The 211,373-nt window shown below is 38.4% G+C and overlaps 1 protein-coding gene across 1 annotated transcript; it reads right to left on the reverse strand.

Moving 5' to 3' along the window:
* Window positions 1-1,766: 1,766 nt before the first annotated feature.
* On the reverse strand, window positions 1,767-146,275 carry LOC128639096 (urokinase plasminogen activator surface receptor-like). The gene is made up of 5 exons (XM_053691248.1): window positions 146,095-146,275; window positions 41,284-41,403; window positions 19,616-19,762; window positions 9,086-9,226; window positions 1,767-5,700 (listed from the first exon to the last, which is right to left on the reverse strand). Exons 1-5 carry the CDS (start codon window positions 146,141-146,143, stop codon window positions 5,507-5,509), a joined length of 651 nt encoding a protein of 216 aa, XP_053547223.1. The 5' UTR covers window positions 146,144-146,275; the 3' UTR covers window positions 1,767-5,506.
* Between the last annotated feature and the right edge of the window lie 65,098 nt (window positions 146,276-211,373).

Below are 211,373 nucleotides of genomic sequence, written 5' to 3' on the forward strand. Positions count from 1 at the left end.
GTGTTAGGTTATTTTAAGGGGGGTTTGGGTTAGATTAGGGGTATGTGGGTGGTGGGTTTTAATGTTGGGGGGGTTGTATTTTTCTTTTACAGGCAAAAGAGCAGTTTTCTTTGGGGCATGCCCCACAAAAGGCCCTTTTAAGGGCTGGTAAGGTAAAAGAGCTTTGAACTTTTTTAATGTAGAATAGGGTAGGGAATTTTTTTATTTTGGGGGGCTTTGTTATTTTATTAGGGGGCTTAGATTAGGTGTAATTAGCTTAAAATTGTTGTAATATTTTTTAAATGTTTGTAAATTATTTTTTTTATTTTTTTGTACTTTAGTTAGTTTATGTAATTGTATTTAATTGTAGTTATTTGTAGTTAATTTATTTAATTAATGTAATGATAGTGTAGTGTTAGGTTTAATTGTAACTTAGGTTAGGATTTATTTTACAGGTAATTTTGTATTTCTTTTAGCTAGGTAGTTATTAAATAGTTAATAACTATTTAATAACTATTCTAACTAGCTAAAATAAATACAAAGTTACCTGTAAAATAAATATAAATCCTAAAATAGCTACAATGTAATTATTAATTACATTGTAGCTATCTTAGGGTTTATTTTACAGGTAAGTATTTAGTTTTAAATAGGAATAATTTATTTAATGATAGTGTAGTGTTAGGTGTAATTGTAACTTAGGTTAGTTTTTATTTTACAGGTAAATTTCTCTTTATTTTAACTAGGTAGCTATTAAATAGTTATTAACTATTTAATAGCTATTGTACCTAGTTAAAATAAATTGAAATTTGCCTGTAAAATAAAAATAAATCCTAAGATAGCTACAATATAATTATTATTTATATTGTAGCTATATTAGGGTTTATTTTAAAGGTAAGTATTTAGTTTTAAATAGGATTAATTTAGTTAATAATAGAAATATTATTTAGATTTATTTAATTAATATTTAAGTTAGGGGGGTGTTAGGGTTAGTGTTAGACTTAGGTTTAGGGGTTAATAAATTTATTACAGTGGCGGCGGTGTAGTGGGGGGCAGGATAGGGGTTAATAAATGTATTATAGGTGGCGACGCTGTAGGGGGAGCAGATTAGGGGTTAATAAATGTAATATAGGTTGCGGCAGGGTCCGGGAGCGGCGGTTTAGGGGTTAAACTATTTATTTAGTTGCGGCGAGGTGCGGGATCAGCAGGATAGGGGTTAATAACTTTATTATAGAGGGCGGCGGTATAGGGGGGCAGGATAGGGGTTACTAGGTATAATGTAGGTTGCGGCGGTGTCCGGGAGTGGCGGTTTAGGGGTTAATATATTTATTATAGTTGCGGCGGGGTCTAGGAGCGGCGGTTTAGGGGTTAGTAACTTTATTGAGTTGCGGGGTGCTCCGGGGGCGCCGGTATAGGGGGTAGAACAGTGTAATTTAGTGTGGGTGCTTAGTGACAGGCTAGCAATAAAGCTGTAAAAAAGCCGAAGAGCAGCAAGATCGGATGAGTGATAACTCTCACAGTCCGCTGCTCATCGCCCCGTACGTGATGCGTGGCATTTTGACAGATTTATTGATAACTTAGGCAAATTTTTCAGGTCCGCGGCGGCGATGGTAGGTGAGCTTAGGCGGGCGTATTGGGCCGGCGAAGGCAGGAAAGTTGACACGTTGATAACTACCCCTCTTTATCTGAATCATGAAAGAACATTTTTGGGTACAGTGTCCCTTTAAGGAGAAGGAAACCCCAAAATGTTAGTTGAGTTTATTGAATACAAATGAAACAAGACCACTTAATAATGAGAATTTTTTATAGTAGTTTATTGAAAGGATACTTTGCATATATTTACCATTAACAGGAAAACAACAACTGATAACATATATTAGCTCTGGTGATAGCAGTTATCAATGCATAGCATTCAGCACAACATTAATGGCACTGGAAGACTAAAATAAATAGTTATATAATAATGATTTCATTTCATGCTTATAGTTAATAGGCACATACTGTAGATGTGAGTGAGATAAAGTATATGGTAAAACTATATCAGTGCTGAAAGTGTAAGAAACAATCTTCATTTTGTGCAGAGGAACTTAATATCACAGTGCTAACCATAACTACAATGTGTACAAATAAAGTTTTTAAATAATTTAAAATGTACCTTGATAACAAAGTATAAGCATTTAATAAAGAAAAACAAATGTCTTTAAAAAAGGATAAAATCTTATTATGGAAGAGTTTCCTATTTGTGAAACCATACATTGCCCAATTACAATCCAATGGAAAGTTCACCTGAAAACATTGTGTGCCGATTGGGTATTTTGTGGCATTGTTTTTTAAGCCTGTCCACAATTTAAATAGCATTCACATTAGTTAAAGTGGTAGAACGATCAACATTGACATCTGCATGGATGCATTTTAATTTTAAATGGAAGCATTTATACAATATATTTCCATTAGCAAAAATGTTCCCATAAAAGTTATTGCTTTTTTTAGGGCTGTGGACCTGTATTCAAGCACCATGCCTGCTCAGAGAGTTTGCAGGGGTGTGCATTACATCTGCGATACTGCTGACTCTCTGGGCAGGCATGGGGGTTTTAACCCTTTGGCTGCTAAGACATTTCCCACCTGGGTGCTAATATTTTCTTTTCTTTTTTTTCTTTTTGAAAACATTTTTTGTTAACTTTTTATTTTTTTTAAAGACTCCCAATACTTATACTGTTGGAAAGGTTAGGCGATTACCTTTCCAACAGTGGGTCTTGGGGGTCTGTAGCTGCTTAGATGCCTGAGATACAGGCTTCTAAGCAGCATGCCCCCTCCTCCTATACTTAACATTGTTAAGTATAAATAAAGTTGTGCGGTGACGTCATCACGTAATTGCGCGTGACGTCACCATGCATCACGTGAAGCCCCGGCGATGCCTGTCACTCTACAGGCACGATCGCCGGGGTAGGAGCAGTAAGGAGCCCCCAGATCTCCCTCAAGGTGGGAGAGTGCTCATGACGGCTCTGAGCCGTCATTAGCACCAGAGTGAGAAACTCTGTGACGACTCAGAGCCATCATTAGCACTGAAAGGGTTAATACTGGTGCACTAGCCCTCACAGCATATGTACATGCAGCTGAAAAATCATTTTTACTAGAAACATTTTTTGCTATTGGAAGTATATTCTTAAAATGCTTCTATTTCAAATTGAAATGCACCCATTCACATTTCAGTTTTGACCTTTCTATCCCTTTAACCTCTTAGCACAATATGACAGATCTACGTCATGTGGTATGAAGCCCATCGTACAACATAACATAGATCTACGTTGCAGATTCAGGAAGCTCCAGCAGTCTCGGCTGTTAATTGAAAACTGACAGCTGCTGTTGCTTAGCTGCATGCATCTGTCTTCAAATGGTAATGGAGCATGATTGGTGGGAGGGGCACTAGACTGCAGAAAATGTTTTGAAGGGAGAGAAGGATGGGGCGCTATAATTCAGAAAAGGGGTGGCATGGGGGGTGGCGGTTCCCTATGCTACAATTGCCAGGAGGGGGGAGGTGGGGGGACCACTACACTACAGAAATTTCTTCACTACAGCTAAAATTAACCTAACAAGCTACCCAATCAACTCTTTCACTGCTGGGAAAAAATAGACGTGTGGTGCGCAGCTGAAATTAGCGTGCCTTCTAATTACCAAAAATCAATGACAAAGTCTTGTAAAATCAACCATATATTGCAAACTAATTTATTGCCCACCACAGAGAGGACATTATTACTCTCCTGCCCTTGCTGAATAGTATTAGGTTGGTAATTTGAAATTAACTCAAAACGTATTTTATTTAAACATTTCTTTACAAAACAATTAGTTTGGGCTATACTGAGGATCCCTATTTAAAGTGTCTGTGCGGTAGCAGCAGATAAAGGGATATCAGTGTAAGGGACATTAAAAGGTTTTTTTTCATCATAGATAAAAATGTCTGCAGTGGTCTGGCCATAACACCTAGGGGTAGATTTATCAAGCAGTGGATGTAGCAATCTACCCCCGTAGTTTCAGGTTCCCCTGAAACATAAGTTAAGAAGCAGCGGTCTTAAGACCTCTACTCCTTAACTCCTCCGCCACCTCTGAGGTGGCAGACAGCAATCATCCCAATTAGATACGATCAGGATGATTCACACCCCCTGCTAGTGGCCAATTGGCCACAAATGTGCAGAGGGCGGTATTGCACAATCATTTCACACAAAATGCTTGTGCAATGATAAATGCCAACAGCATATACTGTCTGCATTTATCGATGTCAGGCCGACACATGATAAATCTGCCCCCTAGGATTTTGGGAAGGTTTACTGAGATATTTACAGAAGAAATACTAAAGAGGTCAAGGCAAAAAAAAAATGCTGTCTAAAGCATTTAATAGAGATGATGATAACTTCCTAATCTATTTAAATGCAACATTTTTCACTGGGCCATTAATAATAAATCATGATATGTGCAGCTAAAAATGTCAAATTATTTTGATTAAATGTAGTTTCATTTTCATTCTTTTTAATAACAATTGTGTACAAGATTCAGTTTTTAAAAGAATGCAATAATTTAATATACTTTTTATTAAACCTGTTTAATAATTTGAGCTAAACGCTCAGACATTCTTAACACACATGTGAACAGCCAAGGTTTAGAGTTTCAAAAAGTCCACCACAGATTTTTAAACAGTTTAATCCAATGAAATATAAATAATAATAAAAAACATGCACAATTTAGCTGTAAGTGTATTTTTTTCCGATTGGAATACAAAACCTCATGCACTACACTCCACAAGAAACTTTTTATAGGATTGGAATAGACCTTGCTGTTTGGATGACATGTGTAGAACAAAAATATAAAAAAAATATGCATAAAATGAGAAAATAGTGACAAATCCCACTAATTAGTTCTGTCTTAATTGAAATAGATTTATTGTATTCCTTACCTAAAATGATATATTACTTTACTCTTCACCTTCAATGATATATTATTTTTTACTTCACCTGCAATGATATATACAGATTCGTATAAACTCAACCACACAACAGAAAAAAAGCTTTGGCTTATGCAATGCATGATGGTAAGGAAATGCATTCACATCAGTGCCCAATGACTTAAAGGGCCATTAAACCCAAAAATTTTCTTTCACGATTCAGATAGAGAATGCAATTTTAAACAACATTCCAATTTACTTCTATTATCTAATTTGCTGCAATCTTTAGATATTCTTTGTTAAAGAAATAGCAATGCACATTGGTGAGCCAATCACATGAGGCATCTATGTGCAGCTACCAATCAGAAGCTACTGAGCCTATCTAGATATGCTTTTCAGGAAAGAATATCAAGAAAATGAAGCAAATTAGATAATTGAAGTAACTTAGAAAGTTGTTTAAAATTGCATTCTCTATCTAAATCATGAAAGAAAAAATTTGGGTTTAATGTCCCTTTAAATACATTATGTGCAACTCTCTTAATGTATTAGTTATGATATTCAATTAGAAACAGTAGTTTATATCATTTAAAATGAGATTTATAATATTAAAAGTCTTGAAAATAAAGTGGTGAGTGTAAAAAGTATCAGGTTGTGGTGAAATGTGCTGCTGCCACTGGTACAGGTAACGTCTCTTGTAATCTTTAGATCTCCAAAATTGTGATACTGGTTGCCGACATCACAAAGTGATTTTGTTGCACATCCACGGACAGCAGTTTTACTGTATCTAGAACCTGCAAACCAATGTAGTAAAACCTTAATTAGTACAGTTTAAATGGATTAATATTAATCAGTTCCAAGTTAAAGGGACACTGAACCTAATTTTTTTATTTTGTGATTCAGATAGAGCATGTCATTTTAAGCAACTTTCTATTTTACTCCTATTATCAATTTGTCTTCGTTCTTTTGCTATCTTTATGTGAAAAACAAGGCATCTAAGTTAAGGAGCCAGACAATTTTTGGTTCAGTACACTGGACAGCACTTCTTTATTGGTGGGTGAATTTTTCCACCAATCAGCAAGAACAACCCATGTTGTTTACCAAAAATGGGCCGGCATCTAAACTTACATTCTTGCTTTTCAAATAAAGATACCAAGACAATGAAGAAAATTTGATAATAGGAGTAAATTAGAAAGTTGCTTAAAATTGCATGCTCTATCTAAATCATGAAAGAAAAAAAAAATGGGTTCATTAAAGAGCAGAAATGACATAAGTTCACCTTTCTTTTCTTTTTGTGAAATTTAAAGGGATTTCCCTTTGGTAAAAACAAGTATACATAAAAAGAAACAGATTGTGTAAAAAAAACAGCAAACTGTATTGTTTTCTTGCAAAATGCTAGACAGCACTAGTTCATGTTTGCTATATAGATAACATTGTACTCAATTTTGTGGAGTTATTTATGAGTCAGCACTGATTGGCTAAATTGCAGGTCTGTCAAAATAACTGAAATAAGGAGGCAGTCTACAGGGGCATATATACAAGATAATCACAGAGGTAAAAAGTATATTAATATAACGGTGTTGGTTATGTAAAACTGGGGAATGGGTAATATAGAGGCGTTTTAAAAAAATAACAATTCTGGAGTAGACTGTCCCTTTAAGTATAAGCCACTGCTTATTGCTTTTTATTTTTCATTACAACAATGAAACAGACTGTTTAACATCCCTTTAAAGCTGATATTGAAACTAAGAGCAAATTCATTTGTGCACAAGGGATAGATTACTCACCCTCACAAGCATGAAGACAAAGGCCAAGTTTCCAATGCTTTTATAAACTGTGCAAGTTAGTGGTAACAATAAGTATATTATTGTTTATGTTACCACCAGTTTAAACAGTTTACATTGGCAATGAAAATTAGGCCAAAAAGTTTTATGCTAGACCTGAACATCAGTTTTAAAATATAACAAAAAAACACCCATAGGAAATGTTACATTGAATTTAAATTCACGTCTTTCATAAACATAGTCAGCAAAATAGGAGTCTGTGCATGCATAGAGCTTGTCATCTTAAAGGGATAGAAAACCCAAATAAAATGTGCAGCCCCCAATCAGCAAATAGCGCCCAGTTGCTGAGCCTACCAATCTATGCTTTTCAACAAAGAATACATAAATAAGGAAGCAAATAAGATTATATAAGTATAAATACCAGTCAGATAGCAAATCTATATATAACATAGCTACCAGTGTTAACTCAAGATGACATATCAGTTAGGTTTGATTTGTCTGCACTAATTATTAGCCTGTCATGTTGTAGGTATAAGGACACATATGTAATACAAAGGACGTTGAATGGGCATAGTTGCAGGTCACAAGAAATTGTATATGCATTTAGATGACATAGGGGGATATTTATAAAAGGCCTGTCGGACATCAGAAATTGTGGATCATGTCCGACAGACCTCGCTGAATGCGGAGAGCAATACGCTCTACGCATTCAGCATTGCACCAGCAGCTCTTGTGAACTGCTGGTGCAACGGCGCCCCCTGCAGATTTGTGGCCAATTGGCCGCTAGCAGGGGGGGTGTCAATCTACCCGAACATATTCGATCGGGTTGAATTGCGGCGATGTCTGTCTGCTTCCTCAGAGCAGGCGGACAGGTTATGGAGCAGCGGTCTAGACTGCTGCTCCATAACTTGAGTTTCTGGCGAGTCTGAAGGCTTACCAGAAACACGGGCCCTCAAGCTCCATACGGAGATTGATAAATGGGCCCCATAGTGTTTCCATAAATATTTGTGTTCAGGATTTTTATTGGATGCAAGTTAAAACTAATTGCAACTGAGTTTTTAGAATTTATTGGTCTTGTCATAAATAAATGTGACACAGTTGAGATATTGCTTATTTGTAGCACATTTTAAAAAGATGCCATTATAAACAAGGGTGACACGAAATTCCATCTGATGCTTATTTTCACAGTAAATAAAGATTCTTTTGACACTCTCCTAGTTTTCTATCTCCATTCACCATTATCATTCATTCTCCAACTCGTGCACCAATGAACACTTGCAACATTAACAGGAATGCAAGCTGTTTGCATATAAAGATAACATCTGTATTTTAATGAAAAAAATACAGTATGTTTTTATCTGTATATTTGTAGTGTTGTTTATAAAATATTTTTCTGAATGTATAGGGTACAACAAGTGTCAACAAGTCTTTAAAAGTTTTTACTTTCAATCAATACACTAATTTCCTCTCTCTAATTCCACAAACAAAGAGCTGAAAATGAAGTTATCATTTATGTAGGGTTAACAGTGTATTTATTTGTGGTGATGTCTCTTTTTGAATAATCAATTGTAAGTATGATTTGACAAGAAAGAGCTAGGAATAATTAATCAGAATTTCTCAAGTCTTTTATCAGTATAAACATTGCAGGAAAACATATGGTAACATCTATATTACATCCTTGGAGGAGTGAAAATGGTGCAGCAGAGGTACTGGGATACTGTTTAAAATATGGAAGAAGACGCTTGTGGGATTCTGCTCTTTTCAGAAATTTGGGATTTGCACAGTTCCTACTATGTTGAACTTTCACAAAAATAAATGCGCCTCCAAAAAGAATCGAATTCCAGGAGCGACCGCCTGCTTCCACATTTGGATCCTAATGAAGGATCTCAATGCACACCCCTATTTAAAATTACCAGTGAGATTCTAATTGTTCCTTTTATTGTGTGCCAGGTTGACAAGGTTCACAGTAATGAACCTCATCTGCCAGGCTTTACAGCAAGCTGCAGCATTCGCTATCTGCATCTAACATTGCAATTCAATCATGTGTGAGCAGGGGCTGTCAATCAACCCGATCGGATCAGATTGGGATGATTGAAATCTACCACACTTTAGAAGAGGTTAAGTAGCAGTAGTTTTCAGGAGCGAGCCTAAAATGCTGGAGTGGGGCTCCAAAGCTGCTTTCAATGCCTAATAAGTGGAGCCCCAAGATATATATATATATATATATATATATATATATATAAAATCAAGATGTATCAAGCAATATTTTTTTGAACCATAGATGATTATTTTTTTTATTTTAGCCATAATTTTAAATTGATTGGATTGAAACAAGATTATAGCGTTCTTTATGCACACAAGGCATACAAAGTCCCTGCAATTTCACACAAATTACCTGTGATTGTTGCATATTGAAGAATGCACCTATCCTCTTCCCCAGTACATTCTATAGTTTGTTCAGTGTAGCACCATGTTGAGTCCCTAGAGGTACAGCTTCGACAAGTTAACCCGGTTTTCCTCCCATTGTCGCTTGGCACTTTAAATTAGAAACAGAAGGAGATACTTAGTTATTTGCTATAGAAACAAGAATAAAAACTTGATAGGCAGAAAATATCAAAAGTATGGGGTATCCATAGGGTTATACACTGTTAACTAGACCTAGACAATACAGTGATAACTAAACCAATCCTGAATACAAAGTATCAGAAAATAAACAGAAGTTACTAATGTGCCATACAGTTAGTTGACTTACGTAGTATACACAATACTTTGAAAGTGCTGAATACGAATGTCTCATTAAACCATAGTCTTTTAGGCATATACCATCAATCTTGCGATCTAAAAAAAATGAAAATTAGTACCTCTCTCAGCAGTTGATACCCATATCCTGCTATAATATATAGAGGGAAATGGAGCTAAAGAGTGGATACCTTCCAAGCCATTTGCTCCCTTTTAGTTAGATTGCCGATGCAGTCTCTGTAAATAACTAAGGTACCTGTATTCCTTTGGTTCTCATGCGAGTCTCGGACTGTATTTGGCTCTTAGTTCACACAGGAGTGAGGTCCGCTTCTTCCTCGATGGAGTCTTACACAGGTGAGTTCACCCCACGTGACTGATGGCATCTAACGTCACGGCTGATACTCACATTTGAAGACATCGTAGATGTCCCTTCACCATGAGCTATCACTGAATAGCAGTATGCTTGTTATTCCTGCACTTAGTGCTCTGCACGCAGGGAAGATCCTTGTGAATTGCTGTATTTTTCAGCTATAATATAGCTGGATGATGTAAGCAAAGTCTTTCATGATTAACCCGGGTTAAAACAATTGGTGGTAAAAACAATAATAGTATTGTCACACAATGCTGGATGCCACAAATATGACACGTTTCACCCTTATCAGGGCTTTATCAAGATATAAGTAGCAAGTGCAAAAGCTTCCTTTTAAATGGTTCTCTTAGTTGTTATTGGTGGAGAGGTCATTGGTTACTTTCCTAAATAAAGGTGGTATTGCCAATTCTTGGTTTAAGATGGTATATATAAGATATTATATGGCACATTGTATATACTTTGAGAACTGAATATAACTAATGATTCTTAGGATAGCATACAATTAATATAGCAAAGTTATAGCAAATATATTTCTTAATATTCGATACTATGCCTTAGGCATTGTATGGTACATTAGTCATATGGACTTAATTGATTCTGAGATAGCATTCATTAATACAAAGAAGTGTAACAAATATATACATATATGAAAGTAAGCATTACAGAACTTATAAAAATAAAAATCGTTTAGAAAATATTTACAAAATATATATTTTTTGTGCTTTTGTATATATTATTCAAAAAGAAAAGGTGAGAGGTCTAATTCGGAGTTGAGACCCCTAGGGATCAAAGTATCAAATTTATAGATTACCTCTGCTTCCTTAATAAGTAGTGTCTTTTCTATATTCCCACCACTCCAGTGACCTTTAACCCTATGGATACCCCAATATCTAATGTCTTTAGTGCTACCCTGGTGTATCCTTAAAATGTTTATATAAATGTGTATCCTCTTTATTTTTCTTTATACTCCACAAGTGTTCTCTTATACGTTCTCCGAGACATCTTTTACTCTCTCCAATATAAAATAAATTGCAAGTGCACTTTAAAACATACGTGACGTTTTTCTGTGTGCATCTAATTACTTCTTTTATAGTGTACTCTTCCTCAGAATTATTTATTCTTAGGTTCTTAATCTTATAACTGTGTTTACATGCCTTACAGGTGTAGCATGGGTAAAACCCAGCTATTTTATTTCCATCTATATCTACTTGTGTCTTTGTCTTAACTTTGCTTTTCAACTTACTCGGGGCCAATATGGTTTTAAAATGTTTTGCTTTTTTAAAAACAAAATTCGGCTTTGCTGGTAATTTGTCTCCTATAATAGTATCTTCCTTTAGCAAATGCCAGTGCTTATTAATGATCTTTTTAACAGTGACAGAGTCAGCACTATAATCAGTTATAAATGGCACCTTGATTATATCTGTTTCAGCGTTCTCTTTTATTTTATATTGCAGAAGGGTTTCCCTCTTTTAATTTTTGGCTTTCATTATTGCCTTATTATTGTGTTCTTCATCATAGCCTCTTACATTAAATTTGTCTGCTAATATAATTACTTATAAATCTTCTATTCTAGAACAATCTTTATGTATACGTAAACTTTGGCCAACTGGAATATTATCCTTCCATGCCTTTAAATGGCAACTTTCAGCATGTATGAAATTATTGCAATCAATTTTTTTGAAGTGTGTCTTAGTCTCCAATCTTTTATTAATCACCATTATCTCAAGATCTAAAAAAATAGCCTGGTTCCTAATATGACCAGAAGTAAAATGAAGGCCACAGTCATTTTTATTCATATTCTCAAACAATTGTATAAGTTCAGATTCAGGCCCTTTCCAGACCATCAGCAGATCATCTTTATATAGCTTATAGAGTACGAGGTTTGCACCATAGGCGTCATCTCTGAAAAAAGCTTCTTCCCAGAGACCCATGAAAAGATTGGTATAGCTTGGTGCAAACCTCGTACCCATAGCGGTCCATTCTATCAAATGAGAAATAATTATGTTCCAATATATATTTAATACTAGTGAGAATTAATTTCTTATGTGTCTGTTTCATCTCCTTTCTGTAAAAAGTGATTTATTGCTTGGATTCCCTGTTTATGATTGATTACAGTGTATAAGGATGACATATCACATGTGGCCGGAATCATGTCATCTTGCCATTCCAATGAGTTTAGAATATTCAGGACTTGAGTGGAGTCTTTAAGATGTTAGTCTAAGTTTAAAACATTTGGCTTTAAAAATCTATCTACATACTGTGATTAGCAGAGATGGAATTAATGCCTGAAATTATCGGCCTGCCAGGGGGATTAGTGAGATAAAGAAGAAACTATTATAGGAGACAAATTACCAGCAAAGCCGAATTTTGTTTTTAAAAAAGCAAACATTTTAAAACCATTCTGGCCCAGAGTAAGTTGAAAAGCAAAGTTAAGACAAAGACACAAGTAGATATAGATGGAAATAAAATAGCTGGGTTTTACCCATGCTACACCTGTAAGGCATGTAAACACAGTTATAAGATTAAGAACCTAAGAATAAATAATTCTGAGGAAGAGTACACTATAAAAGAAGTAATTAGATGCACACAGAAAAACGTCATTTATGTTTTAAAGTGCACTTGCAATTTATTTTATATTGGAGAGACTAAAAGATGTCTCGGAGAACGCATAAGAGAACACTTGTGCAGTATAGAGAAAAATAAAGAGGATACACATTTATATAAATTTTTTAAGGTAATACACCAGGGTAGCACTAAAGATATTCGATATTGGGGTATCCTTAGGGTTAAAGGTCACTGGAGGGGCGGGAATATAGAAAAGACACTACTTTTTAAAGAAGCGGAGTTCATCTATAAATTTGATATTTTGTTTCCTAGGGGTCTCAACTCCGAATTAGACCTCTCACCTTTTCTTTTTGAATAATATATACAAAAGCACAAAAAAATATTTTTTGTAAATATTTTCTACACAATTTTTATTTTTCATAAATTCTGTAATAGTTACTTGCTTATGTGTATATTTGTTACACTCATTTGTATTAATGAATGATATCTCAGAATCGATTAAGTCCATATGACTAATGTACCATACAATGCCTAAGGCCTTAAGAAATATATTTGCTATAACTTTGCTATATTAATTGAATTTTATCCTAAGAATCATTATTTATATTCAATTCTCAAAGTATATACAATGCGCCATATAGTATCTTATATATACCATCTTAAACCAAGAATTGGCAATACCACCTTTATTTGGGAAATCAACCAATGACCTCTCAACCAATAACAACTAAGAGAACCATTTAAAAGGAAGCTTTTCACTTGCCACTTATATCTTGTGATAAGGGCGAAACGCGTCGTATTTGTGGCATCCAGCATTGTGTGACAATACTATTATTGTTTTTAACACCAATTGTTTTAACCCGGGTTAATTATGAAAAACTTTGCTTACATCATCCAGCTATGTGACCCTTCCACTCGGTACTCATCTAAATAAAGACACAACACCAACATGGGGTGCAAAGGCAGCAGCTTTTTATTTATAAACATTAATAAACAATGCTTAAACCAAACACAAGGCTTGCCCATAGCAGTCCCATATTCTCCATTCTCCAACACCTTACCCACCAACCTCTCTCCTGCCCATCCAGGAGGTACCCATAACTGCTATTCCCCAGGCAAGTACTCCACCACACTGCTGCGACTTTCTTCACTTCAACCTACAGGGAGGGGGAGAGGGAGCTTCTTCCCCCACGGACCTTGCTAACTGATCTTGGCACTCTTTTCAGGGCATGCCCCCCTCTTATGTATTCTTCTCCCCGGCCCCTCCTACCAACCTCCTAACCACTCATCCACTGCCTAGACCTACGCTAGGGTCATATGCCCCTCCGCAGTAGGCACTCCTCCAGGGCTCTTATTATAGCTGAAAAATACAGCAATTCACAAGGATCTTCCCTGTGTGCAGAGCACTAAGTGCAGGAATAACAAGCATACTGCTATTCACTGATAGCTCATGGTGAAGGGACATCTACAATATCTTCAAATGTTAGTGTCACCCGTGACGTTAGATGCCATCAGTCACGTGGGGTGAACTCACCTGTGTGACTCCATCAAGGAAGAAGCGGACCTCACTTCTGTGTGAACTAAGAGCCAAATACACTCCGAGACTCACATGAGAACCAAAGGAATACAGGTACCTTTGTTATTTATAGAGACTGCATCGGCAATCTAACTAAAAGGGAGCAAATCGCTTGGAAGGTATCCACTCTTTAGCTCCTTTTCCCTCTATATATTATAGCAGGATATGGGTTCCAACTGCTGAGAGAGGTAAAAGACTATGGTTTAACGAGACATTCGTATTCAGCACTTTCAAAGTATGGTGTATACTACGTAAGTCAACTAACTGTATGGCACATTAGTTACTACTGTTTATTTTCTGATACTTTGTATTCAGGATTGGTTTAGTTATCACTGTATTGTCTAGGTCTAGTTAACAGTGTATAGTTAATTTTATATACTTTGTATTTATATACATGCCTCTGAACAGATTTTACTAACGATAAAGCGAGACGTCCCATTTTTTTATATAGAGTTATTAGATTTAACATATATTTTTTAATACATTTATATAACATCCATGAGTAGTTTTTGATATCTTCAACTGTTTCATCGCCCTCACTTATTTTAACCTGGCTGCACATATATGCCTCTTTTCATTGGCTAACGTGATGTGTTCAGCTATGTCCCAGCAGTGCATTGCTGCTCCTTAAACAAAGGATACCAAGAGACTGAAGCAAATTTGGTAATAAAAGTAAGATTTAAAGTTTTAAAATTGCATGCTCTGTCTGAGTTCTATCTAGGTTTTATGACCCTTTAATATGTTAAATACATGTCTGGAATGCAGAGAAAGCTAGATTTCAACATTGTGGCATTCTTGATTAGAGGGAGATGGGGAATAACCTCAGTACTATGATTATAAATAATTGTATAATCAATAATAAAAAGAGAACAAAATCATACTTAGAGCTCCATGTACTAAGCAGCGTTAGCTGCTTCAGAGCCAATGCAGGAAGGTTCTAATGATCGTTGCTTCTGAGTCGGCGAAATCACTTTCGCTCAGGGAGATTGACAGGCCTTTTCCTTGTTCGATTGGTCACATGCGAGAAGTGGGCGGCATTACACACTCGTCGGAGTGTATAATGATATATACAAACAGCGGTCAAAGATAATCTGCTGGCCATATGCTGCACAGGCATGCAGACAACTTCTCAGGTTTAGAAGCTTGTCCGCACGCCGATTAAAACATGTCAGCCTTAATCTGAATTTAAAAACTTTTTTTTCTGACAAATTTCAAAACTTATTGCATTTTACCTGTCCCTTGGATCATGCTACAGCTGTCAACCATCACAAAACGTATATATATGTGTGCATGTAAATAGATTGCGCACATTTTCGGCTAGATTTAGAGTTTTGTCGGTAACGACCCGCGTAGCTAACGCTGGCTTTTTTCTGGCCGCACCTCTAAAATAACTCTGATATTGAGAGTCCACAGAATGGCTGCGTTAGGCTCCAAAAAGGGAGCGTACAGGCATATTTAACGCTACTGCAACTCTCGATACCAGAGTTGCTTACGGACACGGCCAGCCTCAAAAACATGCTTGTGCACGATTCCCCCATAGGAAACAATGGGGCTGTTTGAGTTGTAAAAAAACCTAACACCTGCAAAAAAGCTGCGTTCAGCTCCTAACGCAGCCCCATTGTTTGCTATGTGGAAACACTTCCTACATCTGCACCTAACACCCTAACATGTACCCCGAGTCTAAACACCCCTAACCTTACACTTATTAACCTCTAATCTGCCGCCCCCGCTATCGCTGACCCCTGTATATTATTATTAACCCCTAATCTGCCGCTTCGTAAACCGCCACTACTTACATTATCCTTATGTACCCCTAATCTGCTGCCCCTAACACCGCCGACCCCTATGTTATATTTATTAACCCCTAATCTGCCCCCCACAACGTCGCCTCCACCTGCCTACACTTATTAACCCCTAATCTGCCGAGCGGACCGCACTGCTACTATAATAAAGTTATTAACCCCTAATCCGCCTCACTAACCCTATAATAAATAGTATTACCCCTAATCTGCCCTCCCTAACATCGCCAACATCTAACTTCAATTATTAATAAATGTATTAACCCCTAAAGCTAAGTCTAACCCTAACACTAACACCCCCCTAAATTAAATATAATTTTAATCTAACGAAATTAATTAACTCTTATTAAATACATTATTCCTATTTAAAGCTAAATACTTACCTGTAAATCTTAATATAGCTACAATATAAATTATAATTACATTGTAGCTATTTTAGGATTAATATTTATTTTACAGGCAACTTTGTAATTATTTTAACCAGGTACAATAGCTATTAAATAGTTAAGAACTATTTAATAGTTACCTAGTTAAAATAATAACAAAATTACCTGTAAAATAAATCCTAACCTAAGTTACAATTAAACCTAACACTACACTATCATTAAATTAATTAAATAAAATATCTACAATTACCTACAATTAAACCTAACACTACACTATCAATAAATAAATTAAATACAATATCTACAAATAACTACAATGAAATAAACTAACTAAAGTACAAAAAAAAAAAAGAACTAAGTTACAAAAAATAAAAAAATATTTACAAACATAAGAAAAATCTTACAACAATTTTAAACTAATTACACCTACTCTAAGCCCCCTAATAAAATAACAAAGCCCCCCCCCAAAAAAAATGCCCTACCCTATTCTAAATTACTAAAGTTCAAAGCTCTTTTACCTTACCAGCCCTGAACAGGGCCCTTTGCAGGGCATGCCCCAAGAAGTTCAGCTCTTTTGCCTGTAAAAAAAAACATACAATACCCCCCCCAACATTACAACCCACCACCCACATACCCCTAATCTAACCCAAACCCCCCTTAAATAAACCTAACACTAAGCCCCTGAAGATCTTCCTACCTTATCTTCACCATACCAGGTTCGCCAATCGGTCCAAAAGAGCTCCTCCGATGTCCTGATCCAAGCCCAAGCGGGGGGCTGAAGATGTCCATGATCCGGTAGAAGTCTTCATCCAAGCGGGGCAGAAGAGGTCTTCCATCCGATTGAAGTCTTCATCCATGCGGCATCTTCTATCGTCATCCATCCGGAGCGGAGCGGCAGCATCCTGAAGACCTCTGACGCGGAACATCCATCCTGGCCGACGACTGAACGACGAATGACGGTTCCTTTAAATGACGTCATCCAAGATGGCGTCCCTCAAATTCCGATTGGCTGATAGGATTCTATCAGCCAATCGGAATTAAGGTAGGAATATTCTGATTGGCTGATGGAATCAGCCAATCAGAATCAAGTTCAATCCGATTGACTGATCCAATCAGCCAATCAGATTGAGCTCACATTCTATTGGCTGATCGGAACAGCCAATAGAATGCGAGTTCAATCTGATTGGCTGATTGGATCAGCCAATCGGATTGAACTTGATTCTGATTGGCTGATTCCATCAGCCAATCAGAATATTCCTACCTTAATTCCGATTGGCTGATAGAATCCTATCAGCCAATCGGAATTCGAGGGACGCCATCTTGGATGATGTCATTTAAAGGAACCGTCATTCGTCGTTCAGGAACCGTCATTCGTCGTTCAGTCGTCGGCCAGGATGGATGTTCCGCATCGGAGGTCTTCAGGATGCTGCCGCTCCGCTCCGGATGGATGACGATAGAAGATGCCGCATGGATGAAGACTTCAATCGGATGGAAGACCTCTTCTGCCCCATCTTGGATGAAGACTTCTACCGGATCATGGACATCTTCAGCCCCCCGCTTGGACTTGGATCAGGACATCGGAGGAGCTCTTCTGGACCGATCGGTGAACCTGGTATGGTGAAGATAAGGTAGGAAGATCTTCAGGGGCTTAGTGTTAGGTTTATTTAAGAGGGGTTTGGGTTAGATTAGGGGTATGTGGGTGGTGGGTTGTAATGTTGGGGGGGAGGTATTGTATGTTTTTTTTTACAGGCAAAAGAGCTGAATTTCTTGGGGCATGCCCCGCAAAGGGCCCTGTTCAGGGCTGGTAAGGTAAAAGAGCTTTGAACTTTAGTAATTTAGAATAGGGTAGGGCATTTTTTTATTTTGGGGGTCTTTGTTATTTTATTAGGGGGCTTAGAGTAGGTGTAATTAGTTTAAAATTGTTGTAATATTTTTCTTATGTTTGTAAATATTTTTTTATTTTTTGCAACTTAGTTCTTTTTTATTTTTTGTACTTTAGTTAGTTTATTTCATTGTAGTTATTTGTAGATATTGTATTTAATTAATGTATTGATAGTGTAGTGTTAGGTTTAATTGTAGGTAATTGTAGGTAGTTTATTTAATTTATTTATTGATAGTGTAGTGTTAGGTTTAATTGTAACTTAGGTTAGGATTTATTTTACAGGTAATTTTGTTATTATTTTAACTAGGTAACTATTAAATAGTTCTTAACTATTTAATAGCTATTGTACCTGGTTAAAATAATTACAAAGTTGCCTGTAAAATAAATATTAATCCTAAAATAGCTACAATGTAATTATAATTTATAGTGTAGCTATATTAGGGTTTATTTTACAGGTAAGTATTTAGCTTTAAATAGGAATAATTTATTTAATAAGAGTTAATTAATTTCGTTAGATTAAAATTATATTTAATTTAGGGGGGTGTTAGTGTTAGGGTTAGACTTAGCTTTAGGGGTTAATACATTTATTAGAATAGCGGTGAGCTCCAGTCGGCAGATTAGGGGTTAATAATTGAAGTTAGGTGTCGGCGATGTTAGGGAGGGCAGATTAGGGGTAATACTATTTATTATAGGGTTAGTGAGGCGGATTAGGGGTTAATAACTTTATTATAGTAGCGATGCGGTCCGCTCGGCAGATTAGGGGTTAATAAGTGTAGGCAGGTGGAGGCGACATTGAGGGGGGCAGATTAGGGGTTAATAAATATAATATAGGGGTCGGCGGTGTTAGGGGCAGCAGATTAGGGGTACATAAGGATAACTTAAGTAGCGGCGCTTTGCGGTAGGCAGATTAGGGGTTATTTATTGTAGGTAGTTGGCGGCGATGTTGTGGGGGGCAGATTAGGGGTTAATAAATATAATATAGGGGTCGGCGGTGTTAGGGGCAGCAGATTAGGGGTACATAAGTATAACGTAGGTGGCTGTCAGCAGATTAGGGGTTAAAAAAATTTAATAGAGTGGCGGCGATGTGGGGGGGCCTCGGTTTAGGGGTACATAGGTAGTTTATGGGTGTTAGTGTACTTTAGAGCACAGTAGTTAAGAGCTTTATGAACCGGCGTTAGCCCAAAAAGCTCTTAACTCCTGTTTTTTTTCTGCGGCTGGAGTTTTGTCGTTAGATTTTTAACGCTCACTTCAGCCACGACTCTAAATACCGGAGTTAGAAAGATCCCATTGAAAAGATAGGATACGCAATTTACGTAAGGGGATCTGCGGTATGGAAAAGTTGCGGCTGAAAAGTGAGCGTTAGACCCTTTTTTGAATGACTCCAAATACCGGCGGTAGCCTAAAACCAGCGTTAGGAGCCTCTAACGCTGGTTTTCACAGCTACCGCCAAACTCTAAATCTAGGCCTTAGATAGTTGAAGTAAATTTGATGTTTTTATATAAATTGCATGATCTATCTGAGTCATGAAAATGTAATTTTAACTTGAATGTGCCTTTAACAACCTAACTGAATATCCAGATCAGTTTAAGAAATAAATAACATACTCACACAAAGGCATTGAAGGAGTGCACGAGTCAGCATCACAGCAGGAAGTTGCGGTTTTAATCTTGCCCTTTTGAAAACCAATGCTTCCGGTGATCCCACAGGAGCTGCGTCTCTCACATGTTCTGGTAAAATTTTTAAAGGTTTTTCCCTCTATAAGCAAATATCAGAAAAACAAAACATTTTAAGCATCCAGAAAAATAACCAAAAGTAACAATTTCTCAGTTTATGACAGTGACCAATTTGATCAACTTAGCTGGTTCTGTGAGCTAGAAGCTTGAAGAACTCATTAAAAGCAATATGCGCCCATTTATGTCTATAATCCATGTAAAAAAGCAAGCTTATTGCTCAGAGAATGCTGATTAAATTTAATGTAACATACGAGTATCAGCTGTGCACTTTAAAATGGAACAGGAAACCCTTTATTTATTTTTTTTCATAATTCAGATAGAGAATTTTAAACAACTTTTGACTTTACTACTATTATCAAATTAGCTTAATTCTCCTGGTATTCTTTGTTGAAGGGGCAGCAATGTACTAGTGAGAGCTAGCTGTGCACATCTGATGAGCCAATGATAAGTGTATTCTATGTGCAGCCACCAATCAGCAGATAACTCCAACTAGTGCATTGCTTCTCCTGAGCCTACCTAGGTATGCTTTTCAACAAAATATACAAGAAAAATTAAACAAATGAGTTAATAGAATTGGAAAGTTTGTTGTTTTTTTTTTTGTTCGTTTTTTTAATTGCATGTTCTATCCAAATCATGAAAGAAAATGTTTGCGTTTTATGGATACATTTTTTATTAATTCAAGTATTCAACAAAACAATTTGATAAAGGATGATAAAGGCCCTGCTTTGGGGACCTTTTACAATATAGAGAATTAAGGGTGAAGCTGAAAAGAGGAATCCAATGGGGTCGATTCATCAAACTTCGAATCAGTCTAGATGCAGCTGTTTCTACGCGTGACTTCAGGCTCGCCGGAAACAGGAGTTAAGAAGCAGCGGTCTTAAGACCGCTGCTCCTTAACTCATATGCCTCCTCTGAGTCGTCGGACAGCAATCTGCCCGATCGCATATGATCAGGTTGATTGACACCCCCTGCTAGTGGCCGATTGACCGTGAATCTTGAGGGGGCGGTATTGCACAAGCAGTTCACCAGAACTGATTGTGCAATGATAAATGCCGACAGCGTATTCTGTCGGCATTTATCAATGTCTGACGGACATGATCGCTACAGCAGATCATGTCTACCAGACACATGATAAATCGGCCACCATGTCTGAACTTTAAAATGTTTGGTAGATATTGCAAGAAGCTATAATTTTATATTTGTGGTGTATGATAATAAGGAACCTTTAGAAGTGTAGGTGGTAGATCAGTAATTAATTAGCCAAAATTACTGCAACAACAAGTGAAAACACCAACCAAAGGTGGCTACATACAACCATTAAAATACTACACTCAACAAACAAGGGACCACCCAACACAGTAGAGGTTCTATGGACCCCACCCCAATCTTTTAAGATGCATTTAAATTGTTTAAAAATGCTTATTCAGCCTACATAATCCCTTGCTACCTATCCACATCCCTGGATTACCTAGTCAACCACTGGACTTTCCAATTCCACCTATAGCACACCCACCTCTACCTATCTAAGTTTATTATTCAATCCATGGAATACCTGAAACTCCACCCACATCCTCCTGGCACTAGAGCTTTGCTAGATAAGTGTTTTCTCCTCTCCAAAATTTTCTTCACCACATTATATCATACCTCCCAACATTTTCCAAAGGTTTTACAGGCTTAGGAGGTGATGGGGAAATAGTGGGTGGTGGCTCACTAGTGTTTGTAGGTGGAGTCTTGAGTGGAAGGTTGGTGTCATGGACAGTGGTAGGTATAGTCAGGCATGATATGGACACAGCTGAGGCAGTTTATTATACTATGGACTGTGTTATTACGCTGTTAAAAAGACAATAAAGTAAGTTGTTTTTTAACCTTGGGCCATGTAAGAGTACATTGTGTTTTTTAAAAGATATATTTATTTATTTATATTTTTATTTATTTATCTTTAAATGTTGTTATTATGGGAGATTAACTGTAGTGAAGTTGTTTGTTGGTTTAGCTATAGGAGGTGTTTACAAATGCAGGGCAATAAGAGGTTATTAGAGTACTAGGGGTTGTAATGAAAGAGATTGAATAGAGAAAGTTAGATTTTAATGAAGTGATATAGTGGAATTGCTTGGTGATATATCTTAGACAATAGGAGGGTCTACTGTTGGAGAAAAGGGTTTGATCATATCGGTGCCTTTTAGGACTGTTTTATGGTTAACATAAAGAGTTTATGGCATGCCAGGTACAAAAGAAGGGCTTACTGACCACCCAGTAGACAAAGACTATTATATTTGAGTGTCTCCCATGGAAAGAAAACAATTTTGCTACGATTTGGAGCTGTTGAAGCATTAGGTTTAAAATTAAGTAGTGAACCTTGTTGATATGAAGTGATGCAGGGCTGAAATGAAGCCAGACATATTAAGATAAAAAAAATATATTATTCACTAAGGGCCGGATTATGAGTGGAGCGCTAACTGCTCTAGAAGTAAACTTTTTACGTGTGTCGGGTTGTGCTCATATTACAAGTTGAAAGTAAAAAGTTATGCGCTCAAAAATCCAAAGTTAGAATATTGTGTGCGGGATAACCTATTCCCCTATAGAAGTCAATGGAGAAAAAAGGTGGGGGAAAAAACACTTGCACAAACCCGAATGCAAATTCTCAAGTGCGCTAACTAAACATAAAAATATGATTTTCTTTCATGTAATTGGCAAGAGTCCATGAGCTAGTGATGTATGGGATATACAATCCTACCAGGAGGGGCAAAGTTTCCTAAACCTCAAAATGCCTATAAATACACTCCTCGCCACACCCACAATTCAGTTTTTCAAACTTTGCCTCCTATGGAGGTGGTGAAGTAAGTTTGTGCTTGATTTTCTTCTATGATATGCGCCTCTCAGCATTTTGAAGCCCGATTCCTCTCAAAGTACAGTGAATATCAGAGGGATGTGAATGGAGTATCACCTATTGATTTCTATGGTTTTCCTCGCAGGAAATCTTTTCATAGGTTCTCTGTTATCGGTCATAGAGATTCATCTCCTACCTCCCTTTTCAGATTGACAATATACTCTCATATTCCATTACCTCTACTGATAACTGTTTCAGTACTGGTTTGGCTATCTGCTATATGTGGATGGGTGTCTTTCGGTAAGTATGTTTTCATTACTTAAGACACTCTCAGCTATGGTTTGGCACTTTATGTATTAATGTAAATTTCTAAATATATTTATTGTACTTATATTTGCCATGAGTCAGGTTTATGTATATTTCATTTTGCAGACTATCAGTTTCAAAATTGGGAAAAACGTATTTAGGAAGTTATTTTTTTCTTACCTGGGGTATAGTCTTTTCTTCAAAATTGACTGTTTTCTTTCATTTTCGCTGGCAAAATTAGGCTTGCGAGACAGCAAAATGCTATTATTTATTGCGTCATTCTTGGCGCAAGAACTTTTCTGGCGCAAAGGTACATTCGTTGACGCAAGTTCGTCATTTCCAGTGTCTTAGTTGATGCCAGGTTCCTTGTACAAGGTTGCCTCTGCCATGACGCGAGTTGTGTCATTTCCGGATATTGTTAGCGCCAAAAAAATTCATACTTGGCACCAAATAATTTAATTATTTAAACACCACTTCCTATATGCCTCTTGCCTTTCTTTATGCTCAGAGGGCTATGCTGTTTGCATTTTTTTCCCATTCCTGAAACTGCCATATAAGGAAATTTATATTTTTGCTTTATATGTTGTTTTTTCTCTTACATTTGCAAGATGTCTAAATCTGATCCTGTCTCAGAAACCACTGTTGGAATCCTGCTGTCTGATAACAGTTCTACCAAAGATAAGTGTATCTGTTGTAAATTAGTAGAGATTATATCTCCAGCGGTAGTATGTAACATTTGTATTGTTAAACTTTTACATGCAGAGAATGTATCCATCAGTACTAGTACAATGCCTGTTGTTCCTTCAACATCTAACCTACATGATATCCCTGTGAATATAAAAGATTTTATTGCTGATGCGATTCAGAAGGCTTTGTCTGCTATTCCGCCTTCTAATAAACGTAAAAGGTCTTTTAAAACTTCTCATAAAGTTGATGAAATTTAAAATGACCGACAACATACTGATTTATCCTCCTCTGATGATGATCTATCTGATTCAGAAGATCCTACCTCAGAGATTGACACTGACAAATCTACTATCTTTAAGATGGAGTATATTCATTCCTTGTTAAAAGAGGAGTTGATTACTTTGGATATTGAGGAAACTAGTCCTCTTGATATTAAAACTAGTAAACGTTTAAATTCTGTTTATAAATCTCCTGTGGTTACTCCATAGGTTTTTCGAGTTCCTGAATCCTGATGCTATTTCTGATATGATTTCAAAGGAATGGAATAGGCCTGGTACTTCTTTTATTCCTTTTGCTAGGTTTAAAAAGTTGTATCCCTTGCCAGCAATTAGATTGGAGTTTTGGGGAAAAAAATCCCCAAAGTTGATGGGGCTATCTCTACTCTTGCCAAACGTACTACTATCCCTAAGGAAGATAGTACTTCCTTTAAAGACCCTTTAGATAGGAAACTTGATTCTTATCTAAGGAAAGCTTATTTATAATCTGGCTTTCTTCTTAGGCCTGCCATTTCTATGGCTGATGTTGCAGCTGCATCAACTTTTTGGTTGGAAAGTTTAGCGCAACAGGAAACAGATCCTGCTTTGTCTAGCATTGTCCGCTTGCTTCAACATGCTAATCATTTTATCTGTGATGCTATTTTTGATATCATCAAAATTGATGTTAAATTTATGTCTTTAGCTATCTTAGCTAGAAGAGCTTTGTGGCTTAAATATTGGAATGCTGACATGGTATCTAAGTCTTGATTACTATCTCTTTCTTTCCAAGGTACCAATTTATTTGGTTTTCAGTTGGAATAAATCCAAGCCTTTTAAGAAATCAAAGCCAGCTCCCAAGTACAAGGGTCACCTTTTTAGGCTTCCAGATAGATTCAGTGTTGATGACTCTGTCTCTAACAGACAAGAGACAATTAAAATTGGTTTCAGCTTGTTGGAACCTTCAGTCTCAATTGTTTCCTTCAGTGGCTATGTGCATGGAAGCTTCGGTCTCATGACTGCAGCATCGGATGTGATCCCCTTTGCTCAATTTCATATGAGACTTCTCCAGCTTTGTATGCTGAAGCAATGGTGCAGGGATTATACAAAGATATCACAATTAATATCCTTAAATCCCAATGTTCACTTTCTCTGCCTTGGTGGTTAGACCACCACCATATACTTCAAGGGGCCTCTTTTGTTCGTCCAACCTGGACTGTAATCATAACAGATGCAAGTCTTTCAGGTTGGGGAGCTGTCTGGGGAACTATGACAGCACAAGGGGTTTGCAAATCTCAAGAGGTGAGGTTACCAATCAATATTTTGGAACTCTGTGCTATTTTCAGGGCTCCTCAAATTTTGCCTCTGTTGAAGAGAGAACCATTCATTTGTTTTTAGACAGACAATGTCACAACTGTGGCATATGTCAATCTTCAGGGTGGGACTCACAGTCCCCTAGCTATGAAAGAAGTATCTCCGATACTTGCTTGGGCAGAATCCGGCTCTTGTCTATTTTCTGCGGTACATATCCCAGGTATAGACAATTGGGAAGTGAATTATCTCAGCCATCAGACTTTACATCCGGGGGATTGGTCTCTCAATCCAGATGTGTTTTTTCAGATTGTTCAGATGTGGGGTCTTCCAGAAATAGATCTGATGGTTTTTCATCTAAACAAGAGACTTCCCAGGTACCTATCCAGGTCCAGGGATCCTCAGGCAGAGTCGGTGGATGCATTAGCAGTTCCTTGGTTTTACCAACCTGCTTATATCTTCCCACCTCTAGCTCTTCTTCCAAGAGTGATTTCCAAAATCATCACGGAACATTCGTTTATGTTTCTGGTAGCTCCAACATGGCCTCACAGGTTCTGGTATGCGGACCTTGTCCGGATGTCCAGTTGTCAACCTTGGCCACTTCCTTTAAGACCAGACCTTCTGTCTCAAGGACATTTTTTTCCATCAGGATCTCAAATTGCTAAATTTGAAGGTAAGGAAATTGAACGCTTAGTGCTTAGTCTTAGAGTTTTCTCTGACTCAGTGATTGATACTATGTTACAGGCTCGTAAATCTGTCTAGGAAAATTTATTATCGAGTTTGGAAAACTTATATTTCATGGTGTTCTTCTCATAAATTGTCCTGGCATTCTTTTAGAATTCCTAGAATGATACGGTTTATTCAGGATGGTTTGGATAAAGGTTTATCTGCAAGTTCCTTGAAGGGACAAATCTCTGCTCGTTCTGTTTTATTTCACAGAAAGATTGCTAAGCTTCCTAATATTCACTGTTTTGTTCAGGCTTTGGTCCGTATCAAGCCTCTCATTAAAACAATCTCTCCTCCTTGGAGTCTTAATTTGGTTTTGAAAGCTTTCAGGCTCCTCCTTTTGAGCCTACGCATTCTTTGGATATTAAACTACTTTCTTGGAAAGTGTTGTTTCTTTTGGCTATCTCTTCTGCTAGAAGAGTTTCTGAATTATCTGCTCTTTCTTGTGAGTCACCTTTCCTGATTATTCATCAAGATAAGGCAGTTTTGCGGACTTCATTTAAAATTTTACCTAAAGTTGTGAATTCTAACAACATTAATAGGGAAATTGTTGTCCCCTTTTTGCGTCCTAATCCTAAGAATTCTTTGGAAAGATCCTTACATTCTCTGGATGTTGTAAGAGCTTTGAAATATTATGTTGAAGCTACTAAAGATTTCAGAAAGACTTCTAGTCTATTTGTTGTCTTTTCTGATTCTAGGAAAGGTCAGAAAGATTCTGCCATTTCCTTGACATCTTGGTTAAAGCTTTTGATTCATAAAGCTTATTTGGAGTCGGGTCAGGCCCCGCCTCAGAGAATCACAGCTCATTCTACTAGATCAGTCTCCACTTCGTGAGCTTTTAAGAATGAAGCTTCAGTTGATCAGATTTGCAAAGCAGTAACTAGGTCTTTTTTTGCATATATTTACTAAATTCTACCATTTTTATGTATTTGCCTCTTCGGAAGCAGTTTTTGGTAGAAAAGTTCTTCAGGCAGCTGTTTCAGTTTGATTCCTCTGCTTATGTTTTTAGTTTTTTTCTTTCATTTATGAGAAAAACATATTTTTTTTTTGGTTGTGAATTTAATTTTTTCAGCGGAAAATGGCTGTTTTTATTTTATCCCTCCCTCTCTAGTGACTCTTGTGTGGAGTTCCACATCTTGGGAATTTCTATACCATACATCACTAGCTCATGGACTCTTGCCAATTACATGAAAGAAAACATAATTTATGTAAGAACTTACCTGATAAATTCATTTCTTTCATATTGGCAAGAGTCCATGAGACCCACCCTTTTTATGGTCGTTATGTATTTTTGTATAAAGCACAATTATATTTTCAATTACTTTTTTGATGCTTTTTACTCCTTTTTTCTATCACCCCACTACTTGGCTATTCATTAAAACTGAATTGTGGGTGTGGTGAGGGGTGTATTTACAAGCATTTTGAGGTTTGGGAAACTTTGCCCCTCCTGATAGGAATGTATATCCCATACGTCACTAGCTCATGGACTCTTGGCAATATGAAATAAATTAATTTATCAGGTAAGTTCTTGCATACATTATGTTATTTCACATTCCAATGTGCTTCACATAGCAGAAATAAATAAACACAAATTTCTAAATATAGCTGATGGTATTTTGGTATAATATATATCTGTACCTATATATATATATATATATATATATATATATATATATATATATATATAGTTATAGATATACAGATATTAATAGGAAAATATATTTAGAAATACTTCAAACATATTTCCCTATTTGCAGAACATTGGAATGTGAAATATGAACAGTAAATAAATAGTTAACACATTTATTAAATATGAATATTGCATAAATTAGTTTTTACATGTTTTCAGCTACTTGGTAGCAAAGGGCTCCAAAGCACACACACATATATATATTTATATATGTGTGTGTGTCTATATATGTGTACTTATGTATTTATGTGTTTATATGTGTATATAAGTCTGTAAATACATATATACAAACATATAAGTACATAAATACATATGCATACATATACATTTATATACATATTTAGACATGTACATGTATGTATCTCTATGTTAAAGTTCTTTGCAGCCCTTTTTTTTCTAACACCTGAGATCTCATATATTTGTGCCTTTTTAACTTTTGTGTGTAATATTTTTTTTTATATAATTTTATTAGATGGTGCTATTATTACTGTAACTGTACTGTGTAATGTATTTTTGATGTGTTTATGACACTTTTTAGTTTTGTGAAACCGTTAACTACAACTCTGAGGTCAAGGTAATCATTCTAGCATAAATCACAATTGTGCTCACGCGTTCGCATTTTTTACAACTTGTAATACAAGCACAATTTAACTTGCGTTCAAACAAATGCAAAAAATCAATATTGCTCGCTCGCAAACAATAACCCTCCAGTCGTAATCTGGTGCAAAATGTCCATAAATAGCAACAGGTGATCTGATTATACATGCAACAAGACTATTAGAGAAGGTCTCACAGACTGATCAACACTCCTTGTTGTTAAAAAATCAATTATATGTCTGTGTATATATATATATTTATAATGAAGGTGTCTGAATAACAGTATTCATTGTCCATTAAGGATACAAAGCACACTTGAAAAATTGTTCACCTTGAGGGCTAGATTACAAGTGGCGTGCTATTTAGTGCTCACACTCGAGTGTAAACCTCGCTAGAAGTAATCTTTTAGTGCTCGTCGGGTAGTGTGCATATTACAAGCTGAAAGTAAAACATTTTTGCTCAAGTGAAACCCAATGCACGCTAACTTCAGGACTTTGGATATTGCTACTGTAAGATATCAAATACATGGCTATATACCATATACCTTTGAACTCTTATAAATATTTTTTATGAATATTTATGTGAATCATTTATATTAGATAATGTTTTTTATGAGTGTAACAGTATATTTTAATATATTTCATCTTGTGTTTTGTGCAACTTTTATTTTATCCCTAGCTATTTATGCAAGGTCTTCTGTCGCGCTAACCGGATGTGCATTAAATTTGATTGCGCTCTCGCACTCACATTCACTTGCAACTCGTAAAATTAGTGTAAATTAGGTATATATATTGTACAAAAAAGCATATATATATATATATATATATATATTTATTTATTAATAAATAGAACATATTCTGATATTTGCAGAACATTGGAATGTGAAATATTCATATTTTTATGTCAGATTAGAGAACATGAGAATATGTGATCAGGTTTGCACAAGAGTAGGTTGTCAGGTTTTTTCCACTTTTTTTTTCTCCATTCTTCTGTTATATTCATATTTAGTCAACTTTTTTTTTAACCAATCAAAAGATAGCTCATATGTTACTGCATTTATACACATATTCTGGATAAATTTCTTACTGAAACAAAAAAGTGAGAAATATAACGACAAAATGCTTATGAGAGAATTATTTTTTAAATTCCCAAGAATGTTACTAAATAATGGAATTTTATAAATTAACAAGAGTGATAAGGGAAATTCCCAATTTATAAATGTTCCTTAATTATTCATTTTTTCTGTGTTATATTCTGTACACTGGGATTTAAAGACATTGCATTCAGTTTTTCTTTTAGTTTTTATAGATTAAATATTATCCTTTTAGCTCCTAAAATTGGGATTATGGATCTCCATGTTCAGACATCAGTCTTCGGTCATATTTATAAATAATGTACAGTAATCTCATAAAAGCCCAATCATATTTATTTGTTATTTTTTTTTTTTTTAAAAAAGGAATTTTCCTTTCAACGTTTGTTTTGAGTGAATGCAAAGGCCTCTATTTATCATAGTCTGGCGGACCTGATCCAACAGTGCGGATCAGGTCCACCAGACCTTGCTGAATACGGCGAGCAATACGCTCGCCGTATTCAGCATTGCACCAGCAGCTCACAAGAGCTGCTGGTGCAACGCCGCCCCCTGCAGACTCGTGGCCAATGGGCCACCAGCAGGGGGGTGTCAATCAACCCGATCGTACTCGATCGGGTTGTATTATGGCGATGTGTCCCCGCCTGCTCAGAGCAGGCGAACAGGTTATGGAGCAGCGGTCTTTGTGACCGCTGCTTCATAACTGCTGTTTCTGGCGAGTCTGAAGATTCGCCAGAAACAGGGGCCATCAAGATCATTATGGAGCTTGTTAAATAGAGGCCAAAGACTGCACAGGACCTTATGATAAGCAAATCTTAAGTATAACAAATATAAATTAGAAATATTCAGATATTTTTACCTAATCACCTTAAGGGAAAACTAAGTCCAAATTTTCTATTTTATGATTAGGATAGAGCATACAACTTTCTAATTTACTCCTATTATCAAATTTGTCATTCTCTTTGTATCTTTAAATGAAAAAGTCAAAATGAAAGCTTAGGAGCCAACCCATTTTTGGTTCAGAACACTGGATAGAGCTTGCTGATTGGTGGCTACATTTAGCCACCAATCAAAAAGTGCAACCCAGGTACTGAACCAAAAATGGGTTAGCTTAAATTCCTGATGTTTCAAATAAAGATAGCAAGAAAACGAAGAACATTTTATAATAGGAGTAAATTAGAAAGTTGCTTTGTCTGAATCATGAAATAAATAATTTGGGTTTAGTATCTCTTTAATCTTGAACATTTTCATAAGTAAGCATGGATATGATGATGCTATGTTTTAGCCTATTCCAGTCTCAATGTTTCTGCATAAAATTATCTTTCAACATACAGTATATAGTGGTAAAAACTTGAGCAAATTTATTAAAAATGTTTTATTTGTCTTTCATCATTTTTAGATTTCTTCTGTAATGTTTTTTTCACACTAGTGATCTCCAGTCATCTGTGTGGCTGTTACCAGTGCTAAATTGATAAACTCAAAATCAGAGTTAGACAAAATATGGTTGATTACTAATATATAAAAAATCTGCCAAAATGCTTAGCTATTGGAATAATTGTGAATTCAAATCAGTTTGATGAGTTGCAGAATGAACAAATTAAATCAATAAAGTTTTGTAAAACATACCAAAACTTCCATCACCAACTTTTTTTCAGCTTCTGCAATGCTTTTGAGGTGCTCAACATAGTAAATACTCTTTGAAAATTCAGTCTTAAAAATGATTAAGTCAAACAATCCCCTTTTAAGAAGATATTATTATTAGTGACTTCCATTATCATATATTTTTGATGTTAAGGATATTTTTAAAATTGATCTGTTATTGAAAAATAGTGATTTTACTGGCATTACAAGTTACATTTTATGACCCTTAAATTTATTAATAAAGAATTTAATAATGTGGTTTTGAAGAATTTGGGTAATATATGAACTAGTTTTTTGGTTAAAATCCTAAAGTGAATTTGTATGTTTTTTTATATGTAAATGTATGTTTGATTGTTTTCATTGTTGACCACTAGATGGCAGAACACACAAAAAAAAGTAATTTCACTTGATATATTTAGTGGAGACTAGTCACAGCAGGGAGATTTATACTCAGTAATTTAATAACATTTGAAAACATTTTATGGTTTAGAAACTGTTAGTGAACACATATTTGTTATTGGATGCATTAAAGACAATTCCTTAAAATTTAGCATACTGCAACCAAATGTTTTTATTGAAGTGTTTTTAACCAATTTGTTTTTATAGCAAATGTAGACTCCAGGGAGAGTTTTATAAAATGCTGTCTTTCATAATGATCAAATAATTAATGAATTACAACCTAGGATATATTTGAAGCTATTTTACTAATGAATTATATCTGTTTAGAAGTGGTTTATAAATCCATGATTTTAAGAAATAGAATACTATGTTTATTTTTATAACTCAGTGCAAGGAAATTCTAGCACCTCTTCAGACTAATATAGAGTGTTATCATCTGTATTTTAGCACTTGTTAATTTAGGAATTATGAGAAATATGCCATAGGAAAGTGCCTGAAGATTACTTTTTCTAAACCAATACCTCCCAACATTTCCTAGCAGCTTTCCTAGACAGATAATCTAGGGGATGTGTGGGTGGTAGCCAACTATTGTTTTTGTTGACAGGGCCATGATTGGGAGAGGAGGGAACCATGGACAGGCCATGGTAGGGGGATGGGTGAGGCCAAGAGGAATTGGGAAGTGAACTGGTAGGAGATCGGGTAGTAACTGGATACTTGGGCCCCAATTTATCAAAGGTCTTGCGGACCTGATCCGACACTGCGGATCAGGTCCGCAAGACCTCGCTAAATGCGGAGAGCAATACGCTCTCCGCATTTAACATTGCACCAGCAGCTCACAAGAGCTGCTGGTGCAACGCTGCCCCCTGCTGACTCGCGGCCAATCGGCCGCCAGCAGGGAGGTGTCACTCAACTCGATCGTATTCGATCGGGTTGATTTCCGGCGATTCCTGTCCGCCTGCTCAGAACAGGCGGACAGGGTTATGGAGCAGCGGTCTTTAGACTGCTGCTTCATAAATTGTGTTTCTGGCAAGTCTGAAGATTCGCCAGAAACACGGCCCTTCAAGCTCCATACGGAGCTTGATAAATGGGCCTGTTAATCTTTTTTCTCCTGGCTGGAAACACTGCAGGGCAGTGGGCATTCCTCCTGGCCCTTGAACAATGCAGCTAAAAATGATTATATTTTATGTAGGGTACACCAATACATCAATTAGAGATGTCCTTTTGCATTTTTGCATCTGTGTAGGTATTAAAACTGTTAGATGAGTTGCATGCATATTTTCATTTAACCAAATGAATACCGGAAACCCAGATGATCTAGAACTTTTCACTAGCATATGTTTTTGGGCATAAATAATTAATATACAATTTTTAATGAGGATAAAATATAGCCCAGTAAGACAAAAACCGAAAGAATGACTGCATGAAAACGAGCCTTCCATTGCAGTCTATGGAAGCGCGCTCTTGTGAGCACAATGCTTCTGTGCAATGCGAACATGAGGTTGCGTTTGAATTGCACCTCACTTGTAATACCAGCGCACATTTGCATGTACTGGTATTACTCATTTGAGTGCAAATATTGCTTTCGTGTAAGCAGTATTTTGCGCTCAACTCGTAATCTGGCCCATATTCATGAAGGAGGGGAATTTCCTAGGTCCATATGCACGTAGAAGACTATGTATAATAGTTATAAGGCGTCTGGTTATTCCTTCTGTTGTACATAAGCATCAAACGAGGTGACGGCTCTTAGGAGTTGGGTCTTATTGGGTTGGTTGTAGATAAAGTGTTCTATTTGAAAGCAAGAGAACCAGGTATCAAGTGGGTATCTAATCTTATTTTGTGTTTTAATATGCCCATTTATTCAATAGTAGATAGACTTGGAACAGCCAATAGAATGAGAGTTCAATCGTATTGGCTGATTGGAACAGCCAATAGGATGAGAGCTCAATCCTATTGGCTGATTGGAACAGCCAATAGAATTTAAGCAGCTCTAATTCCTATTGGCTGATTGAAATCTTTCAGCCAATAGGAATGCAAGGGACGCCATCTTGGATTGCGTCACTTGCATTGAAGAATCAGTATGCAGTGGCAACCGTATGAAGAGGATGCTCTGCGCCGGATGACTTCAACAACTGTAAGAGGATCCTCGGGGGTTAGTGTTAGGTTTTTTAAGGGTTTTTTGGGTGGGGTTTTTTTAGATAAGGTTTGGGCAATGTAAAAGAACCCTTTTAAGGACAATGCCCATATAAATGCCTTTTTCAGGGCAATGTTTAGCTTAGGTTATTTTAGATCGTTTTTTAATTTGGGGGGGGGGGGGTTGGTTGGGTGGTGGATTTTACTGTTGGGGGGATGTTTGTATTTTTTGTTTACAGGTAAAAGAGCTGATATCTTTGGGGCAATGCCCCACAAAAGGCACTTTTAAGGGCCATTGGTAGTTTATTGTAGGCTAGGGTTTTTTTATTTTGGGGGGGCTTTTTTATTTTGATAGGGCTATTAGATTAGGTGTAATTCTTTTTTATTTTTGATAATTTGTTTGTTATTTTTCGTAATTTAGTTACATTTTATTTTTAGTATTTGTAGTGTTTTGTTTATTTTTTGTAACGTTAGGTTTTAGTGTAAGGCAGATTAGGTTTTATTTCACAGGTAAGTTTGTATTTATTTTAACTAGGTAGTTAGTATAAAGTTAATAACTATTTACTAACTAGTCTACCTAATTTAAATAAATACAAACTTACCTGTCAAATAAAAATAAAACCTAAGCTAGCTACAATATAACTATTAGTTATATTGTAGCTAGCTTAGGTTTTATTTCACAGGAAAGCTTGTATTTCGTTATAAATAGGTACTATTTAGTTAATAATTGTAACTTTATTTTAACTCTAGTTTAATTATGTTAAAGTTAGGGGGTGTAAGGGTTTGAGTTAGGCTTAGGGTTAGGTTTAGGGGTTAATATATTTATTTAGTGGTAGTGATGTGGGAGGCCACAGGTTTAGGGGTTAATACATTTAGTATAGTTGCGGCGACATTGGGAGCGGCAGATTAGGGGTTAATAATATTATTTAGGTTGCAGCGATGTCGGGGGCAGCAGAATAGGGGTTAATAACTGTAGGCGTTGGAGATGTCGGGGGCCGCAGATTAGGGGTGTTTAGACGTGGGATTTATGTTAGGGTGTTAGGTTTAAATGTACCTTTTATTTTCCCCATATGCATCAATGGGGCTGCATTACAGAGCTTTTCATTCCGCGACCGCAGGTGTTAGGCTTTTTTTTTGCTGGCTCTCCCCATTGATGTCTATGGGGAAATTGTGCACGAGCACGTCAAACACAGCGCTTGTTTTCGGTGCTCTATGGAGCTCAACGCAACCATATCGCTCGCAGAAGCCTGTTTTTTTTAAACTTGTAATGGCAGCGCTATAGGGAGTGAAATAATGCCGCTTTTGTTGCGGTCATTAAAACCCTATAGCATTTAAAACTCGTAATCTAGGTGTTACTGATTTGTGTTGCGCTTCTGTGGCGCAGTAGAATTTCAGCCGATCACGTGATCAGCTTTTCGTATTCGGTCTTTCAGCAGGCCGACTGCAGAGTGAGAGCGTGTTTCTGGAAAATAGTGCACAGTTCATCCGGATGCTCAGGGAATTCAGACAGTAACTCCTTTTAATCTAGAGAGGATTTGGTGAAGGTAGGCACCTCAGTTAAAGGCTGAGGTGCGGGGTTCCTGAGTATAGGATTATTATTAGCGCATATTTTGTTATATATTGTCATTATTTTTTTTAGGTAAAAAGTATTTTCTTTTTTCTGCAGAAAGCATTGATTATTTCTATTTTTAGATAATAGCACAGATCAAGAACATGATCAATTAAATGCTTGTCTTTTGTGTTTAGAAGCTCAGATTGCTTCTCCTATGTAATTCTGTTCCTCATGTGTTAAAAAGACTTTACAATGTAAAGAAAGAATTTTAGTTATTGAGCCTCAGGATGATGCTGTTCAAGTAATTCCACAGCTTTCTCCTGTAACGTCCCAAGCCTCTATGGGGACACAAGCAGTGCCCTGCGTTTCCTCTATAGCTCCAAGTGGAGCATATTTGAAAGCAGAAATTGCCGTGCAGGTATCCTCAGCGGTATCAGCAGCTTTAGCTGCTTTTCCTATATTAAAGGGAAAGCGTAAGAGGAGTAGGAATTCAGACAGAAAGGTTTCTGATTCCAGTAGCTTATCTCAGATGGCTCTTCCTCTTAGATCTGATGATGAAGATGTGTCAGAACTTTCTGAGGGTGAAATCTCAGATTCGGATAGTGTAATTCCTTCATTTGAAACTGACGGCAGTTCCTTCAGATTTAAGCTTGAAAACATTTGTGTTTTGCTAAAGGAGGTTTTAGCTACTTTGAATGACTCTGACACACCTGTCATGGATAATCCTAAGAAGTCTAGTAAACTTAATAAATAGTTTGAAGTTTCTTATATTAAGGAGGTATTCCCGGTCCCAGACCGGTCTACAGACATTATTACACAGGAGTGGGAGAAGCCGGGGGTATCCTTTTCCCCATCTCCTATTTTAAAGTAAAATGTTCCCAGTAGCATATGGTTCCTAAAGTAGAAGGAGCTAGTTCTACTCTAGCCAAGAGGACAACTATTCCTATTGAGGATAGTTGCTCTTTTAAAGATCCGATGGATAAAAAGATGGAGGTTTATTTAAAGAGAGTTTACATTCATCTAGGTCTTTTATGGCAACCTGCAGTATGTATTGCCACTGTGACTAGTGCAGCGTCTTACTGGTTTGGTGAATTGTCTGACTCTCTTCAGGTAGATACTCTTTTAGATGAGATTCAAGACAGAATTAAAGCTCTTAAGCTGGCTAATTCTTTTATTTTGGATGCTATTTTGCAGGTGATTAAACTGAGTGCTAAGTCATCTAGCTTTGCCGTTCTAGGCCGTAGAGCCTTGTGGCTGTAATCTTGGTCAGCAGACGTTTCCTCTAAGGTCAAATTTTTGGCTCTCCCTTATGAGGGAAAGACATTGTTTGGTCCATGGCTTACAGAAATTATTTCTGATATTACGGGTGGAAAAGGATCCTTTCTACCTCAAGATAGAAAGAATAGAATAAAAGGTGGTCAGAGTAATTTTTGTTCCTTTCATAACTTCAGAGGTAAGTCTTCCCCTACATCTACCAAGCAGGATAAATCCAAGCCCTCTTGGAAGCCCAGTCAGTCTTGGAACTGGGGCAGGTTTCATCTCTCAAGATTATCTGCAGACCAGACAAAGAGAGGAGCGTTCTTGAATTGTGTTCAAGATCTCGCCTCCCTGGTAGTTATTGTACCTGTTCCAGTTCAGGAACAGGGTCTGGGGTTTTATTTCAATCTGTTTGTAGTTCCCAAAAAAGACAACATTCAGACCAATACTAGACCTAAAGTTTTTAAACAAATTTCTCAGAGTGCCATCTTTCAAGATGGAGATGATACGTTCCATTCTTCCTTTAGTACAAGAGGGTCAGTTCATGAAGACCATAGATAGATAATAAAGGATGCTTACATTCATGTTCCCATTCACAGGGATCATCACAAATTACTGAGGTTTGCCTTTCTGGAAAGGCACTTTCAGTTTGTGGCACTTCCGTTCGGCCTTGCTACAGCTCCCAGAATTTTTTTCAAAGGTTCTGGGAGCTCTCTTAGCAGTGATCAGGTCTCAAGGTATTGCTGTGGCTCCATATCTGGATGACATACTGATCCAGGCACCATCTTTTCAACAAGCAAAATCTCACACTGAGATCTTGTTGTCTTTTCTTCGCTCTCACGGTTGGAAGATAAATCTGGAAAAGAGTTCCCTTGTTCCAACCACAATGGTAGTGTTCTTGGACTATAATAGACTCCCTATTGATGATTTTTTTCTGACGGAAGTTAGAAAAGCAAAGATTCTGTCCTCTTGCCTCACACTTCAGTCTTCTGTTCGACCTTCAGTGGCTCAATGTATGGAGGTAATTGGACTAATGGTTGCTTGCATGATATTGTTCCTTTTGCTCGGTTCCATTTCAGAGCTCTACAATTTTGTATGCTCAGACAATGGAACGGGGATTCTGCAAATCTATCCCAGAGGATAGATTTAGATCAGTTGACAAGAGACTCTCTACTGTGGTGGTTTTCTCTGGGAAATCTATCTCAGGGCACATGCTTTCGGAGACCTTCCTGGGTGATTGTCACCATGGACACCAGCCTGCTGGGCTGGGGAGCTGTCTGGGATACTTTAAAGGCACAGGGCCTGTGGACTCGGGAAGAGTCTGTTCTACCAATCAACATCTTGGAGTTAAGAGCGATTTTCAATGATCTGATGACATGGCCTCAGTTGGTCTCAGTTCAGTTTATCAGATTTCAGTCAGACAACATAACCTCGGTGGCTTACATCAACCATCAGGGAGGAACTCGGAGTTCCTTAGCCATGAAGGAGGTGACTCGAATTATCCTGTGGGCAGAAGCTCACAACTGCTATCTTTCTGCCATCCACAATCCAGGAGTGGACAACTGGGAAGCGGATGTTCTGAGCAGACAGACTTTTCATCCCGGGGAGTGGGAAATCCATCCGGAGGTGTTTTCCAGCCTGACCTTAAAATGGGGGATTCCGGAGCTGTATCTGATGATATCTCAGCAGAATGCCAAGCTCCCAAAGCACGGTTCGAGGTTGAAGAATCCACAGGCAGCTCTGATAGATGCTCTGGTGGTCCCCTGGAATTTCAGGATGGCATACCTGTTTCTCTGTTTGCTCTCCTTCCACAAGTCATTGCTTGTATCAAGCAGGAGAGGGTGTCAGTGATTCTCGTAGCTCCTGCGTGACCTAGTGGAAATGTCTTCTCTTCCACCTTGGAGACTTCCTCTGAGGAAGGACCTTCTACTTCAGGGTCCCTTCTTTCATCCAAATTTTGTTTCTCAAGCTGACTGCTTTGAGATTGAACACTTAGTTCTATCTAAGCATGGGTTTCTGAGTCAGTCATTGAGACCACGATCCAGGCTTTCAAGCCTGTTACTAGGAAGATTTACCATAAGATATGGCATAAATATCTTTATTGGTGTGAATCCAAGGGTTACTCTTGGAGTAGGGTTAGGATTCCTAGGATTTTGTCTTTTCTCCAGGAAGGTGTGGAGAAGGGCCTGTCAGCAAGTACTCTGAAAGGTCAGATCTCTGCTTTGTCCATTTTGTTACATAAGCGTCTGGTGAATATGCCAGATGTGCAATTTTTTTGTCAGGCACTGATCAGAATCAGGCCTGTGTTTAAGTCAGTTTCTCCTCCTTGGAGTCTTAATCGTGTACTTAAAGTTTTGTAGCAGGCTCCGTTTGAGCCAATGCATTCCTTAAATATTAAATTGTTATCTTGGAAGGTTTTGCTTCTTGTTGCTATTTCTTCTGCTTGGAGAGTTTCGGAACTTTGCAGTATGATTCTCCCTATCTTATCTTTCATGCTGATAAGGTGGTTCTACGTACTAAATTAGGTTTCCTCCCTAAAGTTTTTTCAAATAAGAACATTAATCAGGAAATTGTTGTTCCTTCCCTATGTCCTAATCCTTCTTGTCATAAGGAACGTTTGTTACACAACCTGGATGTTGTGCGTGCCCTGAAATTCTATCTACAGACGACTAAGGATTTTCGCCAGTCTTCTGCCCTGTTTGTTTGTTTCTCCGGGAAATGAAAGGGTCAGAAAGCTACAGCTACTTCTCTTTCTTTTTGGTTGAGAAGTATTATTCGTTTGGCTTATGAGACTGCTGGACAGCAGCCTCCTGAGAACATTACAGCTCATTCTACTAGGGCTGTTTCTTCTTCGTGGGCTTTCAAGAATGAAGCTTCTGTGGAACAGATTTTCAAGGCGGCATCTTGGTCTTCTCTGCATACTTTTTAAAAATTTTACAAATTTGATACTTTTGCCTCAGCTGAGACTTCTTTTGGGAGAAAGGTTCATCTAGCGGCGGTGCCTTCTGTTTAGGTTACCTGTCTTGTCCCTCCCTAATCATCTGTGTCCCAAAAGTAATTGATTTACGCAATCTTACAGAAAGTATAAAGGATTATGACTGACCCCTTAGTGTTTAAAACATTAGAGTAAATGTAACACATAGGAAAATAATTTTAAAACAATAAAAATGATCGACTGACATGGGCATTGTACAAGCAGACACTTGTGCAATGTTAAATGCGGGCAGCAATACTTTCTGCGATCCCGGGCGGACAAGTTCGCGGAAGCAAACCTCGTCTGTATGCCCTTTGATAAATGAGCCTTATAGAGCGTTTTAGTTTTAACACAAGAATGTTCATTTAAGCTAAGGAGTTTTATGCATACCTACAAATTAGGAATTATTATGGACAATTGATAGAAAAGTTTGGCAATATCTGGTCTCTGAGGGCAATAGAGACTAGTCTTAAATTACATAAGGCAAGGATAAATCCAATTTTAATATGGTACAATCCTCCGATGCTCAGTTCAGGCAAATCTTACTAAGAAAAGATCCAACTGAAATGGCTGAGAGACTTTACCGAGATCTCCTCCAAAGATCTACAGCAAAGTTTCAGGACGATGCATAAAGCATCAGGTAATATTGGGTGGAGAGAATCACATATGAAATTTTTATACAAAGCATACATTACACCAGCAGATATGTCCAGATGGTCTAAGCGAGAGGAATATAGTTGCTCTAGATGCAGATTTCAGAAGGCAGACCTCAGTCATTGTATGTGAACGTGCCCGAAAATTAAAAAAAATTGTAATAGGGTAAATTACTGGATAAACAGAGAGAGAGAGAGACCAGGCTCAGTGCCAGTCATGTTTTCTTTTTGCAGGATAGGGGTAAGGACAGGGAAAATACAGCTCTAATAAATAAAGCAATATTAATCAGACCCAATATGTTGTTGAGGTCTTGGAAAGCTAAAAATAGTCAGACCATGAGGGAATTTAATAACAAAATACTATTACAGATTCACTTGGAGCAATATGAGGTCAACCCCCCCAGCCCCCCTGCCGCAGGAGAAAACAATTAGCATGTTTTATTCAGAAATGGTTGAGGGTGATAGTATCCTTCCCTGAACCACTCCAGAACCAGATAATTTTCCCATTCAGGAAATCTGATTATTTCAGCATGGTGCTATTAACAGGCAGACTCCCCAGTGCTTGGGCGGACTGACTGGGAGAGAGGAGGCGAGCTGGGGAGGAGAAGGAGGATTCCTTTCCTTTTCCCTTTTTTTGTTTGTTTTGTTTTGTTTTGTCCCCATAGATAAAGGAAGTGAGTAGGAGAGTTCAGAGAGTACAGAAGGGATAGGGTTAAATCAGAAAGAACTGACCAAATATTAAAGCGACACAATAACACCCCATTGTGTCAGGTCGTCCATGTGCAGTTAGTAGTCTACAAATAAGATAAAATACACAGCAAAGTATTTTTATGTAATCGTCTGTTGAAAGTTGAATCATATAAATCATTATTAATTGTCAATTTGCAGATACATCTAGGTATTGTACATAGGATCCAACGTGGTTTGTATTATGCGACTTGTAATTAATTCTGCACTCTTATTTTTTTTTCTTCTCTCATGTTTTGAGAAATGTCATGTTAAGTTAATTGCAGATATGATTATGAATTTGTAAATGTACTATCAACTGTTAGGATGCAGGCATACCTAGATACTGTGTATAGGATTTAACATGGCTTGTATAATGTAACTTGTTGATCATTTTTTTTGCATTTTGATATTTCTTTGGCTCATGTTATGAGAAATTTTCTGTCAAGACTACCGTAGAGATGATTATGAAAACAATACAAATCATATTTAAAAAAAAAAAAAAAGAATGTTTATGAAAGCAGTTCTTATTTAACCCTTAAGTGGCCAGAGAAGTCATTAAAACACAACTAGCCATATACTGTAACCCATGTGTTAGAGAAACATTTTCTAACCCTATTGTTGGGGCCTAAGATATTGGGAAGGAAACCATTGATCTCCACAATCAAGCCATATTTTAACAGTATAAAAAAAACAACTCTTGAATAATCTGCACACACACAACTTTACCCATTATAGAGAGTGTGTTTGTAGCAGCACACACATAATCATGTGAAGGGCACTTCCTCTCTTGACCTATGCACGAGCTTTCATCAACAGCTGAACACTGCATACATAAGAGCGAGGAACCTGAAATACAGCAAAAAATACTGGTTAACTGTACTACAGATTCTATCAGTGTTGTTACTTTAAAAACATTAAACAAAATTAAGCAATATTCATACAATAAAATGATTCACTTTTCTATATGACCATAGTATTGTATGGTATCAACTTTATATGTGAACTGTGCTGCTGGGGTTGAATTGTATTTTGTGTGCCGTGTTAGATGTGAAAAAAGCACATAGGCCCTTCATGCAGCTGCCTTGCTTGTGTGATTGCAATCAGTTAGCACCATCAAATAGAAAAAAAAATTACACAATACCAGGGGGCTGCTATAAAATGAAATAAAGATAGTTGCCTAAATGTGACATATACATATACAGTATATACATATATACAGCATAGACTAAACAAGAATCCATATCATTCAAATGCCATACTTTGTATTTTGAAAGGGACATTGAACACATTGAGATGATAAGTAAAATTATAAATCATATATATATATATATATATAAATAAACAACTCTGCAATATACTTTCATTATTTATTTTGTCTCCTTTTCCTGTAAATTCATTTTGAAACTGTGAGCTTTTAAGTTCCTCTTAGAAATGAATGTGCAGAACACTGTTATATTCCATACAGCCATCGGCTGCACACTCTAGTGACCTATTTATAAATTACTCTAATTGGCCACAGCAGAGAAGGTAACCTAATTTACAAAGCTGCAGTGAAGCAATTCAAAAGGACATTTTTTAAAAGATGGTAACAGAATAATTTATTCTGACACCTTATACGTTATATCTTGGATACGGATACTATTTCATACTATTTGCTGTGATATAAAGATGAACACAAAACTTACACTAAGGGATTAATCCTGAAAAATCAACTACCACTTCCATATCTATTTAGTCCATTACTTTGAAGGACATAAGAAGATAACTGCAAACTGAGACTGTTTATTTTTATATATCTTTTATTCCATATTCAATATCTATTTTTACAGTTATTTTTTAGGTTAGCCAGCCTATACACTATGAAGCATATATTGGATTAATGCATATATAATTTTAGAATATTTGTTTGCTGATAATAAACCTTTCATGTAATTGGCAAGAGTCCATGAGCTAGTGACGTATGGGATATACAATCCTACCAGGAGGGGCAAAATTTCCCAAACCTCAAAATGCCTATACATACAACCCTCACCACACCCACAATTCAGTTTTACAAACTTTGCCTCCTATGGAGGTGGTGAAGTAAGTTTGTGCTTAGATTCTACGTTGACATGCGCTTCTCAGCATTTTGAAGCCCAATTCCTCTCAGAGTACAGTGAATGTCAGAGGGATGTGAAGAGAGTATCACCTATTGAATGCAATGGTTTTCCTCGCGGGAGATCTATTTCATAGGTTTTCTGTTATCGGTCGTAGAGATTCATCTCCTACCTCCCTTATTCAGATCGACGATATACTTTCATATTCCATTACCTCTACTGATAACTGTTTCAGTACTGGTTTGGCTATCTGCTATATGTGGATAGGTGTCTTTCGGTAAGTATGTTTTCATTACTTAAGACACTCTCAGCTATGGTTTGGCACTTTATGCATTAATATAAAGTTCTAAATATATGTATTGTACTTATATTTGCCATGAGTCAGGTTTATGTATATTTCCTTTTGCAGACTATCAGTTTCATATTTGGGAAAAAACATATTTAGGAAAAAAAAAATCTTACCTGGGGTATAGTCTTTTCTCAATTGACTGCTTTTTCATTAAATTTCACTGGCAAAATTAGGCTTGCAAGGGCGCAAAATGCCAAAGTTTATTGCGTCATTCTTGATGCGAGAATGTTTTTGGCGCGAAGGTACATCCAATGATGATGCAAATTCGTCATTTCCGGCGTCTTAGTTAACGCCGAGTTCCTTGCACAAGGTTGCGTCTACAATGTCATGAGTGTGTCATTTCCGGATGTTGTTAGCGCCAAAAAAAATTCAGTTTGCGTTGTGCGTCATACTTGGCACCAAACAATTTCATTATTTAAAACCCCATTCCTATATGCCTCTTGCCTTTTTTTCTATGTCAGAGGACTATGCTGTTTGCATTTTTTCCCCATTCCTGAAACTGTCATATAAGGAAATTGACAATTTTGCTTTTTATGTTGTTTTTTCTCTTACATTTGCAAGATGTCTCAATCTGATCCTGTCTCAGAAACCACTATTGGAACCCTGCTGCCTGATAACAGTTCTACCAAAGCTAAGTGCATTTGTTGTAAATTTGTGGAGATTATATCTACAGCTGTGGTATGTAATAGTTGTCATGATAAGCTTTTACATGCAGAGAATGTGTCTATCAGTAATAGTACAATGCCTGTTGTTCCTTCAACATCTAATGTACATGATATACCTGTGAATATAAAAGATTTTATTGCTGATGCAATTCAGAAGGCTTTGTCTGCCATCCCGCCTTCTAATAAATGTAAAAGGTCTTTTAAAACTTCTCATAAATTTGATGAATTTTCAAATGACCGACAACATACTGAATTATTCTCCTCTGAAGAGGCTCTATCTGATTTAGAAGATCCTTCCTCATATATTGACACTGACAAATCTACTTATTTATTTAAAATGGAGTATATTTGTCCCTTGTTAAAAGAGGTGTTGATTACATTGGATATTGAGGAAACTAGTCCTCTTGATATTAAAACTAGTAAACATTTAAATTCTGTTTATAAACCTCCTGTGGTTACTCCAGAGGTTTTTATAGTTCCTAATGCTATTTCTGATATGATGTCTAAGGAATGGAATAGGCCTGATACTTCTTTTATTTCTTCTTCAAGGTTTAAAAAATGGTATCCTTTGCCAGAAGTTAGATTGGAGTTTGGGGAAAAGATCCCCAAAGTTGATGGGGCTATTTCTACTCGTACTACTATTCCTATGGAAGATAGTACTTCTTTTAAAGACCCTTTAGATAGGAAACTTGAATCTTATCTAAGGAAAGTTTATTTATATTCTGGCTATCTTCTCAGGCCTGCCATTTCTATGGCTGATGTTGCAGCTGCATCAACTTTTTGGTTGTAAAGCTTAGCGGAACAGGAAATGGATACTGATTTGTCTAGTATTGTTCGCTTGCTTCAACATGCTAATCATTTTATCTGATGCCATTTTTTATATCATCAAAATTGATGTTAAATCTATGTCTTTAGCTATTTTAGCTAGAAGAGCTTTGTGGCTCAAATATTGGAATTCTGACATGGTATCTAAGTCTAGATTACTATCTCTTTCTTTCCAAGGTAATAAGTTATTTGGTTCTCAGTTGGATTCGATTATTTCAACTATCACAGGGGGGAACGGAGTTTTTATGCCTCAGGATAAAAGACCTAAGCATAAATCTATAGCTTCTAATCGTTTTCATTCCTTCCGACAAAATAAGGAACAGAAACCTAATCCTTCCCCCAAAGAATCTGGTTTCAATTGGAAACCTTCAAGTTGGAGTAAATCCAAACCGTTTAAGAAATCAAAGCCAGCCCCCAAGTCTGCATGAAGGTGTGGGCCTCATTCCTGCTCAGCTGGTAGGGGCAGATTAAGATTCTTCCAAAACATTTGGGCAGATTCTGTCCAAAATCAATGGATTCAGAGTATTGTCTCTCAAGGGTACCGAAAAGGATTCAGAGTAAGACCTCCTGTGAGAAGATTTTTTCTCTCACACATCCCAGCAAATCCAGTAAAGGCTCAGGATTTTCTGAAGTGTGTTTCAGACCTGGAGCTTTCAGGGGTAATCATACCAGTTCCGTTTCAGGAACAGGGTCTGGGGTTTTATTCAAATCTATTCATTGTCCCAAAAAAAGAAAATTAATTCAGGCCAGTTCTGGATCTGAACATTTTGAATCGTTATTTAAAAGTGCCAACTTTCAAAATGGTGACTATAAGGACTATTCAGCCTTTTGTTCAGCAAGGACATTATATGTCAAAAATAGACTTACAGGATGCATATCTTCATATTCCGATTCATCCAGACCACTATCAGTTTCTGAGATTCTATTTTCTAGACAAGCATTACCAATTTGTCACTCTTCCATTTGGCCTAGTGACAGCTCCAAGAATCTTTTCAAAAATTCTTGGTGCCCTACTCTCTGTAATCAGAGAATGGGGTATTGTGGTGTTTCCTTATTTGGACGTCACCTTTTTAGGTTTCCAGATAGATTCAGTGTCCATGAGACGATTAAAATTGGTTTCACCTTGTCAGAACCTTGAGTCTCAATCATTCCCTTCAGTAGCTATGTGCATGGAAGTTTTAGGTCTCATGACTGCAGCATCGGACGCAATCCCCTTTGTTAGTTTTCATATGACACCTCTCCAGCTTTGTATGCTGAACCAATGGTGCAGGGATTATACAAAGATATCACAATTAATATCCTTAAATCCCAATACTCGACTCTCTCTGACTTGGTGGTTAGATCACCATCGTATAGTTCAAGGGGCCTCTTTTGTTTGTCCAACCTGGACTGTGATCACAACAGATGCAAGTCTTTCAGGTTGGGGAGCTGTCTGGGGATCTCTGACAGCACAAGGGGTTTGGAAATCTCAAGCGGCGAGGTTACCATTCAATATTTTAGAACTCCGTGCTATTTTCAGGGCTCTTCAGGTTTGGCCTCTGTTGAAAAGAGAACCGTTCATTTGTTTTCAGACAGACAATATCATAACTGTGGCATATGTCAATCATCAGGGTGGGACTCACAGTCCCCAAGCTATGAAAGAAGTGTCTCGGATACTTGTTTGGGTGGAATCCAGCTCCTGTCTAATTTCTACGGTTCATATCCCAGGTATAGACAATTGGGAAGCGGATTATCTCAGCCGTCAGACTTTACATCCGGGGGAGTGGTCGCTCCATCCAGATGTGTTTTCTCAGATTGTTCAGATGTGGAATCTTCCAGAAATAGATCTGATGGCTTCCCATCTAAACAAGAAACTACCCAGGTACCTGTCCAGGTCCAGAGATCCTCAGGCGGAAGCTGTGGATGCGTTAGCGGTTCCTTGGTGTTATGAACCTGCTTATATCTTCCCGCCTCTGGTTCTTCTTCCAAGAGTGATTTCCAAGATCATCATGGAACAATCATTTGTGTTGCTGGTAGCTCCCGCATAGACTCAAAGGTTCTGGTATGCGGATCTTGTTCGTATGTCCAGTTGTCAACCTTGGCCACTTCCATTAAGGTCTTCTGTCTCAAGGTCCGTTTTTCCATCAGGATCTCAAATCCTTACATTTAAAGGTATGGAAATTGAATGCCTAGTGATTAGCCATAGAGGTTTCTCTGACTCAGTGATTAATACAATGTTACAGGCTCATAAATCTGTTTCTAGGAAGATTTATTATCGAGTTTGGAAGACTTATATTTCCTGTTGTTCTTCTCATAAATTCTCTTGGCATTCTTTTAGAATTCCTAGAATTTTACAGTTTTTTCAGGATGGTTTGATTAAGGGTTTGTCTGCAAGTTCCTTGAAGGAACAAATCTCTGCTCTTTCTGCTCTTTCTGTTTAATTTCACAGAAAGCTTCCTGATATTCACTGTTTTGTACAGGCTTTGGTCCATATTAAGCCTGTCATTAAATCAATTTCTCCTTCTTGGAGTCTTAATTTGGTTTTGAAGGCTTTACAGGCTCCTCCGTTTGAGCCTATGCATTCTTTGGAAATTAAACTACTTTCTTGGAAAGTGTTGTTCCTTTTGGCCATCTTTTCTGCTAGAAGAGTTTCCGAATTATCTGCTTTTTCTTGTGAATCTCCTTTTCTGTTTTTCCATCAGGATAAGGCAGTTTTGCGGACTTCATTTAAATTTCTACCTAAGGTTGTGAATTCTAAGAACATTAATAGAGAAATTATTGTTCCTTATTTGTGTCCTAATCCTAAGAATTCTTTGGAGAGATCCTTGCTTTCTTTGGATGTGGTAAGAGCTTTGAAATATTATGTTGAAGCTACTAAAGATTTCAGGAAGACTTCTAGTCTATTTGTTATCTTTTCTGGTTCTAGGAAAGGTCAGAAGGCTTCTGCCATTTCCTTGGCATCTTGGTTAAAGCTTTTGATTCATCAGGCTTATTTGGAGTCGGGTCAGGCCCCACCTCAGAGAAATACAGCTCATTCTACTAGATCAGACTCCACTTCATGGGCTTTTAAGAATGAAGCTTCAGTTGATCAGATTTGCAAAGCAGCAACCTGGTCTTCTTTGCATACATTTACTAAATTCTACCGTTTTGATGTATTTGCTTCTTCAGAAGCAGTTTTTGGTAGAAAAGTTTTTCAGGCAGCTGTTTCAGTTTGATTCCTCTGCTTATGTTTAAGTTTTTTCTTTTTATTATGAAAATAAACTTATATTTTGGGTTGTGGATAATTCTTTTCAGCGGAAAATGGCTGTTATTATTTTATCTCTCCCTCTCTAGTGACTCTTCTGTGGAGTTCCACATCTTGGGTATTACTATCCCATATGTCACTAGCTCATGGACTCTTGCCAATTACATGAAAGAAAACATAATTTATGTATGAACTTACCTGATAAATTAATTTCTTTCATATTGGCAAGAGTCCATGAGACCCACCCTTTTTATGATGGTTATAATTTTTTTATAAAGCACAATTATTTCCAAATTCCTTTGTTGATGCTTTTTACTCCTTTCTTTATCACCCTAATACTTGGCTATTCATTAAACTGAATTGTGGGTGTGGTGAGGGGTGTATTTATAGGCATTTTGAGGTTTGGGAAACTTTGCCCCTCCCGGTAGTATTGTATATCCCATACGTCACTAGCTCATGGACTCTTGCCAATATGAAAGAAATGAATTTATCAGGTAAGTTCAGACATAAATTAGGTTTTCTTTCATGTAATTGGCAAGAGTTCTTACATAAATTAATTTTTGTTTGCATATATATATATATATATATATATATATATATATATATATATATATATTCTTTAATTCAGTTATTTAACTATACTATGGTCTCCACAGCTACTTGCTTATACCACTATAGAATTTTTGTGACTCATATATCATAAAGATAATAGCTTTTTACCACTTCTCTTCATTCAGCTTATTTTTTTATTTTTTTTAAACTTAGTGAGGAAGACTACCTTTTGAAGAGCAGTCTATCTTCTGCTGCGCCAAAAAATCTTAAAACAGTATCACCTAGCTTACAAGTTTTGCGCTATAGAGGGTGCGAAAAGAACGCAACAAAAGTTGCGTTATTTTATCCTCCGTAGCGCTGCCATTACAAGTTTTTGAAAAGCCGCCTTTTGCGTGCGATATGGTGGCAATGAGATCTATACCGCACAAAATCCAAGCGCTGCTTTGAAGTGCTCGTGCACGCTTTCCCCATAGACATCAATGGGGAGAGAGTGTTAGAAAAAAAATAACACCTGAAGCTCAGAATGAAAAGCTCTGTAACGCAACCCCATTGATGTCTATGTGGAAAAAAAAAGTTATGTTTAAACCTAACACCCTAACATAAACCCCAGGTCTAAACACCCCTAATCTGCTGCCCCCGTCATTGCCGACACCTACATAAAGTTATTAACCCCTAATCTGCCACTCCCGATATCGCTGCCATTATAATAAAGTTATTAACCCCTATTCCCCCGCATCCCAACATCACCCACTCTATAATAAAGATATTAACCCCTATTCTGCCGCTCCCTGACAACTTTGCCACTAAATAACGTTATTAACCCCTAAACCTCCTGCCTCTCACATCACTAAATAAACCTATTAACCCCTAAATCGACAGCCCCCCACATTGCAAAAAAACTAAATTAAACCATTAACCCCTAAACCTAACAGCCCCCTAACTTTAAATTAAAATTACAATATCCCTATCTTAAAATAAATAAAAACTTACCTGGGAAATTAAAGAAAACTAAGTTTAAACTATAAATTAAACTAACATTACTATTATACTAAAATTAAAATAACTATAAATTAAATAAATTAAATTACACATTAAAAAAACCTAACACTACTAAAAAAAAATTAAATCTACAATTACATAAAATATAAAATACTAAATTACAAAAAATAAAAAAATACTAAATTACAAAAAATAACAAACAAAAATATCCAAAATAAAAACAATTACACCTAATCTAATAGCCCTTTAAAAATATAAAAGCACCCCCCAAAATAAAAAACCCTAGCCTACAATAAACTAACAATAGCCCTTAAAATTGGGCCTTTTGTAGGGCATTGCCCTAAAGAAATCAGCTCTTTTACCTGAAAAAAATAAAAAGACCCCCCCAACAATAAAACCCACCACCCAACCAATCCCCCAAAATAAAAAACCTAACTCTAACAAAAACCTAAGTTACCCATTGCCCTGAAAAGGGCATTCAGCTATTTTTCTTGCCCTGAAAAGGGCATTTAGCTCTTTTTGTGAAAAGCCCAAACCCTAATCTAAAAAAAAACACCCCAAAAAAGTTTAAAAAAACCTAACACTAACCCCCGACGATCCACTTACAGTTTCTGAACTCCGTAAATTCAGACAACAAAACCTTCATCCAGGCGGAAAGGTCTTATATCTTCATCCAGGCAGCATCTTCTATCTTCATCCGGGTGGCGCGGAGCGGGTCCACCCTGAAGACATCCGGCGCAGATCATCCTCTTCATATGGTTGCCGCCGTATACTGAATCTTCAATGCAAGAGAGCCTTTTCAAAATGGTGTCCCTTGCATTCCTATTGACTGATTTGATTTTTGAAATTCAAATCAGCCAATAGGATGAGAGCTACTGTAATTCTATTGGCTGATTTGAATAGCTAATAGAAGGGAGCCTTTTCAAAATGGCTTCAAGAAAAAGAGCTGATTGCCACCTGGATGAAGACTTCTCGCCGCCTGGATGTCCGGACTTCAGAAACTGTAAGTGGATCATCGGGGGTTAGTGTTAGGTATTTTTTTTTACTTTTTTTGGTAGGTTTATTTTTTAGATTAGGGTTTGGGCTATCTTAAAAGAGCTAAATGCCCTTTTCAGGGCAAGAAAAAGAGCTGAATGCCCTTTTCAAGGCAATGTGTAGCTTAAGTTTTTGTTAGTTAGGTTTTTTATTTTGGGGGGTTGGTTGGGTGGTGGGTTTTACTGTTGGGGGGGTCTTTGTAATTTTTTTTCATGGAAATGAGCTGATTTCTTTAGGGCAATGCTCTACAAAAGGCCCTTTTAATGCTATTGGTAGTTTATTGTAAGTTAGGTTTTTTTTAATTTTAGGGGGGGCTTTTTTATTTTTATAGGGCTAATAGATTAGGTGTAATTGTTTTTATTTTGGATAATTTTGTTATTTTTCGTAATTTAGTGTTTGTTATTTTTTGTTCTTTAGTGTTTTTATTTTTTGTAATCGTAGATTTAAGTTTTTGTTTTTTTAGTTCGTTTTTTTTAGAGTAATTTATTTTATTTAATTGATAGTTATTTAATTTTAGTATAATAGTAATGTTAGTTTAATATATTGTTTAAACATAGTTTTTTTTTTTATTTCCCAGGTAAGTTTTTATTTATTTTAAGATAGGGATCTTGTAATTTTAAAATAAATTTAGGGGGTTGTTAGGTTTAGGGGTTCATAGTTTAATTTATTTTTTTGCGATGTGGGGGGCTGGCAGTTTAGGGGTTAATAGGTTTATTTAGTGGCATTGATGTGGGAGGCCAGAGGTTTAGGGGTTAATAATAACTTTATTTAGTGGCGGCGATGTAAGGGAGCGGTGGAATAGGGGTTAATATCTTTATTATAGTGTGGGCGATGTTGGGGAGCGGCGGAAAAGGGGTTAATAAATTTTATTAGTGGCGGGATGTTTGCGATGTGGGAGGGCCTCAGTTTATTGGTTAATAGGTAGTTTATGGGTGTTAGTGTACTTTGTAATAGTTTAGTTATGAGTTTTGTGTAACAGTGTTGTTGCAATGGGTTATATGCCTTTCCTCCCTTATAGGGTCTTAGAGAATGGTTATTCTGTATTCTTAATATCAGGGCACCAAACTCTAATATTATATAAGTAGAATGGCCTCACTTCCTATATAACTTACATAAGAAATAGTGAGTACAATATTTAAGAAAGGATGGAGAGAGAGTAAGTATATTATAATAATGTATTTTTATTATGCAGTAAACAAAATATTTACAGAATATAAAGACTATGGTTAGAAATCTCATTTACAATTATATAAATCAGTTGTTCATTACAAATCCTTATATATACAGAGTATTTACTAAATTATATGCTTGCAATAGAAATATATCATTTACATACCAATCCAACAGTCTTGACAAGTCTTTGTTTATCAGGTGTAGGCTGAAGGCTGAAGTGACTAGTATAGAAATAAGGGGGTTTATATATGCTTATTTCAGCCGACAAAAGACCATATTTAGCCATCATCTTCCTGTTATCCAAAATCACAATATATTACTAATAGGTATAACGGATCATTTACTCATGACTATGATTAATGTAAATGTCTGGCAAAAACATAACATAATCTTTAAGACTTGCTGATAAGTAGTCTACGAAAGTTTATCAGCAGTGCGCAGGAAAGTTTATGTGGTTTGACATCTGCTTCCTGCAAACTTGTGGTTATGAGCTGGAGGAAAAGAGGAAGTATATGTTTGTATATGCCAACTATTGGAAATAAAACCTTTCACCTATTTTATAATAAGGAAAAATAACTAACAATGAAATGTTCTTTGAATTTGAACAAAACTGCTTGTTAGAAATGCAATAAAAAACATATATACTAGAAATGTCTACCTGAATTTTATACATAACCTGTGACATTGTGGCGCAAAACTCATAACTTCTGGTCTCAGATTGTGGAACGGATCGTGTCGGTATAGGCTCTATCGCAAGCTTTTTAGTCTCACCGCAAAACTTGTATTGGCAGCGCTATGGAAATCCCATGCAAATACGTCATATTTTTGAGTGCTGGACTAAAGTTGCGTTACAGGCTAAAATGCTTGCGGTATAGCTATACCGACAAGACTCGTAATGGCTGCGTTCCGGTTTTTACACTGAAATGGCCATTTTTTGAGCGTTGAAACCCGAACGCAAAACTTGTAATCTAGGTGTATGTTTGGAAACTGGTACAGATAGACATCTTTGGTGAGAAATTTTGGTGCTTTTTTTTAGGGGATTCTTTTACATATTTTTTTATTTTAAGCATTTTTTTTATTTATTTTCAGCAAGTTTTTTTTTTATTTCTTATAATTTAGGGGTCTTGTGTGTGTCTAGAGACATAAAAAGGTGAAATCTTTAATTGGACCAAACATAAAAGGATGTTTTATGCATATACAAGTACTTATTTCTGCACTGCTCTCTGACACTAATTGCACCATTGCATACAATAGTGTTCATCAGCATATAGATAGGAAACATTTGCCGAGTGAATACAAGAGTATTTATAGTCTTGCTAACTTTTTGAATAGCATTTTCAAGCCAATACACCCGCTCATAGCTTGAAATATTTCAAGAGCATATATTTACTTTTTTCAAGTAGATTTTGCCACAAGTTGGCTATCTTGCTTGATTTAAAGAAAAACCTCAGAGCATATAATTTAGAATAAATTACTTTTTTTTTTATCAGAAGCTTAGCTCCTTTTCATAAAAGCATAATGAGGCATGGTTAGAAACTTGCAACAAACGATACAAAGAGAAAGAGGTGCAGAAATGGCTACAATCAGACTATGGGCCCGATGATCAAAAACTCTCCGGAGAGAAATTTTGCAAAATGTTTTGGGCTTTTTTTTAGCCTTATTTTGATATATAGGTGTTGCTTCTTCACATTCAGAGCTTTGCAAAGTGAGATAAAAAGCTCTCAAGGTAAAATTAGTTATACTAGTACTAGAAATATATATTCTCCAAAGCAGAAGCTCATCATAATCAGCAGATTATGACTACTATCAGCCCTCACAAGAAGATATCCTATCATTTAGGCTGTAAAATTTCTATTTTTTTAAGATGGGGCAGATTTCTAAGCACATTTTCTAAAGGTTTGTACAACTTTTTTTTTTTTTTGTGTGTCACATTTATTTTGTTTAACAGTTACATCTTTTCTATTCGCCACCTGACCTTTGCATACCCAAGAAAGGAAAAGTAATATTAAAGGGACATAAAACTCAATATTTTTCTTACATGATTCAGAACATGCAAATTAAAAAAAAATACTTCTATTATCATACTTCATTCTCATGGTATATGTTGTTAAAAAAAAACATTAAGGTAAATATCGTACATAATCACTGCCATCACCTATAGTGCTCTTACAAATGTATAACATCATTAATAGAATTATTGCAAAACTGCTGTCAAATAGTGCTCAAGATGTGAGCATGCTCCTGAGTCTACTTACCTGCTTTTCAACAAATTATTCCAAAAGAACAAAGTAAATTTGACAATGCTCTGAGGAAAAAACACAAGTGCAACCCAGATTCAAGTAAATGAAACACAATTTATTAAAATACAATGTGCTATATTGCACTTACAGGATTGCTGATAAAAACAGACACATCGTTAGATATCCTAGCAATGAACAGCTTCACTGACAGCTCAGGATCCACAGCGAGTCAATCTTTGCAAGTTAGTCAGCTGATTGCTCCAAGGATCAGTGATACATGTGATTCCTTTTCGCCTCTTTAACGCTACGCATTTGGCTGCATTCTAAGCAGAGATTTCCAAACAAACAAACTTTTCTCCCAAATATGCGCTTTTTATGCCGTTACTAACATACACTCCCCCTCAGATGATTGGAGAACAACATAAGTGGTGTGGCCAATTGAAAGGCTTGGAGGAACACACCCTCATTTTCGTTGGTTAAATGTGCCCTCGCATAGGGGTAGCGTGTATGTGACGCAATGTATACTTACTACCATGTTTATAAATATATATGTAATGTGCGTTATTGCTCATATAGCAGCGTAATGTATCTTGTTTTTATACTAACATAAATGGCAAGCAAAAAATGTGTGCTTAGCCTTTAGATAATATTGCCAGGAGGGAGAATAAAATACTAGAATAAATACACTCACAGACATTATCATAAACTCCCTAAGGGCTCAACCTTACGAATAAGACATGGCATACTGATTTGAAAAGGATGTGATTTTAGCTAAAGCCACTAAATTAAAGAGGGATATGGAGGATTATAAAAATAATAACTTATATATTAGAAAAAATCCCAGTAAGAATAAAAATGATAAGAATGATAAAGCAAAAGACAAATATAATAACTACAACACTCCCACTGAGGGTGTGAAGTATAAGAATAATGATTCACACTCTATGGTTGCTAACAAAACTAAAGATGATAGATCTGAAGTTGCTCAACAACTCCCAAATTGGAGGGAGAAACAACCAAAAGCTGATTTTAATTATAGGAATAGGGACAATCAGCCCCTTTCTATTAGTAATATATACACACCACTAGCTACTGATCAAGTTCAGCCCAATTGGAGAAGGGAGGGGGCTAAACCCAAAGGGGTTTACCAAGGTGATAATAAGTATCACCACAGAAATGACACTAGAGACCACAGAGACCAACAGGCTTATTTTTTAGCCCCGACCAGAGCCCCACAAGGGAGATTAAGGTGGGAAAATTAGGAACCAAAATGAAGTCCTTGTGTGGAAAACACATGGGGAAACCAAGAGGGGATGAATTTAAGAAACAGAAAAAGACAGTGGGAACCAAGCGAGGAGTCAGGGGAGGCAGACAGATCGGACAGACAAAGAAGTTACCCAATAAATTTGAGACTTTTATAGATCTGCAAAAATATATGCATAAACTTACTCTAAAGCGATATTTTCTCAGAGATCATGCTACCAGAACAACAGGAAATAATAATGAGCTATGTTTGGAAGCGAATGATCTCACTTCCCTTAGACATTTTAAAGAACTTAAAATGGAATCCAATTTGATTGGCCGTCCTATCACATCTACCCATGCAGATAATCTGTTTAATAAGTACTTTGACCACATTGACAAGTCCACAATCAACAAATATAATGACAATCTCACCACCCATGAAAGAGCAGCCATAAGGGGTCTTCAGACTGATACCAATATAGTGATAAGACAGGCTGACAAGGGTGGTGGGATTGTCATTCAAAACAGGGATACTTATATATATGATGCAAATAGGTTATTAAGTGATGAGGATACATATGTTAAATTATCAAATGATCCAACATTATTGTTTAACCAAGAACTGTTTGAACTAAATAATAAAGCAAAAGAAACAGAAATCCTCACTAAGGATGAATTTAACTTAATTTATACACCATGCCCTAAAATACTCATCTTTTACCATCTCCCAAAACTTCACAAAGATAAGGCTAACCCACCTGGGAGGCCTATAGTTTTGGGAATTAATTCCTTAACTAGTAATTTGTCAGCCTATATAGACTGGTTTTTACAGCCAATAGTGAAAAATGTTAAATCTTATCTAAAAGATACTAGGGAGACTATAAATCTTTTTGAAGGAATTAAATGGGATAAAGAATACAAGTGGATAACTTGTGATGTGGCATCTTTGTATACCAGCATTCCTCATGATGCTGGTGTCAAAGCTATTCAATCACTTTGTTTATAAAGTGATCTTTCTCCCTTACAAGTGGAATTTTTATTGGACAGTATCTATTTTATATTAGATCATAATTATTTTGATTTTAACGGGACATTTTACAAACAAATACAAGGAACAGCGATGGGGACCACTATGGCCCCATCCTATGCCAATATATATATATGGTATCATTTGAGGATAGATATATTTGGGAGAATAACCCTTTCCATGAGAATATAATTGCATATCGATGGTATATAGATGATGTCATTTTAATTTGGAAAGGTTATATGTCCCTGGCTGACCAATTTTGTAGCTACATTAATAACAATACCTTTAATTTGTCTTTTTCAAATAAAATGGATAGTGAGCACATTGATTTTCTGGATCTTACCCTATATCATAATATTAGTACAAATAGAGTATCTGTTAGGAATTTTAGGAAGCCTACCGATAGTAACGGCTTCCTTAACGCTAACAGTGGCCATCTACCAAGTTGGAAGTCCAATATACCCTATGGGCAGTTCCAACGTATTCGAAGGAACTGCACCACAGAGGAGGATTTTAATAAAAAGGCTGATGTTTTAGAAAATAAATTCCTAAAAAAGGGTTTTAACCTTGATTTGGTAACATTGGCTAGGGACAAAACTATCAATATACCCAGAGAAACTTTGTTACAGACATGCACTAGGGTAATAAAACATGACGACACCAAATGTATTACTACGTTTAGTGTAGGAGCCCACAAAATGAAGTCAGCACTACACAAACATTGGGACATCCTTAAATTGGATCCCATTTTGGGTATGCATCTTCCAGATAGGCCTAGTATAGTTTATAAATGTAACCAAAATCTCAAGAATATTTTAGCCCCTTCTAAACTAAAGCCCCTTGATACATCTAAAACTCAGGGAACTAATCCCTCTAATTTATTATCAGGGTGGTTATGTCTAAGAAATGGTCTGTTTAAATGTAGAAGATTGAATTGTTGTTTATGCCCATTAATTAAATTAGGGACCCAATTTAACAATTGAGACAGATCTCAGAGTTTTGACACCACTTTTCGTGCAACCTGTAATACCACCTATGCAGTTTACATACTTACCTGCAGTTGCAATTTAATTTACGTTGGTAGGACCAAAAGGAAAATCAAGAAACATATTTATGAGCATCAACAATATAGAGAAAGGATTAAAAAATCATAGTGTGTCTAAACACTTTCACAGATGCCATGATAAGCAAGTAGACTATTTAAGGGTTATGGTTATTGAAACCATACTCTATATGAAAAAACATAATTTATGTAAGAACTTACCTGATAAATTCATTTCTTTCATATTAGCAAGAGTCCATGAGCTAGTGACGTATGGGATATACATTCCTACCAGGAGGGGCAAAGTTTCCCAAACCTTAAAATGCCTATAAATACACCCCTCACCACACCCACAATTCAGTTTAACGAATAGCCAAGAAGTGGGGTGATAAGAAAGTGCGAAAGCATAAAAAATAAGGAATTGGAATAATTGTGCTTTATACAAAAATCATAACCACCACAAAAAAAGGGCGGGCCTCATGGACTCTTGCTAATATGAAAGAAATTAATTTATCAGGTAAGTTCTTACATAAATTATGTTTTCTTTCATGTAATTAGCAAGAGTCCATGAGCTAGTGACGTATGGGATAATGATTACCCAAGATGTGGATCTTTCCACACAAGAGTCACTAGAGAGGGAGGGATAAAATAAAGACAGCCAATTCCTGCTGAAAATAATCCACACCCAAAATAAAGTTTAATGAAAAACATAAGCAGAAGATTCAGACTGAAACCGCTGCCTGAAGTACTTTTCTACCAAAAACTGCTTCAGAAGAAGAAAATACATCAAAATGGTAGAATTTAGTAAAAGTATGCAAAGATGACCAAGTTGCTGCTTTGCAAATCTGATCAACCGAAGCTTCATTCCTAAACGCCCAGGAAGTAGAAACTGACCTAGTAGAATGAGCTGTAATTCTCTGAGGCGGAGTTTTACCCGACTCAACATAGGCAAGATGAATTAAAGATTTCAACCAAGATGCCAAAGAAATGGCAGAAGCTTTCTGGCCTTTTCTAGAACCGGAAAAGATAACAAATAGACTAGAAGTCTTTCGGAAAGACTTAGTAGCTTCAACATAATATTTCAAAGCTCTAACAACATCCAAGGAATGCAATGATTTCTCCTTAGAATTCTTAGGATTAGGACATAATGAAGGAACCACAATTTCTCTACTAATGTTGTTGGAATTCACAACTTTAGGTAAAAATTCAAAAGAAGTTCGCAACACCGCCTTATCCTGATGAAAAATCAGAAAAGGAGACTCACAAGAAAGAGCAGATAATTCAGAAACTCTTCTGGCAGAAGAGATGGCCAAAAGGAACAAAACTTTCCAAGAAAGTAATTTAATGTCCAATGAATGCATAGGTTCAAAGGGAGGAGCTTGAAGAGCTCCCAGAACCAAATTCAAACTCCAAGGAGGAGAAATTGACTTAATGACAGGTTTTATACGAACCAAAGCTTGTACAAAACAATGAATATCAGGAAGAATAGCAATCTTTCTGTGAAAAAGAACAGAAAGAGCAGAGATTTGTCCTTTCAAGGAACTTGCAGACAAACCCTTATCTAAACCATCCTGAAGAAACTGTAAAATTCTCGGTATTCTAAAAGAATGCCAAGAAAAATGATGAGAAAGACACCAAGAAATATAAGTCTTCCAGACTCTATAATATATCTCTCTAGATACAGATTTACGAGCCTGTAACATAGTATTAATCACAGAGTCAGAGAAACCTCTTTGACCAAGAATCAAGCGTTCAATCTCCATACCTTTAAATTTAAGGATTTCAGATCCTGATGGAAAAAAGGACCTTGCGACAGAAGGTCTGGTCTTAACGGAAGAGTCTACGGTTGGCAAGAGGCCATCCGGACAAGATCCGCATACCAAAACCTGTGAGGCCATGCCGGAGCTACCAGCAGAACAAACGAGCATTCCTTCAGAATCTTGGAGATTACTCTTGGAAGAAGAACTAGAGGAGGAAAGATATAGGCAGGATGATACTTCCAAGGAAGTGATAATGCATCCACTGCCTCCGCCTGAGGATCCCGGGATCTGGACAGATATCTGGGAAGTTTCTTGTTTAGATGAGACGCCATCAGATCTATTTCTGGAAGTTCCCACATTTGAACAATCTGAAGAAATACCTCTGGGTGAAGAGACCATTCGCCCGGATGCAACGTTTGGCGACTGAGATAATCCGCTTCCCAATTGTCTACACCTGGGATATGAACCGCAGAGATTAGACAGGAGCTGGATTCCGCCCAAACCAAAATTCGAGATACTTCTTTCATAGCCAGAGGACTGTGAGTCCCTCCTTGATGATTGATGTATGCCACAGTTGTGACATTGTCTGTCTGAAAACAAATGAACGATTCTCTCTTCAGAAGAGGCCAAAACTGAAGAGCTCTGAAAATTGCACGGAGTTCCAAAATATTGATCGGTAATCTCACCTCCTGAGATTCCCAAACTCCTTGTGCCGTCAGAGATCCCCACACAGCTCCCCAACCTGTGAGACTTGCATCTGTTGAAATTACAGTCCAGGTCGGAAGCACAAAAGAAGCCCCCTGAATTAAACGATGGTGATCTGTCCACCACGTTAGAGAGTGTCGAACAATCGGTTTTAAAGTTATTAATTGAGATATCTTTGTGTAATCCTTGCACCATTGATTCAGCATACAGAGCTGAAGAGGTCGCATGTGAAAATGAGCAAAGGGGATCGCGTCCGATGCAGCAGTCATAAGACCTAGAATTTCCATGCATAAGGCTACCGAAGGGAATGATTGTGACCCAGAAAGGTTACCCTTGTCTGAGGAATCAATGAACTTTTTGGTAAATTGATCCTCCAACCATGATCTTGAAGAAACAACACAAGTCGATTCGTATGAGATTCTGCTAAATGTAAAGACTGAGCAAGTACCAAGATATCGTCCAAATAAGGAAATACCACAATACCCTGTTCTCTGATTACAGACAGAAGGGCACCGAGAACCTTTGTAAAAATTCTTGGAGCTGTAGCTAGGCCAAACGGCAGAGCCACAAACTGGTAATGCTTGTCCAGAAAAGAGAATCTCAGGAACTGATAATGATCTGGATGAATCGGAATATGCAGATATGCATCCTGTAAATCTATTGTGGACATATAATGCCCTTGCTGAACAAAAGGCAAGATAGTCCTTACAGTTACCATCTTGAACGTTGGTATCCTTACATAACGATTCAATATTTTTAGATCCAGAACTGGTCTGAAGGAATTCTCCTTCTTTGGTACAATGAAGAGATTTGAATAAAACCCCATCCCCTGTTCCGGAACTGGAACTGGCATAATTACTCCAGCCAACTCTAGATCTGAAACACAATTCAGAAATGCTTGAGCTTTCACTGGATTTACTGGGACACGGGAAAGAAAAAATCTCTTTGCAGGAGGTCTCATCTTGAAACCAATTCTGTACCCTTCTGAAACAATGTTCTGAATCCAAAGATTGTGAACAGAATTGATCCAAATTTCTTTGAAAAAACGTAACCTGCCCCCTACCAGCTGAGCTGGAATGAGGGCCGCACCTTCATGAGGACTTAGAAGCAGGCTTTGCCTTTCTAGCAGGCTTGGATTTATTCCAGACTGGAGATGGTTTCAAAACTGAAACTGCTCCTGAGGATGAAGGATTGGGCTTTTGTTCTTTGTTGAAACGAAAGGAACGAAAACGATTATTAGCCCTGTTTTTACCTTTAGATTTTTTATCCTGTGGTAAAAAAGTTCCTTTCCCACCAGTAACAGTTGAGATAATAGAATCCAACTGAGAACCAAATAATTTGTTACCCTGGAAAGAAATGGAAAGTAGAGTTGATTTAGAAGCCATATCAGCATTCCAAGTCTTAAGCCATAAAGCTCTTCTAGCTAAAATAGCTAGAGACATAAACCTGACATCAACTCTGATAATATCAAAAATGGCATCACAGATAAAATTATTAGCATGCTGAAGAAGAATAATAATATCATGAGAATCATGATCTGTTACTTGTTGCGCTAAAGTTTCCAACCAAAAAGTTGAAGTTGCAGCAACATCAGCCAAAGATATAGCAGGTCTAAGAAGATTACCTGAACACAGATAAGCTTTTCTTAGAAAGGATTCAATTTTCCTATCTAAAGGATCCTTAAACGAAGTACCATCTGACGTAGGAATAGTAGTACGTTTAGCAAGGGTAGAAATAGCCCCATCAACTTTAGGGATTTTGTCCCAAAATTCTAATCTGTCAGACGGCACAGGATATAATTGCTTAAAACGTTTAGAAGGAGTAAATGAATTACCCAATTTATCCCATTCTTTGGAAATTACTGCAGAAATAGCATTAGGAACAGGAAAAACTTCTGGAATAACCACAGGAGATTTAAATACCTTATCCAAACGTTTAGAATTAGTATCAAGAGGACCAGAATCCTCTATTTCTAAAGCAATTAGTACTTCTTTAAGTAAAGAACGAATAAATTCCATTTTAAATAAATATGAAGATTTATCAGCATCAATCTCTGAGACAGAATCCTCTGAACCAGAAGAGTCATCAGAATCAGAATGATGATGTTCATTTAAAAATTCATCTGTAGGGAGAGAAGTTTTAAAAGATTTTTTACGTTTACTAGAAGGAGAAATAACAGACATAGCCTTCTTTATGGATTCAGAAACAAAATCTCTTATGTTATCAGGAACATTCTGCACCTTAGATGTTGAAGGAACTGCAACAGACAATGGTACTTTACTAAAGGAAATATTATCTGCATTAACAAGTTTGTCATGACAATTAATACAAGCAACAGCCGGAGGAATAGCTACCAAATGTTTACAGCAGATACACTTAGCTTTGGTAGATCCAGCACTAGACAGCGATTTTCCTGTAGTATCTTCTGACTCAGATGCAACGTGAGACATCTTGCAATATGTAAGAGAAAAAACAACATATAAAGCAAAATTGATCAAATTCCTTAAATGACAGTTTCAGGAATGGGAAAAAATGTCAAAGAACAAGCTTCTAGCAACCAGAAGCAATGAAAAATGAGACTTAAATAATGTGGAGACAAAAGCGACGCCCATATTTTTTAGCGCCAAATAAGACGCCCACATTATTTGGCGCCTAAATGCTTTTGGCGCCAAAAATGACGCCACATCTGGAACGCCGACACTTTTGGCGCAAAATAACGTCAAAAAATGACGCAACTTCCGGCGACACGTATGACGCCGGAAACGGAAAAGATTTTTTGCGCCAAAAAAGTCTGCGCCAAGAATGACGCAATAAAATGAAGCATTTTCAGCCCCCGCGAGCCTAACAGCCCACAGGGAAAAAGAGTCAAATTTTTGAAGGTAAGAAAAAATGATTAATTCAAATGCATTATCCCAAATATGAAACTGACTGTCTGAAAAATAAGGAATGTTGAACATTCTGAGTCAAGGCAAATAAATGTTTGAATACATATATTTAGAACTTTATAAACAAAGTGCCCAACCATAGCTTAGAGTGTCACAGAAAATAAGATTTACTTACCCCAGGACACTCATCTACATGTTTGTAGAAAGCCAAACCAGTACTGAAACGAGAATCAGCAGAGGTAATGGTATATATATAAGAGTATATCGTCGATCTGAAAAGGGAGGTAAGAGATGAATCTCTACGACCGATAACAGAGAACCTATGAAATAGACCCCGTAGAAGGAGATCACTGCATTCAAATAGGCAATACTCTCCTCACATCCCTCTGACATTCACTGCACGCTGAGAGGAAAACCGGGCTCCAACTTGCTGCGGAGCGCATATCAACGTAGAATCTAGCACAAACTTACTTCACCACCTCCATCAGAGGCAAAGTTTGTAAAACTGAATTGTGGGTGTGGTGAGGGGTGTATTTATAGGCATTTTAAGGTTTGGGAAACTTTGCCCCTCCTGGTAGGAATGTATATCCCATACGTCACTAGCTCATGGACTCTTGCTAATTACATGAAAGAAATTATATGCAGAGGCTGCTTAATCTGCGAAAATGTGAGACAAAATGGATCCATAAATTAGGTAGCCTACATCCTCAGGGCTTAAACATTGATCTGGATCTCCAGGCTTTTATGGATTAGTGGTTCTTAAGATTGTATAATGTAATGTAATTTAATCTGTCTAGCATATAGTGCTCTCCATTTATGTTTTGTCTATGAATTTAAGGAATATTGTTAGATTATTTATATGAACTCAGATAGGTTTTAGTTTATAGGTTTTTTTTTCATTATAGGTGTTCTTGTTGATTTTGTTGATGTTTCAATTTATATGTAGTTCTATGGTGTATATAGGAGATTTATGATAAATTTTATGAATGTTATTTATTTTGTGTTCTACTACTACATATTTATGAATTTTGTATAGGAACTTTGATTTGTTTATTTATTATTTATTAATTTTTGTATATATGTAGATTTTACTCCCTTTATATGTAATAGGGATATAAGGTTTTAAATCGATTTATGTAGCCTTATGGATTACGTATATATCCTACACGTTAGCTGTTTTATCTCTAATAAGGTCCCAAATAATAAGTATGCCATGTTTTTATTTGTAAGGGTGAGCCCTTAGGGAGTTTATGATAATGTCTGTGAGTGTATTTATTCTAGTATTTTATTCCCAATCCTGGCAATAGTATCTAAAGGCTAAGCGCACATTTTTTGCTTGCCATTTATGTTAGCATAAAAACAAGATACATTATGCTGCTACATGAGCAATATCGCACATTAGATATATATTTATAAACATGGTAGTAAGTATCCGTTGCGTCACATACACGCTACCCTATGTGTGAGTGCACATTTAACCAACGAAAATGAGGGTGTGTTCCTCCAAGCCTTTCAATTGGCCACACCATTTATGTTGTTCTCCAATTATCTGAGGGGGAGTGTATGTTAGTATCGGCATAAAAATCGCATATTTGGGAGAAAAGTTTATGTTTGTTTAGAAATCTCTTGACAAAGTCTGCGTAGAGTTAAAGAGCCGAAAAGGAATCACATGTATCACTGATCCTTTGAGCAATCAGCTGACTGACTTGCAAAGATTGGACTTTTAAAGATTGGACTCACTATGGATCCTGAGCTGTTAGTAAAGCTGTTCATTGCCAGGATATCTAACGATGTGTCTGTTTTTATCAGCAATCCTGTAAGTGCATTATAGCACATTGTAATTTAATAAATTGTGTTTTACTTCCTTGAATCTGGGTTGCGCTTGTGTTTTTTCCTCAGAGCATTGACCTTCTAAGTCATCAAGTACCGGCCCTCCCACCTTACTTATCCTATTTTACAAACTCACAAATAATAAATAAGCCGAGACATAACTTTGGAATAAAATTGTCCGCAGCCCTTTTATTAAATATAAACCTTTAAATCACTTATAAATAATACTTATATAAATAACCATCACTATAATGTGATTAATAACTTTTTTATGACACATTTAATTATATCATAACTGTACCATCAAGTGGTGTTAGTTCCCTTACTGGTAACATGGCCGTCATTCCACTGGACCCAACTAATTCATTGCTGAGCCAGTCAAAATCGTATTTCCATTTTTTTCCCTAGGGGACCCCATGCCCCTATAAATATATACCACGTTCACTCCCACCCCATGGAGAGGCAATTGATAAACACACCACTCACTTGGCCATATTACTTTTTCTACTAGCATCCCTGCCAACGACAGGCCTGATTCATCAGCCTAGTCCCGCCACACCCACCAGTTCTTTCAGAACGTCCTTAAAATCTAACAGAAACAGCTGCATGCCAAACTCATTAAGGTGAACTCCATTCTTCAGATAAAACTCCCCTTGACCCACTTCATCCAAATCCATGTGATGTGCTACAGTACCTCCAGCCCACCTGATAAAAGACCCAATCAACTTATTAATCTTCCTCCTGCTCCTTTCCAACCTAACCAAGTCCTATGCCGCTCTCCAAACCATTCTCGGCAGAATATTAGACCAAACAATTCTAATTGTCAGATACAGGTCCCTTATCCTTCCCAGATCTCTCTTGATTCTCCTCACCAACTCCCTCTGTGACATAAAGCCTAAATCGTTCCCAGCCGCATGTACAATCAATATGCCCGTAGGGGGAAATTGTTAACAATAGTCAACAAACATTGGTAACACTCCACCCCATTGAAGTCCTCGCACTCCAAACCATTTTACCACCCAGAGATCTGGGGGGCACCCCAACTGAAGGCCATCTACTCTCTTCATTGCCTCATTCCTGGCCCAATAGATGAAGGAATGTCCTATCACCCAAATGCTCTTTCTTCCTAAAAGAAACAAGACAGACAACAAAGCATTCCCTCACACCCTTAATTCCGGGCGAATGTAAACATGAAATCTTTTAGAACCCCACCTCCCAATGTTTTTAACCAATTTTTTATCCAGCCCAAACCCTGAAGCTTCAGTAGCTGCCCCAATGCGAAATGAATGAGAACCAAATTCAGCAGGATTCAAACCCAAATCTATTAAAACTTTATGTAAAATCGCGCCGAACTGGTATTGAGACAAAAAAGATCCATCCCCATGCATCAACAACGGGCCATCAAGCCGAGGCCGTATGCTCAGGAATTGTTGCAAACATCGGCATGGACAAATCTCAACACCACTAGGACACAGCACTACGTTCTTCCCTTTTCCATACTGATCAGTCTTACTTTTTTTTTAACAATAAGTCAGCTCTGCCATCAGATACAATGACATCTTTCACCCCCAAACCCCCCGATATCCACCGGTTCCTGCTAACCAATTCCGAAATGCAGAAGGCCCCAATGAATACCAGATTGAAGGCTGTACGAAATAACATAAATTCATAAGGAGAGGAACAAATCTCAGGAAGAGTATCCCAAATCCTCTCCAGAAGCAGGATGGTAATGGGCCATCTGCCATCTCTGCTACTCTTCTTTTTTAAACACTTGAGTACCTGTCTGACACAGAACATTTTGGTTATGTCAACTAAACCTAACAGCTTAAATCAAAATACCAAGGCAGACAGTTTCTTGACCATTGCAAAAAAGGATAAACCAATACTCCTCCACTGTCACAACCATTCCAAAAGGGGGCCTTTTAAATCATCCACCCCGTCTAGGATTCTCTGCGAAGACAACCAATCCTCCCACTCTTTCCAAACTCTGTCATAGGATGACCATGTGCCTTCTGCCAAGAAATCCTTCACCAGTCCAGCCAATCCTCCACCCCAAGCTTCCATAGCTGTTCTGAAAACTGGCACCCCACCTCGTCTGCTTGCAGAGCCAATTTTCGAAACCGGGTCCACTGGAAACGAGATAAAGCATCAGCAATACAGTTACTCGTCTCAGGGATATGCCTCGCCCTAACAAACAGATTCATGTGCTGGCATCTCAAAACCAACACTCTCAGAAGCCTTAACACCAGGGGAGAAAAAGAATATAGACTATTCAAGGCAGATACAACCCCCATGTTATCAGTGTAAAATATGACAGATTTGTTCCTCAAATCCTGGTCCCACACAAACATTGTCACTATGATGGGGAACAATTCCAGAAAGACCAGGTTGCAACCCAAATCCATCGCAAACCAAGACTCCGGCCATGCCGCTGCTCACCAGTGGCCCTATAAAATAGCCCCAAAGCCATGCCCCCCAGCGGCATCAGTCACCAGACTTAAATCAACATTCGACACTCTATCCTCCTGGAACAGAGCAGAACCATTAAAATTCCCCAGGAATTTTTCCCATACCCACAAATCATCCTTAATTCCTCGGCATAACCGCACAAAATGATGCGGCTTAATAACCTTAGCCATTGCCAAAGATAGCCTCCTGCAGAAAATCCTCCCAGTTGGGATGATCCTGCATGCAAAATTCAATTTGCCTTACAGAGACTGTATTTCTCTCAAAGTCACCTTGGGCATCCTCAAAAACCGTCGAATGATGCCCACCATATCACAAATCTTGTCCATTGGAAGCCGACACTCCATTCTCTCAGAATCGATGGTAATTCCAAGGAAATTGAGGGACATAACAGGTCCTTCAGATTTTTCTTTGGCAATCGGAACTCCAAAATCATTGGCCACTCTGTAACAAGTATCCCTCAACTGGACACACACATCGGTTCCTGCTGGGTCCATGAACAAAGAATCGCCAAGGTAGTGAACTTCCGACGTGTACCCCGACCGGGCCCTGATCACCCATTCCACATAAAAAGAATCACTGAAACGACATCCCAATAAATAGTAAGATGTAGGGTGAACAGGCAGCAACCGGAAAGCAGCCTCAATATCAATTTTAGCTAGGCATGCCTTGTGCCCTGCCTCTTTTATGAATTTGGCTGGCCAAATCAAATGAAGCATAAGACACTGATGCAAGTTCCTCCGGGATGCCATTGTTCACTGAATCCCCTTTTGGAAACGACAGATGGTGGATCATGCGGAACTTGCCAGGGTACTTTTTAGGAACCACTCAGAGAGGTGAAATACGCAAGTTAGGGATAGGAGGTTCCCTGAAAGGACCCGCCATTCTACCCAATGCCACTTCCTTGTCAAGTTTTTCCTGGACAACCCCCGGCCACTCCCTAGCCAATTTTAAATTACCCTTAAAATGAGCCACCCCTTTATTAGATGGAATCCTGAAACCAAACTCAAACCCGTGCCACAATAATAAAGCTTTTTTTTTTTCTAGCGTATTGGGCAAGCCACCGCTCCATTGTGCTTACCTTCACCAGGGTTGCCCCCCTCTTCAGGCAACTCTGAGTTCTCTCTGGCCTTACCTTATCAGAAGCACCTAGAGAAGGCATGCCCCCCCCCCCCCAACACCCTGAGCACTCATGTAGGAAATTTGAACGAGGCTCCCCATTTGCACACTTTTTCATTGTAAGCAAAACAAAATCCTTTTTTAATGCTTGCCAACAATCCCCCTTGAAGTTGGCTGCCGGCTCCAGCTCGAAAGGGCTGTGCATTCCGGAGAGGGTTCATGATTTTTAACCACAACCCCATGTCTCTATCATCCCAGCGCAAGTCCGGTTTAACCGATAGTCACTGCCGGAATTGTTCATCATAGGCCCACCAAACCATCCCTCCGTCTGTCCGATGCACAAAAGCGATCTCATCTAAGTAGGAAAAAAGCGCTGCACCCTGGTCAGGGAACTTGCCCGCCAACACGCTTGCATAGATGACAAACACCTGAAACCAATTACTGAAGGTTTTTCGTAACTTTCTGTAACATTTCTTCCACTCCTCCTCCTCCTTTTTAGCTGAATCCTTCTTAGAATCCTCAGGGATTTCAAAGGATTGATCTAAAGGTAACAGAGAGAACAACTTGATGAACTCTCTTTTGTATATTTTTTTCCCTTATCTCTGCCATCAAGTGCATGCCCAAAGGGCCAATGGAGCAAAGGCAGGATTGCGCCAACACAGTATCCGCTATCTTAATCTCCGAATCCCAGAGTACTTTAACAGGGGGACCCCCTGTGGCAGTTGACGGTACCCCAGGGGCCTTATCCCCCATCACAATAACCTCCTTGGGACCTTGAGTCAAAAGCAATTCCCCAGGCCCAGCCCCCTTCAAAGAAGCGGCAGGGGGAACCCAAGCGCTAGCAATTGAAGGAGGCCCCCTTTTCTCTGCCCCTTCAATCTTAGCCAACAGTTCCCTTAACCCAGCTACTATTGTTCCTGACACAGAATCCCCCACACATTCAGACACTCTCCCTGTCATACCCACTCTCACCTGTCCATGTTTCTCCATCCCGCCTGGGCTGAACTGGTCGGGCCTCAGCCATTGTGCTCGGCATACTCAGGATCCCACTGCTACTGGGTTCTGTATCTATCCCTTGTTGTCTTTTGAGTGTGTGATCCTGTAATAAAGAAAATTGAGACAAAACCCCCACCCGTGCAGACCCAACAACATTTTTATTTACAGCAGACAGGCCGCAAACCCCAGCCGTAACCCTTTCCCGTCCAGTCTTAGGTGCTGACGCACCCACACCCAGCATCCCTACATCCTCTAATACATATTTCCTACATTGCCTGTCCCTTGTAGCCTGCCCACCTCTACCAGGCCTCACTGGCCGTCCCCTATTATTGAAATATTCTTTCTGACAATGCAAATTTCTACCCCATCCATAAATTGCTGGCCTGGACTGAAGTCTCTGGCCGTACTCACTGCCCTCAAGGCCGCCCCTTCTGTACGTTCATCCTGCTGAACGCCGGCCTCTATGTCCAACCTTATGGTTTCTGTTCAGGACTCCTGCAGGCCAGAGGATTTGCCCACCGGGCCGTCCGTTCTCCAATTACTCAGGCCACTTGAAATAGGGGACCATGGCTCCACTCTTCTGTCATCTGCAATACAGTTTCCCAAAAGTGAAGGATTAACTGAAACACCCCTATCACCCTGGGACCACAATGACTCAACCACCCTAGAATTCCCAGGATCGTGGTCCCTGATATATGGAACTGCCCCTTCTAATAAACTTCCCAGCTGACCCTGGGGCCTAATTTGAATGGGAGTAGGGGGAATCTCCTCCTCAGAGGATTCTAACCCCAAGGACAAATCGCCTAATTCCTCCCAATCATCATCCCCATTACCCGGTGGCCATGGGTGATAACCTTCCCCCTCCTCACCTAAATACTCCGGGGGAGAACCGGGGTAAGCCAATCCCTCCACTAGGCCCACTAAACCCCCTAACTGCAGTTCCCCACTCAGGACCACCCTAACCTGAGGGCCTAACTGCTCTCTGGAGACCCTGACCCCTGCTGAGGGAACCGGCTGTGTAACTGGCAAAGTAGGGGGCTCACACACTGCTTCAGGCCCAACCGGGCCATCACCTAAGTCCCGTCTCAGTTGAAAACTGTGGAGAAGTTCAGCACTTTCAGGCTCCAACAGATCATGTTCTAGCCTCTTACCTATTGTCACACTCTCACCAACTGACTTCGGTAAGGGCCTCTGCTCCTGCACTATGCTGCTCTGCCGCTGGGACAAGACCGGGATCTCCAAAATCTCCTTCACAGCAGAAGTCGGCTTCTTTGAACTCCGTCACCGGGAGGGACTCAAACTGCGGCGTCTTCTTCCCCCAGCACTCCTGACATCATCCGGACTCAATCTGACAGGGGGCCTTGACCTGCGAAATGGACGCGAACGAGACTCCACCTGTTCTCCCACATCCTCTTCACCCCCATCCAGCAATGACCGGAGCCTGCTTTCAAGCCAAGCCGGACTACGGGACTCAGCCATCTCTTTAAGTTGGGCCATCATCTCTTCTAATGATGCCATCCTCCGAGCGGGGAAAAGCTGCTATCACCAGACAAAATTCTGTCAAGTGATTTCCCGCTTCTTTCTCACTCAGCCCCTCAAACCTGGCTTTCAAAAAACTCCTCCCCCTTCACATAATCCCCCAACCAATCCCTGGCCTCTTCCTCCCCCAGGTCAAAAGTCCCCTCACCTCGACTACGCGCGTTCCGAGGACCTCCTTTTCCATTTGATGAAACAGCAGCAACTTCAAATTCAAGCAGCGCCAAGGGAAGAGTACAGTGGATAACATTGGAATCAATCAGATATATCTACTATCAAGTTTCTTGTGGAAATTTTTCTCTTGGAACTTGAGCTCCCCTTAAAGTATTTTATAATACTACTCTGGTGACTATGACTTTGTTTGTTCTACTTTAATCTATGGACATTTTTATATATTTTTAAAAAAATATATATTTTTTTACAATATACACTTTGAGGTTAATAGTAGTATTAACAAATATCCATATGTGCATCTTTTCATACATTATTTATTATATATATCTTTTGCTGTTAGATTCCAGGTTGCCTTTTCAGCGCTGTGTATTTTTGTTTTAAAAATTGACAATACCAGTAAGTTAGTAAGTTGGAAACTGTTTTTAAATTATATGGTCTATTTGAATTATTAAGGAAAAAGGAGGGTTTCATATTCCTTTAAATAGTGGTTTAGTCATTATTTAGGGTTATTAAAGGGACAGTAAACCTTTAAAAAAATGTTATATAATTCTGCACATAGTGCAGAATTATATAACATTACATTAGCCAAACTTTTTAAATCATAATATTGCCTTTTTATTTTTAAAAAATATCGCCGTTTTACAGACCCGCTCTCTGGGCTCTGCTGAGCGGGTCTGTTGTTTTTACTGAGTGCATCGGGCCAGCTGTATAGTCACAGCCCGGCCCGACCGCGCCATTAGACACAATGCAGCTCGCTCCTGCTCTGTCTGACAGCGGGAGCAAGCTGCATTGTGTCTAATGGCGCGGTCGGGCCGGGCTGTGCTGTGCTGGCCCGATGCGCTCAGTAAAAACAACAGACCCGCTCAGCAGAGCCCAGAGAGCGGGTCTGTAAAACGGCAATATTTTTTAAAAATAAAAAGGCAATATTATGATTTAAAAAGTTTGGCTAATGTAATGTTATATAATTCTGCACTATGTGCAGAATTATATAACATTTTTTTTAAGGTTTACTGACCCTTTAATTATTATTGGTATTGTTATATTCTTTATCCAAGAATGGTTATATCAATGTAGGGTCAGAAGGTGCTTAAGGTTATCCCATGAATCTGTTTTAAAAATGAATTTCTAATCATCATTCATCTCTCTTTTTTAACTGTGGGTTGAGGCCTATAATGATGGTAATTTGTATGTGTTTAAGCATTATTTTTACCTGCTGCCTTTTACAGGATTAATGTAAAAATGTATACTTTAGAATAAATAACATTACTTGCTAAACATAGAATCGTATGTACTTTATGCATATTTTTTGTAGTACTATGACTTGTACCATTTGTAAAAGCATGCTCTTTTCATTTTTTATAACAATTTTATGTCATATTAACATTTTCACATCAAACAGAGGGGTAAGAGAGACAGACTAATAGATGATAGATAGACAGAGAGATTGTGACATTATAGATAGATAGATAGATAGATAGATAGAATGTAGATAGATAGATAGATAGATAGATGATAGATAGACATTATTAATTATTATTAGAGTTATTATTGGATTTATCTAAATTGTCTTCAAGTGGATTGGTTGTAAGCATTGTGTGTTCTATCTGTATGGGAATAAAACAAATCTTATATCAACCTTTAAGCTTGGATAAAAATGTTATTATTGATTTAAAAAATATGAACCATATTACAAAGAAGACACTGTTATAATTACAGCAAGACTGGGCAACAAAGGGATAATATTGATACATTTGAATGTGGATTCTTCTCTTTTATGCTATTATGTCAGCTCATTGTGCACAATGACAAATGAGGACATATATGGATGGCTGCCAATTTGAATGACACAAACAATAAATATTAATCATATTGTTAATGAAAAGTAAAAATGGAAACTAGCTGCTGGCAAAAAACACAGCTTTTTAAATAATGTAATGGGACAACAGTTGTGTGTTCTTTGGACTAGGATAATGGTAGGATATGTGACCAAAATAATATATATATATATACAGGGACAGGGAAAAAGCAGCTTGCTCAAATATAATAAATTGAATATGCAAGGGAGTTGCAACCTGGAAACAATTTATACACAGAATTCAACAAAGAAAAGTGGATATGTGAAATAAGCACTATCCAAAAGACCAGGGATCAAGCACACTCACTTATAGATATGAATTATGGAGACTGAGGCAGTGAGGTAATATGCAAAAATGGAAATTTATGTTATGTTAAAAATGTTAATATAAAAACCAACATATATTAATTAATACAAAACTACTAAAACAGAATTGTGGTCAGATATCCGAAGACAAACAGGGTCCCCTCACAAAAAAAAAAGAAGACATATGGGCCCCTAGTTATCAAGCCGTCAACCTCAAATACGCTGGAATTCCGCAGTGTATTTGTGGCGAGGCTGATTCGCCTTAGTTATGAAGCCCTGCTGCCCGGCAAAAGTAGAATTTTGTGACGTAAGCTTCGATCCGCCGGACTCAGTCCGACACAGATCGATTCTTACGTCACTCCAGATGTTCCGCACACAAGTTCGGCACAATCTGACTACTTTTGCTAGTTATCAAATAACTAGCAGGTACGCTCGGCACTTTTCCGGCCCAGCGTACCTGGTTTTCAATCCACCGCCCTGGAGGCGGAGGATCCCATAGGAATCAATGGGAGTCTGACCATAGCAAAAGTTCATGTTCGCTGCTGCCCGGTATCCCATTGATTCCTATGGGAGATGTCTGCACCTAACACCCTAACATGTACCCCGAGTCTAAACACCCCTAATCTGTGTCCCCCTACACCGCCGCAACTAAATAAAGTTCTAACCCCCTAAACCGCCGCTCCCGGAGCCCACCGCCACTCTAATAAACGTATTAACCCCTAAACCGCCGCTCCTAGACCCCGCCACAACTATAATAAATGTATTAACCCCTAAACCGCCGCTCCCGGACCCCGCCGCCACCTATATTAAACTTATTAACCCCTAATCTGCCCCCCCCTACACAGTCGCCACCTATAATAAATTTATTAACCCCTATCCTGCCCCCCTACACCGTCGCCACCTATAATAAATTTATTAACCCCTATCCTGCCCCCCCCTACATCGTCGCCACCTATAATAAATTTATTAACCCCTATCCTGCCCCCCCTACACCGTCGCCACTATAATAAAATTATTAACCCTTAAACCTAAGTCTAACCCTAACACCCCCCTAACTTAAATATTAATTAAATACATCTAAATAAATATTATTCATATTAACTAAATTAATCCTATTTAAAACTAAATACTTACCTATAAAATAAACCCTAATATAGCTACAATATAACTAATAATTATATTGTAACTATTTTAGGATTTATTTTTATTTTAAAGGCAAATTTCAATTTATTTTAACTAGGTACAATAGCTATTAAATAGTTATTAACTATTTAATAGCTACCTAGTTAAAATAAAGACAAATTTACCTGTAAAATAAATCCTAACCTAAGTTACAATTACACCTAACACTACACTATCATTAAATACATTATTCCTATTTAAAACTAAATACTTACCTGTAAAATAAACCCTAAGACCTAGATTTGGAGTTTGGCGGTAGCCGTGAAAACGAGCGTTAGAGGCTCCTAACGCTGGTTTTAGGCTACCGCCGGTATTTGGAGTCACTGAAAATAGGGTCTAACGCTCACTTTTCAGCCGCGACTTTTCCATACCGCAGATCCCCTTACGTCAATTGCGTATCCTATCTTTTCAATGGGATCTTTCTAACTCCGGTATTTAGAGTCGTTTCTGAAGTGAGCGTTAGAGCTCTAACGACAAAACTCCAGCCGCAGAAAAAAAGCAGGAGTTAAGAGCTTTCTGGGCTAACGCCGGTTCATAAAGCTCTTAACTACTGTACCCTAAAGTACACTAACACCCATAAACTACCTATGTACCCCTAAACTGAGGCCCCCCCACATCGCCGCCACTCGGATTTTTTTTTAACCCCTAATCTGCCGACCGCAAAGCGCCGCCAGCTAAGTTATCCCTATGTACCCCTAATCTGCTGCCCCTAACACCGCCGACCCCTATATTATATTTATTAACCCCTAACCTGCCCCCCACAACGTCGCCGCCAGCTACTTACAATAATTAACCCCTAATCTGCCGACCGCAAAGCGCCGCCACCTACATTATAGCTATGTACCCCTAATCTGCTGCCCCAAACACCGCCGACCCCTATATTATATTTATTAACCCCTAATCTGCCCCCCTCAACGTCGCCGACAACTGCCTACACTGATTAACCCCTAATCTGCCGAGCGGACCGCACCGCTACTATAATAAATGTATTAACCCCTAATCCGCCTCACTAACCCTATAATAAATAGTATTAACCCCTAATCTGCCCTCCCTAACATCGCCGACATCTAACTTCAATTATTAACCCCTAATCTGCCGACCGGAGCTCACCGCTATTCTAATAAATGGATTAACCCCTAAAGCTAAGTCTAACCCTAACACTAACACCCCCCTAACTTAAATATAATTTAAATCTAACGAAATTAATTAACTCTTATTAAATAAATTATTCCTATTTAAAGCTAAATACTTACCTGTAAAATAAATCCTAATATAGCTACAATATAAATTATAATTACATTGTAGCTATTTTAGGATTAATATTTATTTTACAGGCAACTTTGTAATTATTTTAACCAGGTACAATAGCTATTAAATAGTTAAGAACTATTTCATAGTTACCTAGTTAAAATAATAACAAAATTACCTGTTAAATAAATCCTAACCTAAGTTACAATTAAACCTAACACTACACTATCATTAAATTAATTAAATAAAATACCTACAATTACCTACAATAAAACCTAACACTACACTATCAATACATTAATTAAATACAATTCCTACAAATAACTACAATGAAATAAACTAACTAAAGTACAAAAAATAAAAAAGAACTAAGTTACAAAAAATAAAAAAATATTTACAAACATCTGAAAAATATTACAACAATTTTAAACTAATTACACCTACTCTAAGCCCCCTAATAAAATAACAAAGACCCCCAAAATAACAAAATGCCCTACCCTATTCTAAATTAATAAAGTTAAAAGCTCTTTTACCTTACCAGCCCTGAACAGGGCCCTTTGCGGGGCATGCCCCAAGAAAATCAGCTCTTTTGCCTGTTATTTTATTAGGGGGCTTAGAGTAGGTGTAATTAGTTTAAAATTGTTGTAATATTTTTCAGATGTTTGTAAATATTTTTTAATTTTTTGTAACTTAGTTCTTTTTTATTTTTTGTACTTTAGTTAGTTTATTTCATTGTAGTTATTTGTAGGAATTGTATTTAATTTATTTATTGATAGTGTAGTGTTAGGTTTTATTGTAGGTAATTGTAGGTATTTTATTTAATTAATTTAATGATAGTGTAGTGTTAGGTTTAATTGTAACTTAGGTTTGGATTTATTTAACAGGTAATTTTGTTATTATTTTAACTAGGTAACTATTAAATAGTTCTTAACTATTTAATAGCTATTGTACCTGGTTAAAATAATTACAAAGTTGCCTGTAAAATAAATATTAATCCTAAAATAGCTACAATGTAATTATAATTTATATTGTAGCTATATTAGGATTTATTTTACAGGTAAGTATTTAGCTTTAAATAGGAATAATTTATTTCATAAGAGTTAATTAATTTTGTTAGATTAAAATTATATTTAACTTAGGGGGGTGTTAGTGTTAGGGTTAGACTTAGCTTTAGGGGTTAATCCATTTATTATAGTAGCGGTGCGGTCCGCTCGGCAGATTAGGGGTTAATAAGTGTAGGCAGGTGTAGGCGACGTTGAGGGGGGCAGATTAGGGGTTAATAAATATAATATAGGGGTTGGCGATGTTAGGGCAGCAGATTAGGGGTACATAGCTATAATGTAAGTAGCGGCGGTTTACGGAGCGGCAGATTAGGGGTTAATAATAATATGCAGGGGTCAGCGATAGCGGGGGCGGCAGATTAGGGGTTAATAAGTGTAAGGGTAAGGGTGTTTAGACTCGGGGTACATGTTAGGGTGTTAGGTGCAGACGTAGGAAGTGTTCCCCCATAGGAAACAATGGGGCCGCGTTAGGAGCTTAACGCTGCTTTTTTGCAGGTGTTAGGTTTTTTTTCAGCTCAAACAGCCCCATTGTTTCCTATGGGGGAATCGTGCACGAGCACGTTTTTGAGGCTGGCCGCTTGCGTAAGCAACTCTGGTATCGTGAGTTGAAGCTGCGTTAAAAATGCTCTACGCTCCTTTTTTGGAGCCTAACGCAGCCTTTTTTTGGACTCTCAATACCAGAGTTAATTTTATGGTGCGGCCAGTAAAACGCGGGCGTTAGTTTTTCGGGTCGTTACCGACAAAACTCTAAATCTAGCCGTAAGATAGCTACAATGTAATTAATAATTACATTGTAGCTATTTTAGGATTTATATTTATTTTACAGGTAACTTTGTATTTATTTTAGCTAGTTAGAATAGTTATTAAATAGTTATTAATTATTTAATAACTACATAGCTAAAAGAAATACAAAATTACCTGTAAAATAAATCCTAACCTAAGTTACAATTAAACCTAACACTACACTATCAATAAATTAATTAAATAAATTACCTACAAATAACTCAAATTAAATACAATTAAATAAACTAACTAAAGTACAAAAAAATTAAAAAAAATAAGTTACAAAAAATAAAAAGTTACAAACATTTAAAAAATATTACAACAATTTTAAGCTACTTACACCTAATCTAAGCCCCCTAATAAAATAACAAAGACCCCAAAATAAAAAAATGCCCTACCCTATTCTAAATTACAAAAGTTAACAGCTCTATTACCTTACCAGCCCTTAAAAGGGCCTTTTTCGGGGCATGCCCTAAAGTATTCAGCTCTTTTGCCTGTAAAAAAAAAATACAACCCCCCCAACATTAAAACCCACCACCCACATACCCCTACTCTAACCCAAACCCCCCTTAAATAAACCTAACACTACCCCCCTGAAGATACCTTTAGCCGTCTTCAGCCAGCCGACCACCGATGGAACAGAAGAGGACATCTGCAGTGGCCGAAGACATCATCCAAGGGGCGCTGATGAAGTCTTCCATTCGATTGAAGTCATCATCCAAGGGGCGCTGAAGAAGTCTTCCATCCGATTGAAGTCATCATCCAGGCGGCGTCTTCAATCTTCATCCATCCATCCGGAGCGGAGCGGAGCCATCTTCAGACGAGCCGACGCAGAGCCATCTTCTTCCACCGACGACTTCCCGACGAATGACGGTTCCTTTAAGTGACGTCATCCAAGATGGCGTCCCTCGAATTCCGATTGGCTGATAGGATTCTATCAGCCAATCAGAATTAAGGTAGAAAAAATCTGATTGGCTGATTGAATCAGCCAATCAGATTGAAGTTCAATCCGATTGGCTGATCCAATCAGCCAATCAGATTGAGCTCGCATTCTATTGGCTGAATCCTATCAGCCAATCGGAATTCGAGGGACGCCATCTTGGATGACGACACTTAAAGGAACCGTCATTCATTGGGAAGTCGTCGGTGAAAGAAGATGGCTCCGCATCAGCTCGTCTGAAGATGGCTCCGCTCCGCATGGATGAAGATTGAAGGTAAGTATTTAGTGGATGATGACTTCAATCGGATGGAAGACTTCTTCTTCAGCGCCCCTTGGATGATGACTTTGACCGCTGCGGATGTCCTCTTCTGTTCCATCGGTGGTCGGCTGGCTGAAGACTTAAGGGGGGTTTGGGTTAGAGTAGGGGTGTGTGGGTGGTGGGTTTTAATGTTGGGGGGGTTTGTATTTTTTTTTACACGCAAAAGAGCTGAATTCTTTGGTAAGGTAATAGAGCTGGTAACTTTTTAATGTAGAATAGGGTAGGGCATTTTTTTAATTTTGGGGGCTTTGTTATTTTATTAGGGGGCTTAGATTAGGTGTAAGTAGCTTAAAATTGTTGTAATATTTTTGAAATGTTTGTAACTTTTTTTTTTTGTAACTTTAGTTTTAAATAGGAATAATTTATTTAATGATAGTGTAGGTGTAATTGAAACTTAGGTTAGTTTTTATTTTACAGGTAAATTTCTCTTTATTTTAACTAGATAGCTATTAAATAGTTAATAACTATTTAATAGCTATTGTACCTAGTTAAAATAAATTGAAATTTGCCTGTAAAATAAAAATAAATCCTAAGATAGCTACAATATAATTATTATTTATATTGTAGCTATATTAGGGTTTATTTTAATAGGTATTTAGTTTTAAATAGGATTAATTTAGTTAATAAGAGAAATATTATTTAGATTTATTTAATTAATATTTAAGTTAGGGGGGTGTTAGGGTTAGACTTAGGTTTAGGGGTTAATAATTTTATTATAGTGGCGGCAGTGTAGGGGGGGCAGGATAGGGGTTAATAAATTTACTATAGGTTGCGGCGGTATAGAGGGGGCAGGATAGGGGTTAATAAATTTATTATAGGTGGCGACGGTGTAGGGGGGGGGGGATTAGGGGTTAATAAGTTTAATATAGGTTGCGGCAGGGTCCGGGAGCGACGGTTTAGGGGTTAAACTATTTATTTAGGTGCGACGAGGTCCGGGATCCGCAGGATAGGGGTTAATAACTTAATTATAGGTGGCAGCGGTATAGGGGCGGCAGGATAGGGGTTACTAGGTATAATGTAGGTGGCGGCGGTGTCCGGGAGCAGCGGTTTAGGGGTTAATAACTTTATTTAGTTGCGAGGGGCTCCGGGGGCACCGGTATAGGGGGTAATACATTTATTTAGTTGCGGCGGTGTGGGGGGGGGGGCAGATTAGGGGTGTTTAGACTCGGGGTACATGTTAGGGTGTTAGGTGTAGACAGCTCCCATAGGAATCAATAAGAAATCTGGCAACAGCGAACATGAACTTTCGCTATGGTCACACTCCCATTGATTCCTATGGGATCCGCCACCTCCAGGGCGGCGGTTTGAAAACCAGGTACGCTGGGCCGGAAAAGTGCCGAGTGTACCTGCTAGTTTTTTGATAACTAGCAAAAGTAGTCAGATAGTGCCGAACTTGTGTGCGGAACATCTGGAGTGACGTAAGAATCGATCTGTGTCGGACTGAGTCCGGCAGATCGAAGCTTATGTCACTAAATTCTACTTTTGCCGGTGTCTAGGGCTTGATAACTAAGGCGAATCAGCCTTGTCACAAATACGCTGCGGAATTCCAGCGTATTTGAGGTTGACGGCTTGATAACTAGAGGACACAGTCTGTAATCTGCCGGTGAGATGGCTGGCCTGACCCTACCCGCCCAATACTTTATAAAGTGACCACGGTAGTCAGTGACATGGTCCAGCCCCCATACTGTATATAGTGGTACTGTATAGTGACACTGTTTACCCCCTGTCCCCCCATGCTGTAGTAACAAGGTCTGTAATTTGCTGGTTCCACAAACATACACAAACACACATACATACATGCATAAATACACACACAGTCACATACATACACACACACACACACACACACACCATACACACACACATAAAAACCAATGGGTAAAACAGAAACACTAACCCATGTAGTCATGTCACACTCACACGATATCAGTGCAGGCAGTGGTATGTTAACGTTTTTTATTTAAAAAAAAATTATAAAAAAAAAAAATTTTAAAGCTGGGCCCCCACCCTCAGGGGCCCAGTCGCACCTGCAACCTCTGCACCCCCTGTAGTTTTGCCCCTGAATACGTAGAATATCCCTGGAATCCATGAATAACCCTTCATATGTATATATTTTTTTAGTAGACAACCCAAAGTATTGATCTAGGCCCATTTTGGTAAATTTCATGCCACCATTTCACTGCCAAAGGCGATCAAATAATTTTTTTTTTTAACTTTTTCACTAACTTTAAGTTTTTCACCGAAATTATTTACAAACAGCTTGTGCAATTATGGCATAAATGGTTGTAAATGCTTCTCTGTAATCCCCTTTGTTCAGAAATAGCAGACATATATGGCTTTGGCGTTGCTTTTTGGTAATTAGAAGGCCGCTAAATGCCGCTGCGCACCACACTTGTATTATGCCCGGCAGTGAAGAGGTTAATTAGGTAGCTTGTAGGGTAAATTGTAGATTTAGTGTTGAGATCAGCCTCCCGTCTGACACATCCCACCCCCTGATCCCTCCCTGACCCATCTAAAACACCTCTCTTCCCCTCCCCACCTCACAATTGTCACCCCCATCTTAAGTACTGGCAAAAAGTCTGCCAGCACTAAAATATTTTTTTTGTTTTGTTTTATCTTTCTTTTATAAATATATATAATTTCTGCAGTGTAGGTTCCCCCCTAACCCCCCAACCTGCCCCCCCAACCTGCTCTCTTAACCTCCCCCCTCTTCCTATTTGCTGCCATCTTAGGTGCTGGAAGCTGTCTGCCAGTACACACTTTGCACTAAAATTGTGCTGTTTTTTTTATTATAATTCCATATTTTCCATAGTGTAGCTGCCCCCCCTCAATACCCTACCCCCTCCACCTCACAGATCCCTTTTCCTAAGTCTTATCCCCCCCTCCCTCTTCTTCACCCTCTCCCTCCTTCTCTTATACAGTGTACTGTACCTAGTGCACTCCCGACGCCCTCGCCGCACTGCTGGAACAGCTCAGAGGAAGTGAACCAGCGATGGGCTGCCTACTCGCCTCCCTCATATCCCTCCCACTCCACCAACAATCGGCACCATCACTGGCTGATGCAGAGATGGCCACAGAGTAGCCCTCTCTGCATCAGTATGCTTAAAAAGGTATTGCATGATGCCTCAATATTGAGGCATCGCTGCAATACCCTGAAAGTGATCACAATCTCTTCCAGTGCTTGAAAACCCTAAGGACATGCAGGGTACGTCTATGGTCATTAACTACCAGTTTTTGTAGGACGTACCCTGCATGTCCTTGGTTGTTAAGTGGTTAAAGGGACAGTCTAGTCCAAAACAAACATTTATTATTCAAATAGGTCATGTAATTTTAACAATTTTCAAATTTACTTCTATCACCAATTTTGCTTTGTTTTCTTGGTATTCTTAGTTGAAAGCTAAACCTAGGAGGTTCCTATGCTAATTTCTAAACCTTTGAAGGCCGCCTCTTATCTCAGGGCATTTTGACAGTTTTTTCACCACTAGAGGGTGTTAGTTTATGTGTTTTATATAGATAACACTTTGCTCACGCACATGGAGTTACCTAGGAGTCAGCACTGATTGGCTAAAATGCAAGTCTGTCAAAAGAACTTAAATAAGGAGCAGTTTGCAGAGGCTTAAATAAAAGATAATCACAGAGGTAAAAAGTGTATTAATATAACTGTGTTGGTTATGCAAAACAAGGGAATGGGTAATAAAGGGATTATCTATCTTTTAAAACAATAAATATTCTGGTGTAGACTGTCCCTTTAACCGAACAAAATGGACACACAATACATGAGAAAAAACCTGTGTGCCAAATATGCCAACAGGGTCCTTTCAGTTACCATGCAGAATGTAATATTCCTGACAAATAGCTCAACACTAATCATCCAAGCAGCCAAGATAGAAATTTTATGATAGAAACTGTATCTATAAGTTCCGACTAGTTTGAGATCAAAAAGGATTTTATTTCCCCTACAAACATAATATATATAATTGAACTATTGTAAGTTTACCCTTGAAGAAGTCCGGCCGGGTTCCGGACGAAACGCGTAGGGATATCGTGAAGTGTGGTTTGCCTTCATTGACAGTATTTGCAGCTGAGAGGTTGAGGCCTAAAGGGAGACGCTCCGGATCCTGTATCCTACAGTGACGTCAGACGTCGGCTTTGTGTTCGGTGGTCCACCGCAAACTTTGGACATATTTCTGCCTGTCGTTCAGGACTCAGACTGCTGCTGCCTTTGATCTGATCTAATCTGGAGATTGAATTTGCTTACTTAAGTGTAAGTTACTATGTTTATTTTTATTATATATACATAATAAATTACTCAAGCTTGTTTGCGCTTCTTGTACTCTCTTTGCTCTAGTTTCAACTCGACTCTGGTGATCACAGGAATTATCACCAAAAAAGAAGCTGCATCTGTTTGGGTACTACCTAGGACTATTTCAGGGATTGGACATTGTTTTTATCATGGGACTATTTATTGGAAGTACATGTGGATTTTAGGTTTGCATTTACTTTGCCAAATTTTACTTGTTTATTGCTTTAATTATTAATTGTATGCTATGTTGGTTCATTTTCTCTTTTTAGATAAGAAATTAATTTTATGTGTATTTATGCACCTTAATCATTGAGACATTGTTATACAGAGGGGAGTGTTCTTATTAATTTTTTTAATAATATTTTTAACAATATTTATAATATTATTTATACTCATATAGAAGATTTGATTATTTCAGTTGACTAGCGCTGATATTTTGTTTTTTGTATGTTTAAACATAATATATAAATATATGCAATGCGTTTCATAGCAACTAATATTTCATCAGCCCCAAGTGTGCCCCTAATGCATTGAAATCCATTGTAAAATTACTGTAAATCAATAATGGCCAACCTCCTAACACATAGGAGCTGCAGATAAATATTTTAGAAGCCTAAAAGGCTGCACATAAATTTATAGCTATAAAACACAGAATTAATAATATGTTTCCTAAAAATGTCCATTAACACAAGGCCAGGTTTATGTAACATCAGACCATCTGTCATGCCCCTAGAAGTTTTTCTCCAGTTATGTACAGCTAAAAGCACACATTTTTAAATCAGATTTTTCTTGAGCTCACAAAAACTATAAACACACATTTGCCTAGATTACGAGTTTTGCGTTACAGTGCGGTACGGCTATTACCGCTCAAAAATTGACCATTGCGTTGGAATGGCCGGTAACGCATATTACGGGTCGCAGCGGTATAGCTATACCGCAAGCATTTTAGACTGTAACGCAATGTCCAATCCACACTCAAAAAAATGACGTTTGAGTGCAGGATTTTCCATTGCACCGTATTATAGGTTGTGTGGTCTGGCTAAAATGCTTGCGTTACAGCCTATACCGACACAATCCATTCTGCTATCTGAGACCAGTAGTTATGGATTTGGACAAAAATGTTTCACAAAACTCATAACTAAAATGTTACAAAGTGCACTAACACCTATAAAATACCTATTAACCCCTAAACCGCCACCCTCCCGCATCGCAAATACTATATTAAACCTATTAACCCCTAATCTGCCGCCCACCCACATTGCAACTATTAAATAAACCTATTATCCCATAATCCGCCTCCCACCCACCCACATCACCAAACCCTATATAAACCTATTAACCCGTAATCCGCCGTCCACTATCACCAACACTAAATAAATCTACTAACCCATAATCCGCTGTTCCCCGACATCACCAACACTAAATAAACCTAAAAAAAACTAAACCAATCATAACTAATAAACTAAACCTATTAACCCCTAAACCGCCGGCCCCCCACATCGAAAAACACGAACTACTAACCCCTAAACCTAACACCACCCTAACTTTAAATTAAAAGTTACAATATAACTAAAACTTACCTGTAAAATAAAAAAAACTAAGATTAAACTATAAATTAACCTAACATAACTATTCTAATAAAATAAAAACTACCAATTAAAATTCCTAAATTACAATTTTAAAAAACCTAACACTACGAAAAAAATAAAAAAATCTAACATTGCAAAAAATAAAAAACACTAAAATTACGAAAAATAAAAAATTCTAAGTTTACAAAAAAATAATAAACGAAATTATCAAAAATAAAAACAATTACATAAAGTAATAATCATATACAGTTTTGGAGCTTTAAATCTTATATAATTGATAATGGCATCGCTGAGTGAACTTTATTTGTTCATTGTTCAAAAGAAGATGACTAATTTTACACAATAATTAAACATTGTTTTATATTATATGCTTATTAATTGTCTTAGTAGACTGGTCATGCCTAGATTCATTTGCCTTAAATACTGTATACTCCTGCTCCTTGACACATAGAACAGGGGTTAGTTTGTGGCACAACCAATCCACACAGCAACAAGCTGTAATTGTAGGTCAGGGGGATAGGAGGGAGGGAGGATAACAGAGAGAAGAGAGAGAGACAAAAAAAGGGGGCGAAGGAGGGGGGAATGGATGTGGGAAAGGAGAGGAGGGGAGGAGCAGGGGGGATAAAGAAGTATGTTCGGCCAAACTCAATGTTCTACACTCCAGAATTACAGGATCTTCTCCTGGGACATTGGTCAATCTTTATAGAGTCTTACCCTCCCAGAGCAATAACATATTCATGTGTGGCAAGTTTTCCTATTTTAAGGTAATGGTATCTATCCAGGCAGAGCAAGTCCCCAACTCCAGCCCTCCACTCCCGCAAATTTGGTACCTGTAATGATTTCCAATACCTTGGGACTAGTCCCTTCGCACAATTCAACATCAATGAGAACAGTCTCTGTTTCGCTTCTTCAGTGAATTTAGGTAGTTTGTGAAATAACAAATAATGTGGGTCAGGGGGTATGATAATAGTCAAACTCTGCTGCACTCCAAGAGCACACCTTCCCAAAAGGGTCGTATGAGGGGACATGCCTTCCTCGCCACAGCCCCTCCAGCAGTCCCCCCCAGTATGTGGGTAGATCTTTAAGGTACGCCATTTTTAAATGGGTACCTTGCATTCAACTTAAGTGTACAGTGATGATCATATGAAGAGGACACTCCAGACAGAATGTGATTGCCGGTCCTGGATAATTTAGCTCCGCGCTGCCGGGATGAAGAAAGAAGACGCCCCCACGATGTTTATTATTTTTTGAAAGCTTAGAGTTTTTTATTTTTCATAATTTTAGTGTTTTTATTTTTTCTAATGTTAGATTTTTTTATTTTTTCCGTAGTTTTAGATTTTTTAAAATTGTAATTTAGGAATTTGAATTGGTATTATTTTATTTTATTAGAATAGTTATGTTAGGTTAATTTATAGTTTAAGTTTATTTATTTTTTATTTCACAACTAAATTTTTATTTATTTTAAGATGGTTATATTGTACATTTAATTTAAAGTTAGGGGGTGTTAGGTTTAGAGGCTAATAGGTTAATATAGTGTTTTGCGATGTAGGGGTCCAGCGTAATAGGATTTAATAGTTTTAGTTTTTAAGTTACGATGTGGGGGCGACAGTTTAGGGGTTAATAGGTGTATTTAGTGTCTGGGAGTAGCGGATTAGGGGTTAATAACTTATATTAGTGTTGGCAATGTCAGGGAGCAGCGGATTAGGGGTTAATAACTTTATTTAGTGCTAGCAATGTCGGGAAGTGGCGGTTTATGGGTGTTTAGACTAGGGGTTTAGGGGGTGTTAGGTTTAGGGGTTAATAGTTTAATATAGTGTTTTGCAATGTAGGGGTCCAGCGTATTAGGGGTTAATAGTTTTAGTTCATTAGTTACGATGTGGGGGGGCGGCGGTTTAGGGGTTAAAAGGTTTATTTAGTGTATGTGATGTCGGGGAGTGATGGATTAGGGCTTTATCTGAATCATGAAACTTTAATTTTGACTGTAATGTCCCTTTGAATCCAAAATGTTTCCTTTATGAATCAGACAGAGCATAGTCTTTTAAATAACTTTCCAATTTACTTCTATTATCAAATTTGATTAATTTTCTTGGTATCCTTTGTTGAATTACCAGCAATACACTGGGAACCGGCTGAACACATTGGATGAGCAAATTAGATAATAGAAGTAAATTGAAAGATTGTTTAAAATTGTATTCTCTATCTGAATTATGAAATAACAATTTTGGGTTTCATGGCCCTTTAATGTTGCTGTAATGTGAGAGATTAACTATTTATTATTGCACAGAGGATTTACCATTGTAGGTTAGAAGAACTGGTAGGATCATAGGACCCCCCAACGTACTTTAAAGCATTAGTATTTATAAAATTCCTATTCCAGTGGTAGCTCAATGAGTTTTACCCTTCCTTGCAGCTGAATTAAAAAGGAGTTTCCGTTGGCATAGCAAGAAATTGCACCAGAGCTTTGATGCCATTGACACGCCTTTTACATATGCAATTGAAAGTAATGGTAAACTAAATAACCTGCAACCTTCCTGCCAACTTTAGCCCCAAAATACTGCCTAGTGCAGAAAATGTATTAAAAAATAAAGATGCTGCTATCTTTCAGCTAGATAACGAGTTTTGCGGTAACAGCGGCTCGGTACTAACTTGCAAGTTATTTCCATCGCTCACCTCCCTATAGCGCTGCTATTACAGGTTTTAATAAACCCGGCGTTAGCAGGCAATATTGCAGCGCTGAGCAAAATTGAGCTCCATACCGCACTCAAATACCAGCGCTGCTTTGAGCTGGTTTTACGTGCTCGTGCACGCTTTCCCCATAGACATCAATGGGGAGAACCGGCTAAAAAAAAGCCTAACACCTGCAATAAAGGAGCGAAAAGTTCTGTAACGCAGCCCCATTGAATTCTATGGGGAAAGAAAATTTATGTTTACACCTAACACCCTAACATAAACCCAGAGTATAAACACCCCTAATCTGCCGCCCCCGACATCGCCGACACCTACATTACACTTATTAACCCCAAATCTGCCGCCCCCAATGTCGCCGCCACCTACCTACACTTATTAACCCCTTATCTGCCTCCCCCAAAGGCACCACCACCTACCTACACTTATTAACCCCTAATCTGCTGCCCCTAACATCGCCACCACCTACATTATACTTATTAACCCCTAATCTGCCGCCGCTTTCATCGCCGCCACCTACATTACACTTATTAACCCCTAATATGCCGTCCCCAACGTCGCCACCACTATACTAAAGTTATTAACCCCTAAACCTAACCCTAAGTCTAACCCTAACACCCACTAACTTTAATATAATTAAAATAAATCTAAATACAAATTACTAACATTAAAGGGACACTGAACCAAAAAATTTTTTTCGGGATTCAGATAGAGCATACAATTTTCAGCAACTTTCTAATTTACTCCTATTATAACTTTTTCTTTGTTCTCTTGCTATTTCTATTTGAAAAAGAAGGCATCTGAGCTTTTTTTGGTTCAGACTCTGGACAGCACTTTTTTATTGGTGGATGAATGTATCCACCAATCAGCAAGGACAACCCAGGTTGTTCACCAAAAATGGGCCGGCATCTAAACTTACATTCTTGCATTTCAAATAAAGATACCAAGAGAATGAAGAAAATTTGATAATAGGAGTAACTTAGAAAGTTGCTTAAAATTTCATGCTCTATCTGAATCAGGAAAGAACAAATTTGGGTTCAGTGTCCCTTTAACTAAATAATACCTATTTAAAACTAAATACTTACCTGTAAAATAAAACCTAAATAAGCTACAATATAACTAATAGTTACATTGTAGCTAGCTTAGGTTTTATTTTTATTTCACCGGCAAGTTTGTATTTATTTTAACTAGGTAGACTAGTTAGTAAATAGTTAATAACTATTTACTAGCTACCTAGTTAAAATAAATACAAATTTACCCTATTTAATTACATTAATTAAATACAATTAACTAAATTACAAAAAAACACACTAAATTACACAAAATGAAAAAGAAATTATCAAATATTTAAACTAATTACACCTAAACTAATAGCCCTATCAAAATAAAAAAGCCCCCCAAAATAAAAAAAACCCTAGCCTACAATAAACTACCAATAGGCCTTAAAAGGGCCTTTTGCGAGGCATTGCCCCAAAGAAATCAGCTCTTTTACCTGTAAAATTAATACAAACAACCCCCGAACAGTAAAATCCACCACCCACACAACCAAACCCTCCAAATACAATTCTATCTAAAAAAAAAACTAAGGCATTTAGCTCTTTTTCTGCCCAAACCCTAAGCTAAAAATAAAACCCACCCAATAAACCCTTAAAAAAACCTAACACTAACCCCCGAAGATCCACTTACAGTTTATGAAGACCGGACATCCATCCCAAGAAGTCCTCAACAAAGCCAGGAGAAGTCTTCATCCAAGCGGCAAGAAGTGGTCCTCCAGACGGGCAGAAGTCTTCATGCAGACAGCATATTCTATCTTCATCCTTCCGACACGGAGTGGCTCCATCTTCAAGACATCCGGCGCGGAGCATCCTCTTCTTTCCACGGCTCTTCAAGAATAAATTCTCCTTTAAATGACATCATCTAAGATGGGGTTACTTGAATTCCGATTGGCTGATAGAATTCTATTAGCCAATCTGAATTAAAGGTGAAAAAATCCTATTGGCTGATGCAATCAGCCAACAGGATTGAGCTTCAATCCTATTGGCTGATCCAATCAGCCAATAGGATTGAGCTTGCTTTCTATTGGCTGATTGAAACAGATTGGCCGCTTGGATGAAGACTTCTCCAGGCTTTGTTGAGGATGGATGTCCGGTCTTCAAAAACTGTAAGTGGATCTTCGAGGGTTAGTGTTAGGTTTTTCTAAGGGTTTATTGGGTGGGTTTTATTTTTAGCTTAGGGTTTGGGCAGTAAAAGAGTTAAATGCCCTTTTAAGGGCATTGCCCATACAAATGCCCTTTCAGGGCAATGGGGAGCTTAGTTTTTTTAGTTAGTATTTTATTTGGGGGGTTTGGTTGTGTGGGTGGTGGGTTTTACTGTTAGGGGGTTGTTTGTATTATTTCTTTACAGGTAAAAGAGCTGATTTCTTTGGGGCAATGCCCTGCAAAAGGCCATTTTAAGGGCCATTGGTAGTTTATTGTAGACTAGGATTTTTTTTTATTTTGATAGGGCTATTAGATTAGGTGTAATTAGTTTAAATATTTGATAATTTCTTTTTTATTTTGTGTAATTTAGTGTTTGTTTTTTTGTAATTTAGTTAATTGTATTTAATTAATGTAATGTATTTAATTGTAGTGTAAGGTTAGGTGTTAGTGTAACTCAGGTTAGGTTTTATTTTACAGGTAACTTTGTATTTATTTTAGCTAGGTAGCTAGTAAATAGTTAATAACTATTTAGTAACTAGTCTACCTAGTTAAAATAAATACAAACTTGCCTGTGAAATAAAAATAAAACCTAAGCTAGCTACAATGTAACTATTGTAGCTAGCATAGGTTTTATTTTACAGGTAAGTATTTATTCTTAAATAAGTATTATTTATTTAATGATAGTAATTTTTATTTAGATTTATTTTAATTATATTAAAGTTAGGGGTGTTAGGGTTAGTCTTAGGGTTAGGTTTAGGGGTTAATAACTTTAGTATAGTGGCGGTGATGTTAGGGACAGCAGATTAGGGGTTAATAATATTTAACTTGTGTTTACAATGCGGGAGTGTGGCAGATTAGGCGTTAATAATTTTATTTTAGTGTTTGCGATGCAGGAGGGCCTCGGTTTAGGGGTTAATAGGTAGTTTATGGGTGTTAGTGTACTTTTTAGCACTTTAGTTATGAGTTTTATGTTACGGCTTTGTAACATGAAAGCCTTAACTACTGACTTTCAGTTTAGGGTACGGATCTTGACGGTATAGGCTGTACCGCTCACATTTTGGCCAGACAGGCAAACTCGGCACTGTGGAAGTCCCATTGAAAAATGACTTTTTGAAAGCTGCGGTAGTTACATTGCGTTACGGCCAGAAAAGTGTGCGGTACAGATATATCTGCAAAACTCGTAATACCAGCGGTAGTGAAAAAGAGCCATAACGCTGCTTTTTCACTCATACTGCAAAACTCGTAATCTTGCCATTTATTTTTTAATAAAATACAAAAGACTGTATTTTGGGGGCATTTGGGGCACATTTATAAAATTAACTAGAGATCTGATCTCTGGTTTATTTTATAAGCGCTACTTACTACAGCGAGCTTGCGGTAGCAATAACCATCCACTTGTAATGGCTAATTAATTATCACACGCCTTCAAATGGCGTGATAATTTAGCTCTCCACTTGAAATCTAGCCCTAATAGTTGAATTATATTTATTGCACTCAAAGACAGTTTTTCTCCAGGGAGTATTAATAAATAGGCCAACAAGGCAGGTGCCTAGCGCGGCAAATTTTTTATGGGCGGTACTTCTCCGTTGGCACTGATTATTCATCCAGTATTAAAAAAAAATTAAAAAAATTTGACAGGGTGGCGTTTACGTGACCGCCACGTTTTAGAACATCCGCCCGCCTTCCTGTTTGTTGCACGTGATCTCCCAGGCCATAGTGAAAAGAGAAGAGAAGTGGAGTCAACGAGTCATGTGAGTGATCGGTGGAGCGGCGGAGTGGAGCCTAGGGAAGAATTTAACTGGAGAGTGGAGGGGGCTGACCCAGCTGAGTCGACTGAACTCAGGTAGGGCTGGGCACCAAGCCAAAATATCTCTGACTCACGCTGACAGAGTCAGAGGACTCAGTGTGAGATGGAGTGTTGTACTTGTTGTGTCTTTGTTGAGGCGTGCGCAGTATTAGCTGTGTCAGTGCACTATTGCAGTGTGGCTTTATCTAATGCCAGCTGCCCTCCTCCTCTGCTCTGCTATTTTATTGGCAATACCTAGGCCCTACAGTAGGTTACACAGTTGTACTTGTCTTGTCTTTGTTGAGGCGCACGCTGTATTAGCTGTGTCTGACGTCGCACAATGGCTTAATCTTATGCCGACCACGCTCCTCCTCTGCTCTGCTATTTAATGGCAATGCATACAGTAAGTTACACACACACTTGTGTGTGTGTGTAACTGTGTGTGTTAAACAAACTGATATCAAGAACAGACAGTATTGAGGGAGGGCTACACCTGGACTGCTTTCATAAGAATAAGACAGGAACAGGAACTACAAGAGAGCAATATATAACTAAGTTCCAGGAGTCACTAAGTTCACTAAAATCCCCAGTACCAAGATAAGAATCATAGAATTGTTAGCAGAAGACTTTTGTGTAATAATGTAGGGGCAAAAGAATACTGCAGAGAGAGATACAAAATAATGTTACAAAGGCTGCCTAGGTTGAGCATTTAGTATCAGAGGGGGAGTAGGCATTCAGGAATCACAATGGAGTAGTAAGATACATATACTCATTTATATATATATATATATATATATATATATATATATATATATATATATATATATACACACACAGAGGAGCACACTCACAGGAACAAACAACTGGCTCAATACTATTGTTAGCCTGTTCTATGGCGATTTACCACCTGGGTGCAGCTTCTTTTAGCCCAGTAATGCTTTTCACAGAGAAGAACTTTCCTGTAGTATATTAGTCTGATCCCGCCTATTATGGTCAGTCCAGCGCCGAAATACCAGGCAATTCCTCTCTGAAGAAGGAACACAGCAACCCCAGACGATCGTTTCGGCCTTCATTGGGCCTCGTTAGTGAGGTGTAGCCATATTCCTCTAAGCCCACTGAGCAAGGAGTCCACGTCTGGTTTCCCCTTTTTCCCATAGGGAGACTAAATACACACAGAGAGAAGCACACTTCTCTCTGTGTGCTTCTCTCTGTGTGTGTGTGTGTGTGTGTATATATATATATATATATATATATATATATATATATATATATATATACTGTATATATATATATATACTGTATATATATATATATATATATATATATATATATATACATACACACACACACATGCAAGTCCTAGTGAACATTTCCTAAAAAAAAGTCACAATAAACTGACCAAAAATATTGTGGCCAAAAAACAGCCTAAAACTTAAGGGCGGAGGGGAGTGGGGGGGGGGGCAGCAGAATTTTGAGTGCCTAGGGCAGCACAAAACCTAAATACCCCACTGTTTTGAGATAATGAGCCCTGTTTAATATCTGATGACTGGACAATGTTCCCAGCTATGGAACTTAAAGGGACATTATACACTCATTTTTTCTTTGCATAAATGTTTTGTAGATGATCTATTTATATAGCCTATGAAGTTTTTTGTTTTTTAAAAAAAATGTTTAGTTCTGCTTATTTTTAAATAACATTGCTCTGATTTTCAGACTCCTAACCAAGCCCCAAAGTTTTATGAGAATACCGTCAGCTACCTTCTCCAGCGTGTTCCTGTTTGTGTAAAGGGTCTTTTCATATGCAAAAGAAGGGGGAGAGGGGAGTGTCGTATTTCCCACTTGCAGTGGGCTTTCCAACTGCCTTTTCAACAGAGCAAAACTGAGAGCTTCTAAGTAAATTTTTAAACAGTTTTATACTGGATTTTTATATCAGTATCTGTGCATCTTATTCTTTATAGTAGTGTCTATTACATGCAGTTATATGAAAATGAGTGTATACTGTCCCTTTAATTGTCCTCAAATCTTCACAGTGAGTGGGCAGGAATGCTTTTGGTTCGCTGCCTGCATTTATTATTGCACAAGAAAATCCTTGTGCAGCACCACCTCCTGTTTGTAGTTTAGGATCACTGCTTCCTAACTTGTGGTAAGCAGGCTCACATGAGCAGACCTGCATCACAATGGTTCCAAAGAAGCCACCACTGTTTTATAAATAGAGCCCAATATGTCAACCATCAAAGTGTGTGTGTCTGCGTATGCATGTGCTTTTATGTACGTGTGTGTAACTGTGTGCATGTGCTTTTATGCACGTGTGTGTGACTGCATATGCATGTGCTTTTATGTACGTGTGTGTGACTGTGTGCATGTACTTTTATGTACGTGTGTATGACTGTATGCATGTGCTTTTATTTATGTGTGTGTGACTGTATGCATGTGCTTTTATGTACGTGTGTATGACTGTATGCATGTGCTTTATGTACGTGTGTGTGACTGTATGCATGTGCTTTTATGTACGTGTGTATGATTGTGTGCATGTGCTTTTATGTATGTGTGTGTGACTGTATGCATGTGCTTTTATGTATGTGTGTATGATTGTGTGTCTGTGCTTTTATGTACGGGTGTATGACTGTATGCATGTGCTTTATGTACGTGTATGACTGTATGCATGTGCTTTATGTACGTGTATGACTGTATGCATGTGCTTTATGTACGTGTGTATGACTGAATGCATGTGCTTTTATTTATGTGTGTGTGACTGTATGCATGTGCTTTTATGTGCGTGTGTATGACTGTGTGTCTGTGCTTTTATGTACGGGTGTATGACTGTATGCATGTGCTTTATGTACGTGTATGACTGTATGCATGTGCTTTATGTACGTGTGTGTGACTGTATGCATGTGCTTTTATGTACGTGTGTATGATTGTGTGCATGTGCTTTTATGTATGTATGTGTGTGTGTGTGACTGTGAATGCATAGTAATAATGATGTATTTTTGTTTATGTATTTCTGTCAATGTGTGTGTACATATGTCTGTGTATGCATGTATGCCATTCTGTATGTATGTGTGTGTTTATATATGTATGTTTGTGTAAGCATGTGTGTATATATTTATGTGTCTGTGTGTGTATATTTGTGTGTTTATATATGTATGTTTGTGTAAGCATGTGTGTATATATTTATGTGTCTGTGTGTGTATATTTGTGTGTTTATATATGTATGTTTGTGTAAGCATGTGTGTATATATTTATGTGTCTGTGTGTGTATATTTGTGTGTTTATATATATATATATATATATATATATATATGTTTGTGTAAGCATGTGTGTATATATTTATGTGTCTGTGTGTGTAAAAATGTGTGTGTTTATATGTTTGTTTGTGTGAGCATGTGTGTATATATTTATGTGTCTGTGTGTGTATATTTGTGTGTTTATACATGTATCTTTGTGTAAGCATGTATGTATATATTTATGTGTCTGTGTGTGTATATTTGTGTGTTTATATATGTATGTTTGTGTAAGCATGTGTGTATATATTTATGTGTCTGTGTGTGTATATTTGTGTGTTTATATATGTATGTTTGTGTGAGCATGTGTGTATATATTTATGTGTCTGTGTGTGTATATTTGTGTGTTTATACATGTATCTTTGTGTAAGCATGTGTGTATATATTTATGTGTCTGTGTGTGTATATTTGTGTGTTTATACATGTATCTTTGTGTAAGCATGTGTGTATATATTTATGTGCCTGTGTGTGTATATTTGTGTGTTTATACATGTATGTTTGGAAGAACAAAGGCGATACAATCTTCATAGTGAAATAAACTAGCTGATGGCAACCTTCATCACTTGCTCTGCCCTTCATCAACTTCACTTCAAGTTGATTTTGAAGAACTTATGAAATGATGTAATCATTGGCATGTGTTAAATAGTGTATTTTAGGTCCGTACGTTATTATTTATGTTTCAGTATCCTTAAATATGTATGCGGCCCTTAAGGCTTGGGGCCCCCATGTGTAAAGACATTACCCATCACAAAATTAGAGCATGTCTATTATTTTATTACAATGTCCAATTAAGAGTTTGAAGTCTTGCCTTAGAACTCTGCTGCATCTGGAAAGACTGATCATTTAATCCATTAGTAATTTTTGTGGTATTTAATTACAAAGCTAATGGTATTTAAAATATTAAGCTAAGCTTAATTTTAGTTAAAACAAATAGCTTACCAAATGGTAGCAAACAAAGCAAAAGATTAAACAAGTAATACTGGGCTGCAATAAATACAGACGGCTAGATTACGAGTTGTGCGTAAAGGTAAAAAAGCAGCGTTAACAGGTCCTAACGCTGCTTTTTCACTACCGCTGCTATTACGAGTCTTGCAGGTATAGGTGTACCGCACACTTGTTTGGCCTTACCGTAATCCGACTTAAGTAAACTTCATAAACCCTTTTTTCTATGGGACTTCCATAGTGCTGGTATTACGAGCCTGTCCTGGGAGGCCAAAAAGTGAGCGATACACCCTATACCGACAAGATCCGTAAAGCATTCTAAAGTCAGTAGTTATGAGTTTTACACTACAACGCCGTAGCATAAAACTCATAACTAAAGTGCTAAAAAGTACACTAAAACACATAAACTAACTATTAACCCCTAAACCAAGGCCCTCCCGCATCGCAAACACTAAAATAAATGTTTTAACCCCTAATCTGCCACTCCGAAGATTGCCGCCACTAGAATAAACATATTAACCCCTAAACCGCCGCACTCCCACATCGCAAACACTAGTTAAAGAATATTAACCCCTAATCTTCCGCCCCTAACATTGCCGCCACCTACATTATATTTATTAACCCCTAAACTAATAGTTACATTGTAGCTAGATAATGGTTTATTTTTATTTTACAGGCAAGTTTGTATTTATTTTAACTAGGTAGAATAGTTATTAAATAGTTATTAACTATTTAATAACTACCTAGCTAAAATAAATACAAATTGACCTGTAAAATAAAACCTAACCTAAGTTACAATAACACCTAACCTTACACTATAACTAAATAAATTACCTACATTAAATACAATTAAATAAATTAATTTAAATTAGCTAAATCACAAAAACAAATAAACACCAAGTTACAGAAAATAAAAAACAAATGACAGATCTTTAATACTAATTACACCTAATCTAATAGCCCTATCAAAAAAGAGCCCCCCCCCCCAAAAATAAAATACAAACACCCCCTCCCCAACAGTAAAACTCACCACCCACACAACCAACCCCCCAAATAAAATACTAACTAAAAAAAACCTAAGCTCCCCATTGCCCTGAAAAGGGCATTTGGATGGGCATTGCCCTTAAATGGGCATTTAGCTCTTTTGCAGGCCCAAAGCCCTAATTTAAAAAATAAACGCACCCAATACACCCTTAAAAAAATCCTAACACTAACCCCAGAAGATTCAGTTACCGGGAGAAGTCTTCATCCAAGCGGCAAGATGTCCTCAACAAAGCCGGCAGAAGTGGTCCTCCAGACGGGCAGAAGTGGTCCTCCAGACGGGCGGAAGTGTTCATCCAGACGGCATCTTCTATCTTCATCCTTCCGGGCGGAGCGTGTCCATCTTCAAGACATCTGACGCGGAGCATCTTCTTCTTCCGACGGACTAAAGATGAATTAAGGTACCTTTAAATTACGTCATCCAAGATGGTGTCCCTTAGATTCCGATTGGCTGATAGAATTCTATCAGCCAATCGGAATTAAGGTAGAAAAAATCCTATTGGCTGATTGTGATCAGCCAATAGGATTGAACTTCAATCCTATTGGCTGATTGGATCAGCCAATAGGATTGAAGTTCAATCCCAATGGCTGATCCAATCAGCCAATAGGATTTTTTCTACCTTAATTCCGATTGGCTGATAGGATTCTATCAGTCAATCGGAATCTAAGGGACGCCATCTTGGATGACGTCACTTAAAGAGATATTCATTCAGCAAGAAGACTTAGTTGGAAGAGGATGCTCCACGTTGGATGTCTTGAAGATGGACCCGCTCCGCGCCGGAAGGATGAAGATAGAAGATGCCGTCTGGATGAAGACTTCTGCCTGTCTGGAGGACCACTTCTGCCTGTCTGGAGGACCACTTCTGCCGGCTTCGTTGAGGACATCTTGCCGCTTGGATAAAGACTTCTCCCGGTAAGTGAATCTTCAGGGGGTTAGTGTTAGGAATTTTTTAAGGGTGTATTAAGTGGGTTTATTTTTTAGGTTAGGGCTTTGGGCCTGCAATAGAGCTAAATGCCCTTTTAAGGGCAATGCCCACCCAAATGCCCTTTTCAGGGCAATGAGGAGCTTAGGTTTTTTAGTTAGTATTTTATTTGGGGGGTTGGTTGTGTGGGTGGTGGGTTTAACTGTTGGGGGGGTGTTTGTATTTTTTTTTACAGAAAAAAGATCTGATTTCTTTGGGGCAATGCCCCGCAAAAGGCCCTTTTAAGGGCTATTGGTAGTTTAGTTTAGGCTAGGGTTTTTTTTATTGGGGGGGGGGGCTTTTTTTTTATAGGGCTATTAGATTAGGTGTAATTAGTTTAAAGATCTGTAATTTGTTTTTTATTTTCTGCAATTTAGTGGGGTTTTTTGTGATTTAGCTAATTTAAATTAATTTATTTAATTGTATTTAATGTAGGTAATTTATTTAAACATAGTGTAAGGTTAGGTGTTATTGTAACGTAGGTTAGGGTTTTTTTTACAGGTAAATTTGTATTTATTTTAGCTAGGTAGTTATTAAATAGTTAATAATTATTTAATAACTATTATACCTAGTTAAAATAAATACAAACTTGCCTGTAAAATAAAAATAAACCCTAAGCTAGATACAATGTATTAGTTATATTGTAGCTAGCTTAGGATTTATGTTATAGGTAAGTATTTAGTTTTAAATAGGAATAATGTAGTTAATGATAGACATTTTATTTAGATTTATTTTAATTATATTTCAATTAGGGGGTGTTAGGGTTAGGGTTAGACTTAGGTTTAGGGGTTAATAAATTTAATATAGTGGCGGCGACATTGGGGGCGACAGATTAGGGGTTAATAAGTGTAGGTAGGTTGTGGCGACATTGGGGGCAGCAGATTAGGGGTTAATAAATATAATGTAGGTGTTGGCGATGTTGGGGGCAGCAGATTAGGGGTTAATACATATAATGTAGGTGGCGGAGGTGTCCGGAGCGGCAGATTAGGGTTTAATAAGTATAATGCAGGTATCGGCGATGTCTGGGATGGCAGATTAGGGGTTAATAAGTGTAAGATTAGGGGTGTTTAGACTTGGGGTTCATGTTAAGGTGTTAGGTGTAAACATAAAATGTGTTTCCCCATAGGAATCAATGGGGCTGTGTTACTGATCTTTACTCTGCTTTTTTGCAGGTGTTAGACTTTTTCTCAGCCGTCTCTATCCATTGATGGCTAAGGGGAAATCGTGCACGAGCACGTATAACCAACTCACCGCTGACTTAAGGAAAGCTGGTATTGGAGTGCAGTAAGGAGCACAATTTTGCTCTACGCTCACTTCTTGCCTTTTAACGCCAGGTTTGTAAAAACCTGTAATACCAGCGCTGTAGGTAAGTGAGCAGTGAGAAAAAACTGCTCGTTAGCACCGCACAGCTCATAACGCAAAACTTGTAATCTGGCCGAATGTTTTTCAAGACACCAATAAATAAATAACTAGTGGTTTTACCACATGTAGCTTCTGGGTCAAGTTTTGAAAGCTTTTTGTAAGAATCTGTATTTTCACTATATTATTTAGATTTATTAAAACAGGAACACATGTTAAAAAAACTCAGGCCAACTGGAATAATTTATAGATTGTGCAAGCATTAATTTACCTTTAATGTTATACATATTCCATAACATTGTGTCTCAAATGTGTTTTTTTAATCAAGATACAGTAATCTAATTACATTGTACTTGTAAATAAGTAATAACATAAAATATATATTCTTCATTTAAGTAAAAATGTAATAAAAAATAGTAAATTATTTTTGTAAACCATATCATCTAATTTTATTAAATTCATCACCCTATTGCTTACTCAGTGAAAAATCCAACCAAATGACATCATATACAGTATCACTAATGCATCAATATACATGTAAGAATCCCCATGGAATAGGGTGTGACATAGCAGGGATTAAGCAACTATTAAATATGTTTAAGGAAAAAGATTTTGGCAACAGTAGATTAAGGCTTAGAATCTATGCTAAGTAAATATGTGACCAGCACCTGTGTTACTGAAATGGTAAACTGGAAATGAACAGACCCTTCTTCAAGAAATTAATTAAAATGTAAAATACATTCTATTTTATAATTTAAAAAAAATGTCACATAGTTAAATAATGAAATCCACCCCACAATATATTGTTTTTATTTGTTTTAGGCTTTCTTTAGTACTCAATAGGATAAAGTATCAATGTCTCTGTGATTGTATCATTAGGGAGAAAAGTCAGGAAATCTAATCATTTTGCAACATTACAAATCTACAGGGACCAGCCTGATAATTTACACCCTAAATGGAAATTTCACCATACATTGTGTTTATGTAAAATGTAATAATATTGCATTAAACCTGAATTAAAAAATGAAAGAGGAGCCTAAAATGTATTAATAATTAATCACCTTCAGATTCAAAATGCAAAGCATTATAGTCACAGAAGACTTAAAACAAATGTAGCTTAGTCAGCAATTATACTGTGTCTTCTGCAGTCTGCTAGAAAAAAAAATGTAAGGAAGAACATATATTTGTTGTAGGCATCAAAGTCAGTGCAGATGAATCATTTCAGGAAGTGGCAATGTAACATAAGATAAGGAGATATCATGTGACATTTACACAGACACACATATCACCTTTCCTATTAGGTACACTATGCTAAATTTCTTCAGAATAAAGATAGTTTAATCTTTGAGTTTAGAAAGGGGAAATAACTGTTTTACTTTCATTTTCAGTGCTGTGTTTTAGGAAGACAGCATACATTATGCAAAGCCCTGCACACTGCATGACATAACCTGATTGTTTAATGTGCATCTGCAGAGAGGAGAAAACAGCCAACATGCAGTAAGGGCGGAACATTAAACAATAATGTGAACATTAATTTAATTTAAAAGCAGAAGCACTGGAAATTAGAGGATAAGTATTTTTTTCCCAAATGTGTTCAGTCCTCTGGCTGCAACTGCAGCATGATGGATGCCCAATAATCATATTAAAATAAATCAGACTTGGTATATTGCTTGTTGTTATTATTCTGTATATTTTATGGTGATAATGATCATGAATGTAATTGGATAACAAGGTTTTTAAGTGACAAAATAATAAAATGATTCATCCTAAAGCCATAATAAATGTAGACTTACCTGCAGATGTGAGACCTGAAAGGATGCAAGTGATAATTACAAGGGTGCCCATGATGAGACGAGAGGTAAAGAATGTTACTGCACAAATATGCAACCTAAAATCTTGGGAATAAAAGCTACTCTGCAATGAGCAGTGTGATTGCAGTGAGGTCATGAAGGGAGGGATGGTTTAGAGAGATGCTTCCAAGAAGCATGTGCAGGCAATGATACTGCTCATATTAAAAGCCTATGTATACACTCCCTATATGTTTAAAGGGACATGAAACCCAATTTTTTTCTTTCCTTATTCCAATAGAACATACAATTTTAAACAACTTTGCAATTTACTTCTGTTACCAAATGTGCTTCATTCTCTTGGTATCCTTTGTTAAAAGAGCAGCAATGCATAACTGAGACCTAGCTGATTATTTTGGTTCAGCCAATGACAAGAGTTATGCATGTACAGCCACTAATCAGCAGCTAACTCCCAGTAGTGCACTGCTGCTCTTGAGCATACCTAGCTATTAGACATGTGCATTTGTTTTGTATTAATGCACATTCGTTAAAAAACACACAGATATTTGTGTCATTTTAATATATCTGAAAGAAAGCAGCACAACATTTAAAGAAAATCAAGGAATAATGCAGAATTTTGGCAGTATTCCTTCATTTCCTTTAAATAGTTAAACAATATTACTTAAGCACGCTGGAGACCAGCGTTAACCTTCTCCTCTTCCTCAAAGAGCCATGACTGTGCTAGCAGGAGGGTTAGTGCAGTGGCTCCCAGCGCTTGCACTAAAGGAGAAGGCCCTTTAATGCAGACCCTTGTAGCCACCATACTTAGGGGTCGATTTATCAAAGGCTTTGCAAGCCTTTCGACCCACTACCGCTGCAAGTTCTCACAAGATAACCTGCACGCCGTTTTTAACAAACAGCGGTGATCAGATTGCTGCTTCCCTAATCTCTCACCACCTCTAAAGTGGCGAAATTCAATCTCCACATTCTAGTCCGACCAGGGCGATTGATAGCTCCTGCCCACGCATGATTGGCTGTGTGCAACAGGGGGCAGGATTGCACGCAAGTGCAAAATAGCACTCGTGTGCAATGCTGAATTCCGGCAAGGGAATTCAGCCTGCCAGAGGTGAGCTGCGGTGGACAGGGGCACGTTTGTGGGACCCTGTCTGCCTCAGCTTGATAAATCGCCCCTTAGCCTCCTGTTATCACAGCCGGGGCTCTGTGAAAAAGAGTAGTGGGTTAGCGCAGCTTTCCAGCATGCTTAGGTAAGTAGTTTAGTCCCTTCAGGTTAATAAGGGATTATAAATACCTGGGTTGGAAAAACGTTGAGAATTAATTTCATATTAATTTTATATGATATTTAATGATAAACAGTGTGTATTATAGTAATAAGTGTATTTTATTTTTTAAACAAGTAGCTCATGGAATAGCTTTGCGCGTGGAATATTAATCTCACCCATATTACAAGTCGCTGAAACAGTTCAATGTGGAACAGCACTAGAGGACAGGAGTGCTCGTGAAGACAGGTGAACTGCCACTTCACCAAAATATGTATAGCAGAATGAAAATGTCCACAGCTCTCCAATGCTAGAAAATTTCTTTATTAGGACAAAAAAGCGACGTTTCGAGGCTAATGCCTCTTAATCATGATGATGCATGATTAAGAGGCATTAGCCTCGAAACGTCGCTTTTTTGTCCTAATAAAGAAATTTTCTAGCATTGGAGAGCTGTGGACATTTTCATTCTGATATTACAAGTCGCGGCGGTATGGCTATACCACTAGTGGTTTAACCTGTACCGCAAATCTCCATTCCGCACTCCAAAAAATGGCTTTTCGGTGTGGAATTTTCAGGTCTCCCATATTACAAGTTGTTCGGTCAGGCTATTACGCTAGCGTTAAATCTTATACCGCAACGATCCATTACACAATCAAAGACCAGTAGTTATGGAATTTGCAAAACAAAAATGTTTCACAAAACCCATAACAAAAATGTTACAAGGTATACTAACACCCATAAACTACTAAATTAAAGTATTACTGCCAAAACCACGGACCCCCAACGTAGCAAATACTAAAATAAACTTGTTAACCCCTAAACTGCCAGCCCCCCACATAGAGACACGCTAAATTAAACTATTAACCCCTAAATCTAATACCCCTTAACTTTAAATTAAAGTTAGAATATAACTACCTTTAAATTAAAAAAAAAATGTATCTATGAAATAAAATAAACCTAAGCTTAAACTATAAATAAACCTAATATAACAATTTTAAAACAAAAATAAAAATAGAAAACCTAAATTACAAAATTAAAAAATCCTAACACTACGAAAAAAAACAAAAAACTACCATTCCAAAAAAAACAAAGACTAAAATTACGAAAAATAAACAAAATCTAAGATTACAAAAAATAATAAAAAAAATGATACAAAATAATAAAAATTAAATGTAATCTAATACCCCTATAAATAAAAAAGGGCCTTTTGTAGGGCATTACCATGAAGCAAACAGCTCTTTTACATAAAACAATTATAAAGTACCCCCTAACAGTAAAACCCCCACCCAACCAACCCCATAAGTCTAAAAAACCTAAGCTACCCATTAACCCTAAAGGAGCATTTGTATGGGCATTGCCCTTAAAAGGGCAATCAGCTCTTTTGCTGCTTTAATCTAACCCCCCCAAAAAATAAACTAAGACTAACCGCCCCAATTTTACTCACAGTTAGTGAAGTCCGGACATCCATCTTCATCCAGACGGTAAAAAGTCTTCATCCAGGCTGCAAAATCTTCATTCATAGCGGGGACATATTTGTTCTTCATCAAAGTGGCGCGGAGCTGAGCAGGACCGGCGGCAATGACGACATCCAGTGTGGAGGCTCCTTTTCATGTGATCTCTGCCGCACACTGAAGAGTGAATGCAAGGTACCTCTTTTATATTTGAGGTACCTTGCATTCCTATTGGCTGAAATATTACAATAAGCCAATAGGATGAGTGCTACTTAAATCCTATTGGCTGATTTGAACAAGTGCATCTGTTCATATTGCCAGTTTATTCTCAGTTTATTCTCAGGAAGATAGTTACTTCCAGCAGGATAATGCATCACTGCACGAAGTCCATAAGGAATGGCACACACCAGCAACAACTACCTGGTGCTCTGCTCGTAGATATACAAGTATTTACACTCACTATATCCAGGCTTGGCAAACCCAAAAAGATACACAGCAGGCAAACTTTAGGTGAAAAAATCATCAAAACGCCTTTAATAGACACATAAGTAAACAGGCCCATAGCCATGAAGTTTCAGCTCTAACGTGAGCTTTCTTCAAATGGAGGCCATGCAGACAGTGTATTCAAAAGCACCCTTAAATACCCCCTTACAAAGCTCATAATTACACACCTATAATCGTCAGCTGTAGCCATCATCCTACTCACTGCGCAGCGAGTGTCAGTGTAAAAAACTCCTGTGTGTGCATGTCCTTATGACATCATCACTACTCGCACCATTGTCATAGCAACCAGCTAAAAAACGAGCTGATATAGCATGTCGGTAGATGTACGTGCAACAGCTGACTAAAAAAAGCACAATATACATAAACATTATATACATAAAACACATGGTATACAGTTTAGGTTTCAGTTTAGGATATCACATGTCAAAGCGCAATAATTCTCTAGTCATGGAATGGGTTAATATAGCAATCATATATCCATAACAAAAACGTCAATAACTTAAAAAATAGTGCATCCCCTATATTTTTTTAGGAACCGATTTACATCTATTAATATCTGTAATAATAAGGGATAGACTATGTGTTAAACTAAATATCCCAATTGGAACAATATATACACATGAGTAGCAATGCTCCATGAGGGAAAAAATAAAAGATACAACGTATACCAACATTTTTGCAACTTCAATTATCAAGGAATAGGTAGAAACTTATTCTGTAGTTTATGTAGAGGAGATGAATACCCCCAAATCACCTGTAACAACAGGAAAAGTCCACCATGGTGTTCAAACCTGTAGGGTGAACTGTGTCCAGGAAAAATATCTATCTGGCTTCTAATTTTAGCAATGCTTGTGCCCTATACCCCCACATTTCAGGGGTGGAAGGTGATCAATAAGCATAGTCCTCAATGAGGATACCGAGTGTCCAGCTTGCTGGAAATGTCAGGCCACAGGGTGGTCCGATCCGCCCTTCTTATTGCAGATTTATGGTTGATAAAAGATCCCAGAATTAAGTTGTCGTCTTGCCAATGTAGTACAGAGAACAAGGGCAAACAATCATATAAATCACATATTCTGATAAACATGTTAGCCTATGCTTAAAGTGAAGGTAAACTTTGGTGAATGAAAGCACGTTTTTTAAAAATACTATTAAAAACAGGGGAACTTTCATTTATTAAAGTTTACAAATCAGCCGTTTTGATTAAAAACGTACCTTTTTTTCTTTTCACAGCTACAGCAGCTTCCCCCTCCTGGAAATCCTCTCTTCACACATCAGCAATGACTAATCCGGCTTCCTCCAATCACGGCTTTCCCCCCAGGGTGGTTATTGCCTGAGGCCATGCTGTGATTGGAGGAAGCCGGATTAGTCATTGCTGATGTGTGAAGAGAGGATTTCCAGGAGGGAGAAGCTGTTCTGGCTGTGAAAAGAAAAAAAGGTAAGTTTTTAACCAAAACGGCTGATTTGTAAACTTTGATAAAAGAAAGTGCCCCTGTTTTTAATAGTATTTTTAAAAAACGGGTTTTCATTCACCACAGTTTACTTTCACTTTAAGCATAAGCTAACATGTTTATCAGAATATGTGATTTATATGATTGTTTGCCCTTGTTCTCTGTACTACATTGACAAGACGACAACTTAATTCCAGGATCTCTTAGCAAACTATAAATCTGCAAAATGACAGTCCTTCAAGAAGGGCGGATCGGACCACCCTGTGGCCCGACATTTCCAGCAAGCTGGACACTCAGTATCCTCATTTAGGACTATGCTTATTGATCACCTTCCACCCCTTAAATGTGGGGGGGATAGGGCACAAGCATTGCTAAAATTAAAAGCCAGATAGATATTTATCCTGGACACAGTTCACCCTACAGGTTTGAACACCATGGTGGAAAGTGCCCTTGTTTTTAATAGTATTTTTAAAAAAACGGGCTTTCATTCATCAAAGTTTGCCTTCACTTTAATATTGAACATCGTATTTGTATGTGGATGGCGAAATTTGTGTCCAGTAATTAAGCTGTTGCATGTGACACAGTATCATCCCAATTTACCCCTAGACAGCCATGACTCTTTATGGTAACAGCGGATTGGATGTGTTTGAACCAATAAATCACATAGGTTCTTTGACCTTTTATACACCATCCATGGGGGAGACATCCCTCCAAATGGAAGACTGTTGTCAGTTGCCACAATTGGCCAATGTTTCTTAATCATTGGCTCAATAAGCTTAGATGCTGGTGTATACGTAGTGATGAAAATATGTTCATTTTTCTGTCTACGCACAGTAGTATACCCTTGATTTAAAACACTCTTCAGTGATCAGTTATTGTGGGTATCCTCTATAGAGAAATTTCTGAGCCATCTCATCCAATTGGATATTTTTGTGGGTATCCTTAGTGTTGTTACACACCACCCGCAGGAGCTGGGAAGAGCTTACCCCATCTTTTTGTGAACGTGGATGATAACTTGTGTAAAGTAAGATAGAATTTGTATCTGTCACTTTGTGACTGATATCCTACAGAGGTATGTTCTTTATATAGCTCAAGGTCAAGAAAATGTATCACCTTGATGTTAGATTAGATTTTAAATCTAATTGTGGAGTTTAGTAAATTTAATGCATTAAAGGGCCATTATACACTCTTTTTTTTTTTTTTTTTTGCATAAATGTTTTGTAGATGATCTATTTATAAAGCCCGTAAAGTTTTTTTTTTTTTTTTTAAAAATGTATAATTTTGCTTATTTTTAAATAACATTGCTCTGATTTTCAGACTCCTAACCAAGCCCCAAAGTTTTATTTGAATACCGTCAGCTACCTTCTCCAGCTTGCTCCTGTTTGTGTAAAGGGTCTTTTCATATGAAAAAGAAGGGGGGGGTGGTCTTATTTCCCACTTGCAGTGGGCTTTCCAACTGCCTTTTCAACAGAGCCAAACTGAAAGCTTCTAAGTACGTTTTTAAACCATTTTATACTGGATTTTTATATCAGTATCTGTGCATTCTTTATAGTAGTGTCTATTACATGCAGTTATATGAAAATGAGTGTATACTGTCCCTTTAAACTAAGATGTAAGTGTTTATGGAGTACCTCAGCGAAAAACCGAATAGAAGTGTCTGGGTAGCCAAAGATATTTTGCTTTTCATGCATTGCCATATATAAATTGGCATATGCTGGGGCCATGCTCGACCTCATGGCAGTACCCAGAGTTTGAAGAAATAATTCTTCTTCAAAACAGAAAAAATTATTTTCCAGACATAGTTCTAACAGGTGTAAAATGAATTCAATCCTTAACAGTAGCAATTTCAATTTTAACACTTTGTTTTAGTCTAGTAACCTCTTCTATCATGAGTAGCATCAAGTTGTGAACATTTATTGAGAATACAGCACTAGCGTCTACAAAATTCTAACACCTAGATTACGAGTTTTGCGTTAACAGGGGTGTGGTGCTAACGAGCAGTTTATGCTCACCGCTCACTTACAGACAGCGCTGGTATTACGGGTTTTTTGAAACCCAGCGTTAACCGCAAAAAGTGAGCAAAGAACCAAATTTTACTCCACATCTCACTTCAATACCAGCGCTGCTTATGTTAGCGGTGAGCTGGTAAAATGTGCTTGTGCACGATTTCCCCATAGGAATCAATGGGGGAGAGCCGGCTAAAAAAAACTAACACATGCAAAAAAGCAGCGTTCAGCTTCTAACGCAGCCCCATTGATTCCTATGGGGAAATAAAAGTTATGTCTACGCCTAACACCCTAACATGAACCCCGAGTCTAAACACCCCTAATCTGCCGCCCCCGACATCGCCGACACCTACATTATATTATTAACCCCTAATCTGCCGCTCTCTACACCACCACCACTTACATTATAGTTATGAACCCCTAATCTGCTGCCCCCAACATCGCCGAACCCTACATTATATTTATTACCTCCTAATCTGCCGTCCGCAATGTCGCCCCAACCTCACTACATTTATTATCCCCTAACCGGCTGCCCCCAACATCGCTGAACCCTACATTATATTTATTTACCCCTAATCTGCCATCCCCAATGTCTCCGCAACCTAACTACATTATTAACCCCTAATCTGTAGTCCCCAACGTCGCCACCACTATAATAAACATATTAACTCCTAAACCTAAGTCTAACCCTAACCCCCCTAACTTAAATATAATTTAAATAAATCGAAATAAAATAACTTCAATTAACAAAATTATTCCTATTTAAATACTTAACTGTAAAATAAACCCTAGGCTAGCTACCATATAACTAATAGTTATATTGTAGCTAGCTTAGGTTTTATTTTTATTTTACAGGCAACTTTGTATTTATTTTAACTAGGTACAATAGTTATTAAATAGCTATTAACTATTTAATAACTACTTAGCTAAAATAAATACAAAAGTAGCTGTAAAATAAAACCTAACCTAAGTTACAATTACACCTAACACTACACTACAATTAAATTAATTACCTAAATTAAATACCATTAATTACAATTAAATAAAATTATCTAAAGTACAAAAAAAACAAAACACTAAATTACAGAAAATAATAAAGAAATTACAAGATTTTTTACATTAATTACACCTAATCTAATCCCCCTAACAAAATAAAAAAGCCCCCCAAAATAAAAAAAAGCCCTACCCTACATAAAATTACAAATAGCCCTTACAAGGGCCTTTTGCGGGGCATTGCCCCAAAGTAATCAGCTCTTTTACATGAAAAAAAAGTACAAATACCCCCCCAACATTAAAACCCACCACCCACACAACCAACCCTACTCTAAAACCCACCCAATCCCCCCTTAAAAAAAACTAACACTAACCCCTTGAAGATCACCTTACCAGGAGACGTCTTCACCCAACCGGGCAGAAATCATTCTCCAGACGGGTAGAAGTCTTTATCCAACCGAGCAGAAGTGGTCCTCCAGACAGGCAGAAGTCTTCATCCAGACAGCATCTTCTATCTTCATCCATCCGGCGTGGAGCGGGTCCATCTTCAAGACATCCGAATTCTATCAGCCAATCGAAATTAAGGTAGAAAAAATCCTATTGGCTGATGCAATCAGCCAATAGGATTGAACTGGCATTCTATTGGCTGATTGGAACAGCCAATAGAATGCCAGCTCAATCCTATTGGCTGATTGGATCAGCCAATAGAATTGAACTTCAATCCTATTGGCTGATTGCATCAGTCAATAGGATTTTTTCTACCTTAATTCCGATTGGCTGATAGAATTCTATCAGCCAATCGGAATTGAAGGGACGTCATCTTGGAAGACGTCATTTAAAGGAACCTTCATTCAGTTATCGGATGAAGAAAGAAGAGGATGCTCCGCGTTGGATGTCTTGAAGATGGACCCGCTCCACGCCGGATGGATGAAGATAGAAGATGCCGTCTGGATGAAGACTTCTGCCCATCTGGAGGACCACTTCTGCCCAATTGGATGAAGACTTCTGCCTGTCTGGAGGACCACTTCTGTCCGGTTGGGTGAAGACATCTTCAAGCTGATCTTCAAGGGGTTAGTGTTAGTTTCTTTATTAGGGGGGATTGGGTGGGTTTTAGAGTAGGGTTGGTTGTGTGGGTGGTGGGTTTTAATGTTGGGGGGGGTATTTGTACTTTTTTTTCAGGTAAAAGAGCTGATTACTTTGGGGCAATGCCCCGCAAAAGGCCCTTTTAAGGGCTATTTGTAATTTAGTGTAGGGTAGGGTTTTTTTTTATTTTGGTGGGCTTTTTTTATTTTGTTAGGGGGATTAGATTAGGTGTAATTTGTTTAAAAATCTTGTAATTTCTTTATTATATTCTGTAATTTAGTGGGGGGTTTTTCGTACTTTTGATAATTTTATTTAATTGTAATTAATTGTATTTAATTTAGTTAATTTATTTAATTATAGTGTAGTGTTAGGTGTTAGTGTAACTTAGGTTAGGTTTTATTTTACAGATAAATTTGTCTTTATTTTAACTAGGTAGTTATTAAATAGTTAATAACTATTTAATAACTATTCTACCTAGTTAAAATAAATACAAAGTTGCCTGTAAAATAAAAATAAACCCTAAGCTAGATACAATGTAACTATTAGTTATATTGTAGCTAGCTTAGGGTTTATTTTATAGGTAAGTATTTAGTTTTAAATAGGAATAAGTTAGTTAATTGTAGTCATTTTATTTAGATTTACTGTAATTATATTTAAGTTAGGGGGGGTTAGGGTTAGGGTTAGACTTAGATTTAGGGGTTAATACATTTAATATAGTGGTGGCAACGTTTGGGGTGGCAGATTAGGGGTTAATAAATGTAGGTAGGTGTCGGCGATGTTAGGGATGGCAGATTAGGGGTTAATAATATTTATTTTAGTGTTTGCAATGTGGGGGGGGGCTCGGTTTAGGGGTTAATAGGTAGTTTATGGGTGTTAGTGTACTTTTTAGCACTTTAGTTAAGAGTTTTATGCTACGGCGTTGTAGTGTAAAACTCTTAACTACTGACTTTAAAATGCGGTTCCAGTGTTGACAGGAGAGGGTGTACCACTCACTTTTGGTCAGACTTGTAATACCGGCGCTATGCAAGTCCCATTGAAAATATAGGATACGCAATTGATGTAAGTGGATTTGCGGTATTTCCTAGTCTGGCTAAAAAAGTGAGCGGTACACCTGTAAATTCAGGACTCGTAATACCAGCGGGCGTTAAAAAGCAGCGTTGGGACTGGCCAACACTGCTTTTTAAGCCTAACGTAAGACTCGTAATCTAGCCGTAAGTTTGTTCTGCCCAATGTGGGTATATTTTTATATATATATATATATATATATATATATATAGTATATATATATATATAGTATATATAAAGCACAATACTTATCTAGTCATGGAATGGGTTAACATAGCAATCATATATCCAAAACAAAAATGGCAATAACTTTTACAAACAGTGCATACCCTATATTTTTTGGAAACAGATTTACATCTGCTAATATCCATAATAATAAGGGAATAGACTTTTGAATACACTTGGTTATGTCTGCCTGGCCTCCATTTGAAGAAAGCTCACGTTGAGCTGAAATGTCATGGTTATTGGCCTATTTCACTTATGTGTTTATTAAAGATGTTTTGATGATTTATTTCACCTGAAGTTTGCCTGCTGTGTATCTTTTTGGGTGTGCCAAGCCTGAATATAGTGAGTGTGTTTATATATATAGATAGATAGATAGATAGATAGATAGATAGATAGATAGATAGATAGAGATATAGAGATAGATATAGAGATAGATATAAAGATAGTTATAGATATATAAAGATACATATATAGATATAAAGATAGTTATAGATATATAAAGATACATATATATATATATATATATATATATATATATATATATATATATATAAATTTGTGATATTATTCATAAAATCTTTATCTAATCAGCATCCTGGTAAAAGGCTGTGTCTGTAGAAGAAACACCACACCACTTCTCTCTGATGTTGACATTTATTAGCAGGCTTTTTGAATGGAGTAGCCTCTTTGCAAAGTCTGCTAGAATGTAAATGTGCTGAGGTTTAATAAATGTCAAATTGTGCAAAGAGGCACGAATGATGAGTAAGATTTAATGGAAGACAGAGAGGCAGGAACTAGAATCTGGCACAAAGCATTTTGGGACTTGTAGTCTTTAATGTTAAATTTCTAGTAAGTGTTCTTTAGAATAGGGTTAAGGCAGTGCTGGAAAATAATGGTGGCCACAGAAAATATTTAGGGGTGTACTCACTTTTGTTGCCAACGGTTTAGACATTAATGGCTGTGTGTTGAGTTATTTTGAGGGGACAGCAAATTTACACTGTTATACAGGCTGTACACTCACTACTTTACATTGTAGCAAAGTGTCATTTCTTTAGTGTAGTCACATAAAAAGATATAATAAAATATTTACAAAAATGTGAGGGGTGTACTCACTTTTGTGAGATACTATATATATTGAGTACTAAATATCACTTACGCTAAAACAAATATTTGCGCTCCACTGAGTAATACCAACCTGGCTCAGCGGATCATGTCCGACAGACATCCCTGAATGACGACAGCATACGCTGTTGGCATTTAACATTGCACAAGGCTCGCACAGAAACAACGGCATCGCTGGCCATTCGGCCCTTGATAAATCAGCCCCAATAAATACATACCGTATTATATATTACATACATATACACCAACACACACAGCAACCCATGTTTATACCAGTTCACTAGTCCTAAACGAGTAAGAAATTGCAGTAGACAAGTTTTAAAAAAACATATCTGTAAAACTGAGTGTAATTTTCCACCCCGACCCATGACTAGTAAACTATAGTGTTATCTATCTATCTATCTATGAGAAAATAAAGAAAGCATAGCGGTACACAAGTTCTGTAATTGTTAAATAGTAATGCAATGTTAACCAAGTTAGTACCGCTCTAGAAATAATTAAATATCCTAATAATACACATACTGTAATATGTAATCTATATACTGTTCCACAATACTACTGCCATACTCATCCCCGCCCCTCGCAGAGTAATAAAGAAGCAAGGTGCCTGAATGGGACAGATATGCGTAGTTGGCTTGAATGTAAGATTATATGCAAAATTCAAAAGCAAAAATGCTAACAAACAGGATGTAATAAATGTGTGTTTTGTATGCTCACTGATCAAAATGCCGAATTATAGTAGGAATGGCTAAGAATTTCTTGGTGGGCACAATCCACACAGTTTACTCCTAACTTCCAAGAGTCAATCATGCCAAATTGCAGATAAAGTGTTCAATAATTCCCAAACACTTTAGACAAAACATAAATTCAATTTAAGACCAAGCACATCTTTATTTGCTAATTACATCAAGAGGCCCATTTATCAAGCTCCGTATGGAGCTTGTGGGCCTGTGTTTCTGGCAAGTCTTCAGACTCGCCAGAAACAGCAGTTATGAAGCAGCGGTCTAAAGGACGCTGCTCCATAACCCTGTCCGCCTGCTCTGAGCAGGTGGACAGGAATCGCCACAATTCAACCCGATCGAGTATGATCGGGTTGATTGACACCTCCCTGCTGGTGGCCGATTGGCCGCGGTTCTGCAGGGGGCGGCGTAGCACCAGCATCTCTTGTGAGCTGCTGGTACAATGATGAATACGGAGGTACAATGCTAAATACGGAGAGCGTATTGCTCTCCGCATTTAGCGAGGTCTTGCGGACCTGATCCGCACTGTCGGTTAGCAAGACCTTTGATACATAGGCCTCCAAGACTTTATTCCCCAGACCTAAGGGACCTTTTTCTTGAGATGTGTTTTGTATCATGTGTTAAAGGGACACTCCCTTTATTACCCATTCCCCAGTTTTGCACAGCCAACACGGTTATATTAATATACTTTTTACCTCTGTGATTACCTTGTATCTAAACCTCTGCAGAGTGACCCCTTATTTCAGTTTTTTTGTCAGACTTGCATTTTAGGCTATCAGTGCTGACTCCTAGTTAACTCCACGGGCGTGAGCACAATGTTATCTATATGGCAAACATGAACTAATGCTGTCTAGCTTTAAAAAACTGTCAAAATGCATTGCAATTAGAGGCAGCCTTTAATTGCCTTCAATTGCTTAGAAATTAGCATATGAACTTACCTAGGTTTAGCTTTCGATAAAGAATACCAAGAGAACAAAGCAAATTTGATGATAAAAGTACATTGGAAAGTTGTATAAAATTGCATGCCCTATCTGAATCATGAAAGTTTAATTTTGACTTGACTGTTCCTTGAAATTCTGGAGTCTCTGTTACTAATTCTAAATATAGAGACTTTTAAATATTGTCTATTAACCCCTTAACAACACACAAACTGGTTGTTAGAGACCAACGATGTACCCTGTTTGTTGTTATGGGTTTAATGCGGCTGGATGCGATCCTGATCTCTTCCAGCCACTTTCAAGGTATTACCGTGATGCCTCGATATTGAGGCTTTACTGCAATACCTTTTTTGGCACACCGATGCAGAGAGGGCCATTCTGTGGCCCTCTCTGCATCGGCCAGCGATCGTGCCGGTTGTTGGTGGGTGGGAGCCGTAGCAGGGAGGCGGGTGGGCGGCCCATCATTGGAGGGACTTCCGGATCAAACAGCGGCCAGTACCCAAAATTGTGGCGAATAGGTAGAAGGGGGAGAGTTAGAGAGCTGTATGGGGGGGATAAGGGAGGTTGGGGGCTAAGGGGGGATCCATCAGTGCTGATTTAAATATATCAAAATTAAAATTCCTTTTATTTTAGTACTGGCAGACTCTTTGCGGTGACAATTGTGAGGTGGGGGAGGGAAGAGAGCTATTTGAGGGGGATCAGGGAGGGATCAGGGGGTTGGATGTGTCAGGTGAGAGGCTGATCTCTACACTAAAGCTAAAATTAACCCTACAATCTACCTAATGAACCCCTTCACTGCTGGGCATAATACAAGTGTGGTGCGCAGTGACATTTAGCTGCCTTCTAATTATCAAAAAGCACCGCCAAATCCATATATGTCTGCTATTTCTGAACAAAGGGGACCCCATAGAAGTATTTACAACCATTTGTGCCATAATAGCACAAGCTAATTGTAAATAATTTCAGTGAGAAACCTAAAGTTAGTGAAAAAGTTAACATATTTTTTTATTTGATCACATTTGGCGGTGAAATGGTGGCATGAAGTATACCAAAATGGGCCTAGATTAATATTTTATGTTGTCTACTACACTAAAGCTAAAATTAACCCTACAAGCTCCCTAATTAACCCCTTCACTGACGGGCATAATACAATTGTGGTGTGCAGTGGCATTTAACTCCTTCTAATTACCAAAAAGCAACAACAAAGCCATATATGTCTGCTATTTCTGAAGAAAGAGGATCCCAGAGAAGCATTTACAACCATTTGTGCCATAATTGCACAAACTGTTTGTAAATAATTTCAGTGAGAAACCTAAAGTTTGTGAAAAAGTTTGTGAATAAGTTAGCGATTTTTTTTATTTGATCGCATTTGGCGGTGAAATGGTGGCATGAAATATACCAAAATGGGCCTAGATCAATACTTTGGGTTGTCTACTAAAAAAAATATACATGTAAAGTGATATTCAGGGATTCCTGACAGATATCAGTGTTAAAACGTAACTATCGCTAATTTTTTTTTAAAAAAAAAAATGGTTTGGAAATAGCAAAGTGCTACTTGTATTTATTGCCCTATAACTTGCAAAAAAAGCAAAGATCATGTAAACATTAGGTATTTCTAAACTCAGGACAAAATTTAGAAACTATTTAGCATGGTTGTTTTTTGGTAGTTGTAGATGTGTAACAGATTTTGGGGATCAAAGTTAGAAAAAGTGTGTTTTTTCCATTTTTTCATCATATTTTATATTTTTTTATACTAAATTATAAGATGATGAAAAACATAATTTATGCTTACCTGATAAATTTATTTCTCTTGTGGTGTATCCAGTCTATGGATCATCCATTACTTGTGGGATATTCTCCTTCCCAACAGGAAGTTGCAAGAGGACACCCACAGCAGAGCTGTCTATATAGCTCCTCCCCTAACTGCCATATCCAGTCATTCGACCGAAGACAAGCAAGAGAAAGGAGAAACCATAGGGTGCAGTGGTGACTGTAGTTTAAAGTTAAAAAATACCTGCCTCAAAATGACAGGGCGGGCCGTGGACTGGATACACCACAAGAGAAATAAATTTATCAGGTAAGCATAAATTATGTTTTCTCTTGTAAGGTGTATCCAGTCCACGGATCATCCATTACTTGTGGGATACCAATACCAAAGCTAAAGTACACGGATGAAGGGAGGGACAAGGCAGGTACTTAAACGGAAGGTACCACTGCCTGTAAAACCTTTCTCCCAAAAATAGCCTGCGAAGAAGCAAAAGTATCAAATTTATAGAATTTTGAAAAGGTATGAAGCGAAGACCAAGTCGCCGCCTTGCAAATCTGTTCAACAGAAGCCTCATTTTTAAAGGCCCATGTGGAAGCCACAGCTCTAGTAGAATGAGCTGTAATCCTTTCAGGAGGCTGCTGGCCAGCAGTCTCATAAGCTAAGCGTATTATACTCCTTAGCCAAAAAGAAAGAGAAGTTGCCGAAGCCTTTTGGCCTCTCCTCTGTCCAGAGTAGACAACAAACAAAGCAGATGTTTGACGAAAATCTTTAGTAGCTTGTAAATAATACTTTAAAGCACGAACCACGTCTAGATTGTGTAATAGACGTTCCTTCTTCGAAGAAGGATTAAGACACAATGACAGAACTACAATCTCCTGATTGATATTCTTATTAGATACCACCTTAGGTAAAAACCCAGGTTTGGTACGCAAAACTACCTTATCTGCATGGAAAATCAGATAAGGTGAATCACATTGTAAGGCAGATATCTCGGAAACTCTACGAGCCGAGGAAATAGCTACCAATAATAGAACTTTCCATAGTGCACAATCAGATGTATAGAACACGCCAATAAAACAAGTAAGACCGTACTTACAAGATGTATGACACTTGAGAAGTGTCACAACCGCCTTCTGGACTGTTATAGAGTCATCCAGCTAACTCCCACTGGTTGGTCTCTGAAATCCTCTTGGATGTGAGAGCGGCGATGACTTAGGAAACCTGTATCCAACAACCGTTTCACAGAGCCGGCTCGTCCTGTAATATCCAATAATGCTATAGATACAATGTATCAGGTAGAATACTGGAATGGGATAACCTAGGTAATATTATTACCAAAACGTTTTTCAAATCAGTGGATGCCAACAGTTATCTAAACTTCAAAAGCAACCACCATTTACCTTGGAAAAGGAATATACCTTACAACCAGTTCTGCAGGTTGCGCAGAAACTGCACTGATTTGAAAACTTTTGATACACAGGCCAACCTTTTGAAGGAAAGATTTATGGAGAAGAATTTCCCTAGAAGTTTAATTGAGACCAGTTTCCTTGAAGCCAGAAAGAAATGCAGAGAGGATTTTTTTATTAAATACACAGGGGAAAATAAGGAGACGAATAAAGAAGAAAAGCCAAAAATTTCTATGAATCAAAATAACACTGGGGTCAGATTCATTACACAATATAATAACAATCATAACAAAATTAAAGGTATCTTGCAAAAATATTGGTACATCCTGGAGAATGATCCATTTCTCACAAGCACGTTGAGTAAACAACCAATATGTACTTTCAGAAGGGCTCCGACCCTAAAAAACAAGCTGGCTCCTAGTAAAGTAGTTATGAAAGTACATCAGCCTAAAAACAAACCTAAGGGCTACACATTTGGAAACAGAGATTCTATAGTTCTAGGCAAACCAGGATTTTTTAAATGTATTCGGGCGAATTGCGGCCTTTGTGCTTTCACAAATCCAAATAGAACTGAATTTATCTCATTTGCCACCAAAGAAAAATTCAATATAAATTCACATTTTACGTGTGATTCTCCCTTTGTTATTTATCTGTTGGAGTGTGTCTGTGGGGTCCAATATGTGGGGAGGACCTCCAGGCCCCTCAAGAAGAGGTGGGGGGAACACAAAAGAAATATAGAGAAAAACATACAGAACCATAGTGTCCCCAAACATGCTAATTGTGCAATTCATCCAGCAGCGATACTCACAGGTTAGAGCTTCAAGGAGTCACTACAAAACTCCCCAACAATAGTAGAATAAAGTGAAATGAAGCTCTCCAACATGCCAAAGTTTCAATACTTTATTAGAGAGAGTGCAGAGTCAAACAGCCACTTTGGCATGTTGGAGAGCTTCATTTCACTTTATTCCCCAAACATGCTAGCCAATGCCATACTACATCTTCTGATTGCTTTTCCATTTTTCCATTAGAACAGATCCTACCCAAGTGGGGCAGAAATAGGTTTTTATATTTGAGACAAAGGGAGACTTTCTGGATATGGAAACTCCAAAGTTTGTCTCCCTGTGGGCTTAATGCCAACATTGATATGGCAGCTTTTAATTAATTTTACTGGTATCTATCCCCCCCCCCTTTTTTTACTTTTTTTATTATATTTACTAGTTTCTATTTGTTGCTCACATACTACATTTAGATTATGCTCACAAGGCTTTTAGTGGTTTTTTCTACCACTGGGGCCTTGTGGGACATTGATCACATTATGTGCTAATACAACTTATGCATTATATGTATATAATATTTTATATCAATGCCGTTTGCATATTGATTTATTTATGTATAGCGGGTAGTAAACGTGTGTATATATATATATATATATATGTGTTTTTATATATATTTTCTTATGTATGAACGGTTTGTTATATTTTAAGTAGTCAATATATTATTTTTAGTTTAATATGAGTAGTAGGGATCGATACCATGATATCTTTGTGTTTTTAATTGAATAGAATTCTGCCAATGTTTTAAATTACATGTATATTTTTTAGAATAAATATGTATTTTTCAGGCTTTTAATATGAGGTATATTTTACCTAGATCTTTACAGCGAGATGTGTATAAGCAATTTTTTAGCTATGTAAACCGTATCCTGCTAGATAGGCACTCCGGTTTAACCTCATGCATGTTTAGGGTTTAAGTGGCGGTGTAGGTGTTGCCACTAAGAGTGACCCAATGGTAAAGGATTATAGTTTACCACCATTTGCATACACATATATACACTTTTGGCTTATTAGTTTATCTCTTATACAACCTTCGATATATCCTATTTATTTCTCAAGATGCTATTGTTTTCAATATGCTCAGATTTTCAAATTGGGTGGTCACTCACCAATAGCAGCTCTATTCAGCTAGTGCTATTGATTTGATTATACTCATAGGCTTGAGCATTTTTGCTCTTATTATTGGATATCCAGCCACCAATGGAAGCTCTATCAGTGGTCACACCTTCACGCATGCGCTGTTCATTTTAGGAAACGCTGAGAATGCGGCAATAAAAGTTTGTGGTTTAAATCATTATGTATATTGCACCTGAGGAAATGATCAGGAGAGACCGAGAAACGTTGTGCTTTTGTACTTATAATAAAGTCTGTTTGCTTTTACAAAGACTTTTGCCACGAACTATTTCTTATTCACTATTCTACCTGATACATTGTATCTATAGCATTATTGGATATTACAGGACGAGCCGGCTCTGTGAAACGGTTGCTGGATACAGGTTTCCTAAGTCATCGCCGCTCTCACATCCAAGAGGATTTCAGAGACCAACCAGTGGGAGTTAGCTGGACGACTCTATAACAGTCCAGAAGGCGGTTGTGACACTTTTCAAGTGTCATACATCTTGTAAGTACAGTCTTACTTGTTTTATTGGCATGTTCTATACATCTGATTGTGCACTATGGTGGCGCCTTCTTTCTTTATTATTCAGTTCAAACAGAACCCCCTGAAGAACTTTAAGAACCAAATTTAAACTCCATCACAGAGCAACAGGTTTAAACAAAGGCTTGATTCTAACTAAAGCCTGACAAAATGCCTGAACGTCTGGAACATCCGCCAGACGCTTGTGCAAAAGAATAGACAGAGCAGAAATCTGTCCCTTTAAGGAACTAGCTGACAATCCTTTTTCCAATCCTTCCTGGAGAAAATATAACATCCTGGGAATCCTGACTTTACTCCATGAGTAACCCTTGGATTCACACCAAGAAAGATATTTACGCCATATCTTATGATAGATTTTCCTGGTGACAGGCTTTTGAGCCTGAATTAAGGTATCAATGACTGACTCGGAGAAGCCACGCTTTGATAAAATCAAACGTTCAATCTCCAGGCAGTCAGTCTCAGATAAATTAGATTTGGATGGTTGAAAGGACCCTGAAGAAGAAGGTCCTGTCTCAGCGGCAGAGTCCATGGTGGAAAGGATGATATGTCCACCAGATCTGCATACCAAGTGCTGCATGGCCACGCAGGCACTATCAAGATCACCAATGCTCTCTCCTGCTTGATTTTGGCAATCAGATGAGGGAGCAGGGGAAACGGTGGAAACACATAAGCCAAGTTGAAAGAGCAAGGCGCTGCTAGAGCATCTATCAGCGTCGCCTTGGGATCCCTGGACCTGGATCCGTAACAAGGAAGCTTGGCATTCTGGCGAGACGCCATGAGATCCAGTTCTGGTTTGCCCCAATGATGAATCAATTGTGCAAACACCTCCGGATGGAGTTCCCACTCCCCTGGATGAAAAGTCTGACGACTTAGAATATCCGCCTCCCAGTTCTCCACACCTGGGATATGGATAGCTGATAGGTGGCAAGAGTGAATCTCTGCCCAGCGAATTATCTTTGAGACTTCTAGCACCGCTAGGGAACTCCTTGTTCCCCCTTGATGGTTGATGTAAGCCACAGTCGTGATGTTGTCCGACTGAAATCTGATGAACCTCATTGTCGCTAGCTGAGGCCAAGCCTGAAGAGCATTGAATATCGCTCTCAGTTCCAGAATGTTTATTGGAAGGAGTGTCTCCTCCTGAGTCCACGATCCCTGAGCCTTCAGGGAGTTCCAGACTGCCCCCAGCCTAGAAGGCTAGCATCGGTCGTTACAATTGTCCAATCTGGCCTGCGAAAGGTCATACCTTTGGACAGATGGACCCGAGATAGCCACCAGAGAAGAGAATCCCTGGTCTCTTGATCCAGATTTAGTAGAGGGGACAAATCTGTGTAATCCCCATTCCACTGAATGAGCATGCAGAGTTGCAGCGGTCTGAGATGTAGGCGTCCAAACTGCACTATGTCCATTGCCGCTACCATTAAGCTGATTACTTCCATACACTGAGCCACCGAAGGGCGAGAAGTGGAATAAAGAACACGGAAAGAATTTAGAAGTTTTGATAACCTAGACTCTGTCAGGTAAATCCTAATTTCTACAGAATCTATTAGAGTTCCCAGAAAGGAGACTCTTGTGAGAGGGGATAGAGAACCCTTTTCTTCGTTCACCTTCCACCCATGCGACCTCAGAAATGCCAGAATTATGTCTGAATGAGACTTGGCAATTTGGAAATTTGACGCCTGTATCAGGATGTCATCTAAATTAGGGGCCACTGCTATGCCCCGCGGTCTTAGAACCGCCAGAAGTGACCCTAGAACCTTCGTAAAGATTCTTGGGGCTGTAGCTAACCCAAAGGGAAGAGCTACAAACTGGTAATGCCTGTCTAGGAAGGCAAACCTGAGAAACCGATGATGATCTTTGTGTATCGGAATGTGAAGATAAGCATCCTTTAAATCCACTGTAGTCATGTATTGACCCTCCTGGATCATAGGTAGGATGGTACGAATAGTCTCCATCTTGAATGATGGAACTTTGAGGAATTTGTTTAAGATCTTGAGATCTAAAATTGGTCTGAAGGTTCCCTCTTTTTTGGGAACCACAAACAGATTTGAGTAAAATCCCTGTCCCTGTTCCCCCTTTGGAACTGGATGGATCACTCCCATAGCTAGGAGGTCTTGAATACAGTGTAAGAATGCCTCTCTCTTTATCTGGTTTGCAGATAATTGTGAAAGGTGAAATCTCCCTTTTGGAGGAGAAGCTCTGAAGTCCAGAAGATATCCCTGGGATACAATTTCCAACGCCCAGGGATCCTGGACATCTCTTGCCCAAGCCTGGGCGAAGAGCGAAAGTCTGCCCCCTACTAGATCCGTTACCAGATAGGGGGCCAATCCTTCATGCTGTCTTAGAGGCAGCAGCAGGCTTTTTGGCCTGCTTACCTTTGTTCCAGGTCTGGTTAGGTCTCCAGACCAACTTGGACTGGGCAAAAGTTCCCTTTTGTTTTGCATTAGAGGAAGTTGATGCCGTACTCGCCTTGAAGTTTCGAAAGGCCCGAAAATTAGTCTGTTTGGCCCTTGATTTGGACCTATCCTGAGGAAGGGCATGACCTTTTCCTCCAGTGATATCAGAAATGATCTCCTTCAAACCAGGCCCGAATAGGGTTTGCCCCTTGAAGAGAATGTTAAGCAGCTTAGACTTTGAAGTAACGTCAGCTGACCATGATTTAAGCCATAACGCCCTGCGCGCCTGAATAGCAAAACCAGAATTCTTAGCCGTTAGTTTAGTCAAAGGAACAATGGCATCAGAAACAAAAGAATTGGCTAGCTTAAGTGCTCTAAGCTTATCAAGTTTGTCATCCAATGGGGTCTCTACCTGTAAAGCCTCTTCCAGAGACTCAAACCAGAAAGCCGCAGCAGCAGTGACTGGGGCAATGCATGCAAGGGGCTGTAGAATAAACCTTGTTGAATAAACATTTTCTAAAGGTAACCCTCTAACTTTTTATCCATTGGATCTGAGAAAGCACAACTGTCCTAGACAGGGATAGTAGTACGCTTAGCTAGGGTAGAAATGGCTCTCTCCACCTTAGGGACTGTCTGCCATAAGTCCCGTGTGGTGGCATCTATCGGAAACATTTTCTTAAAAATAGGAGGGGGAGAGAACGGCACACCTGATCTATCCCATTCCTTAGAAATAATTTCTGTAAATCTTTTAGGTATTGGAAAAACATCAGTGCACACCGGCACTGCATAGTATTTGTCCAATCTACACAATTTTTCTGGCACTGCAATTGTATCACAGTCATTCAGAGCAGCTAAAACCTCCCTGAGCAATACGCGGAGGTGTTCAAGCTTAAATTTAAATGTTGACATATCAGAATCAGGTTGAATTCTCTTCCCTGAGTCAGAAACATCACCCACAGAAAGAAGCTCTCCTTCCTCAGCTTCTGCATATTGTGAGGGAGTATCAGACATAGCTAAAAAAGCGTCAGTATGCTCTGTATTTCTTCTAACTCCAGAGCTATCTTGCTTTCCTCGAAACCCAGGTAGTCTGGATAATACAGCTGACAGTGTATTATCCATGACTGCCGCCATGTCTTGTAACATAAACGCCATGGGTGCCCTAGATGTACTTGGCGCCACTTGAGCGTGAGTCCCTTGAGTGGGAGTCAAAGGGTCTGACACGTGGGGCGAGTTAGTCGGCATTACTTCCCCCTTGTCAGATTCCTTTGGTGATAATTTTTTTAAAGACAGACTATGATCTTTATTACTTAGAGTGAAATCAGTACATTTGGTACACATTCTAAGAGGGGGTTCCACCATGGCTTCTAAACATAATGAACAAGGAGTTTCCTCTATGTCAGACATGTTTAAACAGACTAGCAATGAGACCAGCAAGCTTGGAAAACACTTTAAATCAAGCTAACAAGCAAAAAATAAAAACGGTACTGTGCCTTTAAGAAAAATAAAAAAGGTCAGAATTTGAAAAACAGTGAAAAAAGATGTAAATCAAACAAAAATTTGACAGTGTGTATAATAAGCTAACAGAGCATTACACCCACTTGCAAATGGATAATTAACCCTTTAGTTCAAAAAAACGGTTCAAAAAAATGATATAGACGTTTTTTAACAGTCACAACAAACTGCCACAGCTCTGCTGTGGCCCTACCTTCCCAAACAAATGACTTTGGAAAGCCTAACAGCCCTTTAGAGATGTCCTATAGCATTCAGGGGACTCCTGGAGGAAAGCTGGATGTCTCAATCTTCAAAAGTTACTGTGCAATAAAGCGCTAAATTAGTCCCCTCCCACTCATGTCTAAACAGTGGAAAGCCTAAGGAAACTGTTTCTAGGCAAATTTAAGCCAGCCATGTGGAAAAAAACTAGGCCCCAATAAAGTTTTATCACCAACGCATATATAAAAACGTTTAAACATGCCAGCAAACGTTTTATATTGAAAATCTATAAGAGTATTACCTCTGCAAGTAAGCATGATACCAGTCGCTATTAAATCACTGTATTCAGGCTTACCTTACATAAATCTGGTATCAGCAGAATTTTCTAGCATTTACATCTCTAGAAAAAATTATTAACTGCACATACCTCATAGCAGGATAATCTGCACGCCATTCCCCAGCTGAAGTTACCTCTCCCTTCAGTTATGTGTGAGAACAGCAATGGATCTTAGTTACAACCTGCTAAGATCATAGAAATCACAGGCAGATTCTTCTCTATTTACTGCCTGGGACAAAAATAGTACAACTCCGGTACCATTTGAAAATAACAAACTTTTTATTGAAGAAAAAAACTACGTTTCACCACTTCTCTCTTACTACCTCCATGCTTGTCGAGAGTTGCAAGAGAATGACTGGATATGGCAGTTAAGGGAGGAGCTATATAGACAGCTCTGCTGTGGGTGTCCTCTTGCAACTTCCTGTTGGGAAGGAGAATATGCCACAAGTAATGGATGATCCGTGGACTGGATACACCTTACAAGAGAAATAATGGTATCTTTAAAAAGTCAATTTAATGGTGAGGAAAAACGGTATATAATATGTGTGGGTACAGTAAATGAGTAAGAGGATAATTACAGCTAAACATAAACACAGCAGAAATATAAAAATAGCCCTGGTCCTTAAGTGCAAGACAATTGAAAAATGCCCTTGTCCTTAAGGGGTTAAAGTATAATAAAAAAGTAGTAAATTTACCACACATACAACTGACAGCACAAACCGCTCACAAGGTCACAGACAGGTGAAACCTTTGTCCAACTGAGATATCTTCTTGAATGCGCTGTATGTATATAAATCGTGGAAATAAAGGGCTAGATTATAAATAGAGTGCTAATTTATCGTGCACCTGTAAACGGGAAAATTTGCACAATAAATGACCAGCCATTACAAAGTCGGCGACGCCAATATTTGCGCGGGTTTGGTATCACATATACGGCATAACCTAGAAGTTACGCGTGTATATTTCTGCCGTCGCCCGTAGTTTTTTGGGCCATAGGCAGGTATACCAAACCAGCGCAGTTTGGTATCCAATATACAGCGTAAGGACTTACGTGGCGAAAATGGAGAAATCTTACTCCACTTTCACCTCGCCACAAAAAGCAGCCGTAAGAAGCCTTACGCTGACTATTGGAGCCCCGTAACTCCCTAAACTAGCTGCTAAATAAACCTAACACCTAACGCATGCGCAATGTCTATCTAGCTGTCAACCGCAATCCCCCGCCGCAATCCCTAATAAAGTATTTAACCCCTAAACTGCCGCCATCTACAAAAACTAACCCCCTACTGTGAGCCCCTAAAACCGCCACCATCTAACTGATCTATCCCCTACTGTGAGCCCCTAAAACCGCCACCATCTAACTGATCTATCCCCTAATGTGAGCCCCTAAAACTGCCACCATCTAATTGATCTATCCCCTAATGTGAGCCCCTAAAACCGCCACCATCTACCTGATCTATCCCCTAATCTGACCCCTTACACCACCGCCAGCTATATTAATATTATTAACACCTAATCTAATATCCATAAAGTAATAAGCTCTATTACCAGCCCTTAAAAGGGCCTTTTGCGGGGCTTTGCCCCAAAGTTAACAGCTCTTTTGCCCTATAACCTGCCCTCCTTACACCGCCGCCACCTATATTAATGGTATTAACCCCTAATGTAAGCCCCTTACACCGCCGCCATCTATATTAAAATTATTAACCCCTAATTTAATCTACCTACCCCGCCGCCAGCTATATTATCTATATTAACCCTAAGTATATTATAGTTAATATAGTTATTACATAATATATATTAACTATATTGACCCTAATTATATTAGGGTTAATATAGTTAATATAGTTACTATAGTATTTATATTAACTATATTAACTCTATCTAACTCTAACACCCCTAAATAAATTCTTATTAAATAAATCTAATTTATATTATAAACTAAAATATTCCTATTTAAATCTAAATACTTACCTATAAAATAAACCCTAAGATAGCTACAATATAATTAATAATTACATTGTAGCTATGTTAGGGTTTATATTTATTTTACAGGTAAATTGTTAATTATTTTAACTAGGTATAATAGCTATTAAATAGTTATGAACTATTTAATAGCTACCTAGTTAAAATAATTACCCAATTACCTGTAAAATAAATCCTAACCTAAGTTACAAATACACCTACACTATCAATAAATTAAATAAACTACAAATATCTATCTAAAAATACAATTAAATAAACTAAAATAAATTACAAAAAAAAACAAACACTAAATTACAAAAAATTAAAAAAAAGATTACAAGATTTTTAAGCTAATTACACCTATTCTAAGCCCCTAATAAAATAATAAAGCCCCCCAAAATAAAAAAAATTCCCTACCCTATTCTAAATTAAAAAAAGTTCAAAGCTCTTTTACCTTACCAGCCCTTAAAAGGGCCTTTTGTGGGGGCATGCCCCAAAGAAAACTGCTCTTTTGCCTGAAAAAAAAACACAATACCACCCCCCAACATTACAACCCACCACCCACATACCCCTAATCTAACCCAAACCCCCCTTAAATAAACCTAACACTACCCCCCTGAAGATCTCCCGACCGACGACTGAACGACGAATGAGGTACCTTTAAATGACGTCATCCAAGATGGGGTCCGTCGAATTCCGATTGGCTGATAGGATTCTATCAGCCAATCGGAATTAAGATAGAAAAATCTGATTGGCTGATTGAATCAGCCAATCAGATTCAAGTTCAATCCGATTGGCTGAACCAATCAGCCAATCAGATTGAACTTGAAGATGCCATTTGATGGAAGATGCTGCCGGATGGAAGAAGACTTTGCTGCCACTTGGATAAAGACATCGCCCGGATCGGATGAGGAGTTTGGCCCGGTGTGGTGAAGACAAGGTAGGGAGATCTTCAGGGAGGTAGTGTTAGGTTTATTTAAGGGGGTTTGGGTTAGATTAGGGGTATGTGGGTGGTGGGTTATAATGTTGCGGGTGGTATTGTGGTTTTTTTTTCAGGCAAAAGAGCGGTTTTCTTTGGGGCATGCCCCCACAAAAGGCCCTTTTAAGGGCTGGTAAGGTAAAAGAGCTTTGAACTTTTTTTAATTTAGAATAGGGTAGGGAATTTTTTTATTTTGGGGGCTTTATTATTTTATTAGGGGGCTAAGAATAGGTGTAATTAGCTTAAAAATCTTGTAATCTTTTTTTTATTTTTTGTAATTTAGTGTTTTTTTTTTTTTTGTAATTTAGTTCAGTTTATTTAATTGTATTTTTAGATAGATATTTGTAGTTTATTTAATTTATTGATAGTGTAGGTGTATTTGTAACATAGGTTAGGATTTATTTTACAGGTAATTGGGTAATTATTTTAACTAGGTAGCTATTAAATAGTTCATAACTATTTAATAGCTATTATACCTAGTTAAAATAATTAACAATTTACCTGTGAAATAAATATAAACCCTAACATAGCTACAATGTAATTATTAATTATATTGTAGCTATCTTAGGGTTTATTTTATAGGTAAGTACCGTATTTAGATTTAAATAGGAATATTTTAATTAATAATATTAATATTAGATTTATTTTAATAAGAGTTTAGTTAGGATGTTAGAGTTAGATAGGGTTATTATACTTAATATATATATATATATATATATATATATATATATATATATATATATATATATATAATAATAACGATATTAACTATATTAACCCTAATATAATTAGGGTTAATATAGTTAATATATAAAATATAATAACTATATTAACTATATTAACCCTAATATAATTATGGTTAATATAGTTAATATAGCTGGCGGCGGAGTAGGGGGATTAGATTAGGGGTTAATACATTTATTATAGGTGGCCGCGGTGTAGGGGGATGTAGATTGTAGGCAAAAGAGCAGTTTACTTTGTGACAAAGCCCTGCCAAAAGCCCTTTTAAGGGCTGGCAAAAGAGCTGAATTCTTTGGGGCATGCCCCGCAAAAAGCCCTTTTAAGGGCTGGCAAAAGAGCTGTTACTTTGGGGCAATGCCACTCAAAAAGCCCTTTTCAGGGCTATTTGTAGGGTTAGACTTAGGTTTAGTGGTAGGGATAGTTTAGTATTTTAGGGGTTAAATAATTTAATATAGATGGCGGCGGGGTAGGGGGATTAGATTAGGGGTTAATAATTTTAAAATAGATAGCGGCGGGGTAGGGGCTCATTTTAGGGGGTAGGTAAGGTAGATGGCGGCGGTGTTAGGGGCTCACTTTAGGGGGTTATAGATTTAATATAGCTGGCGGCGGTTTAGGGGTTAATAACTTTATTAGGTAGCGGCGGGCTCCGGGAGCGGCGGTTTAGGGGTTAATACATATTTTATTGTTAGGATAGTGAGGGGGGATAGCGGATAGAGGGTTAGACATGTCGGGCTATGTTAGGGAGGCGTGTTAGACAGTGCGGGTGATTTAGACTTTAGTCAGGTTTTGTAGGCGCCGGCAGTTTCTAACGTGGCGCAAGTCACTGGCGACGCCAGAAATTTGTACTTGCGCAGATTTCTGGACATCGCTGGTTTATCCGACTTACGGCACGTTAGCATCTGACGGCGCCGTATATTGGATAGCTCGAGATGCGAGCTGAAACTGCGGGCAATGCGGGTTCCCTCGCTTGCGCCGCAAACTACGCCGTTTATCGGATCGCGCCCAAAAAATGAATCCAGAGATCAGATCTCTGGTTAATTTAAAAAAAATTCCCCTGTTGACCAGAAAATTAAGTGTAGTGTTCTTTATTAAAAAATAAAAATAGTAGTATCTTTATTTAATTAAAATATAACTGCATGAAGCAGTTAGAAGGGATTAAAGTGAGCGGGTTTGGGGTGTTAGAAAAAAAAAAACGGCACTGAAAAGTGCCTTTACATAGCGGTCTATGAGAATTGTAAATGTATGTACACATATAAACACATAAATATATATGTATATATTTATATACATATATATTCTCAATTTGCTGCCCATCACTGCGGAAATTACCCCCTTAGCTGTGCTTAGGTTCTGTGCCGTGTATAAAGAGATCAAAACAAGGCTCCCATTGGAGCCGATGGAAATGCGCTCTCGTGAGCACAAAGCTTCCATGCAATGCTGGTCACTTCTAATACCAGCGCATAATTGTGTGCGCTGGTATTATGAGTGGAGTGCAAATATCGCAAAAGCACAATTTTGAGCTCCATTCGTAATCTGGTCAAAAGTGTTTAAATGGCTGTTAAAGTTACTGAAAATATAGATTTTTTATGAAAGAATCAATACATTTAATCTTTTCTATGTTTACATGTTTTGAAAAAATACATTTACAAAGTCATAAATTTGCCTTTTTTGAAAATAAAATGAATGCATTCTAAACATTAAAAGATAAATTTAAAGAGACATTCGCTGGCACCAATACGCTCGCCTAACATTACCTAACATCGCAGCCGCTGACCTGGATACGATCTCCATATTTATAAAAAAAAGCCTGCAAAATGCTGCGCATCAAATAAGGGGCGATGAGCAGCGGACTGTTGTTAACTAGCAGTCATCAATCTCCCTGCTATTTGGCTTTTTCCAACTTTATTTATACCCTGTCACTAAACTCCACCACTATACTAAAATGGTTAACCCCTATCCTGCCGCTCCCCGACCCCACCGCCACTAAAGAAATGTATTAACCCCTATCCTGCTGCTCCCGGACCCCACCGCAACTAAATAAATGTATTAACCACTATCCCGCCACTCCCGGACCCCACCGCAACTAAATAAATGTATTAAACCCTAAACCCCTGGCCTACCACATCACTACCACTTACTAAACCTAATAACCCCTAAACCACCAGCTCCCCACATCGCCATAAACTAAATTAAGCTATTAACCCCTAAACCTAAAAATTCGCTAACTTTACATTAACCCCTTAATGACCGGACCATTTTTCAATTTTCTTACCCTTAATGACAATGGCTATTTTTACATTTCTGCAGTGTTTGTGTTTAGCTGTAATTTTCCTCTTACTCATTTACTGTACCCACACATATTATATACCGTTTTTCTCGCCATTAAATGGACTTTCTAAAGATACCATTATTTTCATCATATCTTATAATTTACTATAAAAAAATATATAAAATATGAGGAAAAAATTGAAAAAAACACACTTTTTCTAACTTTGACCCCCAAAATCTGTTACACATCTACAACCACCAAAAAACACCCATTCTAAATAGTTTCTAAATTTTGTCCTGAATTTAGAAATACCTAATGTTTACATCTTCTTTGCTTTTTTTCCAAGTTATAGGGCAAAAAATACAAGTAGCACTTTGCTATTTCCAAACCACTTTTTTTCAAAATTAGCGCTAGTTACATTGGAACACTGATATCTGTCTGGAATCCCTGAATATCCATTGACATGTATATATATTTATTTAGAAGACATCCCAAAGTATTGATCTAGGCCCATTTTGGTATATTTCATGCCACCATTTCACTGCCAAATGCGATCAAATAAAATAAATTGTTTACTTTTTCACAAATTTTTTTACAAACTTTAGGTTTCTCGCTGAATTTATTTACAAACAACTTATGCAATTATGGCATACATGGTTGTAAATACCTTTCTGGGATCCCCTTTGTTCAGAAATAGCAGACATATATGGCTTTGGCGTTGCTTTTTGGTAATTAGAAAGCCGCTAAAAATGCTGCTGCACACCACGTGTGTATTATGCCCAGCAGTGAAGGGGTTAATTAGGGAGCTTGCAGGGAGCTTTTAGGTTTAATTTTAGTGTAGTGTAGTGTAGTAGACAACCCAAATTATTGATCTAGGCCCATTTTGGTATATTTCATGCCACCATTTCACCGCCAAATACGATCAAATAAAAAAAAGACTGTTAAATTTATCACAATTTTAGGTTTCTCACTGAAATTATTTACAAACAGCTTGTGCAATTATGGCACAAATGGTTGTAAATACTTCTCTAGGATCCCCTTTGTTCAGAAATAGCAGACATATATGGCTTTGGCGTTGCTTTTTGGTAATAATAAGGCCGTTAAATGCTGCTGCGCAGCACACTTGTAATATGCCCAGCAGTTAGGGGTTAATTAGGTAGCTTGTAGGGTTAATTTTTAGCTCTATTGTAGAGATCAGCCTCCCACCTGACACATCCCACCCCCTGATCCCCCCTGACCCCCCTCAAACAGCTCTCTTCCCTCCCCCACCTCACAATTGTCACCGCCATCTTAAATACTGGCAGAAAGTCTGCCAGTACTGAAATAAAAAGCTTTTTTTTTTTTTTATACTGTCTGCAGTGATGGATCCCCCCTTACCCCACAACCTCCCTGATCCCCCCATACATTTCTCTAACACTCCCCTGGACCCCCTCTACATATATGCCTCCATCTTGGGTACTGGCAGCTGTCTGCCAGTACCCAATTTGCCCCCCAAATTTGTTTTTTTTTTAACTTTTTTATGTAAAGCATTTGTTTTCTGTAGTGTAGCTGGCCCCCCTCAACAATCTACATCCCTCCCCCTCCCAGATCCCTTACTAAAATACAGAGATCAGCAGATAGATATATATATATATATATATCTGTATTGGGTTTTTTTTTTTTATGCACATTTTGCATAAAATTACATTAAACTATATTAAACTATTAATTAACCTACCCTAACTATTATACTAAAATTACATTAAACTATTAATTAACCTACCCAATTATACTAAAATTACATTAAACTATATTAAACTATTAATTAACCTACCCAATTATACTAAAATTACATTAAACTACCAATTAAATTAACTATATTACATATTTAAAAACCTAACCCTACTCAAATTATTTAAATCTACAATTAAAAATTACTAAATTACAAAAAATAAACGCTAAGTTACAAAAAATAAAAAAACACTACGTTTTAAAAAAAAAACACTAAGTTACAAAAAATAAAAAACACTAAAATACAAAAAAAACACAATATCAAAAATAAAAAACAATTACAGCTAATCTAATAGCCCTATCAAAATAAAAAAAAGTCCCCCAAAATAAAAAAACCCTTAGCCTACAATAAACTACCAATAGCCCTTAAAAGGGCCTTTTGCGGGGCATTGCGCCAAAGAAATCAGCTCTTTTACCTGAAAAAAAAAATACAAACACCCCACCAACAGTAAAACCCACCACCCACACAACCAACCCCCCCAAATAAAAACCCTATCTAATAAATCTAAGCTCCCCATTGCCCTGAAAAGGGCATTTGTATGGGCATTGCCCTTAAACGGGCATTTAGCTCTTTTACTTCCCATACCCTACTCTAAAAATAAAACCCACCCAAAAAACCCTTAACACTAACCCCCAACAATCCACTTACAGTTTTCGAAGACCGGACATCCATCCTCATCCAAGCGGCAGAAGTCCTCATCTAACCCGGCAGAAGTCTTCATCCAAGCGGGCTGAAGTCCTCATCGAAGCCAGCAAAAGTCTTCATCCAGATGGCCTCTTCTATCTTCATCCATCCGACGTGGAGCAGATCCATCTTCAAGGAGCATCCTCTTATTCCGATGGTCAATGTAGAATGAAGTTTCCCTTTAAGGTACGTCATCCAAGATGGCGTCCCTTACATTCCGATTGGCTAATAGAATTCTATCAGCCAATAGGAATTAAAGGGGAAAAAAGTCATATTAGCTGTTGCACTCAGCCAATAGGATTGAGCTTTCATCCTATAGGCTGATCCAATCATTCTATTGGCTGTTACAATCAGCCAATAGGATTGAGCTTTCATCCTATTGGCTGATCCAATCAGCCAATAGGATTGAGCTTGCATTCTATTGGCTGATTGGAATAGCCAATAGAATTCTATCAGCCATTCTTAATGTAAGGAACACCATCTTGGATGACGTACCTTAAAGGTAAACTTCATTCTACGTTGACCATTGGAAGAAGAGGATGCTCCGCGCCGGATGTCTTGAAGATGGTTCTGTTCTGCGCCGAATGGATAAAGATAGAAGGTGCCGTCTGGATGAAGACTTCTGCCAGCTTCGATGAGGACTTTGACCCGCTTGGATGAAGACTTCTGCCGACTTAGATGAGGACTTCTGCCGCTTGGATGAGGATGGATGTCCGGTCTTCGAAAACTGTAAGTGGATCGTCGGGGATTAGTGTTAGGTTTTTTTAAGGTTTTTTTTGGGTGGGTTTTATTTTTAGGTTAGGGACTTTGGGCAGTAAAAGAGCTAAATGCCCTTTTAAGGGCAATGCCCATACAGATGCCCTTTTCAGTGCAATGGGGAGCTTAGGTTTTTTAGATAGGGTTTTTATTTGGGGGGTTTGGCTGGTTGGGTGGTGGGTTTTAATGTTGGGGGCGTGTTTGTATTTTTTTTTACAGGTAAAAGAGCTGATTTCTTTGGGGAAATTCCTTGCAAAAGGCCCTTTTAAGGGCCATTGGTAGTTTATTGTAGGCTATGGGTTTTTTGTTTTTTTTGGGGGTCTTTTTTATTTTGATAGGAATATTAGATTAGGTGTAATTCATTTTTATTTTTGATACTGTGGTTTGTTTGTTTTTGTAACTTAGTGTTTTTTTATTTTTTGTAACTTAGCGTTTATTTTATTTTTGTAATTTAGTAATTTTTAATAGTATATTTAAATAATTTGAGTAGGGTTAGTTTTTTTATATGTAATAAAGTTAATTTAATTGTTAGTTTAATGTAATTTTAGTATAATAGTAAGGGTAAGTTAATTAATAGTTTAATATAGTTTAATGTAATTTTAGTATAATAGGTAGGGTAGGTTAATTAATAGTTTAATATAGTTTATTTTAATTCTACAGGTAAGTTTTAATTTATTATAAGATAGGGATGAGGTAATTTTAATGTAAAGTTAGCGGGTTGTTAGGTTTAGGGGTTAATAGCTTAATTTAGTTTATGGCAATGTGGGGGGGGGGTGGCGGTTTAGGGGTTAATAGGTTTAGTTAATGGTAGTGATGTGGGAGGCCAGGGGTTTAGGGTTTCGGGGATCGGCAGGATAGAGGTTAATAGAGTATTGGATTTTGTGTTGAAAAAGCATCAGCTAATGGTTCTCAGAATTATTAGACTAGTGATAGTCTCACATCCAGTATATGGTTAATATGTCCCAAAGTCCAAACCCATCTAAAAATGATAAAATAATTATCTTTATGCATGTATGCTGATAGCTTAGGATTTTAAAAATGTTTATTAGCCTCTGTAAATCCGTTAGATAATTAGTAATAATATAATATGTGCCCACAGGATGATTGCTTATCTTTTTGCAAAATAAAAAATATATAGTTTTCAGTTACTAATGATTATTACTATCACTAGACTCTGGGTAATGTATTAGGTTATTTCTGCAGACTATAGGCATGGCAAAATAAATAAACACATGCTTAAATTTTAGAAAAGGCTTGCAATGAAAGTATATGTGATGATAGCAGGATGTGATGTCACTAGCATGTGGGCGGGGCTTAGGTCCGGTGTCTGTGTCGCAGTTAGTTTAGTACAATCAACCTGTCTGGATGTGTATTGCTATGCTCTGTAATAAAATAGAGTTGTACCATCATTGCTGTGTCCTGCATATGTCCTGCATCTCATGACATGGTGTCAGAAGTTCTGGACTACGCTTCTGTTTCTGATGATGACGATGTCAAAGTTTACCCCACCTGAGCCTTTTGACTTTTCTCAGCCTGCAGCTTGGCCCACATGGCATCAGCGGTTTCAGCGCTTCAGGATTGCATCCAAACTGAACAAGGAGAGTGGTGAAGTACAAGTTAATTCTCTTTTATATTCTATGGGGAAAGATGTAGAGCCAGTGTTCAATGCTTTTACTTTCCAAGAAGGGGACGAAGTTAACTTTGATATAGTTATGGATAAACTCAGTGCCCACTTTGTGCCCAAAAGAAATGTGATTCATGAGAGAGCTTGTTTTCACAAACGTAATCAGCGTGTGGGAGAATCTGTGGAGTCATTTGTGCGCAGCCTGTATGAATTAGCTGAATTCTGTGAGTTTGGTGTTGCTAAAGAAGAGCAAATCAGAGACAGAATAGTTATTGGAATTGCAGATGCTGAAGTCTCCCTGAAGCTGCAGTTAGAGCCTGATTTAACGTTAGACGGGGCTATTAGGATGGCCCGCCAGAGTGAACTGGTGAAAAAGCAAAGTGCTGATCTGAGGTCTGAGAGTATTGTGGATGAAGTGCAACAGTCTAGGAAAATTACTAGTGAAAGGCACAGTGTGAGCGGTAGATCTAAAGTACCGGAAAGGCCTAGAAGTGGATGGGCGCAACATGGCCGATGCACACGGTGCTACCGGGCTCATGATCAGAGTGCTATATGCCCGGCCAGAGATAAAAGATGCAGAAAATGTAACAGAATAGGCCATTTTGAAGTGGTGTGTAAAACTGAATACATTAAGGAGATGCAGGTGGACAGTGACCAGGAGGGTCAGGAAGTGTCTTTTGTGGGGTCTGTTGTGGAACGGACAAGCTCAGAGGAAGATTGGAAAGTTACCTTTACTGTAATGGGAGCCAATGTTGATTTTAAGATTGACACAGGAGCTGATATCACTGTAATGTCTTTTGCTGAATTTATGAAACTGCCTCGACAGCCCCAGCTGGCGAAGGTTACTACAAATGTTCATAGTCCTGGTGGCCGCATTGATTGTGTGGGGAAATTTCTTGCCAGCTGTGAGTACAAACAAAGGAAGTTCACCATGTGGGTGCATGTGATCCGAGGTCAGTGTGTTAACAGTTTATTGAGCAGAAAAGCAGCCTGTGACTTGGGCCTCGTGGCCAGAGTGAATGAGATCTCTGAAGATATGTTTGGCGAGTTGGGCCTACTGAGCTGCAAACCTGTCCGTATAGCACTTAAAAGTGACGCAGTCCCATACAGTATTTCTACTCCTCGTAGAATTCCGTTCCCGCTCATGCCTCAAGTGGAGAAAGAGCTCATGCGCATGAAGTCTATGGGGGTTATTGAAGAGGTTGTTGAAGCAACTGATTGGTGTGCCCCCATTGTTCCAGTTGCAAAGAAAAACGGAAAGGTGCGCATCTGTGTGGACCTGAAAAGGTTGAATGAGGCAGTGAAGAGGGAGAGATTTGTGCTGCCGACACTGGAAGATATAGCCCCGAAGTTGGCTGGGGCGAAGTTCTTTTCCACATTAGACGCTTCTAGCGGCTTTTGGCAGATCCCCCTGGATCCAAAGTGCCGCAAACTGACTACCTTTATCACTCCGGTAGGTCGGTTCTGTTTCTGCAGACTTCCCTTTGGGATATCCTCCGCTCCTGAGATCTTTCAGAGGGAAATGAGTTCTCTCCTGAGTGGCCACGTGGGCACAGCAGTCGTCATGGACGACATTCTAGTGTATGGGTCTACAGTGGAGGAGCATGATCAGCGTTTGAGTTGTGTGCTGCAGGCTATCAAAGAGTCTGGGCTGAAGCTGAATAAAGAAAAATGTCATTTTAGGAAAACTGAATTATGCTACTTTGGGCATATCATCAACGGGGATGGCATCAAGCCGGACCCCGAGAAAATTCGGGCTATCGAACAGATGAAAAGCCCTTCTGATGTACATGAGCTGAGACAGATATTGGGCCTTGTAAATTACGTGGGCAAGTTTCTTCCAGATTTATCTACAGTTTTGCACCCTATCACGGAGTTGCTTAAGAAAGATGTTGCCTGGGTCTGGGGACCCTCACAAGAAAAAGCGTTCCTGCATGCTAAGTCCCTGCTGGGGTCTGCCCCAGTGCTGGGGTTCTACGACCCTTCAAAAAAGACTGTGGTTAGTGCTGATGCAAGCAGTTATGGGTTGGGGGCTGCACTCCTGCAGCTGAATGACAACAAACTACAGCCCATCGCCTACTGTTCCCGCACACTGACGGCTGCGGAGTCAAAATACGCTCAAATTGAGAAAGAGTGCCTGGCTGCAGTTTGGGCCTGTGAGCGCTTTCAGCGTTATCTAGTGGGTTTGGAGAAATTTAGTCTGGAAACTGACCACAAACCGCTAGTCCCTCTTATCAATTCTTATGACATCGACAAAACACCCTTGAGATGCCAGAGACTTTTAATGAGACTACTCAGGTTCAATGTTCAGGCAGTGCATGTGCCGGGGAAGCAGCTGGTTGTGGCAGATACACTGTCCAGGCTCCCGCTGGCTGCTGCTGAAGAATCCTCCACAGAGTCGGATGTAAAAGTGTATGTTGATTCAGTTCTGGCCTCTAAGTCCATTTCTTCAAGGAAACTGGAAGAGATAAAGAAAGAGACATATTTGGACACAGATCTGCAAGAAGTTATAAGGTACATAAGAGATGGCTGGCCCGAGAGCCGGGCAGCCTGGATGTCTTTAAATGCTTACCAGCCAGAGAGGTCGCAGCTCACGGAGCTGGAGGGGTTGGTGCTGTTCCAAGACCGTATTGTAATTCCTGTCAGCATGAGGAAGGAGATGTTAAACAGGATTCACGATGGCCACTTAGGCATTACAAAGTGCAGAGAAAGAGCAGCTACAGCTGTGTGGTGGCCTGGGATCAGCTCCGACATTGCAAATCACGTGTCTAAATGTGCCTTTTGCCGGGAACGCCGGCCTACTCAGAGAAGGGAGCCCTTAATGTCTACTCCGCTGCCTGCGGGGCCGTGGCAGAAAATAGCTGCTGATTTGTGCGAACTGCACGGGAAAAAGTTTCTTGTTGTTATCGACTACTATTCCAGGTATTTGGAAATAGCACCCCTGAATGATATCACAAGTCAGGCCGTTATCATTCGCCTGAAGAGCTTGTTCGCCCGCTGGGGCATTCCAATGGAGCTGGTGAGTGATAATGGCATGCAGTTCGCTTCTACAGAGTTCAGTGCTTTCAGCAGGGAATATGATTTTGTACATTCCACGTCAAGTCCACATTATCCGCAGGCCAACGGAATGGCTGAAAGGGCAGTTCAAACAACAAAATTCATTCTAAAGCAATCTGAACCGTACCTAGCCCTCTTGTCATACAGGGCGACGCCCATTCAAGCCACCGGGTTTAGCCCGGCACAGCTGATGCTAGGACGCCAGATTCGCACCACTTTACCCTCAGTGGGTGTCTTCAAGCCGCCTGGCCCTGTTCCTCGGGACGAAGTCCTTAGGAGGGATGAAGAGGCCAAAAAGGGTTATCGTTTCTTCTACGACAGGAGACATTCTGTCAGGCCTTTACAGGAACTGAAAGCGGGCCAAAGTGTCAGAATTAAACTGGATGATGAGAAGAAATGGAAGACGCCTGCTACGGTAGTGGGCCGCTCTCCAGAACCAAGGTCTTACACAGTCCTTACAGAGGGAGGGACGGTTACACGCCGTAACCGAAGACATCTTCAGCCTGTACCTGAGAGTCTGGAACCGGATACCTCAGTACCACCGCCGGTGGGATCCCCTGTTCTAAGAGAGGTGCCTTCCCCTCAGCAAGATCATAGCGGGGATATATCTTTGCCTCCAGCAGACTCTTGTTCACCATCTTCTGTATCAGAGGACAGTTCATGCAAAGTTACATCAAGCGGAAGAGTGGTGAGGCTTCCGGCCCGATACAGGGACTGACTTTAGCTAGAACAGTGACCGGAAGTATGGGCAGAATAATCCCATGGTCACTGTGGACTAGGGTAGTCTACCCCGATGTCCAAGTCAGGATGTAATTTATTTGTTCATGTTTTCTAATCTATCTGTTTTTATAATGTTCTAAAACAAAATGTTGTTGTATACCCTGTTGGTGTACCTTGTTATTTAATATATGCGAATGTATGCTTTGTCTTTGAAAAAGGGGAAGATGTGATGATAGCAGGATGTGATGTCACTAGCATGTGGGCGGGGCTTAGGTCCGGTGTCTGTGTCGCAGTTAGTTTAGTACAATCAACCTGTCTGGATGTGTATTGCTATGCTCTGTAATAAAATAGAGTTGTACCATCATTGCTGTGTCCTGCATATGTCCTGCATCTCATGACAGTATATTCTTGCCGATTTACCAAATGGCGGGCGGGCATGATCCGCTGTAGCGAATCATGTCTGCCCGACATCGCTGAATGCCAACAGTATACGCTGTCGGCATTTAACATTGGACAAGCGGTTCTGGTGAACTGCTTGTGCAATGCAGATTCGTGACCAATCAGACGCTAGCAGGGGGTGTCAATCAACCCGATTGTATCTGATCGGGTTGATTGCTGTCCGCCACCTCAGAGGCGGCAGCTGAGTTAAGGAGCAGCGGTCTTAAGACCACTACTTCTCAAAGGCTGTTTCTGGTGAGCCTAAAGGCTCGCGCGGAAACAGGGTCATCGGGGCCATTCAGCCCTTGATAAATTGGCCCCACAGAATCAATAAGAATAGTCCTCTTGACCATACCAATATAAATACATAAATATACAGTACATTGTAAAATTGTCCCCATTGTACCAGCTGTAATGCAAACAACTCCTTTACCTTTATTTTTCAATGGAAATAGCTGATTTTCCTGGTGAAACTATCACCTATACAAAAACATTCAATGCTGCTGTAATGGCTCCAGAAAAGCTACATAAAGAAGAGGTTTTAGTAAAAAACAACCTCCCAGGGAGGGTTGGAGAGAAAGACACAAGCCTTTTTAAAAGGGTGTTTCTGCATCAGTTTAAATACAATGAACTCTTATATACTGCTTGCCTGCAGTACCAGATCTACAAAACAGAGGGCCCTGGTACAAACATTTTTTGCCCCCTTGAGGGTAACTGTAGAGAGCAATGGTAATAAAATACATGTTGCTATGTAGACATGTGCACGGGAGAAATTTTCAGTTCGTCCAAAACTTTCGGTTCAGAATTTTTGACCGATTCAAGTAATCAGAATCTTGTTCATTGGTGAGTTTGGTTCGGCTAAATATTCAGATAACAATTTTGTTCATTTCAGAATTCGTTACATCAGATTAATGCATATGGGAAGCCCTCAAAACACTTCTTTTAGCTGCATAATTACACTGCTAGCAAATGCAAATAATCCAAACATTCATTGATAACTGGAACACCAAAAAAATACAGAAACTGAAAGTTTAACAAAGAGATTTAAAACAATAAATTGAAATTAAAAGCACAACTACAACCAACCTTTCTATACATTTTTTTTTTTATCATAACAAGTTTGTAGTCAATATTTCTCCCTAGATACTCAACTCAGAGATAGGCAGCAGCAGGAATCAGAGTAACTGAACTAAGCTTCTGATAATTATAATAATAATATTGTACATAAACCCCAAAAATACACCTCCAAGGAAGGAAGACAAACTTTTTTTAGAGTCCCTTAAACACAGCGGTCAGTAGTTCCCTTAAGATAAGTCATTGACTGATGATTACCAGCCATCACAGAGCACGGAGGGCAGAAGCTGGAGTGGCAGCAGTAGGCAGCATAGTTACTGAACAAAGTAGATAGGCCTGACAGTACATAAACCTAAAAAAAACAAAAACAACACCTCCAGGCAGGGGAGAAGGAGCGCCTTCTACACAGGGGACACTAGTTTCCTGAGGATTTGGCATTGACAGACGATGACCACCCAAGAGCAGTGAGGACAGGAGCAGGAGTGGCATCAGCAGAGTTACAGAAATAGATAGGTAGGCCTGGCAGTACATAAACCTCAAAACTACATCTCCAGGGCCAGGGGAGGAGGAGGGCAAAATATGCCTACATGCTCTTGGATACAGTTACTAGCAGTTCTCTGAGGATTTGGCATTGGCAGAAGATGACCACAACAGAGCAGGAAGGCATGTGCAGGAGTGGCAGCAGGCAGTATAGTTACCGAACTAGGTAGGTAAGCGTGACAGTACCTAATCCTCAAAAATACACCACCAGGGGATGAGGAGGGCAACAGATGCCTAGAGCCCCTTGGACAGAGCAGTCAGCATTTTCCTGAGGGTTTAGCATTGATGATGACCACCACAATGCATGGGGTAGGTACAGGTGTGGCAGCAACATCCTAGTTACTGAACTAAACAGGTAGCCCTGACAGTACTTAAACTTTAAAAATACACCGCCAGGTGAGGAGGAGGGGGTAGCAGTGGGCTCTGAATATCTCCTACTCCTGGTGGACATGGTTATGCATGCTACAGCAGATGCTGAAGATAATCCTGCTGCTGCTGTCGCAACTGGTGATGCTCCTCTAGATGATTGAGCCAATGGAGCAGACATGCAGTCACAGAAATTATATTGCTATCTGTGAAAAAGCAGTGCTTGTCCCACTTACACAAGTAAAAGCAGACATGGACTCTGCACTGGTAGTGATCGTGCCAGTACTACTGGTGGCAGTGGTGGCACTGGTGGTTATGGCAAAAGCCAGAAATATGGTACACTCTGACAGATTAACAATTTGATGGCAGAATAATATAGTAATATAAATAAAAAAAATTTGGTTGCTGCCCTCACTGCAGTAGCAATTATGTTTTCAATTAGATGGAGGTACTAGTAACAAATCAGTATATATATGTATATATAGATATATTTCTGAAATAAGTGCACTCCCATGAACAGTAACTTTCAATTCTGCCAGGGTGCTAAAGATAGTTCAAATATCAAAGTTATAACTTGTTTGTAATACACGTTTTATTTCACCTGTATCAACTCCAGTGAGTGCTTGTGTTATAAATTGTATATATATATATATGTATACACACGCTCACCGGCCACTTTATTAGGTACACCTTGCTAGTACCGGGTTGGACCCCCTTTTGCTTTCAGTACTGCCTTAATTATTTTTGTCATAGATTTAACAAGGTGTTGGAAACATTCCTCAGAGATTTTGATCCATATTGACATGATAGCATCAATCAGTTACTGCAGATTTGTTGACTGCACATCCATGATGCAAATCTCCCGTTCCACCACATCCCAAAGGTGCTCTATTGGATTGAGATCTGGTGACTGTGGATGCCATTGGAGTACAGTGCACTCATTGTCATGTTCAAGAAACCAGATTAAGATGATTTGAGCTATGTGACATGGTGCGTTATCCTGCTGGAACTAGCCACCAGAAGATGGGTACAATGTAGTCATAAAGCCGTAGCGTTTAAATGATGCTCAATTGGTACTAAGGGGCCCAAAAGAGTGCCAAGAAAATACCCCCCCCACACACACACAATTACACCACCAACACCAGCCTGAACCGTTGATACAAGGCAGGATGGATCCATGCTTTCATGTTGTTTACAACAAATTCTGACCCTACCATCTGAATGTTGCAGCTGAAATTGAGACTCATCAGACCAGGCAACGTTTTCCAATCTTCTATTGTTCAATTTTGGTGAACCTGTGTGAATTGTAGTCTCAGTTTCCTGTTCTTAGCACCCGGTGTGGTCTTCTGCTGCTATAGCCCATCTGCTTCAAGGTTTGATGTGTTGTGCATTCAGAGATGTTATTCTGCATACCTTGGTTGTAACGAGTGGTTATTTGAGTTACTGTTGCCTTTCTATCATATAGAACCAGTCTGACAATTCTCCTCTGACCTCTGACATCAACAATGCATTGTCCACACAACTCCCACTCACTGGATATTTTCTCTTTTTCAGACCATTCTCTGTAAAACCTAGAGATGGTTGTGCATGAAAATCTCAGTAGATCAGCAGTTTTTGAAATACTCAGACCAGCCCGTCTGGCACCAACAACCATGCCACATTCAGAGTCACTTAAATTCTCTTTCTTCCCCATTCTGATGCTCGGTTTGAACTTAAGCAAGTCATCTTCACCACGTCTAGATGCCCAAATGCATTGAGTTGCTGCCATGTGATTGGCTGATTAGCAATTTGTGTTAGCAAGCAATTGATAAAGTGGCTGGTGAGTGTGTGCAGTGGCGTAGCGTGGGTTGTCAGCGCCCAGGGCAAGGTAAGAATTGCGCCCCCCTAACCCATTAGCACTGACTGAGCTAATGCATGTAATAAGCAATTGCAAAGCAGGAAATTTGTAAATAATTAACCAGCAATAGATTAACAACTTCCTTGAGCCTCAATGCTAAACCATGCAACAAATGTGCAGCTTTCAAAGCCACAAGAACAGCTTTTTCCACTAACAGCCTTAGCCATGCACAAAACCCATATAATAAGCATGTTTATTAATGTTATGTAATGCAAGTTGGCTATGCATTCTAATATGAAGAAGTCTAAAAAAATGTCAACTTTTACTTAAGTTCCACACCGACCCTAAACCCACACATATGAATAGGCTATTATTTAGACACCCACCAGCAGTGCATCTTGTAAAAACGAGACCAGACAGTCTACACATATAGATCTAAACACCAAGTGATACCCTCAAACAAAAACATTTAACCCCTTAGTGAACAATAAGGGCTACTCTGACCCCTTAAGCAGTTAAAGTGTTAAGACCCACAGGGAACAGCACACATTACCAGCTATATAGCACAACAAGCTCCTACTGGGGGGTTTATTTACCTCTGCCGAGCTGTTTGTGCCCCACAAGTCACAGTGCTGAGGTACAGAGGTGTCTTCCTTCATATTTGTACCCAGCCAGGCTATGGTCTGCAGCCAGGTGATCTCATCCCCGGACCCCATTCACCAATTAACACCCAGTATAAGCTGCTGCCACAGACATCCCTTTCCTCTCCTCCCCAAATTACTTACCACCAGGTTTAATAAAGTCACGGGCAGCAGGGCAGGCACGACACGCTAGAAACAGTCCTCAGGCAGGCAGCAGCTCTTCCCCTCCACTTCTTGCACTCTCGGTCCCTCTTGAACTGCGCGCACTGGGAGTGGGAGGAGTCAGGACCCGGCGTGCTGTGCTAGTGGCATAAACTGTAAACAGACAGCAGCACAGCAGGGGTAACGTTCAGAGAGAGTTGGATAAGTAGATTTAGGGATTACAGGAGGCGACCAGACCATGACGAGTCAGACAGACGACACACTGACAAACAATTAAAGAAGTTCACACTTGCGTTGACTAATGACTGAGAGTGAGACTTTTGCGCCCCCCATAATTATGCGCCCGGGGCAACAGCCCCTCTGGCCCCCCCCACGCTACGCCACTGAGTGTGTGTATATATATATAGACAGTATATATTTATATATATATATATATATATATATATATATATATATATATATATATATATATGTATATTAGATAAATATAGAAAACAAAAGTTAAAAAATTGCAGTAATGTGCACTAACTACAAAAATGAAAAAATAATTCAGCATAGAAAAGGGTTAAACTATAATTTAAAGATTAAAGTTAAACTTTAATAGAAATATTTTTTTCACCAAATAAAGTCAGCAAGCCTACCTGTCTGTCACAGGCCATATAAATTATAATTCACTATTAATTAAGTAAATGTGCAATTTAAAAAGTTACATTAAAATTTTATTTTAAGCCCCTAAGAAAGGAAGCTGGCCTACCTATCAGTCACTGGCTATGCCCCCACAGTTAAAATATAATTCTAAATTGTTTGCATACCCAAAAAAGCAAGGAGGCCAGTACAGTTGCAGGCTATGGTCCCACAGCAAAATTGGACGTGCATATTTTTAAGTAACATTTAACTGATTGCAATAATATCGAGCTGTTTTCCTCACACAAAAGGTTAAAGTTTAATTCTAAATTTTTTGCACCCCAAAAAAGCAAGGAGGCTAGTACAGTTGCAGGCTGTGGCCTTACAGCAAAAGTATACATGCAGCTTTTAAATTAAAGTTTAACTGAATGCAATAAAATAGAGCTGCTTTTCTGCACACAAAGGGTTAAAGTTAAATTCTATTTTTTTTTTTTTTGCACCCTCAAAAAAGCAAGGAGGGGCCCCAATGCAAAGGAATATGTGCCACTTTTAAATTAAATTTTAACGGACTAGATAGAGAGAGAGAGAGAGAGAGAGAGGAGAGAGGAGAAAGTGAAGATAGAGGAGAGAGAGAATAGAGAGGAGAGATAGTAGAGAGAGGAGAGATAGGAGGGAGATGAGAGAGAGGATAAAGAGAATAGAGAGGATAGAGATAAGAGATAGGAGAGAGAGGAGAGATAGGAGAGAGAGAGGGGGAGAGGAGAGATGAGAGAGAGGATAGAGAGAAGAGAGAGGAGAGAGAGAAGAGAGAGGAGAGAGGGAGAGGAGAGAGAGGAGAGGGAGAATAGAGAGAAGAGAGAGGAGAAAGAGGAGAGAGAGGAGAGAGAGGAGAGAGAGATGGAGATTAGAGAGGAGAGATAGGATAGAGAGAGGAGAGAGAGAAGAGATAGGAGAGAGAGAAGAGAGAGGGGGAGGAGAGGGGAGAGAGAGGATAGAGAGAAGAGATAGGAGAAAGAGGAGAGATAGGAGAGAGAGAGGGAGAGAGGCGAGAGGAGAGAGAGGATAGAGAGAAGAGAGAGAGGGAGAGAGGCGAGAGGAGAGAGAGAGAGAGGAGAGAGAGGAAAGGAATAATAGAGAGGAGATATAGGCGAGAGAGAGAGAGAGAGAGAGAGAGAGAGAGAGGAGACAGAGAAGAGAAAGAGAGAGGAGAGAGTGGGGATATAGGAGAGAGAGGAGAGAGAGAGGAGAGAGAGGAGAGAGAAGAGGGAGTAGAGAGAGGAGAAAAAGGAAGGAGAGGAGAGAGAGAGACCCTCTTCAACACCCATTTGCTTGCATAAGTAATTATCCTCATGTACACTTGGCAAGTGTAAGTAAATTTGTAGATTTTTTGAAACTTTATTAAAATACTTAAAGGCGTTTTTTTTATACACTGTTATAACACACTGTTTTACCTTAATTCACCCTTTTATAATATGCACATAGCTCACAATGTTTTATGGCACTTTAATGTTTAATTCTAATTTTTTTGCACACATAAAAAAGCAAGTAAGTCAGTACAGTTGCAGGCTATAGCCCAACAGCAAAAGTGAACGTGCAGCTTTTAAATTAAAGTTTAAATGACTGCAATAAAATAGAACAATTTTTTGGCACACAAAGGCCCATATTTATCAAGCTCCGTACAGAGCTTGAAGGGCCGTGTTTCTGGCGAAACACAAGTTATGAACACAGAAACACAAGTTATGAAGCAGTGGTCTAAAGAGCAGGCGGACAGGAATCGCCGGAAATCAACCCGATCGAGTATGATCGGGTTGATTGACACCTCCCTGCTGGTGGCCGATTGACCGCGAGTCAGCAGGGGGCGGCGTTGCACCAGCAGCTCTTGTGAGCTGCTGGTGCAATGTTAAATGCGGAGAGCGTATTGTGCACTGTCGGATCAGCTCTGCAAGACCTTTAATAAATAGGGGCCAAAGGGTCAAGAGCTGAATTAAAAATGGCTAGAAGATGGCTGATGTTGACTGGACTAACACCTCCCAATGCTAGGTTAACAGTGGATCGCACAAGCCTATTTGGTAATTAATGCTTCACTAGCTGGCCCTCACATCAATCATTTAGTGTTGCTCTGTTAGGATTAAACAGAAGTTGTACACATGTCGTAACCCTGAACATTACTGTAAATGAAGGAACTCTTTTCTCAAACAATCTCAGCTCCTTCCCCCTTCTCCTATGTTCTCTGCACCTTTTTTGGCGCCAAACTTTCTGAATGAAAACTAAATTAATGACACTAATAGAAAATGGTGAGGACCAAATTCGGTTAGATTTTAATTTGTCCACTCGGAATGCTGACAAATGGGACAATATCCAGACAAATGCACTTTATCTGCTCTGTATAATAATTTTGAGAATAGACAGATAGATAGACATGCAACCTGCACTAATAAAAGGCTCCCCTGCATCAGGATTTTACACATTCTGCATATGTATAGACTTGCTGCTATGGGTCCCTTCCTGCACTGGGCCCTGCACCAATGACAGTTTCACCCCTGCTTGCCTGAATACACTGTCCCTTTAAAGAAACTTCTGTTGAACATAAACTGAGCAACACAAATCTTTTGGAGTATATTTATATTTATCTTCATACTATTAATATCCGAATAAAGAGAACACACAGGAATTGTATTTCTTTTACACCAATAGTATATAAATGTCGACAAAACAAACCAGCACACTTAAATTGGGTAAGTCATTCAGCGGTAGAAAGACTCACCAGTTGCTGTAAGAGATGTGATGCAGAAGAATAGATGCAGATATTTCATTGTTTGAATTCTGCAGGGAGTTGTAGAGAATTCTAAAAACAAATCACCCCCAGTCTTGCTGAAAATACAGAAGATTTTAGAACGTGGTCATGTGTTGTTCATATTTGTGTTGGGGGAGGGGGACTGAAGAGAAGCCAACTCTTTAAAAAACTATTTGACTCCACACTGTACAGGAGGCTAATTTTATCCATGTGCTAATATGGATGTCCTGAAATGTAACACCATAGAAATTTCTTGTATGTGAGTCAAGTAAGAACTATGATACCCAATAGTACAACAAAATATCATACTACTCTAATTTAGATTATCTTAGAACTGTTTTTAATTCTTGTCAACATATACATATCAAAATGTTGTTTTTAGAATATTCTAATATTTTATCAAATAGACATTTTAAAGTAATAAAGATGCTTTAATATGTTAGACAATCTATATTTCGCCTTACTGAACTTAGTCTCTGGGGTAGATTTATCATAGTGCGAGCGGACATGATACAATGTAGCAAATCATGTCCGCTGCATATTGATAAATGCCAACAGCATACGCTGTCGGCATTTCATTGCACCAGCAGTTCTTGTGAACTGCTTGTGCAATGCTGCCCCTTGCAAATTTGCGGCCAATCGGCCGCTAGCAGGGAGTGTCAATCAACCCGATCATATTCGATCGGGTTGATTTCTGTCCGCAGCCTCAGAGCAGGCGCACAAGTTATGGAGCAGCGGTTTTTAGACCGCTGCTTCATAATTTCTGTTTCCGGTGAGCTTGAAGGTTCGCGCGGAAACAGTGGCATCAAGCTCCATACGGAGCTTGAGAAATCGGCCCCTCTGTGTTTATTTAAGAGCAGGATGGTAAGTTCAGGAGTGTGCATGTGTCTGCATATATTGCTATATTGCTGTCTGCACCGGACATCGATGGCCGGTATCGTTGGTGGATGGGAGCCGACTTGGGAGGCGGGTGGGCGGCCATCGATTTGCTGGGTGGGATCGGGGCCGATGGGGGCACGCATGGGCGCGCGCGTGCACGGGGCGTGAACCACTACACTACAGAAAAGACTGTGCTAAAAGTGTCAGAAAAAGTCTTTTATTTAAAAAAAAAAAAAACAATCATAGGTATCTAGGAGGGGGTGGGGGTTTGTTCTTTGGTGGGGGGGAGCTACACTACAGAAAATGGGGAAAAAATAAAAAAGCAATCATTTTATTATAAACTGGGTACTGGCAGACAGCTGCCAGTACCCAAGATGGCGGCCATTAAGGCAGAGGGGGAGGGTTAGATAGCTGTTTGGTGGGGGATCAGTCAGGTTGGGGGCTAAGGGGGGCTCCTACACAGCAGCATATGTAAATATGTGTGACAGACCCTTTGGTCAGAACTAAAAGAATTGACAGTGTGCAGCTTTGAGAAGCTGTTTTCTAAAGGACAGGTTTGCTGGCCTCAGCTATTGTGGGCTATAATTACGTTTAAGTGATAAACATTCCATTGTTTAATCACCTCCAGAGTCAGACTGTTGGTGATAAGGACTCCATTGTGTCTTATGTTTAACTTGTTATCTGCCTAAGTAAAGTAATGTGATTCTATTGTGGCCTGTCAAAGGGTGTTGTCCCTCTATCTAATGTACAACATTCTTTCAACCCCCCACCTGGGGTCAGACCTACATAAATACTGGGCATATGGCCCTTAATAAAGTCATTCTGTTTTAAAACTGAAAACTGGCTGGGTTGTGAATTGCTGATTCCCTATGCAGGACATTGTTCATCTGGTATTAACCCTTCGTACACTGTTGGTACCGTAACAATTGGTGGCAAGCGACGGAATGAACCTTATCGCCCAGAAGAGCAACTACACAAGACAGTAACCTCAGGAAGAGGGGGATTATTACAATACTGACTAAGATGGAAGGAGTACCAGGGACCGAAGGAACCAATGGGCCCAGCATATCAGACAGAACCCCCGAAGAAGCAAGCTTTGATCGGCCGGTTAAAATAGGACTGGCACATTATGGCCCCAACCCATCTGCGGAAATTATCGACCGGGTCATAGCAGCTGTGTAGGCCAACCTACTTCACCAAAGCGGCGCTGCAGCAGCCCAAGTCACAGCAACCCGAGTGGAAAAGGGAAAAGTAAATTTTGCAGATTTTAAAAACTTCCTGGAAAAAGAAGGAGAGATTGATGGGTACCTTGCGGATTTTGAGAGGCAATGTGCACTACACAAGGTACCCGCAGAGGACTGGGTCACGATATTATCCGGAAAATTATCCGGCCGGGCCAGTGAGGCTTTTCGGGCCATTCCAGATGAGGAAGTCGGGGATTATAATACTGTAAAAGAGGCTCTGCTCTCCAGGTATGCGGTTACACCGGAGGCATACCGGAGGCGGTTCAGAGACACTGTTAAATTAGCTGGAGATTCCTACCTTGAGTGGGCATGTAAGGTGCACCACACAGCAGCTCACTGGATAGCGGGGTGCCAAGCCGTATCTGGGGAAGAGGTGCTGCAGCTATTCCTGTTGGAATATTGCTTCGACAAGTTACCCGCAGGAGTTCGAGAGTGGGTTCGGGACCGTAAACCCTCCACCCTGCATGAAGCGGCTCGCTTGGCAGATGAGTATATGGATGCCTGCAAACTGGACATTGCTACCACTAAGCCCCCTGCCAGAGTGGAGTACAGACCCCCAGTCACCCCAGCAGCTGCCAGTTACCAACCCCCGGCGCACCGCTATACCCCTCGGCCTCCAGCCACGAACTATCCTCAGAGAGCCCGGTTCAATTCACGGGGCTACTCACAGCCTATTCGGTGCTTTGGATGTAAGCAACTAGGGCACAAAAGACCAGAGTGTCCCCTAAACGCAGCGAACCAAGCACAGTCCTGGAGAAGACCCGCCGGCGGAATCCCACGTAATCCTCAGCCTGCGGCCTGCTACGTAGAGGCACAAGAATGCTGGGGCATCCTACATGAGGCAGACCTTGTGCAAGCTGCCCACCGGAATAACCGGCAACTGGTTAAAGTGAATGGGAAGGAGGTCTGTGGTCTACGGGATACTGGTGCTACCATGACCTTGCTTCAAAAGAACTTGGTGTCTGAGAAACAGCACACTGGAGACACTGTGGCTGTGAGGGTAGCAGGGGGCGCTGTGTTCCGCCTACCTGTTGCCAGGGTACATTTGGATTGGGGAGTGGGCGCTAGACCTGTGAATGTGGGGGTCAAGAAGTACTTACCTGCTGATGTTCTTCTTGGAAATAACTTGGCCCCCCCTTGTTTCTGCCTATGCTCCCATGGGTCCCGCTGATGTTAACCCTGTGACTACCCGTGCCCAGATCCGTGCAGCAGAGACTGACCCACCTGCTGCTAAGCCCCAGGACGCTGAACTCAGTAAATCTCTATCCGCTATTGATACGTGGAAGTCCCGTTACAATGCGCTGATGAAGGAGAATAGTCACGTAGAGGATAAAATGGTCACGTTAAATAATCACGTAACAGTGCTAGCGGGAGAGAAGAGGAGTGCAGAGGAAAAAGCACGTTTAGAACAGGAATCTCTGCTAGACAGGCTGCACCGACAGACTGCAGAAAACACCAGCTTGAGAGTGGAACATGAAACATTAAAGACAAACTTAGTGACACTGGAGGAAAAGCTGACGCTGGCTCATAGTGAGGTGCAGCAACTCAAGGGCACCCTATGTCAGTATGAAGGGATTGTGGATACCTATAAAGAGCAGGTACAAAAACCACGTAAAGAAGCCAATGATATTTTGAAGGACTGTTTAGCCCTAGTCGGGGTACTGAAGAGGTTGAACCCTTATTTATACGGACAGGGATTCTCTCTCATAACAGGAATACAGATGGATTGCCCCGGAAAACTGACATGCCTACCACCTCCTAGTCCGGTCATCCGCAAGTTGACCAGCCAAAGGGTCAAGCCGGGTCTGCCGGAGTGTTCCACAAGGGAGGAGCTATGTGACAGACCCTTCGGTCAGAACTAAAAGAATTGACCGAGTGCAGCTTTGAGAAGCTGTTTTCTAAAGGACAGGTTTGCTGGCCTCAGTTATTGTGGGCTATAATTATGTTTAAGTGATAAACATTCCATTGTTTAATCACCTCCAGAGTCAGACTGTTGGTGATAAGGACTCCATTGTGTCTTATGTTTAACTTGTTATCTGCCTAAGTAAAGTAATGTGATTCTATTGTGGCCTGTCAAAGGGTGTTGTCCCTCTATCTAATGTACAACATTCTTTCAACCCCCAACTGGGGTCAGACCTACATAAATACTGGGCATATGGCCCTTAATAATGTCATTCTGTTTTAAACCTGAAACTGGCTGGGTTGTGAATTGCTGATTCCCTATGCAGGACATTGTTCATCTGGTATTAACCCTTGGTACACTGTTGGTACCGTAACAAAATGCTTAAAAAAAACCCCAAAAAAGCCTAAATATATATTTTATTTTAGTACTGGCAGAGTTGCTGCCAGTACTTAAGATGGCGGGGACAATTGTGGGGCGGGGGAGGGAAGAGAGCTGTTAGGAGGGATCAAGGGGTCTGATGTTTCAGGTGGGAGGCTGAGCTCTACACTAAAGCTAAAATTAACCCTGCACACTCCCTACAAGCTACCTAATTAACCCCTTCACTGCTAGCCATAATACACGTGTGATGCGCAGCGGCATTTAGTTGCCTTCTAAGTACCAAAAAGCAACGCCAAAGTTATATATGTCTGCTATTTCTGAACATAGGGGATCCCAGAGAAGCATTTACAACAATTTGTGCCATAATTGCATGAGCTGTTTGTAAATGATTTCAGTGAGAAACCTAAAATTGTGAAAAATTTGACGTTTTTTTTTTAATTTGATCGCAATTGGCGGTGAAATGGTGGCATGAAATATACCAAAATGGGCCTAGATCATTACTTGGGGTTGTCTACTACACTACACTAAAGCTAAAATTACCCCAAAAAGCTCCCTACATGCTCCCTAATTAACCCCTTCACTGCTGGGCATAATACACGTGTGGTGCGCAGCAGCATTTAGCAGCCTTCTAATTACCAAAAAGCAACGCCAAAGCCATATATGTCTGCTACTTCTGAACAAAGGGGATCCCAAAGAAAATTTACAATCATTTATGCCATAATTTCACAAGCTGTTTGTAAATAATTTCAGTGAGAAACCAAACGTTTGTGAAAAAAATTGTGAAAAAGTGAACGATTTTTTGTATTTGATCGCATTTGGCGGTGAAATGGTGGTATGAAATATACCAAAATGGGCCTAGATCAATACTTTGGGTTGTCTTCTAAAAAATATATATATATGTCAATGGATATTCAGAGATTCCTGAAAGATATCAGTGTTCTAATGTAACTAGCGCTAATCTTGAAAAAAAAAATGGTTTGGAAATAGCAAAATGCTACTTGTATTTATGGCCCTATAACTTGCAAAAAAAGGAAAGACCATGTAAACATTGGGTATTTCTAAACTCAGGACAAAATTTAGAAACTATTTAGCATGGGTGTTTTTTGGTGGTTGCAGATGTGCAACAGATTTTGGGGGTCAAAGTTAGAAAAAGTGTGTTTTTTTTTCAATTTTTTCCTCATATTTTATAATTTTGTTTATAGTAAATTATAAGATATGATGAAAATAATGATATCTTTGGAAAGTCCATTTAATTTTGAGAAAAACGGTATATAATATGTGTGGGTACAGTAAATGAGTAAGAGGAAAATTACAGCTAAACACAAACACTGCAGAAATGTAAAAATAGCCTTGGTCCCAAATGGACAGAAAATGGAAAAGTGCTGTGGTCATTAAAGGGTTAAACAAAAGGAGAGGCAAATACATTAACAGAACACCTGTTTTGTTCATATGCTTTTTGAATATGCTATTTTAAGAAATAAACTTATTAATGAAATAGTCACTTATCATAATTAAAAACAAGTTTGAATTGCAAAAAAAAAAAAAAGCATTGATAGGTTTCTATCATCTACATCTAGTTATTCACTTTATTATATTAAATTAAACACTCTTGATAAAAATATATTTAGGGGAGGCAAAGAAATTGAAAAGATTGTATATGTCTAATACAGACCTAACAGCTATCCAGCATCTTAAAAGTACAGATTTCTAAAAAAAAATGTATCCTTTAATTTGTTCCTGATGATCCACTGTACCTGTTGAAGTGTATTAAATTATTAACAAGTAGCTTGTTTACCCTTGTTTCAGCATTTGAAATAGCTGATTTAGCCTGTGGTATCCCCTGAAAGTTTCTATACCTAAAGGGACACAAAACCCATTTTTTTTCTTTCATGAATCAGATAGAGCATGCAATTTTAAGCAACTTTCTAATTTTTTTCCTATTATAACTTTTTCTTCATTCTCTTGCTATCTTTATTTGAAAAAGCAGAATTGTAAGCATAGGAGCCGGCCTATTTTTGGTTTAGCACCTGGGTAGGGCCTCCTGATAGGTGGTTAAAATGTAGCCACCAATCAACAAGCGCTACCCAGGTGCTGAACCAAAAATGGGCCGGCTCCTATGCTTACATTTCTGCTTTTTCAAATAAACAGGTAGATTACGAGTTGTGCGTTCGTCTTTTAACGCTGAAAAAATGGTAATTTCAGCGTTAAAACAGCACCTCAGCCATTACAAGTCTTGTCGGTATAGCTGTACCGCAAGCCTTTTAGCCTGTAACGCAACGTCAGTCCCGCACGTCAGTCCCCACGTTTTTTCATGGGACTTCCATAGCGCTGCCATTACGAGGCTAAAAAGCTTGCGTTCCAGCCTATACTGACAAGATCCGTTTTAGCAATCTAAAAGCAGTAGTTATTAGTTTTCCGCTACAAAACTGTTACTTAAAACTCATAACTAAAGTGTTACAAAGTACACTAAATACCATGAACTACCTATTAACCCCTAAACCAAGGCCCTCCTGCATCGCAAATACTATATTAAAGTTATTAACCCCTAATCTGCCGCTCCCAACATCAACGCCACTATTAAAAATGAATCCTATTTGCCGCTCCCCGACATTGCCTCCACTATACTAAAGCTATTAACCCCTAAACCGCCGCCCTCCCACATTGCAAACACTATTTAAATATTATTAACCCCTAATCTGTCATCTGCCCACATTGCCCCCACTATACTAAAGTTATTAACCCTTATTTCCGCCGCCACTATAATAAACCTATTAACCCATAAACCCGAAAGCCCCCCACAACCAAATATACAAAATAAACCTATTAAACCCTAAACCGAAAGCCCCCACATTGCAATAAACTAATTTAAACTAGTAACCCCTAAACCTAGCGCCCCCCTAACTTTATATTATAATTACAATTTCCCTATCTTAAATTAAATTAAAACTTACCTGTCAAATTAAAAAAAACCTAAGTTTAAACTAACAATTAAACTAATATAACTATTAAACTAAAATTAAACTAACTACCAATTAAATAAAACTAAAATACACATTAAAAAAATCCTAACACTACTCTAAAAATTACAAACTATCTAATTACAAAAATAAAAAAGACTAAATTACAAAAAATAACAAACACTAAATTATGAAAAATAACAAACGAAAATATAAAAAATAAAAAAGAATTACACCTAATTTAATAGCCCTATAAAAATAAAAAAGCCCCCACCCAAATAAAAAAAAACCTAGCCTACAATAAACTACCAATAGCCCTTAAAAGGGCCTTTTGTAGGGCATTGCCCTAAGTTAAACAGCTCTTTTACCTCTAAAAAAAAAAATACAAAGACCCCCGTAACAGTAAAACCCACCCCCAACCAACCCCCCAAAATAAAAAAAGCTAACTCTAACAAAAACCTAAGATACCCATTACTCTGAAAAGGGCATTTGTATGGGCATTGCCCTTAAAAGGGCATTTAGCTCTTTTGCATTGCCCTGAAAAGGGCATTTAGCTCTATTACGAATAGCCCAAACCCTAAACTAAAAAAAAAAAAAACACCCAAAAAAACCTTAAAAAATCCTAACACTAACTCCCGAAGATCCACTTACAGTTGCTGAAGTCCTGCTTGAAGGATCTTCATCCAGGTGGCTCCATCTTCATCCAGGCGGCTCCATCTTCAACCAGATGTCACCTTCTATCTTCATCCCGGCGGTGTCTTCTACCCTCATCCTGGTGGCACTGAGCGGGTCCATCCAGAAGACATCTGGCACGAAGCATCGTCTTCATACAGTCGCCGTTGTATACTGAATCTTAAATGCAAGGTATGATTCAAAATGGCGTCTCTTGCAGTCCTATTGGCTGATTTTATTTTGGAAATTCAAATCAGCCAATAGGATGAGAGCTACTGATGCTCATAAAAATGCCACTTTCAGGGCAAGGAGTAGATTAGGTTTTGCTTCTTTCTTTTTTTTTCCGGGGTTTGGGGGTTGGGGGTTTGTATACTGTTAGGGGGTGTTTGTTTTGTTTTGTAGCAAAAGAGCTGTAAACTTTAGGGCAATGCCCTACATAAGGCCCTTTTAAGGGCCCTTGGTAGTTTATTATAGATTAGGCTTTTTATTTTGGGGTGGGTTTTTTTAAAAACAGGGGTTTAGAATAGGAATAATTTTTATTGTTTTGGATAATTTAGTTATTTTTTGTAATGGTAGTTTTTTTATTTTTTGTAATTTTAGGTTTTAGTGTAAGGCAGCTGTTTTATTTCACAGGTAAGTTTGTATTTAGTTTAAGTAGGTGGTTAGTAAATAGTTAATAACTATTTACTATCTAGTCTACCTAGTTAAAATAAATACAATAACTTTAGTATAGTGGCTGCAATATTGAGAGTGGCAGATTAGGGGTTAATAGCTTTATTTAGGTTGCGGCGATATTGGGAGTGGCAGATTAGGGGTAAATAACATTAAATAGGTGTCGGCGATGTTGGGTGCAGCAAATTAGGGGTGTTTTTCGTGCGGTTTATGTCAGGGTATCTCTTTTTTTTCCCCATAGACATCAATGAGGCTGCATTACGGGGCTTTTCATTCTGCGATCGCATGTGTTAGTTTTTTTCTGACCTGTTCTCCCCATTGATGTCTATGGGGAAAGCGTGCATGAGCACGTCAAAACAGCGCTTGTATTTTGTGCAGTATGTAGCTCAATGCAACCATATCGCACGCACAAGCCGGCTTTTCTAAAACTTGTAATGGCTGCGCAATAGAGGGTAAAATAACACAACTTTTGTTGTGTTCGTTAAATTCCGTATAGCGCGCATAACTTGTAATCTACCTGAATTATAGCAAGAGGACGGAGATAAATTTATAACATGGCTAAATTAGAAAGTTTCTTAAAATTGTATGCTCTACCTAAATTGTGAAAGAATGTTTTTTTGGGGCTTTGTGTCCCTTTAAGTCCAAGCTATTGACAACCGTTTTGGAAGAATATGTATTGTTTTGCATTTAATGAATATCCCCTTGAAAACTGTCTTGATAATGTTTATCTTATCTCCTTTGTTGTGGCCATTTACAGAAAGTAATGAGCTCCTAATGTGATCAAGCAATCACTGTGTAGAATGTTGTGGGGTCAGGGTTCTGTATCCTGCAGGACCCTTTTCAGTCTCTCTGGAACAATAGAAGAAAAACAAATCAGGAAAAAAGATAATGGATGTACAATGTTATACTATATATTATTAAACATTGTTGGCTAGATTACAAGTGGAGTGCTTTAGTGTAGGGTGCGTTATCTTACACTTTGGGGTCGATTTAACAAGCAGCGCAGCGGATGATGTATTGACGCCCCATTGTTTCTGTTCCTTAACTTCTCCGCTTCTTTTTAAGTGGGGGTCTGAAATCATCCCGATCCGATCAGGATGATTGACAGCCCCTGATAGAGGCCGCGAGTGAGCAGGGGGCGACATTGCACAAGTATTTTGCAAGAAATGCTTGTTCAATGTTAAATGCCGACATGTCCGCTCAACCTTTAGTAAATCTACCCCTTTGACTCATGCAAAAAATAATGCTCTATCTGGTATTAAAAGTGAATGTTTAAAAATGTTACCCAAAACATCCTGGCTGGGCCACAACCTTTTTACTCCCCCTATACTTTTAATAGATAGTGCAGAAAGAGTGGTGCACTCAAGCATATCCAAAATACTTTAGGATTTAAAATGTAGCACCTTTCAAAACCTCAAGTAATAGATTATCACATGCTAGTTTGCATAACACAGCACATGCAAATGCTATGAAAATAAAGAATTTAAGTTATATTTCGACTTAATACTTAGGAAACAAAAGTTTATTAATTTAAAAAAAAAGTTTTTGTGGCAGAATTAAAGGGATATGGTATATGACAAGCAGCGGGACTGGTAAAGGGGCCCAATGTGTATTTGTATATGAGTTGAAGTGTGTGTGACATACAGAAGATAGCGCTCACTAGACAATTGCTTGAGCAATTAAAGAATAACGTTGGACTTTTCTGACCAAAAAAAAAAAATCTATATGGATTGCATTCGGGCAAAGTTAACCTACCATAATGCTCCACTTGTAATCCAGGTCTATATAGGGATTTTGAGATTTTGAGTTTAATGTTTTGTAATATAACTACATAAGTTACATAATTCATCATTCTTTCTACTTATCTACTTTGAAAATCTCCTCTGGTTTATATTACAAGTGACTCATCAATGCCAATATGAATAACATTTTAGCCATAGGACTAAATTACAAGTGGAGTGCTAATTTATCACACGCCCACAAACGGGCAAATTTGCCCGTTTGCTTGCGTGCCATTAGTTAGCAGTTATTGTAGCAATTAGCGCTTATAAATTTAACCAGACATCAGATCTCTTGTTAATTTTATAAATGGGCCCCAAATGCCCCTAAAATCAAGTGTTATTTTTCTTTTTTTTAAATGTAGCATTTTTTAAAAAAAAGAAAAAAGAAAACTGCAAAGTATAGGCATATTCATTAGTGATGTCGCAAATAGTTCGCCGGCAAATAGTTCCCCTGGCGAACATAGCTTGTTCGCGTTCGCCGCGGCGGGCGAACATATGCGATGTTCGGTCCGCCCCCTATTCGTCATCATTGAGTAAACTTTGACCCTGTACCTCACAGTCAGCAGACACATTCCAGCCAATCAGCAGCAGACCCTCCCTCCCAGAACCTCCCACCTCCTGGACAGCATCCATTTTAGATTCATTCGGAAGCTGCATTCTTTATGAGAGGAGGGACAGTGTAGCTGCTGCTGATTTAATAGGGAAATCGATAGCTAGGCTAGTGTATTCAGTGTCCACTACAGTCCTGAAGGACTCATCTGATCTCTGCTGTAAGAACAGCACCCCAAAAAGCCCTTTTTAGGGCTAGAACTTCAGTCTGCTTTTTTTTTTTTTCCTGTGTAATCTTATTGCAGTTGTCTGCCTGCCAGCGTGTGTGTCAGGCTCACAGCGTATACTGTGCCCACTTGCCCAGTGCCACCACTCATATCTGTTGTAACAGTAGTGTACATTTAAAAAAACAACACTTTTTTGACTGTGAAATAATAGAAGTCAGTTTCCTTCACACGTGTGCGTTTCAGGGCCTGCCAGGGCACAGTGTCACACCAGTGCAACTCATATCTGGTGTAACAGTAGTGTACATTAACCCCTTAATGACCACAGCACTTTTCCATTTTCTGTCCGTTTGGGACCAGGGCTATTTTTACATTTCTGCGGTGTTTGGGTTTAGCTGTAATTTTCCTCTTACTCGTTTATTGTACCCACACATATTATATACCGTTTTTCTCGCCATTAAATGGACTTTCTAAAGATACCATTATTTTCATCATATCCTATAATTTACTATAAATTTTTTTTATAAAATATGAGTAAAAATGGAAAAAAACACACCATTTCTAACGTTGGCCCCCAAAATCTGTTACTCATCTACAACCACCAAAAAACACCCATGCTAAATAGTTTCTAAATTTTGTCCTGAGTTTAGAAATACCCAATGTTTACATGTTCTTTGCTTTTTTTGCAAGTTATAGGGCCATAAATACAAGTAGCACTTTGCTATTTCCAAACCATTTTTTTTTTTCAAAATTAGCGCTAGTTACATTGGAACACTGATATCTGTGTTCCCTAAACAGCCATTGACATGTATATATTTTTTTTTAGAAGACATCCCAAAGTATTGATCTAGGCCCATTTTGGTATATTTCATGCCACCATTTCACCACCAAATGTGTTCAAATAAAAAAAAATTGTTCACTTTTTCACAAATTTTTCACAAACTTTAGGTTTCTCACTGAAATTATTTACAAATAGCTTGTGCAATTATGGCATAAATGGTTGTACATTTTTCTCTGGGATCCCCTTTGTTCAGAAATAGCAGACATATATGGCTTTGACGTTGCTTTTTGATAATTAGAAGGCCGCTAAATGCCACTGCGCACCATACGTGTATTATGTCCAGCAGTGAAGGGGTTAATTAGGGAGCATGTAGGGAGCTTTTTGGGGTAATTTTAGCTTTAGTGTAGTGTAGTAGACAACCCAAAGTATTGATCTAGGCCCATCTTGGTATATTTCATGCCACCATTTCACCGCCAAATGCGATCAAATAAAAAAAAACGTTACATTGTTCCAAATTTTAGGTTTCTCACTGAAATCATTTACAAACATTTTGTGCAATTATGGCACAAATGGTTGTAAATGCTTCTCTGGGATCCCCTTTTTTCAGAAATAGCAGACATATATGGCTTTGGCATTGCTTTTTGGTAATTAGAAGGCCGCTAAATGCCGCTGCGCACCACACGTGTATTATTATGCTCAGCAGTGCGGGGGTTAATTAGGGAGCTTGTAGGGTTAATTTTAGCTTTAGTGTAGTGTAGTAGACAACCCCAAGTATTGATCTAGGCCCATTTTGGTATATTTCATGCCACCATTTCACCGCCAAATGCGATCAAATTAAAAAAAAATAGTCAACTTTTTCACAAACTTTAGGTTTCTCACTGAAATTATTTACAAACAGCTCGTGCAATTATTGCACAAATGGTTGTAAATGCTTCTCTGGGATCCCCTTTGTTCAGAAATAGCAGACATATATGGCTTTGGCGTTGCTTTTTGGTAGTTAGAAGGCCACTAAATGCAACTGCGCACAACACATGAATTATGCCCAGCAGTGAAGGGGTTAATTAGGTAGCTTGTAGGGTTAATTTTAGCTTTAGTGTAGAGATCAGCCTCCAACCTGACACATCAGACCCCCTGATCCCTCCCAAAGAGCCCTCTTCCCTCCCCCACCACACAATTGTCCCCGCCATCTTAAGTACTGGCAGAAAGTCTGCCAGTACTAAAATAAAAGGTATCTTTTTTTTTTTTAATATATTTTTTAGCATATTTACATATGCTGTTGTGTAGGATCCCCCCCTTAGCCCCCAACCTCCCTGATTCCCCCCAAAACAGCTTCCTAACCCTCCCCCTCTGCCTTATTGGGGGCCATATTGGGTACTGGCAGCTGTCTGCCAGTACCCAGTTTGCCAATAAAATGTTTTGTTTTTTTATTTCATTTTTCTGTAGTGTAGCTTCCCCCCCCCAAGACCAATCCCTCACCCGCTCCCAGATCACTTCGATTTCCAAGTACTAAATATTTTGCACCCCTTTCTCCCACTTATAAAAACATTTTTTTCTGTAGTGTAGCGGTTCCCACCCGCCTCCTCCTGTGCACGCGCGCGCGTCTGTCACTGTGAAGCGGGCGTAACCCTTACACTACCTGATCGATACATCATACCTGATGTTTTAAAGCACGTTATTCCAAACAATTTAGGAATGTTAGGTGATTTATGCCCTTTATGGATTAAAACCAGACTCTGCATCAACTATGTAATTTTCCATGGGAGTTTTGCCATGGATCCCCCTCCGGCATGCCACAGTCCAGGTGTTAGTCCCCTTGAAACAACTTTTCCATCACTATTGTGGCCAGAAAGAGTCCCTGTGGGTTTTAAAATTCGCCTGCCTATTGAAGTCTATGGCGGTTCGCCCGGTTCGCCCGTTCGCGAACATTTGTGGAAGTTTGCGTTTGCCGTTCGCGAACCCAAATTTTTATGTTCGCAACATCACTAATATTCATATATATTTACACTTTGCTGCCTTCGCTGCGCTACTTACTCACTTTGCTGCGCAAGATTTTCATGCCGTGTCTCACATGCTGTGTCAAAAGTTGCTGTCAACTTGTAATACCAGTGCACATTAGAGTACGCCGGTATTACTCAGTGGAGCTCTAATATTGCTTTTGTGAAAGCAATATTTAGCGGCGCTCCACTTGCAATCTGCCCATAATGTTTTTTTTTAGTACAAAACATTCCATCATTGAAGATTATAGAACAGAAATAGAACTTCCTAAAATTCTTTGAATAAATTTACTTTAGAGAAAGCCCTTATGTAAAGCAATATGAATCTTATGTTATATGGCAGCATCACACTACACTTGAAGGGATTTTTAACTGAGTTACTTACACATTCAGATGAAATGGAGATGTTGATGAATGGGCAGGATATTTTGTAAAGGTCAAGTAGGGAAAGTTTCTGTAATTGGACAGAGATCTGGGGATAAGAAGGTTTAGATAGAACACATTTAAAATTAGGATTATATTCTAATAATTGTAAAGATTACAGTTTAAAGTGACAGTGAAATTAAAATTAACCCCTTAGTGACCAGACCATTTTTCAATATTCTTACCGTTAAGGACCAGGGCTATTTTTACATTTCTGCGATGTTTGTATTTATCTGTAATTTTCCTCTTACTCATTTACTGTACCCACACATATTATATACCATTTCTCTCGCCATTAAACTTTCTAAGTATACCATTATTTTCATCATATCATATAATTTACTATAAAAAAGATTATAAAATATGATTAAAAAAATGAAAAAAAACCACACTTTTTTAACTTTGATCCCCAAAATCTGTTACACATCTACAACCACCAAAACACACCCATGCTAAATAGTTTCTAAATTTTGTCCTGAGTTTAGAAATACCCAATGTTTACATGTTCTTTGCTTTTTTTTTTACAAGTTATAGGGCAATACGTACAAGTAGCATTTCCAAAACATTTATTTTTTTCAAAATTAATGATAGTTACACTGTAACACTGATATCTGTCAGGAATCCCTGAATAACCCTTCATATGTATATATTTTTTTAGTAGACAACCCAAAGTATTGATCCAGGCCCATTTTGGTATATTTCATGCCACCATTTCACTGCCAAAGGCAATCAAATAAAAAAAATTGTTAACTTTTTCACTAACTTTATGTTTCTCACTGAAATTATTTACAAACAGCTTGTGCAATTATAGCACAAATGGTTGTAAATATTTCTCTGTGATCCCCTTTGTTCAGCAGACATATATGGCTTTGGCATTGCTTTTTGGTAATTAGAAGAAGGTCGCTAAATGCCCCTGCGCACCACACTTGTATTATGCCCGGCAGTGAAGGGGTTAATTAGGTAGCTTGTAGGCTTAATTGTAGCTTTAGTGTAGAGATTAGCCTCCCGTCTGACACATCCCAAACCCTGATCCCTCCCTGACCCCTCTCAAACAGCTCTCTTCCCCTCCCCATCTCACAATTGTTACTGCCATCTTATATATATATATATATATATATATATATATATATATATATATATACATACAGGTATACCTCACTTTACAGCGCTTCACTTTACAGCGCTTCACTAATACAGCGCTTTGTGGAGCTGAAGTTCAACCTCCAAGGATTTTAAAACAGTGCTGTAATCTTCGTGAGATTGCAAGAAAAGTGACTGGCACCATTTTATTATGCTTAGTTCACTCTGTTTACAGCATTACAGTGCAATCTGTGTCTCAGTGCTATACTCTGGCAAATTGTACTACAGTAATTGTCACTATTTTATAGGTACAGTATTTATTGAATACTGTGCTGTGCGAGTGTTAAACTAAACTTAGCGCTATTGTACACCTAATATAAGTTAGTTAAAACATGTTTTTAAGTTTTTAAACACACTAGCAAGTGAAAAGAAATCTAAAACTGCCTTGTTTCACTTTAAGGCGGTTTTCACTTTACAGCGGGGCACCGGTCCCTAACCCACTGTATGAGCGGGGTATACCTGTATATATATATATATATATATATATATATATATATATATATATATATATATATATAACTGGAAGCTGTCTGCCAGTACACACTTTGCACTAAAATTGTGCTGTTTTTTTAAAAATTATAATTCCATATTTTCCATAGTGTAGCTGCCCCCCCCCTCAATAACCTACCCCCCTCCACCTCCCAGATCCCTTTTCCTAAGACTTATCCCCCCTCCCTCCCTCTCCTTCACCCTCTCCCTCCTTCTCTTATACAGTGTACTGTACCTCGTGTGCTCTCGACGCCCTCGTTGCACTGCTGGAACAGCTCAGAGGAAGTGAACCAGCGATGGGCTGCCTATCCGCCTCCCTTGTATCCCTCCCACGCTACCAACAATCGGCACCATCGCTGGCCAATGCAGAGATGGCCACAGAGTAGCCCTCTCTGTATCAGTGTGCTTAAAAAGGTATTGTATGATACCTCAATATTGAGGTATCGCTGCAATACCCTGAAAGCGTCGGGAAGCAATCACAATCTCTTCCAGTGCTTGAAAACCCTAAGGACGTGCAGGGTGCGTCTATGGTCATTAACTACCAGTTTTTGTAGGACGTACCCTGCATGTCCTTGGTCTTAAGGGGTTAAAAGGGACACAAAACCCAACATTTTTCTTTCTTGATTTAGGTAGAACACACAATTTTAAACAGCTTTCCAGTTTATATCAAATTTGCTTTATTCTCTTGGTATCATTTGTTGAAGGAGCAACAATACACTACTGGTTTCAGACTGAACACATGGGTGAGCCAATGACAATCAGTATATATATGCTGCCACCAATCAGCAGCTATAACCTAGGTTCTTTGATGCACCTGAGCTTACCTAGATACACCTTTCAACAAAGGATAACAAGAAAAGGAAGCAAATTAAATAAGAAGTAAATTGGAAAGTTGTTTAAAATTGTATACACTGTATGAATTTATCATCCCTTTAACCCTTTCACTACCAGGACTTTCAAACAAAAACTTGCCAAAAATACCAGATAATTTTTAGCATTTTTGCTTTCACTCCATTTAAACAGAATTAGAGCCTTGTTTTTTTTTTTTTTTTATTTACCTGTCAAAACTATATATATATATTTTAAGTAGACAACCCAAGATATTGATCTAGGCCCATTTTGGTATATTTCATGCCACCATTTCACCGCCATATGCAATCAAATAAAAATATTTTTTTTTTTACTTTTTTCACAAACATTGGGTTTCTCCCATAAATTATTTACTTACTGCTTGTGCAATCATTATTATTATTATTATTAATACTATTCTTTATTTATAAAGCGCCAACAGATTCCGCAGCACTGCCCATGGGTACAAGGATAAAAGTACAATGGAGAAACAATACAATAAAAGACAAATTTTACAGACAAATACAGGGGGAATTGAGGGCCCTATTCCCATGGGAACTTACACTCTAGATGGGTAGGAGGATGGGAAACAGGAGGTGGGGACTGCAAAGGTGAGAATGATATTAGTGGGGAGATAGATGATGGCAACTGTTAGGTAAGTGCAGTTCATTTGTTAATGAGTCAGGTGATAGACTTCCCTGAACAAAAAGGTCTTTAGGGAACGTTTAAAGGAAAAGAGGTTAGGGGAGAGTCTGATGGCTCGAGGAAGTGCCTTCCAGAGGGTTGGTGCCACACGAGAGAAGTCCTGTAGTCTAGCATGAGAGGAGGTGATGGTAGAGGAGGCAAGGAGCAGGTCATTGTTGGATCTTAGGGGGCGGGCTGGAGTATATTTGTTGATGAGTGAGGACAGGTAGGGTGGGGTAGCATTGGTGAGGGCTTTGTAGGTCAGGGTGAGAATTTTGAATTTAATTCTGCTGTGAATGGGGAGCCAGTGAAGGGACTCACAGAGAGGTGCAGCAGAAACGGAGTGTCGAGAGAGGTGGATTAGTCTGGCAGATGCATTTAGGATGGATTGAAGGGGAGAGAGGCAGGAGAGAGGGAGGCCAGTTAGCAAGTTATTACATTATTCAAGTCTGGAAATTACCAGCGAGTTGATTAGCATAGTTTTGTAGTTTTGTCACTCAGAAACGGATGCATTTTAGAGATATTGCGTAGGTGGTTATGGCAGGATGAAGAGAGTAGTTGGATGTGGGGAATGAAGGACAGATTTGAGTCAAGTGTGACTCTGAGGCAGCGGACTTGGGGTGATGGGGAGATAGTAATGCCGCCAACAGTGATGAAAAAATTAGAAACTGTAGTAGAGGGGGGGGGGGGGGGATTAGAAGTAGTTCGGTCTTGGACATGTTTATTTTTAGGTGGTGAGAGGCCATCCAGGAAGAAATGCCAGATAAGCAGTTGCTGATGTGAGAATTGACAGAAGGAGAGAGTGCAGGGGTGGAAAGGTAGATCTGGGTATCATCAGCATAGAGGTGGTAGTTGAAGCCATAGCTGTTGATAAGTTTAACCAGTGAAGAAGTGAAAATAGAGAAGAGTAGAGGACCCAGGACAGAGCCTTGAGGTACTCCAACAGACAGAGGCAATGGAGAGGAGGAGTCACCAGCAAAAGAGACGGAGAAGGAGCTGTTAGAGAGATAAGCGTGAATCCAGGAGAGGGCAGTGTCACAGAGCCCAAGAGAGCTGAGAGTCCATAGGAGAAGGGGATGGTCAACAGTGTCAAAGGCAACAGAGAGGTCAAGTAAGATGAGTATAGAGTAATAGCCTTTGTTTTAAGCAGAAAGGAGATTGTTAGTAATGTTGGTGAGGGCAGTCTCAGTTGAGTGTTGGGGATGAAAACCAGATTGCAGGGGGTCAAGCAGTGAGTTGGGGGACAGGAAGTGGGTTAGGCAATCGAAAACTAGTTTTTCAAGAACTTTTGAAGCTAGCGGGAGCAGTGATATGGGGTGGTAATTTGCAGGAGAGTTAGGGTCAAGGGAGGGTTTTTTGAGGATGGGGGTGACCTTTGCATGTTTGAGGAGGCAGGGAATGAGCCGGTAGAAATAGATAGGTTGAATATGTTGGTAAGAGCCGGAGAGAGGGTGGGAGACAGAGAAGGTATTAGATGTAAAGGAATAGGATCAAGTGGGCAGGTAGTGAGGTGTGAGAAAGACAATAGGGAATCCACTTCACTCTCAGTGGTTGGGAGGAGGATGCAGAGAGCGACAGAGGGGGTGACTGGGAGTGAAGTTGGGAGATTGCAGGCTTGTGTTGGGATGTTTCTTCGGATGGTAAGTGTTTTATTGAAAAAGTAGTCAGCCAGGTACTGAACGCAGCACTGAACGCAGATAAGGGGGGGGGGGGTGCAGGTGGGTAAAGAAGAGAGTTGAAAAAGGAGAAGAGTCTTTTAGGGTTTGAGGAATAAGTGGATGTAAGAGAAGAGAAGTAAGTTTGCTTAGCTAAGTGAAGGGCAGAGGTGTAAGAGTAAAGGATGAACTTATAGTGCATGAAATCAGGTTCAGAGCGGGATTTCCTTCATGCACGTTCAGCAGTGCAGGAGCATTTTTGTGGGTGGCCTGTTTGCTGGGAGTGCCAGGGCTGGAGCTGACGACATGGAGCTTTGTGAAGTTGGGGCAGAGCGAGAGTGTCAATTGCAGAGGAGAGAGTATTGTTATTGTGGGTTATGGCAAGGTCAGGGCAGGATATCATGGAAGTGTGGGGGAAGTTTAGAGGCAACAGGGGCAGGTGAGTTGTCAATGGGGATGTTGAAGTCCCCCAGAATTAGAGTAGGTGTATTTGTAGAGAGAAAGTAAGAAAGCCAGGCAGCAAAGTTGTCAAGAAATTGGGAGATTGGTCCAGGGGAGCAATAGATAACTGCCACTCTGAGAGAGAGGAGGGAGAACAGGTGAATGCAGTGGACTTCAAAGGAAGAAAATGAGAGAGATGGAAATGGAGATAGGTACTGATAGGAGCAGGAGGGGGAGAGTAAGATGCCAACACCGCCACCGTGTCTCTCACCTGGCCTAGGTGTGTGACTAAAGTGAAGACCACCATGTATGAGAGCAGCAATGGAAACAGTGTCAGAGAAAGATAGCCAGGTTTCAGTAATTGCTAAAAGGTTGAAAGAGTTGGAAACAAACAGGTCGTGGACAGTTGTAAGTTTGGTTCAGACAGAGCGAGCATTCCAAAGGGCACAAGAAAAAGGAGGGAATAGGCGCTGTGGGTTAATGGATATGAGATTGTTGGTATTGCGTAACCTAGAGATTTTGCAGTGGGAGACAGAGCGAGAGTGTAAAAGTGTGGTGATTGCTGCAGGGCCAGGGTTAGGTGAGACATCACCAGCAAGCAGTTGTAGCAGTGAGAGTGACAGAAGGTGAGAGTGAGATTTGTAGGAGCGCGTTTGACTAGACACAGGAGAGTTAGAGGGGGAAGTGTTTCTAAGGAGACAGAGTAGTTCATGAGAGGACAGCATAGGTGATGAGAGAAGGGAGGGTGAGATATGGATAGTGTGGGGGTTATTGTTATAGGGATATGCAGTGAGTTTTAGGAGAAGGGCAGACAGAGAGAGCAGAAAATACATAGAGAGCATTGTGTAGGTGTATAGTTAGTAAGTTTACCTGTTAGTGGGACTGCAGTTTCCACCTCCTGTGAGTAACTCTGCCACTTGTAACAGAGCCATTTAGAGTCAAAGAGCCACGGCTCAAATGAGCCTTAGGCCTGCTGTATGTAGCAGTGAGAGTAATGAACTGATTCTAGGCAGCTGTTACAAGCAGTCTAGCTAGCCAGGAGTTACACACTTGCAAATTAGAGGGGGGGGGGGGGGTTGGCAGGATGCATTAGTTATACAGAGATGATTACAGGTAGACAAAATGGAGACAGAGGAAATGCATACCAGAGAATCATGACACAAATGTTTGTAAAAGTTTCTCTGGGATCCCCTTTGTTCAGAAATAGCAGACATAAATGGCTTTGCCATTTATTTTTGGTAATTAGAAGGCTGCTAATTGCAGCTGCACACCATACTTCTATTATTCTCGGCAGTGAAGGAGTTAATAAAATAGCTTAAAAGGCTAATTTTAGTTTTAGTGTAGAAGACTTTTTTTAAAATAAAATATTTTTTTACTTTGTTTTATATTTTCTGCAGTGTAGGATCCCCCCTTATACCCCAACCACAGTGATCCCCCCAAACAGCTCTCTAAGCCTCCCCCTCTAACTGATACCCACCATTTTAGGTACTGGCAGCTGTCTTCCAGTACCTATAAACTGCATTTTTTTTTTAAATGTTGTTGTTTTTTATTACAATCTTTCTGTAGCGTAGCGTGTCCCCCACCTGTGATCTTTAGTTAGGGGGCCCCCACTGCTCCAGATCCCCTTTTCTGTAGTGTAGCTGCCCCATCCCTCCCTGTCTCTGTTTTTTTATTTTCCATAGCATATGGCCCTTCCCACTTCCTCCCACTCCCTCCCGCCTCCCCTGCTGGGCCGCCACCCGCCTCATGCCCACACCTTCCGTCGGCACCAACAGAAGGTCGTTACAGATGGTGACACACACAGTGTCATCATCTGTAACAATCAGGCATCTGCCCTCATATTGAGGCGGAGCACCGATCACGCTCTGGCTCCAAAAGCGGAAGATTCCTGAAGCTTCAGGAGCTCCAGCTCTCTGCTGTAACTTAACAGCTGAGAGTGCTAGAGCTTCCTGTACGACTTGCAGTACGATGGGCAAAATACTGCAAGATGTATATATACGTCTAATTGGGTGAAGGGGTTAAACTTTCCTGATTTAGGTAGAGCAGTGCAATTGTAAGACTGTATGTAGCCAACTAAGAGGTAGAAATGTTATTAGTGCTATAACCAATAAATGGTCTTTCATTAAATGTAAAAGGGGTTAATTACTTTAGGTTACCTATTGGGTTACCTTAGAGGGTTGCCATCATCAGTGGCAATACGTACTTCACAAGCCTACCCCTGCCACATATCTGTATCACATTTGCAGTCTGTTATCTTACCATGTCTGCTGAAACTAAACAATTGAGATTTTGTTAAAACAATGACAGTGGTTGTGGTTGTTTAATTCAGACCCGGTCCAGATCGGCTCCTACGAATGCCGAAAGTGGTGAATAGAGTTTTGCTATTGAAAATCAATTGCAACAAACAAGGTGTTAATTTGCTCAAATAACTGTGCTGATCTGTTAATTTAATTGTAAGACTGCATTAAAAAAAATCTTAGCAATTTAAGGGACATGGGAATCAAAATGAAGCTTTTCATAATACAGATATACATTTACAATTAAAGGAGCTATGTTTTTTCATGAAACATAGCTCCTTTCCATACTTAAGTAGACTCAGGAGGGGGCATGTGCCTTGAGGACTATATGGCAGCAGTGCTTGCGACAATGTTTGTAACAATGTTGTACATAGATTGCTCAAAACACATAATCACACCTGAAACTACCTCAGTTTGCTTTCATGGAGAAGAGCAGAGTTTTAAACAAAGGATACCAAGAGAAAGAGTTTGAGTATAGAAATGGTGGAAAGTTTGTTTTCTTTTAATTGCACACTCTGAATCTGAATCATAAAAGTGCACTTTGTGTATTTATGGTTTACTGCTTTGTGTCATTTTAGCATTGTGAAGCAATGGGGTAGAGTTATCAAGCATGGGTGCTGCTTTCTACGCCCATTGTTTCAGGCTCGCCTGAAACGGAAGTTAAGAAGCCTCAGTCTTAAGAGCAGGGGACGGCATTGCACAAGCATTTCACTAGAATGCTGTCGGCATTTGGCGAGGTCGAGCAGACATGATTGGCTACAGCTTGACCATTGTTAGATCTACCCCAATGGCTTGGATTATTTTTGCATGTTGCAGGCAATAAAAAGTGTCACAGATGTTACGTGAGCAAAATTCAGCATTTAACACATTTGCTGCCAGCATAGAGATTTATTGAATGCAAGTGGAACAGCAGTGTGGTTAATGTTTTCTGAGGGATCCCAGATTACCAATCCAATTTGTAAATCTATGCAATCCTCATCATTTCATTCATATTAAAAGAAAATTGGGTAGATTTATCAATGTGCGGGCAGACATGATCCTCTGTAGAGTATCATGTCCGCAGCACATCAATAAATGTCGGCATTTATCATTTCACAAGCATTTCTAGTGAAATGCTTGTGCAGTGCCACCCCTGCACATTTGCAGGCCGCTAGTAGGGGTGTCAATCAACCCGATAATATCCGATCGGGCGAAGGAGCAGCAGTCTAATGACCGCTGCTTCTTAACTTACATTTGCGGTGAGCCGGAAAGTACAGCGGTAGATAGCAGCATCCACTGTTTGGTAAATCTGCCCCAATGTCTCATTATTCAGTTTTGGAAACATATATCCTAATTTGCTGTAAATAGAAATGTGTATTCTTTTTCCACTACTGTTGTCCTCTAAATCATAGTGTCCCACAGAAACAGAGTGAATTTAAATGCTTTTACCATGGGTCAGTAAAGGGTCGATAATTTTCTGCATTCAATTTTAGAACTTAGCAATCAGAAAAACGAATAACAAAAAAAAAAGTTCTAGAATAACAATGTTTTATAAGCAGTACAAGTATATATTTTGATCCTTAGAGGGTAACATCTTCAAAGTATCTAGGGTTCAGTCATTCAGAATTCAAAATCTACATACAAATACATTGTGACAAAAACACAATCTGAAACTCTATTAATCAAAATGTTTTTTTTTTTTTGTTTGTTTTTACAGTGTTCAGAAAGCACAGAATATTTTCTTCCTTTCATCTAAAACAAGGCATTTCATAATTCAATATTGCCTCAGTTACATAAGATAGCGATTATACTTAGGCGTAGATTTAATAAGCAGTGTATGTTGCTATCTACCCCAATAGTAAGACCACTACTCCTTAACTTCTCCGGCACGTTTTAGGTGGCGGACTGCAATCATCCCGATCCGATACGATTGGAATGTTTGACACCTGCTGCTAGCGGCCCATTGGCTGCAAATGTGCAGGGGGCAGCATTGCACAAACTACAGAGAATCATGTCCACCAAGCATTTAATAAATTGACCCCTTAGGCTTGTACACTGGGCTTGTACACAGACTATATTTTTTATGGTGTTCATGATCTACAATATGTATACTCAGTAATAGACATGTGCAGCATTTCAGACAATATTTTAATTCCAAATATTCAGCTAAATTTGTTTCCCAAATATTCAGTGGCTGCACTATTTGGTATTTCTTTAGTTTAAAATTAAACGAGTACTGAATTTTCGTTTAACATTTACATTAATTTTCATTAAAACGACTGTAAATGTTTCAAAGCTACAGGTGAAAAGTTAACCTCTAGCTTCAATACTTATCTTAGTGTGCTCTGCAGAGCATGGAGAGTGCGCCAAGGTAAGTATTAACCGCCCCCCAAAAAATAAACTAATGAAAACTGATGATCCTGTATCTACCTGATTGCGGGTGCTCATTGTACAGTGTGTGATCACTGATTATGGGGACAAATTTTAATGAGAGCACGGCAATGTCACACACCTAGGGGCATATTTATCAAGCTCTGTATGGAGCTTAAGGCCCTGTGTTTCTTGACAGCCATCAGGCTCGCCAGAAACACAAGTTATGAAGTTTAAAGACCGCCACTCCATAACCTGTCCGTCTGCTCTGAGTAGGCGGACAGAGATCGCCGTAAATCAACCCGATCGAATACGATCGGGTTGATTGACACCCTCGATTTGCCGTGAATCTGCAGGGGGCGGCATTGCACCAGCAGTTCACAAGACCGTATTGCTGTCCGCATTCAGCAATGTCTGTCGGACATGATCAGCTGATCGGATCATGTCGGACAGACATTTGATAAATAGACCCCCTGAAGTCAACACAGTATGTTGCTTGTGAGAGTGGGAGCTTTTGGGTACTACCCATTTTTTAGTGGATCTCTGTTTTGTATCTGGGATCACTCATTTCTTTTGAGTAACCATATATCTGGCTATCTAAATCAGAACAATAAGTTAAAGAGAGCTATAATGGAATATTTAATTATTACGTAAGCAAATAGAGGTGCAGACCCTTATGAACTATATAATTACATTAAAAATTAGAAAGAAAGTATAACTTTGTGGGGTTGCCCTCTGATGGAGGTGTTGTAAGTTCCCTCATTGAAACTGACATATTCACAGGTCTTTTATGTATGCCCCTAAAGAGACGTCTCTAACAGTGATTCATGATTTATTAGTAATTTTGTGTGTTTTCTGTTCATTTATATAGGTGTTATTTTCAGTTTTTATTTTTAATTTGGTAATGCAATTCATCATCTCCTCGAGATCCACACGTGAAATAATGTGTCAAAGCATTTACAACAAAATATTTGACTGATATTTTTTTTTAGGGTGCTGAATTCCCTGTCTGTATATAAGGACTATTGATCCTTTTACTTTCTTTCTGACTATCTAAAGCAGGGGTCAGCAACCTTGACACCACAGATGTTTTGAAACTACATTTCCCATGAAGCTCAGACAGTCTAAAGAGTGTCTCAGAATCATGGGAAATGTAGTTCCAAAACATCTGGGGTGCCTGCCAAGGTTGCTGACCCCTGATCTAAAGGTCTCTGTCTGGGCTTGTGAGAAATCTTCCAATACTAAGTTGGAATTCTTATAGTGTTTCTCTCACAGGGGTGTTTCCTTCGTTTAAGTATTTGAAGGTAATGCATTACAATGGGGCTCACATAAAAAATTGTAATTTTAAAAAATCATTTAAAATATATATTCTTGATATAAAAGACACTGTACAAAATTGTATTATTAAAAATGGTAACAAAAGTGTTCTAGTATTTTATGGTAAAATGAAAATTAGTATTGAAATTACACAGTAAAAATATATTTAATGCATACAGTAGAGATTGTAATAAAACTACACTGTAAAAAATCCTGTGAAATTGATACTTATAATATGAAAGTCACAGCATATTGTTTTCCTTATTGTAAAATGTGTTTCACTGTCTGTGGTAGTGGGCTGAACAGGGGTGTTCCATGCCTCTGCCAGGTCTGGAGTATTCTCAAAACATTTCCCCCTGCAGATTTTGCTGTCTTTTCTTGCAAGCTGAAAGGTGGTTAGATTGTGTCAAAATATGCAGAACACATTACTATCATTGGAAAAAAACATGAATATGAAAATAGCGGTGATTGTAAGATACTATACGCTGAAAGCAGAGTAATCTGATTTGTATTGGCTGCAGGTTTTTATTTTTAATGTGCACCCCCTGCTCCCTGCTAACCTCACTCTCCCCAGCAAAGTTTCCAGCGAGCTCCATTATTTTATATAGGAGACTTCTCTAAGGTTGCATGGACAGCTCCTGCGAGTGTCAACATTGTTTTTTATACCTGGCTGGCTGAAGTTTTGATCATCGGCCCATAGTGCATAGTGCTCATAACCAGGGGTAGAACATGGTGGAGCAGTAGCACCAGGACCCAAGTGAGGGGTGGGGGTGTGGCCATAGCAGACAGTCCATACATTGACATGTGCAGAATGTGTACAATCCTAATGTAAGGGAGCTTTTATTAGTGCAGAATGCATGTCTATATGTCTGTCTATCTATCTATCTGTCTATCTATCTATCTATCTATCTATCTATCTATCTATCTATCTATCTATCTATCTATCTAGTTATCCTCACAATTATTATACACAGCAGCATGCATATTATCAATATTACTTACTACTAAGTTACTGTCATGCTCTGCTGAGCGGTTTTAGGGGTTTGGAGCTCATATGTAGAGGGGTCAGACTTAGTTCCATCCCGAGCACTAAAAGGGGCCAGTGGAATTAGCATATAAATTACAGTCACTTGTTTACTTTTAAAGTCCAAAGCACCATAAAAGGCAGTTAGTAAACAACTGACTGAAATTTATACGGCACTCATCTGCTACTTATAAATGGACTTGAGATCCATAATTAGAGAAACCTATGTGAAGTTGGCACCCCATGTTTGTAAAAACTGAATTAAAATATACCATTCGTTTGTGCTGCGTTTGTGCTGATTTGTGCGGCAAAAACCAACGTTTGTGCCGGTTTGGTTTAGGAGATATTGCACATTATTTTTTTATGAAACCCCGCCCACTTTGCACCCCATTTTATGCAATTTTAAAAACAAACATATCATTTGTTTGTGCTGCGTTTGTGCTGATTTGTGCTGCAAAAATGAACGTTTGTGCTGTTTTGGTTTTGGAGATATAGCGCATTATTTTTTATGAAACCCCGCCCACTTTGCACCCCATGTTATTCAATTTTAAAAACAAATATACCATTCGTTTGTGCTGCGTTTGTGCTGATTTGTGCCGCAAAAACAAATGTTTGTGCCGGTTTGGTTTCGGAGATATAGCACATTATATTTGCTGAAACTCCGCCCACTTTGCACCGCATTCTATGCAATTTTAAAAACAAATATACCATTTGTTTGTGCTGCGTTTGTGCTAGTTTGTGCCGCAAAAACGAACATTTGTGCCGGTTTGGTTTCGGAGATATAGCGCATTATATTTGCGAAAACTCCGCCCACTTTGCACCCCATGTTATGCAATTTTAAAAACAAATATGCCATTTGTTTGTGCTGTGTTTGTGCTGATTTGTGCTGCAAAAACGAATGTTTGGGCCGGTTTGGTTTCGGAGATATAGCGCATTATATTTGCTTAAACTCCGCCCACTTTGCACCCCATGTTATGCAATTTTAAAAACAAATATACCATTTGTTTGTGCTGTGTTTGTGCTGATTTGTGCAGCAAAAACGAACATTTGTGCCGTTTTGGTTTCGGAGATATAGTGCATTATTTTTTATGAAACCCTGCCCACTTTGCACCCCATGTTATTCAATTTTAAAAACAAATATACAGATTGTTGCTGTGTTTATGCTGATTTGTGCCGCAAAAATGAATATAGAACACCAGTGATTAAAGGGACATTATACACTCATTTTTTCTTTGCATAAATGTTTTGTAGATGATCTATTTATATAGCCCATAAAGTTGTTGTTTTTTTTAAAACTGATAGTTTTTGCTTATTCTTAAATAACATTGCTCTGATTTTGAGACTCCTAACCAAGCCCCAAAGTTTTAGGAGAATACCGAAGTATACCTACTCCACCTTGCTTCTGTTTGTGTAAAGGGTCTTTTCATATGCAAAGGAAGGGGGAGGGGGAGGGGGAGTGTCTGATATTTCCCACTTGCAATGGGTGCTCCAGTAACCTTTAAAACAGAGCTAAACTGGAAGCTTCTAAGTAAGTTTTTAAATGGTTTTATACCGGATTTTTATATCAGTATCTGTGCATATTATTCTTTATAATAGTGTCTATTACATGCAGTTATATGAAAATTGGTGTATACTGTCCCTTTAACACTGCACCAGAAAGTAAAATGTAAGAGGGTTAATATTGCACCAGAGAGGTTAATGTGGCATTTACAGGGCCAGATTTGTAATGAGGCAGAGTAGGCATGTGCCCACAGGCGCCCTCCATAGAGGGGAGCCGTGCCTAATTGCTGGTGTTCTGTCAATTAATTCGACAGAACACCGGCAACAACAAGGAGGGTGTGCTCTATAAAGAACACTATTCAGAGCGCACCTCCTTCTTTTCCATGACCGGCGGCTTCCCTGGGGGCAGAGAGGGACCTCGGTTTAGGCTGCCTATTAAAAAGTCTGTCCAGCACAGGCAGGCGTTTCACTGGCACCACGGAAGCCGCCGGTAACAGAAAACAAGGGGGATGTGCTCTGTTTAGTGCACTCTGTGCCTATGGGCGTCTGAAATGTAAATCCGGCCCTGGGCATTAAAGGATTAACATGGTAACATACCGGTTTATACGGCATACATGGGGTTATTGAAGAGTAATGGATTGGAAGAAGCCCAAACCATAGCTTAAAGGGACACTGAACCCAATTTTTTTCTTTCGTGATTCAGATAGCGCATGCAATTTTAAGCAACTTTCTAATTTACTCCTATTATCAATTTTTCTTTATTCTCTTGCTATTTTTATTTGAAAAAGAAGGCATCTAAGCTTTTTTTGGGTTCAGAACTCTGGATAGCACTTTTTTATTGGTTGATGAATTTATCCACCAATCAGCAAGGACAACCCAGGTTGTTTACCAAAAATGGGCCGGCATCTAAACTTACATTCTTGCATTTCAAATAAAGATTCCAAGAGAATGAAGAAAATATATGAAACCCACATTTTTTCTTTCATGATTTAGAAAGAGCATGCAATTGTACACAACTTTCCAATTTACTTCTATCATCTAATTTGCTTAATTTTCTTGATATTCTTTGCTGAAAAGCATATCTAGATATGCTCAGTAGCTGCTGATTGGTAGATGCATAGATGCCTCGTGTGATTGGCTCACCCATGTGCATTGCTATTTCTTCAAAAAAGGATATCTAAAGAATGAAGCAAATTAGATAGAAGTAAACTGGAATGTTATTTAAAATTGTATTCTCTTCTTAAATCATGAAAGAAAATGTTTGGGTTTAGTGTCCCTTTAAAGGGACAGTCTACACCAGAATTTTTATTGTTTTAAAAGATAGATAATCCCTTTATTACCCATTTCCCAGTTTTGCATAACTAACACATTTATAATAATATACTTTTAACCTCTGTGATTATCTTGTATCTAAGCCTCTGCAAACTGCCCCTTTTTTCAGTTCTTTTGACAGACTTGCAGTCTAGCCAATCAGTGCCTGCTCCCAGATAACTTCTCGTGCACGAGCACAGTGTTATCTCTATGAAATACGTGAACTAACACCCTCTAGTGGTGAAAAACTGTTAAAATGCAATCTGAAAGAGGTGGGCTTCAAGGTCTAAGAAATTAGCATATGAACCTCCTAGGTTAAGCTTTCAACTAAGAATACCAAGAGAACAAAGCAAAATTGGTGATAAAAGTAAATTGGAAAATTGTTTAAAATTACATGCTCTATCTGAATCATGAAAGTTTATTTTGGCCTAGACTGTCCCTTTAAGTAATTTAACTGCAAAGTGAATAAGTAGAAACCCACTACTTAATTGAAAAAGGAAATTTTCAATTAAATTGCAGTAAAGCCCTTTTCAACCCCATTAGGCCTAATAAACCTCCTTTAGCCAATTTAATCTCTTTGTTGCCATATTAATCGCCTGTAATGTCATGTTAACCACAGACAGCCCAATATTAACTTGCTTAGATTTAACAAGCGCTTAGAAGCACTCAAGCAAGTTTTCTTATATAAGTCAATTCTTTTTAGTCGCTTTTTTTTTTTTTAAACATTTAGGGGGGCATTACATCCCTGGCGATGGGGAAAAAATTGTCTCACTAGTTTTCTATGCAGCGTAACTAGACTGTTGCGCTGAGCAGCTACACTGCTGCGCTGCATAGAAAAGTGAAACAGGTTTTTTTTTTCCAGTTGCCAGGGATGTAATCTCACCCATATGTTCTTAAATATTTTTTTCTGGTGTGGAAGTCACATCTGTTCTTTTGTATACCCCAAAGTTTTATAATTCTATTTGTACTTACAAACATTTTTGTTGTGATAATACTTTTGAATCAAACAGTATATGTACACATAATGCACAATATCTCCGAAATCAAACCGGAACAAACGTTCATTTTTGCAGCACAAATCAGTACAAATGCAGCACAAACTAATGGTATGTTTGTTTTTAAAATTGCATAACATGGGGTGCAAAGTGGGCGGAGTTTCAGCAAATATAATGCGCTATATCTCCAAAACCAAACCGGCACAAACGTTCGTTTTTGCGGCACAAACCAGCACAAACACAGCACAAACAAATGGTATATTTGTTTTTAAAATTGCATAACATGGGGTGCAAAGTGGGCGGGGTTTCATAAAAAAATAATGTGCAATATCTCCTAAACCAAACCGGCACAAACGTTGGTTTTTGCGGCACAAATCAGCACAAACGTAGCACAAACGAATGGTATATTTTAATTCAGTTTTTAGAAACATGGGGTGCCAACTTCACATAGGTATTAGAGAATGGGGTTAGTTATTTTCTAAAATTGCTTGGTCTGCTGATTTGTATAAGAAAAAAAGCTGACATTTTGGTGTAAATGCACAGCTCTAGCAAAAGGATTTCAAAGAGGTGGCTCTGCATTGAGAGTATTATTAAACAGACAAAAATGGTTGGTCCCTAACCTATAGCCACACAATGCATTCCTTCAACCAAACACACTGAGATACAAACAAGACACAGGTCCTTTGTAATTTCCTTAAATACAAACAAAACATGGAAATGGACTGCACTATTTTAGTCTAGCTGTATGCTTGCAAAATGATGTGTTGTGTTAAACATTTTATTTTTTCATTTTCCCTATGGGCTTTGCACTAGGGATGGGCGAATGTTTCTAAAAATTCGAAATTTAAAATTAATTTTAATACATTTGTTCATTCGAATCGAATTTTGAATGTTTATATAACATTCTAATATTCTATTTTCGAATTTTAATTTTTTAATTTTTCAATAAAATTCAAAAATATTTGTTCGAATAATAGAATGTTTAGCTATGTATTCATTCAATTTCGAAATGTAATATTCAAATTTGAATGTGACATTCGAATTCAAATGTGATATTTAAATTCAAAATAGTATTTCTAGTCTACAACTGTGTTTAATAAATGTAATATTCGAGTTTGAATGCTACATTTGAATTCGAATGTCACATTCGAATTTGAAATAGTATTTCTAGTCTAACACTGTGTTTTAAATGTAATATTTGAATTTGAATGTGACATTCGAATTCGAATGTGACATTTGAATTCAAAATAGTATTTCAAGTCTAATACTGTGTTTTTTAAATGTAATATTTGAATTTGAATGTGGCATTCGAATTCGAAATAGTATTTCTAGTTTACAACTGTGTTTAATAAATGTGATATTCGATTTGAATGTGACATTCAAATTCGAAACAGTATTTCTAGTCTAATACTGTATTTTATAAATGTAATATTCAAATTTGAATGTGATATTCGATTCAAATGTGATATTCAATTCAAATGTGATATTCGATTCAAATGTGATATTCGATTTGAATGTGACATTCAAATTCAAAATAGTGTTTCTAGTCTACAATTGTGTTTTATAAATGTAATATTCGAATTTGAATGTGACATTCGAATTCAAATGTGACATTCAAATTCAAATGTGACATTCGAAAACTGTAAATAACATTTGAAAATCGAATTTTTAAGAATATTCGCTCTTATCAACATTCTATTAAGTAAATCGAATTTCTACAATAACATTTGTTCTAACATTCAAATTTGAATATAAACACATTCACCCATCCTTACTTTGCACCCAGCCTTGTCAGGGGTTTACAGTCTGAGTCACTGAAAGCTGTACAGCTGTCTGTAAATGCTAATGAGTTTATTTCCGTGTTTTGTATACACACACAGAGTATATGGCCACACGTGTATGGACATGCCTACTACTTATTAAGTTCAGTTGTTTCAGCCACACCCACTGTTAACAAGTGCATAAAATCTAGCACATATCTATGGACTATAGACCTGTGCATTGGATCATTCATTATGAATGAAGGCAGACACTCATGGCATTCATGTCTTTTCGGAGTTGCATTTATTCTTGTGAAAGTAAAACACACAAGATCTGTGCAAATTCACATTCAACATGACCAATGTCTGCTGAAGTGGTGTAAACCCCACTGCCACTGGACTCTGGAGCAGTGGAAATATGTTCTCTGGAGTAATGAATCACAGTTCACTATCTGACAGTCTGATGGAAGAATTTGGGTATGGATGATGCCAGGAGAATGCTACCTACCAGAATGCCTAGTGCCCACATTAAAGTATAGTGGTCTGGGGTTGTTTTTCAGGGTTTGGGCTATGACCCTTAGTTACAGTGAAGGTTATCTTAATACTACATATACATTTTAGACAATTGGCTGGTTCTAACTTTGTGGCATCAGTTTGGAGAAAGCTTTTTTTCTTGTCCAACATGACTGTGCCCTAGGCACAAAGTGTGGTCAATGAAGGCATAATTTGACAAGCTGATGTGGAGGAATTTAAGTGGAGTGCACACAGCCCTGACCTCAACATATTTAACACCTTTGGGATGAACTGAAATGCTGATTATGAGCCAAACTCACATTCAGCATCAGTGCCTGACCTCACAAATGTTGTTTTGGCTAAATTGGCACAACTTTCTACAGACACACTCCATAACCTTGAAGAGTTGTGGCTGTTATAGCTGCAAAGGATTGACCAACTCCATAATAATCCCTGCTAATATTAATGTTAGTGGCCACATACTGTTGGCCATACATTGTGTGTGTACTTGTCTACTAGAAAATAAACTTTATTAGGGGACTCTAGACTAAGCAGATTTTTTTTTGTATTGCTCATATAATGACCAATAGTGATGTCGCGAACCTAAAATTTTGCGTTCGCGAACGGCGAACACGAACTTCCACAAAAGTTTGCGAACCGGGCGAACCGCCATAGACTTCAATAGGCAGGCAAATTTTAAAACCCACAGGGACTCTTTCTGACCACAAAAGTGATGGAAAAGTTGTTTCAAGGGGACTAACACCTGGACTGTGGTATGCCGGAGGGGGATCCATGGCAAACTCCCATGGAAAATTACATAGTTGATGCAGAGTCTGGTTTTAATCCATAAAGGGCATAAATCACCTAACATTCCTAAATTGTTTGGAATAACGTGCTTTAAAACATCAGGTATGATGTTGTATCGTTCAGGTAGTGTAAGGGTTTTTTTTTTTAAATGTACACTACTGTTTTAGCAGATATGACTTGCACTGGTGTGACACTGTGCCCTGGCAGGACCTGGAACGCACACGTGTGAGGGAAACTGACTGCTATTATTTCACAGTAAAAAAAGGTTGTTGTTTTTTTTAAATGTATGTACACTACTGTTTTAGTAGATATGACTTGCACTGGTGTGACACTGTGCCCTTGCAGGAACTGGAGCGCACACATGTGAGGGAAACTGACTGCTATTATTTCACAATAAAAAAAGTTTTTTTTTTTTTTTAAATGTATGTACACTACTGTTTTAGCAGATATGACTTGCACTGGTGTGACACTGTGCCCTGGCAGGACCTGGAACGCACACGTGTGAAGGAAACTGCTATTATTTCACAGTAAAAAAAGGTTGTTTTTTTTTAAAATGTACACTACTGTTTTAGCAGATATGACTTGCACTGGTGTCACACTGTGCCCTGGCAGGACCTGAAACGCACACGTTTGAAGGAAACTGACTGCTATTATTTCAAATTAAAAAAAGGTTGTTGTTTTTTTTTTTAAATGTACACTACTGTTTTAGCAGATATGACTTGCACTGGTGTCACACTGTGCCCTGGCAGGACCTGAAACGCACAGGTGTGAAGGAAACTGACTGCTATTATTTCAAATTAAAAAAAGGATGTTTTTTTTAAAATGTACACTACTGTTTTAGCAGATATGACTTGCACTGGTGTGACACTGTGCCCTGGCAGGACCTGGAACGCACACGTGTGAAGGAAACTGCTATTATTTCACAGTAAAAAAAGGTTGTTTTTTTTTAAAATTTACACTACTGTTTTAGCAGATATGACTTGCACTGGTGTCACACTGTGCCCTGGCAGGACCTGAAACGCACACGTTTGAAGGAAACTGACTGCTATTATTTCAAATTAAAAAAAGGTTGTTGTTTTTTTTTTAAATGTACACTACTGTTTTAGCAGATATGACTTGCACTGGTGTCACACTGTGCCCTGGCAGGACCTCAAACGCACACGTCTGAAGGAAAATTACTGCTATTATTTCAAATTAAAAAAAGTTTTTTTTTTATTTTAAATGTACACTACTTTTTTTTTAGCAGATATGACTTGCACTGGTGTCACACTGTGCCCTGGCAGGACCTCAAATGCACAAGTGTGAAGGAAAATGACTGCTATTATTTCAAATTAAAAAAAGTTTTTTTTTGTTTTTTTAAATGTACACTACTGTTACACCAGATATGAGTGGTGGCACTGGGCAAGTGGGCACATTACACGCTATGAGCCTGAGCTGGCAGGCAGGCTGCAATTAGATTACACAGGAAAAAAAAAAAAAAAGCAGACTGATGTTCTAGCCCTAAAAAGGGCTTTTTGGGGTGCTGTCCTTACAGCAGAGATCAGATGAGTCCTTCAGGACTGTAATGGACACTGAATACACTAGCCTAGCTATCGATTTCCCTATTAAATCAGCAGCAGCTACACTGTCCCTCCTCTCACTAAGAATGCAGGCTCCGAATGAATCTAAAATGGATGCTGTCCAGGAGGTGGGAGGGTCTGAGAGGGAGTGTCTGCTGCTGATTGGCTGGAATGTGTCTTGTGACTGTGAGCTACAGGGTCAAAGTTTACTCAATGATGATGAATAGGGGGCGGATTGAACATCGCATATGTTCGCCGTCCGCTGCGAACGCGAGCATGCTATGTTCGCTGCGAACTATTCGCAGCAGAACTGTTCGCGACATCACTAATGACCAATTCCCAAGCAAATCCCCATGTTTTTTTACTTTATTTTTAAAACATATGATGCGTGAAACTGCTCCAATACCACCATTTAAAAGAAAGGGCAATTCTCTTTCAAATAAGGGTCTTGGAGGTTTGTAGCTGCTAAGGGATCTACTATTGCAGGGTTTGAAGAAGCTCCCCCTTTCCAGCTCCCTTGCAGCTACACTATGCCCGATTCTGCCCCCTTTGTGACGTTACCAAGTGCATATGTAGTGATGTCACCAGCACTCCAATTAAGCCTGGGAGTGCCGCTCACTCGGCCATACAAGATTGGTCTGTTCTGTGGGTGATCTCAAAAACAGCAATTGATCAGTGATCTCTGTGCATGACGAAAAAGGGCTGGTCATGCACCCACAGTCTGTGATGTGAATACTAAGGCCCCTACTTATCAAGCCGTCGACTTTCTTGCATTCGACAGCATCAATAAGCTCGCCTAAGTTCGCCTAACATCGCTGCCGCGGACCGGAATACGTTCTCCAAAATTATAAAAAAAGCTGTCAAAAAGCCGTGCACCGATTAAAAAACCGTGCACCGATTATGGGGCGATGAGCAGCGGACTGTTGTTAACTAACAGTCATCGATCCCACTGCTCTTCGGCTTTTTTACAGCTTTCTTGGTACCCTGTCACTAAACACCCACACTATACTATACTGTTTTACCCCCTATACCGCCGCTCCCGGACACCGCCGCACCTAAATAAAATTATTAACCCCTAAACTGCCTCTCCCGGAGCCCACCGCAACTCTAATAAATGTATTAACCCCTAAACCGCTGCTACCGGAGCCCACAGCCACCTACATTATACATATTAACCCCCTATACCGCCGCCACCTACATAAAGTTATTAACCCCTATCCTGCTGCTCCCGGACCCCGCTGCAACTAAAGTGTTTAACCCCTAAACCGCCACTCCTGGAGCCCGCCGCAACTAAATATAGTGTTTAACCCCTAAACTGCCGCTCCCGGAGCCCACCACCACCTACATTATATTTATTAACCCCTAATCTGCCCCCCTACATCACCACCACTATATTAAATGTATTAACCCCTAAACCTAAGTCTAACACTAACCCTAACACCCCCTAACTTAAATATAATTTAACTAAATCTAAATAAATTATTCCTATTTAAAACTAAATACTTACCTATAAAATAAACCCTAAGATAACTACAATATAACTAATAGTTACATTGTATCTAGCTTAGGGTTTATTTTTATTTTACAGGCAACTTTGTATTTATTTTAACTAGGTAGAACAGTTATTAAATAGTTATTAACTATTTAATAATTTCCTAGTTAAAATAAATACAAATATACCTGTAAAATAAAACCTAACCTAAGTTACCATTACACCTAACACTACACTATAATTAAATAAATTCCCTAAACTAAATACAAGTAAATACAATTAAAAACAATTATCTAAAGTACAAAACCCCCCACTATCTTCATCCATCCGGCGCGGAGCGGCTCCATCTTCAAGACATTCGACGAGGAGCATCCTCTTCATCCGGATTCTTCTTGAACAATGTTGGGCCCTTTAAGTGACATCATCCAAAAGGCGTCCCTTGAATTCTGATTGGCTGATAGAATTCTAGCCACTTAGAATTAAGGTAGGAAAAATCCTATTGGCTGATGCAATCAGCCAATAGGATTGAAGTTCAATCCTATTGGCTGATCCAATCAGCTAATAGATTTGAGATTGCATTCTATTGACTGATTGGAACAGCCAATAGAATGCATGCTCAATCCTATTGGCTGATTGCATCAGCCAATAGGATTTTTCCTACCTTAATTCCAATTGGCTGATAGAATTCTATCAGCCAATCGGAATTCAAGGGACGTCATCTTGGATGACTTCACTTAAAGGGCCCGTCATTGTTCAAGAAGACTCCGGATGAAGAGGATGCTCCGCATCGGATGTCTTGAAGATGGAGCCACTCCGCGCCGGATGGATGAAGACTTCTGCCCATCTGGAGGACCACTTTACCCCGTTTCGTGGAGAACTTCGGCCCGGCTGGGTGAAGACATTGGGGCATATGTATCAAGCTCCGAATGGAGGCTCTCCAGAAACAGCAGTTATGAAGTAGCAGTCACAAAGACCGCTGCTCCATAACCTGACATCGACAGTACGATCGGGTTGATTGACACCCCACTGCTGGCAGCCTATTGGCCGCGAGTCTGCAGGGGGCGGCGTTGCACCAGCAGCTCTTGTGAGCTGCTGGTGCAATGCTGAATACGGCGAGCGTATTGCTCGCCGTATTCAGCGAGGTCTGTCGGACCTGATCCGCACTGTCAGATCAGGTTCGACAGACCTTGATAACTAGAGGCCATTGGGTTTGTGGGCGGTGGGTTTTAATGTTTTGGGGTGTATTGTACTTTTTTTACAGGTAAAAGAGCTGATTACTTTGGGGCAATGCCCCACAAAAGGCCCTTTTAAGGGCTATTCATAATTTAGTATAGGGTAGGGCTTTTTATTATTTTGGGGGGCACTTTTTATTTTATTAGGGGGGTTAGATTAGGTGTAAATAGTTTAAATAAATTGTAATTATTTTATTATTTTTTGTAATTTAGTGTTTGGGTTTTTTTGTACTTTAGATAATTGTTTTTAATTGTATTTAATTGTATTTAGTTTAGGGAATTGATTTAATTATAGTGTAGTGTTAGGTGTTAGTGTAACTTAGGTTAGGTTTTATTTTACAGGTATATTTGTATTTATTTTAACTAGGAAGTTATTAAATAGTTAATAACTATTTAATAACTATTCTACCTAGTTAAAATAAATACAAAGTTGCCTGTAAAATAAAAATAAACCCTAAGCTAGCTACAATGTAACTATTAGTTATATTGTAGCTATCTTAGGGTTTATTTTATAGGTAAGTATTTAGTTTTAAATAGGAATAATTTATTTAATGATAGTAATTTTTTTTAGATATATTTAAATTATATTTACGTTAGTGGGTGTTAGGGTTAGGGTTAGACTTAGGTTTAGGTTTAGGGGTTAATACATTTAATATAGTGTCAGCGACGTTGGGGGCGGCAGATTAGGGGTTAAACACTTTATTAGAGTTGCGGTGGGCTCCGGGAGCGGCGGTTTAGGTATTAATACATTTATTAGAGTTGCGGCGGTATAGGGGGGGCAGATTAGGGGTTAACAAGTATAATGTAGGTGACGGCAGGCTCCGGGAGTGGCGGTTTTGGGGTTAAACACTTTATTTAGTTGCGGCGGTGTAGGGGGGGCAGATTAGCGGTGTTTTGACTCGGGGTACATGTTAGGGTGTTAGGTGTAGACATTTACCATAGGAATCAATGGGATATCGGGCAGCAGCGAACATAAGCTTTCGCTGCTTTCCGACTCCCATTGATTCCTATGGCATCCGCCGCCTCCAGGGTGGCGGATTGAAAACCAGGTACGCTGGGCCAGAAAAGTCTTGAGCGTACCTGATAGGAATTTGATAACTTCCAAAAGTAGTCAGATTGTGCCGAACTTGCATTCGGAACATCTGTAGTGACGTAAGCATCGATCTGTGTTGGACTGAGTCCGGCGGATCGTATGTTATGTCACTAAATTATACTTTTGCCGGTCTGTAGGGTTTGATAACTAAGGCGAATCAGGCTCACCACAAATACGCTGCGGAATTCCAGCGTATTTGCGGTTGACAGCTTGATAAATAGAGGCCTAAGCATCAAAGCAGTTAAATAACCAGGCACTGTACATTAACAATGAATAGGGGACACACTGCAATTTTTTTTAAAAGTAAGCAAACTTAGGCAAGCCCCAATACATGATGATTTAAATTGAAAGAATTGCAAGATACTTGTGAGTTATTGCATAAATCTAGTTTTAAAACAAACTATTTTTTATGTTAATTGTTGGTGTTTTTCTTTTTTTTTTTATTCTTTTTTTTTAGTATCCAGAACAGTTTAGTAACAGATATTATTTTAGAATTTTTTTTTTAAATAAGCTTACAACAAGGGATTACACACTTGTAGTGTTTTACAGAGCAGCTGTCCATTTATGTCACTATGAATGATTAATTCCTCTGTGAGCAAGCAACAAATGTCTGTATTAATGTGTGCTCCAATTATAAAACTCAATAGGTTTCCTAGCAACAAATAGAAAGTGTAGTGTGGAATTAAAGTTACATTGAATAAAAAAAAATATATAAATTATTGTGGTTTATGTTTATTTTTACATTGTAAAATTGGAAAAGACTTAAGATGGGAAAGTAATATGCAAATCACTATTGTACAAATTGTAGATTTACACCCGTCACCAACTGTATGCTGTTCAATAATTTCCTCAATAAATAAATAAAATAAAAACAATTTGTAAAACATAGTTAATTTCTTTTTACTTATACAGCAAAGACAAACTGTTGCATCTGACAATGACCTCTGAGTCTTTTAAAATGCCCAGAATGTTTTGGCTGTTTAGATAAATATTATCATGGTTTAACATAGTTTGCTATTTAAGGAAAGGCTCTGCCAGTGTAACTCACTAAGTCTGGCACAGTCTCTGACAGATGCATAGGACCTTGGATGTGCTCTGTGGTACTTACTGTATTTAAACTTTTCACCTAATTTAGCGTAAATATATTACATAGTTATAAACTTTATCAAAACAAAATCCAGGGACATTTTTCAGCAGAACAATCAAGTAAATGGTAGATATGTTCGTCTGAATTTTGCTGAGTCGTCGAGTTGTTTGATATACAAAACATCTGAAAACATTTATTGGATGAAATGGATGAAAAAGCGATGATTGATTGACAAAAACTATTCTTTTATGCTGTTTCGCCCTAAAATAGGTGCAGGAATAGGCAGAAGGAGTTGTTTGGCGAATAAGCTCCTTTGTAATGATGTACAGAGGGCCTAACCATTCATTTGTCCATCGTCCCCTGTCCAATCCTGCAATAGTATTGCTAATGAATGATGTTAGAGACAGCCAGTTAGGCACTAATTACTGGATTTTAGTCTTGCAGGAGTTGTATGTTCTTTTAACATTGAATAATAGGTTATTTTTATTGCTTGAATCGTATAATGTAAGATTTTTGTTAATATGAATTGTCCAGCAGCTAGATTACAAGTTGCGTGTTATGACTCAAATTGTAGCGTTATGGCCCATAATGCATCAATTTCCATAACGCAGCCATTACAAGTTTGAAAAAAACTCCATAGCGCAAAAAAAATTGCATCTACATACAAATCAATAACGCTATCCAAGACAAGTAGTTATTGATATATTGCAACCAAATACCTTCATTAACCCCTTAAGGACCAGGGCTATTTTTAAATTTCTGTGGTGTTTGTGTTTAGCTGTAATTTTCCTCTTACTCATTTACTGTACCCACACATATTATATACCGTTTTTCTTGCCATTAAATGGACTTTCTAGAGATACCATTATTTTCATCATATCTTATAATTTACTATAAAAACATTATAAAATATGAGGAAAAAAAACACACTTTTTCTGTAAATCTGTAACAAATCCACAAAAAATCAAAATCTGTAACAAATCTACAACCACCAAAAAACACCCATGCTAAATAGTTTCTAAATTTTGTCCTGAGTTTAGAAATACCCAATGTTCACATGTTCTTTGCTTTTTTTGCAAGTTATAGGGCAATAAATACAAGTAGCACTTTGCTATTCCCAAACCACTTTTTTTCTCAAAATTAGCGCTAGTTACATTGGGACACTAATATCTTTCAGGAATCCCTGAATATTCCTTGACATGTATATATTTGTTTTAGCAGACAACCCAAATTATTGATCTAGGCCCATTTTGGTATATTTCATGCCACCCTTTCACCGCCAAATGAGATCAAATAAAAAAATTGTTCACTTTTTCACAAATTTTTTCACAAACTTTAGGTTTCTCACTGAAATTATTTGCAAACAACTTGTGTAATTATGGCATAAATGGTTGTAAACACTTCTCTGGGATCCCCTTTGTTTAGAAATAGCAAACATATATGGCTTTGGTGTTGCTTTTTGGTAATTAGAAGGCCACTAAATACCGCTGCGCACCACACGTGTATTATGCCCCGCAGTGAAGGGGTTAATTAGGGAGCATGTAGGGAGCTTCTAGGGTTATTTTTAGCTTTAGTGTAGTGTAGTAGACAACCACAAGTATTGATCTAGGCCCATCTTGGTATATTTCATGCCACCATTTCACCGCCAAATGCGATCAAATGAAAAAAAAAACGTAACATTTTTCACAATTTTGAAATTATTTACAAACAGCTTTTGCAATTATGGCTCAAATGGTTGTAAATGCTTCTCTGGGATCCCCTTTGTTCAGAAATAGCAGACAAATTAGGCTTTGGCGTTGCTTCTTGGTAATTAGAAGGCCGCTAAATGCAGCTGCACACCACACGTGTATTATGCCCAGCAGTGAAGGGGATAATTAGGGAGCTTGTAGGGAGCTTGCAGGGTTAATTTTAGCATTAATGTAGAGATCAGCCTCCCACCTGACATATCACACCCCCTGATCCCTCCCAAATAGCTCTCTTCCCTCCCCCACCCCACAATTGTCCCCGCCATCTTAAGTACTGGCGGAAAGTCTGCCAGTACTAAAATAAAAGGTATTTCCAAAAAAAAATTTTTTTTTTAGCATATTTACATATTACATGTTTAGGAGCCCCCCCTTAGCCCCCAACCTCCCTGATCCCCCCTCAAACAGCTCTCTAACCCTCCCCCGCTAACGTAATGGTAGCCATCTTGGGTACTGGCAGCTGTCTGCCAGTGCCCAGTTTACAATAAAATATAGTTTTTATTATTTTTTTTTTTATAATTTTTCTGTAGTGTAGCTTGCCCCCTACCTCCCTCCCTCCGAGATCCCTTAGATCACTTATTTATTTTTGTTTTTCCCTCTTTCTGTTCAAATTTTTTCTGCAGTGTAGCGGTTCCCACCTGCTCCCTACCCGTGCGTGGCTCCCGTGCGCACGCGCAGTGCGCGCTCCCACTCGATCCCGCCCACGATCCCGCCCCCCTCCACATCATACGGCCCATCGATGGCCGCCCGCCTCCCAGACTGGCTCCCACCCACCGATACCGGCCATCGATATCCGGTGCAGAGAGGGCCACAGAGTGGCTTTCTCTGCATCGGATGGCCAAGGAGAGTTATTGCAGGATGTCGAGGCATCACTGCAATAACCGGAAAGTGGCTGGAAGCGATCAGGATCGCTTCCAGCCGCTTTAAACCCTAATGTCGTACAGGGTACGTCGCTGGTCTTTAAAGACCAGGTTGTGTGCGACGTACCCTGTACGACACGCATCGTTAAGGGGTTAATCACTTCAAAAATATTATACAAAGTGCACTTACACTCATACAAACACTGTACAATAATTTTTTTTTTTTTAAATGTTAAATTTTTTTATAACAGATCAAAGATACGAGATCTCGGGTGTTAGAAAGAATATTCACACAAAGCCATTTTACATAGACATACATGAAGATGCACTCATTTAGCTACATCTCCATTCAAATATTATCACATACATACATAATTATCTACATACAAACAATATACAGCAGATTACGTACACAAAACATTTTTTAAATATGAAATATCACGATTTTACGTACTATTTCACAGAATGACATGACGTCACTCACTTTGTGCTCAACAGGAGTGTTGGAATTTTTTTTTCTATTTCTCTCCTCCATTGACTTCTATGGGGAATACATGCTCGTGCACGCGATTGGCCTCTTTCCGTAACGCACGTAATAATTTTCTCTTTTTAAACTCTTAATACGGGTGGTCTATGGTGTGCTCTTATTTATTAATTCTTGCGTAGGTCCCGCCATGACAAATAGATCACAAAATATACTATTTGGCACTGTAGTTATGTGTTTTACACATGTGAACATCAGTACAAGGTCAAAATCATTTAGGAAATTACATTATATCAAGTTTAAATCACGATCAATTGTATCATCAGAAATAGGAAATCCTATTCAACAATTAACATATATTTAACGGACATAAAACACCATTTTTATATTTCATGATTCAGAAAGAATAGGCAATTTTAAACAGTTTTCTCAATTACTTATATTATATCATTTGATTTATTATCTTCATATCCTTTGCTGAACAGCATATCTAGATAGGCTCAGTAGATGATGGTTGGTGGCTGCACATATATGCTTTCGGTGATTGGCTCACTCATTATCATTGCTATTTCTTCAACAAAGGATATATAAACAATGAAGCTAACATTGGAATGTTGTTTAAAATAATATTCTCTGTCTGAATCATGAAAGACAAATTTTGGCTTTAGTGTCCCTTTAAGATACAGATTTAAACATAATATACCATTTGGAAGTTCGTCTAATTCAAATATATCATTAGAAAATATTCTAGTTGTCACTTTTTTTAAACGAACAACAATGCTATACTGCTTTATATATATGAAAGTATGTGGGAGAGAATCACAATACATACATATATGTACATAACACACATCACACAACACATTTATCATTTTAATCATCACACAATAATAATGATGCAAACTAGAACAAGAGAACGAAGATTTGGAAAGTAGACAGGCATGTAGCTAATATGATGACATCATTCTAAGCTTTAACCATACAGAGTATAGCATTAGGACTTGACTGCCTCTTTAATCAGTTTCTCACTCAATATTACATATAGGTAGGCAAGAGGTTTGTAAGATCTTCAATATTATTGCGATTTCAATGGTACACGTAAAAAAATGTAAATCTTGTAAATCCCTTATATATGTCAGCCGTTACTTTATTGTTTTGCTACAATATTGCAGCAACAGTGATCTATCAGATTCTATGCCATGTCTATGCACACATTATAAACAAGTATGCACTTTAAATCATGTTAGCGTGAACTTGTGTTTTTTAATATGAAAGTGCGTTTACTAAGTATTTGTTACGCATATGAGCAAACATTACGAAAATACACTATATATGTTTTATTTTACACTTTTCACTTTCACATTACGATTTAATGGGAAAAAACTAAATTTCAACAAACACAAAAAAAAAAAAACCCTACCCACTTTGAAAGCATTTGTGCTGCTCAGATACAATCAAGTGTATACAATCAGCAATCATTATGAACACGCTACCATTGGACATTTTGCACTATAAATCCCCCAAACACCATGGCCAATATGTCCCTTATGACCGGCATTGTATCAGATCACTTTTGTGTGCTTGAATACCTTGCTACTCATTTCGTGTTTGGTCTGCTATTTGGCTTGTGCTGCTTGGCTCTGCAAATATGGACAACCCCACAGTTAGATTGTGTTGGTGCTGTTGGACAAGTTATGCACAAAAGACTCAGGCGTGCCCGGTGCCTCGAAGAGGAGCATGTGGAACACCTAAGGATTAGGGCTCCTCCTGTTCACAGGCTGAGGCTCACCTTGGATAACATGAGCGATGCCAAGGTTTTTAAAACATATCGGCTCAATAGGTGGCAGCTATTGAACCTGTACAATGTACTAAGACCTTATCTGGAGCCACGCACATGTATGCGCACTGCATCCCTGGCATGTCCAAGATGCTTTGCTGTGTACATGTACTGGTGTCCGGAAGCTTACAATTTGAAGAGGGTTACTTGTCCGGTTTGTCTCAAGGCACCTTCTCTGTGGTTTTTGAAAGGTTTCTGAACGGCATGAAAAATATTTGTAGGTTTTTGTAGGATTCCCTTAAAATGAGGATGATTGGAGACACCTCAAGAGGAAATTCTATGGAATAGCTGAAATGCTGAATGTTTTGGGAGCAATAGATTGCACCTATATTGCTCTGCGGACTCCAGCAGAAGAGGGTCCTTTACGAAAGTTTATTATTTGCGACACACGGATGCAAATTATAAACGTGCTTGCGAATTTCGGGGGCGCCTGTCACTACGACCGTATCCTCAGGCAGTCCTCACTCTGGCAAGAGTTTGAGAACAGACAGTTTCCCCACGGGTGGCTCGTTGGTGAGTACTTGTGCACAGCATGGTTAAGAATTTAGACAATTACCAATGTTCACAAACAGTTATGTTTGTATAATATGCAAAATGTGCAGATACAGGGGCATATCTATTAAGCTCCGTATGGAGCTTGACGCCCCGTGTTTCTGGCGAGCCTTAAGACTCGCCAGAAACACAAGTTATGGAGCAGCGGTCTCAAGATCGCTACTCCATAAACTTTCCGCCTGCTCTGAGGAGGCGGACAGAGATCACCACAATTCAACCCGATCGAGTAGGATAGCAGGGGGTTGTCAATCATATAATAAGCATATATAATAAGGATAAGCATATGCTTCTAGAAGTATACCCCGGATACCATTACTTGACAAATATGATGGTACTAACGACTGTAGGGATTTTCTCAACCAGTGCAGGATGCACTTTTGCAATGATCCTCACACATTCCAGTCTCATCAGTCAAAGGTCACTTTTATAATTCCTTTATTGAAAGACAAGGCCCAAGCCTGTGTCTCTCCCCCTTTGGAACAGAGCGCTCAACTCCTGAATGATGCTGATGCCTTCATTTCTGCTTCGTTTTCTGTGTTTGGGACCTCCGGCCGTACCCTTCTTGTGCAGAGTACTCTGGATCTCCACCAGAGCAATAGATCTGTGGCGCAATACGCCATCGAGTTTCGCAACTTGGCACTTGAGACCAGTCGGGATGGCAGTGCTCTCAAGGCGGACTTTAGGAGAGGTTTGCATGAGCGCATAAACGACGAGTTTACTTATCGTGATGTTACTTTTTTCCTGAATGAATTCATAACACTTTGTATTAGTCTTGCTTCTCGCTTTCAGGAGAGACAAGCTGAGAGAGACAGAACTCGTAGAAACCTTTCCTCTCGTCCTCCTACTCATCCGGTCTCTAAACTATCCTCTTCCCCTTCAGCATCTCCAGTTACCTCGGTAGAGAAACCCATGGATCTCTTGTCCCTCAAGCCCACATAATCTGAAAGACAGAGAAGAAGGAGATTGAGACTGTGTTTCCACTGTGGTTCTAACTCACACCAACTAAAGAATTGTGATATTCTGCCGGGAAAAGCCAATTCTTAGAGGATAAAACTGGGGTACCTCTAAGCGTGGTCTCTACTAAATCCCTTCACTTCTCTCGGATCCTGGTACATACATACACTGGATGGCACTCCCCTTGGATCAGGGATAATCTATTTCAAATCTGCACCCTTAACCCTGACTGTGGGAGTCCTTCATACCAAACAATTGCAGTTTGATGTCATTTATTTTCCAGCACAGCCTGTCATCCTTGGTCTTCCTTGGCTTCATATACACAACTCGCATTTCGACTGGACTGAGGCACAGTTGGCCTCCTGGGGTACTTCCTGCTTCCACTCCTGCCTAGCTAAGGTTACTCCTCTGCACCACATCCCCATAGCCAGTCTACTGACCCTTTCAAGTCTTCCCTCAGTATATGCAGATTTTACAGATGTGTTTAAAAAGAAAGCAGCTGATGTGCTGCCACCCCACCGTCCTACAAAATTGACCTCTTTCCTGGAGCACCATTACCTAAAGGGAGGACTTATCCACTTTCCAAAGCTGAAACCAATGCCATGGAGGACTACATTCAAGAGAACCTATCTAAAGGTTTTATTTGCCGTTCCTCTTCTCCTGCCGGTGCTGGCTTCTTTTTTGTCAGTAAGAAGGATGGTGGGCTCACACCCTGTATTGACTACATAGCCCTAAACAACATCACCATCAAGAATTGCAATCCTATTCCTTTAATCACTGAACTTTATGATTCGCTCCAAAATGCTCGCTACTTCACTAAGTTGGATCTACGTGGGCCTACAATCTTATTCATATATATTCCCAGGACATGAATGGAAGACTGCCTTCAACACGAGATCAGGGCATTCCAAATACCTCGTAACAGCTTTTGGGCTGTTTAATACCCCTGAAGTCTTTCAAGCATTTGTCAAAGATGCCTTCCGTGACCTCCTCAATCACACTGTCAAAGTCTACCTGGATGATATCCTTATTTTTTCCTCCTTCCTTGAGGACCATCATGAACACGTGAGACAGGTACTTCTTTGCCTCAGAGACAATTCTCTGGTAGCCAAACTGGAGAAATGTGAGTTTGATCAAGTTCAGATCTCGTTCCTTGGCTATGTCATCTCAAAGGAAGGTTTTGCCATGGATCCTTCTAAGCTCACCGCAGATCTGGAATGGCCTTAACCCACTTCATTAAAGGAACTACAGAGATTCTTGGGGTTCTCCAATTATTATGGTACTTTTATAAAGAACTTTCCCCAGATAGTTGCTCCCCTCACTGAGTTGCCTAATGGGAAAAGGACTGCAAAAATTGGCCTCCTGAAGCCATGGATGCCTTCTCTCATCTGAAAAAGGCCTTTTGTTCTGCTCCGATGCTCCGCCATCCTGAGCCTGACTACAGTTCACTTTAGAGGTTGACAAGATTGGAGCTGGAGCAGTCTTAACCCAAAGGGATCCTTCAACCTCCAAGTTGCACCCTATAGCTTTTTTCTCAAAACACTTTACTCCAGCAGAGAGGAATTACAATGTGGGTAATCGTGAACTCTTAGCCATTAAGATGGCCTTGACTAAATGGCGTCATTGGCTAGAGGGTACTGCCAACCCCATTCAAATTCTCACTGACCACAGGAATCTGATGTACCTCGAGACTGCTCATTGATTCATTCCTCAACAGGCCATGTGGGCCTTGTTCTTTTCCTGTTTTAACTTTATGGTCTCTGGGACCAAAAATAACAACCTTGGACGCATATAACATTGGATTTCATTGTGGACCTCCCTCCTTCTGACCATCAATCATACAGTAATCTGGGTTGTGGTGGATCAATTTTCCAGACTGGCTCATTTTGTACCCCTAAAGAAACTGCCATCTGTCCAAGAATTATCATCTCTTTTTTTTTTACATGTGATATGACTACATGGCATTCCCATGAATATTGTTTCTGACAGAGGTCCACAATTTATCTCTACTTTTTGGAAATCCTTTTGCAAATTGATTGGAACCACTGTTTCCTTGTCTTCTGGCTACCATCCTCAGACTAATGGGCTGACTGAGAGAGTGAATAAAGATCTCAAAACCTATCTCTGAACTTTTGCTAATACTCTCCATACTGACTGGTTTGAATTGTTACCCCTAGCTGAGCTGGCAAAGAATACTCATTGGCACTCTTCTCTACGATGTTCTCCATTTCAAGCCGCAGCAGGTTACCAACCTCGTGTCTTTCCTCTTTCTGCTCAGTCCACAGGGGTTCCTGCTGAAGACCAACACGTTACTAACCTCACTACTCATTGGCAACGTATTCGCTCTCAGTTACATTCAGCTGTCTCCAGATACAAGAGGTTTGCTGATCACCATAGAGCTTCTTTTTTGCCTTTTCTGTAGGCGAACGTGTTTGGGTCTCTACTCGACATATTCATCTATGTCAACCCCTTACAAGATCCTTAAAAGACTGTATCCTGTTGCCTACAGTGTGGCGTTGCCCAGAACCCTGTGCATACACCCAGTCTTCCACATCTCACTACTCAAGCCCTACATCAGGAACAGATATACTCAGCTTCGACCTCCTCCTCCTCTGCTCCTGATCCATGGTGATCCTGAGTATGAGGTTGTAAGATACTGGACTCCAGATACAGGCACAGGCAACTACAGTACCTTGTGCATTGGAAGGGTTACTCTGTGGCAGATAGTTCCTAAGTTCCTGCCCTTGATGTACATGATCCATCATTGGTCTCCAGATTCCATGCTACTCATCCTTTGAAACCGACTCTGGTTCCTGGAGGGAACCCTTTAAGGGGGGCTATGTCACGCCACTCTGGCTGTTGCCAGGGACGTGGCGGTTGTTGTGCTGGCTGTTGCCAGGGATGCAGCGGTTCCTGGAGCGTGCATGGAGGAAGTCATCGCCACATGTCTCTCCCCCTCTGAAGCCAGTCAAGATCTCCTGTGGCATCAATCCTGCGCCTATGTAAGTCTTTCACTTACTATCTTCACTGCCCAAGTACAGGTGTTGCTTAGTGTACTCCTGGGTGTTGTAGTACTTTATGCTGGACTGTTATACTGTTGTTGAACTCTGCTTGTCTGACCACTCTGCCTGCTTAACCCTTGAACTGCTGGATTGCTATACTGTTGCTGAACTCTGCTTGTCTGACCACTCTGCCTGCTTAACCCTTGAACTGCTGGATTGCTATACTGTTGCTGAACTCTGCTTGTCTGACCACTCTGCCTGCTTAACCTCTAAACTTCTGGATTGCTATACTGTTGCTGAACTCTGCCTGTCTGATCACCCTGTCTGCTTAACCCTTAAACTGTTGGATTGCTATACTGTTACTGAACTCTGCCTGTCTGGTCCTCCTATTGCTTTACCCCTTAACCGTTATACTGCTGATTTCCTTGTGTTGCTGACTCCTGCCTGTTTTTGGTCCTTCTATTGGTTTACCCCAGAACTGCTATACTGCTGGATTGTCTTCCTGTTGCCGTCAAGGACTACCCTGCCTACTGTGAGTACTGCTTACCTCATTTTACAAACTCTCTTTGCTCTGGGATATTTCCGATCATTCCACTTGACGCTGGGATAACAAGGCTACTGAAAAAGGCAAAAAGGTGACAGCATAAATAATCATTTATTTATAGCAGACAAAAAAATAGCCGAAGTTTCAAACCACTAGGTGGTGATAAAGAGTAATAAACCCTTTCACAGTTAAAGTTATACACAGTAATACAATCAAAACTACAAAATTTAAAATTCTGCTTAAGGCTCATTAAATATACTATTTAAAGTTTACAAAATAACATTTGCATTTTTAGTAACCATTTATATATAAACTTTATACATTTGCAAAGAAACTTTATATATTTATAAAAAAAATGGACAGATACCAATATTTATTCATACCTTTAGGGGTAAGGGTCCCCAACTCATAAATCCAAAAGGTTTATTTTTGCTTCAGCAGTAATTCCCTATCACCACCTCTGCATGGTTAAACTATATGGTCTATAACCTGAAATTTAAGCTGGCTAATCGAATGGCCAGCTGTCAAGAAGTGGTATGCAAGGGGGGCTTTCAAATTATTAGTACGTATATTACTTTTATGCTCGACTATACGATCCCTAGCACTATGGGTAGATTCACCTATATAAACCCTCCCACAAGGGCATTTAACCATATAGATAATAAAAGTAGTAAGGCAGGTGTAATGACTCATCGGAAACACCGTGGCAATCAGACGGTGAAAGAGGCGTTGAGGGAGCAAACACCAAGGCAGACATGACCGGCAACAAGAAGAAGAAAACGGGCCGACAATTAAGGTCCGCAAGTCGACATTAGAGCCGAAGTACTCTGACCACCCTGATGATGCAAAAGAAGTTGCGGTAACATGTAAAGATGATATACATAATGTGATTGATACGGGACAGTCTGCCACTAATAATGTTATTAACATCTCCAAATATGTATTATCAGAGAGTGAACTTGAGCTCCTTAACAAGGAACTGTAACTTTTTAGAGCTCCAAAAAGATTTATATAGAATCTTCAGAAGTTTGAAACTCAAAACAATGTCATTTGTATAGAAATCGACTGTTAACCCTGAGAGTCCTACAATTCATTTACATTAATTGGGTCTAAAGAAAAAAAGTAATTTTAACCCCTTTAATGTAAATCATAGTGTAGAAACCTATGCTTCTCTTGTTCAGTGTGATATAAGTATTTTACAAACAAAAGTTGAGAAATACAGAAATAAAAGGTATACAAAGAAATTTAACAACAAATCAACTGAACAAGTTCAAACTTCAGATTTTCTTCAATATAAATCTGATATTACTTTAAAAAGGACTGATACGGGAGGAGCGGTTGTGGTTTTAGATAAGGATTATTACATTAATGAGATCTATAAACAATTAAATGATGAGACAGTATATAAAAAGCTTACTTGTAATCCTATATTTAATATACAGAAAGAAATTGATAAATCTTTGTATAATGCTTTGAGAGATGGTATTATAAGTAAAGAAGTAGCTGTCGATTTGAAAATTGAAAAGCCATATACCCCTGTTATATATATACCTTACCTAAGGTGCATAAAAATATGAGTAACCCCCCCCCGGTCGCCCAATTATGGCTAGCACAAATTCTGTGTATACCAATATTTCCATCTTTTTAGATAAGATTTTACGTCCATATGTCGAAATGTCTAGTTAATTTGTTAAGGATACTGGAGATTTTCTGAATAAACTAGACTCCTTAGAGTTAACTACTAGTAAATTCATACTTTTTTAGTTTAGACGTAGAAAGTTTATATACGTCCATTACCCACACTAGTGGTATGGGGTCACAGTATTGCTCAAGTTGATTTTTTCATGCAGTTACTTTCTATTATTCTTTACGGAAATTACTTTTTGCTCAGAGATGACTATTATCTTCAATTGCAGGGCACAGCCATGGGTTCCACCGTTGCCCCAAATTATGCCAATAGTTTTGTGAATGTTTATGAGGAGAAATTTATATTTTGTAATGATTTATTTATTCTGTATGGTGCCACATGGTGGAGCTATATTGATGACATCTTCGGTATATGGCTGGGTGACGTTGGAACCCTGGAAAAAATTGTTGGTGAATTGCATTTATCCACTAATCATATTAAATTTAAACTGGTATGGAGTGAAGAATTTTTGGATTTCTTAGATGTTAGAATAATGAAAGTGGGTAATTCATTTGTTACTGACCTTTATAAAAAAAACTACTGACCGCAATAGCATACTTAGGTATGATAGTGCCCATCCTCCCTCACTGATTACACATAGCCAATTACTTCATGTTCGTAGAATTGTTTCATCTGATAATTTGGTAGATAAAAGATTGACTGAAATGGGTAAAAGGTTTACTGATAGAGGGTATCCTAAAAATATGATTAATAAAAATATAGATATTGTTAAAACTATTCCCATCCCAGGGATGTACTCCTGAAACTGAGTTTAAATAAGAAAGAAAGTATTATTCAAGACCCTAGAATAATATTTGTTTCCAAGTATAATGCTCAAAGCTATGCAATTCAGCGTATTCATATCAGAAAACATTGGAATATATTATCTAATTGCAACCCTAATATTATGGATTTTCAGAAATACCCTATGCCTGCATATAAGAAAGGTGTAAATTTACAAGAGAAATTAGTTAAAGCTGAGGTGGGCTCTAATATTAAATAAAAAATGAGATTTATTACTGCAAAAAATAATGGATGTTTTCCATGTTTGGTTTGCTCATGTTGCAGTAACATGACAATAGGTTTTGTTTTTTATTACCCTCATACTGGGAAAAAATATGATATTAAGGGTCATTACACCTGCCTTACTACTTTTATTATCTATATGGTTAAATGCCCTTGTGGGAGGGTTTATATAGGTGAGTCTACCTGTAGTGCTAGGGATCGTATAATCAAGCATAAAAGTAATATACGTACTGATAATTTAAAAGCCCCCCTTGCATACCACTTCTTGACAGCTGGCCATTCAATTAGCCAGCTTAAATTTCAGGTTATAGACCATATAGTTCAATCACGCAGAGATGGTGATAGGGAATTACTGCTGAAGCAAAAAGAAACCTTTTGGATTTATGTGTGCTGGTACCTTTACCCCTAAAGGTATGAATAAAGATTGGGATCTGTCCATTTTTTTTTTTATAAATATATAAAGTTTCTTTGCAAATGTATAAAGTTTATATATAAATGGTTACTAAAAAATCAAATGTTATTTTGTAAACTTTAATGAGTATATTTAATGAGCCTTAAGCAGAATATGAAATTTTGTAGTTTTGTCTGTATTACTGTGTATAACTTTAACTGTGAAAGGGTTAATTACTCTTTATCGCCACCTAGTGGTGTATAGGTATATAAAGGTGTGTGAAATATTTGTTTGGCATGGCATGAATAAGGGATAACTTCCCGAAACATCACCTATTTTTTTGTCCACTATAAATAAATGATTATTTATGCTGTCACCCTTTTGCCTTTTTGAGATATTGTGAGACCTGGAGCAGTGGCCCTGTGGTGGCGTGCATTTTATCTCAGTGTGCTGGTATCTTGTCTGATATAAGACGACTACTGGCCAAGTTTGATCTGATAGATGAATATCCCACGAGCATTAAAGATTCTTTATTCTTAAGATAGCAAGAAAATTATTTATTCATAATGATATGAGTAAATTATCTCTTAGATTTAAATTGCATGCTCTATTCGATTCATTATATGAACATATGGAATACAATATTTCTTTAGAAGGACATTCTCAAATATTGATATCATTTTTATATAAAGATACAAGATATCTTTATTACCTATTACACTGTTTTGCTGAAACAATACTGTGATTTTAATAACATATTTCCTCTTGGATTACCTTTATATATAAGCATATTCTAACAGCACCATGATGACATTGTTTTCAATATATCTTATGTCTTGCATTGTGATCAATATGTGTTGTGTCATCAACAACATTACTGTACATTGCACAAAGTTATGTATATGTCCCACATGTATTATACTATAGTTGTCACCAGTTGTTATTCAAAGTGTTAATTCTCTGTCTGGATTGATTTTGAAACAGGATCAAATCTATATTTTGAAATGTTCGATAGATGAATATGATAAGAATCATATTTGAACAAATAGTACATCTGTTAAAGATATCATTTTCTTTTCACTCACCTTAATGAAGTAATACATTTAATTTTCATATTAGTGTTCTAGTCTTAACATTTTGATATATATTATTTTGACTTTTTTACAATACGTTTTTATTCATGCAAAATATGTATTTTTAATATGTACAAATTGTGTTACGTTACATAATTTATATTTATATCATTAATAGTTGAAGTTACTTTGACAATCCCTGAGGGATCCAGCACCATTCCAGCCCTGCATGAGCCTTGTTCTTTTCCTGTTTTAACTTTATGGTCTCTGGGACCAAAAATAACAACCTTGGACGCATATAACATTGGATTTCATTGTGGACCTCCCTCCTTCTGACCATCAATCATACAGTAATCTGGGTTGTGGTGGATCAATTTTCCAGACTGGCTCATTTTGTACCCCTAAAGAAACTGCCATCTGTCCAAGAATTATCATCTCTTTTTTTTTTACATGTGATATGACTACATGGCATTCCCATGAATATTGTTTCTGACAGAGGTCCACAATTTATCTCTACTTTTTGGAAATCCTTTTGCAAATTGATTGGAACCACTGTTTCCTTGTCTTCTGGCTACCATCCTCAGACTAATGGGCTGACTGAGAGAGTGAATAAAGATCTCAAAACCTATCTCTGAACTTTTGCTAATACTCTCCATACTGACTGGTTTGAATTGTTACCCCTAGCTGAGCTGGCAAAGAATACTCATTGGCACTCTTCTCTACGATGTTCTCCATTTCAAGCCGCAGCAGGTTACCAACCTCGTGTCTTTCCTCTTTCTGCTCAGTCCACAGGGGTTCCTGCTGAAGACCAACACGTTACTAACCTCACTACTCATTGGCAACGTATTCGCTCTCAGTTACATTCAGCTGTCTCCAGATACAAGAGGTTTGCTGATCACCATAGAGCTTCTTTTTTGCCTTTTCTGTAGGCGAACGTGTTTGGGTCTCTACTCGACATATTCATCTATGTCAACCCCTTACAAGATCCTTAAAAGACTGTATCCTGTTGCCTACAGTGTGGCGTTGCCCAGAACCCTGTGCATACACCCAGTCTTCCACATCTCACTACTCAAGCCCTACATCAGGAACAGATATACTCAGCTTCGACCTCCTCCTCCTCTGCTCCTGATCCATGGTGATCCTGAGTATGAGGTTGTAAGATACTGGACTCCAGATACAGGCACAGGCAACTACAGTACCTTGTGCATTGGAAGGGTTACTCTGTGGCAGATAGTTCCTAAGTTCCTGCCCTTGATGTACATGATCCATCATTGGTCTCCAGATTCCATGCTACTCATCCTTTGAAACCGACTCTGGTTCCTGGAGGGAACCCTTTAAGGGGGGCTATGTCACGCCACTCTGGCTGTTGCCAGGGACGTGGCGGTTGTTGTGCTGGCTGTTGCCAGGGATGCAGCGGTTCCTGGAGCGTGCATGGAGGAAGTCATCGCCACATGTCTCTCCCCCTCTGAAGCCAGTCAAGATCTCCTGTGGCATCAATCCTGCGCCTATGTAAGTCTTTCACTTACTATCTTCACTGCCCAAGTACAGGTGTTGCTTAGTGTACTCCTGGGTGTTGTAGTACTTTATGCTGGACTGTTATACTGTTGTTGAACTCTGCTTGTCTGACCACTCTGCCTGCTTAACCCTTGAACTGCTGGATTGCTATACTGTTGCTGAACTCTGCTTGTCTGACCACTCTGCCTGCTTAACCCTTGAACTGCTGGATTGCTATACTGTTGCTGAACTCTGCTTGTCTGACCACTCTGCCTGCTTAACCTCTAAACTTCTGGATTGCTATACTGTTGCTGAACTCTGCCTGTCTGATCACCCTGTCTGCTTAACCCTTAAACTGTTGGATTGCTATACTGTTACTGAACTCTGCCTGTCTGGTCCTCCTATTGCTTTACCCCTTAACCGTTATACTGCTGATTTCCTTGTGTTGCTGACTCCTGCCTGTTTTTGGTCCTTCTATTGGTTTACCCCAGAACTGCTATACTGCTGGATTGTCTTCCTGTTGCCGTCAAGGACTACCCTGCCTACTGTGAGTACTGCTTACCTCATTTTACAAACTCTCTTTGCTCTGGGATATTTCCGATCATTCCACTTGACGCTGGGATAACAAGGCTACTGAAAAAGGCAAAAAGGTGACAGCATAAATAATCATTTATTTATAGCAGACAAAAAAATAGCCGAAGTTTCAAACCACTAGGTGGTGATAAAGAGTAATAAACCCTTTCACAGTTAAAGTTATACACAGTAATACAATCAAAACTACAAAATTTAAAATTCTGCTTAAGGCTCATTAAATATACTATTTAAAGTTTACAAAATAACATTTGCATTTTTAGTAACCATTTATATATAAACTTTATACATTTGCAAAGAAACTTTATATATTTATAAAAAAAATGGACAGATACCAATATTTATTCATACCTTTAGGGGTAAGGGTCCCCAACTCATAAATCCAAAAGGTTTATTTTTGCTTCAGCAGTAATTCCCTATCACCACCTCTGCATGGTTAAACTATATGGTCTATAACCTGAAATTTAAGCTGGCTAATCGAATGGCCAGCTGTCAAGAAGTGGTATGCAAGGGGGGCTTTCAAATTATTAGTACGTATATTACTTTTATGCTCGACTATACGATCCCTAGCACTATGGGTAGATTCACCTATATAAACCCTCCCACAAGGGCATTTAACCATATAGATAATAAAAGTAGTAAGGCAGGTGTAATGACTCATCGGAAACACCGTGGCAATCAGACGGTGAAAGAGGCGTTGAGGGAGCAAACACCAAGGCAGACATGACCGGCAACAAGAAGAAGAAAACGGGCCGACAATTAAGGTCCGCAAGTCGACATTAGAGCCGAAGTACTCTGACCACCCTGATGATGCAAAAGAAGTTGCGGTAACATGTAAAGATGATATACATAATGTGATTGATACGGGACAGTCTGCCACTAATAATGTTATTAACATCTCCAAATATGTATTATCAGAGAGTGAACTTGAGCTCCTTAACAAGGAACTGTAACTTTTTAGAGCTCCAAAAAGATTTATATAGAATCTTCAGAAGTTTGAAACTCAAAACAATGTCATTTGTATAGAAATCGACTGTTAACCCTGAGAGTCCTACAATTCATTTACATTAATTGGGTCTAAAGAAAAAAAGTAATTTTAACCCCTTTAATGTAAATCATAGTGTAGAAACCTATGCTTCTCTTGTTCAGTGTGATATAAGTATTTTACAAACAAAAGTTGAGAAATACAGAAATAAAAGGTATACAAAGAAATTTAACAACAAATCAACTGAACAAGTTCAAACTTCAGATTTTCTTCAATATAAATCTGATATTACTTTAAAAAGGACTGATACGGGAGGAGCGGTTGTGGTTTTAGATAAGGATTATTACATTAATGAGATCTATAAACAATTAAATGATGAGACAGTATATAAAAAGCTTACTTGTAATCCTATATTTAATATACAGAAAGAAATTGATAAATCTTTGTATAATGCTTTGAGAGATGGTATTATAAGTAAAGAAGTAGCTGTCGATTTGAAAATTGAAAAGCCATATACCCCTGTTATATATATACCTTACCTAAGGTGCATAAAAATATGAGTAACCCCCCCCCCGGTCGCCCAATTATGGCTAGCACAAATTCTGTGTATACCAATATTTCCATCTTTTTAGATAAGATTTTACGTCCATATGTCGAAATGTCTAGTTAATTTGTTAAGGATACTGGAGATTTTCTGAATAAACTAGACTCCTTAGAGTTAACTACTAGTAAATTCATACTTTTTTAGTTTAGACGTAGAAAGTTTATATACGTCCATTACCCACACTAGTGGTATGGGGTCACAGTATTGCTCAAGTTGATTTTTTCATGCAGTTACTTTCTATTATTCTTTACGGAAATTACTTTTTGCTCAGAGATGACTATTATCTTCAATTGCAGGGCACAGCCATGGGTTCCACCGTTGCCCCAAATTATGCCAATAGTTTTGTGAATGTTTATGAGGAGAAATTTATATTTTGTAATGATTTATTTATTCTGTATGGTGCCACATGGTGGAGCTATATTGATGACATCTTCGGTATATGGCTGGGTGACGTTGGAACCCTGGAAAAAATTGTTGGTGAATTGCATTTATCCACTAATCATATTAAATTTAAACTGGTATGGAGTGAAGAATTTTTGGATTTCTTAGATGTTAGAATAATGAAAGTGGGTAATTCATTTGTTACTGACCTTTATAAAAAAAACTACTGACCGCAATAGCATACTTAGGTATGATAGTGCCCATCCTCCCTCACTGATTACACATAGCCAATTACTTCATGTTCGTAGAATTGTTTCATCTGATAATTTGGTAGATAAAAGATTGACTGAAATGGGTAAAAGGTTTACTGATAGAGGGTATCCTAAAAATATGATTAATAAAAATATAGATATTGTTAAAACTATTCCCATCCCAGGGATGTACTCCTGAAACTGAGTTTAAATAAGAAAGAAAGTATTATTCAAGACCCTAGAATAATATTTGTTTCCAAGTATAATGCTCAAAGCTATGCAATTCAGCGTATTCATATCAGAAAACATTGGAATATATTATCTAATTGCAACCCTAATATTATGGATTTTCAGAAATACCCTATGCCTGCATATAAGAAAGGTGTAAATTTACAAGAGAAATTAGTTAAAGCTGAGGTGGGCTCTAATATTAAATAAAAAATGAGATTTATTACTGCAAAAAATAATGGATGTTTTCCATGTTTGGTTTGCTCATGTTGCAGTAACATGACAATAGGTTTTGTTTTTTATTACCCTCATACTGGGAAAAAATATGATATTAAGGGTCATTACACCTGCCTTACTACTTTTATTATCTATATGGTTAAATGCCCTTGTGGGAGGGTTTATATAGGTGAGTCTACCTGTAGTGCTAGGGATCGTATAATCAAGCATAAAAGTAATATACGTACTGATAATTTAAAAGCCCCCCTTGCATACCACTTCTTGACAGCTGGCCATTCAATTAGCCAGCTTAAATTTCAGGTTATAGACCATATAGTTCAATCACGCAGAGATGGTGATAGGGAATTACTGCTGAAGCAAAAAGAAACCTTTTGGATTTATGTGTGCTGGTACCTTTACCCCTAAAGGTATGAATAAAGATTGGGATCTGTCCATTTTTTTTTTTATAAATATATAAAGTTTCTTTGCAAATGTATAAAGTTTATATATAAATGGTTACTAAAAAATCAAATGTTATTTTGTAAACTTTAATGAGTATATTTAATGAGCCTTAAGCAGAATATGAAATTTTGTAGTTTTGTCTGTATTACTGTGTATAACTTTAACTGTGAAAGGGTTAATTACTCTTTATCGCCACCTAGTGGTGTATAGGTATATAAAGGTGTGTGAAATATTTGTTTGGCATGGCATGAATAAGGGATAACTTCCCGAAACATCACCTATTTTTTTGTCCACTATAAATAAATGATTATTTATGCTGTCACCCTTTTGCCTTTTTGAGATATTGTGAGACCTGGAGCAGTGGCCCTGTGGTGGCGTGCATTTTATCTCAGTGTGCTGGTATCTTGTCTGATATAAGACGACTACTGGCCAAGTTTGATCTGATAGATGAATATCCCACGAGCATTAAAGATTCTTTATTCTTAAGATAGCAAGAAAATTATTTATTCATAATGATATGAGTAAATTATCTCTTAGATTTAAATTGCATGCTCTATTCGATTCATTATATGAACATATGGAATACAATATTTCTTTAGAAGGACATTCTCAAATATTGATATCATTTTTATATAAAGATACAAGATATCTTTATTACCTATTACACTGTTTTGCTGAAACAATACTGTGATTTTAATAACATATTTCCTCTTGGATTACCTTTATATATAAGCATATTCTAACAGCACCATGATGACATTGTTTTCAATATATCTTATGTCTTGCATTGTGATCAATATGTGTTGTGTCATCAACAACATTACTGTACATTGCACAAAGTTATGTATATGTCCCACATGTATTATACTATAGTTGTCACCAGTTGTTATTCAAAGTGTTAATTCTCTGTCTGGATTGATTTTGAAACAGGATCAAATCTATATTTTGAAATGTTCGATAGATGAATATGATAAGAATCATATTTGAACAAATAGTACATCTGTTAAAGATATCATTTTCTTTTCACTCACCTTAATGAAGTAATACATTTAATTTTCATATTAGTGTTCTAGTCTTAACATTTTGATATATATTATTTTGACTTTTTTACAATACGTTTTTATTCATGCAAAATATGTATTTTTAATATGTACAAATTGTGTTACGTTACATAATTTATATTTATATCATTAATAGTTGAAGTTACTTTGACAATCCCTGAGGGATCCAGCACCATTCCAGCCCTGCATGAGCAGGATGATGGTAAGTCCATTTACTCATTCATAAATCATTAAAGGTATATTACACAAAGATTTTATGATCATGATTATGATAGAGCATTCAGTTTGAATTTATGTTTTATTTAAAAATACATTTAATTTTCATATTAGTGTTCTAGTCTTAACATTTTGATATATATTATTTTGACTTTTTTACAATACGTTTTTATTCATGCAAAATATGTATTTTTAATATGTACAAATTGTGTTACGTTACATAATTTATATTTATATCATTAATAGTTGAAGTTACTTTGACAATCCCTGAGGGATCCAGCACCATTCCAGCCTGCATGAGCAGGATGATGGTAAGTCCATTTACTCATTCATAAATCATTAAAGGTATATTACACAAAGATTTTATGATCATGATTATGATAGAGCATTCAGTTTGAATAAACCTTATAATGTACTCCTCTAATTATATATATTTATTTTAGTAGTTTAATATTAAAATCTCAATGCTTCTTAGTCCACACTTTTATGCTTCAGAACATGGATAGTACATGTTGATTTTTGTATAAATTTATACAACAATCATCAAGCAATACACGCATGATAATCATTAAATTTGATCAGTATCTCTTTAATGCAACATTGATGTGTGTACTTGATCACCAGTAACACATGTTTGAAATATTAGATTTTAACGTGCACGCAACATATTATGTTTTACAGATATGGATGTTATATGTGTGATGGAGGAGAATGTGGTTCTCTTGGTGTCTGATGGTACGTCAAATATATATATATATTACAACACTTACTGTATATAACGTGTATTTTGTAGAAATTATATATGTGGATAAAAATAAAGTCTACACTTTGGTCCTGTTAAAAATTATTATCACGTTAAGTTTAAAATACACTACTGCCCCCCTTTCTATATCATACAGCAGGAACATAGAAATTAATAATTTGTTTTTAGTTAGGTATAAATTGACATGAATGACATCATGATGTCATATGCATATTACATCAAATCCCACAATAATCATCTTATAATTGTACAGATTGTCATTGCTATTCATCCGAATGCCTAGATACAGACCAGCTCTTTATGTCATCAGTGTTTTGAGCTTCTCAACCATAAGTATACATAAAACATAATCATGTTGAAATTCCTTGATTTAATTTAATGATGCATGATCTGTAAAGGGTGCACAAGTATGTTTGCATATTCATCTAAGCTTTGATTTTAACAAGGTTTATGTGTAGATTGTTCATTTGACTAAGACAAACATTAATATATCTGTAACATAAAATGTTCAAGTCTGAATGTATCTATTAATATTGGGATGACCTACATGTAATCCTAATGTAAAATATATATTATTAAAACATACTATGAAAATGTCTAATGTAAAATATATATTATTAAAACATACTATGAAAATGGAATTTCAGATAGCATTCTATTTGTAATAGTTAATAAGAAAGGTACTGTCTACTGTGTAAATGTTTCGAAGCCTATGCGGAGTGGCCATTTATATTTGCTCTTATGAAACACTTCCATATTATCCAATTAGTGAACTTTCATAAGTCAATCCACAGGCATGTGTCTAAAGTACTCTATGTAGTTTACAATGCACTCTACATGTGATCCAATGACAAGTACATCGCATAAGAGATGGACCTCTATGGCTTTTCAATATCAAATGCATACATGTGTACTGATATATATTATCAAAAAGAGAAATGCAATTTTGTAAAACCATAAAGATGAACACATAATGGGGACTTTGCAACATATGCTTTTTAATGTATGGATCAAACGTTCAAGAATAAGTACCAGTGAGCAAAAATTAGAGTTTCAAGGATCAATTTCCAAAGATTCGAATTTAGACTTGCTTCAAATCAATTAAGACCTTTAAACATATTCATTATTGTGATTTTGTCTAATTTGTGAGCAAAATAAATAATTACATATTTTAAATGATGATGAATATTAATTTTAAATGTAAATAATATATTTTTATATAATATTTGTAATGAAAAAATTGTATAATATATTTCTGATGGACTATCCACTTCTGGGCATCACCCTGCCACACCTTCAGAACCCCCCCCCCATCGCTCTTCCCGTCATTCCCCCCAGCCCCCCCTCGCCACTCTCCCTGTCTTTCCCATCCTGCTCCTGCCCCACAAGCACAGGCACCAACTGCCCAGGCCCCACATTCCCCATCTGTGCATGCCCCAACTGAGCAGGCCACACCTTCCCCACCAGGCTAGGCCCCACATTCCCCACCTTTGCGTGCCCCACCTTGCCCTGTCCATCCTCCCCGCCAACCAATTTACCCTGATCCTCACCTTCCTCGGCCTGGGTATCCTGTTCTCCTTCCCAGCAACAGATGTAAAAATCATTACAAATCAACATTAGACCATACATTCTTAAAGGGACATTATACTGACCTAATTATACCTAAATTTATTTTGAATCGAAAACTTTATTTATAAAACATTTGCTTCTGATATGAATGGAAATGTTTCATATTTACATTCTTTTAAATTATCATCCACATTTTTTTTTTTATAAAAATGTTATTGCCTAGATGTTGGATATCAATTATGTAAATATGCATATTTATGTTTTATTTAATCACAGCCCCTTTCCCTGTGTGTCATAAACCAAATAAATAATGATTTGCTGATAGCGTTTTTATTTTATATCTTAATGGTTTATCTATGAAGAATATAGTTAATGTGTAATTCTTCTTCTATTATAGTATATTTTATTCTAACCATGATTTGTATTTAAATTATTACAATGTCCCTTTGGTATATTTTGATTCTGTTCTGTCATTTATTTTAATTCTGAATTAATTCTTTTTTTTTAGGTTGTGACTCTGCATGGTTGATGCTAGAGGCTCTTGCTAGATTGGAGGGAACCATGTTGAGTTGCTGTCAGCGGCTGGGAATGATGCAGAATTCCATGGTTCTGCAGCTACGACTTATCGTCTTATGCTTAATTGCATGATCCGTATGGAGGCAAGGCTGCAAGCTGCAGCTGCAGAACCTCAAGCCAAGGAATGTGAGGAGGATGCCCCAGAAAGTGGAGAGTCTGGAGATGTGCCAAGGGAGCATGAGTAACTTCTCTGTCACATGTACTAGTGTTAATTTGTTGCCTGTTGGCTATGTTCTGAAATTGTTATTGTTTTTTATGTTGTGCCTGTTGCACTTTGTTTGCCCTTGTCAGATGGCTCCAAAGGGGCTATGTTGGCCTTTGTTTGCCCTTGTCAACTCCCTGAAAGACTATGATGCACTATGTCACCTTGTCAGATGGCTCCAAAGGGGCTGTGTTGGCCTTTGTTTGCCCTTGTCAACTCCCTCCAAGGACTGTGATGCTGTATGTCTCCTTTTCAGATGGCTCCAAAGGGTCTGTGTTGGCCTTCATTTGCCCTTGTCAACTCCCTCCAAGGACTGTGATGCACTATCTTACCTTGTCAGATAGCCGCAAAGGGGCTGTGTTGGCCTTTGTTTGCCCTTGTCAACTCCCTCCAAGGACTGTGATGCACTATGTCTTCTTGTCAGATGGCTCTAAAGGGGCTGTTTGGCCTATGTTTGCCCTTGTCAACTCCCTCTGGACTGTGATGCACTATGTCGCCTTGTCAGATGGCTTCAAAGGGGCTTTGTTGGCTTTTGTTTGCCCTTGTCAACTCCCTCCAAGGACTGTGATGCACTATGTCACCTTGTCAGATGGCTCCAAAGGGGCTATGTTGGCCTTTGTTTGACCTTGTCAACACCCTGAAAGTACTATAATGCAGTACGTCACCTTGTCAGATGGCACCAAAGGGGCTGTGTTATCATTCAGACTTATTTGTCCTATTATATTATTTAATTATGTTTCATGACCTTCATAAATCATATTTATCATAATAAAATTAATCTTTTAATTAAAACATTATATTTACTATTTATTTATTAATGTCATTTCCAATAAAAGTGATTTTATGTTGATAATTCTTAAGTGATGCTGACAACAGTTAATTCTTTATGGATATGCATTTATAAGGTACTTCTTAATATCTAATTTGGTTTTACTCAACATACACATATAATATATTTAAAACAGACTATAATCTGAATGTTGACAGCACATATATTCCAATTCGCATGAAATCTTATTGTAATAGTAGAACATAAAAAATGACTGTGTGTAATGCACACATATTTTAAATGATTAATCTCTTTCTATGATGTTTTATTATATTCAATTATTAAACAATATATTAGGTAACATATAATGTATAAACAATACACATTTTCGTGATGTATATAGTAGCATTATTTCTATGTTAAACCTTGATGCTTCATAAATAGTTCCTAATCTTACTATTCTAATGAAATATATATTTATTAACAACAATGGATTATATTTCACATATTACATTATTATGTTATCTAGCGTTATATTATGTGAAGATGTGCATTACATAGAACAAACACACTTGCTATTTAACAATATAGCACATGCTAGTTTTTGAAATAGAAATACAATTGTTATTGACATGCAAAGGTGTAAATTATGTAATTTGATTGGATCACATTGTTCCG

This window comes from Bombina bombina, chromosome 8, assembly GCF_027579735.1.
Source record: "Bombina bombina isolate aBomBom1 chromosome 8, aBomBom1.pri, whole genome shotgun sequence".
In the NCBI taxonomy this organism is placed as follows: Eukaryota; Metazoa; Chordata; class Amphibia; order Anura; family Bombinatoridae; genus Bombina; species Bombina bombina.

Bases quoted from the DNA above. Each gene is read 5' to 3' on its own strand.
- LOC128639096 (XM_053691248.1), bottom strand. From the start codon at position 146,143: ATGAAATATCTGCATCTATTCTTCTGCATCACATCTCTTACAGCAACT. The intron at 19,763-41,283 runs GTAAAGTTGTGT...ATTTGCTTATAG, and splicing joins AAACACACTCTCTATAATGG to AGGGAAAAACCTTTAAAAAT. The intron at 9,227-19,615 runs GTGAGTATGTTA...TCTAATTTAAAG, and splicing joins CACTCCTTCAATGCCTTTGT to TGCCAAGCGACAATGGGAGG.